The 265,003-nt window shown below is 36.5% G+C and overlaps 10 protein-coding genes and 1 long non-coding RNA gene across 18 annotated transcripts; 8 read left to right on the top strand and 3 right to left on the bottom strand.

Annotated features, from left to right (window-relative positions):
- Positions 1–77,452: 77,452 nt before the first annotated feature.
- On the bottom strand, positions 77,453–82,356 carry LOC116170010. Its single transcript, XM_031486263.1, has 8 exons — positions 82,035–82,356; positions 81,914–81,979; positions 81,787–81,858; positions 81,526–81,600; positions 81,401–81,469; positions 81,155–81,343; positions 78,821–81,098; positions 77,453–78,777 (listed from the first exon to the last, which is right to left on the bottom strand). The coding sequence occupies exons 1-8, from the start codon at positions 82,233–82,235 to the stop codon at positions 77,453–77,455; spliced, it is 4,275 nt and encodes a 1,424-aa protein (XP_031342123.1). The 5' UTR covers positions 82,236–82,356.
- A 48-nt stretch (positions 82,357–82,404) lies between these two features.
- On the top strand, positions 82,405–84,061 carry LOC116160689. Its single transcript, XM_031473952.1, has 2 exons — positions 82,405–82,921; positions 83,036–84,061. Exon 2 carries the CDS (start codon positions 83,039–83,041, stop codon positions 83,909–83,911), a length of 873 nt encoding a protein of 290 aa, XP_031329812.1. The 5' UTR covers positions 82,405–82,921; positions 83,036–83,038; the 3' UTR covers positions 83,912–84,061.
- A 3,974-nt stretch (positions 84,062–88,035) lies between these two features.
- LOC116169930 (uncharacterized protein F54H12.2-like) lies at positions 88,036–89,349 on the top strand. The gene has a single exon (XM_031486175.1). The coding sequence runs from the start codon at positions 88,036–88,038 to the stop codon at positions 89,347–89,349; it is 1,314 nt and encodes a 437-aa protein (XP_031342035.1).
- Positions 89,350–133,446: 44,097 nt separating this feature from the next.
- On the top strand, positions 133,447–170,758 carry LOC116169572 (papilin). Of its 7 annotated transcripts, XM_031485697.1 has the most exons (39): positions 133,447–133,502; positions 133,629–133,708; positions 133,862–134,012; positions 134,060–134,183; positions 134,238–134,318; positions 134,365–134,537; positions 134,596–134,728; positions 134,777–135,114; positions 140,842–141,027; positions 141,075–141,248; positions 141,413–141,598; positions 141,649–141,951; positions 142,009–142,456; positions 142,505–143,845; positions 144,649–145,410; positions 150,614–150,766; positions 150,823–151,021; positions 151,071–151,450; positions 151,496–151,669; positions 151,714–151,938; positions 151,984–152,163; positions 152,214–152,390; positions 152,444–152,620; positions 152,688–152,867; positions 152,991–153,161; positions 157,159–157,398; positions 157,530–157,700; positions 157,901–158,122; positions 158,178–158,372; positions 158,420–158,629; positions 163,186–163,374; positions 163,495–163,737; positions 163,788–163,991; positions 164,053–164,186; positions 168,946–169,096; positions 169,235–169,738; positions 169,863–170,018; positions 170,068–170,181; positions 170,240–170,758. In XM_031485697.1, the coding sequence occupies exons 3-39, from the start codon at positions 133,908–133,910 to the stop codon at positions 170,437–170,439; spliced, it is 9,303 nt and encodes a 3,100-aa protein (XP_031341557.1). In that variant the 5' UTR covers positions 133,447–133,502; positions 133,629–133,708; positions 133,862–133,907; the 3' UTR covers positions 170,440–170,758. The 7 variants fall into 7 exon arrangements, with proteins under 7 accessions (XP_031341557.1, XP_031341594.1, XP_031341563.1 ...); XM_031485734.1 differs by lacking the exon at positions 144,649–145,410 and having other exon boundaries at positions 142,009–143,845; XM_031485703.1 differs by lacking the exon at positions 152,991–153,161 and having other exon boundaries at positions 142,009–143,845.
- LOC116169605 lies at positions 146,545–147,835 on the bottom strand. Its single transcript, XR_004145000.1, has 3 exons — positions 147,332–147,835; positions 146,810–146,869; positions 146,545–146,614 (listed from the first exon to the last, which is right to left on the bottom strand). It is a non-coding gene; the product is annotated as an uncharacterized LOC116169605 (long non-coding RNA).
- Positions 170,759–173,985: 3,227 nt separating the features above from the next.
- LOC116159297 lies at positions 173,986–174,516 on the top strand. The gene is made up of 3 exons (XM_031472253.1): positions 173,986–174,141; positions 174,192–174,375; positions 174,491–174,516. Exons 1-3 carry the CDS (start codon positions 174,028–174,030, stop codon positions 174,514–174,516), a joined length of 324 nt encoding a protein of 107 aa, XP_031328113.1. The 5' UTR covers positions 173,986–174,027.
- A 246-nt stretch (positions 174,517–174,762) lies between these two features.
- Positions 174,763–175,652, top strand: LOC116159166. Its single transcript, XM_031472102.1, has 3 exons — positions 174,763–175,117; positions 175,220–175,403; positions 175,459–175,652. The coding sequence occupies exons 1-3, from the start codon at positions 174,870–174,872 to the stop codon at positions 175,645–175,647; spliced, it is 621 nt and encodes a 206-aa protein (XP_031327962.1). The 5' UTR covers positions 174,763–174,869; the 3' UTR covers positions 175,648–175,652.
- A 4,001-nt stretch (positions 175,653–179,653) lies between these two features.
- Positions 179,654–219,966, top strand: LOC116159543 (neuropeptide Y receptor type 2-like). 2 transcript variants are annotated; one of them, XM_031472545.1, is made up of 3 exons: positions 179,654–179,718; positions 195,334–195,490; positions 218,628–219,966. In XM_031472545.1, exons 1-3 carry the CDS (start codon positions 179,669–179,671, stop codon positions 219,573–219,575), a joined length of 1,155 nt encoding a protein of 384 aa, XP_031328405.1. In that variant the 5' UTR covers positions 179,654–179,668; the 3' UTR covers positions 219,576–219,966. The 2 variants fall into 2 exon arrangements, with proteins under 2 accessions (XP_031328405.1, XP_031328406.1); XM_031472546.1 differs by lacking the exon at positions 179,654–179,718 and adding an exon at positions 189,632–189,682.
- Positions 219,967–236,648: 16,682 nt separating this feature from the next.
- LOC116158724 (cilia- and flagella-associated protein 251-like) lies at positions 236,649–251,207 on the bottom strand. The gene is made up of 4 exons (XM_031471554.1): positions 250,440–251,207; positions 237,729–237,912; positions 237,511–237,681; positions 236,649–236,810 (listed from the first exon to the last, which is right to left on the bottom strand). Exons 1-4 carry the CDS (start codon positions 251,113–251,115, stop codon positions 236,678–236,680), a joined length of 1,164 nt encoding a protein of 387 aa, XP_031327414.1. The 5' UTR covers positions 251,116–251,207; the 3' UTR covers positions 236,649–236,677.
- Positions 239,713–240,341, top strand: LOC116158725. Its single transcript, XM_031471555.1, has 2 exons — positions 239,713–239,796; positions 239,850–240,341. The coding sequence occupies exons 1-2, from the start codon at positions 239,749–239,751 to the stop codon at positions 240,234–240,236; spliced, it is 435 nt and encodes a 144-aa protein (XP_031327415.1). The 5' UTR covers positions 239,713–239,748; the 3' UTR covers positions 240,237–240,341.
- A 4,941-nt stretch (positions 251,208–256,148) lies between the features above and the next one.
- On the top strand, positions 256,149–257,241 carry LOC116169770. The gene is made up of 5 exons (XM_031485971.1): positions 256,149–256,280; positions 256,338–256,802; positions 256,868–256,977; positions 257,090–257,139; positions 257,194–257,241. The coding sequence occupies exons 2-5, from the start codon at positions 256,654–256,656 to the stop codon at positions 257,239–257,241; spliced, it is 357 nt and encodes a 118-aa protein (XP_031341831.1). The 5' UTR covers positions 256,149–256,280; positions 256,338–256,653.
- Positions 257,242–265,003: the final 7,762 nt, after the last annotated feature.

The raw sequence follows: 265,003 nt of genomic DNA, 5'->3' as shown, positions 1-265,003 counted from the left end.
CCCTACGCAAATCAAAAATGTTTAGTGACATATAGATTTCGATATAAGTATAGGACCTACACCTATAATAATCGACTCGGCTCTTAATTGTTCAATACCCGTAGGCTTATTGCTGGATCTGCAAATATGGGTATCTACTAGTTAGACTGTACCTACCTTAGGTAGGTATATTTTCATACACCTCCATAGTATTAAAGCCATTAAAGGGAAAGGAAGTATAAAATTAGCTTTGAAAAAGTATACTTACTGCGCAAGTTGACTTATTAACGAGCCTGCACCCAGAGCTCGTTCATGATTTTGGATTTTCTGTCCCTCCGTCCGTCCGCCTGTGTGTAGGTAGGTAGGTAGTGTACATGATAACTCACGAACTGTTTCCAATTTTCCAATTCTGTTTTCAGTAAAAGGTAGACAATGGTCAAAAGACTAACTGTTTAAATTTTGGTCACTTGGACTTTCTGTCCATCTGTCTGTGTTTGTCGCTGATTGTTTATATTGGTTTGAACAGTTTATTTACCGTGTACAACCGCGTGCACAAAATTCTCTCTCATAACATCTCGGAATCCATAGAGTTACAATGTGAAATGGGAAAGGAGCAGAATTGACTCAATGGGATTGTTGTGGCACATCTCTATAGCAACGAACAAACCAATAGATAAACTGCACTAATGTAGACAACGAGCGACATCAAGGTCACTTCCGGTTGACGAGTAGGTATTGATCAAAATTTAATCAGTGGCCCTTGACACACTGACTTACCTACGTACACAGACGGACGGAGACAGAAAGTTCAAAATCGCTTTTTGTCGCTTGTTAATAAGTAGGTATAGGTATAGTGGAATTCACATTCATCAGATGGCAATGCTTTCTAAATGCGCGAGAAATGAGATTGTTGCAAAAGTCGATCTGCAGGTAAAACATATAATTTTCCCTTTCAAATTTCTTCCTGCAACAAATAAGTATATGTAGGTCTAAAGACAAACAATTTTAATGATTTATTTTCCTTCTGAAGTTGAAGTATAGGTATCTAAGATTTATTTATTTATTTATTTGTTGTTTTCATTTAGAACACCAGATGCTAAATTCGTGACAGAACAGTTTACCTACTAGAGCTCAAACCAAAAAGGGCGCATCATGGGCTTCTTTACTTTTCTTTGTGTTTATTACTAATAATAATTCATTTATTAAACATAAAGCTTAATCGAAACGTAGGTACCTATAGCATTTTACAACTTCTCCCGTATAGGTACCTATAGGCTACCCACTGACCACCGCCACCCTTAGGTATTAAGTTATCAACGACATTCTTCTTGGGTGAGCAGCCTGTGTGCAGATGTAAGATGTGTAGGAATAATGTTCTCCTTTACTTTACAGTTTAAAATATTAATTAATCATGATAAAAACTACATCTAACTACCTATATTTAAACATGCCTATAGGTATTGATATTTTATCTAAAGAAATAAAAAGAAAGCAAGAAACGAACTTCAAGCAATCACTCATCGGAAATATTAACCGTGCGCACTAAGCTGATGGATTTCGGAAAATTTAATATTTTCTCCCAAATTTGTTGTAATTAAACTTATCCCAATTTTTGTAAATTAAAAAAGAAAAAATCTCCTTAAAATAACTTAATAAAAAAATGCGGGTTTGCCTACTTACTTACTACCTACTTATTTAAAAAAAAAAGTGTAGGTTGCCACGGCGATAAAAACTCAGATATTTTAAAAAACGTTATTAGCAGTCTTAGGAACATCCGTTATGCCTATTTTTTTTAATTTTTGCAAATTTTAACGAAATCAAAGTACTAACCGATTTGCCAAAAAAAATATTTTAGTTTCGTTAACTTTGACATTTTTTCTCTGTTTTTTCGCAATAAAACCTGGTTGTAATAAGTACAGACAGAGGGCTTTAAAATACTTACTTTAGTAAAAATAAGAGAAACCATCAAGAGTTTGATTCTGTTGCGACGCACTGAAATTTTTTTCCAAAAATCTGGTCTGTTATTTTTCGTTTTCGTATAAGTGTCCGGTATCCCTAATATACAAATCCAATATTTGAACAAAATCCGTCGAGCCGTTGTCTCGAAAAATTGCCAACGTAGGTACACTACGTTCGTATTTCTATACAGACGGAAAAATTTTTATTCTTTAAATATTACTTAAAATGATCTAAAACGTAGACATTTGATTAGGGAAATTTTAACAAGTCTAAAAAACGTTGATCGCAATGGCTATCCTAGCTCGAGCTAGGAAGCTAAAAATATTTACCTATATATCTCTTTCTTTTGCCATTTTAAGACCTAGGTAAGTAGGTATATCTCTTATGAACAAACAAAACAAGATTCGCATACGATTTTCAGTAGGTGCGCTTTTTGCCACTGTATTCGCGGAAACCAGACTTTTAATCCGGCTCATTTTCAATGGATACGCGAAAGTTTTAACATCGCTGTCTCTTTTCGTGCCCGAGGAACAGACGGCCAAAACCATCCACATAAGTGCCAAGTTCCGTTTCCGTTTATAGTAGGCCATGTTCGGTTCAAACAAATCAATAGGTATAGATAGCACTATTTCAGAATAGCCAAATTTTTTTGCGATTTAAAAATCATTTTAACTACAAAGGGTTCTGAGATGAGATTTATATTGTGCGGTCAAATAAGTCACCCTGTAGGTAGATACTTATGTTAATATAGTTAGGTATACCCATCAGGTGTTTTCTTATGCTCGTACAGTGAGTATACATATACGTTTTAGATAGGTAGGTACATGTGCATCGTATAATCAAATGGTACATCACTTTATATATGTTCTGATGGGTAATTATTATACCTATTGTGGATATTGTACCTATAGGTATATAATAAACTAAAACTGTAGATAAAATAAAGAATGAATTGCATTTGTAATAAAATCAAAGTAAATTTGAATCCTTATTAGAGCACAGGTATCGAGTTACAGGTGGAAAAATGAAGCAACGCATCCGCCCCCACGTTATCGCGTTGTATAAAATACAATTATTATCTAAGGATATACATAAATTCCACACCTTGTTAAGGAAACCGGCGGACTATTAGGCCATACACGGTAGTCGAAAGTCCAGAAAACATGAAATTCAGCCTCTCGGTGCGATAAAGTTGCAATGCTTGACTAGATCGGTACTTTAGAGCAACTATATAAAGTAAACAAGTCAATTCGGCCATTTTATATGCCAGTTGGCCTTAAAACAAAATACACGGAAATAATTGGAGGTCAGCGTGGATTGGCTAACCGGCCGCACTCTCTCCAATGAGAGAAGAGCGCAGGCCGACCACTACAGAGAAGTAAAGGTCCATTAATCCGTAACTAATGAGATGCACAAATCTTGTCCCATTGAAATTATCATATATGTCTCTCGCATTGCATCTCCCGTACTACACACGCGGCTCGATCGCTTTGCTTTTGGTGTGCATATCCTTTATTCATCATTCATTAACATTTTTTATTCACATTTATCGTAGATTTTTATAAAACGTTTATCTCGTACACCCACATACTTACCTACCTACCTGCTCATATGCTTAATGAGATAATTATTCCTTGTGCGTAATTTATTCAAAAGTAGGGCTCTATACCTAAAGCGCTGAAAATAATGCTTATTTATACAATTAGATAATTATTATATTGTGTAGTTTGGTGACATTTATACTTACAGGGTGTCCTGTCTTGAGTTGCACTTATTGGATTGGTATTTACAAAAAAAATTCGAGCACGGCGTCAGTTGAAGACGGACCAATTTAACTTTGTTTTCAAGTCTTGCATTCCATACTCTTATAGGTGCCTCTCAAAACATTCCAATGACACATGGGCTACCTACCTATAGTGTGGTACCTATACTTCATTTGGAATTCTCTAATCAGATCTAATTTTACTTTTGATTTCCATTGATATTGGTTGATTAAAAAATGGGACTTTACCATATATTCTTTATTTTAAAAGTAGTATGGTTTTTGACCTTTTTTTACCTATCTTATAATGCTTGTCTTAATGTGTTTATAATGGTCGACATTGGTGGTATAGGAACCAACAGCGATGAATGTAAATTTTACAAATTAAGTACTAGATTCTGATGTGATACTATTACAAACACATATTATATTTGATGAAATATAGCTTCAAAAATTGCCACCCGACGTTAATTACCTATAGATATAGGTAAAACAATTTGGAATAATATTTGGTGGAAAATGACTGAAGGAAAATCCATTAGGTATGTTATTTTGCTCATGTCCGGAAGTAAATAGGTATAGCGATATATATCCCTAGGTAGGTACCTACCTACAAATAACGGGCGATCAAAATTGAGTTGCTATATCGAGGCGCCTTTGGAAGTTCGAGTTACCTATAGGTACGGCTATACCTTAAGGTAAGTAGACGATTTTCGGTGTAAACAATAATCCAAAGGTGACTCAACATTAGCAACTCATTTTTGATCGTATGTACCTATAAATTATTGAAATTATACTAAAACAAGCATCACCAAGCCCTCAGCCCGAAGGGGGTCTGTCTGATGTGGTTAAATCCTCCCTCCTTGTTGGATTCAACAGGATGGTGCACACGCATACAACGCACCAATCGTGCGAAAATACCTACCTACCTATACTTATCGGACAAATTATTTCCTGGAAAATGGAAAATATATCTCCGATAGGTATTCTCGCTCGATTTGATCGTTGTATACCTATACGGTACGCGGGAGCGAGTTTCCAACTTTTGTTTTTGTGTGTTCCGTAGATAGAGTATTCGTAATACATAAAAATACTACTCAATACAGTACCTATGTAGGAAGGAACCTAGGTTTTTATACGGGTCATATAAAAAAATACAGTTGGTGATGATTTCTCCGAAACGAAACGAAACGTGTTTTGTAGAGTTCAAAAAATGACAACGAGAAAGTGTTTTCTTTATTTTTTTGTTTCTGTAAAAAATACCTAAGGCCAGAAAAAAATAAAAAACCAAATTGGCAAATTTAGGTTTTCTGGCATATTGAATTGCGCAACTTTTCCCTAATTTGACCATCGTCGTATCTTTTATGATTTCGGAGATTCCCATGATAGATATTCTTATCTTGCACACAGTGTATAGGTACTAAGCTGCTTTTAGACGACATCACAATGAATGACAATTTAGGAACAAGGTTTCCAAGCAACACAACATACGCGTAAGTCGTAAGTGGAAGCATTGAATAATAAATTCAGATTTATTATTCAATGATAGAAGGAATAAACCGTGTGGTGTGTGGCCCCTAAAACTTGAATAAATTATGGTAGGTACCTATCTTGACTATACAGGGTGTACAATTGGTTTATGCACCATAGGTATTTCAATGATAATGCGTCTATTGAAATATTTTCTCCCCTAATTATTTTACAGCATAGGTAGTTGCATTTTTTGTATAGATTGTAAAATTGTGCGTCTATATTAATGTGCCCATTTGTAATTCTTTGTTGTGGGAAATCGGAGAAATGAAGGAAATTTAGTAAAAATCACTCCACGAGGGGGGTGGGAGTGGGGGAGGGGATTGGAACGCGATGTGTATTCGGTGGGGTCAAATCTTCAAACGCCAACAGCTCAAGAAGAAGATGTGGGAAATGGAGGGTACGACACGATGAATCCTTTGGTAAGGTCAAATGCGAATATCTCGAAAATGATGGTGTCGGTAAAATATGCTTAGGTACAAAGATAAAGAGGGGGAAAGGGAATCGTTGTAGTTATTCGCCGGTGGGATCAAAACTTTAAATCCGTTCATATAGCGAAAATGGAGTAGTGTTGTGGAACATGGTGCCTATACTTACAAAGGAAAATGGGAAGTAGGGTATGTGTAGGTAGGGTCAAATCGTTAAATACGAATATCTCGAGAACTACATAAGTTGCGGGAGAGGGTAGTAACAAACGGAACGTAGGGGTCGCGACACGATTAACTCATCGGTGAAGTCAGAACTTCAAATGTGAATTTCTGGGAAATAGGGTTTGGGAAGACCGTGCTTATATTTTGTAATATTGAAAAGAAGGTGAAATATTTCACACTTTGATGGTTCTTTCGTAATCAATGGGGGATTTTCAACTGGTTTTAGGGGAATATTGTCCGAAAATGCACCTAATTATTAACTAGAAACCAATGGTGCACTACAAAGTTATAGCCTATGTATAAAATGTTAATTAAGTTATTAATTACCGCACCCGCACGGGGCGTTGCATTGGGGTAAAAAAATGATCCTCCACTTTTTTATGGAAACACACATTTTGAAGCACCAGGAATCCGAATCAAACAAATCTCGATGATGTCTGTGCACATTTGGTCCTATTTTTGTGCGCTTACGGGTTTTGTTACTTCACACCGATATTCGATGTTACAACCTTTGAGAGCACTCCTCTGCCCCTCCGACACTCCGTCCTGCAGATATTTGTATCTACTAAAAGTTTTGACGCCACCAAGATATGTCTCGCCCAGACGATTCATTTTGCCTTTGTGAGTACTCTCCAACACACCGTTTTCGAGATATTCGCTCTTAAACAAGAAATCATCACATCACCAATGGCTATATTTCTTCAAGACGTCCCAATCGCCGAATCACCCTTTGTGAGTTGAGTACCTACCCTTCTCCGACAATACTTCTTGAGAGACCTATCATTAGATTACCATGAAGGATAAAACCACTTCTACCCTTTCCCACCTCCTATTTTAATAAATGGTAAGAAAGAAGGGCGGTAGTTGGTAGAAATTGAGACCTTTAATTAGAATACTATGAAAGATAAAATCAACTTCTACCCCCCCCCCCCCCCCCACTGATTTCGAAAAGGAGTCGCGCAGTTTGTAGAAACCAATTCATGTCGATGAGACCTTTCATTAGAATACCATAAAGGGTAGAACGCGTGTTTACCCATCGCCCCCCTCTCCATTTTCAAACATTTTACTTGGCACCACTGAAGGCATGAATATGCAAATTCTGAAAAAAATGCGCTTACAAGTCTATATCAGGAATTTTTGAAGAATTTGTAAAAACTTCAATTAAGATTTATGTTAGTTCTTGAAGAGTCACCGAAAGATCATTGGAGTTATTCTTTTTAGCGCATTTTTTAAAAACTAAAAAAATATGCTATTGTTTGCGTTTTGACCGTCCGTCCGTCCCTCGGAAAGGTGTCATCGTCGAAATCAGTGGGTAGCGGGGTGGAGGTGGGGGCTTTCATCGTTCATGGTACTCTAAATTCTGTCTCTAAAGCCAATTACGACCATTCTCCTCCCTTACCTCATCCAATTTCAGGAGGGGGGCCACTGATTTTAATCTCTATTGTATTCTAATGAAATCATGAAAGGTCTCGATGAAAGGAGTTAATTTCTACCAACCGTACTCCTCCTCCTCGACCCCTTACCGTGATCGGTGATAATTCTTTATAACTGAAAAGCGGATTGTCGGAGGAGGGTACTAACAAATGGCGATTGGGATGTCTGGAAGAAATATACATTCATTGGTCATGCCAAAACTTTAAAGGTAAATATCTCGAAAACGGTTTGTCGGAGGAGAGTAAAGGAAAATAAACTTTGGTAAAATATAGCATGCCTTCTGTAACCCAACTAACGGGCGATCAAAAATGAGTGGCGGTCGAGTTGCTTTTGGAAGTTCAAGAAGTACGATTTCCCATGCAAACAAAAACTCCAATGGTGACTCGACAGCAACTCATTTTTGATCGCATGGTATTTACTAAGTTATTTCAGTTTATAAAAATGCGTTTTATCTGCTTAAGATTTGTGCACAATCAGGAGCACAATTTATACTGTTATTTTTGTCTTCATCAACTCGACATGCGCCTACTATACTATACGTACCTATACCATACCTACATTCATAGAATTTCCAAGCTTGTCAGTAGACCGACCTGAATTTTACCTAGTGAATTTCTGGAATATCGCACTAAATATGTCGATTTTGGGGCAAACCTTCTCGGGGGTATATGTTTGCTCATTTAAAAAAGTGAACTAAACTAAAGCGTGTTTGGTTCAATTGTTTAATTTTTAACTCTGATGCATTGTCTGTTAAAATTACTACTTAATTTTGGAGACACCCTGTAGATTAGTGGCACAGAAAGATAATCCTATCGCAATGAGTGTATGAATCAACCCCAAACATGTTCCTCGGGTAATACATCCCAAAGCTGCATTGAAGATTTTAATGACAACGCATTCTTTTGCTATCTGTATCAAATTTTATTGACGTTCGACAATTGCACCGGTCGCAAAAGCAAAGCCTTGGGAGTAGCTACAATTTTAACATTTCTTGATATTAGTTATCTACTTTACCTATAAGTATAGCGCAATAATTGAAAAATTGGTCCCAAAGACAGAGAAGAAATGAAATTCTGTCGAGGAATGTTATTGAATTATGACATCAGCAACTCGTTACATTCTAAAAGTGTAGGTATCTAAGGTTTTATTCCAAAAAGTTGAATAACTCAAAAACCTATAAGGACACACAGCCTCATACGGCAAGGAATAGCACAAAATTGGGACACTGAGGATCTGCAATTGTACCTTATACTACACCGACTTGGAATCATTCTAACGATTTGAATAACTCGAAAACGGAACTTCTCGGACCCCCTACATTCGCATCATTATTGCGTATCCCTTTTCATATACAAAATTGCTCTACAAAAGAGCTATAATAACAATCACATTCTGTAACCATTTTCTTTCCTAACACCTGATAAAAATATATACCTAAAGACATTATAGAATTTAGTAATTAATTTCTATAGATTAGTGATTATAGTTGGATATGGATAATTTGGTCAAATTTCTTGATTATCCTCAATTTATATTTTTATTTTAAATTGTTTTTACACCGGTATAATCATTGTGGTGCAATGGTACCTAATTAGTACAAATTTTAACGTCGTGTTGCACGATAAATTCTGTGATTTACTTTCATTCTTATTATCTCGGTAATTAGGTACTTGTTTTAAGTTGTACATTATACAATTTCTCTCTTAAACGATCTTTTTTGCTAAGATACATTTTATTAAAATTTGAAAATGAACTTAGCGCCGTTCCTTGGCTGCACACTGTATAACTGTAAGGTGATTTGTTAGAACAACACATTAGAATTGGCAAAGAGTTTAACGTTTAACTTAAAAATGCAGCAACACTTGAGGGGCTTGGAGATTCCATCGGTGAATCAAGACACGAACCCTAACGACATGTCACGTGTTGCCACATCCGCTGTGGGCGACACACTGACTTATAATAACGGAAATGCTTGTAAATTATGGAGCTTCTACTTCGAGTTTAGGTAACAGTGACATATATTACCTATCACCGAATAGGCTATTTTGGAAAATCGCCTAGTTGCGCGAGTGGGACGCGCGGGAGGTAGGTGTGTATCGGTTAGGTAATTCCGTATGATACTCGGAATTATGAGGGGAATATGTAGGAAATCGTCTGCTTCTAAATTTATTTCTTTGTTTGTCGTGTCATAAAATACCGACAATCGAACTTATTACGTATTCATATGATCGCATAATACTCCTCTGAATTTATTACTCATAGGTAATTAGTGGCCACGTCAGTGAACACATTTTGGCATCGATTCTAAATAAGCGTGATTTATCGTTATCCAACTATTGACTTTAATGAAATTAAAATTAACACGTAACGCTTATAATGATAGGTAGGTATAGAACAAGTGTGTGTACTCAGGTGCGATTTAACAGTTAATGGGTTGTAAGTAAAACAATTCTGATCTCAGAAGTCATTGTTCAACCGTGTGCCTCACGTTCATTCATAAAGTTCATTCATTTGTTCTAACGGTTCACAGACGGACATCTGACAGATTTATTTAAAATGGCGCTTTAAAAACTGTCATTGTTTAAGGCACGCGCCTGTCGGCTTCATTAATACCATTGTTAGTTTTATTTCAGCTTCCCATTGTCAATATGCTATGCTCGAATTGCAAGTGCCACTGATGTCTGCAGATATTAATATGCTGTTTGTTGCAGATTGAACAATTTATTTTATTATTGTAATTAGCTAATTATGCATTGAATTTTAATCGAATAATGATCGTCATCGTTACATTAGTCGAGACAATGTGCGGTGCATTTCTTGCATACGAGTAGATACTTTTTATTGACCTCACACTACGTAGGTATATCAATATTCATAGGTCTTGATCAAGCTTGGCGGCTAAGCAATTTTATAACGCTTTCGGCGACATCAAGTTAGGTAAGGTATAAGTAATGCAAATAGCAGAAAAAAACAAAATAGGTCTTATACAGTCACCGAAGGCTCCTAATGTTCGTCACTTCGTCAGGATATTTTATTACCCTTTCTGTGCATGTTGCTAGCACATAATATTATGTATTGTCTTGAGAACGCATTTTCGCAAGTGCAATTGTTGCAACCTTCGTAGGTATTACCGTATTCGTGACAATTGATGCAAACTCGGAACTGGAGGATCCTGATGGGACACTTCATGCGACATCCTAGAGAGGGTACAGTTGAGTAGGTCAACCAAAAGGATAAGTATATCAGTAGAGAAACCTCTCCCTGTCCTTTACTATATCTTCGATGGGGGCGAATACATTTTATTGATTTTGATATTGAATTACTTCTACAGTTTTCACGCTACTCACTTCGACCTTTTCTCATTAGGAAGTTCATGGTTCCAGTCCAGTCAGTCCAATTCCTTTCTCATAAACAAATCAATGAGACCAAATCGTTATGATTAATCGATTTCGTTGGAAACACGCCAAAACTCTTACTTGAATTTGGTACTTTTTCTTCATCGCGTAAGACTTCTTAATCAAGAGGTGTTATTTATTCTGTGGTATAATAGGGAAGCCGTGGGAACGATGGCATCTAAACAACGTACAAGGCGATCATGCATTTGATATCATCAAGCTTATTACAATCCGTTGAACAGTTACCTTTTTATTAAACTTCAAACTCGACACTATTTTAGCGCCCATAGCTACTACGATCAAAGTTAGCTTAGCGCATTTTTGCTCGCAAAAAAAAACTTTCGGGAACTTTGTACAAATCCTCCAAGAACTCAGTAACGGAGTATCATAGTTTTTGGATTTTCGGCATTAGATTCCTATGATTGAGTCATTTCGGTATCGCTAATCAGAAAACTATCAACCGCCTCTGTTGATGTGACCAAATGATGCCCAAGTCGTTATTTATAACCAATTTCGTTGGAAAAATGTTCAAACGCACAAGAAGTCAATTTCAAGCATTTTTAGTGCCCACGTGTTTATTTTGGTCAAATGATCTACTCAGTCTTGCATTGCTTAGTTTGTAGGCTTACTGATCATATCACTCCAGACTTTTAAGATTTTTTTCTCTGGGATTTTGTCTCTATTTCTCACAGTTTGTTCATTCTGTGAAGTCCCATTTTCGTTATCAGTTTTTAAATACATTTACTTTTGTGCTCTGTTGGAACATTTGACTCAACTAGCTTTTATAATATTTTGCAATACTTTGTGATTTAGGTTGGATTTTTTTGTATATTAAAGACTCATGATAGTTTTTAGAAAAGGACAGTCGGCGAATCTTCCCTCCCTAAATAGAATTCTGTGCTTCAACGAACAATGGAACCGTGGCCTTTTCTCGAAAATTAACGTGTCAGTACCAACACTACACTTTTTGGAGGAAAAAGACGTAGCACCGAAGGGTCTTTGGGTATGGGTTTGGAAGACCTCCCAGCAAAGAGAGACTCAATAATTCTTCTGAATTAAGCTACATAGAATCTTCCTTTCCTAAGTAGAGTTCAATGCTCCGCCAAACTGTGGAGCTACGTTCGATGGTTTTTTCTACAAAATTATTAAGTAGCAAAACTACACTTTTTGAAGGAAAAAAAGTAGCACCGAAGGGTCGGGGGGGGGGGGTATGGGTTTGGAATAATAATTCTTCCAAATTGCGCTAGAATTTTCATTGTAGTTTTCGGGAAAAGGTAATCGAATCGTCGACTTATGCAGGGTATTCCATATCCCCCAGATTTCCCGGTACCGCGTTCTCCCACAAAAAGAGCGAATCCTTCAAGACTCTCGTCATAGTTTTTAGATAAGGACCGTCCAATCTTTCATTTCTGAGATACATTCCATACTCCACCGGATCGTGGTGTTAAGTTCGGTGGTATTTTGTGGAAACGTACCATGCAAGTGTTCACAATAAACGTTTTTGGAGAAGAGCGTAGCCCCAGGGGGTTTAGGGGGTATGGAAGACCACGCAAAAGAGAAAGACTCAACAATTCTTCCCAATTACATTAGAATCGAATCTTCCAGTACTGGGGGTATTGGTATTCCATTACCCGTATTGGTATTCCATACTCCCCAGCGCCCCCCCCCCTACCATACAAAAGTGTCCAGTCTTAAAGACCCTCACGGAAAGGCAATCGAATCTTCGAATATTGGGGGGTATTCCAGACCCCCCCGGTACTGCTTTCTCTCACAAAAGCGTCCAGCCTGAAAAACTCTCATGAGAGTTTTCACGAAAGGTCAGTCGAATCTTCCTTTCCAAAGTAGAATGCCATACTCCACTGCATCGTGGACGTAGCGTTCGATAGTCTTTTTTCCATAAATTATCGTGTGAGTATCAACCTAACCCCAATACCAGACCTCGCGGTATGGAATACCCCCCCCCCCCACTCCAGCAAGGAGAGGCTCAATAATTCTTCTAAATTAAACTAGAATTCTCATGGTACTTTTCGGGAAAATCTTGGAATACTATGGGATATTGGAATATTGTAGGTATTGGTACTGTGTGCTCCCACAAAGGGGTCAGTGTTCAAGATGCTCACGATAGTTTTGGGGAAGGACAGTCGAATCATTCTTTCCTGAGCAGAATTTCATACTCCACCGAACTGTGGTGTTAAGTTCGATGGTTTTTTTCCGAAAATTATCGTGTGAGCGTGACCTCCCAGAAAAACCTCCCCATTCCGTACCACTTTTAGTACTACGGAAGCGTCGAAGCGTCATTGTAAAAGAAGAAATTTCGAAAAGGGAGCTTTAAAATCGGGATAAAAAATAAAGAGTAGTGTTCCTACGACACTGTTTGTAATACGAGTCATTGAATATCATCTGAGAATTTTCTCTTGTATTATGAAAGCATAGGAAGGGGGGGGGGGTCCCGATCAACTCAAAATCTCCAAAGTCGGAATTTTAGAAACACGCAAGTCCGATATTTAGAGTTTTTTTGATGTTTAGTTCAGCATCGGAATTCTGAGTTTAAGTCGCAATACGAACGGAATCGTGTCATCTCATTCTAATACCATGAATTGTTTTGAGTCAGTAAACAGGGATAATTATTCCGAAAACAAAAATTGTCTACCATCAAAATCTACATCAAAATAGTATACATTCTTTCTCGCTTGGGATTGTAGAAAGATTTCCCCGCAACATTCGCCACTAAGAAAACTCGGCCCAGGCAAATTCGTTTATTCGGTATATTCCTGCATACCTGCATTGAGAATTCGCCCCCGTGTTTAGCTCTTGAAAAATTCACTGCCGGGAAACTACTCTAAGATCCAGATTCTCATTTCTCGAATATACGTTAATACAGTTTCGAGTTTTCGAGTTGTAGCCGATCTCGACAGGAGTCACGACGGAGGGCGGTATTTGGTTAAAAACGATTCCTTTCGTATCTGAGTTATCGTGGCATCCCCCCCCCCTCTCCCTCCATATTTCACATTATGCTGCAGTTTTTTTACTTCTTTACTAAAATATTTTGACTTCAATATCGAAGACAGGATCCGGTCGTAGGCCAATTCGCGCTCGGACAATTCGCTCCCAGGACAATTCGGTCATAGGATAATTCGCGCTATAGGATAATTCGTTTCCAAACAATTCGCACCCGGATAATTCGCTCCCGGACAATTCGAATTCGCACAATACGCTCCTAGGACAATTCGCTTCCAGCGTTTTCGTAAAATTCGCTCCCGGAAAAAATGCATGTAGAGATCAAATGGATTATAAATATTGATGCATTAAATTAAATAGCTTTTTCCACAAAATCAAGAGAAGTCAAAAACAATTAATTTCAGTTCAAGTAACTGATTTTCCAGGATTAACTTCCAAGAATTGATGCATACAATACTTCTGCAGTGGTTTCCGAGCGAATGGGAATAATATTTAAAACATTCTACACCAGCCACTTGGCAATATGCTTTAAAAATTATTAGAAAAATCAACTAACACTCTGTTACAGTACAGGGGTGAATTATTCTAGGCGCGAATTTTCCGAGCGCTTACTTTCCGAGAGCGAATTATCCTGGCAGCCAATTGTCCGAGTGCGGATTGTCCGGGAGCGCATTGTCCTAGGAGCGAATTGTCCTGGTGCGAATTGTCCAGAAGCGAATTTCCGAATTGTCCGCACAGCGAAGATAGTTGGTCCACATTTTTTGAGAGCGAATAAATCTTCGTGGACCACATATTCCGAAGGTTTTCTTGGTTACGAAAATTCTGCAAGCGAATCTTCTGGAGCTATATGTAGCTTCCGGGGGGGAATTTACCACACACGCTCACTTGGACCTGGATGAGCAACCGTGAGGTGAAGTAAAGTGAAGTTTTAAACTTTGACATATTCAAATTTCAACATTTTCAATTAATTTACTTTTTGACTTTTAATTTTGTTAACTATGGCACATTAGGTCATTTAGAGTTGCATAGGTAGTTTTTCAACTAATAAACCATCTCAATATCCAACAAATGGAAGAGGCATTTACATTTACTTTTACATTATATAGGTATGTATTAACATCACCTACAAGAAGTACATCTGCTAACATATTTTTATTGCCGACTATGATTACAGTAGGTAGAAAAAACACTATCCATCGGTCATAATCTATGAAAATAATAAATAAATCGCCCTGTACGTGTAACGATATTGTAAGATAGGCACAGACCGAAGGAGTTTAAATTAAATTGCTCATTACATTGGAGATTTCATTATCAATCTATGCTGGTCGTAAAATCGAACGTCTTAAAAGTCGTAAAAACGGAAAGAGCACGGAAATAAATTACGCTCACGAGACGTCTTGTATAACTGCACGTCGGGATAAAACAGTTAGTAGCCAAAGTAACCACAACTTTGAATTTGGAATTAATTGTAATTATTGTTAGGATTATTGTCTGGGAGGTATGTGCAATTTTCTGTAATTTGTTTTATACTGTAGTTTTTCATGTGTGATGGGTGAGTCACTATGAACGGGGAGCTAGTTTCCTTCATTTGAGAATTTCAGTAAACTGTTGATGTTTCTAAACATAAAATGTGTCCTATTTCGTGAGATGGTAAATGGAACTTCTGTCGGTTAATCTGATAGGGAGATGGTTTCAATAAAACAATGTTGTTGGTCACAGTTTGTTTATAGTGTATTGTCCTTAAGGAGCTCATTTGCGTTAGATGAGTTGATGATCTGTAACATAATCTTTCAATTTAAAATACTTGGGTATCCTTAATTCAGATCCACGATTTTGATACCTATCGATAGAATACATAATCACGTCTTTTTCGTTACCACAATTAATTTGATAGGTTTATTAATTAGAGTTGCCACGCGTTATATGTACTTAAATTTTACTACGTTGTGCTACCATCAAAAGTCTAATCCTAATTTAAAACTGAATTTTCATTTAATATAGCCTTTATCGGCCACCCTCCCCTAAAACAGCCCACATGTCAAAAATTTCAAATGGTGACCGTCTAGTTTGGAATTAAATGAAAGATTAAGAGTATTTTATTTTTTCTGACATTGCTTATTGTTGTAAGGTAAAAATGTTTTATTTCATTTCAATTTCAGATGTCACTCGATTAGTATTACCATTTAACATTTTTGACATGATGATTGTTGTGGGGAGGAGGTAGGTGGGAAGAGGTTAATTTTACGTAGAAATGTGTCCCCCGAAAACCATGGCCTGTTTCACGATTTCTTTATATTCTTAATATCAATTGATTCATTCAGGGTGGCCCGTTTTAACTGGAATGTACTGTACAACCATACAGAGGAATCGCTTACAATGCGTCTCCCGTGTTTATATCCAATGATGAAATTAACTTGTTTAAATACTCCTCTAACAAAAATACAGGTTCTTGGATGCTCAATAATTTAGGCCATCTTACCTCCGATAGGCCTCATTTCTTTACACCCTCCTTACAGCATTGGGAGATCTTGGGAAGTTCTAGCCGGCCAAAACGCACTCTATTCAAAGAGCCGTTTTAACTGGAATATAAATAATTATTAGCGCATTTTTGATTCTCAAGGGGCCCTTATTTTTTCAATAACGGTCAACTGTTCGTGCGCCTTTTTAAATCGATCGAAATCTCGCGTAACGGAATGTCGTAGAACTTTAGGGTTTTCAGCATTATATTCGTACTATCGTACTATTCCTGCATCTGAATTACTTAGTCTGAAAGCTGAAAGTCATTCCTGAAGTTGGTAGTGCATGAATTTCCTTGAAATGTATTTAAAGTAAGATAAGAATATCATCCGTCTTCCAACCGTCAAGAGAACTTTGCCGATTGGAAATTTGGTACTCGCAACAATCTCCCTGTTCGTTGTTGCAAGGGCAGTTTCATTGCTAATTCGAGGCCCCCAGTGGATGTAAAAATGCAACTGTAGTCGCTGTCTATCTCACGAATAGAATTTTTAATTTCAGGGTTCTTAACTCGCGCCTCGCTGTTTGGCGACAAAACGCAACGTTTGTGGGAATACGATTAGTTTCTTGTATTTGGTTATCCCGGCTTGCTTGCAGAACTATAGGAAGATAAATAAAACAAGAATATTTATTTATTTTTTATTTAGTAATGAAACCGTTCTTATTGTATTGAACACCGCACTGGAAGAAAATACAAGTTAGTAAATAAGTGGAACACATATTCACTCAAATTCAAATATTAATTCGAATTGAACATTTAATTCTTCTTCAGCAGATTCGAGGGCAGCTAAATTACCAACCGGTGTGCTGCGAAAACAACACCGTATATGAATAACATGTCTACATTTGACCTATCATTTAAAATACAAGTGACTTGTGAATGAGTAATGTTTTAATTGAATGGATAACGCAATGAGTAATCATTTAATTTCTCTTGGACGCCCGCGCATCTCGCACGTTCGGCATGAGTCGACTTAGTGCCACTACCGACTTATTTGCTTTTTCCACAACATGTCGGACGTGATTGACAAACGTCAAGCTTCTGCCGGTAACCACTCCCACGAATGGATCTTTCGGCCTTGAATGCCTCGTCCAATATGTATATGCTTAGCGCCTCCAATCAAGAGAGTCTTGTGCAATGTATGTATACTTTACCCTAGGGCAAGGTCAGCGTTTTTGGTAATTGTAGCTCCTTTATAAGATACTAGATTTTCCCCCCGCGGCATCGTTCGCTCGATATTGACGGATCTATGACGACGACAACCCAGCTTATACAGAAAGTACAAATGTAAATACGTCGGCACGGTACGCGAAATAGCACAGTGCGAAAAAAGAAGTTAATAATCCGATCGGGCCCAGTTAAACCATCCGGTGACACACCGAGACGAATAAGAAAAATGTCATCAAAATCCGTCCAACCATTTAGGAGTTCAGTCACAAACACTTCTACACACACACCCTCACCACCGCTATTAATTCACTTTTAAAATAATTCTGCTTTTGTAACTATTCACAACGCACGGAGGAAGTGTCCACTTTCATGTACGCTACTGATGTCCTTAGTTCGCTGTGCGTTTCGCTATTTTATAGCAAGCCATAATGGAACCAACGAAATTTTTTAGACCAGCGGCCTTTTTAGACCAATAGTAGCTCAGAAACTTTTGTTTATATTGCATTTTTCGTCTTGCTTGAAATGGAACCACTGTGTCAGTTAGGTTTGACGCTATGGCAAACAATCCATGCGTTTTAGATGCGTACTTTTATCGTTAATAACTTGACCCGCGCGTATTATACGTACAAAACATATACATGCAACTTTCCTCATATATAAAATTTGGAACAAAACAACGTCGTAGATATCCAGAGATACTTGTGCAATATATACTTTACTCTCCATTCTTGGTAATTGCAGCTCTTTTATAATAACTAAATAAATGAAATACGAATCGCCGAAGCCTTAATCGGCTTCCATTTACACATACAGTAATGATAATGTTTACCAGGTCAAAGGTGTAGGTTAATATATTCGTACCCACGAATTAAAAGTTTAGAAACAAATGCGCAGATGTTCTGGAAGGCAGACGATGTCGATTCGTCGATGCAAAGCACACTTCAATTTTCTTTTCTTATGTCGTTGCTATGGTAACCATTGTTTATTCCTTGTTCGGGATTCGGAATCGATAATTTTCAATACGCAGTAGACGCACGACGAAATATTTAGCCTTCCTCAATAAATGTATTCGGGGACCCAAATATTTACTTACTCGAGTTTCACACGCAAAACTGTAGTCACTCGACCGCTATTTATTCACTTTTAGACTAATTTGCTTTTGTAACTATTAACGAACGAACGAGGTGTCCACTTTCATAGACGCTACCGATCTCCCTAGTTCGTTGTGCGCTACGCTAGTTTATATTATGCCAGAATGGAACCAACGAAAGTTTTGAGTGCGGCGTCTCTTTTAGACTAATAGTAGATTAGCATCTTTTGTTTACACTGAAATTTACTTCTAATGGTCCACTTAAAAACACCACCCTGTATACATGCAGAAATATAAAATTTGTGAACCGTGAACCCTGAACAATACAGGTGTGTCATTCCACAATCAGGGGAATCACCGAACAACTCACAGCCTTGTCACAAGTTCACAGTAAACTCATTATTTGCAGTAGGTACGCATAGAGCCCGAAATTTCAAAACTTTCCATTGCGAGTGGCAACTTTAATTAGTACTTACCACAGTAAAAAAAGAGCTTTTACTGGAAAGCGGCTCTGACTACCAATTCCAGATAAAATTGTGCTCGGTGTTTGGCAGCCGAATTTATTATCTATCCGGCGAGACATCAGCAAAAGTATTTTTCGATATTATCCAAGTTGCTTTAGATCGCCAAATATCTTTGTAAGGGGAACTTTCATTCACTATACGAAACAGAGCGTGACACTAAAATGTTGTTGTTTCAACCTGCTATGCAAAATGGCTCACTGGCATTCGTCAGTTAATTCCGTTTGAACTGCACGGTGATTTGTCGCATTTTTTGTAGGAATCTCGGCGCTCTACTGGCGATTAGAAATTAGAAGTCGTGAACATTGTCTGCCTTTTTACCGATTCTAAAAGTAGGTATATCAGTTGCGAACTTTTTGTAAAATTAGTTTAAGGAAGTCCCATCGCCATACGAATGAGAATGTTATAAACGTAAGACGCAAAAAATAGCTCAAGCAATTAGCCTTATCGTTTTCGAATAGGACTTCAAATTCGAGTAGAAGTAACAGAGATCTTCCTACTTGTTCTCAAAACATACCCATATAGCATTCTTGTCCTCAGTAATTGATGTTTGGCGATCTATCTCTATTGCCTATACACTGATTTCCTACAAGAAATATCAATTGAAATATCCCAATAAAGCTGTAGCTTTGGTTCCACCCCGACCGTAATTAAATGGTTTGCACACTGCAACTGGGTATAACTTTCAATACAAGACCTCGATAAAACCTTTAGTATAAACACGATTCGTAAATATTCAGACGTTTTATCTTATCGTCGGCCTTATCATGAACATTTTCTACTTGTCAGTGGTAGCGATAAACTGATGTCGATGTAGTTTATCTGGAAGCTTTACATGCACCATCAATTCCATTTCCTAGTCGCTTACACGGCTCGAGCAGGTGTAGGCAGTAAACTTATTCCCCTGTTTTAATTACTTTTGGCATGTTACGTTTAGTGCTATGCAAATCGAATTGAATCGTCAAACTTGAGTTCTTTTGGTACCCCATATCCTTGAAATTGTGATTATAGGACGATCTCATGGTACTAAGCGCATCGTTTTGCTTTTTCACTTTTTCAAACATACACTTCCTCTACTTTACAGTACCTTTCACTTAATTACCGACTGATGGCAAAAACCGTCGATGTGGAATAATTGCGTTAGGTGTAACAATGCAGGCAGATTTCGCAGCGTAAATCGGAGGCACAATTAAATGGTTTTTAAAGTGTTCTTAAGCTGCTGATGTGTTACCTGCTTTCAGAGCCATCCCAGATCACTAAGTAGTCCCGGACACTTTGTCAGGACAGCGACAGTCTGCGGTGACTTTATAAGCGCTTTATAACTCGAATTCGAGACGACATCTGGAGAAAATATCCTCTGAACTGTACGGTATCCTGTACTAAGGGAGTGAACAAAGCGAAGGAACAAAAAATAGTAGAAACGTTTACATATTAAGAGGATTTATGGAGTATGTCGATCATCAGCTTTGTAGAAAGATTTTTTCAAAAATAGAAAGTTTAAATCGAATATGAATGCATCAATTTCTTATTCAAAAGTTTTCCCTTTGCAATCGCACACTTTCTAAAGTTAAACAAGGGCCTGTCACACGTTCAAATTACTTGTAACGAGTAAAGGGAAATCCATTTACAATAAATAATTGCTGCGTTTCTTGAACTTGTGGTTATTTTAATGGCCATCGGTAATATTGCCTTCAATTAAGGATCCGCGGTGTTGAGCAAAGGTGTGTTTCCCATAATTTTTTCTTGCATAAATAATGCAATACTTAGAAACTTAAGTTCATATTATTAAGGATCCTCCGATCCTTTATATAGTTTTGTATTGTCGTCCGCCCGTCCGTCCGTGTGCGCTCTAACTCTTTTTAAAAGTGGCCGATTGGGTTAAATTTGGTGTCCGGGTACTTTGGACATTAGGAACGGATGCTATTGATTTTCACCAATCTGGTTCAACAGGAACAAAAGTTATAGGTCTTTGAGTGAATCGGGAACAGGAAAAACTGCGCGCCCAATATAGGTAGAAATCAACATTTATTTCATTTCCTAGGTAATGTATCGAGTTCGGACTTTCGCTAGATTATTGCCTATTACCTACTCTTAGACGTGTAACAATTCAATATAACTCTTCTCTGTGGTATAGGTCAAAAGTTTCAGAGCAAAAGGTACCCAAAATTATTTTTTACACATGAATTTGGAGTTATAAAAGTTTTCAAACGCATTATCTTGATGCTGAAAGAGTTGATAACGTGCACGTTTGATAACCGCATGTGTGTGATTCAAAGATGTGAAATTATTTTTCTGAGGTCACATGGATTTTGATCAAAACATGACAAAATCGTTATTTATTCACCAAGATCGTTGGGAAAAAGACCAAGAGCATTATCTCAATGGCCAAAACATGAATTTAATCTATTTTTGGCGATCACGTGGATTTTAATCAAAACATGTCAAAATCGTTATTTATGCTCCAATCTCGTTGGGAAAAAGACCAAGAACATTATCTCAATGACCAAAACATGAATTTGTTCTATTTTTGGCAACCACATGGATTTTGATAAAAATTCTTGCCCGAATGTGTTGCACGACCTATGTTGCCATTAAAAAAAACAAAATGGCGGCCGTGTCAAAAAACCATAGGGACAAACATTTTCTTTTCTTGCTAGAATATGCACAAACACTTCTTATTTAAGTCCTAAAACTTTTAAACCGATATCTCCAACCGTTTTCTCACCAGCTCTTTGGTTCCATCTTTATTAGCCACTCTGTATATACGACAGTTTCAATTAACGTAAGAATGGTTTATCAATTCAGACTTTCAAGAAAATTTGGTGTTATTTCTTGAAACGTTTTCAGTATAATGGAATATGAGATAGTAGACATCTGCTATTTGTTCAAATAGAATTTAGTTTAAGGGTTATGGTTTATCGCTTAAAACGAATCCAATTTGAAAATAAAATTAGTGTTTGATTCTGCACGTCAAAAAAGGGCGTATAAATGGAAAGTAACATAATTAAGTTTCAAGTTGTCGTTAGACTGTCGATGGTACCACAATGATTGCAGGAATATTCGCTTAGAGATGAATGAAACTAATAGATTTTGTGAAGTCCAGCTGACCTGCACTAGTTCACTTTGCACTTAAAAATCGTGATATGTTCTGAATACCTCAACAGGTACCAACTGGTAAGTGGTAGTAGAGTACGCGTAGAGCAATAATAAATACATACAGCTAGACATACAGGGTGGCCCACTTAACACAGTCAATGCCAATTTTGGCCGCTTAACGACAGCTTTGCCAGAAACGCTCGAACACGTCAATTTTTAGTTTTCAGAGGGACATCCAGAGCTGGCCGTCGAGTGTTCTAAAAAACCGCTCGAGCGACGAGCGCTCATTGTCTCAAAAATGCTCGCGAGCTGTTTTGCAAAGCGACACCGCTTGCGAGTTTCGAGCACGCCTAAACGTGCTCGAGCGGTTTATGGAGCGCTCGGGAAAAGTGCTCGTGAGCTGAAAAAAACGCTCAAGGCAGAAAAAACTCTCAAATATCTAGCACCAAGCGGCCACTCCGAATAGTGCTCGCGAGCGGATCGCTCGCAAGCGCTTTTTCGGCTTGGAGCGCTTTTTCGAGCGAAACCCTGAGAAGGGGGCGAATTTAAATGTGAAGGGATGGTAAACGTTCAATAGTTCGATTCGCATACGAATTCTGTTTTCAGCACTGTTTTTATTTTTCCAATCCGATCACTAGTTCCAGAGAAAGTTGGATTTAAATGGATTTGCAGACTTCGTAACAGTACCACCACCAAGTTCCATACCATAATAACGATTTAATTCAAAACGGTGTTGTATGTTTTGTAACATTTCTGGGGTAATCTGACTGCATTCGTATAGGTACGATACGTGGTCGGAATTTTTCAAAAGATTCAGGTGGCGATGCATAAACTTTAGATTTCAAATGGCTCCACAACCAAAAATCTAAATCTTACGCCCAACCCATCTACCAGAGAACCTAAGGTCCAAGAACTGTCTAACATTCTGTGCAAAATGAGGAGTCTCGTCTTGTTGGAGTATCACCTCCTAGATCACCTCGTCTTGGTTATCATTGGATGAATAGGATCTTCCAACAATCACAAACACATGTCTCTCGTCACATTACCGGGAAGAAAAAAGGTCCAACATCTCCATAGATATCAGCCCATACTTTTAATTTTGCAAGATGTTGTGTATATGTATGTAGGTACTTAATGATAATTCTTTGGATTATTATCTGACCAATATCGATAATTAGTTGCTGTTGTGAACGCAGATTCGCCATTTAAACAAAAATCGAAACAACTTCCACCCTTTCCGCTATTGTTTAAACTAGCGGATCTCAATCTGTAGTACATGTACCACTGATGGACGATGGTACACATGGGCGTACGCAACTGTTGGTCTAGGGAGGGGCAAAAAATAAAATTGGCGGAAAAAAATGTTTAATGAAACACATAATATACATTTTTATTTTTAGTAGGTAATAGTTACTAAAAACGTCTTCAACATTATTATATCTCAAAATATTAGTTAATACCGCTTTTATATCAATTAATTTTATATTCAATATGCAAAAAAACACGGGGCGGAAATAGGTAGATATAAAGGGCATTTCGGTATATCGCGATCGGTAGAATTTTAGGCAAATAGGTAGATCTACCGAAAAATCGGTAGACGGAACATCACTGGTGACCACTGCACAGTGGTTTGTGTTAACGCGCGATTAGTGAACGATAACTTAGCTCAGCCCGACGGAAGCTGCCGTGCTGTGTAGTGTGTTCCAGACAAAATTTCCAGTATGCAAAGGAAATGCGAGATATAAACATAGACACCTAAAAATGCCGTTGATAAGACGAGGAACGTGGTTGGCTTAAACTTTTTGCTAGGGGCTTTTAAACCTTTTCTTATAAAGACGTTAAAAATCGTTCAAATCTGGTGTTAATTTTTCCAATGATCCCAAATTGGAATATGGAACGCTCTAGGAAGTTTTATTTGGTATAATGTAATATTGTCAAGTAAAACTGAATGTTTTAATTTGTAAACCTTCAGTCAGGTCTTTTAAGTCCATGAAGCCGAATCAATAGGCTTATTCAAGGTTCGGAGGTTATTTCACCGAACAACTAAAGATGTCATTGGACTGAAACATTTCGACAAACACCAATTTAAGTGGCTATAAATAATTCAGGTTCGTTAAGCAGAGGTAGATAATTAGTCGAAGTATTACCAACCAAATAATTGCTCGTATAGTGTCTGTTTAAACTGGCAATAATGCATCGCGTGGACAACGTACTCTTATTATCACCATACATTGGCAAATGTCTAGATTGCGTATATTCGTAAGTTACTCCACTTAGATATGAGTATAATAATAAGTGTGGGAGTATTCTGATGGGAAAATGACCTGGCGACCTCTCACTAGGGCGTTCCCAGCATTGTGCTACCGGGGCGATGTTCATAGCCGCGAGAGGGGGGTTTCGCTAATTACCCAGTAATTGAGGCAGGAAGTTGAGAAATCACAACTTTGATCGTTTATATGTGCCTTAGTTATACGTTTACGGTTTCTCTCAAAATTGGGACGGCGAGTGGATTATGCGAAGCTTATTTTTTTTATAACCTACCTACCCACCTAATGCTATAATACTTGCATTAGAAGTACTGGATTAAGCGGCGTGCATAATGCGACCGTAGTCAATTTTAAAGTAAAACTGAACCTACGTAACTGTAAAAAGATTCGCTTGGATAATTCGGAGCAGAGTTAAATCGGCGCACCCCAGACAGGATGGGTGTATCGAGCTCCCCTCGTCCTTTATTCTTACCCTTTTGTCATGGGTGTGACGTTTCGTAAATCTCTACAAATACTAACACAACGGACACCCATCAAACGGCATATAAGCTGATTTGAGGAACCATTTAGACACACTGAATTTACCGAAAACAATTAGTGATAAATGAAACACCTTGTCGAAAGTGTTTACTAATTAACTCGCATTGCGTCGCTAAGTAATTTACCTACCATGATGCTGTTACATAATTCATGATACCTTAAATTTAAGTAACGAATGTGTAATGTATGTTTTTTGCTTACTCAGTAAGTACCTACTTAGTCATTATAATATTTTAATGAAGTAGTGATCTTTTGAAATGTCGCGTACCTACGAATTTATAATTATTGAGCAAAATATTGGGGATGCAATCAACATTATTTATTAAGCTTAATTATTTTGATTTATAATTTATTTTTATTCGAGTGTTTAGTAATATTTTTAATTAAGACAAGAGTAATGGTCAAATTAGGTACCTAGTTGTCAGATCTTTGCTATTTACTCACCTTGGTGGTTTAAAAAAATTATTTATTTATGTTTTGCCTTAACTTTTAAATGGGGCTGGGTTTTTGTAGGTACATTTCACTTAAACGTGAGGAGGATTTCTATACGCGGCGTTTCCTTTATTTGCTCAACAGAACGACATATATCCTATCCAATTTCAGAACAAAAACAACATTTTACAACGTCCCAGAGTACAATAGAGTTAAAAATAAATCAAAAATAAAAAATGTATATAGTAACATTGATAACAGTACTTAAACTGCCGAAACCAATTACAAAAAAATCAAACAAACAAACAAAAAAAAGAAAAATTATCTATCAGCCCTCTTGAATAATTACTAAGTGGCTAATAATACCAGAAGTTTAATTAATCATAATTGATTATTATACGACAAACAATGTTCTATGAAAATATTAAAACTTAAATTCTTGCCTAAATTCTGCTTATGTGAAGCTCTACAAGTTTCTACTCCTGAATGAATGACAGTTCCACCTTACATATAATGGTTTCCTAGTTTTTGTTTAAAAATCCTTATTTTTTAAAGTTTAGAAGTATTCGCACGTGAAAGGGATGCGCGGATAATGTCACTAAATCCCCTAACTCTAGGATATTACCTACGTTACTTTTACTTTTACAGTGCAATTAGGAACGCGATTTTCCAAACAGATTCGAAAAACAAGATAACCTTGCAAAATCAAATGATCTTGCAATTTGCAAATACCTATAACCTTGTAATTTAAACACGTTGCGAGATGTTGACGAGTTTTAGTTGGAATTTTGAATAATTTCGTCGAGTTAATAAAAGGGTAGAATTAAGATAAGGACTGTTTTGAAGAACTATAACGGTGCAATGTGTAAAGTTAGAACTTATATAATTTTAATAACATCAATATTAATTTTAAGTTTGATTGGCGTTTTGTTTAGAAGATTGGACCAATTTGTAACAGGCTAGTTACATTTACCAAGGTTATAGACCGCTCTTGTAGAAAATACATTTTCTTCTCTATGCCACTGGTGAAAAAATGTTATTTCATTGTAACAATTAATTTTTTCTTTCCTTATGTGATGGTTATGAGCCGGATTCAAAGTCTGGTTTCTGAATGCGAGCTGAGTGGCAAAAAATTCCCCTACTCGTATGCGTATGCGTATGCGATTCTTGGTATCTTGTTTGTAATGAAATATCTAATACCACGGCTAGCTCATCAATGAATAAATTTTCAATTTCTCTTACCTTGCGGAATGTTAATTCTTTATCCCCACTTATAGTCTGAAACCTGATGGTCTGGTTTAACCACTCTCAAATAAGTACTCATATAAATCGAATTGTTTGAATATATTGTTGAAGAGAATCTCGTTCCAACACCAGTTTTACCTACACTTTTTGTAATTTAAAACATTGATGTACTTCATGTATATAGTTAACACAAAATAAAAGTTTAAATCTTGTCTTGTAAATAATCATTCTCTGGTAGGTACAAATTTATAAACATTTGGGTGCTAAATAAAATTTAACCCATACAAAAGAATGATATTAATGATCTAAAGACCCACCATCGCAATTAATGAGAAAAAATCAAGATACGAAGTCGCATACGATTTTCAATAAGTAGGGGAACCAGACTTTTATCCTGTTCATATTCAATATATATAATATATCCTTGAACTCGTAGAAATTGATTGGCGCAGGTTTGGCATCGCTGTCCATTTTCGTTCGCGAGTTATACGAGGAACAGACGGACAAAACCATGACACAAACTGTACCAATATCTTTGGTTTGGGCGCCCTTGTCATTCATCAAAATGCACAAATGTGTTTATGGGATAAATCCCCTTAAATCGATCTCTTCAGGAATGTTGTCGATCCCTATTTTGATACAATACAAAAAAAATTAATTAACTTACAATTATCGATGAGTTGAAATATTCTCCCATTGACAACTGATTTTTTCCTTTAGAAGGCAGCAGCTACTTGGAAAATTAGGAGATGGAACGCCTTTATCTGGTTACTCATTGAAAGTGACACTCTCAAAATGGCCGATAAATTTGAAATCGGCACAACCGTATTTGAGGTTCCTCACAATTAGTTCTGGTTTGGTTTGTTTATGGATAAAAATGGTTCCGCGGTATGGAATTGTCCATAATTACCCTTATTACTTAGGGTTTGTAGCTATAGAAAGCACAAATTAATTGTAGTTAACATTTTTACTGGTTGACGTTTTATTTATGTTATGAGTACCTCGTATAAACGAATTAGATGCACAACTTTAGTTAATGAACTGATTTTTCAACGTAACTATCCATGATACATAACCTTGCACCGAAGCTTCGATCAATACGCGATCGAAAAATGTAGTGCTCGGCCGGCATAAGTTCTAGTAAGATCCTGCTCTCCCACCAGATTTTCACTTATGTACTTTACCGATTACTAAATACGAAACGACTCCCTTTTTCTGACCGCAACTTTTAGGGAAAGCGTGCCCTTTTAACCAATACAAATCCTCTCCTCTCCCAAATCGGAGAAAATTCAAAACTCAAATCATAAACCACCTAAAGCAATTCAAATATTTCAAAATTGAAAAAAAATAAGTCAGAAAAATTGAAGCAATGATTAGGAAAACTTCAAAATCCAATAGAATTAAGATCATAGGAAACCCTAAAAATACATAGATAATGAAAAAAAATCAATCAAATTACATACTGTATTGAATAGCATTTTTTATTACGAATACAACAATGTATGACACAAAAACAGTTACAAACTTTGGGGGTTTTTACAGGATGGTGCATCCGCGCACAACGCGAGAATACTTATCCGGACAACTTTCCTGGAAAATGGAAAATATGTTCGATGTGTATTCTCTCGCACGATTAGGGGATTGTGTGCGGGTACACCATGCTGTTGACGTATAACGGTTGGTAGGTCTGCGTTTCCATAAACGGCCAAGCAGCAACATGCTTGGAAAACAAAATAACAGCTTAAGATCTTCCATAGCGGTAGTGCGTTCTAGGCATATACTCTTCTTAACTTCGTTGCACTTATCAATGGTTGAGCGCCACTCAATTTCTTAACTTATTCTTAACTTAACTCTCCTCGTATAAAATTGAGAAGATACGAGAGTTGTAAAAAATAAAAATTGTCTTCACAATTTGATCGCGTATCACACAAATACAAAATCCTCCTCCAGATAGGTATTCAAAATTATAATTTACGTTACTTACGAAACTTAGTAACTTTACTGTACAATTGCAATTCCCCAGTTTAACAAAACTCCAGTCAAGGTTGATCGATTAGCAAAGTAATTACTGAATCAGAAAACAACTTTCCACAATTAAATTGATATTCCGTAAAACATATAAGGCAACTCTTCTCTTGGAATAAAGTTAGACGCCAAGAACTGAGCTCAGTTCTCGCATTCCAAAACCTGAAATCAATCAAAAGAAAACCTCCCAAACTACAGGGCTCGGCATGTATAATTACTTGACTAATGCCTGAAGGGCCTTGCTCTACTCGTAATCTGCTTCTATACCAGGTACGGTACGTAATTGTCCAACGAACGAAGTGGTGGTCTCCAACAACATTCGCGTGTCAAACTCGATCATAACGTAACCGAGATGGCAAAGATTATAAATAACTACTGATGTTAACAAATTGTTTGAATATAATAGTATAGAACCCTGGACGGACAAAATAGTTATTTACTATGACGCTAAAGAGTTGCGGAAGTTGTTCCTTTGTTGAGGATCGAATCTTGATATTAAATCTCCTTCTTCACCCGTTCACTCATTTCACAGCAGAATGGGTGCTCGTTATCAGCAGGTGGAAAGATATGTCAAAGGTGTCGGCACTCGCAGGTATCGCTGAATTTTAAGTAAGTACTTTGTTACGGCTCACGAAAAAAGATGAATCGACAACCACCGCACGGTCAAATTGCGTTGTTAAATTCCAACAATAGATGGAGCCAGCTATTAAATTGCCTTTCAACAAGTAATAAACCGCAAACAATAATAATGCTTTGAAATGGAGATAATAAATCGTCACCGACGTACATCGTTGTATTTGTAATAAAAAATGCTACTCAATACAGTATGTAGTTTTTGATCATATACAAAAATAAGATTTGATGATGATTTAAAAATTTTGAGAAATAAAATAAAAACGAAATCGGCAAAATTCGGTTTGCCTGGTATATCTTCGGAAGTAATCGGTTTCGCTATCCATGATAATTGCGCAAATTTTCCCTAATTTGACCATCGTCGTTATCTTCTATGGCTACCAAAAATACGTTACTTTGATATGCGCTGTATACGAACCTGTGGTAAAAAATCCTTTAAATGTATCTTTCTAACGAATAACTACATAAGGAAAGGGCATCTTCAAATAAACGAAGATGTTCAATTAAGTACTCGATAACAAGTGTCTTGACAAACAGATGTGAATATTGATATTTGATCCCGATAGGATAAAATATTTAAAACTTAGGGGGTGTTGTTAATTGAGTAGGATTGTATGGGTTATTATTGAAGATAGACATTTACTTAAATGGGCCCCGATTATGGACTTATAAGACAACTGAAAAGCTCCGATTTACCTAAAATAAGTTAAATTTCTCCGTAATTATGAAGTTATGAGAAAATATGATATGAAAGATTATCGCTTCAAGAGAACAAATTCAAAAATTATTGTTATATGAATAAAAAGACTTTTTTTATTCTCTTTTCACCCCGATGTAAGGCAACCTATATGATATTAAATAAAGAACACTAGTGTAATTAAATATTTTTTTACATGTTAATCAAGTAGGTTGATTTAATTGCTCAATCAATTGAATAATTAATTATTTTTAGTCGATCTTATTTGAACACGTTTTAATTAACCATCTAAAAATTCAATATTTGTATATTATTTTTGTATTACCTAGTAGGTGGAATTTGAAACACCCTTTGTAGATGATCAATAAGTTTTAAGCAGGTAGCGAAATATTTAGTTGTATACGGTCTGTTCTACAAAAAGGACCCAAGGTTACAGCGGAACACACCCTATATATTATTAAATGGGGCAATATTAGCTACACCTTGGCAATAAAAATTGTTTAGACACCGTCATTTACATGATCTCTTCAAATTCCTTAATAATTTTTTTGCGTACTATTTCAGTGAATTTTAAGTACTTTTCATCCGCCTAAATTTTTAGTAGGGTTACATTACGAAATTTCTGTAAAAATGTAAGCAATATGTTTTTCCAGCAAGACGGTGCTCCCGCTCATAACACACCCACATTAGCACAAATTGTTCGAACGAAATGTTTAAGAAATGGCCCAATTAAATGGTGTCCTCTTTCTCTGGATTTAACTTCTCTCGACTTCTTCCTTGGCTTTTAATTCACTTCACAGGAAGAAGTCTGTGCTGGAAAGCAGTACTTTTTACATGTTTCATTCTTTAAGCTAATTCACTGCCTAAAAACACAACCGTGTGGTGTTTATATCATGTTAAGGTTCTCTCGAGCGAGGGGTCCTCTTTAAACATTAATTAGGTCTACTGGGCAAGATTTTTTTAGCCTTCTTGCTTGCTGGTGTCCTATAGCCGTAGGATTCTAATTTTGAGTGATGATTAACACGTCTCTCCCGAATCACATCTCCTGTGATAAATTGAATTTTTTCCTATAGATCTCGATCCGCTTGTGGTTAATTCTCAATTGATGTTTTTATGAATATAGTTTAACAATTTTCATACTACGTATACATTATTTTGTGATTACCTACGCTTTCTACAACTTAATAAAAGAAAAATGAGGCTACACTAATGCAAGGATCTCCCATTTAATTTACATAAACCATTACGTAATCTTTGAATAATAACGCAACTTAAAAAATCAAATTGTAATTTGAATGCGGTCACGTAAACTATCATTTAGATAGTTTTGAATTAATCTTACGATTTTGCCGGTAGAGTCATGTACCTTTCAAGTTGTGGGCGTCCGAAGGAGAGATATTAAAATAATTGTTGTCATTTTAATTCTAGTAATCTTCGATTCTGAATATCATACGTGGTAAACAACTATTATAGGGACATCGAGAATTTAGTGTAATTTAAGAACGTACTAATCATCGTGAAGAGTATACAATTATTTTTATTTTTGGCGGGTCTTCTACCCTCAATTAAGAAGTCCATATGTGAATCACCAAAATTAGTAAAACTTTTAGTAAATTAAACCAAAAAAAGATCTACGGACGTTATATCATCAGGTTTGGCCTCGATGCGAAGCAAACAAATTAAATTGTAACATTTTAAATTAACTTTTTCAGGTGTATTTTGCACGGGTATGTACACTTTATGTAATGCGAACAAGAAGAAACAACTCCCGCCCAAAACGGTTGACTGGGTGTATCCCAAATTGAAAATGTTTTATTAATTACAGTCTGCTAATGGCACTAAAAATGTCTTACCTGCGTTATTTATTTCTATTGCGAGAGAATTCGTGAAAGAACGTCCTTCGTACATCGCGTCATGAAATACCATTAAATTCCGAATCTAGGCGTTCTTTAAAAACAAATTTAGCAATAAATTAATATTTCTATGGTAACAAAATATGAGACGGCATTTTTCATCAAGTCTACCTTTTGAATATTTATGATGTAGGTATCATATTTATTATTGAGGTTAAAAATGAAACTTTACCAAAAATGGGCAAAAACGCAACGTCACCTGCAGGCGACCATTGGCGCATTTCCGAATTGTCCTAATCGAAAGTGTCCCAAACCCTAAATTATGCTGCATGTGGGTGTTAATTAAGCGATGCATGGTCGAACATTGATTATCGGCGTTTAACATCAAACCGTGGTAACATTTTTATTATAAAGTGTGGTGATTAGAGTGACATAGTTGGGAATTAAGTTTGTTGCCATAAGGCATACCATCTTTATGGTTGGCGGTACGGCCCGTGCGGTGTGAGGCCGAAGTGCAATACCAACACCGACCACAAGACTTATTATTATGCCGCTCTGTTATTATCTTCCGCCAGCCTGCCCATTGACCATATATCACCGCATATACACTCTCTGATTGTAGGGTGTAAACTTTGTCATTTGATTTCTCTCAATTTTATACACTTGCCTAAACAGACGTAACGGTATTAACGTTTAATGTAGGATTGGTGAGAAGCTGGCGCATATGTAGGCATAAATATTAATTTTCTTAGTGAAACGACTACTTACCATTAATTAATTCTAGCTGTACTTTCGTTATTGGGGTATCAGGCGTTTTTGCAAATTAATGCTGGGAATTTTACTTAATCAAATATTATTCGCCATTGTTAGTTTTAGGCGCTTTCTCAAAATCTTTCGCAAATGTCACTCACTGACAAATGACTGGATGCATTATAACACCGAAATTAAGTATCTGGTGGAGAAAGAAGTCGGCGAGTTTGAGAGGGTTTTTGAGACAAGAAATATAGCTTTTTTTCACAGGAAACTAAATTAAACTGGTAAATTCCCAACTTTTATTCTACTTTTACACTTTTACAACTGAAAGACCCACAAAAAAATTAAAAAATGCTGAAATGTCACGCAGAACTTCAGGATACCCCACGATTCGTCACTAAAAATGACTTCAAAAGTCAACAAAAACCAGATTTACAAACAAAATTGAATTGCTTTATTCTCACAATCACGTTTGAAAATGCTCATTTCACAAATGACCACTCGAATTGCCCAAATTTACAAGAAACTCAAAATTTACTAGGTTCATAAACACACGTGACCAAATTTTTAAAAGCAATTACAAACGCCTTAAATCTAAAACTAAACTTTCACCAACATTACCTACATTATCATACAGTAAAGGGCCCTTGAAGTACCTACATGAATTGAATACAAATAATACGATGTCTCAATCGTTTATACTGATTACCGATTCTACCGCGTTGTCTTTGTATGATTAGCGAGCTTCTAGGGAGTTCATATTTTGCGGTGGCCGTCCGTCCCTCCGTCTGTCCGTTAGCACGATATTTATGAACCGAATTGCATGAAACTCAAAATGAACACAGCTTTAGCCAGTACGCAATGCCAAGCTATAGGCATATCCAGGAGCTCGTTTTCTATATTTGTTTTATTTATTTATTTATGTACCGGGTGATCCAATAAGACTGTTCCTAGGCCATATCTCGAGAACTGTTCGTCGTATGACTTAGGGGTAAACAAAATTATTGGGTAAATCGATCATGAAGAATCGCTGAAAAATATTTTCAAGTTCTAACAATGACCACCAGAGGGCGTAACTGAACTCTTAAATTTTAAAATTGCATTTTCTTTATATTTCGCATAATAAACTAAACATTCTTTTTTCACATTCTTAAAGAGAACCAGTTTATCTAATATTTTCGTAAAAACAAAAACTCTGTTATTTCAAAAACAAAGATGGTGTGGGGCGTTCAATTAGTTTCGCAATAACCTGCTTTAACTTCTTAACCGTTTGACCGATTTTAACAAATTTGGGCGATAAGAATCAAAATATGGTTAATTTAGTTGAATCCTTCTCCGTCAAGGGGCTAGTTTTGACACTATGATCCAAAATCCAAAAAAAATCAAATGGAATGATATGACTTTTTCTTGGGTAACCTATTTACCCAATATTTTTTTTACCCCTAAGTCATACGAAGAACGGAGATATGGCCGAGTCTTATTGGGTCACCCGGTACCTATTCAGATCTAAACAAGAACATTATTTTATTAACCATATATTAACTAATGGCAGGTTACCCATTAAAACGACTATATCCACGAGCTCACTGTATTAGAAATTAAACTGTAATATGAATATGGCAGCGAGGCCATTGCATTTTTAGCACATTTTCCAACGAAGTTGGGTGCGCTTTGCAGCCACTTTCTCTGTCCATCCGTCTGTCCGAGACCTTAACTACCTACTCCTACAGTTTTGAAGATATTTAGTTGGTTCTTTTTGCATTCGGTAGCGTATCGCTCTGGTCAAGGAAAATCTTGACGATTGAACTGTGCAATGTTAACTGTTTTATTTATTAATATATTTTGTTGAAATTTTAATCACAGATACTTGTAGTAAAGGCAAATATATCGCATAATACAGGGTGATTCCTATAGTACCTGCCACCGTTTGGGAGCGTGTAGGTGGTGCGTAGGGGAGTATTTTGATATAGGACACTTGGGGTCGGAAATCTAAAATAAGGGTGCCAGAGCCAAATTTACCTTCTGGAATTTCGCGCCTGTAGGTAGGCAACCCAACCGGCCGGCGGTGCACACGGAGCGATCTCAGGCGGCGATGTGTGGCTGACACTTGATCAGAATTTTGTTTAAACCCACGAAATCCCGTCTGCAACGACGCGTATCAAGTGAATAAACACTATGGCAATAGTATAATAATAGTTGGCTAGATGTAGGAAGTGCATTGAGAACAACGGTGGCCACGTTGAACACTTGTAAACGTTATTGCTTTTGACTGTCGTTTTCCCTCCTTCCCTCCCATGTCGCTTCCTCGCGCTAACTCGCTCTGCATCGCTCCGCGCGAAACGTCGGTCGGTTGGGTTGCCTACATACAGGCGTGAAATTCCAGAAGATAAATTTGGTTCTGGCGCCCTTATTTTAGATTTCTGACCCCAAGTGTCCTATATCAAAATACTCCCCTAGGCACCCCCTATACGCTCCCAAACGGTGGCAGGTACTATAGGAATCACCCTGTATAGTGAAAATCAGATGTGCGAATGCGCAGACTGCGCAATGCCAACTTTTTTATTTATGGAGATATTTCTTTGAAATTTTAACCAAAGATGCTTATAGTAAAAGCAAACGTATTTCATATTGTAAATATCGGATTAATAAGCGCATGCGCAGGACACGCAATATCAACTGCGCAGTAAGTGTCAACTTCCTTACTTATGAAGTTATTTCTTTAAAATTTTAACCATGCCTTTGGGGAAGTATTGATCAATTTATTGAAAATGCGCTGAAGTTACTCGCCTTAGGGCGAAAACCTTTTTACTTGTTTACTAATTTATAGCAAGTTAGTTTCATTTTTGCACAACACAAAAAATCTTATGGATATCTATTCGAATGTTCTTGAAGAAAATTGTCAATTCGCCAAAGTAAATTGATTTATTTTTTGTAAGGGCAAACTTTGATGTACAAGGTGTGCCATTTTCGACACTTTTATAGGGTATCTCCGTAATTCTCCGTAAGTGCTAATAAAAAAATATTAATATAGGTGTGATGTGCTCATTTTGGGTTAAAATGCAAAATTCAAAATTTGAAAATAGTTGAGCGCCCTAGAAATTCAGAGGCAAAATAAAACAAGTATAAATTGTGCACAACTCTTTTGCAGATAAAGCGCATTTTTTAACCGAAATAGCTTTTGTTTTGATATCACCAATGGATATATTTTTTGCAGACGTCTCAATTCCCTTTGTGAGTACCCTCTTCCGACAATCCGTTCTTAAGGTATAAGGGAATATACCCGATTACAATAAGACAGAAAGAAAGGCAGTAGTTGGTAGAAAACGGTTCCTTTCGTTGAGACCTTTAATTAGAATACAATGAGAGATCAAATTAATTTTTTTAATATTTTTTCATTTGAATTTAAAAAAAATTAAATCTTTTTAAATCTTTTTTTAATTTTTTAGAATTACCTGAATCTTCCTTGAATATCATCCCTAGTGTGTTATGCAATCCTTTTAGATTAAAATGTACAGGATGTCAAATAGATATGAGTATAATGAAACACAACATTTTAACAAAGTAAATACACCGTCTAAAGTCTTGCTCGTACTTCAACTCAAATGACAACCCTCAAAGGGAGTAAACGAGGTATTTTCTTTTCTAAATAGATAACAATGTGATGATGAATTTGTAACGTTCTTTTCTAATCAATTTAAAATTCCAAATTAATATTCCATTTGAGTAACTCTTTTCGTTTCTTACTTTAATTTAAGTGGTATTCTTACGCCATCTATGTATTTCCTATGTAATCCATTTAGTGCAGACATAAGTTAGATCTATGGCAGATTTGTTATTTCCTTAGTTCTTTAGTTCGCTGTTAGCGGCCATCTGAGTGTTATGAGTTTCATTGACCTTACTTCATTCTTTCACGCTATATACTTTTCTGCAATTAGCCCTTCTTTAATTTTTGTGTTGCTTTCTACCTGTACTTGTTCCTTTTCAGAGAGGTCGTGCATTTATAGTGGTTACCGGTTACCTACAAAATTTTCTTGAAAAGGACTCTTTGTAGTGGATATCATCATATTTTTGTGGAGGCTTTCTCTCTATTTCTGATGTATTGTGGCTGTTCCATTGAATATGCTTAGCGGATTTATATTTACAAGAAATTAGTGTGAGTGTGAGATATGTGCAGATACTGCAGATATGACTCAATATTATTCTTAATACGTCTTTTTTACGGCTTTGTCTTCTAGTTTTCTCATAGTTATACGAAGGTATTTAGTTACCTGCGCTTTGTAAATTAGTGAATGGAATTTTAAGTTTTTCGGTGATATTTTAGTTGTTTTCAAAGATTTTTATAAATTTCAAATGCGTTTTTTTTACTCACAAAAAGAGGCAACTTTGTCCCCATTTAGCATACACTGCATCTCTTACCGTTACGGAGATCCCAATGGTAAGCCTCGCATTTGAACCACCCTGTACAGAAAGAAGTGGTAATTGTTGTAATCTCGGCGAATATACTTTTCGATCCCATAAAAAAGTAACAACGCAACATACGTTTGAGAGCGGGTTAATTTGCCGTGTCAAAATTACAAATTGGATTTTATACACAATAGTGTTAATATGTGATAATTATTAAATTATAATTCCTTTGTATGTATTTACAGCATAAAGAAAGACAACCTTGATCTACTGATCTAGAAGCTGTGTCACATTATTATGTAATTTGCTAAGAGAACCTAATTTTACATGACTGTATCATACCTATATTTTGTTAAGATAGTGTGTAGGTAAGTAAATCAGCAAACATCGTTTCTATGTAATAATTGCCAGGACTTTGTTCTATTTATCATACGATTTTTATTTTGTTTTATTTTATGTGGGCGCAGGTTTGAGCCAAAACTTATGTACCAACAAATCCACTATAGGTACGCTTACTAAACTTCTACGCCAGAACCTGAATTTTAAATACCTAGGTACCATTTCGGTCGAAGCATTTTGATAGAGACAAAATTCAATTTTGGTTTGGAGCTGAAATTGAAAAATGTTTTCGATTCATTTCAGCCAGGTACTATAAACATTATTGATGTTGACAATTACATTACTTGCACTAATGTAGACAATAGGTACTAACATAAGCATATACGCACACCCAGCACCATCGATGGATAATCCAAATTTCGGATCGCATCTGATTTAACGGATTACGGTTTTTCGGGGTTAGGATTATACTGCACGTTAAATATATTCATGAATCACTGCAATTAGATTGTAAAAAACAACTAATTTAAATATATTTGCAGTTTTTATTTACATAAGGTGTCGTTGACATATTTTTAAGTAAGCGCGTGATTAAAATTAACAAATACAATTCGTATTGTAGGACTTTGCAGAACTCCTTGAATATATCGTTCAACTCGACTTGTCTCAATTAAGGGGTTAAAATATTCAGCCCTGAGATGTCAGAAACGTCATTATCGTTATCTACCAAAAAACGTTATTTTGCGGTATTTAGTATAGGCAGAATGACGTTTTTGACAGATAACCTGCGCGTTAAGTTTAACGTTAGTGATACATACATCACAGGGGAGTGGCCCAACGAGAAGTATACAGAGGGCTTTTAGGGTATTAAGTTTAGAAATTTCGAAAAATCCTCGAACACGTTAATTTTGTATTCGAGGGGGACAACTCTTGGAATACAAATCACGAACCCCCTCCACGTAGGGAGCTTAACCCCTAAAATTTTAAATGGAATCCTATGGCAAATGGCACATTATTTGAAAGCCAATTTAATCGTGATTACTAATCTGCTTTGCTTTTTAAATTCTATTGATTCGTTTCGGAGATATTCGCATTTGAAATGGTGAAGTTCAGAAGCTGTCACCGTTTGTGTGTGGAGTTGGGTGCGCCTTGTTTATCGCAAAGCAAATCTTTCCGCGACCGGAGGAGGGAAACTAAGTAATTTTGGGACTTTCTTATTTTATTTGTCGAACGCCTGCGTGCGGGGTGGTTTGGCTGGGCAGGTTTTGTGAGTTTTTCTTTCTTTCAGGAATTTGGTTTTAATTTCTCGTTTCATGTGTTGTGGATTTTTGTCGTTGTAAATCGATTGATTGGTGTTTGTTCGAATTCTTTATCTGGCTCGGGTGGGGTTTTCATGTCAAATTCTTCTTCTCGCATTCGGGAATTGTGTGAGGTGTTGGTGGGGATTTGTTTTGGAATTTTCGGAAGTTGATCGCGGCTACTGATTCTGCCGTATCAATCCCGAATTAATAAAATTAATGAATTTGGGTCAATATTGGGATTTTTCTTTGTAGTTTTGTTAAATGGTGTTTACAAAGGGCCATTTAACTGAAGGCCACAAGTTCGATTTCAATAATCCAACGATATTAGACCAAGAAGGGCATAGAGGTAAACTGCAGTTTCTCGAAATGTACCACATAAAACAATCGACCAACACAGTTAATTACCGGACTGATACAAATAACCTACACTACATTTATAATTACCTTTTTGCATTAATGAAAGAAAAGAAAACTAAGAAGAATGTCTACGAACCAGCCGGTTTTTAGGTTTTGCTTGCATTTTATTGTTTTTTATTTTGTCCCTCTAACGCATCCCACTCTCCTTTATTCATTTCAATGTTTAAATTTCCCGCTTTTTGTCAATAGTGCATTCGTGCACCCAAAGATGGCTTTTCATTCCCTTTTCCTGTCAATTGTTCACAACTTTTCCTCAATTAGCAATCAGTGCATTTCAATGACTTGATCTGTGTACATCATGACCTGATAATTTATACGTCTGGGGTTCAGGTAAATTGAATTGTAATTTCTGGAGTCTTGTTTAAAAATTTTTTTGATGTATTTGTTCACCAAGAAATGGAGGCGACCACCATTTTGTTAACGACGTGTTTAGTACACACAATTGTAAGCCTGTCTCTTTGTTTAATTTTATTTTGCTAATCGTTAACTTTTTCCCAGGGGTCCCACTGAGGAAAGACAGCAAACTGCGTCCGTAATATTTGGATTACCAAATAAAAATACTAAACGAAGTCTGACTTTTGAGCCTACTCACCCTACAAACCTTCACTTCAACACAACCCAAGGCCGAAAGGAAAAAAAACCTTTTAATCAATAATACAACACTTTATAGCAGAAGCCATATATATCATTGTAAAGCTTTTGACAATTCTGAATTTAATTTAAAGACGTCAAAAATAGCAAGCTTAGGATCTACCTTCGCGATGGCTTCCATAGAAACAGAATTGTCATATGTTCTGAACGTCATTTTATATCGTGCATTTGAAATAAGATTGACAGATGTCATTAGAATGCACAGTCATTTGTTTCACTTTATCTACCCTTACGGTTAAAGTGATCACTTTATCTATCCTTACGGTTATAAAGAACGGCTTAGCCTACTCATTCAAACCTGTTGAAAATGTCAATTTAACATATGCTATTAAATAAATGAACAAATCTAACGTTCAATATGACACAGACAAATAGATAAGTTAATAATTGTTCGCCCTCTTTTGTAATACAACAAATAATGAAACAATTGTAAAGCGTCGCAGTCGCTGACCTTAGGTGGATGGAGCTGTTATCTCCTTGGTTAAAATTTCTACCGGCCTGCTGTATTGGGAATAAATTTCTTAGATCTACTTGGATTTAATGCACCCCTCTCACCTGTTCGTGTAGACTTCACAGAGTAGTTTTGGGAACTGGACTTTCTATACTGCTTTCCTCGATATCTTCCTGGTGACATTTCTCTAAGACAAATTAAAGCTGTCCCGTAAAATAACGCAAGCTGGTGCTCATAATTTACTGGCAGGTAAAAAAACAAAGCGTTAGATTATCGTAATATTTGCACGCTTCTACTTCCCGTGTCAGTGAGCTATGACTATATTATTCGTGATTTAGATTTTTTTATGTTTGATATCTATAAAGTACATTTGATAACTATTCAAATATCAATACTATAACGTAACGTTTGAAACGATAAATGAATCTGATTCCCGTAGGTCATGGACTAGCTTCTATTGTAGCTTAATTTTTCTAGAGCATTGCTAGCGACGTGATGTTCCACCAATAAGTAACGGGCGATCAAAAATGAGTTGCTGTCGAGTGGAAGTTCAAGTTAAGTACCATTTCCCATGTAAACAAAAATTCCAAAAGTGACTCGACAGCAACTCATTTTTGATCGCATTGTATAAACATTCATGCAATGTGGCTTAATCCATTGAATATTTTATTCAATGCTTAATCATAGTAGGTACTTTCGAAATTGTTCCGTTTCCTTTCTTTACCGGTGCCCTGTATCCAATCAATGACTAGTAATGATTGATTTTCAATAGATTACCTACCCTTGGAATTCGAAATAAGAAAATAGGTCTACAAAGAGCCTTCTATCAAAGTATGATGAACATCATTCATATTCGTATTAATTTAACGAAACGTCGAAGAATTTTTTCAACCAAAATTTCTGAGCACCCTGCGGTGTTACAAAACCATAACACGACGTTAATTTACAAAGTCCGCAGCTCACTCGATGTCCATTTCGTGAAAAATCCTTTCTCCTTTTGCTCTTTACTTTAAATATACGAATGCTCGTAAATTGAATTTCACTTTTACCTATAGGTACGTACGCGAGCCATTCTCAACTCAACAATAATAAAAATTCAATATTATCAATAAACTAAGTCGGCGCTCTTGAACTATCACGATCTATCTTTTAAATTGAAACCATTTATTTTTGTGTGTAGGTCTCCGAGTCCTTCTTGTCAACTTTCCTCAAAGACGCGCGTCACATTTGTCCGAGTTAATTACGCGAATGGAAGATGTGGTCCGATTGTCACGTACAAACAACTGTGACATGTAGCCTGCACGTTACATAATATCCTGCCAATCGTTTATAATAATATCCATCCATTATTCAAAACGAGTCGATGCGTTTTTTTTAATAAAATAACGTTAAAATGTTTTAAACATCGGAACAAGATTAATGTAAAATGTGCCCGTTTTGTGTTGATTATTCATCGACGAAGAAAAATCATTAAGTTTGTTAGGTTAGTGTATAACGTCAAAAAGGAGACATTGAACACATCAGCAGGGTTCTTGGGGTAGTATATGAACGATATGTACCTGTCGTCGGTACTTGACATCGCATTCATCAGCTGTCTGAATATACCATGTTGGTGTCCCAGACTCAATATCATTATTAATATACATCGATCACGGACTTTTTAAATATTACGACTAACAGATTTAATTAATTTTGATTTTGTGCGCAAATGATACCTACATCAAGCCCGCTGTGGGGGGAAGCTTGTACAAACCTTTGTTAGCGGAACAGAAAGTAGTACACATGAAGGTTTAGGCGACCCTCAAAACAATTAGGGTTGGTTATATTAACAATTGCATTTAACAATTGCGTTTAACAATGGAACGTATTGCATTTCGTGTAGCCACACCAAGATGATGTCTGAGTGCGATTAATATCACCCAACGTACCTTATAAGTGCCTAGGGCATATTCTGTTTCAAAATTCAAACTATCCTTTATAGTTATTTCGATAGCGCCACACATTTCTATCGGTCCCCTCCAGTCCAAATTTACAGCAAGGGTGATCTATTGGAATCATGACGGTTTTTGTTCGGTTCCGGTCACAAAGTTACAAACGTTTTTACGTTTTCCTTGGGATTCTATATTATACCGCGTTCATTCGATCGTTAAATTGTCTTACCGTAATATCTTCAACTTTCCTAGAGCATTATGAAAATGATGTAAATTCCATAAACCCGAAAATACACATTAACTTTGGAAATAGACCGGACTAGCGGTACTCTAATCCATAGTAAAGTGACGATACGACAAATAAATCTCTTAAAGATCTCGAGTCAAATCAGATAACAAAAAAATTGACTTCGTGTAATTAGTACTTGATCATAAATACAAAGTAAATTTATAATAATAATAATAATAATAAGTGCCATTTATTAGACTTCTAAAATAAACATAAAGCAATATAAAACGGTAAAAAAAACTATATTGTAGCCAGAAGCCTAAGAGGGGAAAGTTCAGATGTTCGGCATGAACATGTGATACATCTGCTCTACCACTTAACCCTTACTATCTTAGTAATAATAATAATAATATTTAATTGTGAGAAGGTGTGAATTACACTTAACACTCGTCAAAAGAAACGGGAAATTACAAACATTAAAAATAATAGTATATAACAAACAATATAACAAACAAACTAAAAACATACAGGTAAAAACAGTAAAATCGCAATAAAAACTAATTACATAATCTACCACTAGCCACAAACTCGTTAAAAGAATAAAATGCGCTACATAGAAGAAAATTTTTTATGCGTCTCTTAAATATGGGGTAGTCTAAAATCCTTATATCTAAGGGAAGGCAGTTATATAAATGTTTGGATTGGTACTGTACTCCTTCTTGTGATTTTGACAGTAATAATACATTACATGGAAATGGAATGAAAAATTAAATGAACAAAGGCAGTAGCTATTGATGACGATAAGAAGATAACTAGAATACAAGGAAAAGGAAGGAAATTGTGAAAAAATGGACAAAAGAAAAACAATGATATTACGCAGTCGTTGATGGGTAACACCATATCTTTTACTTTTATTGTCAACCATCCCTTTCTTGCGTCCTTTTCTTTGGGTGGTCCAAATAACATAGCAGAACATTTGGAAGGATTGATTGCCAATCCATGCAAATCGAATAATTCGGAAAGCCTTTGTATATTATTAATTGCATGTTCTATATCAGACGCAAGGAAGGTATATAACAATTGGGTATCGAAGGCCTTGGAATAGTCCAGTAAAATCAGAGCTGATAACTTTCCTTGATCAATAAAGGTCAAAAAGCTGTTTGTAATATTTAGAAGTAATGTAGTACAGTCGTACCCACGTCTAAGCCCAGACTGTGTCACTGGTAAGATATTCTGTTCTGATATAAAGGCATTCATTTACTCGACCATAGACCTTCGATAACACCGGCAACACACTTATAGGACGCAAATCGTTCAATGTTTCCGGTTGTTTCATTTTAGGTAGCGGAGTGATGTTTGCTAACTTCCATTGGTAATTTAGTGAATGCAAATGAACACAAATATACAATGAAAGGTTTGGTTAATGCATTTCGGTTGGGGGCATGGGTCAATGCTATATTGATGTAGATTATCGAAGTTCTGCACCAAATGGCGGCGGGATACCGCGAAGGTACAATAACTCGAACAGATAGCAGTGACACATCTAGAGCTATAGCATTATAAAATGATTTAGAAAACTGACGATCGATTTCGCCTTTAGAAAAAAAAAATTTTAATAAATAAACCTAGTTTGTCAGTTTTCTAAATCATTTTATCATTCAACAAACTACAAAATGGAGACCTTCGTTCAACGAACTATAGCATTATCTCCAGGAGTCGAATCAACATAACTTCGCAATTAAGGAATATACTGAATTAGAAAAGATATCACCCCAAGGCAATCCACAAAAACTAAGTGAAGAATGAATGTAGGGCAAAATTAGATATTCGTATAGTGGCAAAGTGTCCTCCAAACTAAATCCCACATGAGCGGAAAATATACAATTCTGTAATCTTGCTACAGATCTTGTTTAGTACAAGAAAATACTCGGTTAAGACCAAATCCGAATGATTATTTACAAAATTAGCTTAGAAGAGTTATTTAACACGAGTGAATGAGAGAGCCAACGAATTTCGATGAAAAGTGCACGTTCTGGGTTTACTGGAAACGAATACCCCCTTGCAATGCGCACGCAGCCATATTACGAGGGGGTACTGAAAAATACTCGAAATTATTTTTTTAAAACTAATTATCTTCAAATTTGTTATAAAGCTACCACTTCCACTGTTCGAAACATTTTTTGTAGTCATCTTTAGAAATTTCCGGCAGTTCCTCCCTCGTTTTTTTCTTGACCTCTTCGATGTTGTCAAATGGGTGTCCTTTCATACCCCGTTATACGCGTGGAAATAAGAAAAAGTCGCACGGGGAAAAGTTAGACCAGTAAGTGGGGCAGCGAAACTATGTCATTTTTAGCTGTTTGACAGAGATATGTGCAGGTACATTGTTGTGGTGGAAGAACCAGTTTTCTGTCTGCCACAAATCGGGTCTTTTTTAATGAACACATAGTCTTTTTAAAACTTGTTGCTTTGTTTCTCGGTCGTAACCATAGCACCATGACTCGTCACCAGTAATGACCTTTGACCACAAAGTTGTATATAAGTAAATAGAGAGACAGTGTTGTTGCAGAAAATTGATTCCAATTGAACCTTGCGCAGGTCGTTGGTGAGTGGGCAGTAATCGACAACAGAAGCGGCTTCAAATTAAATGACCCTTAACGCAGGCTTGCCTTGAAAATAAACTAAACAAATATAGAAAACGAGCTCCTGGGTATGGCTATAGCATGTGCAAAACCAAATTTTAAACCTGATGTTAGTTTTGCTTTTATTTAAAGTGTATATATATGAAATTTCATTTAATTGCTCCCATAAATAAGAAAGTTGGCACTGCGCATGGCGCAGTCATGGCGGACGAGAAGTCGTTTAAATGTATGATAAAACTGCCTCGCAGTTGGATTATTATTCCAGCCGTTCCGTGCTCTGAAATGCCGTCTTTTACAAAAAGATTTAAGCTTTAAAATTGCTTGAAATTTACCTTATGCCACAGAAGTGAAGCTCTAATGATCCTGACTAACTTCATAGCTCAAAAAATAAGAAAGAGGGCCTGCACTTACATATTGATCATACAGTGCAATGGACGACTTGATAGATATGATAAAGCCTCTTATAGACGTATTCCTATTAGTTAAATGCAAAAATCTCTGTTTTGAGACTGCTGAGGATCGGTTCCCAATAGGATACATTATTCTCTTTTAAGGGAGTGTGACATCCCTTACCAATAGGGTTTCTTGAATTCAACAAATCAAAGAGATTATTCACGATTTTCAAAAATCTTATTGTTGGGCCTGTGTTCTGGAAGCTTGGATGCTTCATTTTCGTCTGTAAAAAGTCGATGGCTTCTGAAACACTATTGCTCAGGGTTTGAGTAGCTAACTTTACCTAAAAGTACACAACAACAAAAACTTATAACAGAATGCATTCAGCTGAAAATGAACCACTTACTTTCATTTTTTGTGACTGCCACTCAATATGCGCCTTGGAGAGTTTATTGGCAAAACGCAGACCTTCCTTTTCTTGCAGTGCATGCAGCCGCTTGACAAGTGCCCATTCAACCCTTTTTCCTTCATCGTCTATCAGTACACCGAGAGTAGCCCAACAGTTCCTCAGCAATTTTACCATAAGGCATGCATCCAGTATATAATGTACAGGTTGCTCTGTAGATGGGTGAAAAAAGTAAGGTTGAAGTGTGAAGATATTTTTCACTTTGGCACCCAGATCTTCCATCATAGTGAAGTTCGCATTATGGCCATCTGCTGTAAGTGACGTGATGCACACATCTACACTGGCCTTAGTTGCTCCTGTTAAGCCACTTATGAAGAAATAGGCAATGGGTAATTTCCAATGTCCATCAATTGCAACCACCATCAGTACAAGAACTTCTGTTGCACATTCTAGGTTATCGTCTTCTATACCTGTAACTAGATCCACATATCCCCAAGATTCCCGAGCAACAAAATCAATTTGTTTTTTAATGGCCATCTCATCCAACATTAAGGCACACAAAGTTGATTTACCCAATCTATTGTTTTCTTCCACCTTTCCTTTCAAGAGATCAAGGGAAAACCAGGCAAGCAGTAAATATTTGACATCCATGCTCTTATGGTAGATCTGGCCGGTAGTAGGTACAAGTCTAAAGGTCTTTCTAACATATTCGTAGGCCCTACTTGGAAAAAATTGAGCGTCATGGCGAAACTCCTCAGTTCTGGCGGGAATGATTTTCTGGTGACCTTGCCTTTCCGAGAGTTGTTAAACAGTCTGTTCATAAAAATTGCCGGCACACTACTGCGCGATGTTCCAATAATATTATGGGCTTCATCGTTAATGAGTTTTTTATTTCTCAGTTGCAGAACAAGACTCTTCAAGCTTATAACTTTTGCCGATAACCTTACGATTCTGCGTTTTGGAGTTTTTGGTCGAGTCGTCAATAACGTTCGTTTAGCCTGGTTTTGCACCAAACCTTGCTTCATTTTTCGAGGACTAAAACTGTAAAATTGTTCAATTAGAAGTTACGCCAACAAAAAAGTTGAAAAGTTGAAATAGGTACGTACCAATAGTAATGATTCAGTCTCTTTAACTTTCTTCTTTTTTTGGGCCATCCTACCAAACCATTTGAATCACTTTCTTCCATCACACTTGAATTTGACGGTAAGGGTTCTAATGCTTCTGCAGCGACTGGCAATAGTAGAGGCTGGCGTTCGGTTAATCTACAGACAAAATTCATTGCGTCAACAAAGAAATAATAGTCCGAGAGCTAGTAGATATTTTTGGGTAGATATTTGAGGCACGCTGAAAACTTGTCCAATACTTCTCCAATAATATACAAACAACAAAACTGCAGACCTGGCTGAGAAGTAGGGGGGGATTAACATTTTGCCAGGCGCCTTCAAAGTTTGAAAAAATGTATATACTGGCCGCTATAAATACATGAACACCCACTGTACTTTCATCACTTTTGATTTGCAAGATCATCTAAACTGTTTCCAGGTAAATCATTAGGCATCTACCCATCGTACCCCACTCGTGTTCCATTGGTGGTAGATGCCGCTGAACACCACGTTATTGTAGATGTCGTTTTTCTATAGCTATAGCTATATAAGGCTATGCTGAATTTCTTGCAATTCGGTTAATAAATAATAATAATAATAATAATGACCTTTATTCACATATTATATACAAAAGTAACAACACAAAAAAATGAAAAATAAGGCATAACGATATATCAAATATATAATAGTGAAAGGGTGAAGTTCAGACTAATTCGTCTGCTCTTCCACTTTACCCCAATATACACTTCATTTTTTTATGGCGAAATGAGTGATGTTTCTCTTAAATAAAACGGTCTACCTGCGTTTTGTTAAAGAAATGTGAAAATGAAACTATAACAATGTAGAAAAAACACAATAAAAAAAAACTTAAAGAGTTAAAAGCACTGGTTAACATTGGATTTGACTTCTATAAAGTAAAAGTCGCGTTTGTGTTTTAAACGGCTTCAAGGAAAGATTTTTGATAAAAGCTGGCAACGAGTTGAATTGTTTTGCAATTTGATAAGAAAAACACCCTTAGAAAAGATGATACCTATGAGCTGGAATAGTCATAAGTCCTTTATTGTTACGTAAATTGAGATGGTGTACGTCTGTACGGAAAGTAATTTTATTATAAAGATACTGTGGTTTATGAGTTAAAACCATTTGATGACACATATACAAAAAGTGAAAGGAACGGCGATTTTCCATATTCAACCACTTTATTTGAGACATCTTATGGGAGGCATGATTAAATTTTCTCAAGCCGAAAATGAACCGTAGACAAGAATTTTGCCGTTGTAGTCTTTCCCTGCTGGTTCCATCCAAGCAAGGTCCATATACACAATCTGCATAATTAAAATGAGATAGAGCTAGCACATTCATTATTTTTACTCTTGTAAGTTTATCTAAAGCAAGATCTACGCCAGAAGGTGGAAATGAGAGATATAATATTGTGTATCATCTGCATATAGGTGATGTTTGCATGCGTTTATGCAATTTGGTTAGCAGTGTACATAGTGTAAAATAAAGGGCCGAGTATGGAGCCCTGTGGAACCCCCGAATAAATTTTCCTAAATAAATAACGAATATATCAAAAGAGCATTCCTTATTTTTTGCCCTACATTACCAATTCACGAACTCCGATGTTTAAATTTGAAAAAGAATCCACCTGCAAAATTTCATCGTAATCGGTCGAAGTTCTAAATGCGTACGAAGTGAAGTAAAACCAGGTTTTTCAGGCCTCAATTTCAAAGTTGGCAAAGCGTTTTTTTCAATTTTCACTTGGTAAGAAACTTGCAGAGGAAAAATGAAGAGAGCAAATAACATTAAGTGCGGTAATGTCATCTTCTCGATTTCTTCCCAAGGCAGGTAGCCATAAAACACGTCTATCGCTAGTTAGCCTGAAAATACAGTAACACAATATGCAATTGCTTTTTATTTATTTATGGATATATAGTCACTTATACCTACTTACCTAAAAAATTTTATTCCCTGAGTTGGTTCTTGCATTTTGCAGTAGGGCACAAGACAAACCTTTGGCATTTTTGACGAGCAAAAAATCCAAAATAAAAACAACAAAATGTGCGTTCAGTTTTATACGCTGATCGATTATCGATTTCGTTTGATACGACTAACTGAATCCGAATTTTTAGAGCGAGCTCGCGGATAACAGCTGACTAATAATTCGGTAGCCTTAGAAATTAGCATTAGCTGTCCTCCTGCATTTTTAACTTAGTTGTAACCTGCGTATTTAAATGAACCATGAACACCTTTTTGCTGTAATTAATTTTTCGAAAATTATGTTTAATGAAGAATCTAATTAAGAACAAAACCCCCGTCAAAACTTGCATATACATCCAAAAGTTCCGAACTTTGTGGAAAAATTGCTCTTCGATTTCCATCTCTTTATTTTAAGCAGCACTTTCGATTGCGGCCTGAAACCATTGATTATACAGTATACACACCCGTATAATCCCTGCTGAAACATTTAAATAGAATGGTACTACAATCATGTAGGATCAACTGAAAAATAAATTTATTAAAAGACTCGCATTTTAAAATAATTTAATGAAGGTAAGAAAATGGAACATCTAGCTGTAATTTACAAGTCAAAATCTGTAGACGGTGGCGGCGGCGATAGTCGGTTGAAGACGGCGCAACGGGAGAGCTTCGGGCGCCCCCTGAAATTTTCGTTCTCTCCTGCTTCTGGACAAGATGCGGTCGGCGATGGTAAGCTCCAGATAACTCGAATAGAAAACGGCGGTCCCAAGAATTCTAAAGGGCAAGGGGTGGGTGGCTACTGTTGAATGCTAAAACAATCTTAAAGCGCACAACAATTTCCCTAAGCGAGAACAGTAAATACTCGGATTCGATAGCGGTTTCTACGGGAAAGCAAGTGCAGAAAGCGTGACAATATCCTCCTTTATAATTAATCAAATGGAGAGTACCAAACGCTTACCTTGCAATTAGCGGAGTGGTAGCAATTACTGTGCAGGAAAAACCAAAAACTGTAGATGCGGTGTGGTAAACTTAAATTTAATGTCAAAGCAAAAATTAAACGGCCTACATGCAAAATAATTTACGGAAAAGCTAGGTAACTTGACGTATTTACGACAAGAAAAAATGGCAAAAGATGCAAAAGGCAAAATATTTTCGTTTAAACTTACGTTTCAGTCAACCACCAAATACAAAAGATTTAAATATAGTGCGGTAGAATTTGAAACAAACCAAAATTGAACGGAACGGATGAAAAGTAAATTTAGGGAAAAGCTAGATAACGTACTAACGACAAACAAAAATGGTAAAAAATCCCCTCTAAATTAAGGGTATAAAATTCGGCTATGCCATCGGGGAACAACGGTTTTCCTGCTCGGGGGCATGTCCTTGTCCTGTTTTTAATTAATTAAATAATAATAATAATAATAATAATATATTTTAACCTTTTTAGCTATTTAACAATAGATGAGGCATCAAGTCAGTACAAATACATATAGTATATATAAAATAACAACAGATAAAACACGAATGAGACGTAGATAGACCAACAACAATTTAAAAATTAACTCATTACAACAAATACTACGTTTCTGAAAGAAGAAGAAACTCCTCAATCGTCTTTGCAAGACGTCTTAAAAATACGGGACCGGTGTCAAAATTCAAATTTTTTAAGAGCGCACCTCACTGTAACCCATTCAACTAATTCCGGTTAATTATACTTATCCAAATAGTCCGAATGAAATCTCCACATTCGGCATTCCACCAATGCCCTTTTGTTCCCTGGAATGTGAGGTCAAGCGGTGCAATCTTTTATCACGTTGACATTTTCCTTAAACTGCACCACCTTGCCGGTTTTAATGCTGCATTTCGTAAAAATAAAATCGCGTAATTGGTAATTAATCGACCTAAAACTTAATAAGATTGATCCTCTCTCTTCTTCCCTGGCATGAAAGCTATCGGCGGCTGTAAAAACAATTTCAATATTCCGACGGAATGGTTACAAACGGAGGATTAACTGCAACGTTAATTACGGTAGCGGCAGGTGAAATTAAGAAATTAAATCAATTACCTTTATCTGCTATCTTCAACTCAAATATTTTCGGAGCGACAATCTTCGTAACGAAGAGCCCAACTTAAAACGCTTTTTGATACCGGGTGTTCATCTTAATAGTGATCACTAAAACTGGTCGGAGAATTAGTGCTTTGTTACACCATGATAATCTTTGAGTTGATATTTTATCGAGTACCGTTGGAACTCCTGCTCTTATAGCATGCCATATACCACTTAGGACCATGTTTGTTCCCCAGCTTCATATTTGTCTAATCGATCATTAAAGGCTGAGTCGGCTTTGCCCCAGAGTTAGCAACCATCAAGCATTTGTCCACTCTCTGGACTAATTCCCCCCTTGTGTTTATACGTAGATGCTGTTTCCCAACAGGAGAAATGGCATTGAAATCCTCCGCATTGACCGACGGCTATTTGCATTTCACTTCTGCATATCCATCCTTTTAAACTGCCACTTAGATTGTTAGAATGTATCATAGTGCTTCTCCATTCCGCTACTCTGCCAAACGTTTCGGTTGTCTCAGAAATATTAAGATCACTTGTAAATATTGTGTATTAACTTGGCTAAGCTCATTTCTCCTCGAAACGAGTGCGTTCTGTTAGATTTCAGGTTACATGGTATAGCATGGCGAAGCAATTGCTTAAACATAAATTTACGCCTCTTTTGGATTTTAGTCTTTCTTTCAGTTAGTATGATGGTTCCGTTTTGTAACTGCGACAGTTCAACTACAGCGCTGGTCACAGAGACGTTAAAATTGTCAATTAAGCATTGAAGCGTTTGCGTTAGAGTCACTCACCTAACGTAATGAGTAGTGAGGCCTCAGATAATTATTTCTTTATTGCTGTAAAAATAGAAAAATTACTTAACTTGAACTTCTAAAGGCGACTCGACAGCAACTCATTTTTGATCGCCCGTTGTTCGTTTTCAATTGGATAAAAAGATCGAAAATTGGGATTTATTTCACCTCAAACTACCGGGACCCAGTAGCCAGTGACCCGTTTTTCCTTAGAGTGGTGGCAACGAAAGTCTGGGAGAGGATATTCATAATGAGAAAGTGAAAGGTCTGGATGATGATGAGTTAACACTTGATATTGATATGCACATAGTATTACTTGACCAATAAACATTGATAGCAATGAATTAGCTGAACTGAGTTACGTAATAAATATCTTGTGGTAACCGAGTAATATCGACGTAGTCTAATAAATGGAAACATTACATCACCAACTTTTTTTTATGTGTTTTGTTGATTTTAATTTCGCGAAAAATCATTTCACCACCACCACCAGTAATCGTGAATACGACAGGCGTTTACTTCTGCTTCTCTGAATAGTTCGCATTCCGGAATCTGTGCTTTTGAAACAGAATGCATACAAAATTACACTACAGCGAAGTAGCAAAACGTACAATCATTAGAAAATACCTTTCGAGAATTTATGACGTTTTCAACATCTTGCAAGGTGTAGTACCTAGCAAGCAGCGCATTGGAGAGTGCGTGACATAAAAATAGCATAAATGTGGTGGTTAGGCTATTACGGCGAGAAATGTTTATAAGTTATGCTTTCTAATAAAATGTAATAATATTAATTTTATAACCAATCGATAAACGACTCGGAAATATATTTTCGTACGGTACCGCCACTATACACAAGATTTGTTAAACGCTAATGATAATGAGTATATTTTAATTAGGCTTTTTATGATCGGGTTGTAGTTTACTACAGTGTATTAGACGAGATGCAGACGTTGTTCGCAGTGTCAGATGAAAGCGGTTCGCAACTTCAATCATTTAGAGAGTCTCTTACATGAATATAATCAATGAATACGTCTGTCTGAAGCAGTTTTTTTCAAACCATCCATTACAACAATTGTACAGTCATTGTTAATAACACCTCAACAAATATCGAATTAATAATTATATGATCGATTTTCCAGATAACTATTGATGTAAAGGTAAAAATGTTAGCTATTACTTCCAAATGGTGCATTCGACTTTTCTCCCTAGAAACAATTTAGCTATTTTGGAGATCAATGAGGACCACGATAGTGAGGTACCAAAAATTGGTTATTGACCATTGAGACTATTTCCCAAAACAATTGGTGTCACTCTTTAAAACAAAAACTGACTTCTTTTATAACAAACAAACAAATCCGCCCCTAAAGTATTCAACTTGTTTAATGTTAACTCATTCACAATTAGTGCGTAATTTAGACGAAGGCCCTGCCAATTCAAATTTATGATAACAAGCATCTATTAAATCAACAGCAAATAAACAAACGGTACACTACTCTACTCATTTAATGATACAATTAAAAAAATAACTACCTGACTTCTTAAACAAAAGCGACCTACATTCTGTCGCCTCAGCGAAAACTGTCGCAACCATCCTTGTCTCGCGCGAGGAAAGCTATACTCTCTTTTACGCGCGACCAATAGCAAGGCTTTGAATTATGCACTTCCCGGTAAAACATTTCCAGTGGCGTAGCATGCGTTTTTCTCATTCTCACTTGTTTTAAAGTGATGACGTTCGAAAATATTTGTAGGTTTGGAGTCATTAAATTACTTGATAACATATCGAAATCCTTTATCCTGAAATCGCTACACTATAGGTTTAGTACCTGTTTAATAATCACGGAAGGACGGTCGGTTTCGGTAGCCTCGCAGGTAGTCTCAATCGAAGATCCCGGAATTATGCGATCGGTTCCAGCAAATAGCGGCGCTAATTTCGGTAACCCTAAAACAAAATATGGCCTACGGCCCTGACGGTAATTTTCCGTATTTAATAACGGTAGGGTATTGCAGCGGCAAACCGGTGCAAAGCTAAGTAAAAGAAACGGTACGTTAAGCTTAAGACCAAAACTAAATAAAACGGTGATTAAAAGGAAAACGGTACAGATTGACTTACGATAAAAAACAGGCAAAAGATCTAACTTACTTATGGTACGCAAAATGGCATAAAGATATTACGGACTTACTTACGGCAAGTGAAACGCAAAAAGATCCTTCCAAAATTGAGCGTTTACCTTATAAAGAAAACCCAATTTGGTAGAAGTGGAACAGGGAAAATCCAACTCGTCGCATATCAAACATATCAATTCGATTTTTAATTAATTTCTCGGCTCCTATTCGTGCTAAAATCGATTCGTTAATTAAGCTCGAACAATTTGACACCAAAATCTCCTCGATCGGCGCTCCTTTACTGTAACTCATTTAATTAATGCATGCTAATTATACAGGGTGACAATTTGAAAACTTACCACCCCCCATATCTTAGTAAATAAACAAGATATTTAAAAAAATCAAAATCCGTTTCGGTAATTCGGAGGGGGAATCACAATGACATAGTTGGCGACGCACCCCCTCACACCCCCTGCGCCCCAGCCACCCCAACTTTTAAATCTTAAATAGTGACCCCCATGTGTAATACGTCGTTGGAAAGCTCTGAAAAAATGCTTTCCAGCCATACCAAATAGCATTACATTTAGGTTAGTAATTATCGTGCAAATCAAAAAATAAACATGGAAAATCGTATTTAACTTGAACTTCCAAAGCCGACTCGACAGCAACTCATTTTTGATCGCCAGTTATAATCTATTCTCAAACTCTTGTCGAACCTTTCCTATGTTGGTTTTGCAATATTTCGACATTCTTGAATTATTCTCTGTCTTAGTTCGTCTAATGTTCGCCGGTTGCGTGTTAAATACGACAGATTTCAAATGTATCATATTAGTTTATTTTTTGATTTGCACGATAATTACTAACCTAAATGTAATGCTATTTGGTATGGTTGGAAAGCATTTTTTCAGAGCTTTCCAACGACATATCACACATGGGGGGTCACTATTTAAGATTTATAAGTTGGGGCGCAGGGGGTTGGAGGGGGTGCGTCGCCAACTATGTCATTGTGATTCCCCCTCCGAATTACCGAAACGGATTTTGATTTTTTTAAATATCTCGTTTATTTACTAAGATATGGGGGGGTGGTAAATTTTCAAATTGTCACCCTGTACATACTCAAAAGGCTCATGAACGCATTACATTAATTAAGTTTAAGTTAATTGCCAGTTTTCGGGTAAAGAACTGGCTGGCGCTTATCTAATTCTTGCAAGCACGCCGCCAACTGATAACGAGCAAAACAACGGAACTTGTTCTATCCTTGCTTTTACTTACTATTGGGAACTAAAACGGCCTATAAACAATTAACGGCCCTGAAACCAAAACAATATTAATTGTCCCCATCTTCGCTAAGATGAGAGCCTCCGGTGGCTACAAAATAATTCGAAAATTCCAACAGGAACGGTCGTATGCGGACTAATTAATTACGACCTCTCCTTGTCTCCATGGCATCGCGGAAAGTTCTCGAAATTACGGTTTTCTATGTAACGAAGCCCAAACCAATCGTTACTATACAGGGTGGTCCTCGCAAACGGCAAACTCGACTCAGAAATTCCGGGTACCTCGTTGAAGTCATGTTCAAAATTTTGGTAAACTCGGTAGGCACGGCTAGTTTCGGGCCCGTTTTTTGTGTGGTGTACTGAAGGTGATGATAGGCAAGCGTCATGGTTATTTGCATCTATAGGTGGCGCTTGTAGGGTATGCGTATTTCCCATTTTTAGCGCATTTCCACAAAAATAAAAAAAAATGCGCTATTGTGGCCACTTTGTCCGTCCGTCCGTCCGTCCGCTCGTTTTGCGACGCCACTAGTTCTTTATCTTAAGAGCTATTGTTCTACTTTTTTCGCTATTTGGTTCGTTATGGTGTCGAGTCTTGTACCAAGGAAGGAATTTTTCTGTACCGCTTACAAAAAAAGTTATTGTAAAAAAAAACAAAAAACCGTTTTTTTACATGTTCTATAATTTTACACTTTTGCCGTTTATTAACGATCCTAGAGATCGTTTATAATTTTGCATTGCTATCTGTCGCCTGCCGGTTGGTCTCTCCGTCTGTTCCTTTGTCTGTCTGTCCATCTATCTGTCCGTGTGAACGATAACTTTGTTTAGAAATGTTCGACCGCTTTTACATTTCCATTAGTTATGAACTGAATTGCATGAAATTCAATATGGGCATAGATTTAGCCATAATAATACGCAATGCCAAAAGTTGAGTCGAATCGATTCAAAATTCACAGTGCCCTTTTCGCATCTCGACCATTTATAAACCGAATTGCAAACTTTTTTACTTATAAAAGTATTTGAATGAAATTTGATACATAGGCACTTTGGAATAAAGGAAAATCAAACGCCAATTTCAAAATTTGGTTTTGCGCATGCGCAGTGCCAACTTTTTTATTTATGGAAGAATTTAAACGAAATTTGATACATAAGCACTTCGAATAAAGGAAAATCAAACGCCAATTTCATAATTTGGTTTTGCGCATGCGCAGTGCCAACTTTTTTATTTATGGAAGAATTTAAACGAAATTTGATACATAGGCACTTGGGAAAAAGGAAAATGAAACGCCAATTTCAAAATTTGGTTTTGCGCATGCGCAGTGCCAACTTTTTATTTATGGAAGAATTTAAACGAAATTTGATACATAGGCACTTGGGATAAAGGAAAATCAAACGCCAATTTCAAAATTTGGTTTTGCGCATGCGCAGTGCCAAACTTTTTTATTTATGGAAGAATTTAAATGAAATTTGATACATAGGCACTTGGAATAAAGGAAAATCTAGCGCCAGTTTCAAAATTTTATTTTGCGCATGCGCAGTGCCACCTTTTTTATCTATGGAACTATTTAAGTGAAATTTGATACTTAGGCGCTTGGAACAAAGGAAAATCTAACATTAGTTTTAAAATTTAGGTTTGCGCATGCGCAGTTCCAACTTTCTTATTTAGAAAAGCATTGATATGAAATTCTTCTCATAAACTGAAATCTTACAAATGGGAAATGAATGCAAGTGGAAATGCGCTTTATGTAAATCGTTTACGATTACTTTTTAACTTGTTTCGTATGGACGTAAGGGTATTTTGGGCAATGTATAAGATGCCATCGGTAAGGCGACAATTTTTGACTATTTTTTCTTCGATTTTTGTATGCACAGGCAAAAGATTTGAAAAATCTTGAATAACTTGATCTTGAAACCTTTGATGCTGGATATAGGGAAATGTGGTATGAAACGACGTAGATTTTCATGTAGATTTCGAAAATCCGATAAAATACAGGGAGGTCTACTTAAAACAAGAAAGTTGCTATCCACATCCGGTAAAACCGGAAGTGAAACGATTATTTCTTTCGATAGATCATGAAAAGCTATGTTGGTATGCAAATTTTCAGATTTAAATTATCAATGAGAGCCGGTTTGCGTGAAACGGCCTGTATTTATACTACGCTGATGTCCCCTAGGGGTGCTCTGGTGGTCATAATGCCACTCTGAGCTGAAATGCAGTCCAAAATTATTAACTAAACGGTAATATAGATACCATTAGAACTAAAACGACGCAAGGAAAGGAAATGGTGGTCGAAATTATATCCTTCGTTTACCTGAAATGGTTTTAGTGAGCTTGTAATTGCTTTAGGATCAAATGATAGAACATATGCAATTACTTCTATTTGGTCATTTTTGCATTTATTTCATATCGTCATTATTTCATTTAGTGTCGAATCTAAAAGACTATGATTTTATTACTTCGTACATGAAAATATCTACACACTTTCAACGCCGTGCAGTGTTGATATTACTAGTTGTAGATTCTATTCGCACTGAAACGTTATCGTAGGACTCCAACTAATAGAATAATATTAGTAATTACAAGAACGGTTGGATGATTTTGCTGGTGCGCTAAGCAACCGAAGCGATTACTATAAAAATTTACATTTTTAATTACGTTTTTAATAAAATATTTTTCGGTATTTAGCGAAGTAATTAAGACAAATCATCAGCTGATACAATCGTGTTCGCTATGAATTTTTATGAATCGTACTTTGAGCTCATTTAGCGGGTATTTTTTTAAATTACTCATATGTTTCCAGCAGAATTAATTTCTGTAAAATGTGTGTGTTTTATCATGCTCCAATGTACCTACCTATGTGGTCAAGATGAAAGTTTGGTTTGCTTTGAGATGGGTGGAAAAGTCGGTGAGGTGCAGGATTTTTAAAGTTACTCTCCGATTTCTCTTGGCCTTCGTGCAAGTTTCATATACTAGAAGAAATAAGAAATAGAAGAATTCATCTCAAGGTTGAACTGCAACCCCTCCAATGGACATATCTTAAAAAAAATAAATTTAGGTATTAATAATAAATTCCATGACCAATAGGGTAATTGTTGAAGAGATTATATGAATTAATCGTTAGTGACAAAATTACAAACCGGATGTATGGCGTAATAGGAAGCACACAAGTTATGCACATTCATTGCTTTTAGACACTCCCTTTCACGGTATGGTTAATGTCTTTTTTTACAGGCTCATGTAGTAGGTACTTTTAAAATCCAACAAACTTAACATATCATTATAATTGAATTAGATTAAGATAGGCATTTAAATCATCCACCGTATTGTTACGAAATGTTACGCCGTTAATTATATGTGTGCCTTATGTGATGTGCAATTTTTTAAAATGCCATTGTTCACGTGTTTGAAAACGTGTGACCGACTAAACTGTATCTTCCAGTCCAGGGAAAATTGTCACCAGTAACTGTTTTATCGCTGGAGTGGTCTTCATCTCATTTTCTAATGTATATTGTCCAGGTCCCTTATTGAAAGTGTACCTTAAAATACGCTTAGAGACTAGAAATAAACCTTTATAAAAGTCGTATTGAAAAATAACTGAGTTACAGTAGAAATTCTGTTGATTAAATATCAAAAAATGCATAGCCGAATATGACCGCTAATATGGTGAATTTATTAAAAATGATTGATTACGCCAAGGCGTGAGCTGATTGCTTTGATGAAAGGTAACTAGACGCTCATTGGCTCATTTAAATTTATTCCATGGCGCGCATTTAAACCGAGGCGACGCGACGGGTGCATGAGCGGACGCTTTAGTGTGATCGACGTTGGAAAAGGTTTCAAAAATTTTGATTCAGCTGAAATGCAAACATCCGTCGTAGAAGTGTTGTGTGTAAAAGCAAATTCCAATGAATACAGTGCGGTAAAACACCAAAAGCAAAAGCTGAAGATTTAAATACTGTACGGTTGCAAAACTAAATTTACAGCAAAGCTCAAAATTTCGATACAAACGGCCATTTGAGTAGGGACAACCTGGAATTCCCGTCTCGTACGCTTATACCTTCGATACGTTCAAATTAAAACTTTAATTAATTACGCCTTTCCCAGACATCGGAAAAATACGGAACCGATTCTAAATTTCAAGTTTTTTACGAGCGCCTCTCAAGGGTGTTATCTTGATTTAATCGGAGGTGGTTATCTGTAACCTATTCAACTATTTACATTTAATCATACTTATCGAAATAGTCGGAATGAAATCTCCAACTTCCGCAGTCCAGCAATCCTCTTTTGTTGTGAGGCTAGGTGGCGCTTTCGGTTATCACGTTGATATTTTCCATATACTGCCAGACTACATGGTGGTCCGATGTTTTCCGGGAAAAACTCGTGCAATTGCACAATTGAGGTTTACAGGGTGGTGCCTAGCGCGACGCAGCATAGGGATTTCAATGGTAATTTCTTTATAGGCAATTACTAGCTCCCCTAATTATTTTAGAGCAAAAGTCTAAATACGTTTTTGTTTAGAGAAAAAATACTGCATCGGTTCATACTATATTAGTTACGAGTATAATTTTCCTAGTAATTTTCCGTTTTTCAAAACCGGAGAAATCGACAAAATAAAAATTACATTTTTATAAAGCAGTCATGCTTTGGAATCTTATAACAAACTACAAGCGCATCGCATCTACTATTAAGATATCGTTGTTTGACGTCGAATGAATTTCATATTTAATTCTGTTTCAACTAACCGACGCGACGTGACGCAAGAAAAAGTGTCTATGAGGTAATGTTTTATTAGAAAATGTAATGCTGCATCTGAATCAAATACTGTTTGTGTACGATTTTCCGGAACCAGAATACATTATCGGAGAAAAATGAATTGATTTGAGGAAGAATAACGAAACAAACATAACATAACTTCAGAAAAATTAACGAATTATAACAAATGTTCAAATAAACCAGTATGCAATTTAGTAGGTACTTTTATAAGGGAATGTATACCATCCATAATAACATTTGCTGTGACTTTAGATCTGCTGAAGTGATTTCTTATTTTAACTAATATATTAAAATGATTTTTTTAATATTTGTTGGTGAAAATAGGATCATTTTAGTAGTTTTTTTAATTTAGTACTGGACCATTTCTTTCGCACCAGGACTGCATCTCTTAGTTGCTCGAGTTGGTGCTGTAACTTTTATGGGTTTAAGAGGGCGACAAACGGTCACCTAAACAATCTTATCTACAGTATCTTTTTATTCTTTCCTGAGCCAATCCCGTATATAGATGATACACTGTGCCGCGAAGATCATTAGAGAAACTTCTCGATGTGATGTTGATGGCGGCCTTTCGCTTACTCTGCAGTGCGTAAAAAGACGTAGCGTTGCTCTCCGATGGGTCGTAGTTTTTCCAAACAATGAAATCTATCTTGTAGTTTCTTCTTTCTTCACCCACCGGAAATACTTTCTGCCGTTGATCTGGTGCTGATGGTGTAAAATCTTCCTTTCGGAAAGCAATTATAGAGCCTCCCTTTTTGAAAGACAGGTAAGTCTTGCTCAATTTGATGTACGTTCGAAGGCAGCGTCTTTAATAAGAGTAATACTGTTTCTTCATAGTAAATCGCGCTATTATATAGTTCCAGTTATACTGAGATACGAACAGTACGTGCAATATAGGTAATTTGGACATCGGTACTGGAAGGAACTTCGTAATTTCCTTATCGCTAAAGTTTTAAATGAAATAAGGTCCTTACCTTTGACCTAATAGTTAAAATCCGGATGGCTAGCGTAATTAACTTACAGATGTACAGGATGGTTCAAATTCGTGGTTCACCATAGGGATCTCTGTATCAGTGAGAAGTTTTTCAAAAATAACTGAGATATTACCGAAAAACTGATAATGGCAAATTTCGTTTTCCGTTTCCCTAGCTTAAACGCTCGGAAATTACCGGTTCCCGTTAGCCCCTTCTACGGACACTTTCTTCGCAGAATCTGAATTTGTTATCAGAATTGCATAACATGCTAGATGTATAAACTACAAACTATTTACTACTTTCTTATTTCTTATGGACGCCATTTTGGATTTTTACGGAATAAGATACAGGAGAAAAAAAGAAAAATAATGACGTGTCACACGCTATACATTTGACATTTTCAGTTTTACGATGTCTCAGTTATTTTCAAAGATTTTTCAAAAATGTGAAATGCGTTTTTTTTAATCACAAAGAGGAGCAACTTTGCCCCCATTCAACCTACACTGTATCTCTCACCGTTATGGAGATCCTAATGGTGAGCCACGAACTTGAACCACCCACCCTGTACATGGAAGTTTTTCTTAAAAAAATGCAAATACCGCGACCATTTACATACAATCTTTTAAGGCATGTCCACATTTGTTTCCGGACAATCACGACCAACTTATAGAGAGCACCGAAATATTATTGGATCATAAGGACTCGTGTACCTTCTTTGGAATTCAATCCACATCAAAGGTGCCCAAATCCGTCTCCAATGTACCCCTACAATTTCAAACGATTTCTGTACCTACTATTGAATATGCCCACATACCTCAATTTGTAATTTACTAATCTCGCAATATTAGTTTGCTAAAACGACAGCTTCTGAAGAATTGTTAATTCCAGTTTTACTACTACCGTTTTTCCAATTCCATACATACATAAAGACAACTCAGTTAAAACTTTCATAATATCTTTAAAAGCATAAAGGGTGCATATAGGCTTATGACCGGTGTTTCTTGTTTCAGTTAAACTTGTGTGACAGTTAATTTCTATGGAAACAATTAATGTAGGTATTCACATTTAGCTGAAACATGAAAGAAAATGTTAGGGACACCTAAACTGGAAGATTAGGAGCCTTTGTGTAAATAAAGAATACTTTGTACATCTACCTCAGAAAGTTTGAAAAATATTTTCTGGAGGAGCTTAAAACAGACGAATCGCGCTTATAGAGATCTGTTCGAAAGCTTAGTCATCTTATGTCCACGAGCTTTGGACTAAAGGGAGTTATTATGACCCTTTTTTTCATATGAAATATAGAAAAATTAAAGCAACAAAGAAGTTTTAACGCCATAATAGCAATTTACGGTAATGCCGTTTTCAAGTTTATGTTATTGTAAGTGCATCATAAAGCTCAGGGGTCTGATTTACAATGCCTTATTTATGTATACTCACGGTTAAACGTATAAGCCTGCTAACATCCGTAAATTTTAAATAAAAATTAATTAAAAGCCCATTATTAATATATATAATCGCGATAAAAGTCAAGTATAATTAAACAATTAAATATTTGCGTTCGACTGTGCAACCGCCGCTTAAAAAGGCGGGAAAATTTAAATTCGTCTTGTATAAAGACGTCGTGCATGAGCAAGATAAAGACCGACTGATAGTTGGCTTTGCATTTTAATAGTAGCTGTTAAAGCACAGTCCGTTCTAAGTTTGGTCGTAAATTTTACGCCTTATGAATTGCAATGTTTACGGCTTATTTTAAGAGAATATGTCGGTACACTGGAACAAAACTACAACACGATACAGAATTTAAGCACTCACCTCAACTGGAAAAATAAATCGCTGTCGTACTCCTGTTCATTAAAAAATTTACCTTGTTTTAGTTATAAAAAATTAACATACAGTTAGATACATTGTGATAGAATGTGTGGGGATGGGTACGGATTTTTCTCGGTTAAGGTTAAAGACATCTGCAAGCCTGACAGACACTAGTAATAAATAATATCATCCATCATTGTGGTTGAATGTTATTAGCACATTTACGTTTGTAGTATAGGTACTCGTCGAGTATTGCAACCTAACGACAGGTGAAATATTGCGACAATTTAGTAAAGGGAAGATATCGACGAATTTTCGTTTAAGGTTTCACAAACAAGTCATTTATTTTAAATGGAGATTTAGAGATTTTAATATAGATATATACGGGTGGCTTACAGCTTTAGATGTAGGTAGATTGAACATGTTATGTGCACCTTAAAGGATATCTCACGGCAAATAATTGCATTTAACGTGAATGAACAGAACAAAGATTTTGATTTCAATTTCTTTACCACTTCCACTTTTGAAAGAATATGGCTTCTGCACAAACCATAAGCGGCAAGGGCATTTTTTATGTCCATGCAAGTTACAATTTCGGTTTCGTGTTGTAAATTCTCCAAAACTCCAAAATGTACTTACTTGCTGGCTAGATACTTATTTTATTTTTTATTTATTTTTTTTATTGTTACATTAATTTATTTAATAATGAAACACAAACATTATACATTACTTTGTGCAATACAGCTAATGCAATACTTGAATTTGTTTGGAATCAACTATAGTAGATGTTTTTGTTATATATTTAAAAAAATGTAATTCCTAGGGGAGTCGGCAAAATGCTCAATTCTAAAAAAGGGGTCGCAGTGTCTAAAAGGTTGAGAACCACTGTTTTAGAGTCAATGAAGAACGACAGTTGTCTACCTATGGTCACCAATGTTAAATGAGACTATTTAATTCATTTTTTTATTTGCCTTGTAAAGTAAAGTAAAGTAAATTTTATTTCCCACATATACACATTAATGAATCTATATCATATTAACTAAACTGAACTAATAAAAATTATAGAATAACCTCTTAGCAAACGTCATGTGTGTATCCGAGCCCTGTACAGGCGTAGGGAAAGTACTCGCAGTTGAATTTTATTGATGGTTATAAAATTGGTTGAGATTATAGAAAGCTGTCTGATATAAAAAAATTTTAAGTTTTTTTGTAAAAAGTCTAAGTGTTGAAGCGTTTGTGACGAAAGGTGGAAGTTTCTGAAATATTTTTATACCAGTGTATAAAGGACAGTTGTGGCTGAAAGCATGTTTGTATTTGGGTAGAATAATGTTTGTTTTCTTTCGGGTATCGTAGTTATGTACGTCTTCATGTTTATCTAAAAACTGTAAATTTCTATATATGTGCTGTGTGACTCTTAAGATATAAAGATTGGTCATTGTTAAAATTTTTGCGTCAACAAATTTTTGTTTACAAGAGTCGCGTTTGTTCATGTTGTACATGATTCTTAATGCTCGTTTCTGGATTTTGAAAATTGTATCGGAATCCACAGAGTCTCCCCAAAATTCAATCCCGTGAGCCATTAGACTTTCAAAGTAGGCGTAGTAAATCACTTTACAAGTTTGAGTATTTACCAAGTTTTTGACTTGGCTTAAGGCGTACACTGCCGAGCAAAGAGACTTATTTAAATTATTTATGTGGTGTCTCCATGACAGCTTATCGTCAATATACAGGGTGACAATTTGAAAACTTACCACCCTCCATATCTTAGTAAATAAACGAGATATTTAAAAAAATCAAAATCCGTTTCGGTAATTCGGAGGGGGAATCACAATGACATAGTTGGCGACGCACCCTCTCCAACCCCCTGCGCCCCAGCCACCCCAACTTTTAAATCTTAAATAGTGACCCCCCATGTGTGATACGTCGTTGGAAAGCTCTGAAAAAATGCTTTCCAACCATACCAAATAGCATTACATTTAGGTTAGTAATTATCGTGCAAATCAAAAAATAAACTAATATGATACATTTGAAATCTGTCGTATTTAAAACGCAACCGGCGAACATAGACGAACTAAGACAGAGAATAATTCAAGAATGTCGAAATATTGCAAAACCAACATTTGAAAAGGTTCGACAAGAGTTTGAGAATAGATTATAACTGGCGATCAAAAATGAGTTGCTGTCGAGTCGGCTTTGGAAGTTCAAGTTAAATACGATTTTCCATGTTTATTTTTTGATTTGCACGATAATTACTAACCTAAATGTAATGCTATTTGGTATGGTTGGAAAGCATTTTTTCAGAGCTTTCCAACGACGTATCACACATGGGGGGTCACTATTTAAGATTTAAAAGTTGGGGTGGCTGGGGCGCAGGGGGTTGGAGGGGGTGCGTCGCCAACTATGTCATTGTGATTCCCCCTCCGAATTACCGAAACGGATTTTGATTTTTTTAAATATCTCGTTTATTTACTAAGATATGGGAGGTGGTAAGTTTTCAAATTGTCACCCTGTATATCCCAAGGAACTTCGTTACATTTAAGTTAGTTAAGTCTCCCATCTCAGTCGTGAGGTTTAGTTCCTGAACCATCGCTCTTGAAGTTCGAAACTTAATGCTACATGACTTCTCGCAGTTGAACTTTAATTCATTGCTGCAAAACCAATGAAAGACTTTGTTAATTGTTTCCGTAGCTTTAAGTTCGAGCTCCAGAATATCGTTTGCTTTAATTAACAAATTGGTATCATCTGCAAATAGAGTAAACTCACAGGCACTAAAACTCAGTGGTAAATCATTGATATATAATAAAAACAGAATGGGACCCGGTATGCTGCCTTGGGGAACGCCACATGTTATAGGCTTGAGCTCTGATGTATAGCGTTGAATGACTGAATTATTCTGAAATCGTATTAACACCTTTTGGTAGCGGTTTGCAAGGTATGACTGAAACCACTGCGCTGCCAGTCCCCGTATAACATCTACACCTATCTTAGTGGACAATGCCATAAGCAAACGTATTACATTAAATCATTAATACGTACGGGGCTTTTCGCGATTCGCGATTTTCACATGGATTATATTTTTTTAGGATCAGGCTGGGTGGCATCGGCGCTTGATGACTGGTTTCGGCGTACTGCACCACTCACCTCTTCCTAATAAAATTCACGTAGCGGTTTTGGAATATCGGATTCAGTGAAGTACACCACTTACTTCGATTTCGTGCCGATCATTCAAAGCCGTTAACAAAACGCGAGCTTTTTATATAAAACAAATCGCAAGCAAAAATAATACAACACGCTGCAATCTTTAGAAATAAAGCGCTGCTTATTGTCCATTAATAATGGAAAGTTTTCAATTTATGGTGAAACTCAATTAATATTGGTGCAGTTAGCTCAGCAATTTTGTGTATTTTGTATTTTTTATTGGTACACACGCGCGCCTGTTTGTTAACTATGTCCACCTTATCAATTAGCTAACCTCAACACACTGGTCAGACAGACCTGTCAATTTATTTCGAGTTGTGCATTCAATTAAAAATTCAAATTATCATTTATATTATTTACATTATATTACATCAGTCATATTAATTATTGGTCATTCTTTTTGAAAAAGGGGGAAGAATAAAGTAGTTCCTCTTGTTCGTTTTTTGAGTGTATTTACTTACGCTTCGTCATTCATTCGAGACAAAATCAATTAGAATATATTATTTAAATATTAAAAACGCACTTGACGCGGTAACAGTGCCTTATTGCCACATAAAAATGTTTTGTGTAATTTTTAACAACCTCTACAGCAAGAATTGTTGAATAACAGTTTTGTGTTGAACATTCAATTGCCAAGATATTAAAAGAAGGGGGTACTACAATATCACTAAGCGGCACCAAATTGATTATAGCAAGTAATTTGGTCTTAGTGCTATTTTATACATTGATTGAAAACAGACGACCGCATTAACTTCAAAATAGTTTTCCGAAACCGTTATTAAAAATAGAAAACAGGCAATGAGAAACAAATCAACTACGCGCATACTAACATGATCTTCTGGAATCGGTACCCCCATTCAATAAACACAAATAATCAATGAGACCAAAGATAGAAAAAAGGTGTATTCCTAGTCAAAGTCCACATAAAGTTTAGCATAGGAAACTACACACATGTTTTTCAATGAGCACTAACCGTAATTTACGAGGTTTTTTAAACTTTACTTTTTGGTGACATATCCCTACGGCTAGGCAACACATCTTACAACTGAAACTGAAATGTGTACCATATCTAGAACTGACCCATGCCTCTTTGCTATAATATACAGGTGGTTAGGCCTTTATATTATTTTATTAAGTGTTTATTATTCATAAGAGAGGAGATGCTGTTTTTGAAAGTGAAACGTGCATAGCTTTAACATACCACAACTAATTGGTCTCAGATTTTGCATATGCATGTCTTTAGTGGTGGCAAGTTAAACTTTAGAAAATTGTGTGTGTTTGGGGGGGGGGGCACATGTTCTCATATTATATCTCATTGTATTCTTTAAAGGTCTCAACGAAAGGAACCGTTTTCTACCAACTACTGCCCTTCTTTCTGTCCTCTGATCAAAGTACGGGTTTGGGGGGGGGGGGGGTTCTCCTTCATGGTACTCCAATGAAAGGTCTCAACGCAAGTAAGTAATCCTCGACCTATTATCGTGATCGGGTATATTCCCTTACACGATACCTCAACAACGGATTGTCGGAAGAGGGTACTCACAAAGGGCGTTCACAAAAGTATGGATCTTGGAGTGCAGAAGTCCTCACGACTATTGGGAAGCTCCCGACACTTTGTTGTAACAATGTAATACAAAATAAATCATGTTTATTGCGCATGTGAACTCTCATTTCATTCAATTTCTTCTTCTCTACAATTCAAAGACTCTTGAAATTATTCCAGTTGACGTATCCAACACATCGACATATGTCGTGTCAATGACTGGCGAGGATACTGCAAGTGAGAGAGAATGGAAAACTAAGAGGGCAAGCTGTCTCTTACGTTTACGCATCTGATTGGTTCTGTGAATTTGATTTGAATGCGATCGCGATCGCTTGTGTTGAAAGAACCAATCATTTGCGTAACCATAGAGACAGCTTGCCCTCTTAGTTTTCCCTTCTCTCTCACCTGCAGTATCCGCGCTTACCACGCACAGTCCATTTATTATATGTCGATGATCCAACATTTGTTTGGTTTTTAAGTTCTGTACTGCTACTGGTAGTATTGCTGCAGTATCAATGTATTGCGACAATTTGTTACTAAAGTTTTATTTCATAAGAACTGATTTTTGATCGCATTGTACTTTACGGCCTATTCTCATACCTAACAAATATACAAACAAAAATTCATAAAAATGTGTCGAACCATTTTGGAGAAGTACGACCACAACACCGTGAAACGAGATTTTTATATATTAGATTAATATTACATTTACATGCATACCATTTTACAGCGAAGCAAGGTTTTTAATTTGTAACCCCCAATCTAGTCGGGATCTTATCATTAATTGATATTTGATCTCTCCAATCTGAACGAATTCTAGTCACTATGGATGCAGGTAATAATAAATGACCGAAGGGGTCCTAATCCTAATTCTAGTGCATTTGACGTAATTTGAAGTTTATCTTATAGATTCTCTCTAAAACATTAACGCTATTCCACTTCTGTATAGTACTGAATTGTGATTCCTTTTTTTTCTTTCTCAAGAAATTTTCACATAAGAGTACTGAAGAATTAAAAAAGAGCGATCTATACTCGTCAGTAGGATAACATTAAAATTTAAAGAACCTATTTAGCGCGAGGTATTTGTGATTAGAGACCTGCGGTTCAAGCCCCCAACGCGACCGAATAAAAAACACTCAATATTTTTTATATTGTAACGGTGCAAAACGGGAATTAAACAGATTAAAAAACACAAATTTGAAAGTCATTGAATAACTCGAAGAGGTACGTATAAATTTATAAAGGTTACGATGTAAGATATTAGTGTAGTACTTATAGACGGCCGCACCTAAGCAAGGCGGGCCGACACGCGCTAACAGTCCTACTCTGCATTACAATGATGATCGCGGGCGGCCCTGTTCACATTTCTGACGTCACGCATCTTAATTAATATTACAACAAAAAATAATAATTGTCGAAATAAAGTAAGTAATCTTATAACCTCTCTAATTACCTAATGAATATATTCTCGAATAAGTGTGGGAACATTTTAAATGTGTGGCAAGATCGCGCAGCGCAATGATTTTCGCCAACTGTTTTATTTTAAATATTTATGGCGCCATTAGCATAATAACTCAAAAATTTGCATGTTTAAGCCGTACTTGTTGACCAAATTCTCAAAAATCTAGTCGTAATTGTGTTTTCGTGTATTTACGAAATTTATGTGTACATACGTTATCAAGTACTTACCAATTATAAATAGATATGTATTTTTCTTCGCGACTTGGTACGAATGGCCTTCAGTTTTCGTAAAAAAATTTAACCTGGGTATCAGAATGTTTATCGCTTTCGTAAATAGTTCTTGTAAATTTTGAATGCATTTTAAACAATTGCGTGGATTTGTCCGTATACATGCGAAGGTCTGAGGTTCAATTACATTTTTGCTACATATAGGTCTAATTTAATCTGTCATGCAGACGAACCAGAACTTGTTTTAGACTGGGTACTACAATTTATTGCCGAATTGCCTTGTACTAATCCTCATAAATTTCTCGTGCTATTACTTTATTGGTTAGAAAGACTGCGTCAGTGTAATATTATTACGATGAAAATGTTTGCCTTTATGAGTAACTTGTGTAAAAAACCATAAATTAAAATGTAGTGTCTTGCTAAATGGGTGTTTTCATTATGAACGATAATTAGTAAATGGTATGACATTATTTCCAGTGCCTATTTTGTAGTAGGAATCGTCACTATAGTTGACTGTGTAAGGATTTGTAACAGTTGGACACACACCTCACTGGTTGACGCGGCAAAATATTTGGATTTTCGCCCAGAAGATCTAAAATCTCTATCGTACCGTTTAGAAAAACATTAAAAGACATTTCTATTTGGCATCTCGTCTAACTTGAATATCTTCGGTAGACCTATGTTTACAGCGGCGAACACCTGTTTATTTTAAAATTAATTAGATTTTACGAAGTGATAAAGAACTACTTATCGCAAGAATGAGATAAACTTTCAAAAAACGCTTAACGCAATTATTCCAGATGACCCTAATCTTAACGTAAACTAACTGAATAGTAAACCAAACAAAATATAAAGCAATTCATCCATCTAATTTATTTGCATTACAAAAGGCAATTCAATTTGTCTGCGGTAGGGGTAAGGGAATATCACTCTAAATTTGATTCAAATTTGAAAAAATGGGTGGCACCGCTTTTGAAATAATGAAGTGTGGGTCAACCGGAAGTGAAATAAATCCGATAAATTTTAGCTAACACAGTTTTTAAAAAATCCTATAATAAAGCACACATTTTCAAAAATCTACGTACTCTATTCTGCCATATAATTGACTTTGCTGGTCGTGCCACTCTATGAACATTTAAATGCAATTTTCCTACGCGCTTTTCGAAAAGAAAACTTCGCGTCCCCTTCCCTGTCAGGCATCCACAACTATTTTTCTAATATAGCAGACCCTCCGCTTATTTATACAGCAGTACCTCTAGAATACGTGTGTCTAGCATCCTATATAATTATAGTAACATAATTACTACTACAATTTTACATTCGCAATTTTATAAATAGAATATTTTTGAACCCAGCTGGAAGATTTCTATTATTTTTTGTTAGATACAAATGCATAGTTTTAATTCCTTCTAGATGTGTCCACACATAACACATATACGGAGTGTTAAAAAAAACTCACAAATTTTGCAATCCATGCAACCATCGGAAACATTGGAAATGATAACCGTATAACGTCATATGTAAAACACAAATAAAAGTAAAACCTTATTCACCCGGGATCACTTTGCTGAATAATAAAGCCTCATTATAACGTGCTCGTAATCCTATTAAAGGAGATGTGCGAGAATTTATTGGAATTATAACAAAACAATTGCGCAATCGGTAGTATCCGTTACTTTTCTTTAATCTACCGAATGCGGCCGCGTACGGTACAATCAACACTTGACGCGACTCCACTGTCTTCTTTTCTGTTTGACGAAACTGGTAACTTCATTCCCATACACAAAATATAAGCATTTCCAATGCTAAAAGGTCCGATATTTGATCCACGTATAGTACCGACTTATCGACAGAAGCCAAAAAGTCCCGTATCAGAGATAGAGTTATTTTATGTCTTAATTTAAATATTTTTGTTTTCCTATTTGACTTATTAGTTGAATTATTGTCAGTATGTAAGTGGAAGGACGGCACATAGAGCATCTTCTTTAAGTATTTTGCGTATTAAGAAACATCACTGTTCGTTTGTTTTTAATAATGTAATTTGTGGAAGACATTACAAAATCAACTCGTATCTCTTCAACAAATTACATTATTAAAAACAAACGAACGATGATGTTTCTTAATACGTAAAATATTTAAAGAAGATGCTTTATGTGCCCTTCTTCCATTTGCACACAGAAAATTCAGCCACTTAAGTCAAATGTAGGGAAAAAAAAATATTTAAATTACAACAAAAGATCAACATAACGGATTTATGGCTCAGTGGTAGAGCATTGGGTTATAAATCCACAGGTCGGGTGTTCGAATCTGGGTTGAGGTGAATTTTTCATCTGTGGCGGAGATGGAAATTACCTTAGACCAATTCCGAGCATTCTACCGGCTACTCCGAATTAGGTTTTCCTGCAGTTTTCCTAATTCGTAAGGTAAATACCGGAGTAGTATATACCAACTTAAGACCTTCTGCAGAGGCACCTCTAAATAGCATTATGCGGGTCACTCTGTAATTGGGCGCATGCCTGTTGAGGGCCCAAAACAAGAGAGGGATAATAATAATAATAATTTTAATCCGTGCGATTAGTTAACCAGGCTAGACCTGAGTTCTCACAAGAAACACCGACCATAATAATAATAACTCTATCTCTGAAACACTTAGTTTACGGACCTATGTTGATTAAAACTTTTTCACTTCTTTTCATGAGTACTATAGGATGGATAAAATATCGGAAACACCTTGTATAGATCAATATTTGTCCAAACCAGTTGCAATGTAAGTACCGATTCCCTAAAAGTTTTTCATTACTATTCAATGAGGTTAAATTTTTAGCGCCATTGAAGTAAAACGATACTAATCTGAATACCTTATTTTTAAAAGTATAAAGGTAAGTTCATAGCTCTCCGTTCATACGTTTCCGTTTGTCCGTTAGCCAATCAGAAGACAGCAAATTTTTAAATCGTACGTCGTCCGTTTACGACGGAAAAGTTGGTTGAAGTTGAACATTTACGTTTCCGTTGGTCCGTTTTTAACAAGAGTGAGGTTATGTTTGGTACGTTAACAGCGTTCGCCTATTCGTTCTTCACGGTAATAATCAGATAGCAACGTATTCTTACTTTCGTACCATTTTTACATACTGAAAATCGCGGAGGGTACAGTACAAAATAAAATTTAGGTTATGGTTATACGTTGCACTTGTACAATGTGGCAGGATTTCTATGAACCTTAACAAAATTTTCAACGCAACGGATGAACGGAGAACTATGAACCCACCTTTACGTAGATAAATCGGATCACTCTGTAATTGAGCGCAAGTTTATTGAGGGCCCAGAACAAAAGAGGGATAATAGACAGATACAAAATCTATTGAAAATCCTCGTAAATGAAAGCGGGTCTGATTTTGGAATTCCCACGCGATTACACAAAATTACGCAATCCGCCAGTAAGCAAAAAGTGTCATTGAAAAGTGTTATCTGCATACAAATAGCGGCAGTCGTGTGACTGATTACGTTATGCAGTTTATTTTTAGTCCACACTTTTTTTGGTTTTCCATGTGCTTTCCGTGATTTCCCAGCGAATTCTGTTTATGTTTTTGGCGTTTGGTCGAAACACAGAACTCAATGCTTTGGTGTTCACTTACATTTTCCTCGTCGCTTACGGCCCATGCGGCTATTTGTCTTTGAATTTCTTCGGTGGCCATCGTCACGTCAATTACTGAACTCCCGTTTTGCGTTCTCGCACTTAAATGCCGTGCGTCTATTTATAATGCTTAGATTGTTTGCCTCCACCCGCTCCTCAGGCAGGTTCCCCTATCGTTGGTAACTGGTGATCTGAAAATCCTCTTGTTTGCATTGTGCCCTGTCATATAGCGCGTTTCCAGAAAGTCTTCAAATTCTTGGTTAGTTCTACTTGGTGGTATATGGCACGAATAACACGAACGACACTTACACCCAGACAAAACCAATTCTACGTCCAGATTCGTCATTCTAATATACGTATCACCTTTTTTTATCACAGTCATGCCACGAGTTCTTCTTTTATTAGGCTCTTGGTTTATGCCCCTTTCCTGCACGAATCGCTCTAGAGTCTAGAGCATCGTGTACAACATAGCAGAGATTTAGATACAGGTCACCTTACTATATCGGGATGTCTATAGACACTTCGGACCGTCCGCGCTTCCGGTGAGGTGGCCATGTTTCGATCGGGCTACTTCCTTTGTTTTGCAGAATCTTGGCATCACAAGCAAGTCTATTCCATCCCTTGGTTTGTCGGATTTGAACTGCGGAGTTATGTCCTTCATCTCCTCTTGCCTCGTACTCGTTTAGGATTTCATCAACACCTTCTCCTCGGACGCTTAGATTTCAATAGTGGGGAGAGGGGGGATCGCCGCACATACTTTCATAATTTGATCCCCTAGCAACACCGACATCCCCGTCTTTGTTCGCCATAATCACCAGTTTTACTAGTCATCTATTCTTCTAGACATGTTAGGCCCCATTACCTCTTATTTTTGTCAATTTTTATTGCCTTTTAAACCTTGCGCATTAAAGCGTTATTGCTTTCTTCTCCATTGAGGCGTTTTATTACCCCCGCCTCTCGAACGAGTCGGTTATGCTCGCTTTTGGTCTTTACACTCGGCCTTTCTTCGCCGGGCGAGTGCGTTTCTACCTGGGCTCTACTATTGGAAAATTAATGCACTTGTCTTCTTCGTCCACTTATTTTCATATTGACGCGAAATCTGCTCCGCGGCTTAAACCGATCCTGTCTTTCTTACGCTTCGAAGCGACTCCTTTCGCGGCTTAGGATTATTCTAGATACCCCCGCAAACTTACGGGTTTTGTCTTTAACGATTCGACGCGAATACTGTCGTGGATTGACGCGTATTTCCCTACGGCTTTTTCTGAATTGCGCATTTCTCTGCCAAGGCAACTCATTTTTTCTAGTCAATCAAATCCCTAAAAACCCAAATTGATGTATATAAATCTGGTCCGCGTTGAATGAATTCCCATCGAAAACAACCCGCTGCGTACCAGTTTTGGTAACCTCTCGATTTTCTGGCACCGCCAACTTTTGTGCGAATTTAACTCGTCGGGACTGTACTCGGGAACCATTCGCCTAAATAACACATTTAGGGAATTTTAAATCGAATGAAATTCGTTAACAGACTCCCGTTACGACTTACAGATACTTGATCCATTACGTTACCATCAATTCTTGGGTATAGTTACAAAAGTTTTTCTAGAACCGTTGCAAAGATGGCAGATTCTCCTTTTTGATACCGTTCTAGTTGGCGAATTCCTTCCACCACGTATAATGGAACACTAACGTTTATTTGCCCAGCATTTCCAGAAATGCTGATGCTGTACCTACCTCCTTTTAGTTAACAATTGTCTTAGCGGTTCCGGTTGGTAACTACGTCCTGTTAGTTATCTTGAGGTAATGCCGTCAAGTAAGCGCCAATGCGTTCATGATCTACTCAATTTTGCGGTTTTAACCATTTTTAGTTGAGGAGTAAAATTCTGTAGCAATAGGTGACCTATTTTAAATGCCAGGCGGCACTTTTCGTAATGAAAATAGGACCCTTATAAAATTCGTATCCATAATATGCTCTAAACTGCTATAGGTAATATTAAAATAACGTGCCCATCAGAAGAAACCCTCTGGTTCATATTGTGGTGGTTCTATATACAAGGGATAAAAAATGCGAATCTTATTCGAGATACATCAAATTCCAATCTGGGTATGTCCAAATGTTCAATTAACTCACTTCTTATTTTTAATAAACCGTAGAACGTTAATGTAACGTCAGTATAAAACTTACGTAGATATAAATTCATGCGATATACGGTATGTATGTATTTGCCACTAAATACGTAAATCTACAGGTAGGTAACCTTTCATGCGACAGGTGTTGATTACTTATCTTACTTATCGATGTAAGTAATTCACGATCAAAGCTATTATAATTTAAAATTGATCTGTACATATTTATAGGTTTCCAATTTGAATACACCGCCGCCGCCGTATTCAAATCGTTACGGTACGCATAAACAGAAAATAGAAATAAATTTCAAATTTTGAATAAGAATTCGTGTTTGATAAAGTTAAACTACAAAGAATCGAATTGATTGATGCAAATCGACGGGTGGGCCAGCTAATGCTCCAAACGCCGTAAGGTGCCCCCTTAGTTAGGTAGCCCTAACTGCAGGATATCACACTAACATACGCCATACTGAGACCTAAAAGGTAAGCTTTATTGAAAGAGAAAAAACCCACTTTTATACCTTTGTAATTTAATACTATGATGAGTATGCGACCAAAAAGAAACGAAATTTGGATAAACGAACGGAAACGCAAAGTAGGCAGCCCTTTAAAATTATTGTAAATAATGTTTAATAATAAATGTATTCAGTTCGGAAAGATGTTCAACCAACGCGATTGAGGACATGAATTATTAATACACATCACGAGATTTTGCTCGTCATTGTCTGTCTAAATGACAGTGTTTTGTTTAGGGTGCGGCGTGTTCTTGTAATTATGACTTGAAAATTTGGTGTTCTTCTTGTAGCTTCCATTTTATATACCCAAGAAATTATTATGAGTTTTTAAATGTCATACAGCGACCACTTTTTTAAAACACAGCACATTCTACAGTTCCAAAAGAACACATCGATTACCTACTTTTTTTTCCACAATATTCCACTTCTCGCACGGCTTTTCCACAGAACAAATTTGATGGCAAAATGTGATGTGTCCTTCCCAAGCGTTTTGAAACAGAAAGAAAGTTACTATTAGCTGTAATTCCTTTACACAGAGATTATAGGTCAAGATTTTGAGCAGTTTTCAATACAAAAAAATAATAATAAATGTCTTTATTAAATGTATTACAATACATTTAAAGGGCATGAAAATTAATTCAAAGAAAGCTTCGTTTAACAATTTGCTGTTCTTTCACTTAACCTACTGATGATATTAATTACTTTATAATGAAGTTTAATCCTCTATACGGACGGACAAGATACCTATTAGTGATGTAAAACAAAACAAAAATATCCAGTGAGATGACATGAAAAAACATAAAGGTATAAATGTAAAAGCTACTCCGTTAAAATACATTGTTTTAGCACTGCAATAAGAATCTTTTAGATGACTTATAAAAACAAAATGAATTTAAAGATTTGAAATTATCCGGAATATTGTTATATGTGAATGGCAAATTGAAAGTAAATGACTTCTCGAATTCTGCAGTTTTATGCTGTGGGGGTGAAACCTTTCCTTTATTCCGGACATTAATATTGTGAACATCTGTGCTGTAAGTAATCTTTTGATGTAAGTAATGAGGAATTTTGTTCATAATAATTGAAATGAAATTGAATTGTTGAATAATTTGTTGATAAAAATGTGTGTACATTGTAAGGAATAGCAATATATGTATATGATTGTGGAATATAATGCGACATGCTAATGTCTACTAGACAGTAATAAATAATCTTAATTATACAGGGTTGGTACACCAATATTGAATTTTTTAAATGAAACACCCTGTACATCATTCGATATTTCAATTATTCTCTCCATTTTAAGCAGCACATTAGAACGCGTCACTTGTCGGCCATCTTGGATTTTATTCGCGGGGTCAATCAAGGTAAATTAAATTGATTCGCGGGGGTTGCCCACGTGGGCGGGGGTGTTTTCGGGGAAATTTGATTAATTTCTTGGAATTAATTAAAATTTTGTGCGATTTTGGTCTTTATTGGCATATGATTTGATTGATAACGTTATCAATTAATTAAATTGGCGGTTTGATTAATTTAATTCGCGGTTGATTTCTTAGAATTTCGGTTTAATCAATTTGATTCGCTGCTTAATCAATTTAATTCGCGGCCCAATTAATTTAATTCGCGGTTTGATTGATTTAATTCGCGGCCCAATTAATTTAATTCGCTGATCGATTAATTTGCTGTACAAATAATTGCACATATGTGGTAATTACACATATGTAATAAACAATTACACATGTATAATTACACATACACACACATGTGTAATTACATTTTAATTACTCTAATTGAAAACAAAATGGCGGAAAAACAAAATGGCCACCGAAGGCGGGAAATTTAAAAAAATTAGGACTTTAAAAATATTTTGGGTTTGTGCACTATCGCTCTCTCTCTCTTACTCATTGTGCACCATCTCTCTCTCTCTCTCTCTAACTCATTGCGTATATCGTTCTCACTGTAGTATGCTGAAAATAGAAGCTAGAAATGAGCAAAACAAGTTTTAATTATATTTATTACATCACAGAAACAAATAAATAAACAAAATCAGTACAAAAAAAAAATGCAACAATAAACAATAATTATGATACAAACCCATTTCCACACCACCCTGGAGGTAAGGCTGAGGCGCGCTTTTTTTAACGTGGTGTCCCCTGTAGGCCTAATCCACGGAACGTATGTACAAACTAAAAACTAAATATGTACAAACTAAAGCTAATTTGTTCTATAGCCGTATGGTAGAGTGTCGTATCCTACGTCTAAACGGCGACGCTTCGTGTACTCGACACGGTACCTTTTCCTCTCCGGCTTGGAGATGACGTCGTACGTACACGTGCGAGCTATACGTCGATCTGTCTCTACGTAAGTCTCCGGGGCATTGTTCAACACAGCGTCTTTGATTGTTTCAAAGTTCACTACGCGGCTGTTCTTATAGTTTAGGGATATGCCCTTAACTTTGCACACAACACTATACGTGTTCGCACTGGACGAAAACACCTTGTATGCATAGTTTTTAGGGCCGCCACTAACGAATTCCACAATTTGGCTCCCGGGTCCATAACACTCGATTTCATCGGTCATATCTCCCAAGAAGCTCCCGCAAGGTGGTGACCATTCTTCGGATTTCTGCGTGAAGATTACAGAGTCGGTGTCAAAATACAGGACCCTTTCGCCAAGCTTCTCCAGGTACTCGTATAGTACCAGACGGGCATTGGCTGTGGTGTAGGCTGCCAGTACAACGTTTGTGGTTTTCAATGGCTCGACTGCTTCTTCGGGGAGGGTCCAGTTGACGATGAGGGTCTCGTCGTTTACGGGAATGATGGAGTTGACTTCCATGGACGGATCCGTGAGCATCTTGAAGAATTCTTCAGCCTCCGAGATGATGCTCGTCTTCGACAGATTGTCGCGCTGGCCAAACTTTCCCCAAAAGGAATTGAGGAATAGTTTGGCGATATAGCGGAGACCAGCGTTCACTTCAATCTTGCTCCGATCAAGTTGAATCCCCTCATGCTCCATGTAGTCGGCTAGATACTTCATACATGCCTCTTCGGAAAGACACCAGGATGGCCATCCACTGCATTCCTGTTTTGTTTTCAGGAAATTGTCCACATAACCGGAGAATAAACCGCCGGTTTTCGACTCACGGTTGTATTGGGTTGTCTCATACTCCCATACTTCGTGCAATTCCTGAACGACATAACCCAAGGAGATGGCTTTCCGTAGTTCGTCGGCTACGTAAGTGCCAGTGAAACGTCGGTCCTCATCATCATTGTGCTCACACTCTCCTTGATTCATTGTTTCGCAGCATGTACGGCATAGCGGGAACATAAGTTTACCATGGCATCTGTATGGTAGTACGGGATGATACAAGTTTTGCGGAGGAAGGACAGTGCACTTAACCATGCCCTCTATGGTGTTCAAGTTGCAGGAGTGAAGTTCTTCGGGCGTAACAAGTACTCGAGGATGGCCCAAAGGATACTTCCCATACTTGTTTACGTAGGGGTAGAGGGAACACACGTCCAAATTCCTGATTTCTTCCCCTTCTTCGGCCTTGTGGTATAGCTTGATGGCATTTGTCCCGACCTCCAAAGAAGCCATCGCGAGGATTCAGAGGCTCGTGTCTTAATACATTATGGCCATTCAGTAAAGCGTCGGTCTCTGGGTTGTTTGTTAAATATGTGCGGAATTCACACTCCCACATTTCAATTAAATTGTAGCCTGCAGTACGAATGCGTGATGAAGTGGCTTCGGTTTTTTCACGCCGCATTGCCATTGTGTCAGACTTGTTCCCTTTCAGTGGTGTCGTCTGGTCGGAGTAACATGACTCACAACCGTGAAAGTAGCAACCATGAAACTGGTACACGGTGTTCGTAGCTGCGGAGTATCCGTCGACAAGGATTCCCTCCTTTAGGCGAACTTCTCGAGAGTTGCCAGCGTGTTGAAGATCGGGAACATCAGTGGTTTGTAGATGAATCAGCCATTTGATGGCTGTCCGACTTTGATTATCGGCCATCCTGTTCCCTCCATGTGGAATGAGGCCGATCGTCTCCTCTTGAAGGAAGTTTCTCCGGAAGACCAGACTGCATGCAGAGGCAATAGTGCAACACTCGCGGAAGGGGTCCACCTTGTTCTCCTCGGAAAATTTCTGCCAGAACTCCACGCACGCCTGCCGTAAGATATTGACGTCTTGGACACAATATTTTACAATCTCCTCCTTAAAATTGAATATAGCGTTGCGGTTCACTTCTGCATTGTACCATTTGAAGAAATCGTCGCGATTTCTTTCAGACATTTCGTCGACTCCATAAAAATGTGGGGAGGGTAGTGGGCCAATGTAATTAGCATTTTCCAGAGTATTGAAGAAGTGTGGGAAGTGTCCTTTACACCCAGGGAAACTGAACGTTTTCGGTAGAGCACTTAATGGGACAGGCATAAAGTTCAAACTGTCAATGAACCTAATGTTGTTGTTACATGCCAGCGACGTAATCTTTGTACCCGTAGCGATAATGTCAGGATTCCATGCCGAAGGAGTTTTCATCATTTCCTTCAAGATGAAGATACTATCGTACCCTTTGCTGTTGTGAGCGATAGCCACGACGTCACGATTCTTACGAGCCAGGGAGGACACGAGTTTTAAAAGTTCATTCACGGGGTCTTCTTTGAATATATGTTCGCGGGGACCACAGTTATCACAAGGGACGTTGATGTCTGTATTATTTGTGATGCACGATTTGCAGAGCTGTTGAGCGACGCACAAGTTGGGAACGTGGACGTACGTGTTGGCGCGATTTTCGAATTGGTCGTCTTGTCGACACTCAAAGTCATAGAAAACAAACACAAAGTCTTTGTTCATCTTCTTTTTATCGGGGGTATTCTTCGCCATGTAGCACAAATGGCGTATTGGTCGGTCAGCTTGACATGTAACACATTTCTTGATACCGCACTTGTGTGGCTTTTTCTCCTTCCACACCGTAACCAAACACGTACGACATCGACGCACTTTCGCGCACAATTCCTGGTCTTTATGATGACGAAAGCACTCAAGGCCGCGGAAATCACGGTTACACACCTCGCACTTAATGTTCGGAGCATCCTTGTTGCACGGAGGACTAGTGTGACAACAGGGGCAAATGTACTTACAGTCTTTATGATGTTGTCGTTTACTCATGCGAACCCGACACAGCTCACAAAAGTACTCGCACGTGAACGCTGACGTTAAACTGGTGATTACGTTGTAGTGCTCGTTTTCCATTATCAGATTCAGTACTTGACGTTGTGGAGATCGTGGACCCTCAAAGTACACTGTTTTTCCCATACGGTGATTGTATACTACGATGGTGAAGTCGGTGAGATGATCCTGGAACTGACGTATGTGATCAATGGTACCGCCAGCCGATAAATCCACGCCAGCAGCTGCACATAGTTGAAGAGCCTTAGTCTTCTGAAGACTATGCCCGACTTTCAGGTAGGGTAGCTCTATGGAGTTGGTCCGGAAAGCTATGGCGGTTACGAGGGCTCGAGCGAGGCACAAAGTGTCATCGTTGTTGATGATGATGATTCCACGTTTTTGCCGTGAGAACTCCGCGAAGCTGACCCCGGTCATTCTTTGACGTCCTTTACCACTGGGTGGGGTAATCAGACTTACATCAACTCGTAGTGCATCGCTGGAGAAGAACGCCTTGTTACTCTGCATAACTTTATCCAGAGTCTTCAGCATAACGTCAGCATTCAGCTGATCTACACGACGGAACGAGAAACCAAGAGGATTGTCGGGGAACTCGCTATTTGTCAGCATCATACCAATACGGTCACTCCCACTATGCCTCTTAGTTACGTAATTGATAAGAGCTGTCAGTGATTTCTGAAACAGAAAACTTCAGTTAAGTTTAGTTTAATAAAATAGCTTTGTATGCATACCTTAAGCCATTCTAGAGGTGCTTCATTGGCTTCCGCATTATTAAACTTGATCATCAGTTGCTGGGCTGTCAAGTTGAATTTTTTTATGTACCGCTCACCCTCTGACAACACAGAGAAGCGATGAGGAACTCCACGACCAACTTGCGGTGGTGATGGTTGCAGACCAGAGGTCAATGTAACAGAGTTAAGCTGCAAAGAAGTTAACAATTAAAGTCATTGTTTTAGAATAATTAAAACAAAACTTACATTATTTACACAGGGCGCTACAGATGTGGCTGGTTGTAGTCCCGATGTTGATGGTTGAGGGTTAAGAATCTGTAAAGACGTTATCATTTAGAACTTGCGCACTTGAAAATTATTATTCAACTTACATTATTTACACACGGAGCAGCACGCTTTCGCTTAGGCTTTGCATGGGAAGACGAAACGGAAGGTCGGGGTGGATGCTGTAAGGAAATGTGCAATTAAAATATGAAACAACTTTTAAAATTAAAGTAAACTTACTTTCACACAGAGGTCGAGGGGCCGCGATTGGGGTTTGTAGGCGTCAGGGGAAGACGGTAGCGGTGGATGCTGTAATGAAATTTACAATTAAAATATGAAACAACTTTACAAAAATAAAATGAACTTACTTTTACAGTGAGATCAAGGGGCTGAGATTGCTCTCGTTGAAGATGATGGATAGTGGGTGACGGAACTTCATTCTGTACAAATAAACAACATTTAGAAAACGAAACTTTAAAAATTAAATAAACTTACTTTCACACAGAGGTCGAGGGGCTGCGACTGCGGATTGTTTGCTATAGCAGCAACGTGATGGGAATTCTACAAAGAAATTTATATTTAGAAATTTATAAGTGTACAAATATTAAAAACTTACCACATTTTGTTGAAGCAGGCGCGTTTGTATTGCCCCAACTGCTTCGCGAAGACGCCTGAAGCGTTCAATGTCTGCGGCGTCGGGAGTTACCTCCCCGGAAGTTACCATTCGGAGCATATAATAATATGCCTCCACCATATCGTCTTCCGACAGAAGACCACTCTCAAAAACACGACACAACAACTTGAAATGGGCGGCCATTGCAGAAATTTATGCACAAAAACTAAACACTCACAATAAAAACACGCAAAGCACGAGAAAACACGTACGTACAGATGTAAGAACGCAAGTAATTTCGAGTCACGAACATAAGCTTTTTTATATCAGGTCAGGTCAGGTAAAACAGAATCCGCCCCCTTCCGAACATTGCCGAACGTTCTATTGTTCGCCTAAAACCGGTTTTACGCTTGATTAAACACGATCTATTGTTTAAAATGCATGACTCATAACCCGCTAAACCTGTTTTCCACATGAATAACCATATCTTTTGTTTTGTGGCCGTCTTTATGGCACCACATCAATCATTTCTTTTGTTTCTACATCCGGTTACATGGGAAAGCACTTAGTTCACACTGGGCGTATAAGTGTTTTCTTTTTGTTCAGGACACCTGCACAAGTATGACTCATAACTCGCTAAACCTGTTTTCCGCATGAATAGCCACATCTTTTGTTCTGTGGGTGACTTTATGGCACCACATCAATCAATTTCTATTGTTCGCAATATGACTCATCGATTTGGTATTTTGATTTAATTCGCGAGGATGACGTATTAGATTTACAGTTACGCGCAGTTTATAAAAGCTACTGTGTGTGACGACTCGTTCTCATTTGTGTTCAGTTCAGTGTTCAACGTGATATTGTGTCAGTGTACTAGTTCAAAGTTACAAGTAAGTTCAATCGCCTCTGTTTTTTGATATAATTGGTAATTAAATTGTTGCAATTGTTTTCTAATTGGTAATTAAATTGTTGCAATTATTTTCTAATTTTACATTTCGTTACAGATTATGTTTTCGTACAGCAAACCTTATTCTCGTCCATCAACAAACCCCAGAGATCCTCGTACTGCTGAAAAGTTGTCGACGACACTCAATTACTACAAGCCTATTGCATCATCGCCAGAATTCTGCTACACAGAGGATGATCACCGAGCATTCGACAGGGATGTTATGAAGGAATACAACATCTCATCTTACAATAATCCAGTGCCCAGACACGAAGATTTCTGTTTATCAACACAAGACCGTAAGCGCATACATAACAAGTTTATGGATAAAGAACGACAGCAATTACTCAGTGAGTCGACATTTAATCTAAATAATAGTGGATCCAAAATCCTGAAAGTGGGTCTAGACGTATTTGAAGATTGCCCCTGTGTCAAGATACAAGGCAAGGATCGGAGCATATATTTTTCAAAGAGTGCCTTCGAGAGTTTTTTAAGCGAATTAGAAGACATCGTCGGAGCAGTAAAGCGCGAGGAAGAAGATGAAACTTTCGATCTAGAAGATTTTCATGTACGGTGCTGCAGAAAATATAAAGCTGCGCGTATCATTTCGAAGAAAGAAATCCACTGTGAACTGTACTTGGGACTCGTCACCCTGGAAAAAGTGATCGCTATGGCAGACTACTTACGTCAGAAGCTTAATTATTTGGGTAATTATTTGGAAGGTAATGATTGTCCTTTCAAAAACTTTGTAGAAAAAGTTGTGGACATTCTGGATAGACGTCAGCAAAAAGATGTGAGTTATAACGATTTGTTAGTAAATTTAACTGATGAACCTTTAGTTATACATGAGTTAGTCCATAAGTATCCGTATTTTGTGATTGATAAGATAGAGGATTATATGCAAACTTATGATGATAGGTTCTTGTACAAATAAATGTAAATAAATATAAATGTAAGTTCTACATTCTTTTAATCAGTTTGGTGTTATACTTCGAGACATTACAATGGAAAATAAATTTCTTCATCCATTTTCCGCTCTTGTAAGTGGCCCAAGCGGGTCGGGAAAGAGTTATTTTATTGTAAACTTTCTAAAAAATATAACAAACATCTGCTCTGTACTGTTTGAAAAAATAGTTTGGCATTACGGGGAATGGCAGTCATTGTACGAAGATCTAAAAGGTGTTGAATTCCATCAAGGCTTACCCGATATGTCCAGTTTCGATGGCTTAAAACCTGTACTGATAATTATTGATGATTTAATGCGTGAATCAAATGGAGCTATTGTTGACATTTTTTACAAAAGGATGTCATCATCGTAACCTCAGTGTTTTCTTTCTAACCCAAAACATATTTCATCAAGGAAAAGGACAGAGAGATATATCTTTAAATGCACACTACATTATTTTATTCAAAAATCCCCGAGATCGGGCACAAATAAAGCATTTAACGCGGCAAATTTGCCCTGAAAACTCCAAATTTTTAGAAGAAGCGTATAATGATGCAACGTCTAAACCCCACGGATATCTGTTATTCGATTTAAAACAAAGTACACCGGATGTTTTCCGCTATAGAACATCGATATTTGAAGAAGATGGCGCTTGTGTGGTATATATACCAAAAAAGGGTATTAAAGGTTTGAATCTTGAGCAATTGGTACATTCATAATGGTTTCAAAGTTGACGAAACATTCCGAGTTGCTTCGTGCTCTCTCAAAATTGGGACCAAAGGAGCGGTTAGCGTTGATAAAATGTTTGGACGACAATCAAATTGAATGCATATGTGAGTGTATTTACAACACTTTAAAAGGACAAGTCGATTTGACCGCTGATCAGAAGCGAAGTCTCGCTCGTCATAAAACCATCTTACGGCGTATGGTAACGCCCCGTGAAAAGATAAAAAAGAAGAAACAGATACTAATTCAAAACGGAGGTGCATTCTTGCCATTTGTGCTAGGTCCGTTACTTGGTGGCTTACTCGGAAGTCTTTTTCAATAATCATGGAACACGCAAAGAAAATGTTACTCGTACCGCAGGAAGTTATGCAGCGAATTAAATCAAGTGAAACAAGGAAAGAAGATGTTTTATCGCAAATTGACGACGAAATGTCCCAAGTATTAAATTCTACACAGTCTCCATATGAAAAGTGGCAACAATATTCTCAAGTTTTACAGAAATATTTACATTTTTCGGAACAAATGCGAAAACCTGTAAGCATAGCAATTGAATCGAAGCCTACAGGAATATCAGAAGATGAAATAATAGCTACAGTTCCACAAACTTTTAAGAAAAAAGCCGAAAATTTTCTACGAATACTCAATGCTTCGGGGGATATTTTATGGGACAATAGAGGAATTGTCACAATAAAAGGCGAAGTAATCCCGTCATCGAATATTATCGACTTAATACACGACACAATAAGACCGCGCCAATCAACGAATCCAGAGGGCGGTTTGAAGTTTGCAGAATTCGTCAAAGAAATTAATGTACCTCAAGAATTTATTGGTAGAAGACAAAGTGTTGTAAAATCCGAAGACATTATTTCGAAACGACCAAAAATTACCGTGAATCCCGATCAAGACGTTGCTGCGAAACGGACGAGAAGTGCACTTAAGCAACCGGATACGAGGAAGCGTTCCAAAAGTTCTGGTGGGCTACAGCGAGGTGGATGGAACACCGAAAACCCAAAAATTTCTAAACGATTGCATATTCCCGGTTGGAAAACTTTTAAACTTTAAGCCGATGGAAAACGTATATTATGACCCTTCACATCCTGCTGGATTTGCAGGAGTTTCATCTTTGACTTCAGCGTTAAAAAATAAATATTCGACCGAAGATGTAAAAGCATGGTTACAAAAACAAGAAGCATATACTGTACACAAACCCATTAAAAGAAAATTTCAACGCAACAAATACATAGTTAACAATATGTTTGAATTATGGCAGGCCGATCTTTGTGATATGAGAAGCCTAGCGAAAAACAACAGAGGCTATAATTACATACTAACCGTCATTGACGTATTCAGTAAGAAAGCATGGGCAAGACCTCTCAAGCAAAAAACCGCAAATTCTGTAATTGAAGCGTTTTCCTCAATTTTTAAAGAATGTGGCAATACACCTGAAAATATACAAACTGACAAAGGAAAAGAATTTGTTGCAGCAAGTGTACAACAATTGTTTAAGAAATACGCTATAAATTATTATGTAACTCATAATCCCGACGTAAAAGCGGCCATTGTCGAGCGACTAAATCGTACCTTAAAGTCAAAAATACACCGATACTTTACGTATAAAAACACATTCAAATATGTGAACGTTTTACAAGATTTGGTGTCTGCATATAACAAATCCTATCATTCATCAATCAAGATGGCGCCTAATGATGTGAACGAAGAAAATATCTTGAAAGTTTGGCAGAACCTCTACGCGAAGGGTTTTGGTAAAGAAACTCGACCCATATATAAAGTTGGACAACATGTGAGAATTGCCAGAAGCAAATATCATTTTGAGAAAGGATATGAGAGCAATTTTAGTCAAGAAGTATTTAAAATTATTAAAGTTATAAAAAGGCGTCCGCCTGTGTACAGAATAGTAGATTTAAACGGTGAAGATATAGAAGGAACTTTTTATGAAGAAGAACTGCAAGCTGTTACGATAGACGAAGATACAGTATATAAAATTGACAAAGTTTTGGAAGAAAAAGGAAGAGGAAAAAATAAAAAGTATTTAGTGAAGTGGCGAGGTTATAGTGACAAATTCAATTCTTGGATATCTGCGTCAGAACTACAAAACATATAAAATGGAAGAAGAATTCTACATTACACTGTTAAGCAATAGTTCGCTCGATTATTTTCCCAACAATACAACTTCACACTTTGTTACACAGTTGCCAAAGCGTATAAGATTAAGTGGTAATTGGGCCGTGGGGGTAGCCGAAATACAATATCCTTGTGCGTTTGCGTCAATCAGTGAAACTGACAATTTAATTTACTACAGAGAAGCGCCAATAAAAGATTTGCCGTTAAATAAAGTTTTAGAAAGTGCAGCGACATTTTTCCGTAATAATCTCGGAACCTCTATGTATAAAAACGGCGGTTGGTACGTGATCAAACTTGATGCTGGTAATTATGAAAACATTGAAGATATTCTTAAAGAAATAAACAATCACGAAAATTTAGGAAAGTTAATCACAATCAAATATTACAAGATCACAAAACGTGTGGCGATCGCCTTTAGGACACCTCTCTCCGTGCTGGGATTTTCCCAAAGGTTAGCTTTACAGCTTGGGTATCGTCCAGAACAGAATGTAGTACGCGATTCCATTCCCCCGCATCCTGCAAGTATTTGGTCAGGCGTGCCCTCACAGATGTTCATTTATTGTGATATTGTGGAGCCGCAAATCGTAGGAGATGTGTTATCACCGCTGATGAGAATAGTTAACATTACTGCCGAAAATTACATTTATGGAAGTCATAAAGATGTAGTGTTTTCGCCAACACACTATATGCCAGTGATGTCGAAGGAATTTGAGAATGTCGAGATAAATATAAGGACGGATACAGGCGCTCCTATGCCATTCGAGTTTGGAACATTGAGTTTAAAGCTACATTTTAAGAAATGGATTGCCCGTACCAACAATACTACGTAAATCAGGCGGGCTCGGGTATCGGTACGATTTATAGAGGTTCGCCGTATCAAAGAGGTCATGGAATAGGAAGCTGGCTGGGTGGAGTGTTTCGTTCCATATTACCTTTGTTTAAATCTGGAATGCGTGCTGTGGGAAAAGAAGCTTTAAGAACCGGTACAAATGTACTAGGTGACATAATTGCAGATAAACCAATTAAAGAGGCATTTCAAGAACGAGTTCAGGAAGCAGGAAGAAACCTTAAACGAAAAGCCGACGAAAAAATTGATACACTAATGCGCGGATCTGGTTATAAAAGACCACACATGATCGATTACGGTCAGTTTAAAATTGCTGCGGAGAAGAAAACTACTCGGCAAAAAAAAGCTGCTAAGCGAAAAGTTGTTAAACCGAAATTCAGTGACATTTTCTCTAAGAATGGCATTCCTTCACGCACAGTCATGTGAATGCATCAAATCTGAGTTGGATCTATTTGCACTTCCTGCAACACAAACCAGTATCGAAGGTGGGGAATGGGTGTTTTACAAACCTTTATCCTCATTATCAGATGACGCACCGATTGAATTCGTAGTCCCCGGAAATGGAAATGATTACCTCGATCTAAGTCACACAATGCTTTACGTTACGGCGAAAATTGTACAACAAGATGACACGCCATTGGGTGCTGACGATGTGGTAGCTCCTGTCAACAATTGGCTGCATACAATGTATAGTCAGGTGGAAGTATGTTTGAATCAAAAATTAGTGTCACCACCAAGCAACACTTATGCGTATCGTGCATACATTGAAACTCTATTGAATTATGGCTCTGAAGCCAAAGCAACTCATCTGGGGTGTTCACTATGGCACAATGATACTCCAAAGCAAATGGATACATTAACAGCTGATAACAAAGGTTTCGCTATTCGTCAAAATGCTACAAAGCTCGGTAAAATGGTGGAAATGGTAGGTCACGTGCACGCGGACTTGTTTAATCAAGAAAAGTTCCTCATAAACGGTGTTGAAATGAAAGTAAAATTTGTTCGATCAAGAGACACCTTTAGTTTAATGGCTGCTGCTGGTTCAACGTACAAAGTGAAAGTTGTGGATGCCAGTTTACTGGTTAGAAGAATGAAGATTAATCCTGTAGTTCTTCTTGCGCACACAAAAGCATTAGAAACCACTGCAGCCAAATACCCTATTACTAGATCGGATGTGAAGGTGCTAACGATTCCCGCAGGTGTGCAACGCAAATCATTGGATAATGTCTTCCTTGGACAACTACCAAAACGCTGCATAATTGGTTTTGTGTCGAATAAAGCGTTTAACGGAGAATACGCTTCCAATCCCTTCAACTTTCATCATTACAAGATTAATTACATGTCTTTGTACATCGATGGTCAGCAGATTCCATCAAAGCCATTGCAACCAGATTTCACTCAAGAAGGATTATACGTAAGAGCCTACCACACATTATTTTCTGGAAGTGGAATACATTTTTTGAACGAAGGAAATAACGTATCGCGATTGGATTACCCACACGGCTACTGTTTAATGACTTTCGATTTAACGCCGGATTTATCCGCAAACGCCACAACTCATTGGAACTTGGTAAAGAACGGTTCTCTTCGCATCGAAGTTGGATTTCAAGACGCATTGACGGAGACAGTGAATTGTCTCGTATACGCTGAATTTGACAACGTGATTGAGATTGATAAACACCGAAATGTCATCGCAGACTTTAACATTTAAAAAAGTTTCTTTTGACGAGTCCCGGAATACAGTGCGTCACATAATTGCATGGCCACATGCTCATCATCAAGCAAGAAAAGGACCTTGGATGCAGTACGCCAGGGATACCGTACGTTTCCAAAGACGCATTCATCAACTTGATTACATCATTTCCCCTGTGTTGGAAAAAAAGCTACTGCGCAGCGCATGACAGAAGGGATAAAATTATAATACTTTATTACGGATCCTCAGTTTATTAGAAAATGTTTCATGTGATGGATGCCTACGTTGATTTTCAAGGATTCCGCGGAAGCTTAAAGGAATTCATTCCGAAAGAAATATCTATCGTTTCGTCGGAGGGGCCCAGTTGCACAACTTTACTTATGAAGCCGCCCGCCAATTATACTGTAACCTCATCGATGAAAAAAGAAATCAAATTCTTAGAAGACTGTTATCATGGCTTGAAATGGAATTCCGGGTACATTAGATACGAGGACCTTGAAGAAGAACTACGTACGTTACTTCGGCCCTTCAATAGAATATACGTAAAAGGAGTGGAGAAGCAATACCTACTGAATTTCCTTGACAAGTTTGTAATTAATTTAGAAGACGTGGGTTGCCCTTCGCTAAAGAAGTTAAAGAAAAGTCATAGCGGTGTAAGGTGCCTCAATCATGCGGAGAACACGCTTATGTGCGCTCAAGAAAATGCCTTAATATTACACGAGTGGGCACAAATTGATTCAACAAATGAATACCCTAGAACTTCAACGAGCGTTGAATCTGATTCAGAAGAAGGCTGCGCGTGCTGTTTTCGCATCAGATGAACTTATACGAGCAAGTGTACGTCGGCCATTTGCTGCAATTGTCAATACAGATGTTTCAACACGCACGGGGCAACACTGGAACGGAATTTACATAGATGAAGATGGAAATGGAGAATATTTCGATTCATTCGGACGACCACCTACCGGATTACATTTAAAATTTTTGAAAAAACACGCCCGGAAATTCACCTTTAATTCGCGAGTGCTGCAGCATCCTTTATCAACTTATTGTGGACAATATTGTTTAATGTATTTAGTTTTTAAGTTTAATAATTTATCACTTAAGGAATTTGTAGATATGTTTAATAATGATTTAGAATGTAACGATGATATAATTGATTTATTGTATAATATGACTTTTTATAAGGTGAATCTAATTGATTAATAAAGATCCGTATATGTATTTGGGCCTTTTATTTAAAGAAAAAACGTAAGAAAAGGATGGGTTTCAGGTAAACACTACTATTCGTTGTAAAACGATCCCTTGTTCTCTTTAACAAAAGGTTTGCAGTGGACATAATTATGCTAATTTTTTCTATCGAAACGGGTCCGGTGGAAGCGTACTACATTCATAGATGAAGCTAATCCTGGCGCCTACCCTAATACCTGTATTGTGCCCCCGAATACTTTGCTTATTTTCCATTACTTTGCAGTATTCAAAATTGTACGAATTAAGAAAAAGTAAACAAACTGTACAATACAGGGCCGTTAATGTACATGACACTAATTTGCATTTCCCGAAATTATGTCTGGCTTCAGCCCTTATAAGCCACGAAAAATAAAAATTTGCCGCTTATTTTCGTACGTTCGCCACTCGGTCCGTTCGATTTTCGTGATCTACGCGTTTTTAAAACTTTGTGTTTGTGCTTTTTTTTTTTTTTGTGTGTGTGTAAGGAATTTGTGTAATGGAAGCTGAACAAGAAGTGCGAAATCACCTCACAGCCCTCAGAGAACTAGCTGTTGGCGTTGAGCGTGTAACGGCAGACGAAATTTTGTTAAATTTGACGGCGATGCAGTGTGAAGCAATTCCCGTTCAGAGGTACAGTGTACCGACATTGCAAGATCTAACAATAAGAAGAATCATCAATGCCGAAGTACCACGAGAAACCTTACCAGTCGTGCTTGCTAACAGGATTAGGTCGCTACAGGAAGAGCAAGTAAGGTTTAGGCATGATGTCCGGGAGCTTAGACGAGCGGTAGCATACCTGAATGCTGACAGGATTGTCCTGCACAATAGCATCATCATGCGGATCGACGCCATACAAACATTAATCGAATGGTTTACTGACAGTCCACTAGATCCCGATGATGACTTTCCTGGATTAGCAGCTCATGCCCTAGATATGCTTCAATATTTTATTAATGCCAGTAATCAGCTGTTAAGCGGTTACGAGAATATTCAACGGCTCAGCGATGAACTTAGAAGGTGGTACGACAGTATTTTTTAAAGAGCAGGGGTATGACACCTTCCCGTACGGGCATAAGGCATAATTTATTGTTAAATAGTGTGTAAATATTAGCTTTGTACTGATTTTGTTTATTTATTTGTTTCTGTGATGTAATAAATATAATTAAAACTTGTTTTGCTCATTTCTAGCTTCTATTTTCAGCATACTACAGTGAGAACGATATACGCAATGAGTTAGAGAGAGAGAGAGAGAGAGATGGTGCACAATGAGTAAGAGAGAGAGCGATAGTGCACAAACCCAAAATATTTTTAAAGTCCTAATTTTTTTAAATTTCCCGCCTTCGGTGGCCATTTTGTTTTTCCGCCATTTTGTTTTCAATTAGAGTAATTAAAATGTAATTACACATGTGTGTGTGTATGTGTAATTATACATGTGTAATTGTTTATTACATATGTGTAATTACCACATATGTGCAATTATTTGTACAGCAAATTAATCGATCAGCGAATTAAATTAATTGGGCCGCGAATTAAATCAATCAAACCGCGAATTAAATTAATTGGGCCGCGAATTAAATTGATTAAGCAGCGAATCAAATTGATTAAACCGAAATTCTAAGAAATCAACCGCGAATTAAATTAATCAAACCGCCAATTTAATTAATTGATAACGTTATCAATCAAATCATATGCCAATAAAGACCAAAATCGCACAAAATTTTAATTAATTCCAAGAAATTAATCAAATTTCCCCGAAAACACCCCCGCCCACGTGGGCAACCCCCGCGAATCAATTTAATTGACCTTGATTGACCCCGCGAATAAAATCCAAGATGGCCGACAAGTGACGCGGTTCTACTCTCGTTAGCGCACATCTTTCAAGAATTTCCTTTTTACTGACTGCTCAAATTCTAAATTCCAACGCATTGTAAAACTTCACAATTTATTTAAAAGTACAAACAAAAGGCTGTTCTACCACGTTGTCTATTTTCAAATTCTATTTGCTATGCCCTTGATTTTATTTTCTATTACGTTCAGATTAACGACCTGGTTAACGGGAATTATTTTATGAGTGACATTTGAACTTGGTTTGCAGAAGACAGTGCCTCGTAAACCTATGAATAGGTCCTTAACAGAACGGAATACAATTAAACTATTAATAAAACTGATTCATATCAATAATATTAATAAAAAGGTTAAAAGGCGCTTAATATATTCCATTCTGCATAGCTCATATTTATTACTAACAGAACAATATCGTTTATCCAATGTATAGGTACACGTCCCGTTTACAATTATCTCATTGTCGCTTTCATTTTTTGAGTGCTGTGTATCCTTATTGATTTAGTTAAAATACATACCTTAACGTCTATAAGGCTGCCAAAAACTTTTTTTTTAATATCTGGTTTGAGCTAGGAAGCTGTTCCGTCAAGAATTTGGCATCTGGTTTATATAAAATTTTGAGTTTTGAGGGAATTTTTGGACAACAGAGTTATCCTAATAATGTTTTAGCTACTACTTCTATTTTTAAAAAGGCTATGAACTTTTGACACTGAGAAATACAAGATATTTTCTTGGCTGGTGTAGTACTTCTCGCTGGATAGTGTCTCAATATTTCTATTTTAGTAGAAAATCTTAGAATAAAAAAATTAAGAGGTTTGTTTCTTATTTGAAAGGGTCTATGAAACCCTTTTTTTGTTTACATTTTGAGTTTTGCTTAAATTCCTGTACAGGGTGGTTCAAATTCGTGACACACCATTGGAATCTCTGTAACGATGAGAGAGACAGTGTAGGTTAAATGGGAGCAAAGTTGACCAAGACCAAAAACGATCCCTAGGATGCTCCGGTAGATATATCACAAACGCCACCCTACAAACAAGAAATGTTTTGCTCCCCTAATATTTCAACCCCAGTGCTTAAGAAAATCTGACTACTAAATATTCAAGTAAGGTCACTAAATTAGTTAGCAGCTTAGCACTCACAGAATTGCTAATAAGATCTCTAACAATGATCTACGGAATGTTAAATTACAAAAGTTCATTGGCTTAAATATTTATTCATTCGCGCTCGGATTGTGTGTCATTCTTAAATTAATATGGGTTACTATTAACAACTACTTCGATAGAATAAATTAATTGATTAGTGCGTGGCTAAAAAATTCGGTTAAACTACTTAATTGGCGAGAAGATTGATGCAATGTTAAGAAGAGTAATTGAACGAATCTAGTTATTAATTTATAGAAAATTATTCACCAAGTTCAATAGACATTCTATTCTTATTTTACTTGGCGAGTTAATTGTGTTTGGTCAAGTTCAAGACTTAACAATTTGCATGCCAACAACCTTGTAATTTTCATACCGCGCGAATAACGTACGTATACTTGATTGCAATTTCGCTTAAAAGAAAATTAACCTCTTTTTCCTTGTTTTAATCGTGTTAATTGCGAATGGTTCTTTTCCCTTTCTTTGCTGTTCCGACTACGCCTGAGCTACCTGAGGTCTGCGACAAGGACTTGGAGGCGTAGAACGCATCAAAAATCCTGAATTACTCGCATTTATAAATGTTAATTTATCAATTTACACCCCAACCTCCATTCCGACACATAAAATTTGAATAAAAAGCTCAGGTCGGCCTAATATCCTACTTCTTATTTAAATCTCTATATACCTACGTATAAATGTACTAAAAAAGGGACATATTAACAGGACAAAAAAGAGCTTTAGGAATTTAAATTTATTACAAATGAGAAGTAAATTATTTGAAATACTGAAAATTGCGTGAAATTAAATACGGTTGATGTCTACCAAAGGAAATTATATAAGGGTGTCCCGAAAACATCTGAATTCAATGTTTTCGTATACTGCCGAAGTTACATCATTCATTACCAACTGGGTTAAAATACCGGGTGGTCGCGATAATTGTATTCTAGTGAATTGACTACAAAATTGCAGGCATACACTAAATTAATGCCTTGTTTCCTAGAAATAATGTTTGACAACACCGCAAAATCTAGAATTTTATGCGCCAACTTTGAAGGATCGTCACTTTTTATGAACACCCTGTAGTATATTACATATCCAAGTAGAGAAGTCTAGTAATATTACTGTCTGATAATGCTGTCTAACGGCTAAGACAAGATTACATTTAACCACAAGATGCAAATGCTTTTCTACCGAACTTTTGGACCCATTAAATTCGTCTTTCTCTTTTAGAACTTGCAACAACGATTGAAGCGTAAGACACAGTTGGCATAAACGCCTATCTACATTCAACCATTCAGTGTTTGTGTAAGTTAATATGTTGGATTATGTCGTAGATGGAGTGCGAATCGCTGCTTGTGTGAAACGATCAACGTCGCTAACGGGTTTCTTACATTGCCTTGTAGGACTTTGTAGAGGTATGTTCGATTTAGAAACTTATGAAATAGGGGACACTGTTTGCGGGCTAATATTTAATGCATCCTCAACCCTTTATGAAATGAAACTTGTTACGTATACGAATTCTTATATTAATAAAGTAACCACTCACCACTCTTACTACTGCGACTGTTATAAGTGGACCACCAGTACCTCTTTCGCGTTCAAAATAATGAATAATTAGAAATAAGTTGCTTACTTTTTCTTGGTAAACCCGATGGCATTTTTGGGTTATACAACTTTTTGCGCAGAATATCGCAGTGAGACTTACGGAAGTTATGCTTCTATAATTGTTCGTTATGAAACTAACGGATTTTTTATCGGTTAATGCAGCAAAACGCAATTTAAAAACGGTAGAACACAGCTGTCAAATTTGACGTGTCGCAATGTAAACGTACACTAATACCTTCGATTGACAGGTAGGTAAACTGAAAACAAAAAAAAACCTTTTCCTAAACGTTTTTGGTTTTATTTTTTAAATAACGCACAACTCTGCCTCAAGAACCTTGATCAGTCTAATATTCTAACGTTTATTGTGGTATAGATATACCTATGTAAATACGCGGAAGTCTAATGACTACCTTCGCAGTTGTCGATTAGAAATCAATAGTACCTACACTTAAAACAAATTAGAACGCTGCCGTCAATTAAAGGCACATTTACGTTAAAGAAAAATGCAAAACGCTTCGATAAATCTATCTATATACACATAATTAATGGTAATGGTAGAATACGATTACATAATACATGTCTCGCGATAAAGGCATGGTACGGTGTTACAACTTACATACACCAGATGCCTAAGACCAGTCCTGTTGGCTGTTCCTTCCCTAAACTTATGCATGAGCTACCTTATATAGAATTAAACCCGCGCACAGGTGCACATCATAAATAATAATATAAAGAAGATTCTTTAGACTGGGTGTAGACAATGCTAGCAGACTAGACTTGCAGTCTGCATAAATGGACTTTTTATGACTTACGCCGGTTTCTCAATACTAACGTAGGTATGCATTAACTTGAAATTGAAAACCACTTTTTAGTACATACTCTGATTGTAAATGTGGGCACACATCAGAACTGCATATTCCAAGATTGTTAAATAATAATAGCTTTTCTTAATGCAATCCAATAGCTAATTACCTACTGTGCGGTGGTGGTTTTTTGTATTTGTGGGAAGATGAGTGTTTAATTTATGTAATTGTACCTACTCGTACATTCATTTTATGATTTTGAATCTCTTCCGCATACGTAATTGGAATCGATTTTCGCGTGTTGAGTTTCATTGAGAAAACTTGTTGGGTCATCCTGTATCTTCAGATTTCTCCGTTCGTCCAATGATTTAAGATCCTAGCACTAACGTTGCGACTTTTCTTTAATTTATAATAAGTAGGTAACATAGATGAAAAGAAGGCATGTTGTCAAAAGAGAATTTTCTTAAGGGGGAAGAAAGCAATAGAAGAAAATGGTTGCTACTATTACCATTGCTCGAAGTACTTTTTGTTATAAATGTTGCCAGATATACTTTTAGTAGGGGAGCTAGCTCAAAATCCATTGAACGAGAATGATCAAAATTTTAACCGATGGAGTTTACCCTATCCGAGTATGCTAAAATCGACCGTCTGTCGCCTCAGGTCATCGGCTACTTCTTGCGGTACCAATTCTAAAAGGGTATTTTTCGAGAAAATAAGATAATAGCTCTTAACGCTAATTAGTAATTCGCTGATGGTTATTACAACAATCGCCTGGTGAACTTTTTTACATATTGCTGTTCGATACCCTCTATGGCTTCCAATGTTGATTTATGTAATATTCGAGCAAAGATCATACTACACATTCGAGGTAGGTACTATTGTACCAGCGTGTTTTAAGACTCCAGTAGGAATGGGTACCTCATGGACTCAGGTGATATATCGTTCTAGTTCGTGTATTTCCTGCATTGTTGTTACTTCCTCCACCTAATTATTTGGTTGTTGCAATATTATCATGATTCTGTATACTGGGCGGTCATCTTTTAACACTTTGTCTTAAGCATTTCAAGGGCACGTGTTGAGAATATTGTGACATGCATAAGATACCTCAGCGAAGCGTGCTAGGCCTCATCATAATAGCTGTAAAAATTGTGTTGGTTGATATAGTAATAATGGTTCGTCACCATGGTGACTTGTAATTTTTGACAATAGATAAATATTAAAATCGTAACTGAATCTTGTTTTTAACTTTGTTAAAAATTGTACCAATTCTTCTGTCGCACTTTGTTTGGAATCTGCTGATTACAACAGGTATAATAATAATGAATTTATTGTCTAACAGCAAAACACGCCAATTCCAAGACAATGTAGAAAAATTACAATGAATGTACATAGATACAATAATAAACGCTAAATGCGAAAAAAAAACAAAGATAGCAAACATAATTGAAAGTAGCAATAATTATACAGACTAATAAATAAAAAACGTAAATCATAACATAAAATTAAGTTAACAATATAGGTAATAGCAAAACAAATAGATATCTATACAATTTAAACTATAACTTACTATAACCTTACTAGTAATATATTTATGAAAAAGCATAAAGTATTGTAACGGAAATGCTCCAGACATGACGTCGCCTTTGGCGCTCTGGAATTTTCTACGCGCGCGATAGTAGAAATATTCGAGAATGTACTGGACTTACATTGCTTGCGTGTATAAATGGTTGCGGACCGAACATCGCGGCAGTCTACTACCGAACGAGTACGTAAACATTGAGCGCGAAAATCTGATATAAATTGCGAAGTGTGTGTGATATAAATAATCGATATAAATTGTACGGTTTTTATAGTGTTTTAGTTTTGTTTAATAAATATTGATATAAATCGAACCCGAATTTATAAATCACGTTACAGTATGAAAAACAATAAACTGATATAGGTAAACGAAAGATAAACGAAAATTAGTAAACTTAACATTGAAATTACTCCTAGCATCTTAATTCAGGGGGGTTCTAGTATAGCTGTAGATATACCAGCAAAATTTCCTGTAGTTATATCGCAAGGTGAGGATATTTCGTTGAAACTTGTGCACATTGTGTAAATTGGTGATCTAAGGAAAATGTTAGTGCCTGCTGTGGGAACGTAAAATGGAATGGGGTTTCTGGAATTTTGCCTAGGAATGTTAAATGAAAGCTTCTGTAATAACTCTGAGCAATCAGGTTGATTGTGGATAAGATGGTGTAGGAGTTTTAACAGAGCGCATAACCTGCGACTTCTACAAGAATGCAAACTAAACGTCTTAAGTAGCACAAAAACTTTAAAAATTTTCTTTGCACATTCTCAATCATTGTAGTTTGGTACTCATAAACAGGATTCCATATCGCTGCGCCGTATTCAAGTTAAGAACGCACTAGGGAACAGTACAAACAGCGCATGGCAAAAATATTTGTAAACTTTTTGCAACTTCGAATAACCAGACCCATTATTTTGTACGATGAACCAAGTTACCATTGAATTAATGTGCGATGAAAAAGTGAATTCACTATCGAAAGTAATGCCCAAGTCCTTAAAGAAAGGTTCTCTTTGTATAGTAATGTCGTATAAATTATATAAAAAGAGCACCTGCGATTTTTTACGAGAGTATGTAACAATTTTGCATTTACCTACTGACATTTGGGGAGAGTTTGTTTGCGATACACCAGTCACTAAATTTTGTGATATTTGTTTGCAAAGTATTGCAATCATTTGCATTGGTTATTGACTGGAAGAGTTTCCACATCGTCGGCGAACATCAAGACTTTACAATCAAGTTTTCTGGGTAGATCGTTGATATATAAAAGAAACAATAAGGGACCCAAATTGGATCCTTGTGGAACTCCAGAGGTGGGATAGTATAGGGAAGACTTATAACCATTGTACATTACGTAGTGAGGTCTGTTTATTAGGTATGACTTAAACCGGTCCATATTTGACTGACTCACACCAAACTGTTGCAGCTTTGTGAGCAATAGCTTATGGTCAATTTTGTCAAACACCTTTGTTAGGTATACAAGTATAAGGTAGTAGCATTCTATATTTATCGATGTTTACCTTATTGGTAGATTATGGGGACGTGGATCTTTGCACATAAACATTTAAAGGCTACCAGGCATACATTCAAAATGTACGGTCTATGTATAATGCAAGAAGAATCAAGATCTTAGAGAAATTGTCAGAAATATTGCATTTTCCCTTCCTCCAACATTTTCGAGATATCCTTTCGTGAATACCTTTCATTAGAGTACCGTGAAGGATAAAACCCGTCCCCTCTCTCCGACCCCTTATTTTGATGGGTCCGTTAACTCCCCCCCCCCCCCCCCACTGAGAGATTTGATAGTCGTATTATTTTAAAACGAATGCGCTCGTTATGCGCTCATATGCGCCACCGATAATAACTCTTGCGCCATTATCGTTTTTTTTAGAAATCCAAACATTTGGGTGGGGCCGAGTGAACGTAGCCCCCCCCCCCCCCCCGTGATACATTTCTAGCGCCATTACGGTTAAGTCCTGACAGATTTTCAAAAAGTGGGGGGGCCAACTTAACGTTTTTAAAAGTTGCTTTTTTTACATCTTTTCATACGAAGTTGTACTCCGAAGTATTCGCTAAAATGCGCCGTAAAAAGATATCTTTGCGCCATTCTTGTTTTTTGGTTATCCTTAAATATATTTGGGAGGGGCCAAGTGAGCGGAACCCCCCATAACACATTTGCTACCGGTATTTATGCCATTTGATACATCTGGTTATGCGCTCAATTGCGCCACTTAAATTAAAGCTAGCGCCATTACGGTTAACCCATAAAAAATTTTTCAAAAGTGGCGGGGGTTAACTTAGCGTTTTCAAAAGTTACGTTTTTTAACATGTTTTTTTCTACTACATCGTACCTTTCATCATGCGCTAAAATGCGCTGTAAACATAAATCTTTGCGCTATTATAGTTTTTGGGAACCCTTTTTGGTACCTAGAGAACTATATATGGGTATGGCGGTGAAGTTATGTTCTAATTTTGCAATTTTAACTCGGTTTCCAATAATCGCCAATAACTCATAGGTATTCACTTGCTTGGTTTGGAGTTAATGTATTATGCCACAATGTAGTTCATATGTTAACGATTCTCGAGATAGTTTATTATTTTGTGCACGATAACTTTGTTTAGAAACGTCCAATTGCTTTGAAAATTGGTACACATGTTCTTAAGGATATAAGAAAGTTCTTCCAAAGTTTAAAAACCCCATTTTGAGCTTACAAGATGGATCCCAATTTAGATATAAGAAAGGTCGCTATTGTTTTTCAGTTACGTAGACTAACGGGCCAAACAGTTACAGCCCAAAAACTGCCCGAACCTTCAAGGAAGGGTGTCGTTTATAATAAATTCTTGTTACAAAGAACATATGAATGCCCGCTTTTCTGTGTCAGTAAATATTCCTTAAACCTCAAGCAACTTTGAAGATGAAAAAAAAATATTGCCCATGCGAAATCCAATTTTTGTATTTGTTACGAAATTTAAATGAAATTTTGTATGTACGCACCAAAAGTTAAGTTTTTAACATGTTTTCTTGCACTACCTTGTACCTTTCACCATGCGCTCAAATGCGTCGTAAACAGAAATGTTTGCGCCTTTTAGGTTTTAGGACCCCTTTGCAGTATACACTGTGTCCCCAAGATATACACATCCGAAACTATACAATATATGACGATTGTCAAATTAGAGAAAAATTGCCAATTAAAAAGTTATTGTGCTTTAAAGAAAACCAGAAAATTGCGATGATTTCCGATGACATGTCACAAATACCGAGATATCGCCAGTTTCTCCGTCCATCCGCCTGTCCGAGGCGTTAACTACTACAGTTTTCAAGATATTTAGTTCGTTCCTTTTGCATTCGGTAGCTAATAGCTTTGGCACAACAACCAAGAAAAATCTTGACGTTTAATCTGCGCATGCGCAATGGAAATATGTCTTTAAAATTTTCACCCCAGATACTTGTAGTAAAGAGTGGGTGCGTTAAAAATTAAATTCGAAGACGTAATATGGCATATTGGAAAAATAACGTGTGCCCATGCGCAAACTACGCAATGTCAATTTCCTTATTTATAGGGTTTTTTGTTTGAAATTTTAACCACAGATGTTTCTAGTAAAGACGAGCATATTGCATATTTATGAAAGTCGGATATGCGTTAAGGGGGGTCCGTTCATTTGGCCCGTCCCAAATATATTTAAGGATAACCAAAAAAACAAGAATGGCGCAAAAATATATTTTTACGGCGCATTTTAGCGCATACCTGTGAGTACAATGTCGTATGGAAAGATGTTACAAAAAAGTAGCTTTTAAAAACGTTAAATTGGCCCCCCTACTTTTTGAAAATTTGTCACGGCTTAACCGTAATGGCGCTAGCTTTAATTCAAGTGGCGCAATTGAGCGCATAACCAAATGTATCAGGTGACGTAGTTACAAGCGACAAAATACGTACTGGGAGGGGGGGGGGGCTACGTTCACTTGCCCCTCCCAAATGTTTTTTCGGATTTCTAAAAAACGATAATGGCGCAAGAGTTATTATCGGTGGCGCATATGAGCGCATAACGAGCGCATTCATTTTAAAATAATACGACTCTCAAATCTCTCAGTGGGGGGGGGGGGGGCAAGTTAACGAACACTACTTGGATAAGGGGCGAGAAAAAAGGGCGGTAGTTGGTAGAAAACATTCTTTTTGTTGAGACCTTTAATTAGAACACCGTGAGATAAAATCAATCCTTTTTTTAATTTTGCAGGTCTAATAAATAAATAAATAGCGTATGATATGCATAAGTGCCTTTATTGCTACAACTAGAGAAGAAAGTGGAGTTTTTCAACTCGATCAATGACTCGAGTTCAAAGTTTGACTCACTAGCGTAGCGAGTGTGTCACTGAACGAGAGTTGAAAAACTCCACTTTCTTCTCTAGTTTTACACATAATTTTTTTTCTGAAACTACAATCAAAATTGAAAAATGATCGTACGCAATAATGAAGTTTGACACATAGCAATCTAGATACGAGTATGTTTCTATTTTAAATGTCATTATTAAGATTAACGCAGCAATGGTTTACTTTCCTCACTAGAGAGCACTTTCGCCCTTTTTAGAGACGAAAGTAGTTGTTTCTAAAGTAGTTTTAGAAAAAACCAGGGAAAAAACACTACACGACGCGTGCTTTAAAGCTGACTTATATACTTGTATCATAATATACTATTAAAACTCCTACCCATCGCAACATGTTTGTAATTATTAACATAAACTATCCAAGAGATGAAATTCTTATTTGAAACCGATCGTGATAATGCGTTCGTTTAAAAAAAACTACTGTTGTATGTAAAAGGCAGGCATACCTGCTTATAGTACTTATAATAAATGCATCGTAGATCATGTCAAACACTTACCTACCTGTCATAATAAGAATAAACTACATTGTTATGTAAGATGAAAGCAATAACTTTTTAATGAATAATAATGGAAGTTCAAGTCCATTAAGGTACAATTCGAAGTTGAAACGGCCCCTTTCCGATTCCGAAGAGGTAGGTAACGGGCAGATAGATGAGAAAGGACCGACCCGACTACACCACTAACGGTTGTCCCAACGTCTACAGTTAGTAAAAACAAATGCCCAAACCTCTTGTTGACAAAAGTGCACGCTGACAATACAAGGCATGTGTCAAAACCATGGCCTACTTTGAAACGATGTAACACAATACCCATACACCCAAACGCACTTCAAATCAGTCACGCATCTCATCTCAAAAGAGATAAATGCGTTTGTAAGAAGTGACAACTTTCACCTATTCATGCCCACCTAAAATTGTCTATTAAACCTACAATTTGATTTACACCACGTAATTATACTCTATCGGTAACGTCAGATTAAGATGGCCATTAATGCGTTTTAAAAGAATGCCGTCACAATACTATTTCATTCATGCTGGATGGAAGTTAAGCATTCCTACGCACAAACAAAAAACCAGTTCCTCGTTAAATTCAAATACACTAATTAAAGCGGTCTCTCCATATTTGAGGGCTTAACAGAGACTAGGACAATAAAAATGTAATTAATGTGAATAGGTCAAGCCCGATACATCTTCTCCCTTGCTGGGTACTACCTTTTTTTCTTATTTTTGACTGGTTTCGTCTCCGCTTTACCAAAGTGATTTGAATTTTTTGGGCGTTGCATCCGAGTTGCACGCGTCCCATCAGATTGTGGCTCGAAATAATTTCAATTAAAGCGCCTGGAAATACATCACGATTATCTAGCATTAAACTGCTTCGAATGAATATTTTACGGTGTTAACCCAAACCAATAAAATTGTTCCAATGTAAATTCGGTTGATTTACTATTGCCTTAAATATCACTAGGTTTATTTATTATTCTACTATTGGACCATTCCTTACAACTGTCTGTTGAGGCTCGCCCACCAATTAGACATTTGATATAAGCGCTTGACTAAGTTCAAACGCCTTTGAAAGTTTCTCAAATTTGCTACTTGGTCGCAGTCAAGTCACCATAAAATTGGCGACAAACTGTTTTGGAGTGATTTAAAAGCTGAAAAAAATATTGAGCCATTAATAATTCTTGACAAATTACCAATGAATATGGATTAGGTAAATTTTTGCCATCGCATGACGTTTTTTATAGTTTCCCGTTGGGTAAAATTTCGTTTTATTCGTTAAACGTTGTAAAAATATGCTAGATTGCAATCTGCGATTGTCTTTGCAATATTAGAAAAGACGAAAAAGAAATTTGATTCGGCTCAAAAAAGGACCAATACCTTGAAGTGCTCTCATTTTAAGACTAGACTAGTATGGATTTATTTTGGACAAACTTTGCGAAAAATGTGGTATTTAACTTTTTGGGTACTATGTTATCGATTATATAGCAAGATTATAATGAAATAAATGTCAAATGACTACTATATTCACGTAGTACTCTAGAAATATTAACGGTTTTGATTTTTTTAATTTACACTTACACTTACACACGGTCTAACGCAGGTAATTAACCTTAGCCGAGCTAACGTCCTTGTAAATAGCGACAATCATGGTTGTTATAAGGTATTAATCGTGTATTTTGCCATTCTGTGTTTTTTCGTCAGCGCAAATAACATGTTCCCTACCGAACCGCTGCGTTGCGAACCAGGTCTTCATCGCTGGTAAGTTGGTGAAAGTATTGTTTTTCTACGACAATGCCTGTCCTCACACAGTCAACCGTACTGGACAGCTCTTGAATGATTTTGGATGGAAGATTTTTGATCACCCTGCATACAGCTCGGATCTAGCACCGAGGGACTTCCACCTATTTCCAGCGATGAAGAGCTCGCTCGCTACACAGCAGCACTTGGACAGTAATGTTGAACTTAAAGCTGGCGTTAATCAGTGGTTAAAGAGTCTCAGGCGGCAAATTTATCCAAAGTTGGAATGAAAACACTTGTACCACGCTATGATAAGTGCCCCAATATGAATGGCGACTATGTTGAAAAAAAGGCTAAGAGTGTAGCTTCCAAATGTATTTAATAAAAGTTGTTTTTTTTTATATTTTATTAGTTAATGTGGACGTTAATTTAGATTGAACACAGATTCGATCGTAATATTTAAATTAGAGGTCAATGTTATTTTGTATTATTGAATCATAGAATTGTTTGATGTTTAATTTTGTTTAAATGATCGATTTGTTCATTTTGATTTGTAATTGTAAAGTTTGGGTTATAAAAGTTTATCTCATGTTTATCTCCGGTCTTGCGATAGCAAGTTCGCTATCGCAGCATAAAATAAATTAGTTTGTAGACAAACAGGTGTTTTGTTCGCCGTACGAAAACACAGGTGTGAGTTCATCGATCACGCAAATTTAAATAAACGGAGAGGGAACAGACGGAAAACGAGGCTTATTAGGCGAAGCTTTTGGATGGGCACATTTTGAGTGTACGCCCGTCAGCCGTAACCGAGTTAATTTTGTGAAAGACAGTCAGTGTTGGTGATTGTAAACTTTGCAACACTCTTTATTGTTCTGTTGTTGCTTTTTTTATCTAATTTGATTCACCTACTACCGTAATGCTCCGGCAACTATGTAGCTCTGCATGAGCGGATATCTGTCTTTCTCAGGACATATATTACAAGTAAAGGTACAATTAATTTTATAATTAAGGACACCTTACAAAAAAATACAAAAGACTAAGACAAATCATTTTTCTATTCGTACCCAGGAGTATATCAGGTGTTTGTTAAATAATTCTTTGGAATTGTAAAGGAAGCGACTAGCAGATTCCGGACGTGCCTTGGAAAATCTTATAATCAAAATTTTCATTTAAAAAAATGTGATGGAGTTTTAGTTTTTGTAAAGCTAGCTGAACAGGTAGTTTTGGATGGTTTTAGTGGCCGTTTGCCATTGCAATATTTAATAAAATCTGAAATCTTACGGTCTGATCTGTTTGCTGTTTTATAAAATAAATTATGAACGTGCCATTCAAATGTATTCCGCCACGCACAAAACACCTCTCTAGCTAGCTCAACAGAAATCAAAATTGAAACTTAGAATTTTATCATCTCTCCTCGTACACATCCAACATCTGCTAGAAGAAAATCCTAATATTGACTTAAATTTCTTCAATCTAAGAGACTCGGTGGCCTCGGTTTATTACACAACTTTTGATCAACCCCTGAAATAAATCTTAGGCACCAATAGAAAAAAATCTGATATAAAAATTCTATCTATAAAGAATTCCAATAGCCACACAATCAATTGATTAACATGCAACAATTAGAACTAAATCACCGAAAGAAAGAGAATCTTACAGAGTTTGTTTGTGGATATAAATCCGGAGGTCGGGTGTTCGAACCTGGGTTGAGGTGAATTTTTCATCTGTGCCGGAGATGTAAATTACCTTAGACCAGTTCCGAGCATTCTACCGGCTACTCCGAATTAGGTTTTCCTGCAGTTTTCCTAATTCGTAAGGTAAATACCGGAGTAGTATAGACCAACTTAAGACCTTCTGCAGAGGCACCTCTAAATAGCATTATGCGGGTCACTCTGTAATTGGGCGCATGCCTGTTGAGGGCCCAAAACTAAGAGAGGGAAAATAAATAAATAAATAAATAATACTCCGCACACAGACGGTGACAATTAAAATAAGAAATCTTAGAATTACTTCACTTGTTCTTTAATAAACTGAGCTCAATGACTCGGACTGACCTAATAAATAAGATTAAAAATGTTTGGTGGCCGCCCGGATGACAAATTTCCAACCCCCACCACGCACACAACTGCCCTACCCACCTACACTCGAACAACCCTCCTCTGAATATGGGCAAACCGCCTCAAAAAACCTTCCACAAACCCCCACCACCTCACTCGACGACGACGCCAAGGTTGCTTAACCTCCTCCGAACACCCCACCACACAACCGACGAACCCCATTAAAACTGCCCGAGATCCAGCGCGACCTTCGCGAAAACTAACAGCTAGTAGCAGCCTCGCCCCCCATTTTGACTCCGATATCCAAGAAAACCACGCCCCCCCCACTACATCGAAATCTGCTTCATCAAGAAACTTCAAAAACACCGCCAATCGCAATTAGACACCACACTTATACGCCGAAATAACGCGCTTATGGTAAAACAACGCATCTTCTGAGAGTCATAAGAACACGTGCGTTAAATTTCGTCCGATAAAATCTACTTATCGCAAACAACTAGATGTGCCTCTACGCTTTAACACGCAATTTCACGTGTTACCGTTAAATACACAAATCTAAATAAACAATTTCCGCAGCCATAAAATTTAAATAAGAATTTCGCAATTACAAACAATTCCAAAGGGAAAAACAACACTGACACTCAAATTCAAATAGAATAAACTAATGTTGTGCTTATTTGTAAATAATCCCCCAGATTTGCACTAAATTAATTGAAATTTTCTCATATACATGATGTCCCATAATTATTTTCGGTGTTTAGCCCAAAATAACGTGTACATGCCTTTGTTTGCCGAACAGTTTTTGAAGACGGCATGCTATCTCGAATAGAAGTTTTGACCCATTGAACTATTGAAGTATTTCAAATCCTTTTGGGGGCTTTAGTTAAACGTTTGTGGGAAAGTGGAATAGGTAGGTTTTTGAAAATTTGGACTTAGCAGTTACTCTGAAGGTCAAATCAATAATATATAGTCTGTTCTTTTTGGTTGAAACTTTTTCGGAAATCTTCGTGAAAATTCACACCCGCCATTAATAATAATTCATTAATGGCATAGTCGAGAATTAGGTAAGTATGTCAGAGCTTGTTTTCCGAAACGTAAATCGCTTAAATCCGTGTGGGACAATAATCGAATGTTGCACATTTGTCATTTTTGAAGCCAGACCAGATAATGGTCTGCAGACATGAAAACGATATATCACAATATGTCCCGCTTTTTATGCTTCATTTAAGAAGAATAAAAAGGAAATATTGTCTCGTAAACCGCTTTGACAATTACAGTACAAAATAGCTTGGCAGTAAAAACAATGGTGTTGTCGATCACTCTGGGAACTGGTCACCCCCCATCTGCATCATACCATCGTTAAATATTTATGTCCATATGTTTATGTGCAGTAAAATGAAATGGCCCGAAGCAATGCGAATTACATGCAGTACGCTGCGCTTCGTTAAGCATCCACTGCCCTCAAAAGACATTATACTTAGCTAAAACATGTTAAACGTAGACGTACATGTGTCTATTAGGTTCACTGGAACACTGATGAGTTTTACGGTCATTAATGAAGTAAAAAAAAGTGAATACTTTTTGATTTATTTCTACATCATTATTTTTAAGGGTGTAGCTTAGATGTAGCCCGTTAAGCGCATCCACCCACGTACTCAATGTACCATTGGCACGATACCATCGCTATTTCGAGCTATGAATGACCATTGGAGTTAGTACGGATATTTTGAGTGGCAGAAGTAACGGAGCTTTAAATTGCATGCAAAAAGGTTACTTGAGATGCGCTTCCCGACTTCCTCCACTACCATCTTCGATAGAGTAGGTAATAAAATTTATAACGCGACAGTACGTTAATTTAACGACAGCCTTTGTGTAAGCACTGACGTGTTTTAAATCAAACGTAATTTGAAGAAGAATGACGTTTGTTTTGTAGGGTATCGACGCTTTTACGAGCGAGTAGGTATTTTCTCTGATTGAGAAAATAATGGTGCGCTTGATTCCGGTAGCGATTGATAAATACGGAAAATGTGGGACTACGCGTGGGGTTTGTAGGAAGTTGATGAACCATAGAACAATAAAAAGCTTTAAAAGATGCATTCGCATTATTCAGGAGTGCAAAGCTTGGCTTATTTCCCAAATTTTTCTTAGTATCGTGCGATGATTCTTCACGTACCCTACAGGTAAACTTTCTCGCATTTATGGAGGATAGAGTTTGAGCACATCTCGTTAATTTTAAATGGTTAATGTATATTTGAAGTTAAAACGGACGTATGTGATGGGTGGAGAGATTGTCGACTTGATTAACATCAGTCTACTTTCTTGTTAGACAGATTAGAACAAACTCCGGTTTTTTCTGAGTATGTGACATTTAATTAATCCTGTATTTAAAGAAGATGATGACCAATTTCATATTTTACAAAAAAGTTCCCTTAATGAAGAAATATGTAATATGGCTATATGTGTGGTAGTCTGTGCCAACCGAGTTAAGTTGTGTCACGTATACGGAGAAGTAGTTTGAGTGTTGCAAGTACCCGACAAAGTGAAGATATCCACCACCAATATGGACCTAATTGAGTGTGTTAATGGTGGATAATGAGGTTTCGATCGAACTAGAACATTCACTTTTATAAAGGCGAATTAAAATCTCTTTGAACACCATCTAAACTTTCTTCTACGGGAACTTTGCAACCACCAAGACTGACTGTCTTTCACCAAAATGCCCCGTTTTAAAACCTGCTACGCCTATGTAAAGCATTCTTCTCTTCTGTTCCTTCCCATCGTAGTTCTTTATCATTTTTTCAACGTTCGCCAATCGGATTCCCTTTAGCCACGAGAGAACGCCGGCGCCCCACTCGTGTCAAACAATTATGCATCTTCGATAAACTATCCCTGTGTTTACTACGGCGAACACCTGCTTATCTTCAAATTAATTAGATTGCAGGAAATCCCTATCGCAAGATCGAATTTAAGCGTACTTGTGTTTAGTAACTTTTAAAAAATACAACGCAATTATTTCTAGATGGTCCCTAATCTTTCTTAACATGATCGTAACTAAACAACAAATCAATCAAAATATAAGGCGATTATTTACTAATTAAGCATAAAAGCAAATCAACATTGACCAAATTAAAATAATATGATCGAATTTGTGTTCAATCCAAATTAACAACCACATTTAAAAAAATTGACGTTTAACTCATATAGGATGATCTGTCATTACAGGTGCCGATACCAACAATAACGTCCGCATGATGTAATTTACATAACATAACATACATAAGCATAACTATTAATTTCCTGTATGGAATGTCTTTTTTGTGTAGCAGTAGTTCAACAGTAATTCGCATTACAACAAATATGTATTGTGATACCTCCAATTTGCCTAACGCATTTGATATCTCTTATCTTGATGTCGGATTGTTGCGTACCAATTATATTTTTAAAGCTTGCATCACAGCCCTTATTGTACTGTTGTGGGTTCTTTTATTCTCTTTTTGTGTCTAAATTCCACTTTGTGTTTTAGTTTTTTTACTGTGTTCGTATTATATTTTGTTTTTGTGCTATCTTCATAGAGAATGAGCGTGTCGTACTCCATGTGATTCCTTCGAATATTGCTCTGGTCCTAATTCCACACATTGGACTTCCTACGTGTTCACTTCTTTCCTTTAAGAATCCTATATAATTGTCTCCAAGACCCAAATATCCTTACCTCCAAATAGTCCTCTAGCTTCCCCCTCATATCAGCCAAGCATCTCCTCTTGCTCCTTTTTATTTTTTCCGTTATCAAAATGAGCGTTAGTAATTCACCCACGGCTAGCTCAGTAATAACCATGTTTTTATAACCCCTACCTTGCGGAAGTATATCTCCTGTTAAAATCTGAAATTCGAAATCTAATGCTCCAGTTTGATTGAACTCAAATAAATACGCATGCGCATTTAATTGACTGAATAATAAAAACAAAGGTGATCCAGTTTCATTTTTCATTACACGTTCTTGAATGTAAAATATTGGTATAAAGAGAAATACAAAAAATTCAATACCTATTTCGTGATCACGTGTCAATGCTAAATTTGATTTGTCTCTTTTTATTTTTACTACATAATGAATTACTGTTACATTCTCCTGTTTACAATATACACACCTCTGTATACTAAACACATTTTTAATCCAACCAAGGGAACACTATCATTAAAATGAACTGCAAATTTTCGCATCAATGAAATAATATGACCAAAACCCTTTGTTTGGATTCGATCCTTATCAATAAGTACAATACAAAATCTGTTCAAGCAAATGGTTCTCCTAGGTCGATTTCTTTAGGAATATTAAATTGCTTCAAACAAAATTATTTATGGAAACTGATGCAAATCCTCGCAGATACACAAAATGGCAGGTTGCTGCTTATATAACTTCGCTAAGAATTCAATTTCAGTGCACTAAAAACGGTATGCGATGGTTCACGAAGAGCAACAAGTTGAAACTTCAACGGTAGAAAAAGTTTCACGTACGCACAGTCAGTGTACATGATCGCTCACTAAAAACGAACCTTCTTTTCAGAAGCCCAGAACTCGACTAGCGTACCTTTTTAAACGCATAGTAAACCTACATTTTGGTCACATGCTCGGCTTTAAACAGAATGGAACGAAACTTTCAGACTTCAAGATCGCGCTGCTCGCTTTTCGCAATACGTTTCTTGATATCGCTGGTTATCTCCAGACATACTTCCTTTCACGTTTGCTATGAAGTGGTACGTGTGTAAATTTTCCCATGCTGAACAAAATACAAATTCGAAAAATTACTTTTTTAATTCTTAAAATGACAACCCGTCACAGATTACTACACTAGTTGTTTCTCCCTGATAAGTTGAAAACAGGTCTCAATAGCAATTTTTTAAACATAATTCTTCAAATATGTTTGTTAATAAAACCACAGTGCGTAACTCGATTATTATTCCCATTCAAAACTTTTAAAATGAGTGTTGATGGGACGGAGATAACTGACAAGGGGTTGATCTTTACCTATAGAAATGCGACCCTCGGAAAACCGAGGTTGACGTGTTTCACGATATTTTGCAGTTTCAATATCATAAGGGTGGTTCATTTTAACTGGAATCTGGAATGCACTGTATAATTGCTATTCTTTGTCTGGTGTAACTATACAACCAGTTAAAAATTGAATAACGATAAAACGTACAAGTTTTTATTAATAGATGTACGATGTACCGATGTTCTACATAAATTTTTCAAATGACATTCTTTAGTCCAATTAGGTTTAACTCATGGGAAAATGGAAAACATGCGTAGCTATTACGTGTATCTTGTTGTAATTAACTGATGTAATAATTTACCTAAGATACACATCATAACACCTACAAAAATTTTTATTAAAAGTCGTTTTATTTGCCATCGTGTCGTGAATGTACGTGCGTTCACTGCTAATAAATCGAAAGTGTTTTATTACCTACCGGGCGCAAACTCTCGCTTTTTGTAAACAGATCTAAAAGTATGGCACTATAACTTGCCATGATACTTTACGGGTCTTGCAACAAAAATAACTACAATACTGGCTGATTAACTTCGTCTGGTGGATGGTCGTCGTTGATTACCAACAATTAAATCACTTTTCTCAGGTGAAAATGTTCGTACGTGTATTTTTTTTAGAAAATGCGAGGGTTGAATTAATTTTATTGATGTCTATTGATTTTTATGTATAGTGATATTTACTTAGAAATAGACATAGGGATTTGTGTGTATTATTTTCCCTATGTCTACTTTTAAATGACAAAAACACATCTGAAGGACGCCTAATTTTATGCAACGAAAATAACTTCTTAAAGCAAATGAAGATCTGACTGCAAAGTTAATTAATTTGAATATTTTATTGCTTTGGCTTCCGTATTTTTACTTTTGTTCGTGTGGAAAGTATTCAATTGAAGAAAAAGTTGATATTGTCAATTGCTATAGTGCCAATTTAAGGAGGGCAAGAAACTTATTTTCTGTGTTAATTACTTTAATATTAGTGGTTGTTTAAATGCGATGCACATAAGACACCGTAAACAACCCTCAGTTTTCACGGAGGATATGACACTGAACACTTTGGTTTTGTGGAAGAGAATCCCATAAGAAACTTACGGGGAATAGCGGACGAATTTAATATCCCTTCATCATAACCTAAAAGCATACTATATTTACTGTCGCTTTTATTAAAATCCAGAATAACAGTGCAGAATGCGTGCGCATTTTATTCTTCTGGTCTTCAATCAAAAATTACAGTGATACTTAACCAATAATATGTACTTGGAAAAAAACGCTTTAGCGAAAGTCTATTGTCTTATGATGAGAATTTTTTTCCACAAATCACAATTCTATCAGACCAAATATCAGCTTAAAAGGCCGACTCACGCCTTCTACGGAAACTTTTTATCGCATGGCTTAGACGACCAGAAACTTAAGAACAATCCAAAGACCACTACAAATTCGGCCCACACAAACCTCGGAACTAGAAATCCTGTAACTCTGGTGGCCGTTAAAGTAACCACAGTAAAACTGTACGTGTTTTGGTATCAAAGCTGTTATCATTAATGAAGAACAGTTTATTTGGCCTGTAAGTATATAGGTACTTGTAAATACAAATTAAACATTTGCTATACTCGTTAATATTGGCGCGTATAGGTAAATGTGGAAACTACATAGGAGCAGGCTCACAAACCAAGCATAAATCTGATGCCAAATTGTTAAGAACTTAAAGATACCATACCGCTGTTAATAATAGGACACAAAACGTAGGGGTGGATACACAAAACGATCACAATTTCATTTTTGAAATCGCATTCGGAAAGCATCATACTAGCCCGTCGTCTTTAAGTCCGAGGCACAACACGTAGAAAGTATCGCAAATATCAGTACAAAATAAGCAAAACAAAACATTTAATGTTGGTGCACGGGCATCAACTTGTAACTTGAAGTTAAATAAATCCGCACAAAACGAGAACAAATTAATGGGTAAAGAAAAGAAATTTTCTCTGGATAAATGCTCCCTCAATTTACACAACACAACATTATTTATCAGAGAAAAAGTCATCTGGAGTATAACGGAAGAACTTATCAAAAAGAGCATCAAATTTAGTTCCTGTGCATCAAGGCAATGTACCGTTTTCCTAACGAAATTGGTGACAACATAGATTTTTAGTCGATAGTCAGAAAAATGGCATATTATTGTTTTGTTTATGTCATCACAAAGCATGTGATTTCCGTACTGTACGGGAATCTTAATTCCTGTACAGTACGGGAAAATATCTATATTCTTGTGAGCATGAAAAAATAAAAGAACAGTTATACACGCAAATGAATAGTTTATTGCCTATTAATATGTACATTAATAGTACAATTATTGCCAATCCAATCAAATTTGGTAGTCCAGTCAATGTCGACTCTACTTCATAATTAATTGAAGAAGTGGACTCCGTATTTGTTTTGGAGATGGTGCTAGTAGAGACGCCAACATTGCTTGCACCCTTACACTGAATATGTGCGCCAGAAATTGAAGTAACTATTCTCTCTGCCACATCCATTTTATTTTTTAAGGATTCTTCTATATATCCTTCCGCCACATTCGACGATTTCCAACCGCCGTGACGTTTTAAAACAGTCAAATCTGCACCATTATCTACCAAAATTGTCGCAGATGTCCTTCGAAAACAATGTCCCGTGTAAAGGTTTGCATCGGACAGTTTCAAAAAGTTAGCAACGATTTGTGGAATGCTGGCAAATGTATGCACCCCCACTACTTGCTTAAATCCTTTACCATTATGGTATTTGAAGAAAAACCTATTGCAGTGAAAATTGGATGGTCGAACGGCTGCATATTTACGGTATGTTTCTAAATAAGTGTCGTTTACTATAAACGACCGTGGTTTATTGGCTAACGCCTCGGCTTACAATCACTATCATCGTCCAGGAATATGCAACTTTTCCTACTTGTCATACAATCTACTATTTCCTCAAATTGGGACATAACGGCGGTGTTCGAAAAATTTATTTCTTGCTTGCTGCACTAATAACCACCATAACGAGCTGTTTACAAGCTTTCAACGCTGACAGACGAACAGGCGAGTGGGTGGACAAAACTGTAGTAATTTCATTTTTGAAAAATGCCCCAAAAATTGTTATTTAATTTGCTACTGCCAAAGACTTGATAGACTGCCTCTACACTTGCTATGAGAAATTCAAATACGAATAAAACTCCTATTTTTATGCAACTTTGTATGCGTATAACAAACACCTTGTGTCATTATGAACAATTCTGACACATTCAGAATGTGAACACAGGAAGTACGAATTGATTTTATAAGGGAAGGTGCGGATAGTCACTCACGAAGACAGGCAATAATTATACAGCCCAAAGATTAATATTTCACGTTTTTAAAATGATGGTAAATGGCACGTTGACAAACACGATTAGGAGTAAGTGTGAAAAGTGAAGCAGAAGCGTTCTCAGGTGAAAAGTACCTGCTTTAGTTTGCCATCCTCATATTAGGGTAGCATAAAATGGAAGTGCACGCGCAAAACCATTACGGAAAGTTGCCTACCTGTTGAACAACAATTACCTTCTCTCTGAATGAATGAATGATACCTGTGTGTATTGTACGCGAATTCTATATGGATTTTATCCAGGTGTGGAGAAAGCTGCTTACGCTTATGTTCTCCTGCTTGCCATAACCTAAGGTTAAAAGCGAACTTCAACAGGTGTTAATGACTTTCTTGCTTACATAATGTGCGTATTTGGTAACAATTGTAGGCATTCGCAGTCGACGATACCCTCGAGCGGTTCATTCATGATAACTTTATTACAATCGGCAAGGTTATTGAATGAAATTTTTTTTCTTCGACGAGTAGAAAGTGTGGGTAGGAATCGTGCTTACATAAGTTCTATACGAAAATAAATTTCCCTGCTGAATGAAATTTTATAATACAATTGTCAGCTAACAATTTATGTTGTAATAAAACGCACTAGCTGCCGCTGTTTCAGATTTATTCTGTACTGTAATAAGATACGTATAAAAATATTACATTCAATTCGATTTACTTGTACACGTAAATATCTGGAATAGCACTTTGAATTAAAATACTATTGATCCTCATTTTTACTTCCAGCATTGACTGGGGGGGGGGGGGGGGGTATTAGTCAGTGCGCCCAGGAATGAATTAAAAGAATTAGGTAGGTGCCATTTTTGTGTTAGAAGGTGTGTTTAAAATAAAACTATTTATTATTTGTATATTTATTAAACGTTTCAAAGTTTATTTGTTTTCTGGACACCAAGTTCCCGCTGTCTCAAATTAATGAGATCAATGGTTAAATAAATAAAATGAATTGAATGGTAAACGGTTAAAGAACTGTAATATTTAACATGGCAAAAGGCAACATGTCATTTCTCAATCTATGTTATTTATTTACTCACTCTCACAGCAATACTTTAACATTCGAAATCATTGAGGGCTGGTTCATTTGATTTTTCAACACTTCCCCTAAAAATCAAGTCTTTACAGAACACTCACAAACAGGTACCATTGTTTAAATACTTACATGCAGGTACCTACTTATTCAGATGATTCTACGAAGTCTTTTGAAGTGAAAGGTTTGGTGAGCAGATTAATCTGAATACACATACTCTCACGGATGAACTTCCTTCTGATGTGAATATTCTTTGAGCGGCTGTGGAAAGGTTTCGCCTCGTGACGTAGCAAGATTCCCGGTTCTCCCGGCAGGCTCCTCGTTACATTTGTCGTTGGAGAGAGGATTAGACCAAGAGCTGGCGTATAAAAAACCGCATGATAAGGTACCAATGGTTTAAGTATTGAAATGGATAGTGCGTAAGATAGTAAAATAATAACCGCTCGTCTGCCGCTGGTAAGTGGTCGCCCGTAAGCCCTATTATAAAATGAATTTTGAAAAAATCGACTCACAATCTCGTTATTAGTACCAAGTTGTAATATGTGTTAAAACATCCGGAAACATCATTAGTTAACGAAACCAAATTGGCAGACGCGTTGGTTGGTAGCATTTTGGAGGCAGACGCAGTTAAATATTTTCATGTCATCTCGTTTCGGCGCATATACTGTAACGCGGTAGAGTGAGACGCGTGCTGCGGTACTCTTTATTAAGAAGTTAACACCAAGATATTTAATCAGATTTGCATTTAATAATAAAACACGCATATGTACTCTTCTTAAGAAAAATTCCCATACAATAATAAAATAATAAGTTCAGGCGTCATTTTTGCCGAAAAAATTTCTAGGAAAGATTCTTTTTCGTCAATTGCTTCGTTTTATCATCATTAACAATACCATATAAAATTCTTCCAAAAATTCGACCCGGAAGTATATTTTTTTCAGCCGAACCGAACATTAAAAAAATATATTTTAGCAAATTGTTATTAAATTGAATCAAAACTTTTTCCGTTTAATAAATTTGATCTTAAGTTTTGAAGGTGTATCATAACTTCCACCATTGAATAAGGTGCTTATTTAATGCTTCCATTAAGCGTTGAATTTGAAATTTGACCATTTAATTCACTGGAAATTAAATATTTTTCCTCTTCGATGTGGTTCTCTTCTTCAGACATTGTAATAGGGGATAAAAAATTTGCATTGATATTTTCCTCTGCTTTTTTATGACGGATTTGGTAATCAAATTTATTGAGCCACATAAAAATTTGGACGAAGTCATAGTTGGAAGTTTTGAATTTTCATTGAAAGTATGAGTCAATGGACGAGTCTCTAAATTCAAAATAAATGTTTGTCCATATACAGATAATAATATAATTTCTTACAGCGAATACTATTGTTAAAGCTTCCCTGTTAAGTTGAGCGTACCTATAATGGTTTATTTCTAATGCTAATAATGATCTTAATCTGAATGCAATAGGTTTTTAATATAATCTAATCTAAATATGAGTAACCACAATCATAGGGTTAGGGGGCTGGAGTTGAATTTGAAGTCTAACTTTAGTACTTTGCATGTTAGAAGTCTTTAGAACTCTCCTATAGGCAATACTGTATGTCTTGATCCAGAATGTAACTCAAACTTTTGAAATGTATTGGCAAGTTTGTCAAGGCTTCTTATTGTTTTTAAGTTTTTCTAAAGTTCTCCTCTAATTGTTATCATGTTTCCCTCAAGCCCATCTCGATTACTTCTTAACAAATAAAATCGTCACTCACGTTCTAAGCGAGATTGAGAGTATTTTCCCATGGGTTCGGTTAAAAAAAAGTGTCCTTTTAAAGTTACCGCATAAGATATAATATATATAATCGAAAATTCCCTTATACCTTTCGGTGTTGGGATTACAGGTTGTTAACATTAACATATTGTCTACTTACTGTTAGGTTAACAATAGGAAACAAAAATAACATATGCTCTAATTCACAAAACTCTTCCATTCACTTCTGTCTTTGGCCACTTCCTTCGCATTTTTGACTGTTTGTCCTCTTCTTATTATTATTTTATTCACCTCATTGCTCCATGTCTCCCTTGGTCTTCCTGGTCCTCTCCTTGTTTTTATGTTTGTTTCCCATACTGTCTTCGTTTGCATCTTTTCGTTCATTCGTTGTATATGTCCCCACCAATTCAGTTGTTTCTTCTCTATATGTTCTTGTATTGATTCTATGTCTAGCTCCTCTCTTATACTGGTGTTTCTTAGTCGATCTATTCGGGTTACTCCTTTCACTGCTCTTAAGAACTTCATCTCAACTGCTTGTAATTTGCTTTTCATGTTCGTTGTGAGCACCCACGATTCGCTGCCATATGTTAGAGTCGGTCTGTATATAGTTTTGTACACGGTCATTTTTGTTTTGGTTCTTATTTCTTTTTTCTTAATAAATCGTTGGTTCATCGCGTAGTAAAGTTTCATGGTTTTATTTATTCTGTCATCTACATCCATTTTTTGGTTACCATTCCTCTCAATGTTCACTCCAAGGTATTTTATGTTTGGCACTTGTTCTATTACTTTGTTGTCTACTGTTATATTCAGCACCTCTTCCTCTCCCTGTGATATAATCATTACTTTTGTTTTGTTTATGTTCATCTTCATGCCGTGTGTCTTCAATGTTTCATTCCAACTGTTTATGTTACCTTGTAGTCCGTTTTTTGTATTGGCTGCTATCACTAGGTCGTCGGCGAAGAGGCATTGAGTTATTCCTATCGGTTCTAATTTCTTGTAACCGATGTGTAGTTTTTGCAGTTTTGGTTTGCATGTTGTGAGGATTTCGTCCATAAATATATTGAACAGTGTCGGACTCAACACTCCTCCTTGTCTCAGTCCTTGCTGTGTTTCGAACCCTACGGAGATCCTATTTCTGTGTATAACGTAGTTTATGTTGTTGTTGTAGATACTCCGTATTGCACGTACCAGTTTGGTGTCTACTTTCCTTCTTTCTAGGCTCTTCCATACTGTTTCTCTTTGTACTTTATCGAATGCTTTCTCCAGATCTACGAATGCTAGGTAAGTTTTTGTTCTGCTCATTCTGGTCTTTTCTATTATTTGTTTTATTGTGAAAACATGGTCTTGCACTCCTCTTCCTTTTCTAAAAGCGCTCTGTGATTCATCTAGGGTTGGTTCCGTATATTCGCTAAGTCTTTTTTGTAGGATTCGTTCGTAGGTTTTGAGTGCTGCACTTAGTAGAGTTATTCCTCTATAGTTATTGCAATCACGAGCATTCCCTTTTTTAAATATTGGCACAATTAATCCAATCTTCCAATCTTCGGGTATTTGTTCTTCGTCCCATATTTTATTACATAATTTCCAAAACATTTCCGTTCCTCTATCGTCCAAATTTTTTAACATTTCTGTGGTGATTTTGTCATACCCTGGCGCTTTCCCGTTCTTTAGGGATTTGATGGCTTCATTTATTTCTTCTTTTGTGATTGGCTTTTCTGTTTCATCCTCTGTTGCATTCTTCGTCTGTTCAGAGTGTTTATTGTTTTGTTCGTTGCTTCTGTGGTCTAGTAAATCCCGGAAATATTCCTTCCATCTATCCATGATTTCATCATCCTCTGTTAGTATATTTCCGTCTTTGTCCATTATTGATGATATTTGTTTTTGCTTTCCAGTTCTCATGTTTTTTAGTACTTTATAGAAAAGTTTTTGGTTTTCTTTAGAGTTTGTCTCCATTTTTTCGCCAAATTTTATCCAACTTTGTTCTTTTGCTTGTTTCACCATGTTTTTGACTTTCGCTCTTTGGTTTTTGTATTCTTCATATTTTGCTTCGGTCCTGTTTTGTAGGTATTTTTTCCATAGGTTTTTCTTTGCTTTTACTTCGTCTTTAATTTCTTTGTTCCACCACTCTGTTTTTTTGTCGTTTCTTGTACCCTTATGCTCCCCACATATTTCCCTTGCTGTCTCAAGTATCCTATTTTTAAATTTCTTCCAACTTTCTTCTATTCCTATATTTTCTACCTCTATCTCATTGTATGTTTTTTTGGCTAACATGTTTTTGAACAAGGTTGCTGTTTCTGTGTCCCTTAGTTTGTAGCTTTTGATGTTAGGGCTTGCTGGTTTATTTTCTTTTGTTCTTACTTTCGTGTCGTTGCCGTTTTCTCTCTTTAATGTAGCTACTACCAGGAAGTGGTCGGTGTATAGTTCTGCTCCTCGCATGACCCGCACATCCTTCATTGTTCTTCTATTTTGCCTCTCTACCAAAATATAGTCAATGATTGATTTTTCGTTTTTTGGACCCACTCTCGTGTATGTGTGTATGTTTCTGTGTTGGAAGAAGGTGTTTGTTATTACCAGGTTATTTAGTTGGCAGTAGTTAATTAACCTTATTCCGTTATTGTTTTTTGTGCATTCTCCGTAATTCCCCAGTATTCCTGTATGTGTATCCTTGTTACCCACTCTGCCGTTAAAGTCTCCCGCCACTATGATATTCCCCTTACTTTTCTCGGTTACTTGGTTAAGTTTTTCCCAGAAGTTTTCTTTTACCTCTACTTTTTCGTTTTCGTCAGGTCCATATACAGTTATGATCGTTGTGGTTTGATCATCCATTGTTAGTTCCACTGTGAGTATCCTTTCAGAGTGTGGTTCCCATTTCCTTATGTTTTTCGCTAACTCATGATGTATTATGCATGCGACCCCTGCGGCCGCTCTCCGTTCTTGTGGGACTCCGCTGCTTAGCATTACATGACCTTGGTCCAGCTTGATTTCGTCTCGTCCTTTCCGTTTAGTTTCCGTTATAGCTATGACATCTAGCTTCAGTTTTCTAAGTTCGTCACTTATTTCTTCTTCTTTCCCATTGAGTCCTCTTACATTCCAGGTGGCTATCCTCCATTTATGTTTTTCCTTTTTTGCTAGGTCTTTTCTTTGTTTATTCGATTGCTTCGTGTTGGTTAGCTTATCACTTCTCATTATCCTATTCGTCGCGAGGTCGTTACCGTTTGTGGGATAGTCTGTGCTAGTGTTTAGTTTTTTGATGTCGTTGTGTTGTTGGTTTTCTGGAGGGCTTTGGCCGTTTCGTTCCACTTCCATTCGCTACCATTTATAATAAGCTTTTTGTATCCAATTTTTGTGGAGTTGCCTCTTCGTCTTTCCTCCATTGAGATTTGCTTTATCTCCTTCTGTATTTCTAATTCTTTTTTTGTCAGTTCGGACTCTATGTATACTTTATCCTTGTAGGCTTTCAATAATTTCTTGTGCTTTAGTATCTCTAGTTTGTCACACATATTTTCCATTTGGATTACACACACCTTGTCGGTTATTCTGCTGGCATTCCTAATTTTCACATCCATTTTCAGTTCTTGTGCTATAAATCTTTCCATTTGTCTCTTTATTTCCTTGTCGTCATTTGTTGGAATTTGAATTCCTGATATTATCAGGTTTTCCTTTTTATTCCGTCTCTCTAGGGTTTCGACTTTATTGCTCAGTTGTTCTATTTCTTTTTTAAGCGTGATATTCTCCTTTCGTATTGCACTTAATTGTTCGTTGGTCTCCTTTTGCTCTTGCCTTATTTGTTTGATCCAGAATGTAACTCAAACTTTTGAAATGTATTGGCAAGTTTGTCAAGGCTTCTTATTGTTTTTAAGTTTTTCTAAAGTTCTCCTCTAATTGTTATCATGTTTCCCTCAAGCCCATCTCGATTACTTCTTAACAAATAAAATCGTCACTCACGTTCTAAGCGAGATTGAGAGTATTTTCCCATGGGTTCGGTTAAAAAAAAGTGTCCTTTTAAAGTTACCGCATAAGATAATGCCCCTAATGGCACCGCCAAGACAGACAAAGTATACTGGTAGGTACCTTCGCTAAGAAATATCTTGCTGAATGTTGGTCAAAGTTAACTTGTTACTGAAAACTAAACAGACCTAACGTGAACTATGCACCTGCTAATGCACCAACAAACACGCGTAACTACTTAATTAAATTTTGAATGGATTGTGCCAGCAAAATAAATTCTCTTGGTATGTTGTGCTTCCAGACGTTTGTACCAAGTTATGCCCGGGGTGGGAAAGTTCTGATAAACTACCCTCCTTTCCCGGTACGCGAAACATCGCTGTATATTTCCAAAAATGTCTTAATTTAGTAAAATACCCAATTCTTTACAACTATATTTTAACTTCATATTAATGGATGCAGCTGAAATTAAAAAAGAATACCTAAGAAGAATGCATGGGAGCGCGCTACGGAGGGTATCGCCACTTTTATTATCAGCTGGTCGCGGATTTATGGGAACTACAAAAAAAGGCAAATAGATAAAATGTTGAAAATTTTGAACTCTTTATTTTCATATACGACTATTTTTTACGTAAAAACGATAGTTATTGAGTTATTTTGCAATAAAACACAAAATGGTCCCATTTTTTTTGGACAAGCTCAAAAAAATATACTTCCGGGTTAATTTTTGGAAGAATTTTATATGCTATTGTTAATGATGATAAAACGAAGCAATTAACGAAAAAGAATCTTTCCTAGGAATTTTTTCGGCCAAAATGACGCCTGGACTTATTATACACATTAAAATATTTATATTATATTTTATTATGGGTATGGGAATTTTTCTTAAGAAGAGTACATATGCGTATTTTATTATTAAATGAAAATCTGATTAAATTTCTTGGTGTTAACTTCTTAATTAAGCGTACCGTAGCACGCGTCTTACTCTACCGCGTTACAGTATATGCGCCGAAAGGAGATGACATGAACATATTTAACTGCGTCTGCCTCAAAAATGCTACCAACCAACGGGTCTGCCAATTTGGTTTCGTTAACTAATGATGTTTCCGCATGTTTTAACACATATTTCAACTTGGTACTAATAACGAGATTGTGAGTCGATTTTTTCAAAATAATAGGGGTTTCGGGTGACCACTTACCAGCGGCAGACGAGCGGTTATTATTTTACTATCTTACGCACTATCCATTTCAATACTTGAACCATTGGTACCTTATCATGCGGTTTTTTATACGCGAGCTCTTGGTCTAGATGGGAACATTCACTCGCGTTTTAGAAAGTCTTAAAATCAAAGATAATTTAGCATTTAATTGGAATGGACTTAAGTATTTTCTTTATTAATCCCTATTCTAGTATAGTAGTCCGCGCCATGCCCCCTTAAAGTTCCTGCCACAATCCGCCCCTGACTACCGGTTCTGGTGTAGAATTCTGATCTCCTTCTTTTGAGTTAATGACTCAAACTTCAAACTTCAAAGTGAAAAATAAAGATAGAGATGCCTAGATGCTTATCTATGTGTGCCATCATCTCGTTTGTTTATTAACAACTTGCAACACGTGTTTACACGATTTTTTTTTTGCATAGTGATCCATAATAACCCACAATTGAATAATTTGATTGACATTCACGATTTACTGTCACTCAAAAATGGATGCTATTGTTCATAGACAGGACTAAACTCCATGGAACCGCATAGTAAAAATCGTGAAAAAAAGTACCACTTTCCATACGATTTTCCGTTTAAAAAAGTTCGATAATTTCATGACTATGTAAAAAAAATATTTTCTGCACGCATTTTCTACACGCTAATAAACATATGCGAAGTAACTCTTTGTTACTACTACTACTACTTGTAAGTATTGCTTTATTCACAGTTTCGTTATATAAGACAATGGTAGAAAAATTGGATCACTAAAAACTACAATTAAACTACAACTAAAAAATCATACATGAAATATTACTAATTACTAATACTAATATTAAAGGTACAAGATGAACAATTACCTATAGTCCTGTAAATTTAAACAGGGGAAGGGGTTCGTGCTTGCAAAAGGTCCGGTCGTTCTAAATTGTTTATATGTTGTTAGGACCTAAACCAACAATAAAAAACCAGATTTGCAATTTCCAAAGTGCTGTGCGATCGGCGGTATATCCAAAAAACCATGAAATTTTCGGACTTTTTTCAGTTTTTACTCAATATCTCGGCGAAGGTAGGGTCTGATCGGTATAGTTATTTTATAATCTTTGAAAGTAGACTAAATTTGCTACAATTTGAGACTACAGCGAAGTCTGTACAGCCATTGGTTCCCAAGATACACATTTTCAATAAAATGTGAATAATTGTTACATACAAAATAAACTAACTTTGCAGTAATCGTTGTATTTTACTTACCTTGATGTAATCCTTCAGGCAGTTTATTATAGCTGTGCAAGTTTCCATAATGATTATGCCTATAGATTGTGGAGATACAGCACTTGTGAATTTTAAATCTTCAAATTTATTTCCAGTAGCTAGATAACGTAGTGTTATTGATAAACGCTGACTTGGAGGGACAGCATCTCGCATTATAGTATCCCTTTTTAGCGCATTTCCACAAAAATAAAAAAAAATGCGCTATTGTGGCCACTTTGTCCGTCCGTCCGTCCGTCCGTCCGGCTGTCCGTCCGTCCGTCCGCTCGTTTTGCGACGCTACTAGTTCTTTATCTTAAGAGCTATTGTTCTACTTTTTTCGCTATTTGGTTCGTTATGGTGTCGAGTCTTGTACCAAGGAAGGAATTTTTTCTGTACCGCTTACAAAAAAAGTTATTGTAAAAAAAACAAAAAACCGTTTTTTACATGTTCCATAATTTTACACTTTTGCCGTTTATTAACGATCCTAGAGATCGTTTATAATTTTGCATTGCTATCTGTCGTCTGCCTGTTGGTCTGTCCGTCTGTTCCTTTGTCTGTCTGTCCATCTATGTGTCCGTGTGAACGATAACTTTGTTTAGAAATGTTCGATCGCTTTTACATCTCCGTTGAATTGCATGAAATTCAATCCAAAAGTTGAATCGAACCGATTCAAAATTCATAGTACCCTTTTCGCATCTCGACCATTTGTACACCGAATTGCAAATTTTTTTACTTATAAAAGTATTTGAATGAAATTTGATACGTAGGCACTTGGAATAAAGGAAAATCAACCGCCAATTTCAAAATTTGGTTTTGCGCATGCGCAGTGCCAACTTTTTTATTTATGGAAGCATTTAAACGAAATTTGATACATAGGCACTTGGGATAAAGGAAAATCTAGCGCCAGTTTCAAAATTTTATTTTGCGCATGCGCAGTGCCAACTTTTTTATCTATGGAAGCATTTAAGTGAAATTTGATACTTAGGCGCTTGGAACAAAGGAAAATCTAACATTAATTTCAAAATTATTTAGAAAAGCATTGAAATGAAATTCTTCTCATAAACTGAAGTTGAAGTAGCACGTCAAAAATGGATTGCCCATGTGCAACGCTATCTTTCATATTTGTGGCCGGATTTTTACGATTTTAATAGAAGTTGCATTTTACAAATGGGAAATGAATGCAAGTGGAAATGCGCTTTATGTAAATCGTTTACGATTACTTTTTAACTTGTTTGGATTTCAGGTGCAACGCAACCAATCCCAGTAGTTAATCAAATAACCTGCTGTCTAGCCGCAGAAAATTGTGAAGATCACTTGGTTCATTCATTCTTAGTTCATTTAACAGATTTTCATGAGTGTACTTATTTCTTTTTTTAAACCATTCCTTCATCCACCTGCGCGTCTTTTTTTCCTTTTTTTTAAGCTATAACTAAAGCTATAGCCACACAACTTACTATCTTCTTATTATTCCACATGTTGACTGCATAAATATCACCATGCGAACTAATTTATTGAACAATAATATTGCACCGTGTGGGTTGGCCAAGTAATACTATTGCACAAAATATTGTACAATATATTGACGTAAATATTGATCGTGTAGGGGTCGCTTTTATTAGGCAGCTTCCAATTGTACATTAATTTTATTCATTTACAAAAATGGGTAATAACATTTTTATTTGACTTTAAAATTCGGAACGCTGTAAATTGGTAACTAACTGCATCATAATGTGTTTTCCATCGAGATCTCCGAAATTGGTGAACTTCTGTCGAAAGAGGTCGAGGTGAAGCACACGCTTGGGCACTTAATTTCGGCAAAAGGGGGTAAAATCGCTGTGTATCAGCGAGGTTTTATCAACTTCCAGGTGCGATTCGGAATGGCAGACTGTAAGCCGGTCGCTACTCCAGTGGGTCTAGGTACGAAGCTTTTAAAGAGCGAAGCCCCGTAAACTTCAAATTCCCGTACCGTGAACTCGTGGGAATAAGCCAGAAGATTCTTACATAAAATCGACTTGACATGTCTGTGCTAAATCCCTGAAATACAAACTAATAAAATAATTGTATTCTTTCAAGATGGTAATTACCTATACCGTTTTCTGCTTCTGTTTAATGAGATGATACCCAGTATCTTCGCTTTCTACATTTTTTTTGTTTTTCATTAGAAGGGTGTTCGGCACTACAAATGCTGCTGTCGCTTCAGTTTCGCTTGCGAAATAGTTAAAAGAGTAAACGTAAACGATTTACAAAAAGCGTATTCCCAAAATTTCATTTACATATCGTATATACCTAACTAATAAAAAAATCAGATTGCGCATGCAATGCATGGTGCCGTTCAATGCTAATCCCAATTTCTATACGGAAATTTAATATCGCCTTCTAGGTTGGTAAAGGGGCAAATGGTAAGTAAGTATTACGATCTCTGTCGATTTTTTGACGTAGTTTTGATCTAGTCTTAAATCGTTACCTATATATTTCAATAAATACATTCTGACGTTATTGTTTTAGCTGTGCGGCTTTGTTTTTCCAATTGGGGTGAGGCCCGCTTACAGTAGGGAGATGCGTGAGTGGTTATAAAGTTTAATTATAATGTTTCTGTCATTACTTTGTATTCATTAAAAGTAAGTCCGTAATTCTCGTGATGACGATATAAGTATAACAAATGAAATTCTAGCCGAAGTAATTATTACTATTAATATTATTATTAATACTTATTACTATTATTATGATTATTGCTTTGAATCAACGCAAAAGTTTGAGAAGTACTATATTACTTTCGGAAATGCTACGCTACAAAAGCATATCCTAAAATAACCAAATTTTAAGAATTGTTCGCCTTTAGGGATGGGAAGGTGGAGGAGTCAAAAAAAGGTACATCGAATCCAAATCAACATGTGTGGGTTCCTACAATATACGTTTTACAAATTCAATTTGTTGTTGTTAATAAAGAAACTTTTCTTGTTAAAAGAAAATTTGTTAGACTGTTCTTGTAAAACCACACAACACACGGTGGTAGGTACGAACTAAGGGTTTCCTTCTATCAGGAAACTATACAATAGCAGAGTAAGCCAACCCTTATTTTAAACCTCGTGTTTGTATTGATTAGATAAAGCGTCGCGACGCAACTCAGGACGCTACCCATTGTACAACGAAGGGCTGACTTTTCACCTATGTATACCTATAATCTTTCGCACACACACCTTTGCAGAATGGAAATTTAAGAGGGTAGCAATTTTAATTTCCAATTTTTTATTTCATATGCTGAAAGACAAAGGAAAAAGTCTCATAATTGGATGTTATATTGTCAAGCGATCAAGTATCATTTAAATGTTCACATTTACAATCAAATGGAGATTAGTGGGTGTCGCCCTTCGAAAAATCCAATAATTTTCAAATTTGGCGATCTTTAACCTCTCATGTCGTGCCGTTCTCCTGATGCTTTGGAAATAATTATAACCCATAGGACGACCGTGCGCAAGGCTATTATATTAAATATTACGTGTACTTTCACTTTTGCAGAGCGTTTCTGTAACGGACAATCGATAAAACAATATGTATCCGAAAGAAAAATACAATCAAGACGCCTAGAGAGAGTAGTACCTAACGCCAACTTAGTATAGTGAGGTTTCATCTCCTTTATAATAATCCACGAAGAATTTGACTTTTCCACTTGGGCAGTACAATCGTACAACAATGGTCATTCAGTCATTGTAATACCTAGGTACGACTACTAATAGGTGACATAGCGCATTTTTTTTACAAAGAGTGGCGAAAATGATGGTCATTCTAAGTAGGGTGATTAGAGAATTGATTAGCGTCTTGGACCGATTTTACGAATGTTACGGATTGTGCTCATAATTTGAAGTTGAAAATTATGGTCATAGTCTCATTGAGCGTTCTTGGCTCAGAGTAAGTTCTGGTCTAGACCTAGACTTCGACTGAGGTAGACAATGAAGAATTATAATGAGAGTTTAGTATTTGAACGGAATTTAACACGTATAATTTTGGGTTTGCTGAACTGGCAAGTTTAGTTTTAGCATCAAGTAGGTAAAGAATAAACTTTTCGGTAGTTTGAAAGCGTAGCTATTAAAAATGATTTGTTTAAACAAGCTTTAATATTCAAAATCCTAACATTTATTAACGACCGACTCCGAGTAATAATAAAAATGATTTATCGGCGGCAACTAAACGAGAATAGTAGGTACCGAACACAAACTCAAATACTATCACTAACAACGTCCAGGATGATTATAAAGATCCCTCAATGTTCAACATCCAATTAAATAACTGTGGGAATGGGAAACTAAGAATGCGTTTTACGTATACGATCGACAACGTAACAAATAATAAATGGGACAGGACGGATACGACATAAGATGCTAACGCGTGTCTCGTAATTAATACAGCCATCCCCATATAAAGGTAGACGCAACGTCACGCAAGTCACGCATATCAAAATCTTAAATCTTGTTTACCTTATAATGCACCCATAATGAACCGTCGGCTTATCCCACGAATCATCTTAATAATAAGCATCTCTACGCATCCAAAGTGATTAAGGCAATTTGATGGAATTAACCTTTTGGGTTTAGGGCCATCGATGACCTAAAAGAACAATATCGGCCTATATAGAAACGAAACTAAATGGTAGATAATAGGTGCATACAGATCAGTGTGGTTCATTTATAAAGAAAACCTGCTTGGTATAATAACTTATTGTCTTTAGCAGTTATAAGACACGCGATTTACGCTTTCACACTGTTTCGATTATGAAAAGGAAACAGATTTACAAATAGTAACAAAATTCGATTTTTTCTTCTTGGTTTCGCTGTTTCAGCCTAAGCAGATAAGTATCTTTCAAATCCGAACGAAAACCATAAAACCCGTACCTAAGAGCAAATAATGTACATAAATAGATAATTAATCAAAATCAAAGTACTTCCAATTGATTATAATAGCGGCATTCCCTAGAGCCATTGAATTCCTTATTTAATGCTAAAGCAAACCGTACCTATACCATTGAATTTATAACTATCTGCCTATACCATATCCTCGTTAAGTATATGGTGACATGAAATTAATAACGTTCTTTTTGTTGCAGGTCGCCGCTACTAATTTGTATTTTATTCACCTTAGTTCATAGGATATCTAGTATACATGTAAGTATATTTTTTTACGCTTATAAACGTTTAATTAAACCTTTCCTAACAATCATTAAATAATTAAATATTGAAACCTTTTTTTTTATTAATTCCACGGAAGTTATATTATAGGTATATTAAATTGAAATTTTCTAATAAAAAAAATCATTAGTATTAATTCTGTTAATTATAAATTGTAGTGCCAGTTGTACTTCACAATTGCCTACTATCACAGATTTATAGTATCTTTGAACGGGTAGTTATAAAACAAGGACTGAAATGTCTTCTTGACTTTACTTTCAAATGATGTATAGATAGACATTAATGTTACTTTTTTGTAACATGGTGCCGTCGGCTAGCTGCCTACCACGAAATTTTTAACAAATTTTCTAGGAGAATGGACCGTTTTCCTCTATGCTTAAACACATTAAAATCGTTGCACTTTTAATCCAGATCCTTTGATCGCAAATGAAGCCAAAATCTCAATTTTCATATATATTTTTAAAAAATTCACATTCATCTACAAATCTTTGCAGCAAAAGCAAAGAATTTTACGTCAAATTCAAATACTGAGGTTGAACGAAATTATTTACGGTGGCCACTTTTCAACTAAACCTATCGTCACAGCTTACTTACTAGTAAGTAAGCTGTGCTATCGTTTCCTTGAGTTATAATGAAAATGAACACTATTCCCATTTATAACAATTTGCAATCCTAAAAACAATTTGAACCATGCTGGAGGATTCTCGTTATCTGTCCTCTAACTGAAGAACGTTATATGCAATTTTTTTTTTATTTTTCAAACTGATAAGTAAGTGACAGAATCTTTCAGAGGTTTCCCTAACTTTTTGACTGATACACACGTTTACATATTAAAGATTCTCCCACACTTATTGAAAAGTTGAAATTGAATATTATAAATTACTTCTTTTGTATGTATTCTAACAAGTATCTAGGTGGTTGTCGATACCTCTCAGATCTCCGTAGTATAAATTCTTCTGGAACTGGTCTTCTTGAATCTTCTAATGCTGGTCGCCCTATTTGCTTCCGGGATTGTATAATTATCATTTCGTCCATTCTCTCAGTCTTCTGTTTGTCTTTAATGGTCTCCTGTCGATCGTCTTGGAAAGTCACTCTTTTCTTTGGAGGGACGCTTGTTTTGGCCTCTTCAAGCTGTAACCATTTATCTGATTTAATTTTATTGATAATGTAATCGTCCAAATTTTTTCTCAATGGTTCCGAATTTCAATGTGGGTTTGATGTCCGCATGCCATCGTGTTTGTGCCCTCTGTCTCATACTATAATTTCGACTATTAGGATGAGACATTTTGTTACCAACACTTTCTTGTGGTAGTCGCATCGCATCAAGTTTTATACGGATATCTCTTCCTATGTATAGTTGCGCAGGCGCTGGTGTTTTTCCACATTGTAGGGGGGTTGCTCGATATCTAAAAAGTATTTCTCTAATTCTTACGTGCATCAATAATTTCTCTTCTGCCATAGCTCAGGTTGAAGTTCTTGGCCAATTTGCCATAAATCCCTCAAACATTTAGTTTTGATTTTGTTGATTATTAAATTTTTGTTAAATTCTCTTAATGAATATTGATTTTATTGGTACCACTGGAAAGCATTTTTGAGTAGCTTTCCAACGATGTTTCACAAGTATGGGGTTGCCATTTTGAAGATGGGGAGCTGGGGGGTTAAAGAGGGCTGGGAGGTTGTCACTCATAACGTCATTCTGGTTCGCCCTCGATATCCCCGAAACGGTTTTGCGCGATTTTCGCTATCTTCTTTAATTCGGAAAATATGGCCGACTGCAAGTTTTAAAATTGACAACCTGTAGAATTTGTTTACTGTAAAGATTATTCCGAGGGCTTCTCTATCGAGTTTGCTGTAGTTTTGCTCTGCTTGGATGAGCGATCTTGATACAAAAGCCACAGGTGTTTCTCTTCTTTCGATAATATTTGATAGGACTCCTGCGATACCTGATAAAAGCCGCTTCGCATATCAATGACCATGAAAATGTATAATTCTTTCGAAGTAGCTTCTTGCGTGGATATGTTAGTGTCGATGCGTTTGGTATAAATCTTGAGTAATATGTTACCATTCCTAAGAACTTACGCACATCATCTGCATTTTTCGGATGAGGAACTTTTTCGATGGCTTCCACTTTGTTTTGAAATTTGAAAATTTGATTGTGTCGGACGGTATAGCCTAAATACTGGATTTCTGTTCTGAAAAAATCACATTTATCTTTGTTAAGATGTAGATTATTTGCTTTTAGCCTTTCTAAACATCTTATCAGTCGTTTACCACTCTCCTCTGTAGATGTTGCATATGTAGGTATATAATGATATCGTCAAAGTAGGACATGGTTCCGTTGAGATCTTGCAAAATTCCTTCCAATATTCTATTGAATTCGTTCGAAGCTGTTTTGATCCCAAAGGATAACCTGTTCATTCAGTACGTTCCTCTATGTGTTGATTAATTGTCTGAACTGCTTGGCTATCTTCATCAACTTGGAAATGCACTTCACACCCGATTTTGTCTTTTCTACTTTAATTTCTGACACTTTGTACATTCTTTGCTGTAGGTATATGTAAAGAGTGTTAATTTAAATTGTCAAGAATTTTTGTTTATGATGTAAATTTTCCGATATTTTTCGCAACTTTGTCAGCTTCTGACAACGTTTTAGCTCCCACTTACTCTTCTCATAATTTTTTTACTGCTTCTTCCTATGCCCATTTTCAACCGTGCACCTCGCCAGATTTTTAGTTGGAAAATTTACACGTTTTAAGGTCCGCCTACGCCTTTTGCTTCCAGCACGTCTTCTGACGGCCGGGTTTTCGCTTTGCGGGCAGTAACACGCTACGATAATTGCAGGTAGTTGATTTAACTGCGCTGGCGGCTCGACGCGAATTCGAATATCGCAAAATAAAATCCACCCTACGAGAAATTACAGGTCGTTGACTTAAATTCGTTCGCGACGTAACGATTCTCGCTTACCTACTTACTACTACTTTATGTTTTTTATTGACACCCATTCCGTCATCTCATTACCTAATTTTACACCACGAACCATGCTTGGCGACCATAAATCAACTCAACGTGGAGTAATATCCTGCTGTGCTGTGAATATCACACGACACAGCAGTCTAGATAACGACGGTCGACAATTGCAAAATAAGCAAACTCTTTCCTGTAATCTGAACCAAATCACAAAATCAGGACCGTATTGAGATACCGCTCGTCCACGGAACACAACAACAAAAATTTTAACAAATCCTGTCAAATAACGAGACCACTCAAATATCTCTTGCCACTCCACAAGAAATTCTCCAGGCCCTAAACTGGAAGAAATTGCTGTTTGACTAAACTTTAACTACGAAACTATATACTCGTAATAGAAAATAGCTTGCCCACGCCCATGCGTCCTTTTTACTATATGCTTAAATTCTAATTGAAGGAGGAAATCAGTGGCTCATATGTCAAAAATTTCCATCCTACCTAATTTCCTCCTACCTGTAGAAAATAGACACTTTTTTACGAGGGATTGATCATAAGAGTCGTATTGAAGGCGTTCCAACCCTTCTTAGTAGGTTGATACCAGGGGTGTATATTGTTAAGTAAAAGATGTCCACTTTCCAACCAAAATCGATCCTGTTTTGCGTTTTTTTTTCAAAAACGATTTCCGTTATTCAATCTGTTTCGTTTTCGTGGTGCTACCCTGTATATATCCGACCAGTTGAGCCTGTCCTGCTTTGCAGGAAATATATCTAATCGTACCTATGTATAAAAAAAGTTACCCGCGTTAATAGTATTCCAGACATCGGACAAACACACATTGTACCTATATTCTTCATGCGTTCAACATCAATATACTGATTGATTCAGATGAACCGGGAAGATTGAAAAACCCGATGGCTCTCGCGGCACCTTTTGGCAGTTCAATTTTCACAATCACAAGCGAAACCATGACATATACATACCTACACCTACGGCACCTAGGTATTTAGTTCCTTAATGTATGTAGGTATAAGTGTTTGAGCCATAAATCAAATGCCATATCGAAGACGGATTAAAGGGCAGCTGCCTCCTCCGAAAGAGAAAAATAAATTGTCCGTCTACAACCAGTAAATCTTTTATTTTTTAAGGTATTATTTTAATAAATTTCCCGCGGAGGACACCCGGAGCTTCCGATGCCGCACTTCCGCCCCTACCCACATAATTCTATTAATCCGCTGACTTCGAGTTTGACTCCCCATCTATTAGAAACAAATTCTGATTTGACAACCGTTTTCTTGACTCAAGCTCTTGTTGCAGCACATACGACACCACCGAGATAGGTTCAAACGACAGCAAGGAGCCAACCTATATCTTCCAGGTAGTTATGTAACTAGTGGTGGAGATGGCCCAGACAGAGGTGTATGGACTGACTGGTCAACACCAAGTCAGTGTTCAAGATCATGTGGAGGCGGAGTTTCAACACAAGAAAGAAGGTGTTATCCCGGATATCAGTGCGAAGGACCTTCTAAAAGACATTTTTCGTGCAATACGCAGGTAGGTACGCTATTTCGTTCAATCCTTTTTTGGGAACTGTACGATCACTCTAATTTCAACACAAAGATTAAACTTTACGGCCAAAAAATAAAATGCCATTTTTTCTAATATTATAACATACCGCAGGATTGCCCAGACCTTTCCGACTTTCGAGCTCAGCAATGTGCGGAATACGACCATATCGCATTTGACGGTGTTTACTATCAGTGAGTAATTTCTACTAAGACCAAATTTTAACCATGGTGTGTCTAGTCAACTAACCTTATTAGGTAACAATAATTTGTTTAGTTAAACACGTACCTAGGGCAAATATGATTTAAATGAGTTTTAAGTTTACTTTAAGTCAACACCTTTTCTAGATGGATTCCATACACAAAAGCACCAAATCCTTGCCAGCTGAACTGTATGCCTCGGGGCGAACTATTTTATTATAGGCATAAGGAAGAAGTAACGGACGGAACGCCCTGTACAGACGATAAATATGATGTGTGCGTGGAAGGAATATGTCAAGTATGTTTTGCATATTTTGTTAATACAAAATAATGATTGTGTAACAGCCTGTAGGTTGCGATAGAATGTTGGGATCCAATGAAGTAGAAGATCAATGTCGTATATGTGGCGGCGATGGGAGCATGTGCAACACTATTTCGGACATATCAAATATACAAGATTTGCAAGTTGGTATGCTTTCTAGACTGAGTACAACACTATCAATAATTCTTTCCTTTATTTCAGGATACAACGATATTCTTCTCATACCAGAAGGTGCAACGAATATTCTTGTTCAAGAAGTTGCAGAATCCAACAATTACCTAGGTTTGACGGGTTGAGTTGAGACAATTAAAATAACTTGCCATTTCAGCGGTCAGAGACAGGCATGGAAATTACTATTTAAATGGCAATTGGACCATCGACTTTCCACGCACGCTAGACATTGCGGGCTGCAGATTTGTGTATGATAGGTATCCTAGAGGTTTTATGGCACCGGATAGTCTTAGATGCTTGGGTCCAACAAATGAACCACTGATCATTGTAGTATGTAAATGAATACGTTATTATTGTTACCAAAATGCTTATTGCTTTTCGTTTTTAGCTCTTATTTCAAAACAGCAATGTTGGTATTCAATACCAATACAGTGTTCCTAAAAATGTTCTGATGGGCGATAATGAAACGTATGCGTGGATATTTAGCGAATTTTCTCCTTGTACCACATCATGCGGAGGAGGTAGGCTTTTACACTGATAAATAATATGATCACTAAATTTTCTTGCAGGAGTACAGTATAGAAACATATCTTGCGCGGGCCGGAAATCATTACAACCCGTAGAGGACAGTCTGTGTGATATTAGTAATGAGCCAGAATCGATACAGGAGTGCGCACAGCAACCATGTGAACCTCGGTGGATCACTGAGCCATGGGGAAGATGTTCTGCTAGTTGCGGTAGCATGGGTTTCCAAAACCGGCGAGTGTATTGTGAGCAAACGATACGTGAAGGATATACGGTTATTGTCGATGACAGGTACTGTGTGCAGGAGGATAAACCAGAAAACCAACGACAATGCAATCGCGGTAAAATTTGTGCAACTTGGCACACTACCCCATGGAAACCGGTAAGTGGTTAGCCTTTTGAAGAGCAACTTTAACTTTATTAAGCAATATCTCTTTTACACAAAAATGTATTCTCAAATTATGACCATGAGGAAAGCGGTATGCCGCTACGGGGCCATTGGATTTGCAAAGTTTGTATCGATTTACCAGTTATCGTAATGGTCCGCTTCAAGTTAGCAATAGATTCAACAATAGACATTATTTTAGTGAAGTGCTGAACGAGATGCGCATATTTGTCCAATTCTGAAAAAATAGATGGCCAGGATAATATAAATAGTACAACAAACAAAATTATAAAAAAAGGACTATCGCCGAAAGTTTTCCGAGATCAACAAGCTCCCACTCCAGCACGTTTCTAGACTGTCACCCCTTACGGCGCAAAGGTTGTTCCACTAATTAAAAAAATTCCCCCATCCAATGAATGAGAGCTTGACGACTTTTCCATCTATTCAATAAAATCTCACGCTCTTATTATAGCGCAAAAAACTAGATGCGTAAACAGAACTTTTGCTGTAACCTTAGACAATCGCGTTGTATTTCACGACTCAAAGGGCCCCATTCACATGCGGATATGTACGGCGGATTTGTACGGCGGACAGATCCGTGTTGAGCTACACACAGGCGGACATGGCTGTACACAGATCACGGACAAATCTCAATAGACGAGCAGGCGGCGTTCTGTCGCTATTTCAGTTCTATAGTACTAGCCCTGGGTTGTGTTCTTTTGAGTGCTGTGGTAATTGGTCTGGATCATAAGGAGAAATTTACAATAGGTAATTGGAGGAGGAGGTTTTATTTGAAGATACGAAAAAAAGAGACTATGGTCAAAACAGTGGTTCATGAAACGAAAAAAGTACTCTCATATGACTTTACTTAACGATTTGGAAACGCCTCATGATTTGCACATTTTTTTGCGCATGGACAATGAGAGATTTGAAACTTTATTAAAATATGTTCGCCCAGTTATTGAGAGGAATTATACCCACACATGAGGCAGTTACCAGTAGAGAGCGATTAATTGCCACGCTATAGTACTTAGCAACTTGAAGGAATTTTGAAGACCTAAAATTCAGTTGTGCAATCTCCCCTCAGCTTCTCGGTTAAATTATACCTGAAACTTTCAAATAAGCCTTGGCAGAATATGCTCGGAAATGGCATAAAATAATTTGATTAGTAGTTAGGTGTGCTTGGTTTGTGGAGTAAGGCACTACAATCTTTACCAGTATTTAAATTGTGCCCCAAAGATGCGCATTTTGTTCTGGAATGTTAATATCACCATAGTCTTCAAATTTTACTTTTAAGATATCCCCAAAAGGTAACTGATCGGATTGTATTTGACTAACAATTTCACCAACAGTTCGGTGTTGTTACGCAATTTTGCTTGTAAAATTACCCAAAAGATCATTTAAATCTTTAGCACAATTTGCGCCTGCATTATATTCAAAGTAATTTAAACAAAATATTTTTTTAAATGACTGTTTAATTGGAGTTGGTTGAGTCGCATTTCCATTTTGATTTCTTAAATTTCCAAACATATTTTCAAGAATTACGTATTTGATGATTCTATGTCCGGCAAACAAATCCGTGAAACGACTACACACGTTCGTATTTGTCGGGCTCGCTGTCCGTGCTCGTCGTTCTGATCGACGGATGGCGAGCAAGATATGTACGCCAAACCAAATGGGGTTAAGTGGTAGAGCAGTTCTAGGGTGTCTCACCATAGAACTGAACTTCGCCCCGTTAGATTACGGAACATTAATTTCATTTTTCATTTAATTTTAATTATTTAGTTTATTGTCTATTTGAATGTTTATTTTATGTTTATTTCTTTCTGTACTTCCAGTAATCTAATAAATGTCACATTATTATTATTATTATTATTAAACACGCGGATACACACATACGAATTGATACGGATCTGTCCCGCGTACATGTCCGTCCGTACCATACCCGCATGTGATTGATCAATTTTGTTTAGGAAGTGGCAAGACCCGCTTTTTTACAAAAAAAAAGCCCCACAGCAAGAAAAGCACCGCAAAGTGATATACCGGGTGGTGCCTAGCGCGACGCAGTATAGGGATTTCAATGGTAATTTCTTTATAGCCATTTACTAGCTCCCCTAATTATTTTAGCGCAAAAGTCTAAATACGTTTTTTTTTTTAGAAAAAAATACTGCATCTGTTCATACGATTACTTATAATTTTCCGTTTTTCAAAACCGTAGAAATCCACAAAATAAAAAATTACATTTTTATAAATCAGTGATGCTTTGGAATCTTTTAACAAACTACGAGGGCATCGCATCTAAGTTATCGTTGTTTGACGTCGAACGATTTTCGTATTTAATTCTGTTTCAACTAACCGACGCGACGCAAGAAAAAACGTCTATGGGGTAATGTTTTTTTACAGAATGAAATGCTACTGCATCTGCATCAGATACTATTTGTTTATCATCTTCCGGAACCAAGGTACACCATCGAAGAAAAAAAAATTGATTTGAGGAAGAATTGTTCTTAAACTTATATTCGGATTTTCCGCTACTGCAGCCAAAACGTTGAATGTTGAATCGTTTTGGTTTTGACGAACATTTTGAACGTTATTGCACTTGCAGTGATTTAACACTGTTCCTGTTCTTTGAAACTTGCGCACAATTCTGTCTACCGTGGTACTGCTTGGAATCAGTCGATTGGGGTACTTCACAGTAAATAAAGACGTTACTTGGCGGGCATAAATCCACTTTAACATTTCCTCTTTCTCTTCAGTTAAATACATGATAAACAATTTTATGATTAAATAATTTATAAACAAGTATACATTTAATATACGTCAAAGGCAAATAATGAAAAGTTATCGCTGTTTTTTAGGTAATTCCAAGGCATATCTGATTTATTGTAAAATGAACCTTTTTATTTTGTCGATTTCTACGGTTTTGAAAAACGGAAAATTATGAGTAATAGTATGAACAGATGCAGTATTTTTTTCTCTGAAAAAAACGTATTTAGACTTTTGCTCTAAAATAATTAGGGGAGTAGGTAATTGACTATAAAGAAATTACCATTGAAATCTCTATGCTGCGTCGCGCTAGGCACCACCCTGTATGTACTTACTATTGTTTGCGTTTTATCCGTCCATCTAGACAAACTTTTTGGGGCATTGCATTGCCTTTGAATCCGCAAATGTTTTGCAATAGGAACATGACACATTGAAAATGTGCCAGACAGCCTTCAAGCTTTTATATCGTATGACCATTTACAGCAAAAAATTTAAGCTAGTGGTCCGATCAAAATAGGCGTAAAACACTACACTACTAGAAATAAAGTGCCAAAAGTCCCCATAGATACCATGTGGGCTAAAAAAGTTATTTAAGGTCAAAGGTTAAAGTTTTTTGGATTTTTCTCGACAACTGTAACTGTTATCAAACATATAGCTTAAACAAAAATTGTAGATCATAAAATTATCTACAAAAATAGTTCTTATACTTTTTCTCCTAAGAATCACCATTCCTAAGATATCGCCGTTCTAAGGGTTGAAGGATTTATATTCCACATGATATGCGTACAAATGCACGTATATACACAGTCAGGCACTTATGCCCGTTTGCACCGACAAATTTAAGCGGAGCTTATAGCTTAAGCGTCCCTTAAAATCCATGGCAACGATTATTGAGACAATGTTTGCCACGGATTCTAAGGGACGCTTAAGCTAAGCTCCGCTTAAATTTGTCAGTGCAAAAGTGCATATTTGTGTCTCTTACTCTCTTATGTACTTATGAAATATACAATTCAGAGAATATACACTCAAAAGATATCAGTCCCTTATCCAGTCCTTTCTACCGCATGGCCTTGATCAAAATCTGCTTACTCTATTGTCCGCGTGGAAAACGCTCATAACCTGCTTTTTTCAAGTGACCTTAAGTGAAATACTGTTAGTTTTGAATGTTCCTTTGAAAAGAATACACGTGTTTATTGCTAGCGTCTACTATTAGTGTCTATTACCAATCAAAAAATGTCAAAATTGTGCTTTATTTGCAATAAACTTTTGGCTGAAGGTAAATCTGTTAAGGCCAGGTTATACAGAGCGTTGTCTGCTCTCTCGGGCAGAACGCTGCGTTTGCCGTTCTATATAGTGGCCACACAGAAACCGGTCTAAAGTTGGCGATCTAGTCTATATTTGTCGTTTATCGAACGGGGTTGGTTGTTATCTTTTTTTTTTTCTTAAATTTTGTCACAGTATTTTTTGTGAAGTACATTAAAAAAAATGTCTATCAATTCTTCCGATGAAGAAGAGGTACTTCTTTTGTTTACAGTAACTGAAGTGCACATGGAGCCTCCCGAACGAGAGAAATCAATCTCTCGGTGTAATCAGACATTCTATAACCTGTAAACACAACTCAAAATACCTGTGGGACCGCGCGATTTCTGTAAAATATTACAACCGCTCTCTGTTTCACAGATACAATACAGTTACATATGTAGAATACAAATATCGCAGACCGCGCTCTCTCTGCCAGGGCCCTTAGAGTTATTAGTCGTGGAATGAAAACTTTGATTGATGCAAGTATCGAAAGAGCGGATTTTGTAGCGATGAAGCGGATGCAGATCCTTCATCCAGTAAGAAGAATGGGAAGAAGAAATCTAAGAAGACATGACAGTTGAAGTCGAATTTGAAGAGTACACATCAGATTAAAATATTAACAGAAATCGGAACTACAGTTTAAATCACCTATAGGTATATCAATCTCAAAATCAATAATCATCATGCCGTAAGTACAGTATTTTCCCATAAAAATCTGATATAACAGATCGTGGAACAGGCCTACCGGGGAAACCACGTTAAAAAACGCGCCCAGTATACTACCTCACCGGCGCGGCGGTGTGGAAATGTGTAGAATGTAACTCCTTCAAAGGGCAATATCTTAGGAATGGTGATTCTTAATGAAAAAAATGTAAGGATCATTTTTGTAGATTATTTTATGAGCTACAATTTTTGTCTGAGCTACATGTTTAATAAAACCTACCGTTTTCGAGAAAAATCCACAAAACCGAAAATTTTGACATTTGACCTTGAATAACTTCTTTGGCACAGATGGGACATTTTGTACTTCTACTGGTGTACCCTCTGTGGTACCTCTACCAGAATTCAGCTCTGTCGGAGTTTTTGTTATTTGGAATGTCTATTTTGACCGGACTAGAGGCTTAGCATTAAGTGTAGCTTAAATTCCATAGTAGGTAACAATTGTGGCACAGTACCTAATAAAGGTGCAAAATTTGGTGCACATAAAGCGACTGCTTGTTAGCTACCACATTTTTTACCCAAAACCAGGAACCAAATGTCCTTAGAGTAAACGTTTAAGTCATTAGTTTGAACTACCTACAAGTGCATATAATCTTTATATTATGGTAACATTTCTTATTTGTGGGTCGATTTTCATACTGCGCGGGGTTGGTGGTCATCAAAACTTCAAATGCAAATTTCGCGAAAATGGAGTATCTAACAGTGGTATTCACTATGGGAACGAGGTACCTTTTGATAACACAAAGCGATGCGTACCCACGCCAAATTTTATGACGTAGTCCTTACCTTATCCAAATTACCATGGCAAAACCAATTGGTACAGTCACTGTACTCACACCCAACGTTCGCCATCTCCTCAAAGAATATATTTTGCCGGATAATGGATACTATTTATATGAACTACTTACTTAATTATCACCTATTGAAAATTTTCAGTGCGATCGACTGTGCGGTCAAGGACGGGAAACACGAGAAGTGACATGTTACAGGAAAGTGGACAACAGAATTGAAGTACTTGACGATTACGAATGTGAGCAAGAGGAATCGAAACCGGAAGGACAAAGACCATGCAACTTGCGTCCCTGCGAAGGTCTCGATTGGGTCACGTCCGAGTGGAGCGGTGTAAGGCATTTATTTTTCGCGTCACTTGTTACTTGAGTTTATTACAGTGCGAACATTGCGGAACTGCCACTGAAACACGAAGGGTTGAATGCGCCACACAAGATGGACAACTGTACCCAAGAGAAATGTGCGAGAATATTCCGCTACCGATCACAGAGAGGCAATGTGACGAAAATAGTAAAAAGTGCAGTCAACAGTGGTATGCCACACAGTGGAGTGAGGTAAATATTATATGTTAGCATACAACTTGTGAAGGCACATCCGTACAGGATTTCTATTCTATGAATTGATTCTTCAACATAGATATCTAATTTTGTATGGCGCTTTATAGTTAGAATAGAAATCCTATGGTACAAATGTGGTAATAAAAGTAGTATGTATTTAGTGCTCTGCTAAATGCGGTAATGGTATGCAAACAAGAGAAGTGTTCTGTGCTACAATTAATGGCGAAGGTATTCAAAAGATTGATGATAGTAACTGTGACCCCGATAAGAGATATGATGATACAAAAGAATGTGTAGGAGATCGAGAGACTTGCCCTGGGGAATGGTTCACGGGACCATGGAGTGAAGTAAGTGGACTTATTTTCTATGTAATTCTTACGGTAAAACCCAACCCTAGTGCTCTGCGCCATGCAATGGAGGTCAACAAACCCGTAAAGTAATATGTATGAAGGATAATTTACCCTCAGATCCAGCAGAATGTGATCCAAGTACAATTCCATATCAAACTGAACCATGTAATCCTCAACAATGCACTGAAGACGAAATGAAAACTACTGCTGAACCGGTAACTTACGTAAACGAAACCCTTTCTACTTCACAACCTGATCTCATTATGGATTATGACTATGAGGAAGTATATGATGAAACTTGCGAAAATGGGGAATGGGTAAATGAAGACGATTCTACTCTTCCAAATAATGTAAGTAGGTATAGGTAATGAATCTTTCAAGAAGTTAGGTGTGACTCATGATTATAGGTGCAGCAAAACCAAAAGGCAAGTTTTGTAGATGACTCATTTTACGATTTTGATTCAATGCTTGGAGATGATCCAAACGTGTACGATACGCGGTTAGATGATGAGGGATCAGGTGATGAAGATACTAGTTCAGAATCGTCAACAAGCAGTGAATATACAGATGAAGATTACAGTACTGAAGGGTCTGGGGAAAGCAGTGAAACTACAGACTTTACTGACACGAGCAGCATTTCCACAGTATCATCGAGTTTAAAACCCACACCAGAAGTTATTCCCCCAGTTGGTGAGACTGATATTGGTGCGAAAGATGAGGACGAATTTCCTTTTATATCAACCGAATCTAGTACTTCTGACACCACAGAATTTACATATTCTACTGGAACACCAGTTAGTTCCAGTAGTGAATCAACAATTTCTTCTAGTTCTGAAAGTACCTTTAGTACTGAAAGTACTAGTGAAGTGAGTACTGAAAGTACTAGTGAAGTGAGTACTGAAAGTACTAGTGAAGTGAGTACTGAAACTATAACTACTGAGAGCACTATTAGTGAAGCCACGTTCACGTCTAGCTCTACTAGTGATGAAACTACAGAATCTGATGTGACATTTACTACTCTTTCATCATCGACAGATACTACATCTGATGTCAGTACTGACACTACCAGTGAAGTAACAACTGACTCTTCCCTTAGCACTGAAACCCCATTGAGTAGTAGTACCGAGAGTACATCGGAAATTACAACTGAATCATCAGGACCAACAGAAAGTACATCGGAAGTAACCACGGAATCGCCAGCTAGTACAGAAACTGTTATATCTACTAGTAGTATTTCAACGACTTCAGGTTCTACTGAGAGCACTGAAACTCCTATTAGTACCGTATCAGAGGAGTCTTCAACGACGGTAAGCACCGAAAGTACATCACAGATAAGTACCGAGAGTACAAGTGAATTTACCACAGACTCATCAGTAAGTACTAGTGAAATTACTACAGTCAGCAAAGAAACTACCACTTCCCTTTCATCGTCAACTGGTGAAACTAGTGAAACATCGATGACTGAATCAACTCCCAGCACACAAACTGAAGTATCAGGTACTACAGAAAGCACAGAAAGTACCTCGGAAATTAGTACAATAAGTACAAGTGAAGTTACCACAGTATCGCCACTTAGCACTGAAACAGAAGTAACATCTAGCACTATTTCAGTGCCCAGTGAAAGCACTAGTGCAACAGAAAGTACATCTCAAATAAGTACAGAAAGTACAGTCACTGGAACTACTGAATCTACTCCTTCTGTCGATAGTAGCAGTGAAATTAGTACACAATCGTCATCTAGTATTGCAACTGAAAGCTCTGTGTCCACTACTTTAGGTAGCACAGACAGCACAACGGAAGTTAGCACAGAGGAAACTAGTGAAGTAACTTCTGTTTCTACACCAAGCATAGAAACTGAAGAAACAGCATCCAGTGAAACAGTGACCACAATTGCCACCGAAAGCACTAATGAGATGACGACTGAATCTGGACCTAGCACAGAAACCGAAGAGTCTTCTAGTATAATTTCAACATCTTCAATTGGCACAGAAACGTCATCCGAAGCTACCACTGAAACCGCACTATCATCCAGTACAATTTCATCAACCTCTGGTGCAACTGAAAGTAGTCAGACTTCTGATGGTAGCAGTTTAAGCACTGAATCAACGCAGCTAACAGGCAGCTCAACCTTAGGGTCATCCGAATCAACTAGTCTTAGTACCGCAAGTACAGAAAGCAGCGTATTTACTACTGTTACAGACATATGGTCTTCAATAGAGTCTACCGTCATAACGGAATCCACAAGTGAGTACTTTGATATTTTCATATTGTTGATATATAGTACCTTCCTCAAAAATTATGTAGCCCAAACCACTTAGGTACTACATGTCAATTTGGTACAAACTGCGCGTACCAAATAGAAACTTTCAAAGTAAAAGTGAAATGCAGTGCTTTCATATTTTTCCTTTTAATTTATCGCATATAGAATTCTTTTGTGATCCCATGAGTCTCCATAAAAGCAATTCACTTGTTTTTATATAATACGTAGTCTGATAAAGAGAAATGATTTAATTGTAGGTATGTTTTAGTATATAAGTATGTATTACCTACTATGTATTAAGTTCTTTTCTTCTTCCACTTTCAATCTGACTGCAATTTTCAATCATACCTACTAATCTACTAACTTTTTAGATTACATTTCTTTCTTCCTTGTGATATTCATTATCGTTACCTACATTATCATCAATTCTCGTATATCTGTTCTCCGCTTGCTTCTTCACTTTCTTTCAAACTCTAAATTTCTAAGTCGCTGTATACTGGTTTCTTCAATCTCCCACGTTAATCACAGTTTCTGTTCATAGTGATAAATAAACTTACCTAATTGTGTAGGTTTTGTTTGGTTGTATACAAAAGTCATCTTTATGTGAGTTGTTCAGAGTCCTGCAACTGTCCACCACAATTTTTTCATTACTACTTCGGCAATAGTAGGAGCAGTGTTGCCATTAGGAGCCCCCCAGCACAGGTACTTAACTTTCATTGCTTATTTGTTTTGTACATCACCACCGGCTACTTTAATTAGGTATACTTTCACGGTTTTGTATTTCTAGCATCAGAAACTACGGAATCAGGAAGCACAGAATCATCTACTTTAGAAATGACTTATTCCACTGAAAGTACACCTTCGCCAGGTACTAGTGAATCAACATCAGAAGTTTCCAGTCTTAGCACTATATCAGAAAGTACAATATCTTCAACTTCAGAAATGACCGAAAGCACTCACAGTACAGAATCACCTACAACTATTGAGTCAACTTCAGAAATATCTAGCAGCACCGAAACCACTCAGTCATCCAGTACAATTGAATCGTCTTCTGTAATGTCTAGTAGCACTGAATCAGCAAGTACCATGGAATCGACAACAGAATTAACTATCAGCAGAGGAAGTACGGAATCATCTAGTACTGTTGAGACGTCTTCTGAAATATCTAGTAGCACGGAAAGCACTGTATCATCCAGTACTGTAGAATCAACCTCAGAAATAACAGTCAGTACAGGAAGCACAGAATCCACCAGTACCATTGAATCGTCTACGGAAATATCTAGCAGCACTGAGAGCACAGTTTCATCTAGTACTCTCGAATCAACATCAGAAGGCAGCAGCGAGAGCACAGAATCGTCAAGCACTATTCAATCGAGCTCAGAGATAACTGGAAGCACTGAGAGCACAGAGTCAACCACTGAGATTAGTTTGGGTAGCGAGACTACTGGATCAGTAAGTACTGTAGAGTCGACACCATTGACAAGTAGTACTTCCCAATCAACAGAAACGAGCCCCAGTAGCCAATCAGCGTTCACAATGGAATCTACAGGTACCATTACTTTGTTCTGTTTTCAATGCTTGCATTGCCTACAGAGTTTATTTGTAAGTATGTTGCAATTTTTTGTTGGAAAGTTACATCCAGTAGGAATGAATAACAAACTTAATCTCTATCAAGTCTAAAGTGTGAAGGTAAGTATTTAGTAACGCAGTAATTCATAGTTGGATTTACATTGTAACATCTGAAAAAATTTCACACGTTAAAAGTTTGAGTATGCTTAAAAAGACTAATACAATTCGACTAGATATTATTTGAGAACACAAAAAAAAACAATAATCTAAGAAACATAATGCAAATAATTCTGTATGGAAATGCCCTTAAGTCATTCCATCATTTGCGGTTGCTTCATAATCACATTTCCATACCATCTGCTTATCCCACCGATTAGTGGAGATTAAAGCTATCGTTACTTCTTCAGCCTCTTTGGGTCAAGATGAAGCAAGACAGAGCCCTATATCGACTACTGAAGATGTGCACAGTACAAATATCACAAATATATTTTACAGTCAACCTTATACTATCCCACACATTTCCAGTAATTATCAAACACAAACCACTATCACATCCTCGCCACATTTACCAATGAGCAACAAAACTACTACTAACCATCAACCTCAAAGCATAACAACACAATTGATTGAAACATACGCAACAGACCTACAATTCCCACAAACTGCTTCCCAATTCCCTGTTTTAATCACTACAGAAGTTTTGGTTAATGGCAGAACAATATCTCTGATTCCTATAGAACAGGCTGCATCTGCATTCTCTACTGCATCCCCGCCCCTCCCATTATCATTTCTAGAAACATCCGAATTCTCTACTAAATTTACTGAATCTGCACTTTCATTATCATCAACATCCGAATTCTCAACTGAATCATCTGCATCTCCACTTTCCACCTTATCAGCTGAATCAACATCCAAAATCTCAACTGAATCATCTACATCTGTATCTTCCACATTATCATCTGAATCAACATCCGAAATTTCAACTGAATCTTCTGCCTCTCCACCTTCTACACTATCATCTGAATCAACATCCGAAGTCTCAACTGAATCATCTGCCTCTCCACCTTCCACATTGTCATCTGAATCAACATCCAAATTCTCAACTGAATCTTCTGCCTCTTCACCTTCCACATTATCATCTGAATCAACATCCGAAATCTCAACTGAATCATCTGCATCTCCACCTTCCACATTATCATCTGAATCAACATCCGAAATTTCAACTGAATCTTCTGCCTCTCCACCTTCCACACTATCATCTGAATCAACATCCGAAGTCTCAACTGAATCATCTGCCTCTCCACCTTCCACATTGTCATCTGAATCAACATCCGAATTCTCAACATCCGAATTCTCAACTGAATCTTCTGCCTCTCCACCTTCCACATTATCATCTGAATCAACATCCGAATTCTCAACTGAGTCTTCTGCCTCTCCACCTTTCACTTATCATCTGAATCAACATCTGAATTCTCAACTGAACCTTCCACCTTATCATCGGAATCAACATCAGAATTCTCAACTGAAACATCTGCTCTCCACCTTCCACATTATCATCTGAATCAACATCCGAATTCTCAACTGAGTCTTCTGCCTCTCCACCTTCCACATTATCATCTGAATCAACATCCGAATTCTCAACTGAGTCTTCTGCCTCTCCACCTTTCACCTTATCATCTGAATCAACATCTGAATTCTCAACTGAGCCTTCTGCCTCTCCACCTTCCACCTTATCATCGGAATCAACATCAGAATTCTCAACTGAATCATCTTCTCCACCTTCCACCTTATCATCTGAATCAACATCCGAATTTTCAACTGAATCATCTACATTTCCACCTTCCACATTATCATCTGAATCCACACATTAGAATTCTCAACTGAATCAACTGCATCTCCACCTTCCACCTTATCATCTGAATCAACATCCGAATTCTCAACTGAGCCTTCTGCCTCTCCACCTTCCACCTTATCATCTGAATCAACATCCGAATTCTCAACTGAATCTTCTGCCTATCCACCTTCTACATTATCATCTGAATCAACATCCGAATTCTCAACTGAATCAACTGCATCTCCACCTTACACCTTATCATCTGAATCAACATCCGAATTCTCAACTGAATCATCTGCGTCTCCACCTTCCACATTATCATCTGAATCAACATCCAAATTCTCAACTGAATCATCTACATCTGCATCTTCCACATTATCATCTGAATCAACATCTGAAATCTCAACTGAATCAACTGCATCTCCACCTTCCACCTTATCATCTGAATCAACATCCGAATTTTCAACTGAATCATCTACATCTCCACCTTCCACATTATCATCTGAATCAACATCCGAATTTTCAACTGAATCATCTGCATCTCCACTTTCCACCTTATCATCTCAATCAACATCAGTATTCTCAACTGAATCATGTACATCTCCACCTTCCACATTATCATCTGAATCAACATCCGAATTTTCAACTGAATCATCTACATCTCCACCTTCCACATTATCAGCTGAATCAACATCCGAATTCTCAACTGAATCTTCTGCCTCTCCACCTTCCACGTTATCATCTGAATCAACATCCGAAATTTCAACTGAATCATCTGCCTCTCCTCCTTCCACATTATCATCTGAATCAACATCAGAATTCTCAACTGAATCATCTACCTCTCCACTTTCCACATTATCATCTGAATCAACATCCGAATTCTCAACTGAATCTTCTGCCTCTCCACCTCCCACGTTATCATCTGAATCAACATCCGAAATCTCAACTGAATCATCTGCATCTCCACTTTCCACCTTATCATCTGAATCAACATCCGAAATCTCAACTGAATCAACTGCATCTCCACCTTCCACCTTATCATCTGAATCAACATCTTCTCAACTGAATCATCTTCTCCACCTTCCACTGAATCTTTCTCAACTGAATCATCTGCATCTCCACTTTCCACCTTATCATCTGAATCAACATCAGAATTCTCAACTGAATCATCCGCATCACCACTTTCCACCTTATCATCTGAATCAACATCCGAAATCTCAACTGAATCATCTGCATCTCCACTTTCCACTTTATCATCTGAATCAACATCCGAATTCTCCACTGAGCCTTCTGCCTCTCCACTTTCCACCTTATCATCTGAATCAACATCAGAAATCTCAACTGAACCATCTGCATCTCCACCTTCCACCTTATCATCTGAATCAACATCCGAATTCTCAACTGAATCTTCTGCCTCTCCACCTTCCACATTATCATCTGAATCAACATCCGAAATTTCAACTGAATCATCTGCATCTCCACCTTCCACTTTATCATCTGAATCAACATCTCTGCATCTCCACTTTCCACCTTATCATCTGAATCAACATCAGAATTTTCAACTGAATCACTGCATCTCCACCTTCCACCTTATCATCTGAATCAACATCAGAATTCTCAACTGAATCATCTGCGTCTCCACCTTCCACATTATCATCTGAATCAACATCCAAATTCTCAACTGAATCATCTGCATCTCTCCACATTATCATCTGAATCAACATCTGAAATCTCAACTGAATCAACTGCATCTCCACCTTACATCTTATCATCTGAATCAACATCTGAATTCTCAACTGAGCCTTCTGCCTCTCCACCTTCCACATTATCATCTGAATCAACATCAGAATTCTCAACTGAATCATCTTCTCCACCTTCCACCTTATCATCTGAATCAACATCCGAAATCTCAACTGAATCATCTGCATCTCCACCTTCCACATTATCATCTGAATCAACATCCGAAATCTCAACTGAATCAACTGCATCTCCACCTTCCACCTTATCATCTGAATCAACATCCGAATTCTCAACTGAATCATCTACGAATCAACATCTCTCAACCTTCTCACCTTCCACGTTATCATCTGAATCAACATCCGAAATTTCAACTGAATCATCTGCCTCTCCTCCTTCCACATTATCATCTGAATCAACATCCGAATTCTCAACTGAATCATCTACATCTCATCTTCCACCTTATCATCTGAATCAACATCAGAATTCTCAACTGAATCATCTGCCTCTCCACTTTCCACATTATCATCTGAATCAACATCCGAAATCTCAACTGAATCATCTGCATCTCCACTTTCCACCTTCCATCATCTGAATCAACATCCGAAATCTCAACTGAATCATCTGCATCTCCACCTTCCACTTATCATCTGAATCAACATCCGAATTCTCAACTGAATCTTCTGCCTCTCCACCTTCCACATTATCATCTGAATCAACATCCGAATTTTCAACTGAATCATCTACATCTGCATCTTTCCACATTATCATCTGAATCATTAACATCCAAATTATCAACTGAATTATCTTCATTTTTACCATCCACATTATCGTCTGAATCAGCTCCTGAATTCTCTTCTGAATCTTTCACTAAAACTTCTGTATCTCCATCTTTCTCATTATTATCTGAATCAACTCCTGAAGTCTCTATTGCGTCTAGTACTTTATCTTCCACTGTGTCATCTGAATCTACTTCTGAATTATCTACCAAATCCGCTGCATATCTATCAACATTACTATCTGAATTTTCTACCAGCGAATCTGCATATCAGGCTTCTACATTGAGTTCTAAATCCACAATACCAACATACGAGCTTACTGGTACCGTTACACCGTTTGAATCAACATCTGAAAGCTCTACCGAATTCACTGTATTTTTATCCGGTTTATCTGAAATATCATCACGTAATGATACTAGTTTGTTTTCTTCTGTTTCTCCTTTGTCGACACAAAGTATGTCTTATTCAGCAGATATTAACATTACACATAGCACTAGTTCGGAAACATTAAAAACAAGTATTCAAACTATCACATTTAGGAGTACTGACTTAACGTCTACTGCTGAAACTGAATTTACAACGTATACAAGTTGTAAGTATTCTGAATTTCTAGGTATGATGTTTGGGTATTTACCTATCTTATGCTATTTTCCGTTAAGGTCTGTAATGTTTTTTTAATCAATTGGGATGGTCACAAAAGAGTTCTACTAATTATGTGAAATATATTGCGCCTTATTCAGTGTTTCATTTTTGTATTGAAAAGTATCAAACATTTGCATACGTACCTATTATTATAATGCGCCGGTCACTGTAAATAATATTATTTTCTGTAGCATATGATGCATGGGGCACTACTTCAATAACAGAAATATTCTCTACACCTAAACTAAGGAAATGCCGCAAGAAGGTGAGGAAACATTGTAGTAAATCGAAATATGGTTGTTGCATTGACAAAGTTACGCCAGCTAAAGGACCATTTGATAAAGGTAAGGCTGGCCTTATCTATTTGTAGTAGGACTTACTTATTTATGTTTGCTTTTAGGTTGTCCGGTGGTTACAACTTGCAATGAAACTCGCTTTGGTTGTTGCGACGATGGTGTATCAGTGGCTATGGGTAAAAATTTCGAAGGCTGTCCTGCAATCCTCTGTGCAGCAAGCTTATATGGTTGTTGCTTAGATAATCGTACAGCTGCACTTGGCAATGATTATGAAGGGTGTCCGCCAGAATGTCTTCAATCTTTGTAAGCAAATGGAGTATTTTTCCTATATTATTATATCTGTAAATTTTAGATATGGATGTTGTGAAGATAACTACACTGAGGCTAAAGGTCCCAATTGGGAAGGATGTGTGCCAACAACAACAGAAACATCCACTTCATCCCTCTCCCCTGAAACGTCTTCGATATCTACAACAATAGAGACTTCAACAATTGAATCTACATCAGAAGTAAGCAGTACAATCACAGAAACTCCCATAACGCCTACGGGGTCAACTACACTTTCGACTGTTGCTGTGTCTGTTGCAAATGTGTCATGCCAAGAGTCTCTCTATAATTGTTGTCCAGATGGTGTGAGTGCAGCAACAGGCGTTGACTATGAAGGTTGCGACATATTCAGAGACAATTGTACAGAGTCATACTTTGGGTGTTGTCCCGATGGAGTAACTTCTGGTAAGATATTTGATTGGGTTTGGATAAATGAGAAGGTATTTTTAGCCAGAGGACCTTATTATAAGGCTTGTAAAATGCCATGTGAGGAGAGTATGTTTGGTTGTTGTGAAGACGGCGTTACTCCATCTCATGGACCTTATAGGGAGGGATGTTGTTTGACAACACAGTACGGATGTTGCCCTGATAATATTAGACCTTCACAAGGACCTAATTTGGAAGGTAAGCATCCTTTAAGGGAATTGTTTGATTTTAAGTAATTGAAGGTTGCGGATGCCAATACTCTCCTTACCGCTGCTGCCCTGACAATGTCACTGCAGCGCAAGGCTACTACAATGAAGGATGTGGATGCCAATATACACGTTATGGTTGCTGCCCGGATAACTTCACAGAAGCTATAGGGGTGAATTACGAAGGCTGTTCTTGTCGCACGTTCCAATTTGGCTGTTGTCCAGATGGAGTGAGTGTCGCGCAGGGATCACAACTGCAGGGTAAACTTCTGCTTATTAAAAGAATTTATTTAACAGATGTTTCAGGTTGTGGTTGCCGCTACACAGAGTTTGGTTGCTGCTCGGATGGTCAAACACCCGCCCAAGGACAGGAACAGGAGGGTTGCGGATGTGAATCCTCTCAATATGGTTGCTGTATGGATGGGGTTTCCGAAGCCAGTGGTTCAAACTTTGAAGGTTGCAAAGAGATTCCAGTTAGTTTACAAGGTAATGGAGGAAGCAGCATTACGTAGAATTTCTACATCCATCAATTTTAGCTAGCTGCAGCTTGGAGAAAGAAAGAGGACCGTGTAGAAATTACACAGTTAAATGGTTCTTTGACATGGAGTATGGAGGTTGTTCAAGATTTTGGTATGGTGGCTGTGACGGTAATGGCAATCGATTCAAATCAAAGGAAGAGTGCAACAGTGTTTGTATCGAACCAGAAGGGAAAGGTGAAAATATGACTGTATCCATTTGGAAATGACTACAACTGTTCATTTTTCAGATAGATGCTCTTTGCCAAAGGTCTCGGGCACATGTGATGGATACTATCCCAAATGGTATTACGATGCAGCTCAGAAAACTTGCTCCCAATTTGTATATAGTGGATGTTTGGGCAATAACAATAACTTCAATACTCGAGAGGAATGTATGGATCAATGTGCTGAAGCCACTTATCTTGGTAATACCTAATATGATTTAGTGTACCCACCTATATTACTTACTAATGTCATATATGTTTTATTAAGACTCATGCGATCAAAGCGTGGAGGTAGGACCTTGTCGTGGATCATTTATTCGCTGGTATTATGACAAGAATAGTGGGTCGTGTAATCAGTTTATTTATGGAGGATGTAAGGCGAATGGCAACAATTTCCCAAGTGAATCTGCGTGCAAACAACAATGCACACAACTCGGTCAGAAAAAAGGTAAACTCGCTACAGTCATTTTGAAATTCTTGTGGGTGCTTTCTTAGGTTATCGGTATCTCTCTAGATACTAACTGATCATTAGACGCATGCTTTCACTTTCTTTAACTTAGTTTTCTATTAGATTCATGCTCTTTACCACTTGCTACTGGTAACTGCCATAGTCAAGACGCACGCTGGTACTTTAGCGAAACTGAACGACGTTGCATGCCTTTCTACTTCTCCGGTTGTGAAGGCAATCTTAATAACTTCATTAGTCAAGAAGCCTGCGAGAGTGACTGTCCGAAAGAAATTGGTGAGTACTCTTCTGGTTGCTGTTTGGTAGAAAATTTTTAAGTAGTCTATCTTTCCCAAAATCAGTCCACATTGCTTGTATTTTGTATATTTTGTGATAGAGGAATACGAATACAAATGATGCATAAAACAAGGTAAATTAACTCTGCATCAATTTAATTTTTAAGTATACATATTTGTATCAAAAACTATGCTGTTTAATTCCCTTTATTTTCAAAATTTTCTAAAATTGAGAATAGGTACTATATGTACTGGGTGACCCAATAAGACTGTTCCTCGGCCATATCTCGGGAACTGTTCGTCGTATGACTTAGGGGTAAGAAAATTATTGGGTAAATCGGTTATGAAGAATCACTGGAAAATATTTTCAAGTTCTAAAAATGACCACCAGAGTAACTGCCATCTTAAATTTTAAAATTGCATTTTCTTTATATTTCACATTTTTAAAGAGAACCAGTTTATCTATCATTTTCGTGAAAACAAAAAGTCAGTTATTTCAAAAACAAAGTTGGTGTGGGGCGTTCAATTGTTTTTGCAATAACCTGCTTTAAATTCTTAACCGTTTGACCGATTGTAACAAATTTGGTATCGTTGAAAAGAGCATTCCTTGGGCAACAAGAATATAGTTACTTTAGTTGAATCCTACTCCGCCAGGGGGTTAGTTTTGACACTATGATCCAAAGTCCTAAACAATCAAATGGAATGATATGACTTTTTCTTTATGAAAAAGTAGCCAAATAACACCCAAAGAGGTCACTGAAAACCGTTTTTCAAAATATCGTTCCTAACCTCAAATATTGGGAAAATGAGATTAATTAATTAATTAATAAAAATGCTTAAATTGTATCTTATTTAACGTTTTTCCGGTATTTGTCGATGACTCTCATTTCCTGCCAAACGATCAGGGCCGTAGTCAGATTAATTATTAAGAGCGGGCCAATAAATCTACAGAGCGGACGGGCGAAATAATTTGTGTCCGCGCAAATATCACCCGCTGAAAAAATTCGATTTTCACTTATAATTGCACAAGAGGTTTGTATTTTACCGAGTAAATTTGGGTTGTTAAGGTAATGAAAATCTGTTGCCTAGCAATTAGACGAGAAAAACTGTCAACTAATAAAAATGCGACACCGCAAAATCATCATTGTGACACCGAAATAGAAAAATGATAATTATCTATGTATGTCATATATGCCCCCACTCCCTGGATTAACAGGGAAACACACAATAAACCTTAATCATAAACTCCATCATTCATTATAAACACTTTCTTGATTAATATCGCCACTAAAAGAAGTTGACGTTCTTTTGTTCATTTTTTGAAGAAATCCAAAGGCTAAAAAGATCAAATCAGCCATTCCTTTGTGAGACATCATCGAAGACCTTTGTAGCTTTTTATTCGCGTCATTGTTGAAAATGAAGATCATTCACAGCAATCGAACAACCAAACATTGCGACTGTTGCATATAGCATGTATGCTTTTTTAAAAAGCTTCTTTTTGACCATCTTAACATTTTGAAATAAACTCGATATTAAAAACAAGTGGCCTGCAATCTTTTAAAATAAAGTATACGAGCTCAGGTAAAGGAATTATCGCACCTAACCTCATATTTTAAAAGGATTCAATTAAAAAAAGATCAGAAAGAAGTTTTTAAAGAAATTATTTGAACCTTTTTCAATCTTTACAATTTTTTTTTAATCTTTTCAATTTTTTTCAATCATTTGAATCTTTTTCTTAATATCATCCTTGGTGTGCTATAGTTTTGAAAAGAGAAGAGAATATGCTGGCTGTTTGGATTAAAATATATAGGGTGTTTCATTTAAAAAACGATATCATTTTTAATTGACCCCGTATACTTATTTTGAAAACGGTAGATTATGCAACAATCATTTGTAATAAAAGATTTCCGATAAGTTAATCAACAAAGAAATTATAAGCCATTTAAGGTCGATTCTCACTTTCGTGCAAGGCACGTACTCGGCACAGGCAAGGCACCGACTCGGCAAAATATCTATATTATTGAATCTTATGAATTTTTTGGGGTGTAATTCACACTATGCGAGCAACGACTCGGCAAGCTACGGCCTTTGCACGCAGCGTTCTTCCGAAACAATATTTGCCGGGCATGTACCGTGCACGTTCCGACAAGTGTGAATACAATCTGTGCAGGTCACCGACTTTAGTTCATTTTTCATAGTACAAGAAAGGTTGAAGGGTCAGCAAAGGAACACTTTTTCAGCGGAACAAGATGAGATGCTGATTGAATGTGTCCAAGAAAATGATTTCGGTCATAAAAGATACTTCTTATGCATTTTATGTACACAAAAACGTATTTTTCTTTTTCTGCAATATGTACTTTCTTGTTCTTCATCATCTAATATTAGACCAATTTTAATTAACGTGAAAGTTTCGAACATTTTTACAGTTGAAACTCACGTAGAAACTGCTTACCTGCGGCAAGCGTGTCGCAGTGTGAATTGAACTCAAAAAACTTTGCCCGTGCCGAGTATGTGCCGTGCCGGTTCTTTGCACGAAAGTGAGAATCGGCCTTTATTTAAAAATGGAAAAATGCGCCTTTTGCCTATAACTCAAAAAAACAACAAAAACTGTAGGCTAGTTTGGTTTCAACATCGAGTTATCTCAGAATATATATATACATCGAGACTGAAATGTTAATTTTTTCTTTCGTTTTCGAGTTACCCATACAAACAACCAAAATTGGCCACCCCGTACAGAGAAAATAATTTATACACAATCGTGAATGTAGTCCATTTAAAATTGGATATTTGACATAATTCCGAATGCACCTTTCTTTATATCTGATCATTTATGAGCATGCTATATTGCGTCATATTAAGCAATTTTCAAGAGCGGGTAAAGTTCCAACAGCTGACTGACGATTGAACCGATTTGAACCAAATTTGGTACACATATTGTTGGACGTAAAACGGCAGAATCGCGCATGCGCAGGTGTGCGGATGCATTTGTGCTAGCCACAGCAAATTTTTATGTAATACCAAGGGTAGGTAGCTCATTATATTGTACATACACTCCCAATACGATTTTCTATAATAGAAAAGTACCAAAGTTTTCAAAGAAATGCATTATGTAAACAATTTAAAAAAATGCTAATAACAGTTTCAAAAGATCCCAAGACGATTCTAAGAGTTTTACCACCAAATAAGTTGGAAAATGTAAGTTTTCAAAAATGTTGAAACAAAATTTACAAGAGATTTCAATATTTTCTAAAATTATTCACGTCATTCCGTGGTGATCTCCGATCTCACTGGAACAGGATTCCAAATTTCAAGCATAAAACACAGTATTGCAGATTGCAAAAATAATCAAATTCTCCAGAACAGAAAGAGTAATTGTTCCATTTGATACCTGTTTGTGTGGCTATTTTACATATTTTTGATTTCAATTATTGGACAAACTCTCCTCGAAATTTTCAAAAAATTATCTGAAGACCTTAGGAGTTCAAAAATGATATAAAGGCCATGTTCCAAGGACTCTTAATAATTCCACACAGAAAATACCAGCATTGTTAGTGATTTGACAAATACCTACAATCTACATTAAAGAAAAAAGATTGGAAGTAAATAGGTACAGAAGGATTTCACATTGAAACCCAAAATATAAATGTGTTTCAAAACTGTGGCAGAGTCGGCCTTTTTCAAGTATAACAACAGTAATATTATAAGTATCGTACTTTATAAAAGTAAACGAAAAACTGTTTTTTTACATAAAAAACAAAACGTGCTTTTTCTGACTTTTCTCGGCAAGCTCTCTTTTTAACGCGCCCCCTTACGTACTAACCATCCAGTGGCGTAACATTAATGGGCATTTAGCTTGTTCACAACAAAAACATTCCAGGACGATTGGATTTGTGGACAAGTGATTTGAAAAATGTAAAATTTCATTATCACTTTCTCGCACTTTTGTACAATACTTATCGCATGAAAAATGCCAAACATCTAACAGCGCTTATTTCTAGTTAAAGGTACCTGCCAGTTGCCTGCAGAAATAGGTGACTGCTCCGACTACGTGCAACGATGGTATTACGATACCACCTACAAACAGTGCCGGCTATTCTATTACGGAGGTTGTGCAGGAAATGGCAACAACTTTGAAACTGAGCAGGATTGTGAACAAAGATGTAAAACGATTCTGTTTACCCCTGCGCCTCCAACCCCACCGCCAGCTGTTCCAGTCACAATTGGAACATTCCGTCCAGGTAAGCTCAAAAATACCTTAAGCGTCTTCATTTTTAAAAAAACCTTATTTGCTTTAACGCTAACACATGGCAATGGAAGTGAGTACCTTAGCGTTATACGATCTTGACGCTAATCGCATATATATTTTCAGAATTCTGCTTCCTTGATAGTGATGTGGGTCCGTGCAGAAACTACGATCCAAGATGGTACTATGACAGAAACGATGGGTCGTGCAAGCAGTTTATGTACGGCGGATGCCCTGGCAATGGGAATAACTTCTATACTGACACTGAATGTGAAGAAAAATGTAGTGGTGTACAAGGTACCTATATATTTCTTTTTTGTTCTGCAAAATAATCGCCTTTAGGTCGGAAATTGTTCTAGAATGTTCGCATTTATATTGTGTAATGGTATACCGTACATAGTAAACAGAATACTGTTTGTTTGAAAATGTTCTAGACATACAACTCTGTTAAATTAACCCGAGTTCATCAGAATGTGAAACAATATCTAATTTTATAGATTTATGCACACTTCCACCACTTGCCGGTCCATGTGGCAGTGGTTATGAGCGTTGGTACTACAATCCGTCCATTGATGCCTGCGAAACGTTTAATTATGGGGGATGTCTGGGAAATGCTAACAAATTTTATGACAAATACGCCTGTGAAGTACGATGCCAAAAGCGACGTACTACAACCACTACAAGCACACTGGCTTCTTACGTGCCAAAACCAACCCCAGGTAAAACCTACCCCTAATTTCGGTAATGGAATTAATTACCAAAATCAATGTTTAGGTCCTTCCTCTGAATTATCAATCTGTTACGTTCCTGTTGATACTGGAAACTGTTCGGATAGCATACCGTCGTACTATTACGATCCTCGCGCGCAAAAATGTCTAGCGTTCGTGTATACAGGATGTGGTGGCAATGCGAATCGCTTTACTAGCGAAGAACAATGTGAACGGCAATGCGGTCGCTTCAGAGGGCTAGGTAATTACTTGCGCTCGGTAAATTATCATTCAACTTTTGTCGTATAGATGTGTGCAAACTTCCCCGCGATACTGGCCCTTGCCGCGGTTACCTACGTAAATTTTATTACGACGCAGTTTACGGCCACTGTGGTCAATTTGTGTACGGCGGCTGTGATGGCAATGGCAATCGTTTCAGTTCTCAGGAAGAATGCGAAAATGTGTGCGTCACACACGAAGAGCAGAAGCCCACTCTTATTAGTAACGAGACTAAGAGCAGTAAGTTTTTTAAACTTGGACAATACAAATCGTACGTACAGAGCAAGTCAACAATCAAATAGGTACATTTGTCTAGAGTCCTGTCGACTTTGGAATATTGTTTCAATGGTCAGGAATATTTAAAATTATGTGCAGTTAGTAACGACAAAGTATTGTGAGTTTTTCCTTTTTAAAGTCGAAAGAACAGCAAAAATAACATACTTGTCAGTGAATTGTGTCCATTTTCAATCCTCCGGCGCGACGTGAGTGCCAACCCAAAATAAATTCGGGAGGTGCTCGCCCATAACTTCTACCGATTCTGAAAGTAACAACTGATCAACTCAAACCCTTCAAGTTCTAAAAGGTTTTTTGTGCATTTCACATCCTGCAATAACCCTCCACCCTTAGCCTTCCGCCCGCGGTTAATTCCTATAGCCGTTATCCCTTTTGTTAGTTTTTCTTTATCAAAATTCGAAAACGGTGGTCCACGATTAGCAAATGGCAAATCAAATGCAAATGATTTTGCTGGCATTCACCCCGCACTGGATAGTTTTCGTATGAACATTTTCGAATTCGACAAAACATTTAGTTTTTTCTGATCTCAAGTGCCTTCCATTTCTTTCAAATCTTCAGATTCTTCTAAATAGAGAATTCAAAAACAAAACACGCTCAACTACGGCTGACTGCGATGCGATATGCCAAAAGCCTCCACCACCAAAAAAGGAACGATAAACGTCTGTCTTTACTATTTAAAACATCATTCCCTCTCCTAGTTTCCGCCTCTCCTCTACTTGAATTTCCATCTTCGAGTAAATTAAACACCTGGGTTCACTACGGCGAAAAACCATCTGCGATAACACGTGCTTATCTTGAAATTAATCATCTTACGTAGCGATAACTATAATATGTACATGCCTCATTTCTACAAGATTGAAAGTTTGTACAGTAATTAAGTATACCCAAAAATGAAGTATGGTAATAGTCTACCGAGCTGGAAGCGTTGCTATCACAAGTCTACCACCCACGCAAGATACATAAAAAATTATTCGATTGAACTTATTTCTACAAAGATGAAATTTTTGTTGGAAAAAGTTGATGTCATAAGAAACCAAAAAAAATGTCTTGATCTTGGTTAGTATTTCTCATTATTAACGATCCTCGAGATTGTTTATAATTTTGTATTGCTGTCTGTCTGTCCGTCTGTCTGTTCCTCTGTCCGTGTGCACGATAACACATAACTGAATAATATCATTGACCTTCGCTATTTTATGACAAAATTTAATGCTACTGTTAATAGAAAATCGTGAACAAAAGTACCAGTTTCCATGCGATTTTTTGACAAAAAAAAACCCGGTAATTTGATAACTATGCAAAAAATTTACTTAATTGAAACCTGTTGAGAAGCGAGATGTTTTAATTTTCAGTCTATGAATTTGAACGTTTTTCGTATTTAGGTTTTTGCTCAAAGTTTTCAACTTGCATGTAATATTATTTCTAGGTAATTTTTGTGGTGTTGGCATTTTAAAAATTTCCGTACATAAAGTCGAATTTGTGATTGAATTGGAGTTATCGCAAAAAATGTTTGAATGGGATGGAATACTTCTCGTTTCTTTGAACGTTTGATTGCAGTAGGTATGAGGTAGAACAGCCATCTTTTTTGTAATTTAAATCTTGAAAAAATGTATCAGTCATTTTAACTATAAAAAATAACATGGTTTAGCTTGTTTTGAGTAAGGCAAAGGAATTGAATTGATTCTCAATAACTTTCGATTGCCGCCTTTGCAAATATCACATATTAAAGCGATTTCACAAACGATTTTATATTTTAATTCTTCATCGTCTAGCCCGGCAATAACCAGAATTTCCACCATTTATTTTCCATACAGTCATTCGAGGTTTGTTTTGGATAGGAAATTTAAAATAACTAATGTTTTTAGTTTTCATTATTTTATACAAAACTCGGCAATAACTCCAATTACCAAAAATCATGTTAAGCCATGAAAATGTTCTAAAGAACAGACGGAGTGGGTGTGGGACGCTCATTAAAATGCATAGAAAACAAATATCGCGTACAGGAACTATTTTCGCCGTCGTTTATTATAAATACTTTTTCCTCAGTGAATAAATTTTACAAAAAAATTTATTGACAGTTGTGATTCATTTCGAATTGAATAACGAATAACGAATTTTTGATAAAAAAATCGGATACAACAGAATACCGAACGATCCTCGAGATCTTCACGCATCCATCATTTTTACAACGCGCCTTAAGGGGTTATGATTCTGTCCCGCCAGATCGGAATAGCTTGTAAAACAAATTGTTTCAAACGGAATTAGTTTTACTTTTATTCGAGGTGCCTAGATACAAAATTTCGCTTAAAAATCTTAACAAAAAAAAACAAGATTGCACATGCGCAAAACAATTTTTTTGATTCGGCGATAGTTTTACTTTGACTCGAGCTGATGCCTACATATTATATTTCAATTAAATAGCTTAACAAATAAAGAAAATTGGGATTGCGCAAATACAAAAGTTGGGTTGCGCATGCGCAATTTTTTTTTATTCATCTGCATAGTTACCTGGGGCTTAAGGAGCATTTACTAACACAGAAAACCGGGCATTCACATGTTCTTTGTAACAAGAATTATAAGGAAGCCCTTTTTTGGAGGTTTGAGCAGTTTTTGGGCTGTAATTTTTTTGCCCCGTTAGTCTACGTAGCTGAAAAACAATAGCGACCTTTCTTATATCCTTGAGAACATACAGCTGTTTCAATTTTCAAACCGATCGGACTTTTCTTACAAAGTTATTCAGTTATGGGTTAACGTGCACACGGACAGAGGAACAGACAGACGGACAGACAGACAGCAATACAAAATGATAAACAATCTCGAGGATCCTTAATAATGAGAAATACAACTGAAAATGAACTAATTCATATATCATTAGATAAAGAAAATAATCTTCTTTCGATTGCTGTTATTATAAACCCGCTAAGACCTAAATTATTATGGGGAGCAACGATCTGCAAAAACCTTTTACCCATGTTAATTGCCTATGTTCGTTTTTGAAACATTTTTATTTTATGGCCGTGTATATAATAATTTAGAGGCGCTTTTAGCAGAGCAGTGCAGCAGCTGAGCTCGGAAAATCGCACCTTCCAGCGTGTCTACAGAGACCTTAGCAACATCACGCAATCGGTAGACCAATTTTTTTTTGTTTCTTATGACGTCAACTTTTCCCAACAAAAATTTCATCTTTGTAGAAATAAGTTAAATCGAATCATTTTTTATGTATCTTGCGTGGGTAGTAGACTTGTGATAGCAACGCTTCCAGCTCGGTAGACTATTACCATACTTCATTTTTAGGTATAGGTACTTAATTACTGTACAAACTTTCATTCTTGTAGAAATGAGGCATGTACATATTATTCATTAACATGTTCAGAACATTGTTGCAAATTTAGGCAACAGCGCCGACGCGGTAGACTACCGATTTGTTTACTTATACCAAAGAGTAACCATAATTATGGGTACTCTTTGCTTGTACTACCAAAACAATAAAATGGCAGAATATCAGCTTTGTAGAAATGAGTGCACAAAAAATGTCACTGCCTCCTGGACTATATCTAAACATATCCAAACATCAACGTGAACACCAAATACAAATCCAATACACAAAGTTGCTGTAGTCGGCGGATTCGTTCGATTCTTAAGATTCATTTTAATCCTCGTATTCGGATTATTCGAATTTCTTCTGCATTTTCAAATTCTTTCGATTTTTCAATTGTATTGTTTACGCGAAAAAAGCGACTTTTCACACACTTCTTGGAAATTTGGCGTTTATACCCTAAGCATCATACAAGCGCAGATCCCGTACCCTTGATAAATCGCCCCCAGGTTCCGAAAGAGCACCCCTGACCGCAGCGACCATATGATGTACACTTAGGGTTAAAAGTAATGTCACAAAAATAACTCGACACACTTTACAAATATGTCAGTTTAGAAATGATCGTGATATATTGATTTTATTTGTTCAGAAATTCTAGAGAATATACTCTTGACGGTAGGTACCTTCTACTTAAGTAATGTTTGAATGAATGAATACGCTGCACATGAATTCATATTCTTCATTCATATAACAAAAATTCCAAACCGTCACCCACGTATAGCTTAACTCTAGGGTCAGCGCGATTGGGGTAGTAAATTTTTACTACCCCAAAGCGCTGATCCTAGAGTGACTCGGCGGTAAACTGTCGTCTATGGCCTCGACAAAATATTCGGATGTGACGAAATGATACAGTTTTTCAACTTATACGAAACAAGTTTAATATTTATCTAGTCATTGCGACTTGCTCTGTACATTTAAGGATGGTTTATGAATTATTAATAATAACCTTTTAATCTTTCTGTTAATAAAATGTAAATATAATTGTACATAATTGACCTCAGTCCTAACTTTGCATGTATCAATAGATTAGCAGCACTGAACCATCCATTGTACATACAAAAGCCCTGTGTTGTATCTAACATTGCATTGTTGTACGACCTTATACTTTAACATTACTTACACTAACCAGCCATATGTCGACTACCACTCGATGTCGGTCCCTGCGAAGGAGGATATTATAAGCACTATTACTTTGACGATTTTCGCGGGGAATGCGCATCCTTCATCTACAGCGGATGCGGTGGAAATTTCAACAATTTCAAAACGTTCCAAGCATGTTTAGATTTCTGTAAAGATTATCTGGTACCAACGGAACCTCGTAAGTTCGATACAAATCGCAGCTTTGAAATGCTTGTCTTGTCTGTCATAATGCTAACAGCAGCTACTAATACATTATTGTTTCTATTTGGCTTCTAATCACTCTCAATTACTGTTTTAGCGATTATACCTTACACGGAGAAGTCCACAGAACATTGTCAACAGTATATCGAAGAGTGTGGTACCTTAATATGTGAATATGGTACCGAAGCATTTGTGGATGACGCCACCACGTGCACAAAATGTAGGTGTCACGATCCATGCACTGGTGTACTGTGCAGACAAGACCAAAGGTGCGCAGTCGATTTGAATAGAAATCGAACAACTTATGATGACCCTACCTTCATAGCAGTCTGCAGAGATGGTGAGTATTTAGGTTTTTGTTTGGTCTACTACTATCTTGCTCATTTGCAGTTCAAAAGGAAGGAGATTGCCCTGTGATGAGAAGCCACGGTAAACGCTGTGAAAGGGACTGTGAAGATGACGCCGACTGCACATTAGATCTGAAATGTTGCCCGACCAATTGTGGCACCGTATGTATTGCACCTACAGTGCCGATTCCCGCTCAACTCATTACGTCATCTCCGCAACCTGCATATACCCCACCTCATACTGTCTGTAAGGATTTTTATTTACTGCATCGGAAGACGAAAATTTCATCCCTTGTCATTTCTTTTAGATTATCCGCCAGTCATTGACGAGGAAAAGTTCCAACCGCAAGTGAGTGCAGGTGAAGGTGACTTCGCTACTTTGGATTGTTCCGTACAAGGAAATCCCACTCCGCAAATCGCATGGAGGAAAGGAGACTTAATTGTAAGTGACGAACATTTCCATAGTGCCCTACTAGTAGAAATTTATTTAACCAATCAGGTTTAAACTTAGATTAGGAAAGAGTATGGATACCGCGTATGCCGTACAGCCCGTGTATGAATCGTGTTACCTTTTTAAACAAGTCCGCCATTTTATATGTGGCACATGTCATTAAAGTAACATCGTTTTTTATGAGCTTTTGCGCTTAAATTGAGCGGAAATACACAAACAACAACTTAAAATCATGGTAAAATGTGCATATTGTGGATGCAAAAGCCGGAGTGAGAAGGAGGAACCGGGAATTTCATTTCAAACGTAAATATTGAAAATGTGCCTAATGCCGGTACCACGTATTTTCCTATTTTTCCTCATAAAGCTTTTTCTTTGAATATTCTTTTTTTAATATGTTAAAATTCATAGCTTAATGAGCGACTTGACTTAATTTCTTACAACAGAACCAATCCCATGCATTCAAAATTTGATAACAAACGTCTTCAAGGATGGAATTATTCAATAAACTCCATAGGCGTAGTCATTAGCACTCCGCGTTTTTCAAAGAGAAAATTGGTACGGAAACGGCTTTACGTGAAAAATCAAACAGAAAGCAATGAAGATTCTTATTTTATCACAATCTTTAGCTGGAGGGACAGTTAGTTTTGAAGGCATTTCCGAAAAAAGATGAGAGGAAGTTTCGTTTATACCCGTGTCTGATTAATAAATAGCGCAACGCACGAATTTCATTCGTATGTTCAACTTCAACGTGATTTATTAGCTATAATAGGTGCTTCTGCCACTATTCGCATTTACGGATGCTACGACACTGGCCAATGTCAATATGTGGCAGCTGGTAACACTACCGCTAGTGAATTATGCGTCCATATTCTTTCCTTGTCTAAGGGTTTAAATATATGATTAAACCAGGTGTCAAATTCTTGACAGAATAGCTTCCTAGCTGAAACCAAAAATTGCCAACATATGTACGCTGCTTTTATTAAAGGGACTTACCATAGAAATTTCGTTTAAATTGCTTCAGAAACAAGATCAGCGTTTTGCACATATGCAACACAATTTTTTGACTTTGACCATTTTTTTCTCCGTTTTTTGATAATATAACCCGGCCCAATTTTTTGTAGGTTGTACACAGGAAGGTCTTCCAAATAATAGAATAAAAATTTTAGATTGCTATTTGAAAAAAAAAGTTCGATGCCGTTACGGCGCTCCAAAATTTTTTTTCAAAAATCCGGCCCGTTATTTTACTGTTCGGTATGCCTAAAACATATACAAAATTTCAACAAAATCCGTCGAGCCGTTTTCTCAGAAAATTGCCAACAAACGTACGTACATACAGACGGAAAAAAATTTTATTCTTTAAAAGTTGCTTAAAATGGTCTAAAACGTCGACATTTGATGAAATTTTGAAATGTTCAAAAAACGGCTATCGCAATAGCTACCTAGCACATGCTAGGAAGCTAAAAAAACCAAAAATCGTTCATTGTTAAAGAATGCTAGAAAATGGTAAAATCTGTCACTAAAGTTTCGGATAATCCCCCTTAATGTACTTTAAGGGCTTTTGAACATTTTTCTAAAATAATTGATGTCAAAAAAGAGGCGCGCGGGAAAGTTATAGCATGGAATTTAGTTATAGGCTACCTAATGCAAAAAATTCCAGCAGTTTAGGACCATTCCCTTAGAAGTAGTTCAAAACAAATCGCAAACAATAGGGATTTTTAAAAAATGCGCTAAAAAATCGGAAGGGAAGCGAAGTTGTCATCATTGTATAGTCTAGGGTGCGATGTTTTATTGTTAGGGTGCGATCTAGATGCAATCATTTCCGCCGTGAGAAGTTAGGAAAACTTATGCGCGGGAGACTAACATGGCTTCGCCCCCCCCCCCTCCCCGCATACATTTCTTGAAAACTTCTTGGGGAATGGGTGCAATAGTTTATTTCATGGGTGCGTTTGAGTGCAACATTCATGTCAATACCCAATCAGTCCACTGGTGATGACTTGGTTATCAGGTTTTCTTAAAAGAAATCCACCAATACACCAATATAGAATATCGGCCTTTAACAAAGAGGTTGTATCATTATTTTATAATAACCTACAGAAACATTTGGCTATACACATCATTTTGGTCCAAATAAAGTTTTCAATGGGGATGAAACTAGGATCTCTACCGTGCAAAATCCTTGTAAGATTTATATCCAAAGTGATCTCAAACAAATTGGCTACGTTACCAGTCCATAGAAGCGAAATCGTAACGGTGGTTTGTGCCTTTAGTGCTTCCGGTATGTACGTCCCGCCAATGTTCATCTTTAGCAGGAAATACTTACTGTATTCCTGTTCAGAAAAGGGCTGGCACCAAAGACTTTTTTAATTAATACCTTCAGCACTTTGAGACATTATTGTAAATGCAAGTGTGGAAGATCTAATATTGTTACTAATAGACAACCAACCTACACATTCGACGCTACAAGTGTTCAATCTTTGCAAATCTAAACGAATTTCAGTTTTAACTGTTCCCCCTCATACACGTCCCTTTTATAGTTACCTTCCTCCGCCACTTTATTTTCAGATATTCAAGATATTGAATCCAATTTCTAATTTCAATTTTCTCCCTTCAGCCACCTATTGATCACGAAAATGAGTCCCGAAAAACAGGTGTTGTTTATAGAAACCATTTCCTTTCGATGAGACCTTTCATTAGAATACCATAAAGGGTGGAACATCCCCCCCTTCTTCGTTTATAAGCGACAAAGTAAGAAAAAACGCTCGCTCTCCCAATTATTAACTATAAATCAAATATGCATTGCTCAGAGTATCCAATGACAACGAGTAAATGACATCTAAGATGATCTAGGATGTCACATCTTTAATTTGAGTGAAAGACGTACATTTTTGGAAATATGTGAACTGCTCGATTGTAGAAAAAATCTTGTGTGTAATTCGAGCGCAAATTGATTGTCGATTTCAAGAGATTGCCTCCTCTTTCAATCGACAATATATCATTTTGCCCTCTTAATACATAAATAGCTATATCTACAGAAGTTCAAAACTTTTTCATTATAATAAGCAGCAATAAAATTTTTAGCATTTTTATAATAGGGGATATTAGCTAAAATTCTAAGTAGATTACATCGGATGTTGATCCTAAAATACGATTTGGAAATATTTATTTGAATAATACAACAGCAAAATAAAATTCCATGCGTCCTACGTACGAAATTCAAATTACGTACTTCGATTGAATAAAAAGTACTTTGCCCTTTATAAAGTCCCTAGATTACTATACTGCATTCATTATAAGAAGGTAGTAGATGGCGCTGTGTTTGAAGATAAACACACACAGGAAAAATATAAAACAGCACCAAATTATTGTAAAGTAGAAATATTCAGCACTGTGAACAGAAATAAATCTTTGACAATAACAGCTAATGACATTTCGGCAGTTTAGTTGGCAACATAAACTACCACCTTACAAAATTCACCCAGTCGTTTAATGTTTCATTGTAACACTGACCTATGTTGTAACCAATCACAGTGAAGGTCAAAGCTTCCTTATGCTTTCTACCGCTTCCTAACAAAGATATATAAATATTTATATTATTTATATATCTACGGCCCTCTAATGACGTGAGCGACCTCCCTTTTATAATTGCTCAACTGTGTAGCATAGAATCGGACCCGATAACAATGAATACATTAGGAGATCATGGCGTTGCCGTAACGATGTGCCTTGGCTCAATAGATGTCGTCAAGAAATTTTCTTTCCACAATAACGGCCTGTAGAGTCAAAATTTTTGGTTGAAATAACATTCGTTCAAATATATAATGTTCAGACATTTGCATGAAACAAAAATTATTTAGCTAACTCCTTACACTGTTATTTAAGAAATAAGATTCTTAAAAATTAGCCATATTTATCTTCCATTTTTATCCCACACTGATAACAGAGGACTCATGGCTCAGTGGTAGAGCATTGGGTTATGAATCCGAAAGTCGGGTGTTCGAACCTGGGTTGAGGTGAATTTTTCATCTGTGGCGGAGATGGAAATTACTTTAGACCAGTTCCGAGCATTCTACCGGCTACTCCGAATTAGGTTTTCCTGCAGTTTTCCTAATTCGTAAGGTAAATATCGGAGTAGTATAGACCAACTTAAGACCTTCTGCAGAGGCACCTCTAAATAGCATTATGCGGGTCACTCTGTAATTGGGCGCATGCCTGTTGAGGGCCCAAAACAAGAGAGGGATAATAATAATAATAATAATAATAACAATTTGTTACAAAATTTACTTCATTCACAAGTTTAAACCTTTAACTACAATCGGTCGTTTACAGAAGGTCATTCTTTTACTTCGCAACAAAGTTATTGTGGAAATCGCAATGCCACTTTTGTACTAGTTTACCATACATTTGTAAAAGCCACCTTAATCAACTAACGCGCTGCCCTAGCAAGTGTTGCATTCTCCTATACAACATCCCTTGTTCCAATCACTGGATACTGAGCCCAGACCTCCAATTGTTTAGTCGCCGTTTTAAAAACTTCTTTCTTTGTTAATGTCGCACTCTGCTATTTCGCGTACCGATCTAATAAATGCGCCAAGTTACTTGCTTCGTACCATGCCGATGTGTTAACATTTACATTCTGTGCCCTGGTTTATTTGTCAATATTAAGCGTACCTACGAAGGTCGCGGGGCCAATAATGCACAATGACTAATTACAGTTCAATTAAATCAAACGTAAAACTGCGTTTTGTTCTAGATCGATGGCACTCAACCAAGGTATCGTATATTGCTGGATGGTACACTACAAATTATCACTTTACACAAGACCGACGCGGGAATATACTTGTGCGCTGCCGACAACGGAATCGGTCGTCCAATTGAAAAAGAAATCAATTTACAAGTGACAGGTTTGTGTAAAGCTGTTTATTGGGGAATGATTTAGTTTTCTTTGTACTATCATTAACAAATTTTGGATTATCTATCTATTACTAACTAACATGTAGAGGTTGTGGTGATGTAACTAAACTTGATACTAAACACACTAGACTCCGAACCGCATGCAACTGCCATAGTGGGCGACCAAGAGAATTCTCACATAGTGGCATCACTGGGAGCACCGACAACACTCCACTGCTACGCAACCGGATTTCCTTTCCCCTCTGTTACGTGGTGGAAAGATGACCGACTGGTACCTTTACATACTCATCAATTTGAAGTCCACAAAGATTACTCCCTTCTCATACATTCCGTTCAACTTTCCAATTTGGGTATATACACTTGTCAAGCATATAATGGCATTGGCAAAGCAGCTAGCTGGTCTGTAACCGTACAAACGCTGGGACCTGTGTATAGTACAAGACCAGAAGATGTAAAGTATATGCAATATGTTATAAATGCGCCGGAACGGCCCACACCAAGGCCTTTACCCCCAACTATACCCACCAAAGCGACCACACCTTCACCTACCCCGGAACCTCCAAAACACACCACTCTTAACATTTCTCTTCTGACACAACTGCCAACAGAAGAACCGCCATATGTTTACCAGGGTAAATACGCATGCTTTTTTCTTCTAGATTAGTTTGTGTAAATTTTCTTTTTAACAACTTTTGTTTTACTAACAACCACAGGCTACTTTATGTAATTTATGCTAATCGTATCTTATTGCAATAGTACCAGTGAAAGTACGCCTAACATCAACGCAAACAACATACCCCACCGGAAAGGACATCTCCATTGGTTGCGATGTGGAAGGATACCCCATACCACAGGTGCAATGGTACAAGGATGGCCAACCACTTTACCCTTCAGAGGCCATACATATTTCAGGTATTTTGAGCACATATAATTTCGTTTTAATTAAATTTTTATATTTTAGAGAATCATAGACTTTCCATACACAGAGCTAAGGAGTCTGACACGGGTGAATATCGATGTGAAGCGGCAAATGATTTTTCAAGATCATACGCTGCTACTACTATTACTGTGCAAGGTAACATCAAAAAATTTTTCAAAAACGAACTGATTCCACTGATTCTTCATCATTTTAGTCTCGCACATCGAAGCAAATTGCACTGATAATCCATTCTTCGCCAACTGTCAGCTCATCGTAAGAGCCAACTATTGCATTCACAAATACTATGCAAGATTCTGTTGTAAGTCCTGTACAGAGGCAGGACAATTACCATCAAATGGTGCCATATCCGACGACAAAGACACAGCATTAAGAAGCAATATGATAACGAAATGAAAAACCTGACTAGTCCATTGAGTAAGAGCAGTAAATTATTTAATATTTAAGTATGGCATTTACTAGTCTATCTGCACATTTAGCATTGTGTGCAGCTAGACTACCAATTTTAGTATTTCTTGTACGTGTACTATTAACAATAAGATACCTATTGCTCGTCGGCTAACTGTAGATAATAATTTTATTAAACAAATTTTATTTTTGTGCAATTTAACTTTAGGAACTTTGTACATATATCAAAATGAAAATTTGAAGCGTTTTTTGATTTGTATAAATTATGTTTGAGAGTAAAAAATAAATTACTAGAATAAATTATTTATTTCTTGTCTTTTTTATTTTTTATATCACCACTTAAACTACTTACGAGTTTGTAATTTATAAATTTGTTTGTTAAATTTTGAATCAAATCAGAGTCACATGTAGGTACCTACAGGAATGGAGAATCTTGTAGCTCGGAAACTTATTAAGGGGTAAGTGAACCATCAAATAGATAGAATAGCCTATCAATGTCTTTTTGGTAGGTATATAAGTTTGATTATAAATATAAATGCCGTGATTTCTAGACCGAATTCTCTACTTTACCAATTAATGTCCTCCCAAGTTAATTGCAACTTTATTATTTTCTTCCATTGAATTGAACTCAAATATTATATATTATACAGTTTTGTTGAGGGGGACAAATAAAGGTAGGTAACTAAATATAAATGATCGTAACCTAAGCAAGACTAAAAAAGATGCATCAGAAACAAGGTGAGATATCCGTTCTGGCAACAATTTCATATCAAAAATGTTTCAAAGCAGGGGGTGAAGGGGATATATCCCCCTCAGAAAAATTGAGTTATCATCATAGCTATTAGGTATTTAGGTAATACTCCGCCCACTTTAAAATAAAGGCAATAATATAGGTATATACACGGTGTCCATTTTTCGAGTGCCACTATGGGGATCTCGCTTACCTGAAGAGATAGAGAGTTGGTTAAATGGGGGCAAAGTTGCGAATTTTCGTGCAGAATAATAATCTGAAAAGAAATTAAAAATATCTTTAGTAGTTTTGAAAATATGAAAATGGGCACCGTGTATAGAGAGCAATTTTGGTTTTGGTTAAAGTCTAAACTCACTAAAATCTAAATATTCTGTATAGTATTCAGTATTCACTATTCAGTGAGTGATCAGTGTTGGCAGTCAACGATTTGGCTATTCGGCATCGATCGGCAATTCGCTACCAAGTAGGTATCAGGTACTTAGTACTGCTACTGAGGTGAGGTACCTGCGTCTTGCCTTTCACGAAATGACGAAAATAAGAATTTTAAATTTTAAAAACAGGAATTATACATATTTACTGCTTACTACCTACCTATTATTCAAAGTTTTCGTTGACTAATTAAAGCAAAAGCAATAAAGGGGCCTGTCAGCAGTAAGAAATAAAATACCGTTCTAATCTATAATCTTTTTCGCCTGTACAATGATAAATAGATAAATGACTACCAGCATCAGCATTCTGCAACTCAATTTCTATTTCTTACCCCCCCCCCCCCCCTTCTAGTACGCACTGGGTGACTGTATGTGCCACGAACTTGTTCAATCCCCCCCCCCCCCAGAATAAATTTCTACGTACGCCACTGTTTCAACGAAGTTTTTTATATTTTACATTTAACTTACTTTGTTAATCTTGTACTTAATTGTTATAATTCTCGGTTATAATCTAGTACTATTTAGTTACTACAGCTTATTTACGAATAAAATGGTTATTTGAATAAATATGTTTGTTGAAAAGAATGAAATGATCGTTAAAGAGTAGGGACGCAAAGATAAAGAAAGAATAAATAACATTCCTTCAACGCTCTTCACAACAGGTACCTACCTACCTATTGGTTTCATCAGATCATCATAATATAACATGGAGGACCCAACATGGCCTACTGAATTATTCGAAATGTGAATTTTAAAGAAATCATTTGCAATTTCGTACGGGGGTGTTCTCGGGGTTGTTGATTAAAAATCCGCGGCCAAAATTGCAAGATTTAAAATAGCGGATCCAATATGATGTCGGGTTATGCAAAAATTCGCAAGTTTTTCTACGTTCCAAAGCTTTGTAATTCTAAGAAAATTTAATAATTAAAAATAAATGTACAACAAACATCTTTGAAATTGTTACTATAATTTTAATTCAAAGTTTTAGGTGAAACAAGAGTCTCGAACTGTGCTCTAACTTGTACAAATAAACACATTCACAGTTTATAAAATAGGTACCTACATTAATAATTATTGTACAGTGTTCCAAAACATGATGTAAACACGGAAGGATCTAATTATTTGACTTATTTTAGGACTAAAAGTTCGTATAAACATAGGGCCGCAAACGCTTCATTACTGATCTACAGGGTGCCAAAATTTCAAGATTTTGAAGTTTTTTATATATCTCCTGCAGTTTTTGAGCTATTTCGCTTAAATTTGAACTATACGTTACGCTGAAAGACTTACATCATTGGTCGTGTCAATGTACGTAGTGAGTGAGGGTGTTGTTTTTTCAGGAGTCATATTCCATTTTCTACCCCTGAACATTTTTTTCGGTGGGCTACTGGTAAATTGTGAATTGGTTTTCTGATTTGTTTAGGAACTTTTTGGTCACTTGTAATTTTTTCGTATCTGTGACCGTTATCGAGAATAAAAAGATATTTTTGGGAAATATAATTTTTGAACTGCTGCAGTAGGCCCCGACTTTATTTAGATGATCTCTTGTCTCTATTAGTCTTGCCATTTCGCATTCGAAATTGTATCTTGTGTTTGCATATGTTTATAAGTAAAGTGTACGGTGAAACTACATACATATAAAGGTGGGTTCATAGCTCTCCGTTCATACGTTTCCGTTTGTCCGTTAACCAATCAGAAGACAGCAAATTTTTAAATCGTACGTCGTCCGTTTACGACGGAAAAGTTGGTTGAAGTTGAACATTTACGTTTCCGTTGGTCCGTTTTTAACAAGAGTGAGGTTATGTTTGGTACGTTAACAGTGTTCACCTATTCGTTCTTCAGGGTAATAATCAGATAGCAACGTGTTCTTACTTTCGTACCATTTTTCAATACTGAAAATCACGGAGGGTATAGTACAAAATAAAATTTAGGTTATGGTTATATGTTGCAAATGTACAATGTGGACGGATTGCTATGAACCTTAACAAAATGTATTATCCGTTTGACGGATCAACGCAACGGATGAACGGAGAGCTATACTTTGTTTCACTGGTGCTGAACCTGACGTCATAAATGTGATTCTCTCTTCATTACATTTAAATCGATTGAGACAAAAAAATTACGTCATTAACGTAAGTCGTGACAAACAAAACAAATTATTGATCTGTCAATAATATCAATCCGTCAAACGATTTTCGTTAAGGACAGATTTCCAGTGTGCCTTTTGATTAGGTAGTTTGTGTCAAAAGTGAAGTTGATGATATTCATCAAAGTTGAAAACGCTTAGGAAAGTCCACAGTGCAGCAAATCCGTTAACAGACAAGTATTTTAAAAATTTTACATAATGGATTCGCTCATATCATGAATTTAGGTCATTCCCGGGGTAAATAGGTAAATATGACGAACCGATACACAGAAGGTGAGCAAAGTTTGATTTTGAAGTTGATTCAGTACTTCCAAAGGGAAAAAGAAGCAGGCAAAACTTTATTACCCGTAAGCGCAGTATATGATGTAAGTGTTTCCTATGCGTTTGCTATAATTATATGCTTACTTAATCACAGAGGGTTTGTGCTGCTCTGGGTGTATCGTTGTCGACTGTAAAAAGAATTAGTACAAGAGGTGTTAAAAAAGATGACGATTACAAATCGCAAAAAAGTGTGGCTATTAGTTTATCTCACGGACCTCCGCTGCATGAAATACATGAACATGTAATAAGGACACGGATTTATGCAATGTATGCCACAGGTAAATAACATTCTTTATGTTCTAAGGGAAGATTTGCTTCAAATGAAGAGGTTCGCTAGAACACTTATTGAATTGATTTTATAGGTGAGAATGTTACACTCCGTTCTTTACACAGTAATCTTCAACGACTTGATGGCGTAGAAATATCTGCTACCTCTTTGTCCCGCAGTTTGAAGAAACTGAAATTCACGTGGCACCGTTTCTAATAGATTATTTTTAATGGAACAGCCCTATGTAGCTCAAAGAAGACTACAATTTTTGAGGGACTTTAAACACAACGAAACTTCACTCTTTCCATTACGACCTGTGGTTTTAGACGAAACCTGGATATACAGTAAAGGGTCTTTTAGAAGAAGCTGGCAAGATGGTACTCTCAAAACAGTGGTGAAGGGGTCCGGTATATAATACTCCATGCAGGATCAGAAGATGGATTTGTACCAAACGCAAGTCTAATTTTTAAATCTGGTAGCAAGTCCGGAGACTATCATGACTCCATGAATTGCCTTAACTTTGAGAAGTGGTTTGAACAACAATTGCTCCCGAACTTGGATGAACCTTCTCTTATAATTATGGACAACGCTTCTTACCATTCAGGATTGGTAGAAAAAAGTCCAAATCAATGCTGGACAAAAATGTCACTTATAGAGTGGCTAACATCACGAGACATTACATTTGCACCAACAATGATGCAAGATCAGATCTGGGAAGTAGTGAAAAATCATATACCACCAAAACTATTTAGGTAGGCATCGCTGATAATTAAATGTTTGGTTGCAGTTAGGTAGACCTTTGGATAGGAAGCAGATTGTTATGGTTTTTTTTCACTCCACGTTGATTTTTACAGATTGGACGAACTGGCATTACAACATGGTCATCGTGTTTTGAGACTTCCTCCATATCACTGCGAGTATAATCCAATCGAAATGGTATGGTCAGAATGCAAACGGCATTACGATGCAAGGATCGGTTCAATTCAGCCTGTCACACACAGTGCCGTTTTGTCTTTATGGAATGAGGCACTGCACAAAGTAACCTCTTTATATGCTGTTTTGTGAAACAGTACTTAATAACTTTAATGTTTAGGTTACACCGGAAAAATGGAAAAGATATTTTGATCATACAAGAGGCATTATAAACCAGGCCTGGGAACGGGAACAACATATTGATACATCAGACATCTTACCGGTGATTATCAACTTGGACGAATCTGATAGTGACGAAGATTATTATGATGATTACATTCATGAGGCAGAAGAGAATGAGCGTGTTTAAGAATATTATTTTGGGCCGTTTATACATATATACCTACTTGTCGTGTAGTGTCGTTTTTTCTTTTGTACATACGATTTGAATATGAACATTTGAGAGTTTTTTCAGGAATAAATATCTTCACTACCTGTTTTCTCTCACAATTGCGTTTTTTTTTTAATAAATCGGATCAGAAGATATTCAAGATCCTTATGCGAATATCTCGAGTGTGTGGCAAAAGAACAGAAACTGTATGTATGCGTTGTTATTTCAATGAGCCTGTGGTATAATGCCTACGCTTTATCTCAAATTTGTAAGATATATAAATGCGAAAGGCTTACCGATAAACCATGGCCTATTCTACTTCTGCAAAAATGGCTAGTTAAGGGTCATTAAAATTCGCGCAACTTAACGCGTATCCTTCACATTGGTAGCATACTTAATTTCACATCAACATTAGGTAAACAAAATATTTATTTACGAACTGCCTAAACAAACTTTAAGTTACAAATGTTCCTATGCGTTTTCTGTAACCATCATACACTTCATCTCAAAGAGTTTCTGATGCTCTGGCAGTATCCATTTCGACTGTCGTCGGTGCAAAGAATCGGTTACATGAGGTGATTACAAACGGTGGAAAAAGTTTAATCTCGAGTTTAATTCATACCAACGGAGTTCCTCTACATAAAATACATGACCATTTAGCCATTATAAAACCTGGGGACAGGAAAAAACCTATCAGGACCAGATGCCTTACAAGTGATTGTCAACTTGGACGGTCTGATAATAATGAACGATAGTGACACCTTAATAAATAAGTTGAAACGTCAATGTGACAATATGTAAACCAGCTACTAATTTACGACCTGCCTTAATTTTGCTATGACGTCAGATAGTGTGACGAAAGGTTCAGCACCCTTGAAACAAAGTAAACCAGCATTTACAATACACTAGGTATGTAAAGCCAGAATAACATTTATAAAAACTTCTTTTCAATTTTGTCTACCGTGCATGTTACAATTTCAAACCCCTTTGTCGGACAATGGTAAAAGTACTAAAGTAATGCCATTCGTACGAGGGTGAATAACGCGCGCAATTTACTTCCGTATAACTTCATCGTGTAAGTACACACTAACTTCGTTAATCTGCAGTTATTATTATAAGAGAGCTTAAAACGAGTGATTAGCTCTGAAAATGATCCCTGCTCATATTTGTCATCAAGTAAAATCCTTCTGGAAACTATCTACGAAGATTCGTTCCGTAATAGTATATTTCATTAGGAGTCCGGAAAGCAGGCTTTTTCCGTGCGCGCTTGGCAAATGCACGCATTAGCATTAGATAGGACTTAGACGGGTTCAGACTTAGGGACAGTGCAGAAGAAATATGAATATTAATAAATCCCTATTTACTCTATCACACGCCATCACTACATCATTGGGTTCAAACGAATAGTATATTTGAGTGTCATCGGCGTATAGGTGACATTGACAGTGTAGCAAGTTTTCTGGAATTACCGACGTATAGATTGTAAAAAGTAACGGTCCCAAAACAGATCCTTGGGGAACGCCACAATTTACCAAACTCCAAGGTGAGATTGAGCCATTACAAACGAATCTTTGAAGCCTGTTAGTCAGGTAGCTGCGGATCAAACTGATCGCGTAACAGTTAAATCCAATATAGTGTAACATTGCCAGCAACATATTGTGGTTGACCCTGTTAAAAGCTTTGGAATAGTCTAGAGTTACAAGAAGAGTTAAATATTTCTTATCCGTTGCTAATATGATGGCATCTGTTACACTCGCAAGTGCCGTCGTGCAACTATGCCGTTGTCTAAAGCCGGACTGATGTAGTGGGAGTACGTTATACTTATTCAAATATTCATTCATTTGAAACACCATGCACTTCTCCAAAACTTTTCACAGTATTGGTAACAGACTAATTGGGCGCAGATCATGCAATGAGGAGGGGGAGGGGACTTTAGGCAAAGGAATATCATTAGCTTGTTTCCAACTGGCTGGAAACAGAGATCTAGATAAACACATGTTGATGGCAAACGTAAGAAAGGGCAGTAAATAAGGCATGCATGATTTAATAAGAAATATATTCAATCCATCATGAATTCCATCGATGACCGTCTGCACCGCCAACTGCTCTAATACAGCTTTCTGGAACCGTAGAATACTCCAATCTTATCAACCGGACTATATCGACTTCGAGTTCTTGCAAAGTTCGCCCGATTCTCTCTTTAGCGATTCAGCAGCGCCTATAGTCGCTTAACCTAAGTTCCACTGAAATCTGTCGGTGCAAACGGCCATTAGGCTGTTATTGTTAGTTACAAACAAAGAAAGTTATTTAGGAAGATTTTTGCTGGTTTTAACTAGCAAAGTGTCGAATGGATTATTCCTTGAATCAAACGTTATGTGTGTTCGGAATTTTCGGAAAAAGTTTCATTAGAAGCGCAACAGTAAAATTTATTGGATAGCTTTAAAAATTAAGCAGATAGACATTTTAACGCCGGAAAGGAAATTAAAACACAATAACGTCTGTAGTTACAAAAATGCATAAATAATAGTTATTTATTATACAGGCGGGTCGCTAATAAGTCTGGAAACGGTCGATTATCGGGGAAAATATGCAAGGTACAAGTATCAAAAAACAGTTTTATAGAAAAGATTTCAGGTTCTTTAATGTCTACTAGGCAGTAGTAATTTTAATTATACAGGGTTGGTCATAAAGGCATGGCACACTAATATTGCATTTTTTTAAATGGAACACCACAATTTATAAGAAGTATAATCTACCCAAATGTAATCGTATCCGAGTTATCGAGTTTTGAAAATAGAAGGTACTGTTTTAAAATGTATTGAATAAAGAAGAAAAATTAATGACATTACGAATTTCTTTTGAAAACATACTGTGGTTCTAAAAAGAACCGTTTGTGAAGTTTGTTATGATTGTTTGGAATCATTAATTATTGTTTTTTGTTCAATTTTTAATGAGTTTTAAAATAATATCGTTTATTTTCAAAACTGGAGAACCCGGAAATGATGAGTTTAGGTACATTATGCTTATTACAAATTTTGCTTAATATTAAAGTTCTTAATAGTCATAACCAAAACGATTTTTCAATTATTTTCATTCCGATCTAGCTATCCATAAAAATGATGAAATGGTGACCATACCAAAATATTTTAAATTCAAGCTCATTTATTTGCTTTATTTTTATCATTCTCTTATGTTGGAAAGAAGTTGCAGTTTTAAAATATGTTGTAATACTGTCACGGGAGACGTGCGAGAATTTTAGATTCGAATTAATTAAACCCTTGTAAGTACCGTATCGATAGTATCCCCGACTTTTCCTGAACCTACCGATTGCAGTCGAGTACGGGACAATCATCACTTAAGGCGACACCGTGTCTTTTCTGTTTGAACGAAACGGGTAACTTCATACCCATGAACAAAACATAAGCATTTCCAATGCTAAAAAATACTCAAACCTCGTAGAAAGCTGCAGTTTTTATCATTGGAAATGCTTATGTTTTGTATGTGGGTATGAAGTTACCATTTTCGTTCAAATAGAAAAGACACGTGTCGCAGAGTGGAACAAGTGATCCCGGGTGTGTTTTACATATGGCGTTATACGGTTATCATTTTCAATGTCTCCGATGGTTGCATGGATTGCGAAATCAATAAATTTTTCTGTTTGACAGTTTTTACCAAATGGTAAAAAAAATGAAATTTGCAGCAGTGTCTTAAATGGCACGAAGTAAGAGAGAATTTGATTAACAGACGGTGTATCTACTAGGTCCGCTATTATTCGTGATTTATACGTGTACTCTCAACAGATCTCTTAAGCACACAAGTTTCATCAATATGCGGATGATAAGCAGATGCAATATAACTTTTTTGGCCACGATGTGGAAATTGCCTAAAATTTATAGTCCTCAGTGTATTTTAGGCAAAGTGTTAAAGTAGTTGTGTGAAACAGACGAGTATTATCTTTTGCGACATTGTGTACAGGTCGCCGTATTTGGATATCGTGGATATGGAGCGTATATATTTGTACAAAGGATGCAGAATTCCTGTATGCGACATGTATGTTACATTTGAATTATGTCAAAAATCGGATGATAGAGAGGACTAAAATAAACATGTTGTTGAGGAAATTGTGCGTTCGCGCATCCAGTTTTTGAACATTTTCGCACTACCCACACGTAATTTCTTATTGGTTAAATTTCGAATTTACTGTAACGTGTCTGTGTGAGAAAGGTAAACTTATCTGCAGATTCTCATGATTGTGGTATTTCCCTAATTATTTCTCAAAGTTCAGAACTAGTTGCGCATACTGATACTGATTTAGTCATACTGTGTCAATGGCGTTCGCGAGCTTCTCGAGATATGTTTCATATTAACGTTCCACCGACATAGTTGTCATGAAACTCAAAAAGTTGTCATCCGAAGTTCTCTCGTTTGACGGCGAACATAACTTTGATGTTCGCGGGGCTTTTTTTACAACCTACGTATCTCACAGGAAGCGTATTTAAACGGGAGCTTTAGACTCGTGTCTTTCTCCTTATACTGGAATTTTTACGAAGTTTGTAGGGATGGTTTTCAACTTGTACCGGTAATTCGAACTTATTGCTAATACTGGAATACTGGTGTCGGCGGTATACTTAACGATTTTGTTTGCTGCATGAAATGAATTAATACCCCAATTTATATCTTTGACGTACACTTGTCGAGCCCTGTATACTGTTTAATTTTCCATGTTAGTATAAATTTTACTCCTTTGTAAATTGGCTCATTTATTTTATCGAACCGCATATGGCTGCTTTCAATTGAACTATAAGCGTGGGCGTGTTGAGTGATGGTGTATATTCATAAACTGCGAGAGCAAGGGATTTCAATTAGTCTGCACTGCTTATAAATTTCCACCAGTTTTTATATCTTTAAGGTATTTCTTTTCATCAATTTTATCACCGAGACGTAGAAATTAAATCAGGACCGTCACTATTTTTGCGAAATAAACCAGTGTCCAATAATTTCCAAACTGTCGCATGCAGTGTAATTGTGAGGAGCACTCTAAATTTATGTGTAAGTATGTACCTACTACAGGTCTGCTTACGAATACCTGTCTTTGAAGCAACTCCATATGCTGCAATAATTCTATTATATTTGAGAACAGTTACCAATACAAGAACGTTCCCGCATTGAAATAGGTAATTTTATTACAGGAATTAAATATGAAAATCGTTCGACGTCAAACAACGATAACTTAGATGCGATGCGCTTGTAATTTGTTAAAAGATTCCAAAGCATCACTGATTTATATAAATGTAATTTTTTATTTTCTCGATTTCTACGGGTTCTACGAAATGGAAAATTATAACTAATAGTATGAACAGATGCAGTATTTTTTTCTCTAAAAGAAACGTATTTAGACTTTTGCTCTAAAATAATTTGGGGAGCTAGTAATTGACTATAAAGAAATTACCATTGAAATCCCTATGCTGCGTTCGCGTTGCGCTAGGCACCACCCTGTATAAGACTAAGTTTATAGCTGAGGAAATATTGGGACAAGAATATCACAATTTTGTCCTAATTGAGTTAATACAAGGACGCTACTATTGTAACAAATGAATGGATAACATTATTAGGAGATTAGGGAAAGTGGAATAGCCTCGAGAATAGCTAACCAATAAAAATTCATATCTCGCGGATGTTTTGATTTTAGTTGAAGATGGCATACCAGTGGCGGCTCATGAAGTATGTAGTTGGCGAGGCCGGGCATGGTAAAGGCGAAAGGGGGGGGGGGTCTCCCAAAAAATTGGTTTAGCTGGATTTTTGAAAATTTCTTATTCCAAAAAAATAAAAAAGTACTGCTTTTTCTTATATTTTAACGGGCGTACCTATAAAATAGACATTGAAAGTAAAAAAAAGTAGGTACCTAGTACCACTTAAAAATAAAGGCAAAAAAAAAAAAATAGTTAGTAATTACCTACTTGTATTTGATACACGGTACAATGTGCCTTTTCTCTGATGAACACTGTTTAATATTCATCAAACAAGAATTTAGTTTTGCGTAAATACGACCTAGAATAGTTGCATTACAACAATTGGCAAGTAAGCAGTTAAGCAAGAGTAACAATAAATTATTATCGTAAGTTTTATGTAGATCAATTAGGAAATGGGTTATAGGAAATTGTATACTATTAATAACGTTGTCATCAAAATATGTAGAGTAGGTAATTGCAATGTGCACAATCCTTCTGTATATAAACTAGCGAAGTGTCTTAAAATGTCTTTAACTGGATAATGGCATGACTTTTTTCGAGGGGATAGTTTGTAGTTATACCACCATTTGTAGGTATGTAAGTATGGATAATAAGACAATAATCAAATTTTTCTAGACCTAATGCTTATATAAAATTTTGGAGGGAGTTGTAATGCCCAAACCCCCCTCTCATGAGTGCGTCCCTGATTTTTTTAAACATCTGATGTAATTATTTTCATTGTTTTGTTTCCTCGAATAGATTTTGTTTTGTTTTTTTTAATTCATCACAGCCTACTTAATTAAAATATAAAAACCGTTAATATAACTGGTATCTTATTTTCAATCTTATGTTATAATAGCTCGTTGAAAAGATAATTTAAAAATCTATCAAATAATCTAAAAATCCAATATGGCGCCCATTTAACTTTAGGAAGTTGGTAAATGTTCCTCAAAAGTAGCCATCTTGAATTTTTTTTTGACACCAATTCTAAATTAAACGTATCAAAGACAGTAACTTTTATATAAAACTTTTTTTTATATCTCTTATACTTTCGATGATATAAGACATTCAAGGAAATAACCAATTTTAGTTTTTTTGAATTTACGTCGAACCTATGCGACATTTTGAATTTCCAAAAGGAAATTTTAAATAAGCATCTAAAACTGCAAAACATTGCCCATTTAACAAATTCTCTATCCTTAATAATAACAAAGTTACCCATGCAATCCCACCCGATCTGGGACACACTGTATACGCGCGACCCCCTTGAGGGTCGCGAACCCCAGGTTGAAAATCGCTGGTCTAGATGAGACACATCTACCGGTGATGTAAAAGATTAATTGTGAATATTTCGAAAATGTTGCAGGAAGGTACTTACAAAGGGAAAATGCAATATTTCGGAGAATTTCTCTTAGGGGCTTAATTCTTCTTCCATTCTATTATACTCGATTATATAGCGTAGATTATGAATGTATGCCAGGCAGCCTTTAAATGTTTATGTATAAAGAGTCCCCTTCCCATTAATCATCTACGAAGAAAGTAAACATCGTTAAATATAGCATGCTACTACCTTATATCCCAACAAATTACGAAGCTATTTCGATTTTTAAAAAGCGCGTTTTATCTGCACGTGAGTACAATTTATTCTTGTACCTATTACTTTTCGAGCGTCGGTCCGTGTAAGCAATTACTCTTTTTAGCAGCGACCGATTGTTAGAAATTTGGACTACGGTTTCTTTATAGTTTAGGAAAGAACGCTATTGATTTTCATGTCCCCATCAATAGGGACAAATGTTACAGGGATTATTGTGGATTGCGATTGGGAACGGTAAAAATATAAAGCCGGCCTCATACAAATAGACACAACTTTCTTATTTATGGAGCGATTTGTTGAAATTCCCCTTCCGCTACTCATTCGATTCTACTTTCTTCCTTTATTTTCAATGGTCAATCCGGGTCCGAACTTCGGGTCCAAATTTCCGAACCCCATCCTTATTCAGCGCACCCATTATGGCGCACCGCTTCACCGAATGGAGCCGAACACCTACAAACTCACGACCTTTACCTATCTATGCCATAGTTTACGTTTCCAAATTCGATTAAGCGCGCTCTCCTGAATTAGATGGGGATTCGGAACTCAAATAACCTGAGTCGTCATTTGGTAACGTGACCTATTTTTCTTGGGATTGTGCACGGAGTATCTATGTATCATACCATACGCGAATAAGATGAAAAGTCTTAATATAAGTTGTTCATCAAATATTAATTATTGTGGACAATCAGTATGTAAAACAAATATGAACAAAATCAGTACGGATTAGTGTTATAGAAGTTAACAGGCAAATCTTTTTAAATGAAATTAATGTTCAGATATTGAATACTATTCTGATCTCCAATGTACCTACTCATTTGAGGATTAATCACACAATTTTTAAACTAAATTCCTGGATCTGCTCTCGGAATCAAGTACCAGACCCCAACCAAGTTCAGCACAGCACTCTGAATTGAGTTGGGAAACACGAAATAATGGGTTCGGCTCTATTCGGTAAAGCGGTGTGCTGAATAAGGCTGTACGAGGGCAAGGTGAAAAGTTCTCGGCCTGACAATGAAGGACTGTGATCTTCAGTTAAAAAAAAATTTATTTTTCTGCCTTTTTCAAGGTAATTAATTAACAGAATCCCTTTGGTATCCCAAAACACACTGGCCATGACTTTTCCCGCAGGTGCAATCGACTTGGCTTTCTTTGGCGCTGAACCACCGGCTTTCACCCACTGCTTCGACTGCTGTTGGCTTTCTGGCGTGTAGTGGTGGACTCATGTCTCATCCATAGTAACAAATCGTCGCATTCTTTTTAAATCGCTCCAAACATTGCTGCGAATGTCGGTTGCGCAACTGCTTTTGATCCGCATTCAGCAAATGCGGCACCCACCTTTCACAGAGCTTTCTTATCCCTAATTCTTGGTGCGAGATGTTCCGCACTCTTTCTTCCGATATTGCCCACGACCTCAGCTATCTCACACACCTTTACTCGCCTACGATATTTTGCACCTTTTCAATAGTTTCCGGGGTGTTTGCAGTTTTTGGCCGTCCTTCACGTGGGTCATCTTCAAGCGACGTGCGATCACGTTTAAGTTCAGCTGCCTACTTTTTGACGGTTAACAGGGGAGGAGCAGAGTTCCCATAAACTTTTGTCAACTTTGGATGAATTTGCGTAAACGAAGAATGTTATGACCGCGCGATATTCTAGTTTATCCATTTTAACAAATCAAAGACTCGTTTACACACACTACTTGAGCGAACAAGTTGAAACTTGTCATACGAACTAACGACATACGGGCGCAGGTACGAAACGTCAACTTTCGCCGATTGAATTACCATCTCTTGGTAAGGCCGACAACCTTTCACCTTATTCTCGTATATCCACCGCATCGGGGCGACGAAGATCGGTGCGGTTTGAATCGCCCGATAAAGATCGCACACCGCACATGCATTTCTACTGAAGCCAGTCCAAAAGCTCGATTTTTGTCGGGACCGATCGAAATCGAATTACGTGTTGACGTTCTTCCAACTCCGAATTAATTACTAACTAATTTGCTTTAATACGTTTATTGATGAAGCAACGCAGGTAACAACTGAAGCTTAGAAAAAAGTCCTCTTCCTTAAAATAGGTAAGCTTATATCCTATTTAAGAGATAATTATTGGAATGAAAAGATAATTGATAATTACTTATTTAACAGTTTTCGTAAAATATCTAAATATGATTAACAATGATTTCAAAAGATAAAGTATGGAGAAAGTGCAATTATGCGGACCACCGTTATTTATCATATCACACTTATAACATTTGGCGAAAAAAGATTAGGTGCGAGAAAAGTGCAACTTAGAGGTTCTTCTAGTTTTATCAATGTGGAATGGGATCCCTCCAGTGGCGTGTACGTGATTAGGGGTGCTGGCATATAACTATCGCAACCGACTATTTTAGCCCGAAACTGTTTATACGATCAATTGTCGTCAGTCGTAAGTTTTAATAAACTCGTTTTTGAAGAAGTGCTAAAAATGGCGGATAGTGAAAGCAAATTAAATATTGATTTGTGCCTTTTAGTGGAAAAATAACGATGCCTATGATGATGCCTCTTGCAGTGGTAATTCGAACCTGAGTGTTATGAGTAATATTTCTTCTACTGTCGCATATCTTCTATAATTGGTGTTTTTTGCAATTCATCGTTGAGCAAGGTTAGCCAAAAGGAAAAAAACTACTTTTGGTCATACAATACATAGAATTAAATTTTGGTTCATGATTAGTAAGTTCACGGGCATTAATGAAAACACGACCTCTGTTTATATTCCTTATCTATGGATGTATCTAATAACTTTGGTGGCGAATTTTCCTTCTTCTGTAGTACAAAAACGTTACTCCTTCATCTTTCTCATCGAAGAATAATGTCAAGCCGATCAAAATCATTCGAAAAGCTACCGACCTATGGACACGAATTGCCGACTTTATTCGATCCATTTGGATCAACGACTAGAGTTGGACCGATCTTCGTCGCCCGGATGCGGTGGACATCCGGCCTTTAGGATGGAGTTGAAAATTCGCGTCCGGGTCCGGGTTTTACCGAGACCCAAAGTTGTAGACCACCCAAAAATGGAGAAAATCAACAATGTGGATAGTATCCGAGATAATATCGGCAAAAGGCAATGGAAAAATGTTGTCAAATATGAAGTAAGATTACGAGCAACAAACTGCACCCTCGGGATTAAAACACACTTTAGTCCGTTGGTATATAATATATTATCTTTGAAACTAGCCGTCCGTCAAATAATCCGTGTTAAAAATTTATCATTGCAGCGGAAAATCAATTTTAATTAGTAGGAATAAGGGTTTTCACTCCCCTGTATTGTAACAGACTGTTACAATCATGAAAAACCGGGCGAACAAGCGTAAATATCTGCAGATTCTACATTGATTTTAGCGATTAGCGTAAATGTACGTGAAAATGGTTGATCTGACTGCATTATACCTACGGATACATTAATGGGGAAGATAGAATTAATGACCAAATCAGGCTAACATACTTGTTTACAATCCATACCTACACTATTTACTTATTTTATCTGCTGCGGTAGCTTTACCATATTATTATGAAACGAACATTTTTCACATGTTTAGTGCAAGTTTAATGAATTCCTGCCTTCGTGGTATTATCGAGAAAAAGACCCCATCACAACATTCTATTCGTATTAACTATGTTAGTTTCACTTTCAGGTAACTTTGTTGCTTGGATTTAGTGGAAAACGTTGTTTGAATTATTTCTATAGAATTTTCCCCAATTCCTCTCGTGATGTTTCATTGTTAAGCACTTTTCAGAAACCGCATGCCGCAAATTCCCTTCGTGCTTTTTCCAGAAAATCCCACACTTATCAGATCGATACTTATACTACCCAATTCTAGTCAAATCAATACCTGATATTCTTTTGTGCAGTAAACCAGAGTCTGTCCTTCATGTAACCGTTCTTAGTGCGTAACTGCGTGTCTAACAAAATTTAGTTCTTTAGGTCAGGTAATAAACAATAAAACCACCATGAAATTACACACATTGTAGGGTTTACGATGCCTAATACACCCCACTCTTTTTCTGCGATAAAAAGGCACTTACCACTTAATGTGTAATAAAGGCTCTTAATTGTATAAAGCTAGAGCATCCCAAATTCGCAGTTTAAGTTTTATATTATGTACGTAAATACAAACTACTCTAATTAAGGTATTTTTTAATAGAAATACAGTAGAGTAAAAGCGTTCCATTTCATGTAAATCTATATTGTAAACAAATGTAACGAAGTCTAATAAGTAAATAATCAAAAAGTTATTACGCAATGTTTATATACGGTTCGCACAGGTACTTAGACTTCCCACATGTTTTCCTTCAGGTGGGCGCTTATAATTTAATACACGTTCGTTTCGGCACTTCAATTTTGGATCATTATTTGAATGATTGAACACAGTGTTAAAGGAAATTAAATTGTTAAATGGTAAGATTCGAAATTTAGACACACGCCCTTCCAATTACAGCTGCAACAATTTTCAGGTTGCCAACAATTTATCGATTCCAAACTTCAATACTAATGTAGTAGAAAATGCGGACAAATTTCTCACAAGGGTAGTTGTAGCAATGGCTTTTTATAACGCCGACCATTTATCGAGCTGTGCATTTTCAACTCGTCATTATTCCGTTTCAGGGGATGGATGAGGATGAATCAAACGCCCAATTAGAGGTTAAATATTTTGATTGATCCCTTGATTTGCGATTCAGGTTGATTAAACTCGATTCGATTCCTATGAAATTAAGATAGGAGTTGCTTTGTCTATAAACAAAAAAATAAGTGTATTACAAGTAGGACAAATAGATGCATTTTCTGTCGAACAATCAACCCATCGCAGTTCGCGCTCATCAGAGCGATGCGTTTTCCTGATTCCGAACTGATCTAGTCCTTCCGCTTCAAAGTAAATATTTGGGAATAGCAGAGCTTGAAATCATTTCAAATTAAAGTAAATATCCAAACTGTAAGCAAGAGTTAAATTACTACGTTTAAAAGAGCAAAATAAATAAAAATATAAATTTAACATTTTCATTTTCACTTATACGGGGTGCAACAGCTATATTTTAGGTTGGGACTAGAAGGAACTAAAAGAAAGAAAATTAAAAAAAATCCAGGGTTCAACATACTTTGTTTGGAAGCTAAACCCCAAACGCTGGAATTAATTACTTTGCCTGGGTTTATCGAGGGGGTCATATTTGACGCCAATTTTTATTTGCTTCCTTCTCCTTATTTCTTCCGCATCGCACATTTGAAACCTTAAATAGCATCATATCGTGTGGTGAAATAAAAGTTAAAAAAAAAGTTAAAAATTCCGCTTTGTTTATGTAAATAAATCCGGGTGTATCTATGAAGATACAAAAAAAAATGGTGTTTATAAAGTATTAGTAATTTGCAATACAATTACCACTAAATCTAAGGACAAGGTTCGCAAAAAGCATTAACGAAAATCAACGACTTCTATTTCATTCCGTAAAAATCCACTATATGGCGCCCATAATAAATAAGAATGTGGTACCCTGTAGCTTGTACATCTAGCGTGTTATGGAAATTCAAATATCAGATTCAGATCCTCCGAAAAAAATGTGGTGGTGCTAACTTGAGCCTTTCATTTCCGACCGTTTAAGCTTGGAGGAATGAAAACGAAATTTGACATTTGCAGTTTTTCGGTGATATCTCAATTATACATATTTAGGTGATATATTTATAGAGTAGGCAGATGTTGATCAAGACCATGCGGGTAGAAGCAGAGCATTGTCATAACCACGAATTTCAAAAAAACAAGTCTATAAATTAGAAAATTAGCATTGCGCAACTGCGCATGTGCACATTAATCGGCAAGATTGGTTGAGAACGAAGTAAATGTCGCCAAGGACGGACAGACAGAGAAAGTGGCCATAATTAGAGCCTCCCAACATTGTTGGAAAATGCGCTAATAATATAATTCAAAGAAGAGAAATAATGCGGAGGGGGCTCTTTCTACATAAACATTTGAAGGCCGCCTGGCATATACATTTAAAATCTTCGCTATATAGTGCATCCGAAAAATTGCATTTGCTCTTTATATGTACCTTCCTCCAACATTTTCGAGACATTCACAGTCATGTTTTTACTTCGACAGTGGATGTGTCTCGTCTACAGTATCTTTACGGCCTTTGAGGGCCTCACTTCGACTTCACTAATAGATATATCTCGTCGAGACGAGACAGCCATCTTTAATCACTTATTCGTTTCTTTCATTCCTGCCCTATGCATTAAATGAAAGATAAGTTATAGCTCATCCCACGTGTGGTTAAATATGCCCCGTTGCATTTTCCACAATACATTGATAGCTAATGGTTATTCTGTGGTTTGGAGCAGATAAAATCAATTAAGATACCTACTTCAGCGCTTGTTATCCCAACTTCTTGTCGCCAGCCATCCTAAATTTATTATGAGAACAATACCGCATAGAATTAAAATACGCAGAACAAAAATATCATTACTCAAATTTTGAAATTACAGTCTATACTTCGACTACCCTGTTCATTTTCTGCTAACAAATCTACAACAATACGCACCCCTAAAATGAGTACTTTCTACAAAAATTCGACAAGCTATACCGTTACAGTACTAAACTTTTTCTGTCATAGGCGCCAAGTTTACCTTTATGGATTTTTAAATAGAGAATCAACAGGCTCATGATAAGGTATGATGTGGTTTGAAGTTTCAAAAAAGTGCTGGACACGAAACAACGTCATCCAAATAATAAGTCCAAACGTTTTAAAAATAAACCAGATCTGATGGGTACCTCTTATTTGCAGAATTTGGAAAAATGGTTGATACATGCATTAACTTTTATTTCATAGTTATTAATTTCAGCAATCAGCATTTTCCCTGATGGCATTCACAAAATGATTTTACTTTAAAACATTTCGCAAATAGCCGACGGTGTATTTAAACAATGCCTACAGCAATGTTTGCTGGAATATTCTAATAAATACCTATTTTCAAATTTACACACCGCACAGCACTAAAGAATGTAATTTTACAACCATTCCGTAGAGTCTATACTTACAAATTATCTACAATTCTAATTTTGGGATTTTTTAAATAGAGATTTATTTTCTCAACAGGCTCATGATAAGGTATGATGTGGTTTGAAGTTTCAAAAAAGTGCTGGACACGAAACAACGTCATCCAAATAATAAGTCCAAACGTTTTAAAAATAAACCAGATCTGATGGGTACCTCTTATTTGCAGAATTTGGAAAAATGGTTGATACATGCATTAACTTTTATTTCATAGTTATTAATTTCAGCATTATCAGCATTTTCCCTGATGGCATTCACAAAATGATTTTACTTTAAAACATTTCGCAAATAGCCGACGGTGTATTTAAACAATGCCTACAGCAACTGGTCAAATTTCTAAAGAATGTAATTTTACAACCATTCCGTAGAGTCTATACTTACAAATTATCTACAATTCTAATTTTGGTCTACTCCTTTCTTGCTTTTATTTATTTTCTCACACATTTGGCCATTTATTTTACAGTGCTTTAGATTATCGTCTGATTTATGCTTTCTACAATATTAGCTGGTAGGCATCAGCCAACCAAATGTAAGCTTTTTTATGCAATTTTCCACATTTTCTTTCACAACGTGCAGAACAGTATTTTGATACGTTTGTTATTTAAAATTATTCCGAAAATGGCAATATAGAACCTATAAGCGATCTTTTCATAAACGTCTTTCTACGTCGACCGTTGAATATAAATATGTACCTAACCTACCAATTCGCAATTTTGATTAAATATTATGATTATATTTCCACCTGAATAGCGTACCGTGTAAAATGAAGAATGCGATGATTAGTGTATTTCCACGATAAGGTAGATTTGATATTAGAACATTAAAACTTTGTATCATTTTATGATAACGGAATGAAATAATCCCGACGATCTGCTGTTAAAAGTTCAATAAAAATGTGCCTTGCATTTATTGTCCGGTATTTTTCCACAACAACCCTAAAATGGTTGATGTCATCATTTTAGTACATTGTAAAAGATAAAGTCTATCTACAAGATGTAACACGGAAATACAACAAAATTGGAGCTTTTGTGTAGTAAATTGAGCAATAGTTGGCTAAGGGTGATGAACGTTGTAGAAGTACACAATCGCAAAATGTATCCTTACTCTATACTCTAAAAATAGAGGACGAGTTATAAATAGAAGATAAATAGTCACAATCGATTTTTGGGCTATAAATATATAATTTCCTGTAAGTACATTGACTGGATCCAATTATTTCTGGACTGAATGTGTATTTTTAGCTTGCACGAAGGGGCATTGGATATTTTATTACAGCATTATTTCCTAACGAACCTTGATTGAAATGTGGACGTCCAAATATGCGAAAATAGACATTACCGTTTTCGTTAAATGTGAGCGTGCCATATTTTACATCGTTCTACTATTGCAATATGCATATTAATTAGTAAATATAGGATTTTCCAACAAAAATTTTGCGTAATTCACCCCAGTAGAGGATTGTTTGTCAATAAATTGTATAACAAAGTTAATTAATTTCCATTTTTTTATAAACCTCGTTAAAATTCTAAAAGATTAAATCCCTACGGCTAATTAAAAACTTAGAATTTAATTAAAATTTCAATTTATCTTTAAATTAATATTTATGTTGAACTTTTTAGGTGCCAATTTTGTTTACTTTACCTACTACAAAAAAAGGTGCTTTTTATTTAGATCAAATGAATGCATTGGAATTCTCATCTGATTTTTAATTATTAGTTAGTTGCAATGTTCAATATTATTATGTTATCTTATCTTGCACTATGATTAGAAGATAGATTCATCCTTTAAGGGCAAATCGAGGGGCAAATAGTGAACTTACCTGAAACGAAATAATTTCCATATAGGTAATTAAATATTCAAACTGGAAGGAAAATATGTGCAGAGTTGTAGGATAAAGTTGATGGATCGAGAACATGAAATAAATAAGCTAAAATGTAATGAAGGGTGTCTAGGTATACATTTTCATGGAAACACATTGGCACAAATTTTCGGCAGTTTACAATAACAAATTTTCACTGTATTCGCTCACAATAACAGATAGTCACTAATCGTGAAATTTAATTTGGTTTCACACACCTTCTCTTATAAATTTTAGGCGAGTTTTGAGTAAATGTTCACTTAAAGTGCCATAATAAATTGTTCAGCAACGGTTTCAAAGGGCGACAAGATATTGTAACAATTAAACATGATAATGAATTCATTCCAAGTTGTAAATCAGAATTCGTAATTGAAATTGATCAGTGGAAATTAGAATTTTAAGTTGCAACTTGAAATTATCAGCTGTAATTCGGAAATCCGCTATTTCGATGAGAAAAACGTAAAAAAATATACCTATCTACATTTTTACAACCCCAAGGGTAAGTTTGAGGAATGTTACTTATCGTTCCAAGTTAAAAAGGTTACCGGTTTGGATACAGAATTGAAAGACATTTCGAATAAGTCGACTATGTTGGCTGACAAGGGGTAGATTTTATATACCGAAACGTTTCCCCCTGGACACCAAAGTTGACATGTTTCACGATTTTTTTATAGTCCCAATATCAAACGACTTATTCAGGATGGTTCGTTTTAACTGCGGAATGCGCTGTAGATAAAATTGTCCTATTTTTACTACGTAACATCTTTTTCTAGTTACTGAACAAGAAATGTGTTTTTTAGCGTAACCCAACGAAGTTGAGAGGTTTATGTGCTCGATTTTCCGTCGTCTGTCTGTGTCTGTCTGTCAGTTCCATCACGATCTCAGTCCCAGGGCCACCTAGAGGGTTTTCGGCAATTGATAGCTGCTATGGTCTATATTGGCCCGTTACTCATCACCATCATTTACAGTTGTGTAACGAGGCAACGACGAGTGGGTTTTGAATCATTTTTTACTACTAAGAGCTACAACTTTCCCATTCCATTTCAGTAAGTAATTTTACCCAAAATCGTCATAAAACCTTCACTTCAGCTTTATGTCACTCACCTGTCACTTTATCGGCCGCACCTGTCACATTGATAAATGGCTATAATGACTCATGTCATGACTGACAGACTGGCATTAATCAAAAGTTCTATATGAAAATTGAAATTTTATATTAAAATATGATTATGTGTGAAGACAACTCGTCAGTAAAATGACATAACTTGACTCGGAAATGAAAGTATTCGGTCCCAGGGGAGCTCGTCCTTTAATATCTTTTCACCAATAATGTGTAATTTTCCTCACTTTTATGTAAATAACTATTTTTTCAAAAAAAAACATTGAACGTGCACATACAGTAGGTACTTATCATGCACCTTTCGATTATTTTCGGGGATCCAAAAATTCGAATAGTTAGGATCTTTGCGTGACATACGACCCAACCATACAGTCTTATGGATTCGTTTTTTAAGGGTTACGATTTCATCAATTTTTTGGTTAATTCGAGTTATCGCTGTGAATTACTTCTGCTTCCTGTTCGGAAAGTTGGTAGTCTTTTTAGTTTGTAGAAAGAACAGGACCGTCTTTTTAATAAATATCAGTAGCGCGCAGGGACCCGGTATCTTTTTCGGTTCTTTTCGGTTTTTTACGGTTCTCAACAGGTTATTGGAAGTTGAAGGACGCGCCGGCAAACACCTTCTGAAAATGGATAAAATATTACTCTATGATTGCCATCGGTGGATTATAAATTTTTAATAAGGACTCAAAATTCACGGCAGTACGGGTGGCGGTGGCGGTGATTTAGCCACTACTGTAAATGCACATAATAAAAGGAGGGGGCGAGGTTTTAGAAAATAAAATTAAAAACAATACTCCATACACAATTTTTTACATAAGTTTCTATGTATGTTTTCTGTTTTTTCCCTCTTCGTCCTTTATTCCCGTTGCAAATTAACTACACTGACGATACGTCCCGTGTTTGTGTTCATGACTTTTTACTTCTTTTTCACACCTATTAAGATATCACGTTGTTATAATGAATTTTTTGAATGCCATAATTTCTAAAAATCTAGAACCGAGATGGACCCAACAAAATGCGCATAACCGTTATTTTTTTAGAACTGAAACCGTACCGTGACCGTTATAAAAAATTTCGCTTAAATATAAATAAAACCGGAACCGATAAGTAATGAAGAAGAGTAAGAAGTAAGAAGCATTCGTGCAGGTACAAAAATCCGAGTCGACGCTTCTTGTTGAAGCATTACTTAGCAACGTGTTTTTTCCGTTTTTTTCGGAAAAATGAGATGCCCTTATGATTTGCATATGGTTATTTCCTTCGTGTAGTAAAATAACTAGAATTGCTATGGTTAATGTCCATATTTCAGTGATTGCTTGCAAGCGTCAAAATTTTACTGCGGTTAAAAATTTGTCAATATTTCTTTGCGTAATTTCTTATGTATTTTGAAAATAATCATGTCGAATATCCTGCGTGCTCAAAATTTTGTCGCTTTTCGTAAAATTGTTTTGTTAGCCAGAACTGCTTCTCCTCAACTAGCCACTTATATTTTTATCTAGGAACTACCTTAAAAATTATCCACGACAATAATTTCGTGGGAATGGCGACACAGTTTCTCTAATAATTCTATTTTAATTTTCGCAGTACCATCGTACAATACCAAGGTTAATAAGCATTTCGCTTTCAAGGTTGAATCACGAAACTAACGTGGTGAAACTAACGGCGCGACGGCTACCTATTGAATTGAGACACAGACGAAGACCTCTTCCACTTTTGCATAATTAAAAAAAAAGAAAAGTTTGGATTGATGTTCGCATATATTTTTAAATTTCAAATGGCACTCACCTAAACATTTAGCTATGGATATCCGAAATTACAAATTCCACTGATGCAAAAAACACATTCCATTAAAAATGTCACAGAGGTCGAAACGCCAATTTATAGAAACACGTTCTTTTTCGAACCTAAGTTTGCCATTATTAAAAAAATTGATTCGGATTCCTGGTGCTTCAAAAGTGTATGTACGTCAAAAAAGTGCGTGTCATTTTTTAGCCCAATGCAATACCTCCCTTACTAACGTGCGGTTGGTAAATATTATCCATGCAATCCTACACTCCGTGTGGAACATCTTGCATTTTATCGGGTGTGTTTGGCGCAACTAATTATCGCTATATTAAGCACGGCAAAATCTGTTATAGGGTTACTAATCCGGTCATCCTTAACATTGATGTTACCATTATAAATTCACACTCAATCAAATATTACTTAATTTTACTTAAAACCAATGTAGCCTGTATAAACCAAACTTGTTGAATTAACGCAATTTTAACTCATGTTTCATTTGTTTTAAGGTTTCCGGACATGAGAACCGTGACCAATTGTTTCGTTTTAAACCTGGCAGCTGCAGATTTATTGTTCGCTCTGTCGATTCCTGCTGTAGCGTATACAAGAATTGTACCGTCTTGGATTCTGGGTGATATTGCCTGCAGATTTACACCCTACATTCAGGTAATAAAAATCAAGATAGAGTTACATTAAGCTGTCCGTTAGGTTCTCGAGTGTTAAGACGTCAAAACAAATGGCCCAGTTTTACGAGAGATGTAAACAAACGGTGTGTACAAAAGAGCGTTTTCCTAAAATAAGCGCCCTCATTAATCATCTGAAAACCCCCTCACATCGACCCTTATGTTAATTATTGCGAAATAAGTGAACTAGACTGACTTGACCTAAATTAGATATTAATTGCCCTCTGATTTCGACTATGTGCTCGCTCGGTTATTGCTCCCTTTAACCCCATTTAGATGAAATTAGATGCTTTCGTAAATAAGAGAATTCCTCTACTCATTTTACTTATTTTGAAACATAAGTAGATCATAAAGTTCAGTAATCTCCATGACAACACTGTGATGAGTAGGTAATATTTTACGTGGAAAAATTGGTATTGAAAATGTATGTGCGCGTTTTTATAAAGGATCGAAGCTTTCAATTAGGTGGCACTTAACTCCTTTTCATTTGATATTCTCGATACCGTTCATTCAGTCGATATTATAACTTTATCAATACAGAAAATGAAACAGCGAAATTAGGGCAATTATTGCGCAATTTTCCCTTTTCTCTAAACGACTTAGGGAGGATAACAGTAGCAAATTTTTATTGACGGTTTATATATTTGTCAGTTTTCCAGTTTATATACTATAACAGGACCGGACCAAACAGGTAAAATACCTGAAAAGTAATACCATCGAATTGAAACCAAAGATATTTTTAGTTATGTTTTATCATTTTCAGTTATATCGTATATTAAAAGCGATAAGAAAATAATTTACTTTCACAATTAAAGCTAGTAGGGATTTCACTAAGCATCAATGAAAAATGAAACCACTCAAAATCGATAAGGCCGTATTTCATTCATCCGCTTCAGTGGTTTGTTGCAGAAGCAGAAGAAAAGTCGCTACCTACAAAATCCAGTAAAACCTATTGCAAGAATATGAGAAGTTGTTGGCGGTGGATGAATAAAAAGCATCTTACGAACAAAGCCTTAAATGATACACACATGATAATGCTAGCATATACGCAAGAAATGTAACAAGCGCTAAAATATTCTGTCTGTTATTCAAAATTTCAAACAATGCTGAGAATAAAAAATGGAACAGATTTCGTCAGCATACCCTAAATACACGCGTTTGTGAAAGCCATAAACAAAGGATAGGTACAAACCAAAGAAATCTTTTGCATTTACAGAAAGCGACTTAAGAAGATTTTTTAGTTCAGCCTCAGATCACAGTTTCATACGTCATATTTGAAGTAACATTACTTAGTAACCTTTAATAGCCTGATTTCGCATGCATTTGAGTGTTTAAAACGGAGATTCTGAGATTGTGCGAGAAGACCTATTAAAGGCTGAGAGCTTAAAGACTAATAAAAACATTAAAATCCCTAAGAGGTTTTAGAAGGCTCTTGGAGACTATCCGAAATTACTAGTAATTAAACATTTTGAAAAGCTTTTAAAGGCTCACGAAATCTATTAAAGTCACCCCTTTTAAAGACTTGTAAAAGCTCTTTAAGGGTCTTAGCATCCCCTAAGGTTCAGTTTTGAATACTTTTAAAGACCAATGCTGTTAAAAACTATGTATGAAGGAATTTAAACGATTCTTGGTTACGTTTGCGCACTCTTAAAGGCTTTCAAATGTACTACCTTAAAAGCTGGGCCTTTTGAAGGTACTTAAAGCCCTTGAAGGCTCCTAAACAGAGTCATTGTAAGACTTATGAACGACTCCGTTAGCCTGTTGCGATTCTTAAAGTTTTGCAAACCATAAAAGCTGTTAAACGATTCCTAAAAGCTCTTAAGAATTTTGAAAACTTTAACGCTTTGAAATGCCCTTGAAGATCCTTAGTAGTAAGGACTTTAAAATATTATGGAACACTTTAGAAAATCCTTGGGCACTTTTAAATCCTAACAAACGTCCTTCTTTAAAAGCATCTAAAAAATTCTTAAAGGTGCTTAGAGAGACTTGTAAGGTGTTGAAGGCTCTCGTAAACATTTTAGAGGTTCTACTGTAGGTGGCCTTTAGATGTTCTCTTGGATAAACATGTTTAGACTCTCTTAATACCCATAAATACACTTAAATGGTGTCAAGTTTCCTGAAGGATAGATAAAGGCTTTTCAAAGTTCTTAAGGGCTCTTAAAGCCGTGATTGCTTAAATTTTTTTGCCTCAGGTTCGAAGCGTAATTTTAAGAGAAGTCAATATTGAAAACTGTAAAAGTAGTTTACAATGGATGATCGGCACAGAAAGTGGTCACATTGGCGCATCTAATGTTGAAATGTCTTTCTTTTTAAGAGGGGCTGTGCTTTGTAAAACCGTATGGAAGTGAGAAGATTTAAAATTATACAGGGAACATTCCGTAATGTCAATTTTTGTTGAAAAAGATTTGAGTCTTGTCTGTCTTACCACTTTATGTGTGCAGTTGTCGGTTCGCTCCGCAACTACTCCTGCAGTTTTCAAAATTGACTTCGTGCTTTTTGCATTCGGTAGCATAAAGGTCTGGCATCTGAACCACGAAAAATCCTCCGATTGTGCGATCTTAATCAGCTCAATTATGATAAAAGGAAAATGTCAAAATCGTGATTCGACTCCATTTCGTAGGAACAACTTCCATAGACTTTAAGTGGATGCTCTGGAAGTGAATCTTATTTTTACTTATTTCGAAATTTCTCTCCTTGTTTCGAAAGGAACTCTAAAACACATGGAGCAATAGAACATTTATCCATAACGTCATATTGCGATTTAGAAGCGACATGTGATGGAAAATAACGATTTGTTGTCCGGCCGATACATTTTTCCCGGCACGTCACAAAAAGCAGTCCGGCTCTGTATACTCTCTGTTCTCTACATTTATTTTTTGTTCTTTTATAGCAGCTTACTCTCACTGTACTTCCCAAATCCCTACTATGGCATTTCATTTTGGTACGCTAGTAATTTGAAAAGGTATTTCATTTGTATGCCTTTGTGACATACGCTCTTCATTATGTTATTACAGCGGTGAATATAAAGCCCTATAATATTCTTTGAAACCAGGAGCGCTGAGTATACTAAATTGAGTGCGTTTTACGGCATTTCTGAACGAACCACCCACATTATCTAATTTCATGAATAAACAATTTGCAAAAAAAACATGAACTGAATAATGAATTACCTACGAGTTTATTTCCGGTATTCCTTTGTTTTAGTGTTTACCCCCTCAATCCGGCTAATGGTCTTTTACATTGCTCGCTATAATAAAAAGCTTTTTGAGTTCCTTTGATTTTCTTTATTCTTTAGTATACAATTTTACACTAGAAAATAAATTCGTTACTAATGCATGCATAATTAAGACAAAAAGTAGAGTAGAGTAGAGTAGAGTATCCACAAATAACAAATTCATGATCAATCAAAATTTAAGGGGTTGTGCTCGTATTTGAAAAGATGTCCCCTTCACAACTGAATCTGATAGGGCCAAGCGTTTATCTAAAACCATTTTTCACTACCAAAGAAATAAAGTATCTGGGTCGTCGCGTAATGTAAAATAATTATTACAGAAATAAATAACTCCGACTTCCCAAATGATTACCTGAAATTACGAGTATAATGTAAAAATTAGATTCATTTTGTCACCGGAAGTCATTTTCACAAAAAAAATTGTATTATGTTGTTATAAAAAGGTTTTCGAGGTGTTTAACAGAAATAAAAGGTCATCCAAAAATTGATATCCAAGATCTCATTTCTGTGTGGAACTTGAAAAATAACCGACACGACTATACTATACGAGTACATACGATGTGTCAATTTTAAACCTTATAGTCGGGCATATTTTCCAAACTAAAGAAGACATTGAAAATCGCGCAAAACCGTTTCGGGGGTATCGAGGGGGAACCAGAATGACAACCCCCTAAACCCCTTAGCTCCTCTCTTCAAAAATCCTAAATGGCAACCTCATACTTGTGACACATCGTTGGAAAGCTACTGAAAAATGCTTTCCAGTGGTACCAATAAAGTCAATATTCATTAAGACAATTTAACAAACAACTTTTTTTGTGTTTTTGAGAAAGACTGGCCACACCGCAGATGGTTTCATCCTGGATTAGAGTAACGTAGGCGAGATGAACGCGTACGAACGATTGTTTTATTAATTTAATAATACATTTAAATTATATAAATTTGAAAATGTGTTACATTTTATAATCACCTCTGGACAGGTGTGATAAGGTTAATGTGTTCGATAAGAGAACATTTGATACCATCGTAATGTGGAGGTGGACTGCGATAAACCTGATCAATAAAAGGTGGATTGAAAAACGAAAATTTTGGATCATCGAGAAGTATGTTTGAAGAATCACGCTAATTTATGTCATTTCACTTGCGTCAGAAGTCGCATAGGCAGTTACAATGCTTATATTTCATCATTCTTATGTTGGTAAAACTGAAAAATCTGTAGTGACAGCTAATTTTCCATTATAGACCACCGATTGCCTTATCATTCTAAAGGGGAAGGGACACCTTTCGCATCTTCCATAGACCGCCTCTTTTTTATCTAACGCCTTTTTTGTATTAGCTGGGACTAGCAAAGTTTGCCTTATTATTGGAAAAGGGAAAGGACACCTTTCACACCTTCCATAGACCGTCTCTTTGTTATCGATCGCCGATTAACTTTGAACGATGATTTACATGTTTGAAACGAAACGATAACGTGTTCAAATAATTCAATACGTTGGTACACACATCGAATCGCAAAGAGACATATTATTAATTCATCGTTACGATACTAACGATTGTATGTGTTTTTGTTGCGATTACCGATCGTTAATGAACTTGGCGTACATTATCGATTCATCGTACGATCGGTCTGAGACTACGGATTCGACGGACCAATCGTACCATATATGATTGAAAAAATGAAGTGCAATCAAATTATAATAGAAAATCTTCAGAAGTACGTACACTTTGCTCATCTGTAAGTAATGTACAGGTGAATTATGTAAAGATGTAGAGAACTACCTACTGATATTATGATATAATTAGAAATGAATATTATACACCATTTTTTAACGATTTTTAATTCTTGGAAAAATAATAAGAAATTGAAGTTGGAATGTTACGACTTAAAAGTAATCATGGTATATGGAGTAACATAATCAAACATTTCACCGAAATAATGGGAACTTTGTATTAAGATTGTAGAAAATTTCGGAGTTTTTCTACACATTTTTTGTTTAAAACGCTTACTTAACGTGCCCCCTAGCCATTCTTATAATTTCATGATCGTAGCTGGGAGACTGAATAACGTCACGTAACCAAAATTTCTTACGCAAATTCCTAATAAATATTCGACCACTACTTTATGTAAATCAAAAAATTTAAATTAACTTACAGTTATTGACGTGGGTAATTTTTTTTACCCAAAATCGTCCCGAAACGTTCATTTTTATACCTACTTTCGGTCAGGAAATTTTGGTTTCCATGACAGAGACAGAGCAGACTACGTTTCCTGCCGCTTGTCACTTTACTGGCCTCACCTGTCACTTTATCGGCCGCACCGTCACCTTACCGGCCGCATTTTTTGACATTTCCAAATGTCTATAGTGACTCCTGCCATCACTGACAGATTGACATTAATGAAACGTTATACATAATATAATATATAACATGTTAACAAAGCAATCGTAAACGATGTGTACATAAAGCGCATTTCCACTTGCATTCATTTCCCATTTTTATGATGCAGCTTAAAATCGTAAAAAATGCTTTCATAAATAAGAAAGTTGGCACTGCGCATGTGCAAACCTAAATTTTGAAGCTAACGTTAGATTTTACTTTGTTCCAAGTGGCTATGTATACAATTAGTATAGTCTTTACATCCATTCGAAGTATTTCCAAATCACGTTCAACCTCAAGCTCCAACAAAAGACGTGATTTTCGCAACGGTTGAGTAAGCCTCATTGAAACCTAGTGAAACTCGATGCAACATGGCCACCGATCTCAACAACCAACCAAAAATTAGACACTATTGTCACGACTGTCTCTATAAAGTCACTGTACGATTAACTAGTCACTAGATATAGAAAGTACCACAATCATCCGCCATTTTTGGGCAAATTTGCTGCCAACTTAAAAAAATTGACACATAAAATCTGAATAGCTGTAATTTTTTATAACCTAACTTCATAGTACTGTCATGTTTTATAAAAATATATACAGATATCTCCAAACATGTGGAACAATCCCTAACATTAAAGTTACTAGATTCTGGTAACTTCCGCCATTTTTGGGCAAAAATCATGCGTTCTCTCTCTAACACACGAGCCCAATGGATTGCAGTACTTTCTATATTTAGTGACCTTACGATTAACTACATCTGCATGACATCTAGCGGAAAAATAAAGAACTATGAAATAAAAACTCTAACATATAAACCTAAATGTTGAAGCAGAAAGGGAAAAACGTCAAAAACTACCGTCCCAACCCAAAACTAAAATTGCAAAATTTTAAGGAAACTCACTGTCTTTTTCTCAGGTGAGTGTATTGGAAAACCTTTGGAACACCGTACCCACCCACGTAATTTTTCAGGATCCATTCTGAACGAAACGTTTCTGTTGCTAAAATAAAGCGTTCGAAGGAACCTTAACGATGTTCGTTTTATGATCAATGGCGCCAAGAGGCCTGCTTGGTGGTCTCATACGGTTACAGACACTTTTAATTTGGTTATTATTTGAATGCTTTTAACGCAACTCTCATTTTCTTTAATAATCTCTATGTTCGCCGGTTTGGGTTGTCCCGTGGCCTTATTTACATTTTATTTGTTTGACGTTGAATTCTACGAATAAATCAAGTTAAAAACGTGGTCAGTCGTGACCGACGCATTTTGACCGCACATAATAATAAGTAATAACTTGGGAAGAAAGTGATCAGTCCAAATAAACTTTTGTCGTTCAGGTCTCTAGGCTGTACTACACCGTATAAGAAGGAAACCACACCAAACAAGTTAAAAAGTAATCGTAAACGATTTACATAAAGCGCATTTCCACTTGCATTCATTTCCCATTTGTAAGATGCAACTTCTGTTAAAATCGTAGAAATCCGGCCACAAATATGAAAGATAGCATTGCAGATGGGCAATCCATTGTTGACGTGCTACTTCAATTTCAGTTTATGAGAAGAATTTCATTTCAATGCTTTTCTAAATAAGAAAGTTGGAACTGCGCATACGCAAACCTAAATTTTGAAACTAATGTTAGATTTTCCTTTGTTCCAAGCGCCTAAGTATCAAATTTCAGTTAAATGCTTCCATAGATAAAAAAGTTGGCACTGCGCATGCGCAAAATAAAGTTTTGAAACTGGCGCTAGATTTTCCTTTATTCCAAGTGCCTATGTATCATATTTCATTTAAATTCTTCCATAAATAAAAATGTTGGCACTGCGCATGCGCAAAACCAAATTTTGAAACTGGCGTTTGATTTTCCTTTATTCCACGTACCTATGTATCACATTTCATTTAAATTCTTCCATAAATAAAACAGTTGGCACTGCGCATGCGCAAAACCAAATTTTGAAATTGGCGTTTGATTTTCCTTTATTTCAAGTGCCTATGTATCAAATTTCATTCAAATACTTTTATAAGTAAAAAAGTTTGCAATTCGGTTTATAAATGGTCGAGATGCGGAAAGGGCACTGTGAATTTTGAATCGATTCGATTCAACTTTTGGCATTGCGTATTATATGGCTAAAGCTATGCCCATATTGAATTTAATGCAATTCAGTTCAAAACTAACGGAGATGTAAAAGCGATCGAACATTTCTAAACAAAGTTATCGTTCACACGGACAGATAGATGGACAGACAGACAAAAGAACAGACGGACAGACCAACAGGCAGACGACAGATAGCAATGAAAAATTATAAACGATCTCTAGGATCGTTAATAAACGGCAAAAGTGTAAAATTATGGAACATGTAAAAAACGGGTTTTTGTTTTTTTTACAATAACTTTTTTTGTAAGCGGTACAGAAAAAATTCCTTCCTTGGTACAAGACTCGACACCATAACGAACCCAATAGCGAAAAAAGTAGAACAATAGCTCTTAAGATAAAGAACTAGTAGCGTCGCAAAACGAGCGGACGGACGGACGGACGGACGGACAGCCGGACCGACAAAGTGGCCACAATAGCGCATTTTTTTTTTATTTTTGTGGAAATGCGCTAAAAAGCTTAAACTGGAGGACTAGTGGTGGTACAGATGGACAGACGGACAAAGTGCGGACAATAGCGTTCATTTTCCTTTTGGAAAATACGCTAAAAAAATGCCGGCCGTGTTGTTCGCATGAAATTGGATTAACTTTCACTGTAACGTGATTCCTTTTCTATTCGTTGAAGCGAACCAGTATTTTGACGAACTCTTTAAAACGGATACAATAGCACTTTTGATCCAAGTGCGTTTGTTTAGGAGGGAAATATGTAGAAAAATAAAAATGCCACGATTCATGTGGTTCACGTCTCCTCACATCTTTTTAGTGGTACTGTAACTAATCCCCGTGTGTGCCCCGGTAGCATTAACTTGATAATAATGAAGTAGTAATCAATTAATGAGTTCTTCGCATTTAACTAGCGGCGATTGCCAATTATGGTGACATCTTCCACGTTTCAGATGCTTAAAAATAGAATTCACCGAAACGGCCTTCTGATTATTTTTATTTGCCACTCTTGTTTACCTACAAGCTTCGATTTAGAATTTCCCAGGGTGTACGATATTTAATTTAAAGAGAAGGTAAACTCCCTAGAGTATGAAAGGTCTTTTCGGAAGAACTAGGACAGGTACCCTTATTATACACTTTTCTACTCCAAATATTTGTCTAGTCCTAACGTCAATATTTATAGACGCCCTTAACATAAATAAAAACACCTCCACCATCTTTTAGATTGCAGCTAAACATTTTTCGTTTGATCTCTGACACAATTGTGATACTAAGTATACGTATAAGTATATGTCAATGAAGTTTGCATTAGACGAAAAGGAAATTGATGAGGACCCATAAAATGGACATAATCGATTTGACAAATAACTCTCATAGTTGTGCGTGATAACACTGCGCTATTAAGTTTATGCTTACTTCCAACCCGTCACTCTCGGTTATGCGGGACAAATTGGGAAAAATAGATCACATATAAACGTAATAGATACTAAAGCCCAATAAATGGGTCAATAGGCTTAAAGAGTTCGAGCCGTTATAGGTCTGAGAATGGTTGGATCAATGCGAACAATAGGTACATTAAATTTTCATCATGAAAGTTACAATTAGGGATGGTTGCGTTTCGTAATTTAACGCCCATGTTTGTTGAACGGCTTTCCTTTGTTGTGGAATTTAACAGAGAAATTACGCTTGAGAAAAGTATAGCTTTTGTTTGATACCGGGATGAGCATATTTACATCTGTGCTCTTATACCTATAGTGGCGTAAATTATCTGCAAATGCAATATCCCACAGTCTCTAAAAGTTCTTTATTCAATAAGTATTCAAAGTAGTAGGTACGACATTTAATATTAAGAGACTGGTAAAGTGGGTAGTACGATGTTTCCCGGGAAAACCCTGCGTATGTGTCGCAAAAGCAACGACCTGTAATAACATAAGGGCATCGATTATTATAAGGAACCGAAATGCATTGAACTTTTGAGGTCAAAAATATCCAGGAAAATATCCCATTGAAAATACTTCGTCGTACAAACACCATTGGTGTATAAGGCATGTAAACGTTGGAAACTCGTTTTCTTCTTCATTCAACATTTGTGGAGCTTGATTAATACGATGCAATCATTCATCATTGGTTTACGTTCTTATGAAATATGTTTATTGATTCATGAACATTACTTTTAGCAAACCTAAAAATTTGAGAGGAAAGATTGCGTTTATTTCGAAGCAGATAGAGGTACTAAATTTTCAGTTGAGGTTAACTGTGGTGAGCCAAAATTCCGAAATGTAGAGAAAGAATAAAAATCTAACCAAGTTAGCGATTGTTTTTGAACGATACGATAGATACAATATATGCTATAACTCTCGCCAGGAAAGATTGCCGGTCACAGAACACTTGATCCCGATCTACAATCTCTGTTTTTCGTTAAGTGCTAGCGACTTCCGAGATAGTATCATGTCAATGTTGAACGAAAAGACTTTTTATTCACCATTAGCACGATCCTATTCCAGAAGTCGCTCGCATCTTAATAAAAACAAAGATTGTAAATCGACACAAGGTGTGCTGTGACCGGCAATCTTTCCTGGCGAGAGTTATAAATTAGCTAATTATATTGCGGTGTTAGCAATATTAGTTTACACAATTTTTGAGAAAGACTGCGGTAGATGGTTTCGTTTTTAATTAGTTAGTGTAAGCCAGATGGACAAGCAAGATTGGTTGCTTTATGTAATTTGATAACACGTTTAAATTGTATGGAATTTGCAGGTGTTTCCTTTGCGTTAAATTTTATTAAATTTTATTATTTTTTTTATAAAATGGGCGGGTGTGAATGTGTTCGATAAGAGAAAAATCGATAACCTGTTGATTAAGTTTAATGCGAGTTTAACGCATTTTGCGAACTGTAATAGAGGCGAAACGTAATAATCCGTTCTTATTAAAAGGTATTTGAAAAGAAAAGTTGTACGCCCATCTTTTATAGCATTGGAGCGATTTCACTCGTGTTAGCTATTTTCTACAAGTAGAAACTCAGTTCCTTTTAATACTCGTATTCTATTAATTAAGGAAAACCAAGTAAAACTCTCTAAAGGCCGGTCCAGACTCTAAGTTTTGTCCTGCGCAGTCTTAAGACAGAACCAAAACGTTGCAATTATAGAGCGTCCACATGGTGCAGAGATATCTGTATATTTCGCCCAGTTTTTGGCATTGTCATGGAGGAGGTACTATTCTGGTCAATTTTTGCATGCTGTCAACAAAATGAATCGCTAACGGAGCTACCGTCTACACTGCGCCGACTTGTCCGCGCAGTTTAAGGATATCTATGCTGTACCGTCTTCACGCTGATTTCTAAACTACGCATTTTTACTCCCCTTCTTCCCCCTCTCTTAGCTCATCACAAATATTCCAAATACCACAGAACAGCTAAAGGCGCGAAAGAAGTTCTAACACACGGCCTTTCCTGACCTTTCGTCCTCCTGGACGATTTTGTGTCACCGGGGACACAATAATCCACTTAAAACGTTCCCTTTTATCCAATCCCCTGTCCAATACCTAGAAAAAATATGACGAATCGCCACAATTAAAGCACTTCCACTTGGAGTCATTCTTGGTGGTCTTTCCTGGGGTTTTAGGTTTCTCACTTGCATCAATCGGTACCGCCTTGATTGCTCTTTCGCTGACGCCCTTATTTGCTGCCACTCTCTTACTGCCCTATGACACAATCTTCCTTTTCAACCTTGCACCTCCTTTGTGGTCTGTTCTCGTAGTTTCTGAGGTAAAAGGATCAGGCAATCGGTGTAACATTTGCATGGTTTTATGCTCCTTCAACCAAAGTTCGCCGTCTGATTTGCTCTCCTCGTCATTCATCTCTATTGTCTTCATCAAATCGAGCATGACATGATGGGACTGCTGCGCCGCTTTCCGCATCGGCGTTGGTGCCACTGTAATATCCACGTGCCTCAGGGCCATTTGCGCGAACACTCTTTCAAACATCTCGCCGCGCCCCTAATTTTCAGTCGTCATCAACTCAAATAACTTCGCTCTGTCTGCGCACTTGAAACGCTCTCGTTTGCATGAGTTGCTGGCCCTGCTTCCACGGATCTGCCTTGTTGAATAGATTCGCCTTTTCCTATTGCGGCTGCACCCGATTCCATCGTGATCAGATGAGACTGGAATTCTTCAAAGGCGAACTACTACAAGCACCTGCACACGCATTGACCCACTATTACTCCAGCGTTTTGCGACACCAAAACGTTTACCACGTAATCATCCACCATGCACAATCTAAGTTGATCCCAATTAATCCCACTTCTGAAATTTGTGTAAAAACCCACTTCCTTTTAATATTTTATTAATTAAGAAAAACGAAACAAAACTCTCTAACGCTCTCTCCAACGCCATTTTTATTCCCCTTCTTTCCCCTCTCTTAACTCGTCACAAAAATTCCAAATACTACAGAATGCAAAAAACGACAGAAGCTAATGGCGCGAAAAATGTTCGACGAACGGGTCACTTTTTAGCGCATTTTCCAAACGGAAAATGAACGCTATTGTCCGCACCTTGCCCGTCTGTCTGTCTGTACCACTACTAGTTCTCCAGTTTAAACTTTTCGTTGTGGTGTCTTTCTTATACGGTGTAGGACAGCCTCGAGACCAGACAAAAGATATTTTAGATTAGTCACGTCCTTTCCGACTGATTCTGTGCGGTGAAAATGCGCTTTCCTCGGTTGTGAGTCACTACGTTTTTAACTTGTTAATCCTGGATATTGTTGTTGCTTACTTATTTTGGGATTATCGTTAACGGATAATTGATCGCAAAGCAACAATTCTCTGGGAATTTTTATAACATGCTCGACTTGCAATTAGTACTCAATCGATGCAGAACTGCGTGCTCTCCAATTAATTCTTTTAATCACAATTTTCTGTAAAGTAAGCAGTTCTCGAGTTTTGTATTTTAGAAAGTTCGAAAATTTCGACATTTTCGCGAAAAGCACAAAAGGAACGATTTCTAGCTTTCCCTGAACTTTCTGCAGAATTCTCTTTTTATTAAACTCTGGATAGGCATGAAGGTTCTATCGTTGAGTGAAGGGCCCTATTCAAAGTGCGTCAAAGAAATTTATCAGTTTGTCAATGGCCAGCAGATTAAACGTGGGTTGAGTCCTGCAACTGTCATCTACATTGTTAAACGTTTTGCGTTACAATTAGGTTTCCCTATTACAATACTAAATCCCGCTCGTCAACATTGGCCTGTTGACGTTGGGCAGTGGGCCCGCATAATTAAATCCTACCTTTGCTTTTATGAGCTAACGTTTACACAAGCGCTTTAATAGCACCTGAAATTCGTAGTGATTGCGATTGTGATCTAATAAGCTTAGGAATAAATACTTGACGAGTCGTTTATTCCGCCTTTCTGGGAATTAAGATGATTATCATGATTATCACACTATTTCGTTCTTGTATCTTTGCAGCCGGTTTTGCTACAAATAGAGTTTGTTATTAATGAAAATGGAAATTTCAACAAAAAAACTGTGTTACAAAAAAGTTACTCAAATACCTATTCGTTTTTTTCAAATTTTTACTTCTTTTGTACTTTTGGGCTTACTCGCTAAGTTTCCTTTCATAATCTAAAAATTAGCTACAAAATTTTCTCCTTTTTTCCTTTCCACTTTCCAGAAAAATAACAACACTAAAACGTCATATAAGTGTATATTGAAGAAAAATCAAAAAACGTCAAATGTTGTTTAAAAATGAGAAACGACTTTGTAAGTGTATGTGTTAAATTAACTTGTTTAATTTTGTGGTAAATTCAAAAACAATGACGGTTTACACTATAGCGCAAAGGGTAGAAATTGTTTCCATTTTTTTTTTAAAATGGCGATTCTGCCTTCACAAATTCCCTTCCTTGCTTGCGCTCTTATTGCACTTATGTCAGATGTTCTTTTCTGACACAAGCTCTCAATTATTTCAACTTCAACGCGTACTTAATAAACATTTAAAACCGCTCTGCAAATCCATTCCTTTCGATCTATGTAATATTTACTACTCCTTCCCATTTAAAATTTTTGGGGTGCAATTCACCCCTTCCTCAGAGTTAAAGTTATGTAAGTAGTATTGCTTAATTTAGGTGTCCCCTTCAAAACTAAAATTCACGTGTTCGAGCGTTTCTTGCAAAACTGTCGTTAAGTTGGCAAAATTGGCATTGACTGTTTTCAGTGGGCCACCCTGTATGTGTATTTGCTACCTTCGATATGTTTAATGATTATTTGAATAAAACACTGCTATTATTTATTTATTTATTGCTCAACCCCCCCCCACCCGTATCTTATTCTATCGCCCAACTACAGAGTAACCCGCATAATCCTTTTTAGATGTGCCCCTGCAGAAGGTATTATGTCACCTCAAAATCGTGTAGTACCTACATCTTTACAAGAGGATTATTAAAAATGAATTGGTCGTTGCAAGTTCTGACGAAAGAGACAATAGACATAACAAAATTCTCGTTTTCCACTTTGATAAATTGAAAATCTCCAAACACTGATGTTTTAAAATAATAGAACTGCTCTGTTTGCTTGTATGGCAATGTAATAATTCTTCAGGAGATGTGAAAGTGACATTTTTATGTGAAACAATGCTTTATTCATTGACTAGAACTATCCATCTTGAACCTTAGCGTTACCTTTTGTCGTATTCTCGGATGCATTAGCTTCAAAGCGAGCTGTTTTATATTGCGAATGGAAAGAAGTATATGGAATTGAACCGTGTCGTTATTATTTGGAGAACTTAGCTCATACCCACAACAGATCACAAATACACCATTTATATCATTTCTACAGCTCTTTCACATTCGACTTTGTTGTCTTGGTTTATTATAGCATAGCATAGATTGTTTTTTTTAATCTATGATAATAGCATTGATAATAGTTGAGAGGTTGGCGACATAGAACAACATCGGGGTATTTTTGTTTTATACTTTTTGTCTAACGGCCACAGGGGTTCTAGTGCTCCCTAAAATACTCAAGAGTTGAGTTTTAAATTGTCGTTTATGTAACGTGTTTTGGAAAGGTGCCATCAAACTTAAACGATTTGTGCAGTGCACGACTTCGTTAAATCGAACTAATTGTGCACAGACTCGATCACTTTTTCAAGACTGCCTTGAAAGTATGCAAAAACAAGATCTTTTGGAAGAGACTTTCCACCATTTCCTAAAATGTTGTCATCAATTTCGAAATTACAGCGTAACATGCCAAATTCAAAATCAAATGTGTCGTTTACTTTTTATTCAAGTTCTTTACTTCAGCCGAGATCAAAACCACTGACTAGGTAGGTAATATTCCTACATCTGTCAATACACGTCTTATAACGGTTGCCAAAATACGCGCACGCTTCAAATGAATTGAAATCTCCATATAGATAAAATTTACAGAGAGAAGGCAATTGTACGGGGAGATTCACGTTAGAAGTTTGTAAAGTTACAGTACAAAAATTCATATCTCTTAAACCGTTCAAAATTTTTTTATAATCAAATCTTCAAAGTCTAAGGAATTTCTTGAGTGAACGGCGAATGTCTTGAAAAAGTTTCCAGAGCTGCTGGGATTTTTAAAAGTTAGCAATTAAAAAATGTCAAAAACTTTCAAATTGCAATTATACTATTTCAGATACCAGAAATGAAGGTAGATTTTAGGGCCGCTTTTATTAATATTCGGTATGCCTATATCCGGTAATTTTTTGAGTTATTTGGCATAAATTACAAACAGATCAAAAACAACACATAATTTGGATAACGGTCCATAGTGAAAATTGGACGAATTATTTTGAAAACTAAGATAACACTATGTGACATTTGATGGTTAAAACCGTTTCTAAAATAGAAAGTAGGAACTAGAATGATGTAATAGAGCAGTCGCCGCCTAGGTCGCTCCGTAGCCTAGCAAAAAAATTAAATAACTAACCCCCACTTGTGCGTTGCGACTTGGTTTTTCTCTGAAATTTTCTTTTGGAATGGGTGGTTTTGTTTATATCAGTGGAAAATTTATAGTTTTGGCTACCCAGAGGTACAATTTTTAGGGGGTTGCCAATGGAAATTTTAAAAACATATGACATTTGGTGAAGGTCAATAAAAAATTTTATTTTTTCGATAAAGTACCTGAAAAAAATTATATGACAGTGGAAGAGGTCTTAACCTGTGCCTCAATTCAAAAATTAGGCGCCTGTGCGATTTAGTCATGTTACATAGAAAAATAAGTATTTGTAAATTACGTTCTAAATCAGTAATAAAATATGGGGTATTCCATTTAAAAAAATGCAAGTTTGATACGCCACTGCAATACAGCACAGCCCTGGTGATCAAAAGTATTTTAGAAATATGGCGACGGTAAATGTGGTCAATTTTGCTCTAAGACTTTTTTCGGTATCTTTTATAGTAAAGGAATTATGATCCGAAACCTATGTTCGCAATAGGAGAATCTTAAAATTGAGAGCAATCTGGGAAAGGTAGAAAATCGGCATCCTTCCATCGTCTTTCTTCGCCCCAAAAACGTGGGTCCAGGCCATTGAACTGTAAAAATCGGAAATTTAATTAGACGGGGAGTACGCCATGGTGGTCTAAAACCCTCCATATTGGACGCCATCTTGAATATCTCTTTTCCGGTCCATTTTTAGACTTGACAACAGGCAGAATTGGATTCAGCGCGGTCCAAATAGGGGGAAACCAGTTACGTAACTCAATTTTTGCACGAAATAGTTCTAGCATTTGGATTTTCTCAAAAGTAGACCTGACTATAAGAGGTTTATAATCGGCTGGAGAATATACCAAGAAACGTTCTGAGAAGATTACAGGGGGAATAAGAAAAATATAAGAAAATTCCAAAATTTTAAAAATATTGTACTACGGCTCTGAGAAGGTTCCATACCGCTTCAAAGAGATTGTAAAAAGGTTCTATAGCGACTGTAAGGATTGTAATGGTTCTGTAGATTCTAAAAATTCCAAACGTTCTATCAAGGGTTTTTAAAAATCTATACAAATTTTATGATTTTAATTCTAAAAATATTCTCGGAAGATTTTGAAAAGATTCGAAGAAGATTACGAAATTTTAGATTCTAAATTGTGATTTTTTTTAAGGTATTAATATCATAGAAAACGAGATTTTCATAAGTAGCACAATAGTTGTTAATTACACTAAAAGTGTGTATAAAATTGAGGCACAATAGTGTGTATGGTATTTGGAGTTATGACAAAAATTTTTAGTGTAAGAAGTGACAGTTGCATACTTTGTACATTAATAACGACGCCGTCTGCAGGGTCTGATTCATGAAATGCACCTCAAAGGACGGTGTATGCATAATAGTCCAGTAAATGTGTGTTTAAAACTGCCGTTTTCGGAACAAAATTGCGGAAGTGTTTTTATCAACGGTTTTATATGTTATCGAATGTGCTGCATCCGAATTTATTGTTTGCTGCCTTGTAGGAAGTCGGCTTCATACCGAAATACGCAAAAAATTGGAAATGGCGGGCGATGAAGATGAAGTGTCTGGTAAAGAAACTGACGAAAATTGTGTTTTTAAATGTTGTAAATCTAATTGTAAAGTGTGTGTATGTGTAAATTGTCACACTATTTATCACCAAAGCTGTGCTATGAGAAAATCTTTTACTAAAGTTAGTACTACGGAAATTATCTGCTGTTCAAATTCTAACCCTAAAAATGAGAACGCCGTAAAGACTCTCTTACGGGAATTGAATTGCTGCAACAACTAGTAACCGAGGCACAGGATAAGAACGTAATACTAAAGCAAAACAATCAATTACTCTTGGAGAAAATATCGCACCTATCGGGTAATAAAACTACTATAGAGACCAGTGCTGCTCAAAGTATTCCTGCACTCACGTACTCTGGAGTGATAAAGAAAGATAACCATGTTAAACTAAACCTGTCACGTAAACAACCTGTTTATCAACAAGCAAACGTCACCTCACCTGTAACACCAAATTTTGAGATTGGCAACACGAAACGAACTACACCAAAACTTAACCTTGAAGCAGAAGCCCCAACTAATAACGAAGCTCTAAAAAGCTCAAATCATGTTACAGCAGTGCGGCAATCTAAACCAATAATTAAAAAAGTAGGAACGAAAGATAATACGGATGGAGAATTCCTGGGCGTGGAGAAGAAGGTATGGATATATCTACACCGTATTAAAAGATCTGTTACAGCGGACGCGGTTGTGAAATATGTAAAAAGCGATTCTGCTTTTGAAAACGTCGAAGTTTCAGTCAAAGAACTACCATCGCAAGAAAGTCAAAATAAATGTTTTGTGTTGAGTGCACCGTTCTCATTTAAAGACCAGTTATATAACCCTGCTTTTTGGCCAAGTGGCGTTGGAATTAAGAGATTTGATTTTAAGAGACGTAATGAATCTAGTAACAATTCTTTTTTAGGAGTACCGAAGCAATAACTAAATCCACCATGCAAGTATATTACCAAAATGTTAGGGGTATTAGAACTAAAATGCAAAATTTAATGCAGTCTGTGTTTGCAACTAATTACGACGTTATTTGTCTTACAGAAACATGGTTAAACCAGGATATTTCTTCAAGTGAATTACAAATTAGTAGTAATTACAACGTGTACAGGCAGGATCGTAATATCCTAACTAGTAACTTAAAACGTGGTGGTGGTGTACTTATCGCGGTGAATAAAACATTGATGTCTAAATTGATCTCAACCACTGTCGATAATGTTGAGCATATTTTCGTATTGGTTATGTTTCTCGGTAAATGTTACATCATAGGTAATGTGTATATTCCACCCAATTCACATTCAGACGTTTACGACTTACACTGTACTGCAACTGAAAATGTTCTTAATCGGTATCCCGACCACGTGCTAATTTTGTGTGGCGATTACAATTTACCCAATATCAAGTGGATCAACGACCAATATGGTCTTCATGCAACGGGCCAATTAAATGAATCAGGAACTATAGTAGCTGATCATTTTGCCTATCTAAATTTATATCAAGTAAATAACGTGCGCAATGATTACAATGTAATTCTAGATTTAGTGTTTACAAATGACTTTAGCTTGGTTACACACACAGCAGAGGATTTCTTACTTCCAATTGATCATTATCATCCCCCTATCAGTCTAATAGTTGAATCATGTCAACTTGGTGCTGATGAGCTGAAAGCTGATTATTTTTATTATGATTTTAAAAACTGTGATTTTGCAAACCTGAATTTGCACCTTTCGCTAGTGAATTGGGATTTATTGTTTTCCAGCTGTGATATGAATGTTTGTGTACAGTCTTTTTATGAACTACTGCATCATTTTTTTGAACTATATGTACCTAGAAGGAAAAGTGCCACTTCTAAGTTTCCTAAATGGTTTTCACGTCATGTAAAAGAACTTCTTGTGCAGAAAAAGGTTGCTCATAAAAAATATAAACAAACGCGCCTGTCTGGTGATTATTTAATATTTAGTGGTTTACGAACTAAATGCAATAAACTCATAAACGAGTGCTACAGTGACTATATTAATGTTACCGAAAATAATATTCACACAGACCCTAAATATTTCTGGACATTTGTACATGACTCTAAACGAAGCCATTCCTTACCTAACAGTATGTGTTACAATGGTAGTGTTACAGATGATCCGTGCGAAATTGCAAATTTCTTTGCCAATTTCTTTGATTCGGTGTATCCAAATGTGCGTGATACTTGTGTACCTGATTTTCAATATGTTAAGACTGTACATTTAAATACTTTAACTGTCTCTGCAAATGATGTTTTCACAAAACTTGAACAATTGAATACTAAAAAAGGTGTCGGCCCAGATGGAGTACCACCACTAATCTTAAAGGAGTGCCGTTTTACTTTGGCAAAACCATTGCTGTTCCTTTATTCGCTATCACTTAAATCTGGATACTTTCCTATACAATGGAAAGAAAGTTTTTTAATACCATTACACAAAGCGGGAGATAGGGAATTAGTGCAAAATTACAGGCCAATATCAAGAATTTCACAAATACCAAAGATTTTTGAAAAAATCGTTTCTGATAAAGTTACACCCATTTTAAATTGTTTATTGACCGATCACCAGCACGGTTTTGTGAAACATAGATCAACACAAACCAACTTAATAACGTACAAACACCACTTACTCAATGCCATGGAAAATCGTATACAAGTGGATGCCATTTACACGGACTTTACTAAAGCATTCGATAGGGTGTCTCACAAAATTTTGCTTGCCAAACTGGATGCAATGGGGGTGTCCGGTAATTTTAATGTATGGCTTTCTAGCTACTTATCCGAACGAACACAAACTGTATTGATACAAAATTATTTTAAAACCAAAAAAATCAAAATTACATCTGGTTTACCTCAAGGTGGTCATTTGTCTCCAGTTTTATTTAATTGTTTTATTAATGATGTATGTGATTTCGTAATACACTGTAAATACCTTTTGTTCGCTGATGATCTTAAAATGTATACTGAAATCAAATCATTGCAAGATTGCCTTAATATGCAGCTTGACCTTGATAACTTGGAGAAGTAGTGTAAATTGAATGAAATGGAGTTAAATGTAGGTAAATGCAAATCCATCAGCTTTTACAGAATAAAAAATCCAATTAAATTCAATTACTGCCTAGGGCAAAAAGTACTCGAAAATGTGACATTAATTAAAGATCTAGGTGTTCATTTTGATTGCGAACTTACATTTACTGATCACATCAATATTACTGTTAATACAGCACTAAAGATGTTAGGGTTTGTGAAAAGGTCGTGTGGAATGCTTAAGCGTGTGTCTTGCATTAAAGCTGTTTACATAGCTTTTGTCCGTAGCATTCTAGAATATTGTTCAATTGTCTGGTGACCATATTATGTAACTCACTCTGTTAGACTAGAAAAAGTACAAAATAAGCTGTTAAGATTCTTGGCATACAAATTAGGAGATAATGTTGATAGCATAGACTACTCACTAATTAGGGTCATGGTAAACATCAAACCATTAAATCTAATCTAAATTTTCTGGCACCCATCAAAAGAACTAGCAGCAAGAAATTATTTTACATTAATATGCATAGAACTAATTACGCCATGTTTTCACCAATTGATAAGATTTGCTCAGATGCAAACGGGCTTAATATTAACATGTTTAGTGTACCATTCTCGAAGTTCCGGAGAGAACTGGAACATAAATTGTATGGTTAAGTTATTTGTAATTTTTATAATGGATATTATTGTCCGTCAAATATATATTATTATTATTATTATTATTATTATTAATTTTTCAGTACTTTTTTCAGTTTTTTGCTCATATCTCAAAAACATACGTTTTTTTGAAGATGGGCGCCCTATACAAAATTAAAGCAAATAAAATTTCCTACAAAATACATTATTTAGCTTTTATTTTGTGATAAGCGGTACCTGCGTTGGGGTTCGCTAAACAAAACACGATTTTTTTAATTTTTACAAAAGCGCCCAGTACCACCTCTGTCAAATCGAGGAATAAACAAGTAATCAACAAAAAACTTAATTCAACGTAGAAGAGGACCTAAGGCGCGTCTATCACTCCCAACACTTCATTCCTATGGCGACCGCTTGCTTTTGTTTTGCGGTATGCCCAACAAGACGCCTTTAGGGTTTTTCATCAGGTGCAGCAGTGGATAGGAAACTAACTTGGATCCAGAAAAGCGGGGTTGGAAGTTGACAAGAAATGGATTGGTTCCCATTACTACATCTAGATCTCAGACTCCGGAGAGTCTCCAGCTTATATCTTGGAAATGCAAGAGAGGTTGCCTAGGTCGGTGCGAGTGTAAGCGGGCAGGACTGTTTTGCAAAAAACTGTGCCAGCAGTGTGAAGGGTCGTGCTCCAACATGGACGATATATACGATGCAGAATGCGAATCTGGATCTGGATGAGCCAATTCCAGTCTTACGGCCTGAAGCGGCTGGAGAGACAGAAGGTATCAATTTATATAAGATTTTGCATCATTATTATGAATTTTTACTTAGTTTTTTCTAGCGTCACACTTTTCAATGTAATGTTTTTTTCAGTGGAAGAACAGTCACAATTTACTATTCAGCCTGGACCTTCCACAACTCCTGACTCTTTGTCTGGACTTTCGATTGCCCAAGACCCTTTACCTGGGCCTTCTAGTGGACGACGTAAAACAAAACGGAAACGTACAAATTAACTGCGGCTATGACGTCAGGTCTCTCAAAGGAATGATGATCCTGGGCACATATTTCAATCATTTCGTTAGCTTTATTTTGAGTTTAATGTAACTACCTAATAATTTGTAAATATATTAATGTTTTTCATACAAAACTTTTGTGAGAAGATTAAATATGCCAGATATCTTTTGTTGCAAGAGATGAAAGTGGGCGTTTTAGACGTTTTTGTGAAAAAAAAATATTGTGTTTCACTGAGCTCTAGCGCGAAGACCGCTTAACACAAAATCAAAATGCACTATAACATTTTGTAGGAAATTTTGTTTGCTTTAATTTTGTGTAGAACGCGCATCTTCAAAAAACGTGTAGTTTTTAAGATATAAGCAAACAACTAAAAAAAGTGCTTAAAAATGCCGATTTTTTGCGGTTTTGGCTATGAAGCCGATCTCCTATAAGGCAGCAAACCAAAAATTTAGATTCAGCACCCTCGAAAACATATAAAACCGTTGAGAAAAAAACTTCCGCAATTTTGTTTTGGAAAAATCACCATTTGACTGGGCTATACGGTATACCTACGCATTAAATTAGATTATACACTGTGTCCAAGATGAGGATGTTTATCATAGGCATTAGGGATGTAACGGAAGTGGTTATATCGGAACCGAATTCGGAAGCGGAGTTTTAAAATTTGGTTTATTGACGCAATTGCACAAAATCGAAGTGCAGATTCCTTCTGACCAATGCGTACGTAATGCAATTGATGACGCAAGATCTTTATATGTAATATTCGTCAATCATGCAAACTTTGCAAGCCTTGTTTTTTGTTGCTTTAGGCTATAATGTATAAATCCGCCCCTGGTCGGAGGTTTCTAATAAACACCGTTTTACAATTCTGATTTGTTATTTAAGTGCTGCCATAAAACCTTCCTACTGGAAAAGAATAAATTTCTCAAAGGGAGAATGTTAGAAAATTTCGTTATTTGCACATTTATTGCTTAACGCCCTACATAATAATATACATTTAATGAAAGTGGTGTTAACATAACTACATGATTCGATTTATATTAAATTTATTCTAATAATAGAATATTGAATTTAATAACGTAGGTAATCAATATGAAAAAACTTTAATTAAGCCCACGAACGTCTGATAGGTACTACGAGAAAAGCATTCAATCTTTTTTTGTTATATGTCGGGCAATTTACACCATAAAGAAAGTAACTGAAGATACAAAAAGTAATGAAACTTTTTTGTTACAGTTTGTCTCTGGGATCGTTATGCTATGGACTCTCTGCTTGATTAGCATGGACAGATACAGGTGTATTGTAGTGCCACCATACCGATCGAAAATAGAGCCGAAACAAGCCACACTATGCGCCGCAGCTACGTGGCTATTAACATCGTTGGTGTTTATTCCCGTCACCTTCTGGTTTCGAGAGATAGAAATTGATAAGAATACAATTGTTTGTACGATCGTTTTTCCAAAGTCCGACTCTGTTCATTACTCATTCATATTCGTCGTTCCTCTGATACTCATCGCCTGTCTGCTACCGATGGTTGTACTGGTTTATAATTACCAAAGGATATTCCACAAGATTTACTCCACGAGAAATACTTGGGCGGCGTCCTGCGTCGTCGTAAGTACGACGGATGCGAAAGGTTATGGAAACCGAGACCAAATTAGGAGGCAAAGTGAAATCAGCATCAGTGATATATTAGCACCTTGGCCGAGAAAATTTTCATCAAATAGTCACATTTCTGGCTCTCCGGGTGGAAGACACGGATCTCTATCCCAACATGAAGAATTAAGACTGAACAAACACATTCGTGTTGTACGCATTTTATTTTTAAACGTTATTGTAGTATTGCTTATGTGGTTACCGATAACGATTGCGGTACTGCTGATATTCATCGACGGAAGGCGTCCAAATGAAGACACCAACTTTTTCATGCGATCAACTTATTTCGTCGCGTCCCTTATTATCGCTCTACTAAACACAGTTGTAAATCCCTTACTGTATGGTGTTTTATCGGACAGTTTTCGAACCTGCCTGGTGCAGATGTGGTGCTTTCAAACTAATATTATGGTTGGAAAAGTTGTGAAAGGTACACCAACGAGCGGAAGAAATCTCGGAGGATCCAGCAAAACTTCCAGAAAGCAAAGTTACGTCAATTCTATTAGTGAAAGCCCAAACGATTTAATATAAGTGTCTCAGTTTTTGCAATCGCATCAGATCGGAGAAATAAGTGTTGCATCGACCAAAGACAACCCCTTCAAATTTACATTCCAGTAGATTTTTTACAATGAGCAGGCACATGATAATCGAATGATTTCATTTTGCAATTGTACTTAGTTTTTCCATGTACGACTGTGTAAATCTCATCAGCGAGCTTATTTACAATGCCACCTATATTGTTTTGTTAGTGTCGAATGCCATTAGAGCTTTATAGGTGTCCCTGTGCATTACTATTATTTTGGATTAATCGAAGGAAATTAAAGGTGAAATGTAGCAAATACGTTAGCTGAAATGTTTATTATACTTAAATGTACTTATTTTTATATATAAACAAAGTTAAATTTAAAAATATATAAAAAATTGTATGACTTTTGAGTTCACAGTTCATTGGAATCCTACCTTTCCCACGCACAAAATATAGCGCAGTTGATAATACGTGTGCAAAGTTTCCACCCTAGAAAAATTTAATTATTTTTAGACGCAGTTTCTTTTTATACGACATTGATTTTTCATTAATTCTCGTTTCTTTCAATAGAAGCAGACAAAGAAGTGTAAATGCGCCTATTCACGCGTTACTCTACCTTTATAAACAAGCGTTTATTGCAGTTATTATAAAAATTAGAAAATGCCAATTATGTCTCTAATACAATCTGCCAAAAGAAAGGTTATTCTAATCAGGTCTAATCAAGTGGGATACTTTGGTGGTACCTACAAGTAAAAATCCAGAGTTTCATGTGTTGATCATATACAGGTTGCTCCACTCCTTTTTCATTTTTTGCATATTGATTTGATTTGATTTGATTGGTGGTTCGAAGCGGCGACTTATTAGCTTGTCATAAACACAATTTTAAACAATCATACTAAAAACAGGTTAATTAGTAATATACTAGATGACTTGCAATTTGCAATTAGAACACAGCTCAAAATGGTCCTAATACAGAATGCCTAAGATAAATAGGAACAGCACGAGGACCTTGAAAACCGTTACAGTTACAAATACATGTATTATAAATTTGTAGAGCTAACATCATTGATTTATGAATCAATTTCAGCCAAGTTTTCTACAGATTTAGGACACATGTTACAGGTTGTAGTGTTCTGGCGTATGTCCGAAATTGATTAGTTAACAAATTAATAACTAGGTGTGTAACTTTTTTTATTTTTCGAGTAGTTTGGGAGATTAGGAAAAAAATTTCGCACTTTTGAGCTATGAAAATTGGCATATGTGATCTTTGACCCTTCATCTTAAAGTTCCGACGTGGCACCACGTTAGGGTGAGTTGCATACAAAAATGTTGATTGTTAATGACTGGACCATTTTTGTCGACCTTTCAGTCCGGGTTGCTTGCCCCTTTGAGTGCTGCTACGCGTCTAGGTCATTTACAGTTTATGTGACTGAACTATTTAGCCTCTCGCTATGCGCAAAATCGGCAAATTATGGTTAACTGCAAATTAGGGATAAATTGAGAGGGGGGGGGAGGGGGGTATTAACTCCGACAGTTATTAACCCTGTACTCAAAAACACTATATAGAATGGGGATTGTCACCTAAATTCAGTACGAAAATCCCTTTGTTCTGGAATAAACTTTTGTGATATTTGTCTATTATACAAAGATCTCGAATTTTGAACAGATAATAATCTGAAGGGAGGTACACCAGAAGTTTTCGATGTCTAGCCGCAAATCTTCAGCCAGTGTCGCGGGAAACACCGGAAGGGCCGCTGACAAGTGCAGAAACATGCGAGTGTCTGCGTAGTTACATGGGCTTAAGGAGGTCACTTCATATTCTATGCTTGGTAACACGTCAGGCCCCATGCAGAGTAGAACGCCATCCCAGGACTGTTGCCCTAACATTGGCCACGAATCTGAACAAATCTGCCCTATTGCCACTGTCTTGTACAAAATACGGCCGACCTTTTGGCTGCGTCGTTTCATGGGAAACTTCATGGGCTTCTTCAGGCTATCGGGAGGATACCTATTACCATTGGATAAAAACACTATAAGAAGCCGAACGCTTATGGAAGAAAGCGCGACATATCCCTTGTACCCGCATTGGTTGTGACCGCCGAACTCTCTTTGCGGTAAATACCGGTAAAGCAAATTCTCATTCTCCTCATCAAGAATCGACACTTAACAGTGTTCCCATTATATTCTCAGTTCAATCTCTGTCCCGCTTTATTTCCACGGGGTTAGGCTTCTTATAGTGTTTTTTATTCAATGCTATTATCTATCTCACACGACTGACGACATCAGTGCGCTGTATATCATCGGTGCATTCTTTGCGAATAAACAGGCCGAACAGATGCTCTACATACTCTTAGAAAGTTTTTAAGCTAGAACTAGGTACACGGTAATTGATCACAGTTTTGCATATGTTTTTTAGGATCGAGTTAAATTTTTCAACAAAGTAATTAATTAGTTGACCCCCCCAGCCCCGAATAGAGATAAAATCGGTTGCACAATAGGTATCAGATAAACGACTAAATAAGATATAGGGCTTAATAACATCCCCATTTTACCTCTAATTTGCAGCTAACAGTAAATCACGTAGCTGCTTAGCAGAACCATAGAGTACTCTATGGCAGAACCCAAAGGAGTAGGCAACCCGCACTTAAGGGCTTCACTTAAAGGTGCGAACTTTATCTGATTTTAGGACCTAAGCGCGCAGACTAATAGATATAGGAACAAGTCAATAAACCAGTCACATGACTATCTGAGCCTAACCAATATGTAGCGGTTTACCGTTTTTAGCGTCGAATTGTCGGATGGTCCGATTTCAATGAAATTTTGCATGTGAATTCTTTATCAAATTTGTAGATTTGCAGTTCGTGAATTGGCAATGAAGCTCAAAAAATAAAGAACGCCCTTTTAACATCTTAGTTATGAATCAAGCTGCATGAAATGCACACTGGGCATAGCCAATCAAATAGAATGTCACCGCTTTGGTACTTTTAACTATGTATCGTCAATACGGTTAGCATTATTCCAATGATGTCTTTACACAAGAACACATCCCGCCAAAGTGCGGACCTCCGTTAACAACTCGCCGCTAACGATTGAACCTAATATGACTTTCGGTTCTCAAAGACGTCTGCAATAAAAGAAGTGTGTAATGAGAAATTTCGGTTTCCCGGAATTTTTTATTAAATAGAAGGATATTCTTTTCTACAAAGGATTTTTATTATAAAAATGTAGTAGAAGTGAACGTATACTTACAACGTCAAATTTGTTATGAAAATGAACTTAGTAATTTAATCCAAATTAACACATGAAATAACAGCTAAATTTCATCTCAATTTGCCCCAGGTAGATATTTAGAAACCAAACAAGGGCAACAACAACATGAATAACAATTGTTATAGATACGACAAGTATTGCTTTCATTCATCATTTCAACAATAAGGATAATTTAAGGAATCATCTTCTAACGCATAATATTTCCAAAGTGTTTAATTATGAACAGTGCAATTACTCAACAAAAAATAGGATATAGGTCATTCTTTGACACTCCGCCTTCACCCTAGAAAAAATTTTGGTACCATTGTTTGTGAGAGATATTCTACTGTAAGTTTTTAATTGTCAGTCTATGTAAAAAAAATTCACAGATTTCGCAATCCATGCAACCATCGGAGACATTGGAAATGGTAACCGTATAACGCCATATGTAGAACACAAATAACCCTTATTCACTCGGGATCACCTGCTTCACTCGCTCGCGAGCTCGCTCGTGTCGCAAACTTACACTTTCGGAATAATAAACGTCGTAACGTCATGCTTGTAATACGATCACGAGAGACATGCGAACATTTTAGATTGGAATTAAGAAAACAATTGCGCACTATAAAGTCAGTAGCGTATCGACAGTATCCGCGACTTTTCTTTAATCTACCGATTGCGGCCGAGCACGGTACAATCAACACTTGATGCGACACCACTGTCTTCTTTTCTGCTTGACGAAACCGGTAACTTCATACCTATACAAAACACAAGCATTTCCAATGCTAAAATTGTTTAATAGTGCCTCTGGGGGTTTTTGAAGGGCAATTGTTTATTTGGTATCGTTTAATTAAAAAGTACTGGATAAAGATATGAGGCCAAATGTTTATTGTTCCTTCATTTTTTAAAATATCAACATAACACTAAATTGCTCAAAATGTGCATTAACTGTTTGATTCATTTAAACTCAACTAATGTTAAATATGAAATAAATGTCTCACTTTAAACAGGATAACTCAGCTCAAAGATGTATGTTCGTATACCTAGAGTTACCTACTTGATGTGTGGATTGATCCTGGGAATGCTAAACCACATACGCGTCAGTTAGGGGTTTTTCGTAAACCGTTCAACATATTAACCTCTAATCCATCTTTCCGATCGAACGAAAATATTTTCGAGATTCCGTTTAGACCGGAAGTCGATGCTAAGTTTGCCTCTTAAGCCTCCTTAAGTTATTTAAAAACCCCTAATGGTTTATAAATCAAAGTAATTAGTTTCTACACCTTCCCCATAGAGTATTTAATATACAGGATAAACTGGTTATTTTTTTGTTAGTGTTAGTCAAAGCAATTTATTGTATTAACAATTTTAAGAAATGCTTAAAAATTATTTACAGTGGTGTGTGTCCACAGGGTCACTTTTTAATGGAAACCACTTTTTCTTGCGAGGTACTATTAAAGAATGAACCTTTTTTTAATATGAAAACGTAAAAAAACATGCTGAAACTGGTAAAATTATGCAAATATGCTTTTGACCATGGAGAAGTACGCCACTGACCACAAATATAAAGTAGGTACGGAGATTGGTAGCAAATTTTTTATAGGTAGGTACTTTGGATACCATAAAAAGCTTCTTTAAAAAAATGTTGTTTTGAAGACATTATATTCAGTGTTTGGTTTACCACTCGCCCCTTTTAATTCAAATTAGCGCCTAATAAGCTGTCGATCGTGAACTGTAGATCAAACACGAATGCCGAATATTCTCGTCAAATGACTGATGCCTTATTACGTCTTAGAAACACGCGAAAAATAGCACAAGAATTAAAGTATATAGTCCTATAGTGCTTTCAAATTATATATGGACCTGAATAAATGGTATATGTACTTACTGAACATCGTAATTCATTGCCAAATATCTACAAGCCTGTAGAACGGACAACATACAAAAGCGTCATTTATTCATTAACTAGGTACCTAATATAGGAATTGAACAAATCGATAGGTAAGTTCAACGCCCTCCCCTTAATGTAGCCATTTCCTGCACTTGTTTTTACGAAAATGCGACGCAATTTCCTCAAACATTCAGTTTATGGCGAATAAGTACTTAGGAGTTGGCTTTAAACTTTTTACTATAGTCGCCACATTTTCCCATTAATTTTACTTCAATATGTTCGGGCAAAAATGCGATTGAAAAGAAAATATTTCATTGTTCAGATTTAATAGATAAATTCGTTATTATTATTTAAAAACTGCCAATATATATCCAATTGAGCACTGCGAAACATATTGCGAAACAATTTCAGTTTGATGTGATTTATCATTTAATTATCCGTATGTTATATGGGATCACCCCTCACCCTGGCAATTAATTAAATGGGTTTGTGCGGCATAACAGATTAATCTACGCTTAAATCAATCGACCTACTAAAGACGATATTTTGTAAAACGGACATCAATTCTCCAAACGAGTCAAGTGGTCTGTTATTTTATCTATTTCGCTTTTATTTTTTAATGGGTGTGATTTCAGCCAAAGCTGTGCAACAGACTTTGTTGCATAAAGGGTTGAACTTCCCTTCGAGACTTTTAGAACTAAAATTGCAATTCCTTTACAAAAATAAAATGAATTATTTTCACCTGGTTGTTACAGAGACTTGTTAGGGTTGTTACTCTTGAGTATTTCCTCTATGTCTTGGGATATTATATTATGTAAAACCACTGGCACTACTGGCAGATATGCTTGGGATGTATTTGTTAATAGAAAATTAAAAAAGCGCAAGCAACATCTAAAATTTTACTCACAGAAGTATCATACCTCTCAATACATCCTTATCGTCCCATTTTTTTCACATTCTAGGTCTGAGACCTACAGTGACTTACTTAAGTTTAGCAGTGAACTCTCCCTTATGTGCAAGACAAAGTCGACTAAGAGCAATGTGTATCTATTTTCATTGCTCAAATTACAAAAGTTTCTGCTTCGCTGACTACCACTTAGTGCACGTTTCGAATGTACAAACACAGCCGAAAGCTTTAACGACTGAAGCAATTTCGCCAAATATTACAAACTGTTTACAAATTTGCTAAGTGTCAATTCAAAATCAGTCACTCAAGAACGACTAAGTTAATAGGTAAATGAAATAATGGATTATGCCATAGGAAACACGTCGATTAGTCGATTAATTTGCTGGTTACCAGATCGTGATAAAATTGCAGAGCATTATTACTCGTAATTATACCTACTTAAATGTAGCATAGTAATGTCAGAGCCGGATTGATGCATAAGCAGACTAAGCACGTGCTTAGGGCACCAGCCCAAAAATAATGAGCAAAAGAGAAAAAAGAACCCGAATTAATTTTAATTTTTTACTCACAATTTTAAATGCTGGTCTCCAAGTCGAACCGGTAACAAGACTTTTCCGAAATACACCTCACACTTAAGACTTTTTCAAAAATTCAACTTTTTATGAACAGTCTCGGGAACACTGTAGCAATTAAATCGTCGCCCGATAACAAGGAGGTATAGAAACCAAAAAGGCGAAGATGTCGACTGTCGAGACCATTGGACCTAGGGCGCTCCGCAATCATAAGGCTGATTCCCACGATCGGTCCGGTCACGTTGCAATCAAGGTCCGGCAATAATATACGGGTAATTCTATTCATGGAAAAATATATTTTCTTCACGCTTTTTTGGGGCACTCTGTATCCCTAATATGCACAATCCAAAAGCAAAATCGATGGGTCCCAGCATATTTACGACCACGCCTCCATTTCATTTTTATTGAATTTATCTGTTATTAAACCACACCCCTGTATGCATATACCGGGTGGTGCACGGTAAGTAGGAACATAGGGATTTAACATGGGAAATTGGTTTTATGCAATATCCTGCATTCCTGTACATTTTACAGAAAAACTGTAGAGTTTAAAGTTGTTCAGAATTAAAAGGTGCATACAAAACTGTTTTACAAGTTTTATTAAGCTTTTAGTATACCCGCAAATTTAAAAATAACTTTCAACATTTGTTATTAGTAGCAATAGCCATGACTTGTGTTGTTTTATGAATTGCTACTAAGAGAAATGTTGAAATTTATTTCTAAAGCTAATAAAACATGTAAAAAAAGTGTTGTATGCACTTTTTAATTCTGAACAACTTTCAATTCTAGTTTTTTTTCTGTAAAATGTACAGGAGGGCAGGATATTGAATGAAACCAATTTCCCATGTTAAATCCCTATGTTCCTACTTACCGTGTAGCCCAGTCGTCCAGGTACTTTTTACCTAAAAATAATTCAAGGAGTTTTGATTTCTGGTGCATGGTGTAAGGTCAAGTATCAAAAACAACATATTGATTTTGCGACCTCGAACTCCATATGGAAATTGTAAAAAAAATCGTGTTTTGTTGAAAAAATTGATTTTTGGCAAATATTTCGGTTCTCGTGCGTTTTAGGAAAAATATTCGCCTATACAAAAATTAAGGGGACAAAATTCTCTTTAATTTTTGCTAAAAAGTTAATTGTTTCGATGCGGCGGCTCTGTAAATGTACCTAAGTACCTACTTTTCATCACATCCGCACACATTTCTGAATCGCGCGTTTTCGTGGAGCCGTGGGCTAGCCGGTTGTACCAATTTGTTTTTCCACTTTCCACTTCAGAAAAAAAGGAATAGAGAAAAAAGTTGTAGATAATTATGTACTAATAAAACAGAATGACCAATACCTATTGAATGCCATAATATTCCAGTCACGATCAAAAGGCGACGGTTTCAATTTTTAGTCACTTAAAACTTCTGAGGTTTTACCCTACTTTTAAGGAAATTTCCCAATCCCTAAAATGTGCATCACTTTGAAACGCCAAGCAAATATGCGTAAAATTTTTCATAGCAACCTCAAAAAGTAAAATGCATCTTCCGTGAGTACGGACGTGTTCTAGTGCGCTCTCCAGTGTTCTTAAATACGAGGTGTTTTGTTTCTGAAAATTAATCTTACTGGCGTGGTACGCCTCAAAACAACAGTTTCGGGACTTCACAGTGATTATATAGACGATACGCGGCCAAATCAAGGTAACGATAACATTCTTTCGCTAGACGATACGCTCGTGACCTTATCACCTTTTAACTTACAATTGAAAGTGTCCTCTATTATCAATGTCACCTCTTACTGTATTTCCCAAAAATAAACTACTTTATCCATACTTATAATGGCATCACCTGCCACAACACCGGGCCCTTCTGACAACAGGGGGGACCAGGAGGAATCAATAAAAGTACCTACTGATAAACCAAGATCGTTTTCCAATGTTGTTTCTGCATCAGCCTTCCCGCGAAAAAATCAAGCCGTAATCTTTCCTGTCATTGAAGGCCTCGCCGTCAAGGATTATGTACTTGCTACTGGCCAAATCATTGGTTCAAAAAACATTCTTTTTGCATCCAGAATGAGCAATAATAGAATATGTATTTACTTTGCGTCTAAGCAGTTAGTACAAACGTTCATTGAAAATGAAGGTGGTATTAATATCAATCACATATTTGTGCCGGCAAGAAAGTTGATACTGCCTGCCAAAAGGATTGTACTGTCTAACGTGTCACCCTGCATCCCTCATTTCATAATAGAACAAGAACTAAAACATCAAAATTTAAAATTATTGTCGCCAATGTCTTTCATAGGAGCTGGTATAGGAATGGAAGGGTATACACACGTATACAGCTTCCGTCGTCAAGTTTTCGTTGCTTGTGATCCCAATGAGGGATTAGAAATTCCAGCATCCATCGTTATCGAGTTCGAGGACGAGGAGTACCGAATCTTCATATCCGACGATAAGATTAAATGTTTCAAATGCAAGGAAATTGGCCACATTGCGACCAAATGCACCAGGACTGTACCCAATAGCGAGACCGAGCAGATAGTAACTGCAATAATTGAATCGAATAAGCGACCTCGTCCTGTTTCAACTCCCACGTCTTTGATTAGCGCCCCAACCTTCGATTATGACGAAAGTGCTGCATCAACGGAAGGCAACATTGCAACAGAACAAGCCGACCCTCCAGTATCTCAACCCCTATACATGACTCTTTCCCAGTGGAACCCACTAAGTTTGCTCGTCCACCTACAAAAATGAAGAAGAGGCTAGTAGACCAGACGCCCTCACTGAGAGCGTCCCAGGTTACAGAAAACTATGAAGAAATTGAGCACGTATGGAGTAATGATGACCGTGTCATTGACTACACGTTTACGGACTTTTTAAGCAAAGTAAAAGGCAACAACAAACCCCTAGAATTCGCCAGAAATTACACGCAACAAATTGATGACCTAATCTCATTAATCAAGCTTGTCACCTCGTTCTTTTCACAACGATCTATTAAAGAAAGGTGTAAGAGACTAATCAACTACCTAAAACGAGACCTCTTAGCAGAAGGAAAAATTGTTTCTTCAGCAGATTCAGGTGAAGAGTTTTCTCTGGAGCGTTCGGTATCGACAGAAAGTGTCCAAAGCACATATTAATAAGTACCAGCATGCATCACAACCATATCAGGAGCCATAATAACAAAATGCGAAGCAACAACAATGGTGTGAAACTTCCTAAGCATCAACGCCTTCGTGTATGTCATGTCAATATCCGATCACTGAATTCTTGTTACCACGAATTTTGCGACTATATTAATAAGGAGAATTTTCATTTAGTTGCCATTTCAGAAACCTGGCTCTCGTCTAACATGCCTAATTACTTATATGGTCTGCCAAATTACTCTCTTATTCGTAGTGATAGGCCGTCACGAGGTGGGGAGTGTGCTGGTACGTTAGCTCAAACATCAAATACAAGGTTATAAGCACCCCGCCTTGCCACAGCAGTAAATTGGAGCAGTTATGGATAAAAATTGAAATTAATAAAGTAAACTTTGGTTTTGGAGTAGTGTACATACCGCCTGATCAATCTACTCGTAATAAATCGTTGGATGACTTAGAGTCCACGCTGTCCGATATATACTTACATGTAGAACAACCTATACTTGTTGGCGACTTGAATATTGATATGTATAAATCTGACACGCAAGAACATAATCGTCTCATGGATATACTTAATATGTTTCAAATGCATCAGATAATGGATGAACCTACTCGAGTGACTGCTAGTTCACACACGCTGTTAGATTTAATTTGCATCAGTAAGGAAATAGAAGTTGAGAATATGGGTACTGTTGACATGTTGCATATGACTGATCACCGACTAACTTACTGTGAAATAAAGGTTCCTGTTCGTGAGAATAACCAGGTGAAAATCAGCTATCGTGATTTCAGTTTGTTTGATCCTGCACTCTTCGCTCGTGATTGTATCAGCATGCATTGGGATCATATTTATGAATTAGCGGGAATTGATGATAAAATATCCTTTTTGAATGAAGCTATATTGTTTCTCTTCGACATGCATGCTCCATATAAGACAATAACCATTGGTAAGAGATGCCGGCAGCCTTACATAACTGACACTATAACTGAAATGATCCGCTTAAAAGAAAAGGCTTATAAAAAGTTCTTAAAAACCAAATCATTAAGTGATTTCAACTGGTTTAAAAGCATGAGGAATTTGGTTACTGCAGCTATTCGAAGAGAGAAAGCAAGTTTTATTAAGTATGTTCTAAAGGAGAACGAGAACAATCCTAAGAAGCTTTGGCAGTACCTTGATAAATTTAACATTCATCGAACAAACAAACCATCGCTTCCACCCGATCTGTGTCATCCTAACGATCTTAACCGTCATTTTATAACTTCTATTGTCTCTCCGGTTGTTGATAATAATCTCATTCATTTCTTTAATAACAACAGTAAAAGTGGCGTGAACAAGTTTGTTTTTAATGAAGTCAGTGGTGATGTCATAACGAAAATAATCTGTTCACTGTCATCAAACGCGAACGGAATAGATAACATTCGCCTAAAACTTCTAAAAATTATTGCCCCTTATTGCATAAATCATATAACACATATTCTTAATACTTCGTTGTCTTTATCTGTCGTGCCCAGCATATGGAAGAAATCTATCATAATCCCTGTTCCTAAAACCTCTAACCCAGCAAACATGAACGATCTTAGACCTATCAGTATTTTACCAACTTTATCTAAAATATTGGAAAAAGTGGTACATCAACAGTTATATAGCCATGTTGAACGCTATGTAATACCCGATGTACAATCTGGCTTCAGACCATTCCGCAGCACAAACTCGGCTCTTCTAAAACTAACCAACGACTTTGCAGCCAGTATAGATAAAATGGAAGTCAATGTACTTATACTCCTTGACTACAGCAAAGCTTTTGATGTAATTAATCACGAATTGCTACTTGCGAAACTTGCATATTACGGGCTTTCTGATAGCGCTTTAATATGGTTTAGAAGCTACCTGTGTAACAGGGCTCAGTGTGTCAAGATGTACAACGTGATGTCTGATGAAATGAGTGTCATCAAAGGAGTACCGCAGGGCAGCATCCTTGGGCCTCTTCTGTTTATCGTTTTCATCTCTGACTTACCATCAGTAACTACTCCCGATTGTAAATTACTTCAATATGCTGACGACACTCAGCTGTACGCCTCTTCCTCTCCACATAAAATTAATGAAGCTATACAATCTATCAACCTCAATCTCCAACGGATATCTGATTGGTCGACTGCTAACGGACTGATAATCAATCCTTCAAAAACAATAGCTATGTGTGTTGGTTCTAGTGCTATGCGCGTACGTGCTTTTGAACATCTCACTGTGCGGATATCTATAAACAATATCGAAATAGAATTCTCTGAAGAGGCAAAGAATCTAGGTGTATGGTTTGACAGTAACTTGAACTTTGAAAAACATACTAAAATGATGTTACAATCATCATTTGTTAAATTTAAGCACTTTTATAGTTTTAAGAAGATTTTGCCAGCTACTATAAAATGGTCTCTTGTTCGAAATTTAATATTAACTCGCTTTTACTATTGTTGTGCTGTATACTACCCTTTCCTAACTGGTGAATTAAAGTACAAAATTCAGCTCCTGCAAAACTCTTGCTTACGTTTTTCTTTTAATGTTAACTTTAGATACCATGTAACTCCGTTTTATTATAGATACTCTATCCTTAAAATGAAAGAATCACTCACGTCTCAATATATCATGCTTCTATATAATGTAGTACGTCATAAAAATCCAAATTACCTGTACGACTTACTACAATTAAGGTCCGATTTGCACTGTGTGAATACTAGGCATAAGTATTTCTATAATATACTTACCCCCATACCGTACTTCTAAGTACCAATGTGCATTTGCCATTTTAGCGCCTCGCTTAATAAATGAGTTTATGTCCATATTAGAAAGTGGAAATAGTGTACCCACAATTAGAAACAAATTAAAAAGTCGTTTGCTACAAATGTGCATTTGCCATTTTAGCGCCTCGCTTAATAAATGAGTTTATGTCCATATTAGAAAGTGGAAATAGTGTACCTACAATTAGAAACAAATTAAAAAGTCGTTTGCTACAACTATATGCTGTATAGATATAGGTAGGCATAATAAGTAACCTCTTGTCTAATTACTATTTGTTGTAACAGTTGCTTTTGGTGGAGTGGAAGAACAGCTATAAGCTGAACTCCTACCTTTTGTGTATAGCTTTCTGCACAATAAATATTATTATTATTATTATTATTATTATATGTTGTTATAAAGCATTCTCTTTTACTTTTACAAAAAAATAAGTCTAATGCAATAAAGCCGCTTACCATTATTATTACAAACAAGAGAACTAGTTTAAAGCTCCTTACTTAATTTTCAAAAGCGGCAAAAGCCATCCTAAAATTAGGGTTCCACAAACTTCACTTTTTCTGTGTGAGTAAATACCTAATTAACTGCTCTGACGGCTATGAACAAAAGCACTTTTCCTCTGTTATTGATTCTGTTAGTCATTTAGTGGAAACTTTACAAACGCTGGGTCTGTATATGCAAATATTGTAATTTTGTGGAAATGGAAACGCTGATAATGTTAGGGCGCCGAGTTACGTTATTTGGTTTCTACGCTGCAGCTACGATGGAATTTCATGTAGATCACCAATTAATCTCGAGGGTTTCCTTACAATTCATTATTTGTAACGTTTCCACTATAGGATTCCTCTGGCGATAAAGGGATTGCAGTCATCGATTTACAATAGTTTCTGCGCGAGTTGTCTCTAATTAATATTCACAGTGAAATTAATTATTGTGTATTGTTAACCAACTTTCATGGTTGTGTCGACATATACGTTCGTTTTGATAATTGATAAATGTGCCTACATCCCTAGATTCAGTTAAATTTATCAATGCTGGAAAATCGAAATGTTTGTCCTTATTTCTCCTAATTAATAAAACATAACGACTGTCGCAAATCTTTTTGACGAACTAACTTTACGTTATTCTTATACTAGCTTTCGCCGATTTTCACAAGGCGATAAGTGTTTAAAAACGATAGGTATGTAAAAGTTGCAGGATTTATTGAGAATTTTAGTTTGTCAACATAAAACATTTAGATACGGCAAGGGTTAAACCATCGCCTTTTGAGTGGTGGGCAACTAAAGAAAGTAAACACATATAGCCATAAGCATTGCCACTTGTGCTCTTGTTGTAAAACATCATTTCGAAATTTACATAATACATAATACCATTGAATAAAAACACTATTTTTATTCAATGATAATACTGAGTAAGTGTAATAATAATAATACCTAATGATAGTAACAATGAGTGGTTTTATTAGAAGCGCGCTTAATTGAGCTAAATTTTTAGACCAATTACATTTATGTTTATCGCGGGCCACACAATTAAATAAACAGGTTTGAATGTTTGGATGTAATCAATATGCTATGTCAGCTGGAAAATCGTCGATCCCTTCATGAAATAGCTGATTGTTGTAACAGGTAAAGTCATTGTTTAGAGGCGATCTTGTTGCCTTTGATGTTGTAATTGAAAAGTAGATAGCTTTTGCACATTTTTCACTTACATTTTTGAGATTTTATCACCGTTCCGTTAACTTTAAAGGTAAGCATTTGCTTCCTCCGTTAATTGTAAGGGGCTACTGCTCTGCTTTTCCCGTAGCTACAGCTACTTTATGCAACAGCTTGTGTTCCCATTAGCGCAATTTCTACCCTATCCATGTGCCGTAATTCTGTTTTTGTATTTTCCCTGGATGTAACCGCCCTCTGAATTCTGTGGCTACCGATTGCGCCCAACCTAGTAGCGCTCGAGTCCGTCCATCCCTCTGTCACTGACATCACATCCAGGTTGCCGTCGACTGCCGTTTCTTTCGCCCGCTGGTGTGATTTAATTCCAATCATTTGTAAATAATTTATTTTCATGCCATTTGTGCGCGGACTTCCTTCCAAAGTTCATTTCCTAATTAGCGTGGTTTTCATCGACCAGAGAGGGATCTTAATTGCGAAAGGAGGATCGGATTGGTAACTAAAACGTCGCAATCTTTAATAAGCGAAGGCTTTCAATCATAAAAAAGTGATCAAAGTCTTCGTGTGAGATCGAAGGGACTTAAGCGCAGATCAGTATTCGATTAGCCAGTTTTGACATCAATAAGATCTTGTCTGGGGTAACCACATTCCCTTTGCCGATACCCGCTTCCGACGTCCCGTTCACCCGCAAATTGCGTTTTGGTGGATTCCTCTAAAAACACGCCACAAAATTGTACTCAATTTTTAGGGCACTTCTCATAGCACATCCATTGGCGACACGAGAAAGAAAGACTGCGATTCGAGCTTTAAGAAACTTTAAACCGCGTGACAAAATTCACAGCGGAAGATACCTTTTGGGCGCCCGAAGTAGACTACCCTTCGAAGATGGCTAATTTCGAAAAAAAAATCAACATTCGGCCAAGAAAAGGAGTTGTGCGCGTTTACGTGATCTTTTCGACGACACCAATTTGAAAACATTCGGAGGAAAACTGTGGAAGAAAAAAAACTGAAAAATCTCCAGGTTAGTATAACAAGCTCAGGGATGGCGCCCAGATGTCGCCGACCCCACATCATATACCCCCTTCCTAAAGTTATTAATTACACCACCCCTGTAGGTTCATGTATATTGTTCATCTTTCTACTACTGGCTCGCATTCGCCGCCAGTTAGTCAGCCAGACAGCCAGCCAGCCAGCCGGCCAAAGTGAGATTAAAAGCTACCTTTTTGTAACGAAGCATCCAGAGTTTCTGAGTGGATTTTGCCGTTTACAAGTACCACCCTGTATAGTAACCATTGGTTTGAGCTTCGTTACATAGAAAACCGTAATTTTGAGAAGTTTCTGCGATGCCATGGAGACAAGGAGATACCGCAATTAATTAGTCCCCCTACACCCGTTGATGTTGGAATTTTGGAATTATTTTTGTAACCACCGAAGGGTCTTGTTCTGGAGAAGATGAAGGACAATTAATATGTTTTGGTTTCAGCGCCGTTAATTGTTTATAAGCTGTTTTAGTTCCCCATAATATCAAGTTTCGAAGCGAGTTGTTTTGCCCGCTATCAGTTAACGTTGTGCCTGCAAAAATTAGATAACCGCCACCTACACTGAGTCCGAAAACTTGCAATTAACATACGTACTCGTACAGTTAATTAATGTAATGAGTTGGTGAGCTTCCGTTGTGTCTTTTGAGTATGTATAATTAGCATGCACTGATTAAATGAATTATAGTACAGGAGCGCCGATTGAGACAATTGTGGTATCAAATTTTGCGCGCTTAATTAAGAAATCGATTCCCAGATGTTCGGGAATTTTAGGACGAACAGAAGCCGAGTAATTGATTAAAAATGGAATTGACTGGTTTCGATTTCGTATTGAATACGCTACGGTTTGGATTTTCCTTGTTCCACTTCTACCAAATTGGGTTTCCTTTATAAAAATCTTTTGCATCTTTAGCGTTATACCGACCGTACGAGATCTTTTTCTCATCTTTCATCTTTTGCGGTCTACGTGCCAGACGTAAGTTTAATATTTTTGCCTGTTTCCGACCGCGATATAAATTTTTCGAAAGTAAGCCGTTTTAGTGATTAAATTATAGGGGGGGAATTGATTTTATCCGTTTTCCCGAATTTGCCTATTATAACAACCGCCGTTGTGCCTAATTACTTTTTTTCCGCTAGGGAATTTGCCGGTAGGCCATATTTTGTTTTAGAGTTCCAGACATTACCGCCGCCGTTTGCTGGACCTGACCGCCGAATACCTGGAATTATCATCTCCGATTAAGACTACTTTCGGGGCTACCGAAACCGACCCGTCCGTCCGTAATTACCGCCGACAACGTCCAGGCGTGAGATTATCGTCTGGTGGCGCACGAGTCCGTTCGTCCGTCCGTTCCCTGTACCGCCGTTTTGCCGCCGACTACCGCTTGAGGAATTACAAGATACTTTGTATTAATATCTTTAATTAAATTACACTCGAACAATAACAATAATTGGGTTTTAATTCCTCCAGCACCGGCTATGTGCGAGCAGCCAAAGTTCGTCGCATTTTTACAAATAAATTTGCCAAAATCCACTCTATTAACATACCCAGGTTGAACAACCGTCGTTGGCGACACAAAAACCTATGTGATCACCATGAGTGCCAGAAGAGAAGACAGGGCTTGAAATTTCAAGACGAAAGTTTACTTTCAGGCGCTGTAATAATCATTAATGAACTGTATTAAAATCCCCAGGAACGTTCCCTAAACTGATGATAAAATTAGACAAGTTTGCAGAGCCATCACTGCATTAATTACACTCATACATGAGCATTACATGTATATTTATGTAAAATTGAATACATATAGATAATAATATAATGTAGGAAAAAATTTCCCCAGATCCCATTTTGGCGGTAGATTGGTAAGGGAAGGAGATTTACCGCTTCTCGCATTCCCCTTTTCTACCAGACACCCACTTTTCATATAATTTCGGGTTATACTCCGTTGGTTGGTCCCATGCTTTTCGACAATGCGGCATTATCCAGGCCTCCTCTGACTTTTTGGGAATCCTGTTGAGAAGTGGAAATCATTAAAGCTAAGGGATACATCGTATAGCCGTAATAAATATGGGAACAAAATTGGTCTAACGTTGCTATGTTTTTTGAGATGCCGAGGCCTAATTTGAAACTTAAAAAGTCTCCTGGGTCGTTCCCAGATACTTTTATACAAAAGCTTTACATCATAGTACTAGACTACTTTCCGCACTTCGCAAAGTATTGCAATTATCGTCGGTTTTTGGGTAATTATTTATATTCGTAATGCACTCTGGAACCACAAAACCAACGTGAAATCCGATATTTTGCTGATACGCAAATTTCTTCAACTCGTTCTGCCTCCTGAATCATTGACCCTACATCAAAAACTACGGATGTAATATCTTGGAACGTTTTGAGTATGCTTGCAAGTTTCAATTCGGTCGAATCACCCTAATGAGACATAGGATCACAAAATTTGTCTATTGAAGGAGGTTTTCGTTTCCATTTTACTGTGACAATATGGACATTTCTAATCGATAACTGAAATGTTTCAATTTGCTCGCCATTTGTTAACCCAACGTAAAAATAGTATATTATATACCAAGGGACCAAAGTATGTGTTTTAATCTCGAGGATGCAGTTTGTTGCGCGAAACGAAGTTGATATGTTGATTTAGTCCACGGAGTACAAAAAAATCATTGGCTAGCTCTCATCCTTACGAAAAAAAACCTACCGTATAATGTGTCCAGGACGTATTGCAGACATGACGCATTTGGTTTTTGGATTATAAAATCCATCACCCGTATCGTAGCAACCTTCTGGAATTCGTCTCGGAGGAGGTTCATCATTAGTCAACAGCGATCTACCGGCTGGGCGAAGCCCATCTTGTATACAAGCAAAATATCTAAAATCGTAAACGGTTTTACAAGGGTCTGCGACGAAAATGCAAACCTTCGATCAGGCATTTTGCAATACTTCCAGTCGGTCACGTATTCAAGCGAATCGGGAAATTGAAACCTGTAATTTATTAGTCGACCATGACACCACGTCCCATAAAACTTATGTCCCATTGGATATGTAAGTGTGCCGTCACCATGGTATTGTCCATCGTCAAACTCGCCATCGTATACAACTCCTAAAATTAAAATATTGTTGTCATAAGTTGAGTGCATTCGCTTGGCACATCATACATAGTTAAATGATTAAGTCGTTTAATGTAAGTTGGGAGTCATCATCAGTCACTAATGTGCGTTTTAAATCTAGGTAGCGCGTATCATTACAGTGCTAAACAGAGTTTCCAAACCGACTTATGGCTTAGCTTAAAATCTATGGTAACCATTGTTTCAATAATCGTTACCATGGATTTTAAGCTACGCTTAAACAAATTTGTCGGAACTGTCAGTCCCGTAAGGTCGGAAGTTATTATTATTATAACTCAAACCTTAGATAGTTGCAGCTTGCAGCATACCACTGTCGGTACCTAGTCCTTCTCCGCTCAAATATTTTTGAACTTCTTTCCAACTAAATTTTATGATGTAACTTTGTTGTCCTCTATTTCAATTTTTAAACAATTTTGCAACTTTAAACTTCACGTTCATTGTAACGTTAGCCTGATGATGGCATTGTTTTTTGCAGAAACTAGTAGCGTTGTACGCTGTAAACACCTTTAATTTAAATTGTACAACAATTAAATATTTTCATGGGGTATGTTTGTGTTTTGGATCCCCATGATTTTAATGTTATTATTAATTATACGTATTAGTTTGTCGCTTAATAAGCGATATTTAATATCAAGTAGGGCGGTTCGTAGCGCAAACTACAAATGCAAGGCCACCGCCTTTCCATTATGATGACGCGGGTTCGAACCCCCCGAGATCGCGCTTTTTTTATAATAGATTGCGGCAAAAAGAAGGGAGCGAATGATTGTGCGAGAGAAGTGCCACTTTTTTTCTAATATTTACGTTACACCACTTACCGAGCCACTGAGAGACTGAGAAGTGAAGGAATAACGTAGTACTTAAACAGATTAGTTGAAAAGACATATTGAAAATGGGAGTTATAACAGTAAGAAAGTGAGACGTAAAGCAATACCTACCAGCATATGATTGATGAATGAATTGTGAACCATAGAAATGAAATCATAAACTTAAAATCATAGAATTGTAGTAAAAAACTAATATTAATTTTTTTTAATTGTTTTAATTCCTTTTTTTAATTTAAGTAATTTTAAGTTAATTATATATTTAAAAATTTCGCGGCACCCTCGGCGGCACCCGTATGAAATACTGTGCCGCGGCACCCACTTTGAGAACCACTGCGTTATGCGATACTCTAAAAGATAGTATCTTGTTCATAAAGCATTATCAAACGCCATTAAATATAGTGTATTTCTTGTATTTGTTCCCGCTAATGTTAGAAAAACTTAAAGTGCACATTAACGGATTAATCTGCAGATTAACGGTTCTGATCCGTTAAAGTGCGATATTTCCTTTAAATTAGGAGCAATCGGTCTATTACATAGTTAATATGCACGTTAACACATTCTAAATTGTTAAAGTGCGCAAATATTAATTTTGAAAAGAGCAATACGAACACGTTATTCACGTATACAACAGATGGTTCAATGGGGGTTTACAGTACAGTTGAATTCCGTAGTCCTAATTTAATAAGCGTGTACCTAAAACCATAAAACATTTTTTTGAACACTAAAAGTTTATTTAAAAATAGAGGCTGATTAGCAAAAAAATAATGAACATGTGCGGTATTAGGGGTTTATTCAAAACGAGGTAATTGTGGCGGGCTCTGTGCCCCTATTGCATATTTCAAAAATGATTCAGGAGGCTACTTATAGTAAGGTCACCACCTTCACATATGATAATAAACAATTCCATCTGACCCATGTACCAAAAGTCAAAGATTACCTATTTCTATTTAAGAACGATCACTGGAAAATAAATCTAGTTTTTAAACAATGGACCATATTTTCTTGCTGTTAATAACCCTCTGTCTTTTTGGACATGTAAGTATTTGTTGCACCTTCTTTCATTGTAGTTTGAAGCAACGCTTCCTTAGACATTTGAGGTAGACATACCAGATTCCGCGCTCACTCCTGAAGATTACGAATGCATGTCCGCCTTGAACATAGGAAGAGAACAAGTGGAAAGATTTTTCGATGGTGACTACCTATTCGTACTGAACCTCCCTCTGGCGGACAAGTATTCCGAATGCTGGATTAAGAAGATGAACTTTGTAAACGACAAAAATGAGTTCAACTACGACAAATTTCGTGAATATGTGGTACGCGATGTTTTACATAATTTGGGAAAGCAGAACGAGGCGGATGCAGAATATCGCGTACGTCAATCCATAGACAACTGCAAGAACATAAACGAAGAAAATCTCGGCAGACTTGGATCGAAAATTTACAATTGTGTTGTTAGAGCAATACATAAGTTTTAGTTTCTTGTTCACTTTGCGTTCACTGGAAAATGTAACAATTGTAGTAAATTAAAAATTACAGTCTTCATCAAAATTCGTCGGTTATTAGTGATCTAATAATTTTGTATTTTTATTTGTCTGTTTCCCTGTCTGTCTTGATGTCTGTCGTCCCATTGGTTTGAAAAATGATATGCATGTTCTTAAGGATATAAAGAAGGATTGTTATTCTGTATCACCTACAAGTTATAGCCCAAAAACCATCAAGCTGTACATATATTTAACAAAAGAATTACTTTTACAATTTTTGCGCTCCGTTTTTTTTAGTAAAAAGCAAGTATGCTATTAAGATGGTGGTGGTTCAAACGCGATTTACCATCTAAAAAAAGTGGGGAACCAAATAAAATAATAAATTAATTAATTTTTTAATTTTAATTTTAATTTTAATTTTAATTTTTTTAATTAACATAAGGAATTTAGACTGCTGTCGAGCATAATAATCAATAACTAAAAATTTTACTTTTACCATAGACCAACTATGCTTTTACCAATGCTTTTACAATACATATCTATACAATACAATGCTTTTACCATTGAATAATTTTTCACTCAACGCTTTTTACCAATAATAACCACACCTGCTACTGGAGGATAGGTGATTGTCGACATGGAACAACCTGATGTTGGTTGCAGGCGGTCGGGCGTTTTTTCATGTACCTATAAGAAATATTTTCAGTAGGTACTTCTTGATATTTTTGCATTCTAAGAGCAATATTTACAGTTTTTAATGGCAACCTACTACAGAAAAAGAGAAATATAACCCACAATATTACTGTTCTTTATTGTGCTCGAAGCGAAGCTATTATTATCGGTTGACCAAACTTCTATCAATAAAGAATTCGGATGGATCAGCCCATACTACAATGTGGAAATTACGGAACTGTTTGATGTTTGTATAGACTCGTTATATGTAAACCAATACTTTTCGTCGGGAAGAGACAATCACAAGGATGGTAATAATTTCCATAGTTGCATGCAGCTACAGCCAACAGGCTTTCACGCGCGGGTTATCGCAAGCCAAGCATCCTGAAATCGAGAAATTGACCAATGTCGTCTACCGTATGCCTCAGGAGTTAGGGTACGAGTGGTTTGTGCTACTGACATCGATGTAGTGCCCTATATGGCTCGTCAAGAATTCTTTCGAATATTCGAAGATGTGCATACTTACGATACTAGACACAAATACAATCTTCTTGCAGTTATCTCTCTCGGCGCGCTACGTTTCTATGGCAGAGACCGGCAAGTGCGCGTTCCAGTTTAATTATAATTCAGTGTTTGGTATACATACGGAAATATACCCATGTACCGCTTCATAGCGAACAAGAACGAAAGTATATCGGAAAATAAAAAGTGATAACAAGGTGTGCATTTTGAGATAAGCATTAGTTCTAGTGTGTGGAGGTATTTTAGACAGAGCCGAGGTTAACCTTCTAAGAGTTCGCACGTATTTTTCAGTGTGAGAATTTTACTATTTTCGCATAACTGCGATATTTTCGCAGCCATACATTGTGATAAACAGAGAACATTGAATGAATGAAGTTACCTTTCCAAAGAGAGATCAAATCGTTACCAGAAGAGATTATTATTCACGTCCATTAACGTAAGTTATTTTAACTTTTTTATTATACGTGAATCACAATATCCGTTTTAAACACTCCAATGCGTGCGAAAAAAGGCCTTTAAAACACACGTGCTTTAAAATTGCTAAGTAATGATACTTCAAGTATGACTTTTGAAACTGTCATCTGGGTGAAATAAAAAATCCTCTTAGGTCGCTTTCTGTAAATGCAGAACATTTCTTTGGCTTGTACCTATCTTTTGGTTGAAGCTTTCACAAACGCGCGTAATTTAGGGTATGCTTCCAAATCTGTTCCACTTTTTAATCGCAGCATTGTTTGAAGTTTTGAATGAATGCACCAAAAGATAGAAGATTTAAATACCTTTGACATTTCCTTCATATATGCCAGCATTATCGATGCATTTAAGACTTTATTCGTAATAAGTAACTTCCTATTCATCCATGGAAACAACTTTTCATATTCTTAGAATATACTTTACTGGATTTGGATTTTACACTTACCAACGTTTGTTTAAATTTTACAAGCGATTTAATGGACGGTATGTTATCTTCTTCAACGGAAATCGTTTTATTCACAAAGACGATGGTTTTTAAATAAGCAAAATGATTTTGTATGGTATTTATTGATAAGAATCAAATCCAAGGAAAGGATTTTGGTTATGTTATTTTATTGTTTGGGAATTTAACATTTAATTTCAGTAATAGCATTCCTTTGGTTCTTGTACCAGTATACACACCAGTAATATATTATGTGGTAAAGATATAATATTTAAGTAAGGATCAAATTTGGCATGGATGGGATCACAAGATATGTATTGCAATTTTTTATCCTTCTTGTATTTCCTTTTATGAATCCAGCTAGTATTTTATATCCAGAAATGTTTAAAGGAACATGCAGCTTGAAAGCTTTTGCTTTATTTAACATAAATTCAATCAAATAAGGCCATATTCGTATTTATTGGAGTTCAATCAAACCACAGAGTACCAGATTTTTAATTTCAGATCTCAGAGGAGATAAGAGGCCAACCTTCCGCATGGTAAGGGGTTTGAAAATTAATTTTATTACTGAGGTAGCCATTGGTAAATTAATTGTCATATTGGAATTTTTGCCAGTGCGACCCTTGTAAATGTAACTAGCCCGTTCTAACTCCTGCTTTCAATTTATTCAAAAGAGTGGCATAGTAAGGCCCGATGATAAGTTTGATCTAAAAGATAATCAATAACTCACGCCCTTTTAAAATCCCGAAATATCATCTATTCCATCCGATGGACACGATTTGGTCTTTTTGGAAGAATGGGGCGAATGGGCCACAAAGTGTCCCTTGTAAACTGTCTATAATCTGCGAGTATAGTAATGGAACCACGCGTTACAAATCGACGTAAGAAATGAAGTGAATTATTGCCAAAAGGCTTCAAGTTATCAGTTATCGCTAAACATTCATGATGCGCCACAGGACATGGACGACTACCTATGCCTTGTGGCGAGACAATGCCATAATGAAACTACAACATACAATCATATAGTCGTCTAGCAATGCGGTAACAAAATATGAGCGCATTGAAAACACACGCAAGTCTGGAACATCACAATCATAACAAGTCCATATTTATTCAAGCACAAATAAAATATTGGCAGACATACGCAAATTAGAGCATGCTGACATAGAGCATTAAACTAGAACGATAAATATGTATTCAAGCAATGAAGCATATCTTTCGTAGAAGTTATTTAAAACTAACTCACAAAAACTGGCAGCATAACAAATTGAAATTAGTAAAGCGTGCGAAAGAAGCGTTAAAAGTTAATTTCGCACATGAGAAAAACTGGTAACATACAACATTGAATAACTTTTTATCGACCGTAAGAATGTAATGGTTCAAGATCAAGTATCTTCCATTCTTTTATTTTTGATTTTTATTTATTAAAATTTCGCTATTAATAACTACAGACTACATAAATATAAAAGATTTTGGCTGATTTTACGAGTTGGTGCTAAAAAATTCGGTGAATATGTAGTAGAATCTTTGTTTATTCATACAAACGAAGGTAGAACATAAACACACGATTATAATAAACACGTTCATTGAACACGGTACTCCTCTTTTGAACCCCCAACACATTCGCCCTATTTGTGCACGAATTTTGTGCTGAGTTGTATGTAAATATTAATGGAGATATGGGTTTACAATTTAGCACCTATGGACTAACATTTCCAATCAAGTTCAATTTTATACGGTAAATTGTGTGACAATATTAACGGTGATATGTAATTTTTAGCCTGGGTTATTAGGTACTTCTGGTAAGTTTTGGGTCTCATTTCATGTCATTTAATTGTATTGTAGTATGATAACGTGAAGGATGACGAAGGAAACGGTACGAGAAAATTAACTGAGCTATGTATGAGCATTGAATGGTGGAATAAAATCTTTTACTAAATTAACCTAAATTTCTTTAGCTTATTGCCGTTTAAAGTTAACTTTGTAGATAAATTTAAGATGTACAAAAAGATTCGGTGTACTTTCTTTTCAAACTGGTATTCAAAGTCAATCTAATAACAACATTGTAATCGTATCAGAAGATATTGGATGTTCTTGTTATTTTGTATACCTTGTGTTCAACGGACGAAGAGATATTTTTCTTCAAATTTGGAAGAAATATTGACGATCGAGGGCTGTATTCATTCGCAAGTGTATCCTTCGATTTTTCTGAAGTCAACAATGGAAAACTTTCTTACATTCTTTCACAGATTGTAAAACTACTTGATTTTTTTTAAAAAGCAAGATTAAGTGTGTCCTTATTTCCTATAGAGATATTTTCGGGTATATAATATCGCGCATCCAGTGTACAAACTGAAGAAAAATATAAACTTGGCGCATGTATCCATCGGTATGCGCAATAGCAGAGTGCGACATCACGGAAAAAAGTAGTTTTTCAAAAAATCCTATAATCCGATTGGGCCTAATTGCGAATCTAGACCATCCGAGGACACACAGAGGCACATTAACAATTTTCAGCAAAATCCGTCCAGTCGTTTAGGAGTTCAGTCACAAACACACGTACAGAAGACTTTTTTATTGTATATATTAATAAAATAAAATGAAATCTTGTTACAAAGGAGAAAACATCGTCTTTAGAAACAGCATTTAAAGAGAGTATCATCCTTAGAGAAGGAACTTTCATAGTTTAAGGTCTCATCAAGTACAGCGGTGGCTGTAAAACAGGATGTGGTTCTGATTGTGGATGTCGGAGAGCAGGTTTATATTGAACACTATACTGTTAATGTCAAATATCCAAGCGTGAAATCGTTTGATTTATTTCTGTTCGCAGTACTAGGATATTTCTACAGATCATCTTTTGACGAATATATGTTTCCCAGTGCAGCAATAGCAATAGGAATTCATAGATATACTAGTATTTTCACACAATAATGAATAAAGGATATAATACGAATATTTCATGTTTTTAGAAAACTTTTCTTGTAAGATCATATGCAAAACTTGAATTATACCAAACGTCCTTTTTTATGCTTTTCGTCTTGGATATTTTTTTTGTAGGAAACCTGGTTTTGTTAGTCGGAATCTAATATTAGCTTTGAACCAGTTTTTTTCAACCATATAATTTCAAATTCTATTTCTGAAAGCTTGATATAATATCAAGACACCAATGATCCTTTCAGAATTTTTTTCGCTAAAAAATCGAGTTGCTAAGTAACGATACTTCAAGTATGACTTTTGAAACTGTCATCTGGATGAAATAAAAAATCCTCTTAGGTCGCTTTCTGTAAATGCAGAACATTTCTTTGGCTTTTGTACCTATCCTTTGGTTGAAGCTTTCACAAACGCGCGTAATTTAGGGTATGCTTCCAAATCTGTTCCACTTTTTAATCGCAGCATTGCTTTAAAGTTTTGAATGAGTGCACCAAAATATAGAAGATTTAAATACCTTTGACATTTCCTTCATATATGCCAGCATTATGGATGCATTTAAGACTGTATTCGTAACTTCCTATTCATCCATGGAAACAACTTTTCATATTCTTTATAATAGGCTTTACTGGATTTGGATTTTACACCTACCAACGTTGTTTAGATTTTACAACAACCGATTTAATGGACGGTGTATTATCTTTTTCAACGGAAATCGTTTAATTCACAAAGACGATGATTTTTATAAGCAAACGTCAAGTGACATTTCCATGGCAATCGTGAAATTACGAACACCCAGCCCACTTAATTAGACATGTATTCGAGTATAACGTCAATATGACTTCATTGTATTTCCTATTTTTAAATTATACTGCAGGTATAATAAAAAATACTATAAGATACACGTGTATAATTGGTCTTTAAAGCACTTGCAACGTTAAAGGCACTCCGCTTTGCGTCGTGCCCTTAAACTCGTTGCGCGTGCTTTAAAGACTTGATTATACACTTGTATCTTAATATACTATTGTTTATAGATAAATTTCATTTTAGATTCTGTATTAGTGACCTCAAAAATCTAAAGTAACCAATTTCTGGGGGAAAATGATGAAAATTTCTGAAAATAACTCATTTTACCGTAACAAGTTTAACAAATTTTGCTTTAAACATATTCTTATAAACCGATACAGAACCATCGAAGGTTACAACAGGTAGATATCTATAACTGCTATTACCCTTGACCTATTGAACTTAAATTCAATTGTATTCTGCTTAGACCAACAGGAACCTATATCACAAATTTCAAGCTTTTAGGAAACTTCAGGAGTAACCACACGGACAGACGGAAGGATGAGCGGATAAAGGTGCGAAGAAGGGTCATGTCATTGCCTTAACCAATAAACGTCCAGTTTGTCTTATTTTCTTCTAATAGTGGAATCTACCTACTATTACAAGATTATAGCGAATCTTCTAGAGTGATAGATATCACGGTACCATCAAGTCGCCACTAGGTCGATAAAGAATTAGTTATCGGTCATAACGACTCAAAACTAATGTGACTAATTCTTTTCATGAAATGCCAATTCTAGAATTCTCCTTTTTTGTTTGCTATATAAGCAAATTGAAATATTTAATTTGAGTTCAAACATCGAAATGACAAATAGTGAATTTGGTGCTCGTATTAGAAATTTACAATTTATAAAGTAGAGTGATAAATAAAATTAACTGTTATCAAGTCAATCTATATTTAAATATTGATATAAATTCATTAATAATTTATTAATTTTACATTAATAACACACCTAATTAAACTTACGTTACATTATTATTCACTGTGTGCTTGTAATAACAAATAAATGATTAATTTTAGAATTCAGCTAAATGGAAGAATAGGTATTGTTTCGTTGTAGGCAGATCTAATTTAAAATTCAATTGCAATTGGTAGCTTACAGTTCCACACAATGATTTGATAATGTCCAACTTTACATTGCAAATTGATAGCAGTTTAGAGTTATAAGTAATTTTGAATTGAAAATAAGGGTTTATGTTATTTCTACTGATCTTGGGTGTTTCAGTTGTAATTTTACTAACATTCCCCAATACTTGCATTTCAACGATAGATAATAAAACTATATAATGCAGTTAGGTTCATATTTATTTTTGTGCAGATAATCCATTAGTAAGCCAGACGAGGCTAAGAACCTGCATAGCTCAGATGAGTTTACGTTAGTAGCTCCATAGTGTAATACTATGGTAGCTCTAACTTTGGTTGCAAGAGTCCTGGGTTCGAATCCCATGTAACAACTCCCAATATCCTTCTCACTTTAATAACAATGGGGGAACAACCGTGATAATTCGCGTTCGGGTGGGTAGTCAAAGAGGAAAGATGTAGGAATGTGCAACTTAAGCGGGCAACTTACTTAGTAAAAGAAAAGTGTAAACTTGTCGTATAATGCGCGTAGCGCTACTAAAAATATACACCAAAGTATGAACTAACTTTCGGAATACCTACTTCACCACAAGGTAAATTCTTTTCAATTATTATTCATTAATTGAATTCGAACCTTCACCTCCAACTCCACATCGCCCGGAAAACATTAAATGGCATACAAATGCAATAAAATCTGACCTAAAAGATGGAGGATTAGATGTCGTTGCGGTCGGTTCAGTCGTCGAGTTAATCGGTAAAGATGGTGCAAGCAGTGTACAAACCTGAACACACACGAACCTCGATTCTGTGTTTGAAACCAGTAAGTTTGTAAGACCGTGAGTCTGTTCTTCAATACCGCCCCTCACCACCTAAGCACAGCTTCGCGGGGGGGGGGGGGCTAGGGTAGTCGTGTTGGGCAAAAACTGAACCCATTAAAACAATAAAACATTTTGTAGGATTTAAATCCGATTTGGATTTTAATACTTCTGACCTAAAGGGGCAGATCGACTAATTTTGTTATTTGTAGAAGCTCCCTTGCCATCTCGAAAATTAAGTACGATCATTAAAAAAATAAATCTAGGCTTGGGGAAAAGCGCTATCGTTGCTCGATTTTACCGCGAATATTTTTATATTTATTTTGATTTCTGCGCCCTTGAATGAATGAATGTTAATAATCCAGGAAATTGTGTTTTCTACATCTGATATAAGTTATGTCAAAAATCTCTGCTTTTGTTAATAGAAACCATAACCATCTAGGCCTACAGCTTTTTGAATAAATTTAAAAGGCTTCTAATTTCTTGTTTATTTTCTGCCAATGTACTAATTTGAAAGTGCATATAAATGCTATATTGAATAATTGCATATTTTAGAAAAGTTGCATGTTTCGAATATTTTACTCTCGCTTATTTTCTATCAAAAATCTGCATATTACTCCATAATAATTAGGGTAATTGAATTGAATTTATAAATATTTCAGTAAGAGTCTAGGAATAAATTCATTTCAGTAAGATAATTTGTTTATTATCTAAACATCCGATCGGCCCGTGTGGCGCAGTTCAGTTAAAGCTGGACTGTGGTGCTAAGGGTCCTTGGTTCGAATCCGGGTTCGGGCATGGATATTTGTAAATGTATAGTGGGTTGGGTTGGTAGCGCAGCCTTGGCTGAAACCCCGCCCACTCAAAAATATCAAAAATAAAATTTAAAAAAATCCAAATTGCGATCCAAGAATTCGTGCTGTAGAATTATAATTAAAAAAAAACGTTGTAGGTACATTTTATTATGCGAGTATTAGATTCTGTGTATAATTTCTCTTTCTCCATTTCTCTCGCTTAAAACATTGCAGAAAACCCATACTTACTGTGAATTTCTGTATTAGGTTACTTGAATTTACCACTTTTCGTTTAATGCAATTGACAAAATTTTTCTAATGTTACCCTTATTAAATACTTTCATTTAAAATTGAAACTACTTTATTAGTTTACTCGACGGGGGTCATTGAAGAAAAACATTATACGCATTGTAATTCAAACCGAATTCAAAAGTGTTATATAGGGTTTCACGTAAAAAGACCAGAGGAACCATTTTTTTATAAGCCGGTGTAGTGTAAATCTAGACCAGTTTTTTTCGACGAAGGCGCTATTATGGCCACTTTCTCCGTCCGTCCGTCCGTCCGTTCTTCCACAGCCTTAACTACTATAATTTTCAACATATTTAGTTCGTTCATTTTGCAATATATATCTTATAACCTCAAGCAAGAAAAATCTTGATGATTAATGTGCGCATGCGCAACTTGCGCAATGTTAACTTTCTTATTTATGGAGATATATTTTTTTAACATTTTAAACAAAGATTCTTCTAGTAAAGGCAAACATCCGATATAACCTTCAGAAAAGTACGGATCAATTTATAGCGCTAAAGTTACTCGCCTTAAGGCGAAATCCTTTGTTTCAGTTTTTAATATTACACTAGATATTAAATGTTCCTAGGTGTTCATCAATTGTTAGAGTGGAATCATTTTCCTATTCTGTCTGCGTCCGACGAATAAGAATAACACTTTCTACTAAAGGGAATAGGTCGAGACGACGAGATTTAAAACTGAAGTAATTAACAAGAGCTTGACAAAAAAAGTAAGATGTATCGGTTCTAACCGCAACCAGAATTCAAATTTGGAAAAAATTAGAACGTGAATTCATCAACATTCAGTTGCCATCATATTAAAATGTTATTCAATTTGATCAAGAGGTTTTCTTTTTATATGGGGTTAGACAATTAATTTGTAGAGTTACAACCTAGAAAAACAAACGAGAACTTTGCATAGCTTCCGCTTAGAAATTGGTGGTCAAATTTTTTCTTGCAAAGAATGTATAATTAAACTGGTTTTTAATTGAATACTAAACTCGTTTATATATGAAGAATAACTATTTTCTTAGTGAGTTTTGAACTAAGTCTCCATATTTGCGCTGACAGTACCTATGTAGGTATAAAAAGTAAGCATTTTCCTCCTAACAATCAAGCCGTAGATTGTGTTGCTAACTTTTTCTATACAACTAATTTTTAATCTACCAGACCAAGAACGCAGTTATAGATATAGCATTAGCATTATTTTCTACCTCGACAAAATCCTAACATAATTATAGCCGTAAGGGTATAAATGGAAACTACCAACATAATGCTACTGTAAAATTTCAATCGAAATAGTAACTTTCAACTAGGATTAACATCAAATTAATATTACCGTACAGCTCCTCCTTATTTAATCCGAAAACATCCCAATTTCCACAGTACCGGTTTGTCAACGACTGAAATGCTTCCTCTCCTTTCCCTCCTGAGATGTGTTGGTTATCTTCGTCCGACACTTTCGACTTAACATCTTCCTCGACCACGTTTTCTGAATTTTCTGTCAATGCTTCCTCTTCTTCTCTGTCCATCTGTCCGACATCTTCCTCGACCCAGTTCTCCGATTCTTCCGTCAATGTTGCCTCTTCTTCTCTGTCCATATATCCAATATCTTCCTCGACCAAGTTTTCCGACTCTTCTGTCCATGCTTCTTCTTCTCTATCCATCTGTCCAACATTTTGCTCCACCGGGTTTTCCGAATCTTCTGTCAAAGCTTTCTCCTCTTCTCTCTCCATATGTCCAACATCTTCCTCCACCACGTTTTTCGAAACTTCTGTCAATGCTTCCTCTTGGTCTCTTCCAATCTGTCCAACGTCTTCCTCGACCACGTTTTCTGACTCTTCTGTCAATGCTTCCTCTTGTCCTCTGTCCATCTGTCCAACATCTTCCTCGACCACGTTTGTCGACCCTTCTGTTAATGCTTCCTCTTCTCCCCTGGCCATCTGTCCAACATCTTCTTCGACCACATTTTCCGAATCTTCTGTTAATGCTTCCTCTTCTTCTCTGTCCGTCATTGAAACGTAGAAAGCTTTTCAATTCAAACTGTGTTCAAGACTTATATAGTGTAGAAGTATTCAAGTATCTCAAAGAGCAATGCCAAATTTAAATTACATTCTGAAATTAGCCACCTTATCTTTTTTCCGTTTTTAGCACGATACACTTACAACGGTATGCTCTTGCGCATCTAGCGTGACGTCACGTGCGAACAAAACCACAGAATATAGAGCAAAATTACGATGCTTAGATCGACAAATCACAAGGTTAGTTGACAAATCATACTGATTTGTGTAGAGATCCTCGCGTAAGTTATTTCTGGGATTTCGTGATCGTATGAAATAAACTCTAACCAAAAACATTGGCCCTAAACATGAAATGCGGCTGTTTCAGTAAAAATTATATAATTAATGCGTTATCAAAAGATCTAATCTCTCCTCCGTGTCCCTTTTATTTTGATTTTCATTATTACGCCGTAGTTTTAAAGTAGGTAAAGCATCAGGTTTCAAACATCCGCTGTTTTTAAAAGTAGGTCTAAGAAGTCGTTCCCTTAGCGGTGCTTCAAAACGGCTGGCTTCAAAATGTTCATAACAAATACAGGATATAGGATTAAACAGCAATGGAAAGACTTAAACACACCACTTAATAATAATGTAACACCATTTTTCAAGGTAATATTGTCCTTACGACGACTTGCAACAATCCATTTTAGAGAAAAGTCTTCAATTTTCGGAAATCGAAACTACCTATTTTATTTCCACACACAACCTGGCATTTTGGAATTTTCACTAATGATTACTTAGCTATCAACAAATTAACGCTATAAAACTCGTAAATACAACTGAAAAGGTGCAAACTGTCACGCGTGACATCTGTACTGGATTTTTCCGTGCGTAAACATTTGAATTTTGGCGCCACACGTTCGCAGGTGACGTAATGCGCAGTAGAAAACGCGTTTGAGAAAAATAATGAGCATACCGTGTGTAAGTGTATCGTGGTTTTTAGGAAAATATTTGAGAAATCACGTATGAAAATCGAGTTTTTCATCATTTTGCGACCATGACTAATTAATTTTAAATGAGCAAATAGCCATTGCTATCTCACAGGAGCAATAATCTCATTCAGTTGCAAGGCAGTGATTTTGATAGATGGTACAGGCATGGTTACCTACTTTTGAAAAAACCTTTGGCTGTGTAATTGCATGTCAGTGACGATAGCTATTACAGAGACAAATATGTGTAATATTGAAAGCGAGATAAGTAAAGCAGAATCTGTCTAAAATACGATTAAAGTAGAGTAATGTAAAGACCCGTTTTTGATCATTTTTAAAACAACATAAATGTCCAGATCTTTTCCTCCTTTCTAGGTACTTCCAAACATTGAAATTCTTTATGTGCACATTTTCTGGAACACCATACCCTAGTTTTTTAATAAAACTAGATTAACGCTATACCTTCACCAGTTAAACATTTTAATTTCATGCTATGACAAAGTAAGTAATAGTTATATTAATCATTTTGACCCCAGCAGTTATTCACCAACATGAGATTTGACATTACCGGTAAATGTTTGTTACATTCAAATAAATTTTACGTGAGGAACCTTGCTGTATAATAGCGCATAATAATTAAAGTTAATAAAAACATACTTTGACACATTTTCAAGAACACAGATTTATTTATAGGTACCATCTTTATGTACAGCGACATATCTGACATTTTAATTTGAATTATAGACATCGACATGTAGTGTGTTAGCAACAATGCATTTGATTTCTATTACTATAGCAATTACTTTGAAGGTGTTTTTCTACATAAAAGTGCACCAAACGAACATGTTCCAACAATATCGCACATAATGCAATAAAATAATACGACTATAAGTAAAAGTTTCATAAATCACACTATATCTGTATATCATTGACATACATATTATAACGACTATATTATTTCAATGTACAAATCTTAGTAGAGGCAATTAAGGGAAATAATGCACATAAATGATGCGGTGACCCTTCAATTTTAATTGTATAAACTTATTCAAGTTGGCATTTGTCAAATGACGTGACATTTCAATTTGTTATTTCATCAAACACACTAATTTATTTATTTACGATTTTATTATTTTATACTTTTGTTTGCCTAACTATGATTTGAAAACACCGAAAGTATCACTTTCACTTCTTCAATGGAGGCAAAGACGATGCCAATTTGATACTGATTATCGATTAATGTATTCGAACGGGCCCAGAAAGTCGGAATTTTACCCGCATATTAATAGGCAATTATTGTCACGTTCAAATTTGTAAGTCTAATTTAACGCTTAATAAATGTCGAAATAACATGTTAAAGATTAATTTAGCTGGCGCCTTAATTCAATTTCATTAAAAAGTTTATGAGATATGTTTACGTTACTATTCTAGAAAAGGAAATTTCCAATTTCTTTTATAATCGGTAATTTAAATTATTAGCACCATGAAGTGTCGCCAAATTCTTAAAGGTGGTCAGTTTTGGAATATGATGTAACTGTGTATTAGTTGGACTGCTTAAATAAAAAGACAATAATTTAGTAGGTAGATAGGTATTCTCAAGATCTCTACACAACCAAAGTGTCCTATACAATATTACTTGAAAAGCTTGACCTTCTATTATACTCAGGATACGGTCTGCATAAATAACATTGTTAGCTTTTATACCTCCACTAATGAGAATTTTCACCGCGGTTGTCCTACTGTGACTGTCTCATATTGTGTTATGTTTATGTAATAACTGTATTCATTAATTCATCTATACATATCCAGAGATGTTGAGTTGTCTATTTGCAACATAACATTATTAAATCAATTGTGCGTGTTGGTATGCATAATAAAGTAATTATGGTCTTTCTAATACAGTCCAAGAAACCCCGAAGAAAACTTACATTCATCCAATCTTGTATCAGCTTCCTGCGCAGAACAAACACAGCTGATTTGGAAATGTGATTCACCATTAATTTAAATTTGGTTAAATATTGAATTTTGACTTGCTTTATACCTCCTGTTATACCTCGACTATAGAAGATGCTATGGTAACTCTAGCATCATCATTTTTTCAGGAAAAGGCAACGACAACAAAGATCTTGCGCCAAACTGTGTTGTTATTATTTTATCTTATCCCTCGTTCGTACTAAATAAAAGTCCTCTACGGTACTGATAAAAATTTTTCTATCACAATTAGTTTTACTCACAGTTAGCTCTATAATGAAATTTAAATACCCCTTACCTTGAGGAAGTTTAGCCTTTGATCTCCTTTTTAAATCTGAAAATCAAAACTTGACACTCTGGTTTGACTGCAGATGAATAAATACGAATTCCAAAATAAATAACTGAATATATTGACAAACTAAAGTCGATTCAATTCCATTCTCCTTTACACTTCTCCTGATTTTAAAATATTACTTTATTTTCTATAAACACAGAAAACAGAAAATTAAACATCTATCTCGTGCCCACGTTCCAGGTCTAATTTGCCGTTTACTTAACTTCAACCAACAACAAACTTAGGGCAATTTTATACAGGGTGGCCTACTGAAAACAACAGTTCAAACACGTCAATTTTAGTTTTGAGGGGTACATGTAAATTAAATAATGTTATTTACGTAACTTTAACCCTGAGAAGGGGGTGGAAAAGCACCCCAAAAATTTTAAGTGAGAAAGGGTGGTAAACGTTAGATAGTTCTATACGCAGTTTCATTCTGTTTTTATTTTTCAAATCCGATCAGTAGTTCCAGAGAGAGCCTATTTAAATGGATTTGCAGAGCCGTTTTAAATGGTTATCAAGTAGGCGTTGAAATAATTGATTGCTTGTGTTTGAGACAAGTGTAATGAACTGCACCAATACGAGCGATAAGGTCACTTCCGGTTGACAAGTATTGAACAAAATTTAATCAGTTAATCTGTTGACCATTGTTACTGAAGATCGAATTGGAAAATTCGAAACCGATCGTGAGTTATCATGTACAGTAGACCCTGACATGGACGAACGGATAAACAGAAAGTCCAAAACTATGAACTCGCTTTTTGTCGCCCGTTAATAAGTGCATAAGCAAGGAAGCAAGTTTGTGAGTGTATTAAATGTATTATTGTATGGAAATTGGCGGTGGAACACTTAATAAAGTGAAACTAAATTTTCCTGTAATTCTAAATTGTTACGAAGTCGCAAGTCCATTTCAATCGAGTTTGCTCTGGAACTACTGATCGGATTTGAAAAATGAAACAATGTTTACCACACATTCCTATTTAAAATTTTCGGGATGCAATTCATCCCCTGTTGAGGATTGAGGTTATATAAATAGGTAGGTACTAAAATGTACCTGCTCGACCGTTTCAGGCAAAACTGTCGTTAAGCGGCCAAAATCGGCATCGGCTGTTTTCAGTGGGACATCCTGTATATGAAATTGTTTATACACATCTTTATAGCTCAATAACATTTGAATGAATGCAAAGGAATATTGTCACTTAAATGAAATATAAATTCCCAACTAATTAAAAAATACCAAATTCCTTTAAGTACCGGGTGATTCATTAGAAGTGATGATCGCTTGAATTTCGCGCGTAAGGTTTTAGTATTTTTTGCATTATTAGATTGACGGTTTGAATTTCGTTAGTAATTTTTTTCTGTCATGACTGTCATTTAAGAAACCAGTGTCGCCGTTAATTGTTGTGTGCCATTTTCGCTTTATTACTTTTTCCATTTTGAACAATTTTTAGAGTTGATGCACTAAAATATGTAAGAAACGTGACTGTGTCTAGTGTTTTTTTTTTTTTTTTTTTTTTGTAGGGTTCAACTACTAAGGTCATATCCCCTTTAATTCACTAAGCATATTATATATCAGCGTATATATTAATCATTTTCAAAAATCTCACCATCTTCATTGCATTTTCAGGGTTTATAAAATTGTCGATGTAGTTGGGCAGTATACCGTTTATCAATCGCTCGTTATTGTATAGTGGGCAATGGCTTATAATATGAGTAACCGTGATGGCCGTATTGCAGTGATTACATTGTCTTGGTACAGTATTCTTTAGCAGATGTTCGTGTGTGACCTTAGTGTGTCCTATCCTCAGACGGTGCATTTTCACGTTGTCCTCTCTCGAAGCATCTTGTAGCGTGTATAGTGTCGTTGGAATAGGTTTTATCTGCGACAGGTGAGTATTTACCTGTGCCCATTTTTCTTGCCATTCTGCAACATATTGCTCTTTTAGGTGCCTTCTGATGTCACTTGCCACCATGAAATTTACATCTGTCTGCTGGTTCGATATCGCTCTACGAGCGGCCTGGTCTGCTTGTTCGTTGCCAAAGATACCAACGTGGCTAGGGACCCAAATAAATTCGAGTGATTTACCTTGCTCCGAAATACGATGTATAGCAGACTGTAGCATGATGTTCATCGGATCTGTGTTGTAGATTTTCTTTAGCCCATTTAGGATATTCATACAGTCCGTAACAACTAAAAATCGGTTGTTTTCCATCATTGAACAGTATAGCACAGCCTGCCATAGGGCATACTGCTCTGCAAAGATGGGCGAAGAGTTTGTATTCAAGCTCCACTCGTATGCTACGCCCTCGGTGACTATAGCACTTCCCACCCCATACGCGTTCTTGGACCCATCCGTGTACACAGGTTGGTATGAGGGATATTCGTTAAGGAGGTTCTCGTATGCCTGCAGGTAAGTGGGTTGTTTTGTAATCTCTTTTTTGTAGCGCATTAGATCTTTTCTTATTTTTATTTCAGGTACCTTCCACGGGACAGTGTCCAGCATCATTTCATGGAGCGGCGCTGGAGGGACTATTCGGCGTTGCTCGAGATGTTCCTGGAATCTGATACAGGCAGGGCGGGTAATGGTAGGTTTCAGTCTGTACAACTGCATGTCTATGTTGAGTATCACCCTATTAGGATGTAATGGCAATGATGAAATTTTAGTCATATAGCTTGCAATTAGTTGTTTTCTTCTAGTGTCCAAGGCCGGTACTCCCGACTCACAATATAAGCTGTTCGTCGGACTGGTAGGAAAAGCTCCAAGACAGTACCTTATGGCTGTGTTATGTATGCTGTTCAAGGTTGCAAGTGTCGATTTACGCGCGGACGAATACATTATGCAGCCGTAGTTAATTTTCGACAAAATCACAGCCTGGTATATTCTTATGAGGCATTTTGTTTCTGCACCCCACTTGGTGTGCGCCAGTACCTTAATTATATTGAGACTTTGGAGGCATTTTTTTTTAACTGTTTTAGGTGCGGTTCCCAGGTAAGGGAATCATCGAGTGTAAGGCCCAGGAACTTTGCGGTACGAAGACATCTGATTGGATCGCCTGACAAGAATAATACGGGGTCATAGTGCGGTTTACGTAATCTGCAAAAGTGTACACATTGAGTTTTCTCTCTAGAGAAGCTCAGGCCGATACTATTTCCATTCGTAGTTATTTGATCTATCGCGGGTTGGAGTTTACGGGTTATTTCTCCAACAGTTTTACCCGAAGTTTATAATTTGTGGTAAAACAGAAGCAGTATTTGTAGATTATAAATCAGAAAACGATTTACTGAAAGCATGATGATACACCACTGCAATTAAATAAAAGATCATCAGTTAGTACCAACTTCATAATTTTTTTGATTGGCGGGAAATTCAAATTGTCCTCACTTCTAATGAATCACCTTGTATATGGATCCACTTATAATAAATAAATGCAATACAAATCTGTTCCGTGCGATTAATTTCCACATATCGATTCCTTTAGGGATATTATGATTACGCTAAATAAACATCCGCTGCAAATTCAAATAGCCGACCAATACTTTATACCTAACGGCCCTCCCTTCAAAAAGGCTTCCTCCAAGAAAAATTGAAACTGAATCACTTTTGGGGTAATACAGTTAAACCCTCTTGTGACTTGCTCTTATTGTATGGAAATTTTCAAGCACAGTGATAATTTTGAAATAATTTGGGACTTTTTTTAACATTAATTTTTTTACCCAAACACCACGGCCGTGGCACGGAACGAACACTGCACGGTTATGTATAAATCGACGTCCGAACCAATTGCCTCCGCAAATCTTTTCGTCCTCTGAATTATCATTGCCAATGGCCATATTTTCATACCAGTTACCACTTTTCCTTCGTCCAGTGGCGAACCGGTCTTAAAAACAGTTTCTCGCTTGTAATATGTTTGTCTCCTTTTGACAGCAGTTTGGAAAATCGGCTGACTGGACAAGCGCTTATTATTCTTAATCAGCTATTTACTATCACAACGCTAGTTTGATCCACCTTGCGCAGTTTTATTAAAAATAAGATTGTACTCAATGCGATTTCGGGGAGAGCCATCATTTTGTCGTTCTACTTGAAAAAGGTCATTGTACAACAGGCCCCAGCTTCAGCTCCTCGCCAAGCTAATTGTACGGCAGAGATGTTGTAGAATTTCTTTTGTACACCATCCGAATTGTTTTCGTCCCAATGATTAATAATGGCGTTAACCTTTGGTAAACTTAGCGACACCGAGCTCATTTTCCTCTCATTTGGATTTGCCTGTAATGATTTCCTTGCTGCACCGCGGGCATCACGTGCTTGCTTAAATTGAATACTCTTGAAGGGGTCTATTGTAATTCTATATTGATTCTAATACTTTTCTTGGATTAACTTACTAGTGATGGATGCAGTGTTGTACGTTATAGTGAATAGTGTAGTGAATATCTTCAAAACAACATTTTTTTAAAAGAAGCTTTTTATGGTATCAAAAATTATAAAATTCCAATCTTCGTACTTAAAACCATAAACCATAAAAAGTTTCTTTAAGAAAAATGTTGTTCTGAATTGTTCTAGACAAAATTTCTACCCTGTATCACAACCCTAGGTAACATCATATAAACGAACGCGATCCTTCAAATACAATCGATATTTTCTGATTTCTCATGTGGAAAATCCTGTGTTATTCATACATAATTTCTCAACATCGTTGTCTCCGATGGCGATGGGAAGAAGCAAGAAGCTTTGAATATAAAATTATATATTCAAAGGAAGAAGTGAATTGCCCTGGTTTATCCTGTGTTAATTTTTTATCCCTATTAAGTCTGCTTCCCCTGCTATTTAATGTAGGGCATTTAGCAGTTTATCTTAGATGACTTTCATGTCGGAATGTCCATAGTAAATGATCGCCCAGACAAAGAATAGTAGTGACGTAGATATCAATGGTGGAAATTAATTAGTACCTATCTTCTCAACTGACCTCTGATGTATGTCGTTGTCTAAGTTCTAAGCCTCAAAATGCTCGCTTCCTATCCTGACTGTAAAAGTCTGGTGAGGCAAGAGACTTTGTAGTGCGCAAGTTGTTCAAGAGAGAAAATGTGACATGAATGCACGAGCACACTGTATACATTTGTTAAACAAGTGTTGTAGTTTTATTTGCCTTACAAAAGACGGTTAAACTGGAGGTCTTATAAAGCGGAAAATATTTTAGATGAAATAGTTTCATAATTTCTTTGTATTAGTTTTTCTGGGCTTGACTAATTGACTCTGCTTCATCGTTGGACGCCCTGCCCTGTATACTAACGGATTACAATACATGTTTTATAACCGAGGATCGATGTCCCGAAAAGAGTTGGTGGGGAAAAGCGCCTAAAGAAAGTGACTCAATCTCAATAGACACACAGGGAGTCCCAGATCGAGTTGGATTGCATGAGAATTTTTGTTACTATTAAAGATAGTGATTAGGGTGAATGGGAAACACTTTGCACTTTTGTGTGTTGACTAAAATCCGTAGAAAATTTAAAACAGATTAAAAGCGCTTATTTATAGAAAATTAATTACCCTCTTAATTAAAAAGTCTGAAAACAGTTTAATATAATAGTGTCTCAATTTTATAGGAAAAACTCAAAATGAAATTCCAGATATAAAAATATGAACTTCCTATTTTAAATATGTGAATATTGAATTTTTATATGATTAAACGAAGTTTTTTATTCTCTTTCCAACGATATCGCGTCAGATTGAACAAAGGATACTTGTAAAATTATTTTTTTCCATTTTAATCAAAAAGACTGAGATAACTTCCTTAATAAATTTAACAATTACACCAATGTGTTTTTATTCAATCATTATACGTAATTATTTAGATTCGCGGTTTCCGAAATATGCAGGGTGTCCCATTAAGAATGCTCACAGGCCATATCTATGGAACCGTTAATTGCACAGCTTCGGGAAAACAATTTTGTTAACAAAAGGGGCCAAGAGACATCGTTGGAAATTATTTTCAAGTTTCTATATTGGCCGCTATAGGGTGTACGATTCATGGTTAAGTAGAAAAATGACTTTTTTCCTAAAATATACCAAACATGCATAAAAAATACATGCGTAGCAATATTGTATCAATTTTGCATGACATATTGCTCTAGCTCATAAAATATGAGGCGTGGGAACATCTATTTAAGGAATTGATTGTAACTTCGGTTTAGGTTAACCCATTTTTAACATAATAGGTCTTGTTGGAAAGAGCTTTCTCTCAAATCCAACTTGGATGGATTGCAATTAAAATTTGTGAATGTTCTTATTTTCGCAATATCTCTGCTTAGGAAACATATATCAAAATACGGTTTTCACTAATATTCTCACTTTTTCATCTCATTTGATAATATCATATAATAATTATATCGTTGCATTTGAAATTTTCAAAAAAACATGCAAAGGTTATGCTTATGTCACATCGCGCCCTCTACAACTCATCATATTTACTAAAAAGACTCTATTCATGTAAAATCTGATTCCACGAAGAGAGGTCTTTTCAACAAGACCTATTATCAAAGAGTACCCTACTATCAAAGGGGTAAGTACTCTTTTTGCCTATTATGTGAAAATCCGTTAACCTAAACCGAAGTTACATTCAATTCCTTAAAGAGATGTTCCCCTTCCCTCACTCCTAATATTTTATGGGCTAGAGCAATATGTGCTGCATCAAAATGATGCAAAATGGATACAAGATTGCAATGCATGTATTTTTTATCCATGTTTGTGGGGTATATTTTAGGAAATAATTAATAAATAATTTGTTAACAAAATTTTTTTCCCGAAGGTGTGCATTTACCGATTCCATAGATATGGCCTGTGGCCTTTATTAATGGGACACCCTGTACACTGCTTAAGCTTAAGGAAACAAATCAGCATTTGGCATTTTGCGTAAATCGACGTTAAAAATATATAACTTTTTATTAGATGGTCCAAAATAGATGACTTTCTTTAATTTTGCAGGTTTGAAATGTCTACGAAACTTGTCGATTTTTATGGAAATCAAATTAACATACCGTAAACACCGTCAAATAAAAATATAAAATACACTATAAAACTAGTTTTCTATCCTCGTACGAGTTTGTAACTAGAAAAACCAACGTTTGCGACTTTTGGATTCAAAATATAAAAGTTAGCACAATTCCAAGAAAAATAATCTAAAGCAAAATGTTATTTTTCAATATTGGTTAAAACCTCTTCTGTGGGTAAATTTTATTGCTATTGACTTGAGTAAACAGTTCTAAAAGCCAAAAGGGTTTGCACTTTTTTTAATTCATAACACACGTGCGTAAACACATGGGGATATGTACAACTTCACGCGGCGGTTTTTAGTTAAATCAATTCGACACAAAGGAAATTCACTTTTCACCAAATCCTTTACTTGCTGCGAAATTCCACTTTTGCGGTACACGTAGCCCTGTGACTATATTTTGGTTAGGTAAGTACATTGTGTCTATAAATCCAATTCGACAAACAATTTGTAGGTCTTTATTTTGGGTAAAAAGTCAATGCATGAATAATTTCGGGCATAAAATACGAGTAGGTATATTCTCAGCCTCGGAGAACATGCAAAGTACGTTTTGAAATGAATGCTAATTTGGGTCTTGTTACTTTAAGCAAAACTGTGTTAACAGCAGATGTAGGTACTCAATAGGTATCTATGTTGTACCTTCTCTAATTTCTCGAATAAATAAATGCGGATTTCCGCAATTGGCGCGAATACGAGCCCAGGCACATGTATTGGACCAAAACCAATATGCAGCACAATTTTCCGAGTTATTATAGTATTATAAATTTAACGATTACTATGTGGTTTTGCCAATTAATCAACACTATCACACACCTAATACTTAATACTTTCATCAAATTGTCAGATTTCATATTACCATTGTTTAAACAATGATATTACTTTACCCTCATATCCAATGCATAGCTATACAGACGGTTTTTATACTAAAACAACAGCCGTAAGGCTAAATTCGATTTTCGCATGTGTGGTCATTTTTGTATGCAAATGCAAGGCGAACCCATATTCGAATAAATCTATCAATTTAAATTTTTTGAGAATAAAATAAGCATAACGTTTTTCTTTTTAAGTCCTACGTTCTGTTCGACAATGTGTAGGTATATTATTATTGGAGGTACAATTAGATCAATAAGCAATACATATCGTGTGTTATCAGTGGCGCCTTGAAAATGCTACTGTCTAATTACGGAACAGCCAATTAGCCCAGTCAATTTACATCTAAAATCGCCTTATAAAGATTAAAAAAATTTGAAATTTGACCAAAATGTTCTTTGGATCTTCCTCTTGAACATATCCAAACACCCTATACGTGGGGGGAGGGGGGTACGTAACATGCTGCCACTTTAAATTTGAGGTCCCTTTTTTCGGTTTTTCCGCAATATGTCTTGAAAACTATCAACTTTTTCATAACCACATATAATTACAAAATGAAAGCTCATTACATTTCAAACCAGAAGACGGCGCTTCTCTCCTCCCCCTTCCCACCAAATGTGCAGTCACACACCATGCTAAGAGGGTTTACCATCAGATCCAGTTGTGAGATGAGATCCAAATGAATGGGGGTGGAACGAGGTGCCGTCACTGCTGGAATCGATTTGCACAGTGGCCCTGGCCCACCTGACTATATTAAACATAATATTTTGCTCATGAAAGACACGGTGCGGATTAAGGTGTGGCTGTCGGAAGGCAAGCGTCACATTCTCGGTCGCCTGCTTATACATATACAGGGTGTAAAGTATGCTGCCAAACTGAAACCCTGGATAGTAGGCAACCAGCTGAGCAGAAAATACTTAATAACTGCTTGTCTAATCAGTACCGTTACGGAACTATGAACCCCTAAAGACGACCAATGAGCGCGCCGTATTACGAATACCACAACACAGGGATGCCGATGCGATATGTAACCGACTCTTGCTGCGTTAGGTGAACGGTGGGGAGTGACAGATTGTGAACTGTCAGTCAACGCGCTGGTTAGTTATCTGAGGCCTGTGTTCAGAGTATCGTCTTCTTGGATATTTTTGTGAAGTTTTATTTACCTTTAATTAATCTAACCATGGCTAATCGATTCGACTTTGTGGAGCGACGAGATATGCACTTTATTTACGGCTTAGCTGACGGTAATGCGCGAAAGGCAGTTCGTCTTTATGCCGAACGATATCCTAACCGTGTCCAGCCTAACCGCGCGCAATTTGTCAACATCCATCGAAATTTAGGTGAGCATGGCACGCTGGGTCGCAATCCTGATGTAACTGGCCGTCCACGGACTCGACGAACAGTGGAATTTGAAGAAGCTGTTTTAAATAGGATTGAAGGGAACCCGTCAACCAGTACTCGCGCAATAGCCCACGAATTGGATTGTTCAAACATGAGCGTCTGGCAGGTTTTGAACGACGAAGGAATGCACCCATTTCACTTACAAAAGGTATAAGGCCTCTCTCATAATGACTACGCACCTCGAGTAGAGGCATGTCAATGGTTTTTGCAGCAGTGCCAGCCCGAGCCCGACTTTGCATCTCTGCTAATGCATACCGACGAATGCTGTTTTACGCGTGATAGTCTAATCCGACGCACCCATCTGTGCATTGACGTTCAAGGTGGTCACTTTGAGCACTTGCTTTAAAGAAAGCGAGAAAAAAACGGCCCTTTTCAGGGCCACAAATAAAAATTATTTAAAAAAAAATGCCCGAGGCGAGAATCGAACCCTGCGCCTAACGCAGCAAGAGTCGGTTACATATCGCATCGGCATCCCTGTGTTGCGGTATTCGTAATACGGCGCGCTCATTGGTCGTCTTTAGGGGTTCATAGTTCCGTAACGGTACTGATTAGACAACCAGTTATTAAGTATTTTCTGCTCAGTTGGTTGCCTACTATCCAGGGTTTCAGTTTGGCAGCATACTTTTTTTACACCCTATATATCTCTCAAATGGTTAATACTTGAAAAAATCTAGTTATACTTTTTTGTAGGAGATTCTCCTCAACGAACAAAATGAGGTTGTCGCAGGAGTAGCCCGGTTTTATTGGACTTGTAAAATGAGCAGTGTTTCAGCCCAATTTGCTGCATTGATGTAACCCAAATTTCTAGTCTTAGTCAAACATCTACCCTACTGGCTGGTTCTGCAGCCTTGATCTATAAACAAACTGGATCGAAGGATAGACATAAAAATATGCAATCAAGGGTAGTAAATAGTATATTATATACCGCGGGACTGAAGTAGTACTTTTAATCCCGAAGGTAAAGTTTATGGCCCGACCGAAGGGAGGGCCATAATTTACCTGAGGGATTAAGACCACTACTTCAGTCGCAAGGTATATACGATATTTTTCGTACTTCCGAAACTGAAACACTTAATATGTATGGAGTTAGAGAACGCGTTCTTTCAAAAAATCGCTGCTTAACAAGTTACCATAGGAACGTTGCGTTGGTACGACAATCCCTATGCTATGGTAACAAAAATAATTTGGAAACTGTCATTGCTAGTGTCATAATTTTGGTGGTGGGTGACAAAGGTGTATTTGATATTGATAAAAAGCAGCCAAACTAGGTAATGAATTGATACCACCGAAATCCAAA

Source organism: Photinus pyralis, unplaced genomic scaffold (genome assembly GCF_008802855.1).
Source record: "Photinus pyralis isolate 1611_PpyrPB1 unplaced genomic scaffold, Ppyr1.3 Ppyr1.4_LG1, whole genome shotgun sequence".
NCBI classification, from domain to species: domain Eukaryota; kingdom Metazoa; phylum Arthropoda; class Insecta; order Coleoptera; family Lampyridae; genus Photinus; species Photinus pyralis.
This window is presented reverse-complemented; position numbering and strand designations above follow the sequence as displayed.

Bases quoted from the DNA above. Each gene is read 5' to 3' on its own strand.
- LOC116170010 (XM_031486263.1), bottom strand. From the start codon at position 82,235: ATGGCCGCCCATTTCAAGTTGTTGTGTCGTGTTTTTGAGAGTGGTCTT. The intron at 81,344-81,400 runs GTAAGTTTTGTT...ACTTCTTTGCAG, and splicing joins TAGCGCCCTGTGTAAATAAT to CTTAACTCTGTTACATTGAC. The intron at 81,099-81,154 runs GTATGCATACAA...TTTCTGTTTCAG, and splicing joins CACCTCTAGAATGGCTTAAG to AAATCACTGACAGCTCTTAT.
- LOC116160689 (XM_031473952.1), top strand. From the start codon at position 83,039: ATGTTTTCGTACAGCAAACCTTATTCTCGTCCATCAACAAACCCCAGA.
- LOC116169930 (XM_031486175.1), top strand. From the start codon at position 88,036: ATGGCATTCCTTCACGCACAGTCATGTGAATGCATCAAATCTGAGTTG.
- LOC116169572 (XM_031485697.1), top strand. From the start codon at position 133,908: ATGCCTCGGGGCGAACTATTTTATTATAGGCATAAGGAAGAAGTAACG. The intron at 135,115-140,841 runs GTAAGTGGTTAG...GAAAATTTTCAG, and splicing joins ACACTACCCCATGGAAACCG to TGCGATCGACTGTGCGGTCA. The intron at 158,373-158,419 runs GTAATTACTTGC...TTTGTCGTATAG, and splicing joins CGGTCGCTTCAGAGGGCTAG to ATGTGTGCAAACTTCCCCGC.
- LOC116159297 (XM_031472253.1), top strand. From the start codon at position 174,028: ATGACGAACCGATACACAGAAGGTGAGCAAAGTTTGATTTTGAAGTTG. The intron at 174,142-174,191 runs GTAAGTGTTTCC...ACTTAATCACAG, and splicing joins CCGTAAGCGCAGTATATGAT to AGGGTTTGTGCTGCTCTGGG. The intron at 174,376-174,490 runs GTAAATAACATT...TTCTTTACACAG, and splicing joins TTATGCAATGTATGCCACAG to TAATCTTCAACGACTTGATG.
- LOC116159166 (XM_031472102.1), top strand. From the start codon at position 174,870: ATGAATTGCCTTAACTTTGAGAAGTGGTTTGAACAACAATTGCTCCCG. The intron at 175,118-175,219 runs GTAGGCATCGCT...TGATTTTTACAG, and splicing joins ATACCACCAAAACTATTTAG to ATTGGACGAACTGGCATTAC. The intron at 175,404-175,458 runs GTAACCTCTTTA...TTTAATGTTTAG, and splicing joins GGAATGAGGCACTGCACAAA to GTTACACCGGAAAAATGGAA.
- LOC116159543 (XM_031472545.1), top strand. From the start codon at position 179,669: ATGGAGCGTATATATTTGTACAAAGGATGCAGAATTCCTGTATGCGAC. The intron at 179,719-195,333 runs GTATGTTACATT...ATTTGTTTTAAG, and splicing joins AGAATTCCTGTATGCGACAT to GTTTCCGGACATGAGAACCG. The intron at 195,491-218,627 runs GTAATAAAAATC...TTTTTGTTACAG, and splicing joins GATTTACACCCTACATTCAG to TTTGTCTCTGGGATCGTTAT.
- LOC116158725 (XM_031471555.1), top strand. From the start codon at position 239,749: ATGGACCATATTTTCTTGCTGTTAATAACCCTCTGTCTTTTTGGACAT. The intron at 239,797-239,849 runs GTAAGTATTTGT...ACGCTTCCTTAG, and splicing joins CCCTCTGTCTTTTTGGACAT to ACATTTGAGGTAGACATACC.
- LOC116158724 (XM_031471554.1), bottom strand. From the start codon at position 251,115: ATGACGGACAGAGAAGAAGAGGAAGCATTAACAGAAGATTCGGAAAAT. The intron at 237,913-250,439 runs GTAATATTAATT...TTTTAATTTTAG, and splicing joins AAATAAGGAGGAGCTGTACG to GAGTTGTATACGATGGCGAG. The intron at 237,682-237,728 runs GTTTGCATTTTC...TTACGATTTTAG, and splicing joins TGCAAAATGCCTGATCGAAG to ATATTTTGCTTGTATACAAG.
- LOC116169770 (XM_031485971.1), top strand. From the start codon at position 256,654: ATGGGCGAAGAGTTTGTATTCAAGCTCCACTCGTATGCTACGCCCTCG. The intron at 256,803-256,867 runs GTAAGTGGGTTG...TTTTTATTTCAG, and splicing joins AGGTTCTCGTATGCCTGCAG to GTACCTTCCACGGGACAGTG. The intron at 257,140-257,193 runs GTAGGAAAAGCT...ATGCTGTTCAAG, and splicing joins ATAAGCTGTTCGTCGGACTG to GTTGCAAGTGTCGATTTACG.